We start from the raw sequence: 242,460 nt of genomic DNA, 5'->3' as shown, positions 1-242,460 counted from the left end.
TGCTTACATGTCGCGTGTGTATACACGTGCTCACATATATTTAATGATGCTTCACGGCCATTTAGGGGAAAAGGCCCTTTTAAGTGGATCTGGTACAGTACAAAGTGAACGAAATGTAATACAAATGGCATTTAGCCAGAATCCAAAGAAATTGCAACTTGGAGGGATCTGTCTGCTGTGTTCACGCTAAGCCTGAAACAGCCCCAGCTCCTGGATCGAGGCGTTTCGTGTGTTCCTTAATATTTAGGCCCGCTGTGGATGGCAGGTGTGGCTTCGAGCCTCTGACTCAGACCTGGGCTTGAGGCCTGGCTCTGCCATTTATCAGTTTGTCCCAAGGCTGACAGCGGCTCTTTGGACCTCTGCTTCCCAGTGTTTAAGAAGGGGATGACCTATATTTGCCTTAGAAATAACAAGTGTCACTGCCTGCCCCACCTTGCTCTAGTTCCAGCTCTGACGGGGTTTTCTTCCCCAGGAGGAGACAGAATCCACGTGGCTGGCCTCCACCCTCAGCTTCTGCACACAGCTTTTCCACCCACCACTTCTCACAACCCAGGTTGTCCGTTATGTTGCTTTATTTTTGCCTCTCAGATGTGTCTGGGAAAGGGTGAAGTCCCTGGCTGGGAATGTGACCGCAGGCTGAGCTCAGAGGGCAGTTCAATCACGGAGGAAAGAAGTTAGTTTGCCAGTGACCAGGTTACTAGGTGAGAGCGAGTGTCTGCCAAATAGATTTATGCCAAATATTGACTGTGACATTAGTGATGTCATGTTCTGGGGCAGATGTTTCCTCTGGACATTTCTAGAACATGCAGGAGTAGGAAGTACGCGATGTGTGAAGAGGCCTTGGGAAGTTGTTGGGCTGTGAACAGACTGTCGGGTCACTCGGCTCAGGTCTTGGCAGTGGTGTCCCCATTTGGAATCGTCCAGGATGACAATTTTTGTTTTCTTATCAGCTCCCATTACTTTTTTCCGTTTGATGGGGTAGGAGCGGGTGGTTCCCGAAGTCTGAGGGTTGTAGCATCTGGTCATTTTCAGCGGTTCTTTTTGTTTGAGTTTTCGCACAGTGAACTCATCATTTGCCTGCCTCCCGGATGGGCTGCTCCCTCAGTATTCTTCGGCAGATGCTCAAGCCCAGGATGAAGGAGTCTTCCTACATGTTCCCCCTCTCACAGCCCGGCAGTCCCCAAACCTGGTGACAGGCTCCTCAGTGGGCCTCCCACCTGGATCACTGGGTCTCGGCCCGCAGCCCCACCCCATGCAACTGGGTTCCACCCTCTGGCCCAGAGGATTTTTCTGACCTGTGGCCATTTCTCCCAGCACACAGTGGTTCTTCAGCGCCATCCACAGAGCCTCCTGTGCTTGGGGGGACCTGGAGGCCCTCCATACACGGTGTCCAGCCCCAAACTCACCTGATTTTCTAACCCCAGGAGACTGGCAGTTTCCACCATCCCTCTAGGTCCACTTTCCAGCTCTGCTGTCTCTCCAGCCAGCCCCAGAGGAGCTTCTCTGGTCTCCCCAGCGTCAGGCCATCAGCCTCCTGTGGCCCAGGGAAGCAGGTGAATGTCTGCTGCAGGGACCCCGGCCAGCCGGCCTCTCGCCTGACTCCTGGCACTGCCCAGTGACCAGTGCCCACAAGGTGCTCCTTAACAGGAGCTGTGCCCAAGTGGGGTGCCCTGGGACAGTTCAGGACACCTGTGAGGCAACAGGAGCACCATCAGATTTTGTTTCCTGTTTCTCATTCAAGCAGACGAGGTATTTTTATGTCTCTTCTGATTTGTCCCAGCCTGAACTGTACTGTGTCTCATACGCTCCTCTCCAACACCCCACGCCACGTGACTCGCGGGATCTTGGTTCCCCAACCAGGGATCGAACCCAAGCCCTTGGCAGTGGAAGAGCAGAGTCCTAACCACTGGACCTCCAGGGGATTTCCTCATATGCTTTTAAGCTGAAGATAGCATCCTCGTACTTCTGTGCCTAGAGGGTTCCAAGCGTTCCATCTCGTGCTCATTTCTTCCGTGGCTGCCGTGCTCCCTTAGCAGAAGGGAGCCTGAGGGTCCGCAGGGTCCCCTGCAGGGAGCCATGGGCTTCCCTGCCCCTTGATTGTCCTTTTTTTTCCCTTTTTTTTTCAAGTTTAATTCCCTTGATTTTTCTTATATGATAATGCTGCGTGGTAGCCCCATATCTGGAGTCTGGGTTCTCATCCCGGGATCTCGAGTGGGTCTAAGAGAGCAAATTCTGAGCAAAGTCTCCTTTCAGGGGTTCGCGGTGAGGACACTGTAGCTTGGACAGGACACGGAAGGTGGCCTGGCAGATTGCCCAGGTGGCTGTGGCCGTTAGCAGCAGCTTGGGCAGGGGGACCAGGCAAGCTGCAGAGCCGTGGCAGAGGGGCCAGTGGGGCCTTGCTGGCCTTGTTCCCAGTGACCCTCCACACCGGGAGGTTGGAAGCTTGGCCAGGATGGGCCCTGCGGGTGGCAGCAGCAATTTCCTTGGAGCACTTGACACCCACTGAGTAGCCTCCAGTGCCAGCCAGGGCTTTGAACTCGGCCCCTGGGTCTACTTCTGCAGGGGCATCACCTTCAGACCCTCAACCTTGTGGGACACCAATGCCCCCAGACTTCTGTGGGTATACTGGGTTGAACAGTGTCCCTCCAAAACTCGTGTCCACCCAGAACCTCGGAATGTGACCTTGTTTGGAAATAGGTCTTTGCAGATATAATTAGTTAAGGGTCTCAAGATGAAATCGTCTTGGATCTGGGGTGGGCCCTCAATCTCATGACTGGTGTCCCTTTCAGAAGAAGAGAGGACACAGGCACAGAGGACAAGGCCGTGTGAAGACAGAGGCAGACGCCGCCCTGAGCCAAGCAAGCCAGGCGTTGCCAGCTGCCACTTCGAAGAGAGGCGTGAACAGATCCTCCCTTGGAAGGAACCACCCCTGACACCTTGATGTTAGACTCCGGCCTCCCGAATTGTAAGAGAATAAGTTTCTGTTGTTTAATCCAGCCAGTTTGTGGTCATTTTTTCCAGCAGCTCTAGGACACGAACACAGTGGGTGAACAGCAGAGACAGCCCCAAGGAATTGGCCCTTGACCAAAGGGCCGACTGGTGACAGGTGACCACCTGGTTCTCAGGTTTGCTCCACCGCTCCCAGCTCTCAGTCCTGCTCAGACTCCCTACGAAGGCCCTGCAGGCTCGGCAGCGCCGGGCTGGCCACGTCTGTTCTCGGAGGAGAAGCATCACACCCGTGCCTTCTCTCTCCCCGGAGCCCAAGCCTCCGCGACCTCCCCTCCCGAGTTCCCGGGCCTGGCTGTGCTTGTCCCCTGTTCTCTAGTTACTCTCTCACCTGAGTCAGATGCTTCAGAGAAAGCCCAGGTTTTCTGGGTTTTTCAGCAAATGTGATTGCTATGCTGATGTAGGTTGTGGGTGACCCTCTTGCCTGAAGGACAGCAATGGCTGCGGTGTGGTGTCTCTGCTGGTACAATGCAAGCCCACATGGCCCCGGGGCTTTCATGCCTCTGGTGTCTGATTCAGGGCCATTCTCCAAGCTCCTCTCCTTCACCTTTTTTTTTTTTTTTTTTTTTTTTTGCAGTTCGCGGGCCTCTCACTGCTGTGGCCTCTCCCGTTGCGGAGCATAGGCTCCGGATGCGCAGGCTCAGCGGCCATGGCTCACGGGCCCAGCCGCTCCGCGACATGTGGGATCTTCCTGGATCGGGGCACGAACCCGCGTCCCCTGCATCGGCAGGCGGACTCTCAACCACTGCGCCACCAGGGAAGTCCCACGAGTGCTGAGCTTTGTCTGCTGACATTGTCCCCGAGGAAGAGAAAGCAGTCCCGACAGCCAAGAGCAGGCCTGGTCCCCGCAGCTTGGTGTTCTCCTGTGGAATGTAAATAATCGCACAGACCATCGGCATCAGACCAGGCCAGTGTGAAACTGATCATCAAGGCAGAATCCTTCCATCCTCGTGTCTGAACCTGAATGGCAGCATCAACATTGTCCAAGCCGCAAAATGACCACGCTTCCCCCCGCCCTGTCCCAGCCACAGGACTGACTTCACCAATCATTGCTCGTACCTGCCCCAGGCTCCACTCCCTGTAGACAAGGTTTACTGAGACGCCTGGTTACAGAATCACCTGCCCTTCCTCAGAGCATCCAATCCAGAGCAAAGCCCACCTCTGCAGACCCGTCACCCAGAACGCACCCGGTGCCCTAAAGTCCCAGGCGCGTTCTCCTTCTAGGTAACAAACGATTCACCCACCCTGTTGCCCCGCATGGATGTTCCTGTCCTTTGGCTGAAGAACATAAGACTATGGGAATGTTTAATGATTTAACATGGGGAATTGCACTAGTTTTGACGTGGCTGAGTTTTAAGAAAGACTGAGTCCTTCCCCAAGGTTGGCAGAGGTCCTGTTCAGTCTTAGAAACAGGTAAACACGTTTTCCTCTTCAGTTGGTGCTACAGATGCTGTGAGTGGGGAGGGGATAATGAAGGAGTCCCAGCAGCAGCTTGGAGAAGGAAGCTGGCCTCCGGTGTCCCTGCCCAGGAATGCAGCCACCTCCCTTACTGCAAGGTGCGGGGGATGGTGGGGGGAGAACCAGGGAGGCCCAGGCACTGGGGTGGGGGGCTGCCGTGTAGTTATTTAACTTTTACAAATTACATTTCCCACAACGCCTTGAGGGCCTACTAAGTTAAAAACAGACAAACAGCAACAACAAAAACCCAGCACCTAATCTGAGAGACACAGAATGCTGCCCAGTCCTTCATGTGCGGGAGGAGGTGACTCCCCAAGGTCACACAGCTGGTGGAAGATGGAGGCTCACTGGAGCCCGGTGCATGTGATTTCCCACCCAGCTCTTTCCAACACAACGTGTTCTTGCCTATGGAAAAGGCAGGGCAACACAGGTCCCTATGGTAGCAGGACAGTATCCAGGGGTTGAAACTGGAGATTATAAAATCAACAAATATTGATTGTCACTTGCCATTCAGAAGGTTTGGGAAGTTGGAAGATGCGCAAGGGAGACTGCAGGGGGTAACAGAACAAGGACGGAATCAGGTATCAGAAGACCCGCGACCTCTCCCTGCTCTGCTGCTTGTTTGCTGTATGACTCTGAGGTTTGCTTTCTCATCTGCCTGGTGGAGATTATAATCTGTGCCCCGCCTACCTCACAAAGCCATCACGAAGAAGGAAAGACAATGATTGCAAAAGCGCCAAATCAGCATTAGTTAATGTTTTTTGCTGTCACTTGGGTTTTAAGACCTGGTGTCTGCCCTCAAGGAGTTCACAAACGACTTCTTGTAAGAACAGTGAGAAAGACAGACTGAGCCTATACTGTGAGAGAAGTGGCATGAATAATATATGCTCCAACAGCTGTGCTCTGGGTCGGCTGGGTGATCTGGGGTGGTTTCCTTGAGCTGTGTCTTAAAGAATGAGTGGAAACTGGATGGGAGGCAGGGGAGCAGTGGGGGGTGAATTTCATAAAGAGGATTCAGGACCAAATTATGAAGGATCCTGGATGCCAGGCTAAAGAATCTGGCACTAGGGAGCCATTGAATGTTACTGAGGAGTAGAGTGACATGGGAGGTGTTCTTAGAGATGAGACTCTGTGGGTGGTTCAGAGGATGATCGAGGCGGGGAGAGGCTGGAGGGAAGCACAGCAAAGAAGAGCTGAGGTTGTGGACTAAGGAGGATATGGGGGGTGGGAGGGTTGGTGGAGGAAGTGGCTTGTGCACCCCGGGTGGCAGATCTTTAGAGCCAGGAGCAATTCTCAGTTGACCAGCAGGGGGCGTGTGTGTAAAAGGGGTTTGAGCCTTCGAAGCAGAATTAGGTAAACTTGGCAAAGTTACGTTAACTAAAGTACTTTCCAGGAGCTGTTCGGTGAGATCCTATTATTCATGGCTATGAAATAATATTGTTTCCATGTAACAACTGTGTAGCGAGAAAGTCACTGGTTTACTTCAGTTCCTGAATCTTGTACTCAGAATAAGAATGAAAATAAGTCTGCCGGAGAGCTGGACTGACAGGCAAACTCTTCTCACATACGGTCTGTCCCAGGCACAAACTTCTCCTTAGCATGCGGAATTCCCTGTTTTCACATTAAATCACCCAATATCGAAGGAGCATTAGCGATTTGATAGCACTGGGTGCTGGGGACACAGCCCTGAGCAAAACAGGCAAGTCCTTGCTCTGCAGAGTTCAGTCTGAAGGGGAGAGAGATGAGAAAGGAACATTCCCAGAGGTGGGCGAGACCAGAGGGCAGGCTGCTCAAGTGGACCCTTGGAGGGGCCGTGAAGGGCCTGGAAAGAGCTGACTGTGACTGGGCAGAGGTTTTGGAGGGGCGGAGGGCAGCGGATAAGAGAGGCTGGCTCTCTGTGTTGTGTCTGGACAGATATTCAGGATTAGGGGAGCCATCTGATCTGCTTGGGGGATGGGAGGGCTGGCTGCTGGGCACAGGTGATTTCTCCTGGTCTGGAAGGAGCTTGATCCCCCAAGTGGGTCTTGGGGACATGTCTGCTACTCGGGTCAGCACAGAAACTGTTGAGGTGAAGGCCCCTTGAAGACGTGTTCCAGAAAGAAGGACCATGAGCTTCAGAGGCTGAGGCTGGGGGCTGTCCGGTCACTTTCTTTCCCTAGTCCTGACCTTCCAGTTCTTCCTTCGATTGCATGGAACACTGCCTGTCTCCTTCCTGTAACTCCACCACTATTTTCAGCCAGAGTTAGAGAGAGTTGGCTGCAACTGAAAGAATTTTAACCTGTAATAGGTCACTCAGGTTACAATGTGGAGAACAGATGGGAGAATGGTCATCCAGACGATAGATGACAGTGTCCTGGAGAAAAAAGTGGTGTTTGGAAGTAGCGTCGACAGGACTTGGTGGGGGAGGATGGGTGAAGAAGGGGAGAGAGACCTCAAGAAGGATGCTCAGCTTTCTGGAAGGAGGTACCATTCATGCAGGGCTCAGGGGAAGATGATGCCTTTAGTTTTAGGGATGTTGAACTTGAGGAATCTTGGGGACACTCCTGTGGGGTGTCACGGTGGCACTTGAGGATCTGAAGTTGGACTGTGATATAGAATCGAGGGCCACTGGCATGGAGCTGGGAACGGATGCTCCAGGAGATTGCCTGAGGGCGGAGGCCACAAGGAACAAGAAGAAGGGGCTGAGAAGGGGCAGTCAGAGAGGAGTGAGGAGCTCAGCTCAGCGTCTCGTGGAAGCCAGGATGTAGGAAAGCGTGACGAGAGCTGCGAGGGGTCACAGGAGCTCAGCCCTGAAAGGGGCTCTGGGACTTCACAACCGGGGCCATGGTAGGCCTGGTGAGGTCAGGGTCGCGGCGTGGCAGGGAGATCCCAGAGGAAGTGGACCAGCCGTGGGGGTAAGTGTTTCAAGTAGGGAGGTGAGGGAGAGGAGAGGAGAGAGAAGGAGGCTGTGAGGTGCTGTGCACCCAACTGAAGATTGTAACTTTTAATAGGCTTCATTCATTCATTCATTTCTACTGGTATTTACTGGGTGCTCACTGTGTGTCATAGCTGTTTGAGGTCCTGGGGACACTTTGCTAAACAAGGTGGGTCAGTCCCTGTCATCATGGAGCATAAAATCCAGAGGGTGCTAGAGGAGAAATCTTCGTTTTGAACAGTTTTATTGAGGTCTAATTTACACACCATAAACACACTCATTTTTTTTTTTTTTTTTTTTTTTTTTTTGCGGTACGCGGGCCTCTCACTGTTGTGGCCTCTCCCGTTGCGGAGCACATGCTCCGGACGCGCAGGCTCAGCGGCCATGGCCCATGGGCCCAGCCACTCCGTGGCATGCGGGATCCTCCCGGACCGGGGCACGAACCCACGTCCCCTGCATCGGCAGGCGGACTCTCAACCACTGCGCCACCAGGGAAACCCCTGTCTCTTAAATTTTAAAGCATAAGTCAGATCATGTCTGAGACGTAACGCCCACCAAGAAAACTTGCCTTGTAATTTAGAATAAACTCAAGCTCCAGCCTCATCTGCCCACCGCCCACTCTCCCTTCTGCCCTTGCTCCTTTTGCTGGAGCCACAGAGGCCTCTGAGGGTGCCACGCTCACCACTGCCTCAGGGCCTTTGCACTGGCCTCTACGTGGAATTCTCTTCCCCTTGATCTCTGTGGGGCCGGCTCCATCTCTTCATTTAGGGCACCTTCTCAGAGAAGCTTTCCTGATCATCCTTCCAGCCAAAGTATCTTATCATCTTCTGTGGCTTTCTTCAAAGCATTGATCACTATCTGAAGTTATCTTAGGTATTTACCTGCTTTTCTACTTTCTCCCCCACAAAACCATCAGCTCCGTGAGGGCAGCACAACCTCTGCTTGACCCGATCCAGAGTATGGCACGCACTTGATGGATGACAGTTGAATGACTGACTGAAGGAGTCTAAGGTGCCTGCTCATTTGTGATGGCCCTCGCTCTCACCTGTGTGGCTCCTGCTGCCCCAGGGTCACTGCCACGCACCCCCAGGCTGAGGTAAGGAAGAACTGGGCGGGCTGGAATTTGTCCTGCGTGGCTGGGGCCCTCAGTGGTCACTGTGTGAAGCACTTCTGGACAGAGTTAGAGCAGCAGACGCTGGCGGCAGTGACAAGCCAGAGCAAGATCAAACAGTGTGTGAGGGGCTTCCCTGGTGGCGCAGTGGTTGGGAGTCCGCCTGCCGATACAGGGGACACGGGTTCGTGTCCCGGTCTGGGAGGATCCCACGTGCCGCGGAGCGGCTGGGCCCGTGAGCCGTGGTCATTGAGCCTGCGCGTCCGGAGCCTGTGCTCCGCAACGGGAGAGGTCACAACAGTGAGAGGCCCGCGTACCACAAAAAAAAAAAAAAGGGGGGAGGCAAACAGTGTGTGAGGAATTGTTTAAGATTGGAAGAAATTTAGTCTCAAGAAGAGAAGATTTAGGGGTGACACAAAATATTGAAGGGCCGGGAGTTCCCTGGTGGTCCAGTGGTTAGGACCCATGCTTTCACTGCAGTGGCCCGGGTTGAATCCCTGGTTAGGGAACTAAGATCCCACAAGCCGTGTGGCATGGCTAAATATAAAAAATAAATTAAAATTTTTAAAAATTGAGGGGCTATTAGGTGAAGAGGAATAATATGTAGTCAGGGTGTTTCAGAAGGCAGACCCAGGAGCAGGGGGCAGAAGTGGGGCAGTAGGTGTTGTTTTGGTGTAAGGGGGCCCTTTCTTGGTAGCATTGCTCAGGTGCAGAATGGGTCATCTTATGAGCCTCGCATCTCAGGGAGGGTACCACTCCCAGGGGTGCGGTAGAGGGCATCCATCATGGGTAAGACTGGCACAGGTGGCTGGTAGGGCGTCTCTGCCTCTGAGCCTCTAGCAGTTCCCTGAGCTGAAGGCATGTGCTGTCCCAATGTTCAGAGGTGACCTAGAACTTTCATCTGGGGCTTAAGGGGAAGAGTCATTTCAGGGCATGGGGAGGAAAGAGAGCAGCTTGCCTGTGCCAGCCCAGCACCGCTGGCGGGGAGAGGACGGGCCAAGTTCTAGGGCCCTGCGAGCAAATTTTCTGTTCACTTGCTGATTTGTGGAGTATCCCTCTCCCCCTCTGCCCCAGGGGATTTGCCCCACAAGGACAGGGACTTGTCATCTCATTCACCACAGCACTCAGAACAGTGGCCAGTGGATAGTAGGTGCTCAATAAATTTCTGATTTCAAAGCCTGACTCTGGAATCTGAGTCCCGGGAGAACCCTTGTCCACTGACTGTCTGTGTGGGTCCGCACCATCACACCTCTGAGTCTGTTTCCTTGTCTCCAAAGTGTGCATGATGACATGAGGGTGATTGCCATCCTTACCTGCCAGCTGGGAAGAGGCAGTGGCCGAGCTTGTGCACCTGGGTCTGGGCTGCCCTGGTTGCTGTCCTGCTATTTTTATTTTTATTTATTTTTATTTTTAAAATATATTAACTTTATTTGGCCGCACCGTGCAGCATGCAGGATCTTAGTTCCCCGACCAGGGATCGAACCCATGTCCCCTGCATTGGGGAGCATGCAGTCTTAACCACTGGACCGCCAGGGAAGTCCTGCTGTCCTGCTATTTTTAGCAGCAATGATCACAAAGCTTTGTTGTGGGGCTGCCTTCTCTATTCCCACTCTCCCCTGGGCAGCAGTCTCCAGGTCCCACCAGCTGGCTTGCGGAGGAGAGCAGCCCAGCTGGGGAGTGGGAACGTGTGCAAGTGTCAGGGGAGGGGGAACTGGCAGAGCCCTGGGCTGGGTGAGGGTTGAGTCACAGCCATAAAAACTGGGGTGGGGTGGGGGTCATGGTTACATTACACTCACTTCCTGCCCAGAGGGTGCTGTGTCCCACGCCTCCAGGCGAGTGAGCCCAAACAGAAAGGCTTTGAGAAAGCAAGGAAACAGGAGGACAAATGGAAAATTTTAGTGAACTGGCAGCCCAGGAATCCCTTCAGCTTGGGAGCATTCTTGGAGCCTCAGCTCCCATACCTGGAAAGGCCTGTCATTTGGCCTGGAGCAAGTTTCCTACTTACAGGTACGGCGGAACCTCCAGGCATCCCGCTTCCCAGCCATTCATGCCCCATGCCCACCTCACAGTCCTGCTGTTCCCACAACCTGGCATCCTCCCCTCCCCTCCCCTCCCCCTTCTGCTGAAATCCTGCCCATTCCTGAGGCCCAGTTAAACGACCACGTCCTTGAGTCTCTAAACCATCTTCTGACCCAGCACCTGCCACTCTCCTCTGCCTGCCCTTGACTTTTCAGTTCCACACAAGTGAACTCACTCTCACCTCTCACCTCTCTCTCCTCCCACTAAATCATCCTCACCTTTCCCCCCAGCTTGAGTACGGTTCTGGTGGCCTCAAACATTTTCCTATAACTCCACCCATATTTATCCAAATTTCTCATAGGTGCTTTTTCTGATCTCACAGTTCTATGACACAAAAGCCTGTAAATACAAAGCTGAAAAAAAATATCACCATTCCTTGGTATTTACCTAAATGAGAACTTATGTCCACACAAAAACCTGCTCAAGAATGTTTATAGCAGTTCTATGCATAATTGCCCAAACTTGGAAGCCACAAAGATGTCCTTCAGTGGCTGAATGGATAAATAAACTGTGGTACATTCTGGCAATGGAATATTATCAGAGATAAAAAGAAATGAGCTATCAAGCCACAGTAAGATGTGGAGGAAACTTATATGCATATTGCTAAGTAGAGAAGCCACTCCGAAAATGCAACAGACTGTATGACTCCAGCTCTATGACATTCTGGAAAAGGCAAAACTATGGAGACGGCAAAATGATCAGTGGTTGCCAGGGGTTGGGGTGGGGAGAGGGATGAACTGGTGGAGCACGGGGGGATTTCAGGGCAATGGAACTATTCTGTCTGATACAATAAGGATGGACACATGTCACTATGCATTGGTCAAAATCCAAAGAATGTGCAGCACAAAACATGAAGCCTGATGCAAACTCTGAACTTTAGTTAATGATAGTGTATTAATATTGGTTCCTCAATCATAACAAATGCACCACACTAATATGGACATAGATAATAGGGGAAACTATTGTGTGTGGGGGGGTGTGGGTAGGTGGGAACTCTGTACTTTCTAATCAGTTTTTCTGTAAACTGAGGGCACATTAGCAGGTGAGCAGGGGACAGCAGAGCAAGGAAGTGGGAGAGGGCGCAGAGACCACAGAGTAAGTGCCTGGAAACAGTGCCCGACATCGGGCCAGGCTCCAAGGCCAGTGCTCAGGGAGGCCCCCAGGCCAGGGGACACTGACGAGTGACAGGGCCTCTGCTCTCCCCGTGCCCTCTCTACTGGGAGACTCAGCGTGGTGTGGGGTAGTGCAAAGGGTATGGCTTTGGAGCCAGACAAGAGCCTATGACCTTGGACAAGTCACTTCACCCCTCTGAGCCTCAGTTTCCCCAAGTGCAAAAAGGACGTGTCGTGAGGAAGCAGGAGTTCTCTTGTATAAAGCACCATCCTGGGGCCTGTCGCCATGGAAGGGGGTCATTTTGGTGGTGAATGTGATTGTTATTGGGGCCTGGAAGAAGCCAGGGCCAGTTCAGCCCCTTGGGCCCTCCGTGGACACCCAGCAGGTGATCTGTCCCAGTAGGTGCAGGGTGAAGGCTGCCTGAACGAGGGAGTAGCGGCAGTCTCCCAGGCCTGGTCCCCGGGAGGCCCTGGCTCGGGGAGCCCACTGTCTGGGCGCCCAACAAGAAGGCTGTGAGCTGCAATGAAGCCAGGCCGGGCTTGACGGGCTGGCTTTCCCCAGAGTCCACATGATACTCCCATCAGCCTCAAAGATTGCATGGGCCGAAATCTGAAACCCAAGCCACGGGCTAGAACCAGTTGCACAGAGAACAGGGTTGTCACAACAGGAAGGGCGTGTCTGAGCCTACTGGAGGGACAGCAGGAAGCAGCCTCGGCCCTTCGCCCCCCAGCCCCCCGGGAGCTGCCAGGACCCAGACGCCCAGAGGATAGCTCCCAGGAGCGTGCCCTCGGCTGGCCGCCCCTGCCCTTGGTCTCAAACCATAAGGAGGGATGTTTGCCTACAGCCTTGAGGAATCTGCCTGTGCTTCACCTCGGGCTGACTGACACCCCCCTGCCCCGCCCCTCACTGCTCCCATTACCTGCCCCTCAGACCCGTCCTTCCAAGTCCTGCCCTGTGAATCTTCCAGAATCTACTCAAACTCTGCTTTTCTCAGGGGCCCTCCGGGACCCCGTCCCCAGAGCACTGCTTGGGCCCCTCAGCATCACTGCTCACAGCCACCTCCTCTGGCCCCCACCAGCATTACTTGCTGGAAAGTGGGGAATGAGTGGTTTTCATTCATGCCCAGCTCGATACCCGGCGTCACACGTCTGCTGTGTTGGAGGGAAAGGGGGGATTGCTGTGGGGAAGTAAGGAACACAGGAGAAGCAGCCAGGAGACCCCGGTTTGCGAGGGTCTCTGGCCCTGTTGGCTGGAGAACCTCTGGTAACTCACCTGACTTCCCTGGACTTCTACTTCCTCAACTTAGAAGCAGGGAAGGACTCACCTGGTCATCCTTTGGGGTCTCTGGCTTTGATGTTCTGTGGCCCCCAAACAGCCTCCTCCACCAATCTCTCCCACCCCCCCACCCCCTGCCCAATACTGCACTCCAATGTGAAATGTCGCCCCTCTGCCTGTTACCCTGCTGACCCCCCATTCTGAACTGCTGTCCATCATTCATGCTCCTGGAGAAGAAAAGGAATAGTCCTTCGTCACACACACTTCTGAGCACCCGCCACACGGCATACACAGCTCCAGTTCAGATGATTCAAAACCATCCGTGACCTACCCTGGCAGGCTCTGGTGTAGATCTACCATCTGCTGCCCGGACCCAGAGAGAGGAGAAAGTGGGTGACCATGGGCAGTCCACAGGGCACAGGAATTTTTTGAGCTCAATGTGGAGTTGGCCTCCCCAGTCCCCTGCCCACAGTGGGGCTGTCTGGATTGGAGGGTGGATTCTGACGGATCTCAGACTTGGTCAGAGGCTCCCACAGAGGGAGAAGGGTGCACAGGGAGACCAGGCGGGGGCAGGAACTGGGCCTGGGAAGAGCAGAGGGCTGCGGGAGTGGAAACACAGGCAGCAGGGTGGGGCAGCCGGTGATCTGGAGGGATGGTGCCCACATTCCTTCGTGGCACTCACTTGGGCTGGAAGTCCACCTTCCCCGGGCCATGCCCACTTTGGGGAGCGGCACCCCGTGGCTCTGCTTCTTGTGGGGCAGGGGTTGCAGGAGAGGGAGAGGGTGCTGCCACGTCCCCTGGGCCCTGCCAGGCCCCTCCCCTGCCTGCTCTCCCCTTTACAGATGAGGAGGTGCTCCCCGCTCCACCTCCGCACTATGTGGCATGTGGGATTTAGTTCCCCCACCGGGGATCAAACCCCTGCCCCCTTCAGTGGAAGCACAGAGTCTTTTTTTTTTTTTTTTAATTATTATTTATTTACTTGCTTGCACTGGGTCGTAGTTGTGGCAGGTGGGCTCCTTAGTTGTGGCATTCATGTGGGATCTAGTTCCCTGAGCAGGGATCGAACCCGGGCCACCAGGGAAGTCCCAAGAAGGCGCTTGACGGTTTGGGCCAATACCCACATCAGCATCAGTCGGGCGAGCGCCTGCTGTGCGCTGGGCACCATGCAAAGTCCTTTTCATCCATTAGCATGTTTAGTTCCTCCACCCTCCCGGGCGGGGGTGGTGGTGGTGGTGAGCCGCTGTTCCCCTGTCCAGTTGAGAACATTGAGGCTGGGAAGCGAGGTGACATGTCCAAACCTGTAAACCGAAAACTGCTCTGCAAAAACAAAAACGAAGCAAAAAAAGAACAAGGAACCCCTGAGCCTTTGCCTGAGTCCTAGGTTTCCCTCATTGTTGGCAGGGGGGAACATTCTTTTTCACAAAAGATAAAACTGGGCCTGTGGCCCTCAGGCCTCTCCTCCTTTCCTCTGACACCAGGAAGTGACCAGGACCCAATTAAATATTTAACCGGCGTTGGGGTGGAAGTCTGACCTCCAGTGCTGCTTCTTGTACTACTGCCGGGACAGTAACATGGAGACACATATAATCCCGAGCCCTGGCTGAGGAGGGGTCCCAAGTCCCACCCACCTGGAAGTGCCCACGCCCACCCCAGGCGAGATGTGCACGCCCCCAGGGCAGAGCCCCTGTCCAGTGTTCACAGATGGTGATTCAACAAGTCAGGCATGGACACACGGATGAAGGTCACTCCCGGTCAGCAGAACCTTTGGTAATAGCTGGTCTGGGGGCGAAGAGCAGTCCTTGAGGGCTCCCCACTGTCTCCAGCTGTGGTTTCAAAACCTCTTTATGTTTTTAATTGTGGGAGTCTTTCCATGACATCCTACATGGAATCAGTAGCAGCATTTTATTGGTGTCCATTTATTTTATAATGTAAGTATTGGTGTACAACTTCTTTTAAAAGTTCAAGTTCATAACATTTACATATTTGTTATAAAATGAACCAATAATAAGAGCAATGTTACTTTTCTGATGAATATACAGTTTGAGATATTTTTGTTTCGGTTTTGTTTTTATAGATTTTTTTCATTTATTTATTTTTTGGCTGCGTTGGGTCTTTGTTGCTGTGCACGGGCTTTGTCTAGATGCAGCGAGCAGGGGCTACTCTTCATTGAGATGTGCGGGCTTCTCATTGCGGTGGCTTCTCTTGTTGTGGAGCATGGGCTCTAGGTGCATAGGCTTCAGTAGCTGTGGCACGCGGGCTCAGTAGTTGTGGCGTACGGGCTTAGTTGCTCCATGGCATGTGGGATCTTCCCGGACCAGGGCTTGAACCCATGTCCCCTGCATTGGCAGGTGGATTCTTAACCACTGCGCCACCAGGGAGGCCCCGACTGTTCCAGTTTTTAAAAACAATTAACTTCAGTATCTAATTTTATTTTGTATCAAGGAAATCTGGATTCACAGGAATAGATGCACATGATAACACTGTAAGACAAAATCTTGCTTTACAATCACAGGATGACCTTCAGTTTATCTGATCTGGGAGCCTGAAAAAGGGTAAGATGATACTTTGGATTCAGAATGGAATCAATGTGGTGTTCAGGACCTCCTCATCCTCCTGAAATTCAGGGACTCAAGGAAGGAGTTCCTGAGGGAGTTTATATCTTTATCACATGGTAGAAAATACAATGTATCACATAAAGTCTGGGCATTGCCAGGCCTTCATTCAAAGTTTCAAAACACTCAACTTGAACCTATTTGTCTCATTGTTGATACTTGTTCCACTTTGGTACCAATGGCAACACTGTAACCCTGAACTCCCCAAATGAGCTTTTCCACCTAGTAAAAGTTAGGGTATCTGTCAGTGTCAGGAATAGAGCTTCAAACTGTGTGAGGCATAAGAACCAATTGAGGAACTTGTGGAAAATGGGGTGATCCCAATGCAGGGCATCCTGGAGATGCCCACTTTGGGAAACGCGATCCAGATGATGTGACCATATCTTGCCGACTTTGGAAGGGAGCAGGCTCCAGGCCCAGGGGTCTTGCCCAGTGGTGGTGAGTTGAGCCTGGCGCATGTGAGTGGAGCCGTGTACTTGCTGGTACCATTTTATGTGAGCAGACGCGTGCAGGCAGGCATGGAGCAAAAGAAAGCAAAGCAAGAAAGGCTGGGGTAATTGCGTCCTAATCAAGGACACATTTACAAGGAATTCAGCTCTTTACCTGACTTGGCAGAGGAGAGCTTCATTCCAAGGTATATTCAGAAACGTGTTCCTCCGGCCTCAACAGTTAACACTTTGATGTCTCTAGACTATTAACAGTTGGTGCAGAGAGCATGTTCTTGGGCCCATGTTCTTTTTTTAATCACAAATTTTTAAAAAGAGGTGGATAGACCTAGAGTCTGTCATACAGAGTGAAGTAAGTCAGAAAGAGAGAGACAAATACCGTATGCTAACACATATATATGGAATTTAAAAAAAAAAATGTCATGAAAAACCTAGGGGTGAAACAGGAATAAAGACACAGACTTACTAGAGAATGGACTTGAGGCTATGGGGAGGGGGAAGGGTAAACGGTGACAAAGCGATAAAGAGGCATGGACATATATACACTACCAAACGTAAGGTAGATAGCTAGTGGGAAGCAGCCGCATAGCACAGGGAGATCAGCTCGGTGCTTTGTGACCGCCTGGAGGGGTGGGATAGGGAGGGTGGGAGGGAGGGAGATGCAAGCGGGAAGAGATATGGGAATATATGTATATATATAACTGATTCATTTTGTTGTGAAGCTGAAACTAACATACCATTGTAAAGCAATTATACTCCAATAAAGATGTTAAAAAAATAATAAAAAAAAAAGAGCACTTTTACAAAATGCAAATAGGTCCTTGGAAAACACTCAACAACCTCTGGCTGTGCCAGCTATGTCCTAAGAGCATCACAGGCGTGATCTCAAGAATCCTTGCAGTTTCTCTAAGTGTTAGACTCTGTGATTATACCCATTTTACAGCTGAGAAAACTGAGACCTGGAGTGGCAAAGCAGATTGCCAGCATCACAGGGCTACTCACTGCTCAGCAGCACACTCCAGCCAAGCAGAACCCTCCTGTCTCCTTGGACAGCAGGATTGCTTGCCTCTGGGCCTTTGCCCTCATCCTTTCCATCCACTTTGGCTCAGTTAAATATCACTGCCTTCAATATCGTCGCCCTCCAGGGATCACTGCGGTCACTCATCGGGGAGGCCTCTTCTAGACTCTACGTCCTTGCTGAGTCTTCCCAGGAGCACAAACAGGACCCAGGTCCGTCCCTCCCTCGATCCACCCCATCCCTTGCCCTGCACATTCTCTAAACATTGGAAGTACTTGTCGATCAAGTGAATATCTGTAACAGATTTTGATTTTTTTTTTCTTGGAAGACACACGTATATCACTGTACAAGAACTGTATCTGGACGTTTCAGATTTTTTGGAGAATGTTTTGTTCTCTGTGAAAGTATGTTTTAACATCGGCTGTCTGTTTATCCTGGCTGTTTAGTGGGAAATGGCTAATAAAGGACCAGTCAACCTTTGCCCCAGACTCAGGTAATGAGCACATTTTGCAAGAAGAAGGGAGCAAAATGACATTGACAAAGTGTGACCACGTTAACCGCTCAGATACTAAGCACTCACGCCTGCATCCAGAGCTGCTACCGGTGCTTCTACCTGATTTGCCCCATTTACTCCTTGCTACAGTCCTGTGAGGTGAGCTCTGTCATCACCCCCGTGTTACAGATTGGGACACAGAGATGCAGAGAGCTGCAGCGACTTGCCCAAGGCCCCTCCATGGGGGAGGAGCAGAGGCAGGATTGGGCTCCAGGCCTGTTTGGATCTGATGGGAGGAGGCTGGGTGCAACATTGTGAAATGTTTGTGGGGGTCAAAGTTGGGATGCTCACAGCTTGGAAAGGGGAGGTCTCTTTGGAAAAATAGCCTGATAAGCTGCTGGAACAGAGATGAGACTCAAAGAGCTGAGCAAGTGTCAGAGTTCTGGTGAAAGAAATGAGAGGAATTTTGTTTTTGTCTTCAGAAGGAAGGAGAGAGAAAAGAAGGGAGCCAGTGTGCAGAGCCCAGAGCGCTGCCTGGGTCACATAGCCAGGTAGTGACCTCAGAGCCAAGAGGCCAAAAGGGCTCAGGAGGTGTCTCATGTTGCTAGGCAGTGCCAGGCTGGATGCCTCCCTGTGGGGTTCAGTCTGCAGGAACCCCTGCTAGCCTCACCAGTTGTCGGTGTGAAGGGGGATTATGTGAGTGTGTGCAAATGGAGACGGGGATGATGGCAAGGACCAGCGAACATGTGGGAAAGAGCAGGAGTCTGGAGGCAGAGGTGATGCACTCGTTCAGAAACCATGGGGAGACTCTGGATCTTCAGAGGGCCTGGAAAAGCAGTGCACCTGGAATTTCCCCAGATCTCAGAGGGCTGGGAGACCCCAGCTGATGACTGGGTTCTGCACACGTGGTCCAGAGGTGTTTTGGGTGGCAGAGTGGTCCCTGTGGGCTGAGTCCTGGAGGATGGCAGGGAGTTCTTGGCAGTAGCTGGTCCTGGCACAGCATGGTAGTGCTTTTTTAAAATATATATGTCAATTGTATCTCTTTTATTATTATTTTTATCGGAGTATAGTTGATTTACAATGTTGTGTTAATTTCTGCTGTACAACAAAGTGATTCAGTTTTACACATATATACATTCTTTTCCATATTCTTTTCTGTTATGATTTATCACAGGATATTGAATATAGTTCCCTGTGCTATACAGTAGGGCCTTGTTGTTTATCCATCCTATATATAATAGTTTGTATCTGCTAACAGCAAACTCCCAATCCATCCCTCCCCCACCTCCCCTCCCCCACCTCTCTTTAGACTGTATGGATCCTTTTTTTTTGTCTTGATTTTATTATTTTTTTAACATCTTTATTGGAGTCTAATTGCTTTACAATGGTGTGTTAGTTTCTGCTGTATAACAAAGTGAATCAGCTATACATATACATATATCCCCATATCCCCTCCTTCTTGCGTCTCCCTCCCACCCTCCCTACCCCACCCCTCTAGGTCACAAAGCAGGTGGTCCCTTTCTTTTTCCTCTTTCTTAATTATTATTATCACAAGCACATTGCAACAGAACAAATACTTAAAAAGGGAAAAACCACTCTGTTTCTGGTCCTTGTGCAAATGTAGTAGCAGTTTTAGAGTCCCCACCATTTCGTATCTGGCTTTTCCTTTTAACATTTTAGTTTAAGCGTTTTTCCATATTGCTGCACCATCGTCGTGATTATTTTCAAGGTGGTGATGTGGATCCACTTCAGGCCTGGGATCTGGCTGACCCGGTTTCTAATCCTGGCTTTGACATTTATTTATTTACTCCGGCCCCCCCCGACAAGTTACCTGGCATCGGTTCCCCAAACCCTCGCGTGGGCTCTGTGAACACGCGCAAGCGCGCACACACACACGCGCACACACACACACACACACACACACACACACCCCGCTCTCCGTCTTGCTTAAACTAAGCCGGCTCAAGTGAATCTGAGGAAGCCCTGATGACATTGGCTTCTGTGAGTGCCTTAGGGGAGAAAACTTTCAGAAAGACTACCTTCCCTGAATTCCCAGTTAAGTGCGGTGCGACCCTCCCGCGGCCCCCACCTCTGGGCGCCCGCAAAGCCGAAACACTGACTCCAGGCACTAAGTCTTGCGGACCTCAGCCTCTGAGCGACTCGGGGAAAGTGACCCCAGCCGCCCTCTCCTCAGTTAAGCAGGCTCTCCCCCTTTGATTGACAAAGGTAGTCGCCAATGACGCCCACGGGAGGTCCCTTTGGCGCGCTAGGGGGCGTGCCGCCTCGTCGCTCCTCTGGCCCAATCAGGGACGCTGAAGGGGCTGCGGGGCGGGGCAGGCTCCCAGCAGCCAATGGCGCGAGCACAGCGGGCGCGGCGGGGGCGGGGCGCTCGGGGCTGGCGGCAGAAGCGGCCGCGGCGGAGCAGGGCAGGGCTGGACAGTGCGGCCAGAGCGAGGGCGGGAGCCGGGCCGGGGCCGGGGCCGGAGCCGGAGCCGGGGCTGAAGACGCGGTCGCGGCCAGAGAAGGGTGCGCGGCGTGTCGGGAGGCGAACAGCGGCCAAGGTGAGGGGCACGCCGCGACGGTTGGGGCGCCGCGGACGGACGCGGGGCGCTGGTCGGCGGCCGGGCCCGCGCCCTGTCAGGCCGCCACGCTGGGGCCGCGCTCCGCGCCCGAGGGCAGCCTGTGGGGCCGCGCCGCCGGCGGGCGAACTTCCTGTCGCCGTGGGAGGGGGTGTGTTCTGGGGCCACCGCGGGCGCCGAGGGGCGTCCGGGGGCCGAGGGGGGCGCCAGAGAGGACGTCGAGGGGCCTCCGGAGGGCGGGTGGGCTGGGCTTGAGGAAAGCTGGGGGCCGAGGGGTGCGGGGTTGGTGCGGGGGCGCCACAGAGGAGAGGACGAGTTCTCGGGTTGAGGGCTTGCTGGAGAGAGAAGTTGGGGAGCGGGGCCCGCGGAGGCAAGAGCGCTGCCGCAGAAGGGGGGACGGACGACTTTAGGAGAGACGTGGGGAGGGGATGCGGGGAAGCCGAGAGGTGCAGGGGTTCCCTGGGGGAAGCGCGGGCGTCTCGGGGAGCCGCGCCGGAGGAGAGGGGGCCCGGTTGGCGCCGGTTAGAGGGCAGGGCTGGGCCCGAGGGTGGCCTGGAGGGGAGGGGGCGGCCAGAGCAGGCGGGACACATAGGCGGACGCGCGTATTTGGGGCGCTTTGATGACCGTCCTCCACTTCCTTCCTTCCCACCCTCCCTGTCCCTCTTCTGGCCCTGTGGGGCGGGGGGATGGCAAGCCGTTCTTTGTGAGCGGGTCCTAGGACCGGGGGAACGGGCAGGAGAGGCTGGAGGTGTTTGCCCGGTTGCCCCTCGTAGTTTTCCCAGACTGTCATTTTTCGAAACGTGAGTTTCCAGCCTGCTGGGGCATCCGGAGAGGCCTAGGATTGGAGAGGTAGTGATTGCTGCCGCTGCTCAGTTTCAGTGGCTTGTTGGGTTTCAGCTCCACCTGGGAAGGCTGGTTTTCTTTTCAGAGGAGTTGGTCCGGGGAGCGAGTTGTGCTGTCGCCGGGAGTCCCACACAGCTGCAGCCTTTGAGGATGCTGCTCTCGGGTTGGGTGCCTGAGGGAAGGCGGCCTTCAGGTGGGGTCTGTGCACCATTCCTGGGTCTTGTCTTCTCTCCTTTACCCCAACTGTCCTGTGTTCCTGTGGTTAAGGAGGGTTGGCTGCTCAGAGACTCCACGGCTACTCATTACACTGTTTACCAAACACACCCTGGCTGTCCTGATGAAAATCAGGAGACCAGCGCAGAGAATTTAAACCTGGGCTACGGGAGGTGAGCTCACACCAATTCCTTCCCTTCTCTGCAGTTCCTTCCTCTTCAGTTATCCCAATATGCTGAAGTTCTGTTTTAACCCAGGGCAAGGGAGCCAACCAGGTGGGCTCAGTTGAATGCCAGCCCTCCCCTTCTTGCATGAAAGTTCTTATTACACTTGATTCACAAGCCTGCCTGCAGCCTCCCCATAGAGGCATTGAATGGGAGCCAGTGTAACTGGGGTTTCTCTTGATTCACATGGGAAACAATAATCTGTGTGCACTTAAACTTAATTCTAGAGTTTCACAGTCTCCTTGGTGAGGTTATGTTAGTTGAGATATGAGACCACTACATCAAAAACTTTCCTGTGGTGTGTTTTTCTTTTGACAATTGTCTTGCAGCTTTAAAGAAACTGGCCATTAGGCTGATGATATTTATTACTTGGGAAAGTAACGTAACACAGAGGAATAGATGAGTGATTAGGTCTGCACTCTTAATTCACTTCTTTGGGGAAGAATAAAAATTCATTTGAATGGAAGTATCGTCCTTAGCTCATGCTGTTGGGGAGCTGGAACTTTATTACTTTCAGTCTCAAATGTATGAGATATAGGCCATAATATCTAAATGAGCTGACAGCAGGCATATAGAGAAAGCTGTATCTGTTTGTTTTCAAACAAATATTCCATGTCCTTTTTTATAAAGCGTGTTGATTTTTAAAAATTCATTCATTCATTCATTCATTTGTGTCGGATCTTAGTTGGGCGCATGGGCTCAGTTGCCCCGCGGCATGTGGGATCTTAGTTCCCCAACCAGGGATCGAACCCAGGTCCCCTGCATTGGAAGGTGGAGTCTTAACCACTGGACCACCAGGGAAGTCCCAATATCTAGGTTTTGAACATGGCTTGTTGCTGGGAGATAAAGTTGTCTTTCCCAGTCTTGGATGCCCAGTCCAGATCTCTGATGGCCAGGCAATTTCTGGGGTGGGAGATGAGGGGCATTTGTCCTTACATTTTTTCATTTCTTATTATTCACTTGAATAATTATTATTAACTTAATAATAATAATTATTCACTTAAATAATAATCTGTGCAGACCAAGTTAAGGGCCTGGTGCTCAGGTTTCCTTTTTCTGACCAGGTCACAGTTGATTCCAGGATGTTATGGAATATCAAAAAGGTGGCATAGATTCCTTAGTAATAGTAATGGCACCTTGTGTTTAGAGATCATGATAGCTTTTACCAAGTGCTCTCTGGCTACCCTTACTTGGACCTCCCATCTGACTCGGGCCTGCCTTATCTGCCATCAGATTGTACTGGTGACTTTGTGGAGGCCACCCTGTAGATTATTTGGGTAATGACCACATTCACATGAGCGATAGTGCTGGCTCAGTTTTTTTCCAATTAAGATTGTTTGGAAGTGCAGCGGCACACCTGAAGGCAGCGCAGCAGTGCGTTAGTTACGAAGTCAGTCAGTGTGCATTCCACAGGTAGAGACCTTACTTTATGGCCCTGGCATTGATCCTTCGCATACCTGAAAGCATGTCAGTGCCTGAATCCTGGTTCCTGATGGGCCCAGTAGTGGTCCCTGGGATGGCTGTGTAGGCGTTCCTTGAGACTGGTGGTATTCAGACGATTATGCTATGCTGACTGAAGGCAGTGTTGAAAGAAGAATTCTCAGAGTATTCTGCACAATGCAACATTCTTGGCGTATGTGTGGTTCCAATGGTAGCTATTCGAGGGGCAGTGGCCATCTAAGAGCACAAGCTTTGGTATTTTAATTAAAAACACAAAATGACAAAAACTCCTTACTTATGTTATATATTAGCTTGTAGTCATTCCCATGATTGTATGTTTATCTGTTTGCTTAATAAAACAGCATCGTGTAGTCTAGTTTTCTTGTTTCCTAGAATAAAATCTTTATTTTCAATATTAAAACATCATCTGAGTGTTTCCTGACATTAGGCACTGAAAGAACAGCATATGAGAATATAGAATGAATAAAATGCTATCTCAACAATCAAAGGCCTCAGCGATCAAAGGCCTCAGAAGCATTAAGAAAAAAAAAAAGGATGGAAATTTTGCTATAACTTTAGAAACCACGTGTGTGGTGGTTTTTGGTTTTTTTTTTTAATTTATTTTTGGCCGCGTTGGGTCTTCGTTGCGCGCAGCTTTCTCTAGTTGAGGCGAGTGGGGGCTACACTTCGTTGTGGTGCGCGGGCTTCTCCCTGCGGTGGCTTCTCTTTGTTGCGGAGCACAGGCTCTAAGGCGCAGGCTCGGTAGTTGTGGCACAGGGGCTTAGTTGCTCCGCGGCATGTGGGATCTTCCTGGACCAGGGCTCGAACCCGTGTCCCCTACATTGGCAGGTGGATTCTTAACCACTGCGCCACCAGGGAAGCCCCATTTTTAAAAAAATTATTTATTTAGCTATGTGAGCTTTATGTGACTTTTTTCCTCCCTGGAATGTGCGATAGTAGAGGGGGAGGAGCATAGATGGAGACTAGGAACCCTGGGCTCTGTCCAGCCTTTTCCTGACTAACCCTGAGGCTTAGGACAATCACATATCTTATGGTCTCAGTTTTCATGTTTGTAAAAGGAGAGCCTTGGAGGTTCTTAACCTTTTGAGAATCTGATAACAACTATGGACTTCTTCCCAGAAAGCACACTTGTGGACAGCATCAGAGGCCTGGACCCCAGATTAGGAATTCCTGGATCATCCCACCTCTAAGCTCCCTCTCACCTCTGATATTCTGTAATCCTATTTTCCTGGTCTTTGAGCTAATAATAATGATGACTTGTATTTATGGAAGACACATTCCAAAGCATTTTCACCTCTCATTTTTTGTCCCCAGAATATTTCTGAACAGTGTGGGTGGTGATGGATATTCCTTCTTCTGATGGAGAAAGGGGTACCAGACCTGTCCACCACTTTAGTAGCGTTACACAGCCAGCGGCCTGTCCTGAGACCAGAGTCAGGGCTCCTGGTTGCCAGCTTGGGGTTTTTCCATTAGGTTTTGCTTCCTTGGTGGTTGGTTATGTTTGGCAGTGTAGATATCCCAGAATGTGTCACTTGCAGAGGAAATACTGGTGCATCTGCTGAAAGGACTGTTTTTTTTGTCTGAATTTGGATCACTAAACACCTTTCTGCCTGACTGTCAAAAGGTTACTTATTTTGTTTTTGTTATTTTTTTGTGCCATACTTTTCATAGGGAAACATTTGTGGGACTTGAGCGTTTTGAGCAGAGTTGTTTCATGTTTATTGATTAAAGAGTACATTGAGATGATTACTTTTCAGTTGAGTGGTACTTGAGAAACTTGTGAAATAAATGTTAAGTGAAAATTCCAAACATTTGACTTGTTCTGTCGAATATGTCCTCACAGATGAGACTTTTCCTGCAGCCTGAGAGGCCCCTCCCTGGGCCCAGAGCTGCTGGGTGGGTTTGAGAGTTGGGTGTGGATTGTGCCAATGACCATGACTATCCAACAGTGACTTCTTGTGGCCTTCTGGCCAGATTCTGAATATTTTAGGGACTGTTTTTTTTCAGTTTATTAACAGAATACAGTGTATCAGCTATATAAAGGGCTTGTGTAAGCAAAAAAATACTAAACTTTAAAGCCTCACAGATGTTAAATGGTTTATTACTGATGAAAAGAATCATCATAATAAAGATGTTCTGAATAATCAGACATGGAGGTAATAGGATGGTATACAGTAGGTACCACTCAAATGTGGTATATGTGTGTGTCCTCCAGTCTTCCTATTATGTTATGTCTGATACCTGTAAGGAGACTGGCCGACATCATTCACTCTCCAGGCATGGAAAAGGGTATTTGCTCATTTCACAGTGCATTTCTTTAGAGTACTGGAGAGGATGAGGCAGACATGCACAGCCTCACTGACATCGAACATAAAGCGTGATGTCATGTGTCAGCTTCCCTAGGTGAGTTGCTCGCCAGAGAGGCATTGGTGAGGAAATGAGGCTGTTAGAGGCCAAGGCCCACGATGAAGTGTAGACTTCGGGCTGCTGCCACCGTGCAGGGATGGCATCCAGTTAACTACACAACCTGCCTTGAGGTCTGCTAGTATTCACGGGCCCTTCTCTGACCAGGAAACTTGCATCTGTTGGCTCTTTTTTTCCAGAGGCCTGTCTGTGATTTATATATTGATAGAGCGGCAGAGTTGTCAGTAATGAGCTGGGGAATTCCATTAGGCTGCTATGTCGAAGTGCCTGCTTTTTATTTAAAGTTCACTCCTGGGCTGAGTGTTTGGAAGGAGTGTACGCCGATGATGGGAGCTGGGCAAGGTGGGTCGAAGGGAGCCTTCCTGGCCACTGTGTGTGCAGTGCCCCTGACACTTGTCTCTCCTCACAGTTCTGGGATCCCGAGATTCAGGTGACTGTCAGGAGGTGAGCTTAGAAGCGATCCCATCTTTGTGACAGTAGCAGATGGGAGTGTGTACAAAGTAGGGGCAGACAGAGGAGGGTGGATCTGACCGCCCTCAGGACACTGCACAGAAGCTGGCCTTCAGGGAGGTGACTTCGGAGTGGTTTTGCCACTCTCCAGGCGCTCTCCAGGTGGCAGTGACTGGAAGGAGAGGCCCAGGCAGAGGCACGGCAGCGTTGTAAAGAACTTGACGGTGTGAAGGGGCTGCTGAGGGTGGAGGAGGGGAAGGCTGGGTGGGCAGACTTCAGGTTGTGTGACCTGCCTTGCAGGCCAAGCTCGGGTTTGGACCTCCTCCTGGAAGATGGAGTTCAATAGGGAGCTGTTTTGGGGTAGTAGACACAGCAGGTTGAAGCTCTGCACAGAAGAGAGAGCGTCAGGTGAGAAGTCAGAAATGCAGATGGGGGAGGGGTGATTCAAGTGGCTTATTTTAACAAAAGTCACTTATGTCCCTGGAGGCTCAAGGATTAGTGTGGAAGTTCTTAGGAAGCAGTGCTAAACTCTGATGAGAGGGGCTTCCTCAGTAGGACTGGCGTCAGTCTTAACTCAGTTCCTTTGCCTGAATTTATGTTTTTAGTTGGTAATACAGCAGCTGCCTGGGTTCTGCCTCTCTTTTCATATGGCTTATGCTCACAAATCCATGCAGTTAGTGTGTAACTTCCACCGCCAGTTCCTGCAGAGAAAAGGTAATATTTGCAGTAAGGTATAGGAAGTAACATGGTTTCAGAGCCACACAGCCCTGGGTTTGAGTGCCAGCTCTACTACTAGGTAACCGTGGTCTTCCTTGGCCAAATATTTCAACATCTCCAAAACCAGGATATTGACAGCCCCCTCCTCATACAACTTGGGGAGGGCAGTGTGAGGGAGCGGACCATAGACCCCGAGAGCTCAGCACCTGTGCCTGATTCATGGTGCCAGCGCAGTAACTTCGGTATCGCTCAAAGTGCAGGGTCTACTTGAGTGAATTTGCTAATTAAGAGAAATATACGTTTAAAGGGCTCAAACTGATGTTATATTATCCAATTCTATTGAAAATCCTTCTAAGATGTGTTATTCTTTTCTCAGCCTAAGTGTATTCAATATACTCGGACCTGTCCTTGGTGACTCAGGGTCACAGGGATGCTGTTGAGGTTGTCGACTTGGATGAGGCTTCTGACCCTGCATGGAACACACTCCCATCCCGCCCCTTACAGGGCCTGTCTTGTCTCTTCTTTCCACCTCCAGGCTTCTCTCTGATTCTGTCCCCTTTGTTGGGGTGAAGGCTTGAGGGCGATCTTTTCCTTCCTGGATTTTGAGGGCAGCCCTGCCACACAGAGGCCTTGCTCCCATCTGGGTTGGTGATTTTGTGCTTGAGTTGAATGTTACCTAGGTTATAGAAAGCCTGACCCTTGGTGTTGTGACTAGCCTTAGTGACTCAGAATTGGAAGGGACCATGTGTGATGGTGACAGTAGCTCATACTTAAGTAATGAAAAATTTAAAGGCTTGAAAAAGTAAATTGTAAAGCAATAGGTATACTCATCACAAGTGTAAAATATTAAAACAATATACAGCAACTATAGTTAAGGTTGTAGAAGTACGGAAAGTTTCTCCTTGATTTCCAAACTGTTCCATTGGCCTTTTACTTTTAGAATTAATATTTAAGTAATAACTTGACTCTATAATTTAAAAAATATATATATGAATGGCTTGATTGTGTAGGCATTTTCAGTTTACCAGGAATTTTCCCATAGTCATGATTTTGTTTTCAGAACAGCCTTGTTGGTTTGCTCCCCTCTTCATTTTTCAGAGGAGGATAAGAGGGAGGACTGGAGGGTCATTGGTTTTGACTGAGGCTGGCCAGCCAGGACCCCAGGTGGGCCTCAGCCCAAGTCTGTAGCTCTTAGAGATCCTAGTTATGGGGGTCTCTGCTGGGGCCTGCAGGGTGGTCTTTCACATATAGAATAAGCTGTGGCTAGTGCTTTGAAGTTTCCTATTGAATAAATGAAATTTTATTATTGTAAAGTGATACCCAAACCATAGTTTGTGAACATTTTCATATTTTAAAGTACCATTGTATCCAGTTATGTTGTCGCCAACTGAGCACGCCACGTCTGTGAGTTGTGGTCTTCAGAAGAACCACAGAGCAGGCTCTGCACCCCATGTGGACCTCCAGGCCTGCTGTTGGTGGGTTTTGTAGCTGACTGATTGCTGGAGGATGGAGCGGGCCTACCTGGGTGCTGTTTAGCTTGGACATGACAATGTTTTAATTAAGGAAGCAGTTGTGCCCTCTGCACCAGTGAAGGTAGCCATCAGCTGAGGAGCGAGGGCAGCCAGTGAGGGGGGTAGATCGGGGGCAGGACATCACCGTCTGGGACAGGCCTCTGGGGCTTTCTGAGGGACCGTACAAGAAGCTTTACGCTCCTGCTCATTTAATTCTTGCAACAAGATAAAGTTCACTTTACACATGAGTAAACCAAAGCTCTGAGAGATGAAATGACCTTCACAGGGTCACCGGCAGAGCTGACCCTCAGCCTGGCTCTGAAGCCACACTTACCTGCTGTCTTGAATAAGTGTATTCTGAGTCACTTACCCTCAAATATGAAAAAAATCTTTAAGTTAATCTTCCTTCCCCACTTCTCAGAAACATAGAAAAGAGGCAAGTTATGTGGTCTTTTGTTTAAGACAGGATCTATGCCTACAACTAACTTGATTAAGATAATCCAAAAGTTTGCAATAATTTATGCAGTGGGGAGATAAGGGCAGAAAGGGAGAGGCTTCTAAACAGTCCAGAGCTCCTGGCTTCGGTGGGAATGCTCTTGCCTCGCCTTGGTGTCATATGAGATTGAAAAAGCACTTACTTAGGGGAGGGACTTTCCTGGTGGCGCAGTGGTTAAGAATCCGCCTGCCAAAGCAGGGGACATGGGTTTGAGCCCTTCCGGGGTCCAGGAAGATCCCACATGCCACAGAGCAACTAAGCCCGTGCGCCACAACTACTGAGCCTGTGCTCTAGAGCCCGCAAGCCACAACTACTGAAGCCCGCGCACCTAGAGCCCGTGCTCCACAAGAGAAGCCACCGCAGTGAAGACTAGCCCCCCGCTCTCCGCAACTAGAGAAAGCCTGCGCGCAGCAACGAAGACCCAACGCCACCATAAATAAATAAATAAACAACAAATAAATAAAAAATAAATTTTAAAAATTAAAAGAAAAAGCACTTATTTAGGGGAGAAGAAATTACATTTCTTTAAAGCATTCATTTGCACTACACTTTGTAAAAGAGCTTCACATTTTGTTGATATTGTGATATCAAATGAACATCATTTGTACAGGTAAATTAGAGCAATTTTTTTTTTTTGTAGTACGCGGGCCTCTCACTGCTGTGACCTCCCCCGCCGTGGAGCACAGGCTCCAGACGCGCAGGCCCAGCGGCCATGGCTCACGGGCCCACTGCTCCGCGGCATGCGGGATCCTCCCGGACCGGGCCACGAACCCGTGTCCCCTGCATCGGCAGGCAGACTCTCAACCACTGCGCCACCAGGGAAGCCCAGATCTTTGTTTTTATGCTTGTAAATATTTGTCACTTTTGTGTCAAAAGGCTTTTTTTTTGTTTTGTGTTTTTGCTTTCTAGTCTTTTAAAAATTGAAGGTACAACATAGAAAATAGATTTTTTTTAATAAAGAACTTTGTATTTTACTTTGCATATGCATAGGGGTTTTTATGTATCTTAGAAGCAGTAGCTGCCACCTACTGACTACTTTGTTCCATGCTTCAGAAGAAGCAAGAGGCATTGCCTCTGTCTTCACAGCAACACTCAAGACTCTGAGGTTACCAGTTTGAACATGAGGGCCCTGCAGGTAGTGAGATCATGTGCTTAGTCCAAGGTCATTAGTGTTGTAAACAGGGGAGACAATTTGAAGCCTATACTGGCTACATGTGGTTGTCCCCTTCTCGTCAATCTACACTGTCACAATTGTATTCATTAGATTCCCTTAAATATTTTATCAAATATCATGTTTTTATCATTGTCTCCTTAAAAAGATTTTTAATGGTTATGTAATCCTGTTAATGTTTCTTTACGTACTTTTTTTTTTTTTTTTTTTTGCGGTATGCGGGCCTCTCACTGTTGTGGCCTCTCCCGTTGCGGAGCACAGGCTCCGGACACGCAGGCTCAGCGGCCACAGCTCACGGGCCCAGCCGCTCTGCGGCATGTGGGATCTTCCTGGACCGGAGCACGAACCCGTGTCCCCTGCATCGGAAGGCGGACTCTCAACCACTGCGCCACCAGGGAAGCCCTAATCCTGTTAATGTAATGAGGTTAAAACATTCCCCTAATGATGGACATTTTAGGTTATTTCCACTTTTTTTTTTTTTTTTTTTTGCTATTCTAGATGAATTTGCAGTTTACAATTTCATTTTTCTTTTCTCATTTGTGTAATTAGTTCCTGGGTATAAATTCCCAGAAATAGAAATCTTGGATTAAAGGGTATGAACATCTTAGAGTGTTTTGAAAGCCTACTCCGTTGCTTCTGGGTTTATCTTTCTGATATTTATGGATGAAAAAAATTGAGGGAGTTTTTTTTTTTCTCTTTAAAATGCTTTGGCCTTTAGAACTTCCAAGTATCTGTGAGATAAACTTTTGTGAGGTTTTCTTAAATGAGTCACATTTCCTCCTAAGTTTCTGGATATCATTTTACTTGAATTAGATGTTTTTACTTTCATAAACAAGAAACAGTCTTTGAAAAAGTCCTTACTACTTTCTTTATTGATCACCTGAGCCAATGTTCTGCATTCCCTAGGTTGTAAATGTTTGTGGTTGCATTCCTTCATCAATTCAGCTGTCATGATACTCTGAACCACAGTCTCTCTGAACTTGTTCTTCTTTTCTTTTCCTCACTTGAAATACGCATAGTGGGAAAGACCATGCAAGGTTGTTTCTGCTGGTATCGTCACACATCAGGACAGCCTGGGGGATCTCGAGATCCTTTGGATTTTGCCTGTGTAGCTTCTAGATGCTGCTCTCACAGACATTCCTACCATTGCTAGAGGCAAACATCTCAGAGAAGTACTGGGAGGTTTGTTTGTTTGGCCGCAGTGCGCAGCATGTGGAACTTCCCCGACCAGGGATCGAACACGTGCCCTCAGTACTGGAAGCACGGATTCTTAACCACTGGACCACCAGGGAAGTCCGAGAAGTATTGGGAGGTTTATAGTGTTGGTGCTTACACTTTTTTTTTCCTTTTCTTTTCTTTTTTGTCTTGTTTGTTTTTCTGTTCTGAAGTCACTGTGTCCTTTACCATGTCCCTTCACCATGGGCTGGCTTACTTTTTCACCTTCCACTGTTCCTTAGGTATTCACCTGAAGATTAAGTGGAGTCCTAGTTTCCTGGTGGTTCATTTTCAGGGTTTGCAAAGGAAAAGGTGCTTAGCAGGGACAAGGAGGGCCCCAGGTGGGGAGCAGTGGCCAGACCTCAACTTTCACCCTCAGGTTCTCTCTCTTGGATTCCTGCTGTGCCTCCATCACACTCCTCTACCCCCAGAAGGCTGCTTCCTCTTTAGTTCTCTGGCCTCATCCTGGGCAAAAACTCCTCTTTTCTTGGTTCCTCTTATCCTAGCTAAGAAAGTCTGACGTTCACAACACAACAAAACAGAAAACATTAGTATGTACTCAGGTAGAAATAAGAGGAACTAATCACAAACAACACAGAAGCATAACAAGAGTTTTGTTTCTCAGGCACAAGTAGGTTTTTGATGCCAGCACTGTAGGGCTAATCTGACTGCATTGGCTCAGCTAGGTGCTGCCTAGCTTCCTGCTTCCCCTCCCCACCTGTTTATTTAGTCAATAAACCCAAATTTTAGAGTAATATTTTGCTCTGTGCTTGGTAATCTGTGTTTTTATCAGAAGTATGGAAATTGTACTTTGCCCTGGTTTCCACAGATGCCTAAACATGTCTGAGTTGGCTGTTGCCTGGGTAAGTGGCTGAGCTGTTGGTTGTGTGTGTGGTGAAGGCTCTGGTAGAGGCTGGGTGGAAGTCCCAAGACATCCTTATGGCTTCTCAGCCAAGCTGGATGGTAACTACCAAGCCCCAGAGGCACACGTTTTTGGCTTCCCCTTTGTCCTTTCCACGTTTCCTGTTTTATTTCCTGAGAAATCTCTGCCCAATTGCCCCAGCTTGGCAGGGTGTGGCATGTAATGGAATGGGGCTACTTTATTTCAGGACATGGACCTTTGGACCATGAAGCATGATTCCTTAGCAGCCCTTAACCCCAGCTTTATTCTGGGTTGGACAGGTGCACGGTGTTCCATCAAGTTTCTTCTGCTTCTTAGAACTGGGGCCGGTGACTGGAGTCCAGAGGTAGGCTTTACCTGAGAGTCCCACAAAAAAAGGGCCTTGAAGTGGGGCCTGAGGTGGTAGTTCTGGCCATGCGGAAGTCACGGAAAAAAAATAATTTGATTGGATAATTGGAGTGCTGCAGTATGCTTCCTTTTATGAAAACCGAGTGAAGTGATTGGTATAGTACATTCCAGACTTTTTTTATCTTTTGGATTTCTTTCTTTCCTTCTTCCTTTTGCAGGTGTGGGTCTGAAGTTGCTTGATTGGGGGTGGGCTGGGCTGGGCTGTCTCATTGTCTCCCTTTATTTTTAAAAATTTATTTATTTATTTTTGGCTGTGTTGGGTCTTCATTGCTGTGCGCGGGCTTTCTCTAGTTGCAGTGAGCGGGGCTGCTCTTCGTTGTGGTGTGCGGGCTTCTCACAGCGGTGGCTTCTCTTGTGGAGCATGAGCTCTAGGCGCGCGTGCTCAGTAGTTGTGGCTTGTGGGCTCTAGAGCGCAGGCTCAGTAGTTGGGGCGCACGGTCTTAGTTGCTCCGCGGCATGTGGGATCTTCCTGGACCGGGGCACGAACCCATGTCCCCTGCATCGGCAGGTGGACTCTCAACCACTGCGCCACCAGGGAAGCCCCTCATTGTCTCCCTTTAAAGTTCAGACAGGTCACCTTCCTTGAAGTTTTTTTTTTTTGCTCCAGAATTGCTATTTTGGACTTGTGCTTTTTGTCTATAACTTCCAGTAGGATCTTCCAGGTTCATGAAATTTAGAAATAGTTGAAAATAACATGCTCTCTTAACTAACAAGTAAAGAGGGAGGGGAAAAAAAAAAACCCAAACCTTTAAATCCCTGCCTTACAGAAACTTAATGTTAGTGGTGTGATTGGAAGAGGTGGAGGCCCACTCTCGAGAAGCGAACTCTGTCAGCAACCTACGCCCCACTGCACCCCACCCCGAACTCCTGGGGGGGTGGGTAAGAAGAGGGAAGTTTCCCTCCGTGGGGTAGGGGTAGAAGATTTTCAGTATCTACAGGGGCTGCAAAGGCTCCTGCTGTTGATGGGGGGCTGGCTTTTGGTCCCAGGTTGCTCTCCCCTGTAGGAGGGCCTTCTTGGAGCAGTGGGACAAGCCCTGCTGAGTTCTGGTTATGGGCCAGCCTGGTGTTCTGTGCTGCAGGTGTTACGTGGCAAGTTTATCACATCACGAGCTCTGCAGGCAGATTGCCTGGGCTTGAATCCCAGTTCTGCAATTAATGGTGGGTCCCTGGGAAAGTTACTGATCTCTCTGTGCCTCAGTTACCTCACCTCTAAAATGGGGATAATGATAGGATTGGTGTGAGGACTGGATGAATGAGTATGTGTCCTGTACTTGGTTGGGGGAGTGCTGCACTTTAAGAGCCCCATTTAGTGTAGCCATTGTGTGCCTCTGAGCCTCCCAACTGTCCTGCCACGTGGCTCTTTGATTGTCACTTTACAGTTGAGAAAACAGGCTCACAGAAGCTTAATAACTCCTTAGACCCAGATCTGCCTCAAGGTTCTCTCTTCAGTGCACTGGTGGTTCCCCACAGGTACCCTGGTTCTCCAGGACGCTAGGGGATGATTACAAAGGGATGGCTCACTCACAACTATACCCACCAGGCATACTTTGTAGGTGGATTTTTTTTTTTTTTTTTACTGTCTCTGTACACAAGCAAAGACACACAGACACACGAAACATTTATATGTTACTGTATAAAAATGATGGCTGTGCTTACAATGAATAAAATACCAATTCATTTTAAAGCTTGAATTTATCGTAGCCGTTTGTCATCTTGATTTCCTCAATCATTGAATGCGAAAAGTACTATCATCTAGGGATCTAAGGACCTTGTTAATATTAAAAAAGGGTCCTTTTGGGGGGAGAATTCAGTAGATGTTTATTGTTGCCCTTTTCTTGCCCTGTACATTTTTTTTCAAAAAAATTTTTTTTTAATAAATTTATTTATTTTTGGCTGCATTGGGTCTTCGTTGCTGCGCACAGGCTTTCTCTAGTTGCGGGGAGCCGGGGCTACTCTTCGTTGTGGTGCGCGGGCTCTAGGCGCGCGGGCTTCAGTAGCCGTGGCACACGGGCTCTAGAGCGCAAGCTCAGTAGTTGTTTGCCCTGTACTTTAGTATATGTCTTTCTGTATGTCTGGCATCTGCATGCCTCCTCAAGGATCAGGGCATATTGTGGAGATGGAGTCTCCATTGTGGCTGGGCCGAACTGTGAACTGGAAGCAAGGTTGGGAGCTCAGAATCCATACCAGGTTCAAACAGGAGGAATATCTGAAGTCTCCATGGGAGCAAAGAAGGTACTTACACCTGAGGTGTCTTGAATTCTGCTGGATCCCTCGATTCTCTGAGGCATTGATTCTGGTTCACCCTCACTAGTGTCTCCTAGGGTGCCTTCCTGGGGCAGACTGATACATATATATTTTTAATTTTTATTTTTTTTTAAATATTTTATTCTATTTTATTTTATTTTATTTTTGGCTGCATCAGGTCTTAGTTGCAGCATGTGGGATCTTTCATTGCAGCACATGTGATCTTTCGTTGCGGCACGCAGGCTTCTCTCTAGTTGTGGCTCGCTTGCTCAGTAATTGCTGTGTGCGGGCTTAGTTGCCTCACGTCATGTGGGATCTTAGTTCCTTGACCAGGGATTGAACCCGCCTCCTCTGCATTGGAAGGCAGATTCTTAACCACTGGACCACCAAGGAAGTCCCTATATTTTTTAATTCAACAAATTCCTGCTCCTCTTTAACGTAAGGCTCTAGTTGCAAAGTACATTCCCAAATCCAAACCACAAACTTAAAGGCTGGGGCCTGCCCCTGGCTAAGCTGACGATTGCATGGTGGCAAGCCCCTGAGAGGCCTTCTCTTTTCTAGGAAAGCTCTCCTCTTTGTTAGATTTTGCTCTGCAATGTTACTTCCTTACTCACCTAACCTTGGTCATCGGTGTTCTGATATATGTGCTTGAAACTCAGCACTGTGCTTCTTGACCTTTATTTGGGTCTCAGATCTCCTTCAGAATTTCATGAAAACAGATTCCATCCGCTCCCCGCCCCCACCCGGCAAAATGGACACAAACATTTTTGCATTCACTTCTGACAGGTTCATAAATCCCCATTCATTTATTGAACAAATATTTGAATTTCTGTCATGTGCCAGACACAGTTCTAGGCACTGGGGTTACAGCAGGAACACAGTAGACCAAGACCATACATTCTAGTCGGGGGAGACAGAATATGGTTAGACAACTCGTGTCCCTTATGGAGGGAAGGTCAGCTTCGGTGAGCTGGAGCATCCAGGCCTCATCCTGCCTGCTTGGGGCTAGGCTCTTTGCCAACCTCCCAGTTCACTTCCAACTTTCACCTTCCTGAACTGGCTTTTGACGTCACCATCATTATCACATAGATTTTTAACGATTTAATATTTATTGAGGCGTATTTTGTGCCAGGTGCGCTACTTTTCCATGCATGATTACACTTATTCTTATGACAACTTTGTTTTGCAGGTGGAAAGCTGGCCTTAGAGAGTTTAAGTGACAGGCCTCATAGCTAGGAAGTGTGGTGCTTTTGATCAGTCTGCAGCTTACGATTGTGGAATTCAGCAAGCCAGGCCTGAGGACATCATCAGAAATGGCAACAAAAATTAAGTGTGACCATTTTGTCCTGGACATGTCCATTCTCTGACTGGTTCCTTTAGCGGTCAGAAATTTTTCACCTGTCACATCAAATTGCCTTGCTCAAGGCTGGAAACATGAGTGGAACATGCTTTCAGGCCTCTACATGGTAGACGTTACAGACACTTGAAGTTACCAAATATATATTTACTGTTAGCAAGATTGCATAATTCCATCCTCAGTCCCAAATAACTGCCTTATGAGTGACATTTGAAATGCACATTATTTAGTACTTGGCTAAGGAGATTTATATGCACACTGTTCTTTCCACACCAGACAGTTACTTTCTTGTTTTAATTTTTAAGGCACTACCCAATGAACAGAATAACTTCCTGAAAAGTTGCTTTAAAAAACTTTGTATTCTCTGCAGAGGGTGGAATGAAACAGTATTAGTGATCTTGACTCAGCCCCTGACATAACAGTCATTATTCTGACTGGAGGTTTGCAAGCTGCCATCCCCCTGGCATTAACAGCTGTCAGTTCTTTAAATATTTACGTTTAATAACTTTATATCTCTGCTTCCTTCTAAGGCTTGGTGCAACTTCACGTCAAACACAAAACTGCACCTTTGAAGTTATTTTGGAATGTGACTAAATGCCAGGGTGAAGTTTCTCTATAGCCATCTCACATCATGGAGGAACAGTTGGACTGTGGGTCTGGCTCAGTGCTCATTAAATGTTGCAGCGTCCAGCTGTCCTTCCTGGGCAGCTGGGTCTGGAGAAGCCCCAAGGGTTGGAGGGGGAAGTTGTCCCTTTGTTATGTGACCAAGGGGCGATTGTTGGAAGTTGAGTCCTGAGAGAGTCCGGGAGGCATTCTAAATGGAGTTTCCAGTCTAAAAGGTGAGGCAGGGTTGGAGGAGTCTAGGTTTGAAGCCCAGCCTGTAGGATTTTTGAGCAGGGTGGGTTGGAGAAGGCATCTGTTGTGGCTTCTTTCCCTGGCCTCCCCTTCTAGACCATAATTCCCTGTCCCAGTAACCCCTTACCCAATTGCAAGACCTGTTTGGGCCTCTTCCCTGGCTGTGTCCCACTGGACCGGGTGGACCATGCCATCGTGTACATATGCTTCAGGTTGAGAGGTGGTCAAATGGTGGTTGTGTGCAGGGCGTGTGTGTGTAGTTGGGGCTTGGGTGTGCAGGTTAGGGTGTTCCCACAAGTGCACTGGGGGTCCTTGTGGAGCAGGGCACTCACTGCTCTGGATTCATTGTGTATCTGGCTTCTGGAAATAACAAAGTCCATACTTATTTATTGAGTGTGCTTGTCCCATGCCATCTCTGCTGCTTATGGTACCCTGCGGAGCTTGGAGGTGTCCCTCCCTGTCTGATAGCTGGGGCTTGGGGAGGTGGGTTCAACATCAGGCCTCCCTTGCTCAGCTGTTCTTGGCATTGAATCAGGCACACCAGAGGAGGACCGCTTGCATTGTGCCATTTTACCCGAAGTCTCCTTCTAGGACTTGAGGTCTTTTGGATCTTGTTAGCATTCTGGCACAGTATCAGAAGGATTCTAGTTCATATATCATGGTCTTTTTTAGAGCTCATATTTTATTTCCATTTTATCCATGGACTTAAGCCTGGAAGATTCCCAGTGAACAGCTTTAACATTGTCATATATAACTTTTCTTTGCCGCAAAACACAGATACTCTGGCTCAGGGGTAAACAGCTCTTCTAGAAACAAGTCAGTTCACTTCAGCAGCAGCAAAGCAGCGCTCCAGGAACCTTTCAGGGCACATTCTTCTTGTGACTTCTTGTCCTCCAGGAGGGGAGGGACACAGTGTCTCGGGTCACTGCCCTAGCTGCAGTGTCCCACAGTACACGTGACCATCCCAGTGGCGTTGGAGCTGGAGTGCCGTCCCTCCAGAAGTAGCTCCAGGATGGAGATGGAGACAAGCGTGGGGACTGCCTGAGGACTGTGGAGTCCTCAGCATGTCCCCGGCCCAGAGGGTCACAAGAGCTGGTCTGAAACCTTGTTCTCACAGTGTAGTTTTTATATGTTAAGATTAGCAACTGCCTTTTCTTGGGCAGGATTCTTTTAGTATAAGATGGTGACCTTTTATCTTTCAGTTTTTTGTTTCTTTTTTTTGGCTGTGTTATGTCTTCGTTGCTGAGCACGGGCTTTCTCTAGTTGTGTCGAGAGGGGGCTACTCTTCGTTGTGGTGTGCGGGCTTCTCATTGTGGTGGCTTCTCTTGCTGCGGAGCATGGACTTTAGGTGCGCGGGCTTCAGTAGTTGTAGCTCGTGGGCTCTAGAGCGCAGGCTCAGTAGTTGTGGCGCACGGGCTTAGTTGCTCTGCGGCATGTGGGATCTTCCCAGACCAGGGCTCGAACCCATGTCCCCTGCATTGGCAGGCAGATTCTTAACCACTGTGCCACCAGGGAAGTCCTGTATCTTTTAGTTTTAAAATGTCTTTTCTTTTGGTGTTGTTGATATGAGCTGGTAGTTTTGTTTTGTTTTGTTTTTTTAATTTATTTATTAATTTTGGCTTTGTTGGGTCTTCATTTCTGTGCGAGGGATTTCTCTAGTTGTGGCAAGCAGGGGCCACTCTTCATTGCCGTGCGCGGGCCTCTCACTATCGCGGCCTCTCTTGTTGCGGAGCACAGGCTCCAGACACGCAGGATCAGTAGTTGTGGCTCACGGGCCTAGTTGCTCCGCAGCATGTGGGATCCTCCCAGACCAGGGCTTGAACCCGTGTCCCCTGCACTAGTAGGCAGATTCTCAACCACTGCGCCACCAGGGAAGCCTGAGCTGGTAGTTTTTTAAAGAGTATCCTTACTTAACAAAATAAAAAGTTAGCAGCCTTATGTAATTCTCCAAAATTCTGAACAGTTTTATTGAGTATAACTGACAGTAAGTTGCACATATTTAAAGTATACAATTTGATAACGTTTGACATATGAACACACCTGTTAAGCCATCACCACACTCAAGATAATGAACATATCTATCACCCCCCCCCACCCCCCCCCCCAGTTTCCCTGAGCCACTTTATAGCTTCTCCCACTGGCCCCTCACTACACCCAGGCAACTGTTGGTCTGCCTTCTGTCACTGTAGATTAGTTTGCATTTTCTAGAATTTTATATAAATAGAATCATACAGTGTACACTTGTTTTTTTAGTCTGACTTCTTTCACTCAGCAAAATTATTTTGGGATTCATCCATGTTGTAGCATATATCAATGTTTCATTCTTTTTAATCCAGTGTATGGATATGCCACAGTTTGTTATTCCATTCACCTATTGATGGACATTTGGGCTGTTTGTAGTTTAGGGTTATTACTAATAAAGCTGTTATGAACATTTGTGTACCAGTCTTTGTACAGACGTATGTTTTCATAGCTCTTGGGTAGATACTAGAGTCATATGACTTGTTGATATGGTGGTTGTTGGTTTAACTTTTTAAGACACTGCCAAATTATTCTCTGTTTCTAAAGTGCTGAACCATGTTACATTTCTCATGAGCAGTGAGTGAGAATTCCAGTTCCTCCATGTCTTTGCCAATACTTGGTATGGTCATCTTTTTAATTTTTGCCGTTTTAGTAGGTCTGTAGTGGTGTCTCATTGTGGTTTTAATTTGCATGTCCCTAATGACCAGTGATGTTGAGCATCTTTTCAAGTGCTTGTTTGCTGTCTGTATATCTTCCTTTGTGAACTATCTATTCAAATCGTTTGCCCATTTAAAAAATTGGGTTGTTTATTTTATTAATTAGCTTTGAGATTTCTTCATATATTCTGGATATAAGTCCTTATATATGATTTGCAAATATTTTCTCCCCGTCTGTAGCTTGTCTTCATTCTCTTGACGGTGTGTTTTGAACAGAAGTTTAAAAAATTTGATGAAGTCAGTTTGTTCTTCTATGGTTTGTGCATTTTTGGTTGGTGTCATAACTAAAATCTTTGCCTAACCAAGGTGACAAATGTTTCCTTGTAGAGAGTTTATAGTTTTACATTTAGGTCTGTGATCCATTTTGAGTTATTTTTTGTGTATGGTGTAAGGTATGGATTGAAATTTAGTTTTTGCCTGTGGATGTCCCAATTGTTTCAGTACTGTTTGTTGAAAAGTCCTCCAGATTTGAAGCGGGGGGTAGTTTTTAGTTGGTGAAATCCAAAGGTCTGGGAATTGTGGTTCTAGGCACCCTGATTTCTCACCTTTCATGACAGTTTCACATTAGCCTGGCTTTCTCTTTATTTCATGCATGTCTTGAGCCCCTTGATGGAAGAGGTGCTACCACTGGGCAGCATGTGAGTAAGGGGCTGGGTGATGCCTGCTGGGATCCCAGGGGGTCTCTTCCTCTGCTCTGGACCTTCCAGATGCCTGGGCACAGAGCCTTTAAGGTCTTTCTGGTGGGTGGGTTCCGGGCAGTGTCTCATTTCCAGAGGTGACTGTGAAGGCCTGCCAGGTACAGAGAGGTGCAGGGACAATAAGCCTTCTGTGCCTGGATGGGTGGGGGTGTGCCCAGGCTGGGGACATGGCTGCAGTTGAGGAAGGTGGGAGGGGCCGTTCTCTTCTGTGTGGGCTGGCAGCAGTGTGACCTGTCATCAGACTGAGAGAATGTGGCTCCACTCTGGGCTCCTGGTCCGCCTCAGCCCAGCTTTATGACTGTGTGTACAGGGAATGGGTGTTCATTTTTCTTTTCTCTTCAGTCACAAAGGGGTCTGAGAGGCCTCCACCTTTGTACCACTAGCCAGCAGCTTCACAGGGGGCAGTAAAACGTTTGTCCGCTTTTTACCCGTGTGCAGTTCTCTTGGCTCTTATACTGCTGGTATTACTAGTACTAGCACTACTGGTACCATCACCAGCATCTAACAGCAATGGAGCTTTTCCTCTGCTCTAAGCCCTTTACCTGTGTTACCCATTTAGTCCTCACAGCAACCCTATAGGGTGGCTACAGGCCATTTTACAGATGAGGAAACTGAGACACAGAGAAGGCCAGGTGTGAGAAGTCTTTGGGCCATGCTTTCCATCATTGAATGTTGGAGGAGGGATTTTTTTTTTTTTTTTTTTTTCCAGTACGCGGGCCTCTCACTGTTGTGGCCTCTCCCGTTGCGGAGCAGAGGCTCCGGACGCGCAGGCTCAGCGGCCATGGCTCACGGGCCCAGCTGCTCCGCGGCATGTGGGATCTTCCTGGACCGGGGCACGAACCCGTGTCCCCTGCATCGGCAGGTGGATTCTCAATCACTGCGCCACCAAGGAAGCCCAGGAGGGATTTTATTTAACATTTGTCATTAACTCTTAGGAAACAAAATGGAAATAGTGGTTTATGGGCCTCCCTCTTCTAAGTCTTCATTTCCTTATCAGCAGTGGGGAGCAGTTGAACTGTTTAACCAGATTAAAATTCTTCTTCTATTTTTTTTTTTTAACATTTACTTTTTTGTTTATTTACTTGGCTGCATCGGGTCTTAGTTGCGGCATGTGGGATCTTTGTTGTGGCACCTGGGCTTCTCTCTAGTTGTGGTGCACGGGCTCCAGAGTGTGTGGGCTCAGTAGTTGCAGAATGCAGGCTCTCTGGTTGTGATGCGTGGGCTCTAGAGCATGCAGGCTTAGTTGCCCCGCGACGTGGGATCTTAGTTCCCTGACCAGGGGTCAAACCCGCGTCCCCTGCATTGGAAGGCGGATTCTCAACCACTGGACCACCAGGGAAGTCCCCAGATTAAAATTCTTTAGTGGCTCCCTGTTGCCATCACAGTAAAATCCAAACTTGTGATCTGGCCATTGCTTACCCCTTCAACCTCATCTCTTGCCACACTGAACTTTTGTGTTTTTCCCTCCTCACATGTGCTTTCCACAGACCCTGTTACATCTGCTGTAAATGCCCTTTCTAACCATCTTTCCCTGCTGAATTCCTACTCATCCTTCAAAATTCAGCTCTAGTTTCACCCCCTTCTCCTTGACCTAAGGTATCCTGCCCCTGGGGCTACAGAGTGCAAGGTCCACACCTGTCCCAGTGCTCCTCATGTATGGTATGATTGACTGACTACCTGCTGGTCTTCTTCCACTGGGCTAGGTGAGGGGGAGGGAAGGGACTGCCTTTTACCTTGGAATTCACAGTTCTTACCTTTGTACTGGCATGTAATAGAAGGCAGACATTTGTGGGATGAACAAATGTGACGTGAATAATATGAGGACCCTTAGTTCTCAGACCTGTTGGTTTGTAATATCATCTATGACTGCAGGCGCCCAGGGCAGCCTTCATGGGGAAAGTGATGTTGATGCATTTAAAAAGGATTATTATTGGGACTTCCCTGGTGGCGCAGTGGTTAAGAATCCACTTGCCAATGCAGGGGACATGGGTTTGATCGATCCCTGGTTCAGGAAGATCCCACATGCCACTGAGCAACTAAGCCCTTGCTCCACAACTACTGAGCCCATGTGCCGCAACTACTGAAGCCCGCGCGCCTAGAGCCTGTTCTCTGCAACAAGAGAAGCCACTGCAATGAGAAGCCCATGCACCGCAACAAAGAGTAGCCCCCGCTCGCTGCAACTAGAGAAAGCCCTCGCGCAGCAATGAAGACCCAATGCAGCTAAAATTGATTAATTAATTAAAAAGAAAGCATTATTCGGTGATTCCCTTAAATCCTCCTGAGTGAGACTTACATAGATCTTTTTATTTTCCCTCTATGAGAATGAGTTTTCTATTGTGTTAAAAAAATACTATTTCTTTGACCATCTTTTAGATCATAAATTTAAATTTCTACATTTTTCCCCCAGATGCCTGTGATGCCATTGTAATTTTTATGGTAAGCTCAATAAATAATTTTAGAAAATGTTTCTTTGGAATGTTGGGGCCAGCATGGATTGCTTAGAATGGATCAAGTTTCGTTTGGTGTCTCTTTTTTTTTTTTTTTTTTAAATTTGTTATTTATTTATTTTTGGTTGCATTGGGTCTTCAGTGCTGCACACGGGTTTTCTCCAGTTGTGGTGAGTGGGGACTACTTTTCATTGCGGTGCACGGGCTTCTCATTGCAGTGGCTTCTCTTGTTGCGGAGCTCTAGGCACGCGGGCTTCAGTAGTTGTGGCTTGCGGCTCAGTAGTTGTGGCTCACTGGCTTAGTTGCTCTGCGGCATGTGGGATCTTCCTGGACAAGGGCTCAAACCCATGTCCCCTGCATTGACAGGCAGATTCTTACCCACTGCGCCACCAGGGAAGTCCCCGTGTCTCTTTTTTTTTTTTTTTTTTGGCAGTATGTGGGCCTCTCACTGTTGTGGCCTCTCCCGTTGCGGAGCACAGGTTCCGGACACGCAGGCTCAGTGGCCATGGCTTACAGGCCCAGCCGCCCCGGGGCACAAACCCGTGTCCCCTGCATCGGCAGGCGAACTCTCAACCACTGTGCCACCAGGGAAGCCCCCCCCCCCCCGTGTCTCTTTTTGAAGGAGAAAGAAGTTTGGCAAGAAATGCTAACTGAACTGTGTTTAGTACAGAGAGCTATTTAGAAGTATTTTGCTGCATTTCACTGCAGTCCACATGCCTGTGACTATGTGGTTTTAGTCCTGAGCTGCTGTAGTTCAAGGAATTTTAGACTTTTGGCTGATGGATCCTGAGGCTGGACTCTCCTGGGTTGTTGAGATACGAACCTTTGAATTAAATTTCCAGTTCATTGCATAATGTATTTTTTGCTTTAATTATTAGGAGGCAGGATTAATCAATCTTACCCGTCTACTTTCACGTTTGTGTGTGTGTGGGGAGGGGGAGGAGGGAGGTAAGGGAAATAGAAGGTTGAGTTGTATCTTTATGAAAATGGGTTTAAGTTTCGCTTGGTAGCTGTCCACTCCTGCTCTTGGCACATGTCTGACTTCTGAACATGGTACCAGTAGGGGTGTGTGCAGTCTTTCCTCCTGAGCTCAGAGTGGGTGGTCTTGAACCACCATGGTGGGTGGCCAGTGAGGTCTGTGAGGGGAAGAGCCAGCTGCGTTTAGGGGTGTTGTTTAGGGGCTTGAGATAGAATTCTCCTCCGTGGAGAGCTAACCAGCCTGAAAGCTAACAGTAGGGATCAGTGTTCAGCCCCTACCGTGTGGGAGGTACTTCACATACATTATATCCAGCCCTCACTGTAGGGGTTCAAGGCTAACACTGTTACCTCCTCTTTACACATAAAGGAAACAGGTTCAGAGAGGGAGCTAAGCTATTTGTTCAGTTTTACCAGCTAGTAGGTGCAGAGCCACGAATTGAAGGCAGGCCGGTCTTGGTCTTTGCCCGTAGCATGGGGCTGGTAGGCATATGGCACCCTTGGGCTCCTTGACACAGCCTCTTCTCTAAGTGTCCGGCCGCAGAGGGCAGTTAAGACAGCCTGGGATGTGAGCGCGCGGCCTCCGCTCACACACAGCTCTGCGCGAGGGTGTCAGTGGTGATGTCTGTCCTGTGTTCCTCTGAATGCTGTGATGTGCGTGGCTCCGTCCTGGTCTGTGTTGGGGGGCAGAGATGTGGACACACCCCAGCCATGGGAAATGTCTCCTCTCATTAACCAAGTATGGAGCGGGTAGCAGACTCCACAGCTGTCAGAGTGGTGTGAGGGGAGAGAGCTGTGGGTGCAGCCAGGAGATGGTAGTCAGGGGAGGCTTCATGGAGGCAGTGGAGATGTCTGTATCTCTGTGTGGTGTGGGTATGCATAATTTCCATACAGTAAAATTCGCTTGAGAAATTCAGGGACTTGGATATTATATAGGCATTGGGAATCAACAAAGGTTTTTAAGCAGAAGAGTAGGATAAGATCAGATCTGGGTTTCAGGAAAGTTTTCTGGAATGGCTAGAAAAGGGTAGAGTTTGTATGTAGAGTGGAATGGCTAGAAAAGGGTAGAGTTTGTATGTAGAGAGGCAAATGTTTGATGCAGTAATAACTGCCCCTTCTTAGAGTCTTTGCACATGTGGTTCCTACTTCCTGGACTGTCCTTTGCCTGGATGGCTCTTTCTCATCCTTCTGGTTATAGCACCAAAGCCACCTCCTCAGTGGGCTTTCCCTGACTACTCAGTCTAAATTTGCTCCCTGTCCTGCTATCTCTGTTGCATGTCTGAAGTCATCGTGCTCCCACATGGATCTCAGTGCGTGTTAAGTTACCTCCATCCCTCTCTATTAGACCATCACACAAGCAGCGGCCTGTCTGTCCCGTACTCTCTCCTCTCAGAACAGTGCGGGCCTTGGAAGGCCCTGATGAACGTGTGGTGTGAATGAGCAGTTGTGGTGTGAGATCTAAGATGTGGTGGTTTGGAGCTGGTCTGGTGGTAGCATGGCTAGAAAGCGGAGAGAGACTCCAAGGTCCTTCTTTTAAATTTCGTTTAACCAGCTTAATGCTGCCCTTGGCTTATATTTGTGGATGTTCCAGTTGGGTGGCCACTGCTCTTTCCTAAACAGCTGGGATGTTTGCCAGACTTGCTGACCACTTCTGCGGGCAAGCTTTGTGGCTTATGACAGCGGCATCATTTTGTTTAGTTTGGATGGCTTTTCCTTTCCCATTGAGCAAGTTTTCTTTTGCTAGCTATCATTGTCCTCTTTGAAGTCTCCAGTGTAGCTCCTGGTCTCCCTTTTCATGTTTCTCCCCTGTCTAATGCTTGTTTTTTCTGTATTAATTCTGAGGAAAAGGAAATCAACTTGGAGTTGCCTGACCAGATAATGTAGAACATTTTGAAATTAAAATTCGAGCTTCCTGATTCTGGACTTTTGCGGTGTGCCAGACCCTGAGGCTCAGTCAAGATGACCTTGACGTGTCCTTTGTGCTGGTGGTGTGGGGGTGAGGATGGGTGGCTGGTGGCTCCATATGAACCCTTAATGGACATCAACACTGCAGTCGGTGAGGGGAGGGTATGGTGGGGTGGAGGTGGGTGGAATGGCTCCCAGTGGAGACAGGGCTGTAGAGTCTGGGGGGAGAAGGTGGGTGTACTCAGTGATTTCTGGGTGGGGATAGGGTGGGGAGCACTTGTCAGGTTTCAAGGTCTTTTTCAGACTTGACCCCTTCATTCAGAATATGATGTGGTGTAGAGGCAGAGGTTAAAACCACCTGAAGCTGTAAGACAGATGTGTGAGTGTGTGTTTGGTGTGGAGTGCGGGGGTGGGGCTGTTCTTTGTGCTGTTCCCTTTCTGTTAGCAAGTGTTTCAAAACCAGGTAGGCCCTTCTGAGGGGTTGGCTGAGGACTGGTTCATGCGGTCAGATGGGGGTGCTGTAGGAAAGGGTAACCTTGCTGAGCCCTGGAACTGGGTCTGGGTGTGGAAGGAAGTGAAGCCAGGGGTGTGTAGAGCCTGGGACCACCATGGAGCCTCCAAGCATGCCCATGTGCTGGCCCCAGGGCGCAGAGTGTGGAGCCCGTCAGGAGCAGCCCTGGGAGGAGCCAGCCAGTCTCTGGGGGTGAGCACCCCGCCCTGAGAGGTGTGCAGCTGAAGGAGAGGGTCTCTCTCTAGTCGCGCCATCCCTGCACACTTCCTGATTTCATTTTTTATAGGGAGCATCCGGCTTTCCTGACCTTTGGTTATCAAACAGAAGAAACAAACCAATATATGTCCATCTCTAGGGTTTAATTTAGAATAAGGAAAATTAAGTATTGGCCTCATTTCTGTTTTCCAGCCACTGTCCCCGCCCCACCCCGCTTCTTTTGGGCAAGGACTTGCTTCTTTTGGTGTATTCACAACAGCTTGACTTAAAGATCTCATCGTTATTAAATTGGTGGCATTGTCGGTGAGCCAAGGGGAGGAGGAGACCTCTATCTCCGTAAGGGGGATGTGTTCAGCACTTCCCCAGGCTAAGTTAATCTTGAAATGGTCAAATAGGCCAAAGCTTTGTAATCTTTTGGCACAGGTAAGGTAAGAGAAATTTAATTTCCATTTCCTTCTGGTTTGCTCTGCTCCTTATTCCCAGATGTCCTGAAGCACCAACTGAAGGGAGTGTTTTTTCCACTTGGAGCCATCTCTGCATCAGGTGTAGCTAACCAGCTGTCCTGGGTCAGGCGCAAAAGCTCATAGGCATCATGCTTTTGTCCCTGGCAGGTGGGTTTTCACATTATCTCCAGGCTCAGTTTGGGGAGATGGATGAGGGGAGGTGGATGAGTGCCAGGTGGGAGCAAAGTTTTGTTTTTGTTTTTGTTTTATACAGCAGGTCCTTATTAGTTATTCATTTGGGAGCAAAGTTTTATTACGTTAACATATCAACATCAGAGTACCTTCAGGGAAACCTGAGGCTTTTTCTTTTCTTCCTTCCTTCCTTCCTTCCTCCCTCCCTCCCTTCCTGCCTTTTTCTCTTTCTCTCTCTCTCTTTCTCTCTTCCTCTCTTTCTCTCTCTCTCTCCCCCCTCCCCCTGTCTCCCCCTCCCCCCTCCTGTCTTTCTTTTGTGCGGGGTCTCGCCTGCTCCTTAGTTGCCGCATGCATGTGGGATCTAGTTCCCTGACCAGGGATCAAACCCAGGCCCTCTGCGTTGGGAGCGTGGAGTCTTAACCACTGCGCCACCAGGGAAGTCCCTTCTTTTATTTATTTTTATTTATTTAATTTCAGTTCATTTCCTCTTTTGGCCACACCGCGCGGCTTGTGGGATCCTAGTTCCCAGACCAGGGAACGAACCCGGGCCCACAGCAGTGAAAGTGCCAAGTCCTAACCCCTGGACGGCCAGGGAATTCCTTGGGGCTTTTTCTTTTAGATTGGAAATTGAGAATTCTGAATTAGATACTTTTTATTAATTTGTCCTGGTCTTTAAGCAAATTGTATAGCTGTTCTATTTTCACTGATGGCAGGGAAGAATGTTTTTAATGCCATGCTAAGTGTGGTGCCTCATAGCCTGTGCACAGCTCCTTCAGCTGAGTCTTAGTTTATTTTACATGAGGCAGTGCTGTTCCCAGTACTTGATATGACCCCTGACCAATGGTAGCTTAGCATTTGTCTCATGGGACTGAGACTGGCCAGTAGTCAGCTAACTGAAGAAATTAGGTAAAGCAAGAATCATTAAAAAAATGCATAGTTTAGGCATTTTATTTCTAACTTTAAAAAAAGATTATATTTCATGTGCCAATCTTTCATTGACCTTTTCTTTTACTTTGAATCTGCTGATCAGACTTGTCAGTTTTCTTGCATAAACTATGCCTATAATTTACTGTTTTATATTGGTTTTTGCCTGAAGAGGACTGAGAACTTGGATATGTAAAGCAACCTGAGTCGCTAAATCCTAGATTTTACAAATTTTCACCCAGTCCACTTATCTTACCTGTCTTACCCACACCTATGATTTAGTTAGGGTTTTTAAACTTTTTAAAAATCTTAGCAACTATACACTTATTTCATAGGCTTATACAGTGAGGTGTATATGTATGTATATATATACATTCACATATACACATCCATATATATTTATAAGTACATATGCATTTATTTATTTAAGATTTAATTTTATTTATTTTTGGCTGTGTTGGGTCTTCATTGCTGTGCGTGGGCTTTCTCTAGTTGTGGTGAACGGGGGCTACTCCTTGCGGTGGCTTCTCTTGTTGTGGAGCACGGGCTCTAGGTGCACAGGCTTCGGTAGTTGTGGCTTGCGGGCTCTAGAGTGCAGGCTCAGTAGCTGTGGTGCACGGCCTTAGTTGCTCTGTGGCATGTGGGATCTTCTCGGACCAGGGCTCAAACCCATGTCCCCTGCATTGGCAGGCGGATTCTTATCTACTGTGCCACCAGGGCAGTCCCTGCAATTTATATGTACAATTGACATAAACAGGTTTGGGGACAAACACTTGTTTAGTACACTGGGCAACATGGGGTTCTGTTTGTCACATGTGGCCACAATGCCAAGGGGGTCTTTTAGTAAATTAGACAGGGATTCTGCTCTCAGGAAACTTCCAGCCTGGTGGGGGCAATTTCTGTATTTCAGAATCTGTAACACAGTTAAAATGTGGCAGATGCCTTCAGAGACAGCATATACTCCCAGCAGGAAGGGATCAGAGAATTCATGGAGAAGCAGGTATTTGACCTGGGCCATTCATTTCTTTCTGTCTTTAGTTGAATATTTTTCTCTTAGTAGAGATATAAACAGATGTAACTGTCACTGGGCCTTAGGCAGTGGGAAGAACGTCTGAAGCCTTTTGAGGTTTCTATGTCTATCCTTTGTAGAGGCACTTGCTATTTCTCCTAAGTGACAAAGCTTCATAATACCCCTGTTGCTGGGGGTTCCTCAAGAAGGATGGGGTTCCTTTCAGTCAGGAAACAACGTACTGGTCACAGTTCTGTGGTGCTAAGCTAACCTGAGCATAAAAGCACTTCCTTGGGAGACGTTGGGTAAGGTAGCTTCACAGACCCAGGGGGACCCTGCAGAGGAGCTGGGGAGGGGATTGTTTCCAGGGGGTGGGGGATTCCTCAAAGCCCAGTTGGAATGTTGTTGCCAGAAGGAGGAGGAATGGATGCTAGGCAAAGAGCAGCCTGTTGGGAAACGCTTTGTAGAGTGCCCATGAAATGGATAACACATTAACCAAAGGCCAGGATGCATCCTGATAGCAAATGCACTTTTGTATCATCTCCAGTGAGTCCACCTGAGCTTCTAGAGGCAAAAAAACATAGCACATCACCCATAGGAGCTCAAGAAATATGTGATTCTTATGAATTCAAGAAATGTTGCCAGACTGCCTCCCGAAACTTACTGCCCACATGAGCATAGCAGTCTTCCTGAGTTCTGCCCTGTGTGGGTGGGTGAACTCAAGTGAGGAGAAATGGTATCATCTGGAGTGAAGAGCCCAGCTTTGCGGTCAGTCAGCCGGACAGAGGGTGGACTCTTGGCTCTGCCGCTAACTTGATGTGGACCTCGTGCTCTTCTTTGTTGTGTGCAGTGACAGCTGTTTGCAATATTCTTTATTAGATTTCTCAAAGTTACAGGTTATTGCATTTTTTGCTATATGCTCATGCCAAGCGAAACAAAAAAGATGTATGCACAGCAAGATGGTAATAAACCTCCAACACCAACAGTCTGAGACGAACCAGCGTTGACCACTTCAGTGTAGCAGAGCCTTCACAGCTTCCTCCAGGCTCTCACAAACATCAGTGTGTTTTTAATAAAAGGACTAATACTGTAGGCATCACTCAGCAACTTGCTGTTTTCACTTCCCTTTAGCTGTCACGCTCCTGATTTTAAGCTCTCTGAGAACGAAGATTTAACAAAGTGCTCTGCATGTGGTAGGTGTTTATTGTGGAGTAAATGAATGAATGAATACTATACTCTGGGTATCTCTCCAGGTCAGTAGTTTCTGGAAGTTAGGCCAGATTGAATAGCTTCAGCCTTTTTGTAGGACATACACCAACAGTGTATGAGGACACCATTTACTGGGCATTTCCACCAGCACTAGATGTTTTTTTCCTAATCTGATGGGTAAAATTCATATCCCATTGTTTTTTTTGTTGTTTTTTTTTTTGGCCAGGGATCAAACCCAGCTGGGAAGTGAAAGCGCCAAGTCCTAACCACTGGACCGCCAGGGAATTCCTTCCCATTGTTAATTTGTACTAGTGAAGTTGAGCATCACTTCACATGTTTATTGGCCACTAGTATTTCTTCTTCTTCTGTGAATTCTATATACATGCTTTTTGTTGCCCCCCCCCACCCGGCATTGGATTGTTTTTCTTTTCAGTTTTTAGGAGGTTTTGTATATTGGGCTATAAATCCTTTGTTGTTACTATTGCAGATACAACAATCCCCCTGGCTACTGTTTCTATGATTTGTTTTTCCTTCGTTTAGATGTCTTTTTCCATAAAATTTGAAGATTTTTATGTAGTTAAATATGCTTATCTCTTTATAGTGTTTAGGTTTCCTATTTCCCGTTCCATCTATTATCTAGAGAAAGCTATAGACCAATTTCCTATGTGTGTGTGCATATATATGTTTATATATATATATATATATCTGCAACATTTCTAAATATGTTTCTAAGTAAAACAATAACTTGAATACAGTAGTGTGTTAAAAGATTAATTCTCCATGACCAAGCAAGGTTTATTCCAGAAGTACAAGGGTAGCCTCATGTGAGGAATTGTGTCAGCTGGAGAAAGCTGTGGCCTAGGGCTTAGAGCATATTTTGTATCCCAGTCCTGCCATGTACTACTCTGACTTTGGCCAAATGGTTTAATCTCCCTGAGCTTCAATCTCATCTGTAAAATTAGCAGTCTAAGAAGAGTGCCATCGTACAGAGTTGGTGTCAGTACTAAATGGGATATTACATGTAGAGTGGTTAGAGCAGGGCTTGGTGCATAGTAAGTGCTCAATTAAATGTCATGCATAACAATTCAGTACACAAAAAGAAAACCTGTGTTGACTAAATCAGCAGATGGTTGGAAGGCATATAATAAAATTCTGCAGCTAATCCTAATAAAAATCTAAGAAAAATGGTCATAGAACGAGTACAGAAATACTTACCAGAACTCAGCAGTGAGCACGTTAAGTGGCCATTTAATTAAACTCTAGGCATGACAGGGAGGCCTGCATGCAGTACTCTTCCCTCACATCTGTGGATCCCCAGATGATCCTTTGGACTTGACAGGCTTGCAGGGAGAGGGGCCAGAGGAGCCGCTGTGGCAGTGTCTGTCCAGCCTGAGCTGGCCCTGTGTTTCTCTTCTGTCTGGAGCACATGACCACCTGTTCCTAAGGCCTGCCCTTCCCACTGTACCATGGGCGTGGCTTCTGCTCTCACTCTGCAGGAACCAGGAATAAATTCCTGGGGTCAAGGGGGGAAGAGGATTGCAAAAAGTAACAAGCCACCTCTAAACGGCCAGGGGAGCAGTTTTGTTGTAGTAGTAGGAGCACTGGGAACCAAGTATGACATCTAGGGCACCGAGGGTCAGCAGCAGGTGGCTTAGCCTGGCAGGTGCACATGGTTCTGTTTTCTCTCTGCAAGGAATTAGCCCAGTCATAATTTCTAACCTTCCCCTTCCTCTTCCGCATGCAAAATAAGTGGACCAATGTTCTCAAAATGAGAGAGGGAGGGAAGGCCTGAATGATCCGAACCCTGGAGGGGTACAGGTCAGATTAGACCTTCCAGACTGGCCTGGAAAGCCTTGGTGGGAGGGGTGGGTCTCAGCATTGGTCTGATTTTAGCCTGGCATTTGTTGAACACCTGTGTTTTTTTCCTTGTGTCTTTCTTTCTTTTTTTTTTTAATATTATTATATATATATATATAATGTCTAACAGAATGTCTAATTTTATTTATTTATTTATTTAGGGCTGTGTTGGGTCTTCGTTTCTGTGCGAGGGCTTTCTCCAGTTGTGGCAAGTGGGGGGCCACTCTTCATCACGGTGCGCGGGCCTCTCACTATCGCGGCCTCTCTTGTTGCAGAGCACAGGCTCCAGACGCGCAGGTTCAGTAGTTGTGGCTCACGGGCCTAGTTGCTCTGCGGCATGTGGGATCCTCCCAGACCAGGGCTCGAACCCGTGTACCCTGCATTAGCAGGCAGACTCCCAACCACTGCGCCACCAGGGAAGCCCCTCTTGTGTCTTTCTTATAGCACTTTTCTTTTTTGCCTCTAGTTTAGAAATGCTTTATTAGCTTAAAATTTATGTAAACAATGGGTGATGGATATGTACGTTTCGAAGCATAATTATAAAAACCTCAAAACCAGCCTCCCAGCTTGAAACCATTGTGCACCACAGGGAGGCTCTTGGTTGGGGCTTCCTGCCAGGGGCACAGGTATTCCAGGATATTTGATCATTCTCTTGCTTTTTTAAAAAAGAGAACACTTACACACATATATATGTGTCTGTAAATAATATATTCAGTTTTTATGAGCTTTATCAAAAGGGAATCAAGTAATCTGCGAATTTCATTTTTACTGCTGAATAATATTCCACTGTGTATATTGTATTTGGGTTCTCCAGAGAAAGAGAAGCGATAGGATCTATATATGTACAGAAAGAGATTTATTTTGAGGAATTGGCTCACGTGATTATGGAGACTAGCAAGCCGGTAGTGCAGTTCCAGTTCCCTGCAAAGGCTGGCAGCCTAGGGACCCGGGAGAGTTGATGGTGCAGATGAAGACTGAAGGCTGACAGGTGGAGAATTCCTTCTTACAAAGGGTTGGCTTTTTGGTTCTGTCCAGGCCTTCAAGTGATTGGATTGGGGCTTGCCAATATTTTGGAGGGCAATCTATTTTACCAATTAAAATGTTAATGTTATCAGAAAACACCCTTGCAGAGACACCCAGAATAATGTTTGATGAAATATCTGGGTATTTCATGACACATAAAATGTAACCATCACATGCATAGACCACAATTTATCATCCTCCTGTCAGCAGATATTGGATTGCTTCCATTTTTTTTGACCAGTAGGAGTACTGTGGTTATGAACCTTCTTTGTACAGGTCTCCTGGTGCACTCATTTCTCTAAGGTTTGTATAGGAGTAGACTTGCGGCCTCTGGGGTTGAGTGTGCTCAGCATGCAGAAATACCTCCTCCAGGTTGGGTGCCAGTTTACTCTCCCACCCAACACATGTGTGAATTCCCATTGCTCACATCCTCGCCCAGACGGGCTAATGGTCACGCTGCTTAATCCTACCCACCTAGCGGATGTCAAATGTTATCTCATTCTGGTCTGAACTTACCTGCTTACTGAGGGTGATGAGCCTCTTTCCACATGGGTGTTAACAATTCATGGGTTCTCTTGGTGACATGCCTGATTAAGGCTTTTCCCATTTTTTCTCTTGGGTTGTCTGTATTTTTCTTATTGATTTGTATGGGTTCTTTATACATTCTGTATACCAGTTGATTTATTGGTTATATGAGGTACAGGAATTGTCTCATAGTTTGTGCATGTCTTTTCACTTTCACTATGTTGTCTTTTGTTAAACATTTAAAATTTCAATGTAGTTGTCTATATTAATCCTTTCTTTTATGATAGGTATTTTTAAGGACTTTTTAAAGGAAATCCTTTTCTGCTGCGAGATCATAAAGGTACTCAGTATTTTCTTTTAACAATTTTAAGTTTTTGCTTTTCCTATTAACCCTTAGTCTTTGTGGAGTAATTTGTAACTGATTTTTGAGTTTGGTGTGAGGTAAAAATCTAGTTTTCTTTTCTTCTGAGTGCATGTTTGATTGAGACAGCCTCACTACTGAGTGGCCCTCCTGAACCTTGGGACTCTACCTCTGTCACTTAGGAAATCTTGAAATATGTGTGGGTCTGTCTTTTTTTCTAAATTAAAATTGTGTGTGTGTGGTAAAATATACATAACATAAAACTGACCATTTTGATAATTTTTAACTGTACAGTTTTGTGGCATTAAGTATCACGCATTCACACTGTCGTGCAGCCACCATCACCAGCCAGCCATCTCCAGAGCTTTTTCATCATCCCAAACTGAATCTCTGTTCCCACTAAACGAAAACTCTCCATGCCTCTCCTACCGCAGCCTGTGGGTCTGTTTCCGGTCTGTACCTGGTCAATATAAGAAGAGGCAACCCCTCCTTCCTCTATTCTGCTTTTTAATAGAATTATTTCAGTTTTATCTTCCTGATGAGTAAATCACAAGAATGGGGGCTTTGACTTAAACGATCTTTGTATTCCTTGAAAGCACTTAACTTTGTGGTGAGCGTATGGTGTGGAGCTTAATAAATGCTAATAATTGAGCGTTGGCATTGGGTTTGAGAGAGTTCATAAGTTAAACTCACTCAGGTTCAGACCTATGAGAGAGTGATACAAGAGAGTCAGAATGTGACCAAAACACCACCTTTGTAACAGGTCCAGAGGATATGGTGCACGCAGCAGATGCCGCGCTAGCCGGGGGATGTGCTGACTTGCCCTGACTGTGTTCCAGGCTTTGGCACAGCCTCTGCAAGGGTCAGCTGCATCCATAGAGCAGACACGCTTGCTCCACATGGCTGCCTTGTGTTGGTCTGGGATGGAGAGAGAAAGAAAAGGGGTGGGAGGGGCTGATCTTTTTACAGTCGAGGAAACTGAGACTCAGAGGAGGCCACAGCTGGTAGGTTGTGAGCTGGGATTTGTTCTAGGCTTCGAGTTGAGGTGCATTTCTATTCCTGAGGCTTGGCATTCACACCTGAGCTGTACATGCCCAAGGGCGAAGCTGCCATTTCTCTCATGGATTTTTTTTTTTTTCCTTTCTTCTTTTGGTATATGCTGTGCCCCTAGGTACTAAGCCCTGTCCTAGGTGCCAAGGAAACGAGGGCAGTGAGACAGGATGGGGAAGGGAGGAGGAGGGGACAGGCACAGGCCTAAGACTGGATGGAGTACAACAGCCTGCTTCCGCAGCAGCTCAGAGAGGGGAGCATCCACCCCACCGGCTATCTGGGGAAGGGGGCCACGCCTGGCACTGGTGCGGGGCTTGTCAAACCTACCGGAGCCACAGGCATGTGGCCTGAGAGCTTGCCCATGAACTCTGCAAAACTGACAAATGTGTAAAGTCCAAGGTGTATTTGGAAAGTTTCTAGTTTAAGAAAACATTAAAAAAAAGAATGGGGGAACCATATGTAGCCTTTTTCTTAATGTGACGTTAAAGGGTGAAGCCTCAGTGGAGGGCTGTTGAGCAGTGACACTCTTGGCCAGATTCCTAGTTGCATACTTCAGGGCACTGGGGAAGTTTTGACTTGCATTTTGTAAGACTCTCTTCAGTTACTGGATAAGCAGAAATAATGAAGTTGCTCAGGAGGGATTGCCTCATCAATGAGGAACATGGCAGATTGTGTTCATTTTCAAATTGTTATGGAGAACAAGTACAACTTTTTTAGATTGCCATCTTATTTTAAGATTATTTTAAAAACATCAGTGCTGGTTTCCTCTCTTTGTCTTTCAGTAATTTTGTTGCAGGGCATTTTGGGCAGGAATATTTCACATAAGTTCTTATTTGGGCTGACGTTCAAGCGCAAGACATGTTTGCTTCTGCGCGAAGGCAGACATCCGGCTGCTCTGCCACGGGTATGTACTTTTGCATTGCTCCCAGCCACAGAAATCATCTTAAATCTGCTTCAGAATGAATGAAATCCCCACATGCTGTTCATAGTTTGAAAATCCAGATCTGCACTTTCATTTCTAGAATTGTGTCCTATTTCAAATGTAGGATGGTGCTGTTATAAAGAAGCACGTTCAAAGCTATTTAAAAGCACGAGTGAGCACTCGTAGGCTCGGTTGTTCCAAGCGTGGTCTCCAGGTCAGAAAGACTGAAGGTAGAATGCTGCTGCTGCTGCTGCTTCCAGCCCCTCCCTTGTTCAGTGCTGCAACTTCAGGTTTCCTGGTGTACAGTTCTGATCACATTTCATCTTTTCTCTAGATAAACTACTATTTTAAAAAAATGAATTACTATGTAGTGGTTTGTAATACCGCCTCCTTTTATTGCTTTCAGCTTAGTGGTAACCTGCAGCCCCTCAGAGATTGCTGAGTGAATGAAGAGAGGTGCTGGTGCTCTGAGGATGGGCTCGTGGGGAGAGGACCGGGGGGAGGCTGGGGGCAGCTTAGGGTGGTACAAGGAGACTGGGTTGGCGCCTGACCAGCACTGCTCTGGGTGGAGCGGGAGACCAGGCAGGGGCAGCCTCGAGGTTAGGAAGTCACTTCTGGCTGTCAGCCCAGTTCATTATCACAGTCACAGGTTCCCCAGTGGTGTGCTGCCACCAATCACCTGGTGTGGCCGGGGGCCCTGCCTTCATTTCAAGGTGCTTACTTTCTTTGAGACTTTTTAACAAATTGCTTTGTTTCTTTAGGTTTCATCTTCCCAGGCTGAATTTTGAAATGAAAACTACATTGTCACTGACTCCTTCTTCTGAAGGATATAATGAATACTCATTAGCCAGTTAAATTTTTTATATTATTATTTTTGTAATAAACTTTATTTTGGAAACATTTTAGATATACAGTAAAGTTGCAAAGATAAAACAGATTCTTCATGTACCTTTCACCCAGTTTTCCCTAATGTTAACTTAACCTAAACATGACACATTTGTCAGAATTAAGAAATTAACATTGGACAGCGTTATTAAATAAACTACAGGCTTTACTTGGATTTCACTAGTTTTCCTACTGAGGTTCTCGGACTGTTCCAGGATCCAATCCAGGATATCACATTGCATTTAGTCCTCATGGCTTCTTAGTCTCCTCCATCTGTGACGCTTTCTGTCTTTCCTTATTTTTCATGACCTTGACAGTTTTGAAGAGTGCTAGTCAGATATTTTGAGGAGTGGCCGTCAATTTGGGTTTGCCTGGTGTTTTTCACATTGTTAGACTGGCCTGATGAGTTTGGGTGAAGAATATGCAGAGGCGAAGTGCTGTCCTCATGTATCGTATCAGGGAGTACAGTGACGTCAGCATGGCTTATCACTGCAGAGGTTCACCTTGCAGGCTTAGTAGTTTTTTTTTTTTTTTTTTTGCCGTATGCGGGCCTCTCACTGTTGTGGCCTCTCCCGTTGCGGAGCACAGGCTCTGGACGCAGAGGCTCAGCGGCCATGGCTCACGGGCCCAGCCGCTCCGCGGCATGTAGGATCTTCCCGGACCGGGGCACGAACCAGTGTCCCCTGCATCAGCAGGCGGACTCTCAACCACTGTGCCACCAGGGAAGCCCCAGGCTTAGTATTTTTATTCCTTGATTTTATACATGTTTTATGTGGCTCTGGTTCCCCACTGGGTTGCTAGTCCTTCAGGCCAATGCCCCTGCTTTTCTTGCTTTGTGCCTCTTCCCAGCGTGAGGATGCGTGCTGTGGACCTGCAGGGTCAAGTAAAGATGTATTTGAGTTGCATGCTTCTGTGAGCATTTAACAATTTTCATAATCATAGGTGGAACAAGATTGGCCATGTGTTGATAATTGTTGAAACTAGGGGTCATTGTTCTAGTCTCTCTTTTTTATATGTTTAACATTTTCGATAAAAAATAAAGAGAAAGGGCTGCACTGGTGGTGCAGTGGTTAAGAATCCGCCTGCCAACGCAGGGGACATGGGTTTGAGCCCTGGTCTGGGAAGATCCCACATGCCGTGGAGCAACTAAGCCTGTGCGCCACAACTACTGAGCCTGCGCTCTAGAGCCCACGAGCACAACTACTGAGCCCACGTGCCACAGCTACTGAAGCCTGTGCGCCTAGAGCCCGTGCTCCACAACAAGAGAAGCCACCGCAATGAGAAGCTTGTACACCACAGTGAAGAGTAGCCCTGGCTCACCGCAACTAGGGAAAGCCCGTGCGCAGCAACAAAGACCCCACGCAGCCAAAATAAATAAATAAATGAATTTTAAAAAAAGAGAGAGAAAAACATTTCCAATCTACAGCTATAATGAATCCCAGGTTGTTTTTGATAGTGTAGGTGTTATGATGTTGATTGTTGCCAGAGTTGTTGAGGCTATTACTCATCTTAAATGTATTTGTTTCCTCCTCAAGGCCCGGATATGAAGAAAAACTTGCAGCTAAACCAATGTTAAGTGGTACTGCTAATAACTATGTAATACTATTTCTTAACATCTTTGAAGAAAAAAAATCATTAGTGTGCCATCAGACAATAATTCCAATTAAAATGAGGTTACAAATTAGTTGGAATATATTTATGGAATAGAAAGAAAATCTTGACTATTTATTGTCACACTAATTTACTGCAAAGAACATTTGAATCTAATGAATTTGGATGCAGCCTATTTCTCATATGTGCAGCAATTTGACCTTACAAATTGTGAGTCTGGTCTTTCAGTGAATGTAGTTAGATAAATACTGATTCCATTTAAAGATCCTAGCCCCTCCTCCTGAATCCCAAGAGACTATCTAAGAGGTGGGGGATTGTCAGTGGATTGTGAAGGGTATACTGAGGGAACAAGCACAATGTGACCCAGGATCTGGATAAACTCGCTATCTTTGTGCTCCCTCAGTTAACCTGCAAACACACAGTTACCGAGTTATGAGTTGTAAAAGTGAACATTGTCATGAGGTATAATAAGCACACTTGGTGGTGTCACACTTTAAGGATCTTGGCTCTGGAAGTTAGTACTAACTTGTGACTGTTTATACAGTTACCCCCAGCCCTACTCCCAGTGTGTAGGTTTGTCTCTTCTTACCTGTTTCAGGCCTTTATGACAGCTTTGTGTGTGTATGGTAATTGAATGCGTTTGGTGGTCACCGATCATGTGAGCTGTCAGAGGCACTGTCCCCTCTTAGGGAAGGGGCAGTCTGGCTGTTGAGAGCCTAAGTCTCGTCCTTGCCTGTGTGTGGATGGCGCTGGGGATGGGGCCTTTCACTTGGTTCTCTTCATCCAGCAGACTAAGACTTGATTATATACCAGATTGTCTCCCTTAGAACTGCCTCTGCATGGAATTAATTCATGTGATGTGGAGGTTTTAAATAACTTCCACACTGTGGATGAGATCTCTGGCTTGAGGCTGGGGCCAGCACCTGCTGCTTTTCAGTGCGGCTGGAGAGTCTTAACTCTTCCTGGAACTTGTGTTTCTTTATAGAAGTGGTTTGTAAAATCTCAGACTTTATGGAATAAATTTTGTGGAGTGCTCAGGAATCCCGTCCCTCCTCTTTCCCCCAAGAAATATTGCACAATTGGTGAAGCCAGCTGCAGAAGGTGACATGCCCTGCAGGCAGAGGTTTGCCTGTGACCTCCCTGTATCTGTCGGTTTACAGAGGACTTCTGCGAGTTGTGGTCCTGAACCCCCTCTCAGTAGTGGGGATCTGGACAGCCCTTTTGAACCCAGCCTTGGCATCATCTGTCTGGTTTTAAAAACTCCTAAAGGAACTTATTTATTTCTTCATTATAAAATCAGTACATGTACTTTGTAAAGTACAAATATAGATTTTGAAAAGAGAAAATCACTGTCAGTACCTAGATGTACACTTCTCCAGATTGTTAAAGTCACACACACAAATGTGATTTTTAAAAACAAACGGGAGTGCTCGCTTCGGCAGCACATATACTAAAATTGGAATGATACAGAGAAGATTAGCATGGCTCCTGTGCAGGGATGACACGCAAATTCGTGAAGCACTCCATATATTTTCAAATCTTATTATGTGCTTCATCCCCCTTGCCTATCAAATGCTGGACATTTTCAATAGCATCTCTGCCTGTAAGATATCAATGAGATTAATCAGTTTTTCTGTCTGATATTTTATCAAATTAGGGCTTTTTGGTATGATTAAAGGGTAGCAACTTTAAAAACAAAACAAAGCAAAACAAATGGGGTCATAATATTTAAACTGTTTTGTAACCTGTCCATCTTTAGCTTAGTTTCACACATGAGAGATACATGTCCCTCATCTTAAGATGGGTCACCTGTCACAAATGCAAAGTGACCACTGCCAGGCTGAGTGGCTTGCTTTCTCCCTGTGACTCCTGCCAGGTGCTCAGCCCAGTCAGCCTCTCGGCAGGGTTCCCTCACTTTATCTTCCTTCATGAGACCTTCTGAACCAGCCTGTCCATATCCATACTTCATTCCTTGTGGTCATTGTGAGTTTGTTTCCATTTGGATTGTTATGGCATTGATTCATTGATTTTCCGACATTTACTAATTGCCTACTCTCTGAATTTCCTGGGGGTTAACCTTATGCTGCTGCCGCCTGAGTATGTGCCTCCTATGTTTCAGCCCTACTCTTGGAGAGGCCCCTTTGACCCTTCCCTGACTTTAGTTGTGATCAGCATCCTCTGGAGCATCCAGTTGTGTCCTGAGGAGGTGATCTCCATGCTACCATTGAAAAACACACTACGCGTACCTTATCTCACTCAGTCTTCCCAAGCCCTGAGGTGGTTATCGAGGCTGTCTTCATGTTACAGGCCAAGGCACAGGAAGCTTACAGACTTGCCAAGATCCTGCACCTGCTCACCTCTGCCCCTCTCTTGTCATCTGGCCCAACTCAGGACTGCTTTTCTCACGCATAAGTCTGTGGAGGACCCTATAGGGGACCTGCCTCCAATGGTTACCTGGCCTGTGTCCTCACACGGCAGGATCATGACCCGTGCCAGAGTACGACTGGGAACATTGTGTTAAAAGACTGTTTAGTAGACTTCCATTTTAAATGGTGAAAGTAGAAGAAAAACGTAAAATTTGTAAAACAAGATACACTTCTAAGTTTGTATTATATTTATAATCATATTTCAGACAGAGAATGGAAGCTTTTAGAGGTTAGAGACCATGTCTTTTAAGTTGACTTTCTATAACACTCAACAGTGCCTGCGAGCTTTAGATTCATTCATTTATTAAACACTTAATGTTTTCTTATTACATGCCAAATTGAAGTACGGGATTGAAAGTCTTGAGTAAGAGTTCAAATGTTTCCAGTTTCTTGGCACATGGGGTTCTTGATCTTTTCCATCTTTCCCACCTTATGCCTAGCACAGGTCCAAAATGGGGAAGGAGAAAGGAGAAGGTGATGGTAGCATTCTGGAGTGCTTGGGATCACGTTCATTTATTTACATACTTATACCTCTCCTGGTTTCACAAAGGATTTGAGTTGGTTGTTTGGGACTATCAAAAATAGATAAGTAAAAGGTGGCAGAACTGAATTCTTCCTTTGCTATCGCCAAAGCAACAGCAATAAAATAGATGTTTAGTATCTGATAAGGACCTCAGACGTCACCTAGAACGCTCCTACTCAGTGTTTGTGGGGCCCAGGACAGCCTCCGCTGTCAGAGGGAACCAAGTGTAGCAGTTGTGCCCATGCACAGCCACTGCTGCGTGACCACAGAGAAGCCACTGCCCCGTCGGCCGTAGTTTCCTCATCTGAAAAATAGGGACAGTACTCCCACCTTGTAGGGCTATCATGAAGTGTGGAATCATTGTATGTAAAGATCCTGGCAAATGTATATAAAATGTCATAAAATAGTCCCTAATTTAATCCTCTATTTGCAGGGTTTCCAGACACAAGTTTATGATGGTATTTTTACTGCTGTGCCGCCAAAATATCAACAGTATAATCATTGTTTAATTAAAGACACTTAGTTTGAGGCTTTTCGTTTATTCTGAAGTTGTATGACCCACTTTTTAGTGTTAAAATACCTTTTTAAAATTATTAAAATGCCTTTGAAATGGAATAATGCTAAGTGCTAGGTTTTCTCTTTTCTTAACGTCCTTAGTGGACAAAATAAAGTTGGCAGCCTTATGTTGGGTGATTCTGCCTGTTGACCGAAAAAAAATGCACAACCTAAAAGTTGAGAGTTATGTTTTATTTGGTGGACATTCTGAGAACTTCAAGCCTGGGACACAACTTCTCAGACAACACTGAGAAACTGTTCCAAAGAGGCATGGTGGGGAGCCAGGATATATAGGAGTTTTTGCAACAAAAGACCAGGTAGTCCAAACATCAAAGGGTTACTGTTAATAAAAGAAAACCAGATATCTCAAGTTAAGGAATTTAGCACTTTTCTATGTATGGGAAGATGCAAGAGTCTGGGCTCACTGAAATCATTCCTTTGATGTGCACCTCAGCTACATGGGGCCAGCATCCTGTGCTTTCTCGACCTGAGTCTCCTCAGGGTTCACCATCGGGGTTGGCTGAGGCAGTTGACTGCTAGATGGTGGGCATCTTGTTTCTATCCTGAGTTTCTTCAGGGCTTGCTGTCGGGCCGCTGTAATGTGGTGGCTTGATGGCTGTAACATCCTTTGTTTACTGATATGGCAGGCAATATTTTAGTTCACATGCCCTTAACGAAAGGCGCTGGTCAGTGAAGTTGGAGCTTTCATATGGTGCCCTGCCCTCTCCCCTGGGGAAGAGGAAGCCATAGCCAGACGCTGAGTGACACAACCCCTTCTTACCTGACTCAGCTCAGGGTCCCCTCTCCTGGGGAGTCTTCCCACATCTCTTCCCAGCCTCCCACCCCCCAACCCCCTTCACTCCTGCTTAGGTCTATTACGTAGCACTTGTCACACTGTGTGGTCCTCTGGGGGGCTTGTCTGTCTACCCTACTAAACTCTAAGCTGCTTAAGGAAAAGTGTGGTGAATTATTTAGCTTGTGACTTCCAGAGTCTAGCAGAGAGAGCGTACGTATAAATAAATGAGGGGGGAAATCACACCAATAAGCCTCTAATAAAACATTAACACAGCATATCTCAACTCTATTCCTGAAAATACCCCAAAACTCACCACAAACTCTGCGCACCACTCTTTCTGGAATTCAGACCTTCTTCTTTGGGTGTGTTGCCCAAAGAAGGCTCGAGCTGTTCCTGGGACTGGGGGGCAGTGGCAGGAGCTGTATGACATCCTAACCACTGAGATGTTGTGTTAGAAGTCCAGGTGTTGCTTCTCATGCTGGCATTTTATAAAATGCATAAGGAAATAAATTAACATGTTTTTTCCTATCACATTTGGTGCTTTGAAGTTTTTCTTAATTGGGCTTTCTGCTTTAATTAGTCTGGCTTCATATTTTCTTTCTTTCTCTTTTTTTTTTAAGCTTTGAGCAAGTGTCAGAGAAGCAAAGAAGCTTATGTAAAAGGTCTTAACCTTTTTTTTTTTTTTAACTTTGCCAAAGATAGAACTGGTACTTAGCTTGTCCTGGCACCTTCTTTGACAGAGAATGATAGAAATTTGGCTTTGTTTATTCCTTTTTATGTACATTATGTGAGAAGAGTATTAAAGGTAAGATGGCTCTGTTTATGTCTTGGTTCATGAAAAATATGAAAGGCTAACCAGTAGGGTTCGAACACAGCCACTATCCTCTCCCCAACCAAAAAACAAAAACAACAAAAAGATCAGAAGGTTTTTATATAACCTATTTATGAACATGGTAGGTTTCTAGAATTTAAGATTTACTTATCAATTAAAAAAAAGGAAAATCTAATACCTGTAATTATCGTTATTAGATTTTACTTATTTACTGACTGTCAACCATTGAAACCTGTCACTGAGAGCTGCCATTTCTAAGTTGCTGACTGGCATTATCAAATTTTACTGCAGTGATGATGGAGAGAACTGAGCTAACCTGGTTAGAAAGTGGACCATTCGGGCTCATCAGAATCATTTGTGTGTGTTAGAGGATCAATTATGCTAAGAATTGAGACCTAATAAAATATACTTAGTGCTAACATTACACAGAACTTATTTTATTTGGCCTTTGAACCAGAGGACCTTGAAGTTCAGTTCCTGGTGAATGTCCATCGCTGTTGTACCGCTGATGCGGATGCTGGGAGCAGGAGAAAGTTCTGTTTTTCGAGTTCTGCAGAGGGCTCCTTTCCTCCTCTTCTTCTTTCTTCCTCTCTCCTGTCCTGTCTTCTCCCCCTCCTCCCCCTCCCTTTTCTCTTTACTGAGATATTAATTAACATACAACTGAATGCCCTCATTTAGAGGCTTTGACAAATAGATACTCCTGTGTAGCCACTGTCCTAATCAAGACACAGAACATTTCCATCATTTCAAAACGTTCCTTGTGCCCCCGTGCAGTCAGCCCCCTGTCCGCAGCCCCAGGCATACATTGATCTGTCGCCCTAGGTGAGTTTTTCCTGGGTTGGAATTTCATGTAAAGATGAGACACACGGTGTGTAGCTTTTGCATCTGGCTTCTTTTGCTCACCATGATGTTTCTTTGTTTCCCTCATGTTACTTCTGTCAGTGGCTCATTCCTTTTAAGCGCCAAGTAGTTTTCCACTGCATGTCGATGATGCTGCACACAGCTGTTTTTTGATGTCCTGTATGGAGAAGTGTGGCAGAGAAATCAGGGCTCTGCAGGAGTATACACATAGTCTGTTTGTAATACCCCCTTCCCCCAACTTTTCTTAGCACTTGAGGAAGGCTGAGAGGAGGAGCAGATAAACAAACCGAGATTTTGGGGGTGTCACCTTTTCATCAGAGCCTTGACTCTTGTTAGTCCTTAAGTGGTTTGGCTTCTCAGAACAACACTATTCTGGTGACCCTTAGCTTGTGGCAGCCGATATGATCTTGGTGTTTGTCTTTCTGGAGATGGGGGGATGGGCATTCCGAATGATTTAAGGTCTTGTGACTTAGAGAGGCTCTTCTAGGGCTTTTGCATGATTTGTGCCATCCGTGCTGGCGCTAGGCCGCTTGGCTCTGCATTTAGGGCTTGCTAAGTTCCAAGACATGTGAACCGTGTAGCACATGTAGCATGGGGATGCCAGGCACCCCCGCCTCCCACCCCAGCCTCTGCCTCTGAGTCGTCTGGCTCTTGTCCTGCTCTGTCCTGGCTCAGCTGTTAGCTTTAGCCCAGTTGGGAGGAATAAAGCACAGAACTGCAAGTTGCACTGTTTTATTAACAACCCAATTACTGTGTGCCCATAACCTCTTTAAGAATCACCTTGTGAGACTTCCCTGGCGGTCCAGGGGTTGGGACTCCGCACTTCCACTGCAGGGGGCACGGGTTCAGTCCCTGGTTGGGGAACTAAGATCCCTGTGGTGTGGCCAAAAAACAAACAAAAAAACACAGAAAGAATCACCTTGTAAGAGGCAGTGGTTGCTTAGGGCTGGGGGAAGGCATGGTGGGGTAGGGAGAGGGGCGATAGCTAAAGAGTACAGGGTTTCTTTTTGAGATGATGAAAATGTCCTAAAATTGGGGTGATGGTTGCCATATCTGTGAATATACTAAAAACCATTGAATTGTACACTTTAAATGGCTGAATTGTATGGTATGTGAATTATACCTCAGTAAAGCTATTTTTTAAAAAAGGGTGGTATTAGAGCAAGGACAGACCAATAGAGGAATGGGGGAAAATTGACATAGAAATTTTACTCTTTCCCCATATGACATGACCTGTTGCTAAATATCCTAGTTTGCTTCACAGCTCTAGTTCCATGGGGGGCATAAGAGTTTGGTAGAAAGAGGATGGGCTTTGACGTATCAGGTGAACCTGAGTTTGGATCCCCATTCTGCCATTATTGGCTGGGTGACCTTGGGCAGGTCACTTAACTTCTCTGTGCTGGTTTCCCTTCTGTAAAAGGGGACTAGTAGTACCTATCTTACGGGATCTTTTAAACGAGCTCGGTATGGGCTTCCCTGGTGGCGCAGTGGCTGAGAGTCCGCTTGCCGATGCAGGGGACACGGGTTCGTGCCCCGGTCCGGGAAGATCCCACATGCCGCGGAGCAGCTGGGCCCGTGAGCCATGGCCGCTGAGCCTGCGCGTCCGGAGCCTCTGCTCTGCAACGGGAGACGCCACAACAGTGAGAGGCCCGCATGCCGGAAAAAAAAAAACAAAACAAAAAACTCGGTAGAGGCAGCCATTTTCACCACGTGACAGTCATATAACAAAGGTATCAGATAGAAGAGGTAGCGTGGTGAGACGCTGTCCTGATGTCTGTGAGTTCTGCTAGGTTAACGGCTGTTCACTCGAATCCCCCTGCTGATGTGCCTTGGTAACAATGGCTGAGCTAATGGATGACCCTGGCAGTCTTTAGCTAATTTGCTGGACTCTCTGCTTCAGAATTTTTTTTCTGCCTTAATCCACATGGTTTGAGTAGGTTGGTGGCAAGCTCTTGGAGAACCCACTTGTGTCCCCTGCTTTGTGAAGCCTTCCCACCCTGGGTCCCTGCTCCCTTCACACTGTTCCCTCAACCCTTGGCACACGTTGGTTCTAGCATTTATCAGCTCGTGCCATTTTAATTTATTTACACTTCTGCTGTGCCCATAAACTGTGAGCAATGTAGGGAAGGGACCTTGGCTTTTCAGTCATGGGGCCCCGAGGCCCTAAGCACTGTGCCTGGCACTAATGTTTGTTGAATGAATGCCCAATGGTTTCAAGTCTGGTGACAAACCAGTTTGGAACCGGAAATACCAGTTTAGGCACCACATGCTAGAAGTTAGCAGGTGAGTTTCCCTGGAGCAGTCTTTCTGTCCCAGCACCACCTCCAGGGGCTGCGCCCCTGCCCCAGGATGGGAGAGCTGCCAGAGGGCCAGGAGAGCTTGCCTCCTGCCAGGCATCCACTGGTGAGATGTGGCTGAAGTTACGAGGAGGGAGAAGGTGCCCTGGCCACGCTGGAAAGCAGGTCTTGTTACTTCATAGTGCTACTGCTATCTGCCTTCTTAATTCAGTTCATATACAATTTTTATTAAGCAGCAGCTGTATCCAAGACCCAGTTCTGATTCTTCAGGGAAGCCAAGATGGAGAGGCAGTGTGGTGTAGTGGTTAACAGCTGGGCTTTGGAGACTGACTGCCTGGGGTTCACTCCTGGCCCTCGCCATGAACCAGCTCCAGGACACAGGGCAAGTAATATAACTTCTCTGTGCCTCAGTTATCTCACCTGGAAGATGGAGGAGGTAACAGTACTTACCCTCATAGGGTTATTTTCATGATTGACCATAAATAAAGTAAGCACTATATAAATGTTTATTGAGCAGCCTTTGTTTGTTGGATTTAAAAAAAAAATAAAGAGCATGAGGCTCTTAAACCTTGCTATGATTGTCCCTCCCATAACCAAGAGCACTAAGAGGGGCTCTGGGGCAAAGAAGAATTTCCTGTCATGCTAGCTGATAGCAAGGAGAGGTAGACAATCAGCTTGCTTTGCTAGAACAACTCAGGTGTGTATTCCTTCTTAGTGGAAGAAAATACCCCCAGACAAAGGCTTTGGCGACCATATTTTTATGCTGCTTAAACTTAAAGCATGTACTTTGAAAGACAACTGCCATGCCATTGGTTTTAGAAAGCCTGTCTTGGTACTCAGCAAGCCTTTTGACTTGTTGCTCAACTTTTTCCAGCCTTAGTGTCCACCACTGGACAAAATGACCTTTAGGGCCATTAGACCTTCAGTTCCTGATCCTGTCTGTCCCACAGCAAACCCTGGGATGAAGTGGCCAGCCTCCCTGCAGATCAGAGGATGCTACTGTGGCGTGTGCACCTCTGTAAGGGTGTAACTGACTTAACTAAGCTGGCGGCAGAGTACGGTGAAGTCTGTGTTGGGTTGACTTCGTGGGGAGGGTGAGGGGAAAGTGGTATCATAATATTCTGAGTAATGTGAATGATTATCACATGTCAAATAATTGAGGCTTTTGTTGATATGGCCTTTGCTTTATTGGTGTTTTTCTATTAAGGAATTTCTAAACCGAGATTTTTTTTTTTAAAGAATCAATTTTATTTATTTATTTTTGATTGCATTGGGTCTTCGTTGCTGTGCGCAGGCTTTCTCTAGTTGTGGTGAGCGGGGGCTCCTCTTCGTTGCGGTGCGTGGGCTTCTCATTGTGGTGGCTTCTCTTGTTGCGGAGCATGAGCTCTAGGCGCGTGGGCTTCAGTAGTTGTGGCTTGCAGGCTCTAGAGCACAGGCTCAGTAGTTGTGGCACACGGGCTTAGTTGCTCTGCGGCATGTGGGATCTTCTCTGACCAGGGACGGAACCTCTGTCCCCTGCAGTGGAAGCGTGGAGTCTTAACCACTGGGCCACCAGGGAAGCCCCTTAAAACACTTCTTATTCAGGTGTAAATATATATACATAAAAGTGTGCATATTATACGTGTGTATACCAATGAATTTTCATAAATACACCATACCCATAACAGCTCAAAAACCAGAACACTGCTCAGAAGCATTCCTGGTGACCCCTTGCTGCTCTGTCCCTCTCTGCTCTGCCCTGTCCTGGCCTCGCTCGGCACAGAGTTGTGCCTCCTCTTTATCTAATGGGAATTAATATAGTATGTTCTTGTGGACACATACATTTGAAAATGAGGAGTTAGGGGGATTTCCCTGGTGGCCCAGTGGTTAAGACTCCGTGCTGTCAATGCAGGGGCCCCAGGTTTGATCCTTGGCCGGGGAACTGGATCCCACATGCATGCTGCAGCTAGGCGTTTGCATGCCACAACTAAGGAGCCCGCGAGCCGCAACTAAAAGGAGCCCACCTGCTACAACTAAGACCTGGCGCAAATACATAAATATTTTTAAAAAAGGAAACCTCTCAACACTTGAAAAATAAATAAATAAAATGAGGAGATAGGATCTCTTCCTCCTCACCTAAAGTTATATTATTATTTTTTTCCTTCACTTTCAGTTCTTTGTAAAACTCTAGGAAGTAAAGTGTTTTTGTGTTGATTTTTACTTCTACGGAATCACACTTGCATATTTGAGTGCCCTAGTTCCTAGGAGGCAGTCACACTGCTGAGACCAGGGTCCCCTGCCTGTGTCCAGCATGAGCCTGTGTCAGGCTTCCCCTGCATCTCCCACTGTCAAGCTGCTTTGCCTTGTGTGTGGAGTCACAGAGAGAAGCCGAGTTTTACATGTAGGGGCAATGGAAGATTATCCCATGCAAGTAAACCCCTGTCACATTAACTCCTGGCTCCTTAGAAACAGAGCATGTCTTTTTTCCCTCCTAAATGGGAGGATCCCAAATACAAGAAGAGACTCTAAGACCATCACATACAGTGTAAGTTAGTTTATATATAAGTTGATTTTGGGGGGTGATATGATTTTCGTTCTCAGTCCTTTTGTCTCTGATTTTCCATGGAATACTGAGATTTCCGTTTGGCTACTTACTGAAAAGAAAGCTCTTCTGTGATGGTCCCAGCAGGCTTGCAGAGGTGGTCTGAGAACCTGGTGCCTGTAGGGTGAATGCAGCAGTGTAGGGGAATGGCCTTATCTCGGCTGCAAGGAGTCGGCAGCCAACAGGAAATGATGAAATGTGCTGGGAGAATTCAGCTGGGAGCCGAGGTCAGACATACCAGCAGGGACGGAAGGAGGCAGGTACGGAAGCTGATCTGCAAAGTTAGGCAGTTGAAGCCGCCTTTGACAGGAAAACGTGAGTGTGCTGTTTAGAACATGCATTTCCTTTAAGGGAGACCTGCTGAAAGTAAAATTTTCATTGATTTTTTTTTTCCCTCCAGAGTGATTGATTTAACAGAACCCTTACCTTTTAAGCACACGTAGTTTTAGAGCTTCTTGATGGAAATGTTCACCCAGTTCAATATCAACTGAACAGTGTGGAGTGTTTTATCCAAAATGCTTTGAGAAAATGTTAGAGTACCTGTTTGATTTTCTTGATGAATACATCTTGACCCAAACAAATGAAGGACTATGCTTTATAATTTCTACTCTGGTTTTAGAACATATGTGCATGCTTCATTTCAAAATAGAGGGAATAAATTAAAAACTTAGACATGTTTTAGACTAGTTTGCATACCTCTGCCTGTATTTTTTTCTTACTGTGTAGCTAAATGAATTACTTGAGTTAACAGTTAATAGAGGGTTGGTTTCTTTTCCCCCTACTGTCAGGCATTCCGTTTATTACATGCTGCAACTTCCTTTCTTAACAGCCACAGCTAATCTACAAACTCACAACTGGGACTTGTGATAGAAAATGAACAAATTAGCTTTTCCAGTTAACTGTAGTTGCTGTTTCATGACCGTGTCTTCCAGAATCCCAGAATTAGCATGCGGCTTGCTCCAAGGCCCCCCTCCGTCTTCCTCCTCAGTCAGTTCTTATTTTTCTTCTCATCTGGACCCTGTGCTCTCATCCCCATCTGACTGCTATCACTGGACACTTTATTTTCATTTTTATTGGATAGCAAAATGTAAAACTTTTATTGTTTCAATAGCTGAGCAGCTTTACATACATATTTGTTTCTTATCTTGAAGTCGTACTCTGGAATTGAAAAATTTTGGCTCCCTCTCCCTTTCCTTTGTTTATGCAGTACTGTAATTCTAATTAGAAGATTTTTTTAAAAAAATCCCGATATGTGAGTGATTCATCACTATTTATTGGGTTACCTATTGCTGTGAACGTTAGAAAGGCAGTGTCCTCTTTCTGTTCTCCAGAAGGTGCCATGCTGGTACAGTCTGTGCCACACACACAAGCATATTTTCTCATTAGGTCATTACCTAGTGTGATGTATGTATTTCTAACACTTTTAAGGTTGCATATTTCCTATTTTCTAGACCTTAATCAGGTTTCCTATCTTCAGACGTTAATCAGCTTTCACCCTTGCTCTTATAATTTAGAACAGGGGTCCCCAACCTTGGGGCCGTGGACCGGTACCGGTACCGGTGTGTGGCCTGTTAGGAACCGGGCTGCACAGCAGGAGGTGAGCGGCAAGAGAGCGAAGCTTCATCTGCTGCTCCCCATCGCTCGAATTACTGCCTGAACCTTCCCCCTCTCGCCTGCCTGTGGAAAAAGTGTCTTCCACGAAACTGGTCCCTGGTGCCAAAAAGGTTGGGGACCGCTGATTTAGAATATCTCAACTTCCTTCTTTCTTCATATATAAGATGTCTTACCTAATTCTAGGTGAACTTTAATGCTGCATTTATGAAAATAATAAACAGGTATCCTAGCTTCAAACTGAAGCATGTCTTATAGGTCTGAGATTTATGCCAGTAGTAAAAATAAGCCCCCCCCCAACTTTCATATATTGTTAGTATTCTGTTTTGCTCAGCCATATAATTCTGTTATTTAGGAGGTGGCATAATTAAAAAGGTGGGACCATGATCTTCAGAGTTGTAATGGCTCTTGGAGTCGTTATAGTCAGGCCCATTCATTAAAAAAAAATTTTTTTTTTAATTTTTATTTATTTATTTGGCCCCGCCGTGCAGCATGTGGGAATCTTAGTTCCCTGACCAGGGTTCGAACCTATGTCCCCTGCAGTGGAAGCGTGGAGTCCTTTTTTTTTAAACATCTTTATTGGAGTATAATTCTTTACAATGCTGTGTTAGTTTCTGCTGTATAACAAAGTGAATCAGCTATACATATACATATATCCCCATATCTCCTCCCTCTTGCGTCTCCCTCCCACCCTCCCTATCCCACCCCTCTAGGTGGTCACAAAGCACCAAGCTGATCTCCCTGTGCTATGCGACTGCTTCCCTCTAGCTATATGTTTTACATTCAGTAGTGTATATATGTCCATGCCACTCTCTCACTTCGTCCCAGCTTACCCTTCCCCCTCCCTGTGTCCTCAAGTCCATTCTCTACATTTGCATCTTTATTCCTGTTCTGCCCCTAGGTTCTTCAGAACCATTTTTTTAAGCGTGGAGTCTTAACCACTGGACCACCAGGGAAGTCCCCCTTCATTTTTTTTAAACAAAGGAATTAAGACTGAGAGGTGAAATGCCTTGCTGACTTGTCCAAGGTCACATGGCTTGTTGGTGGCTGAGTGAGTCTGGAACCCAGTTCTCCTGACTTCTGGGCCATTGGCTTTTTCCTTTATCTGCTTTCTCCGCATGTTATCTCAAGATTAATAGGACTTGGCCAAGACTAGCTTTTTTCTTCTTATGACTCCATTTTCATTTGTTTCATTTTCAAATACTCAGCTTTTATTCAAGAATTTCCCTAAGTGAGCACCATTCGGTATAGGTGTGCAATGAATTACCTCAAGCACAAATTACCTGTCAAGCACAGTGAGCATTGACATTTCTCCCTTTGTGAGAGATTTTTCTTAAAAACAAACAGTTCTCTATTTTATAAAGGTTTTCTTGTTTCTCCCCTAAACTAGGTCTTACTCAGTTGTTACTGTTATAAGAAAACCTCATTATACGATTATCTGCTACATGAGAAATCCATACTTGATAAAATCATAACTAATAAAAAAATAGACGAAAGTACTTGATTCTTCTTTGAAAAGAGGATTCTTCAGTTTGTGAAAGGAAAACCCTGAACTCTGTGGGAGCATTTTGGCCCCTAGGAAGGAATACTGACAACTCTATCTTGCTAACTCTCAGTCTGGACTGACAGGGTTTTGGAATAGGATAGACTTTAAAATAATACATTATAATGTAAATAAAAGGGGTAGTGATTTAATTTATAAAAATGAAATTTATCTACAACCTTCCAGAAACATTTAAAAATAGTCTCTCCTAAAAATTGAATTTGAATCCTCTGAAATTCAAGTATGGGAATTAGATGCAAATAGAGGCATGCTGAGAACAGTGAGTGACTGTTCTTAGACCTTGATGTGGCTCCCACTCTGTCCAAAGTCACCTTAAAATGCCTTGGAGACGTTCATAGAATAGCACTTATTTGTATTTTCTGAAGTACTTAGAGTATATGTTGTGGAGAATTCTGAAACAAATATACTACAGGAAAATAGGCATTTTTATAAATATTTTAATTGTACTTGAAATTGCAGTCAATAACGTTATACCTATTTTAATTTATAAAACCTGGGAATGAAGTAGGGTACATGAGCAATGTTTTTTTTTGTTTTTTGTTTTTTTAACGCTGACTGTGGACGTGCATTCTTGCCTTCTTTGCCTGCAGATGAACAATGCTTTTATGCACTAGGTTGGGACTGTGTCTTCCCTCCTGGTATTCTGGTACCACTTTTTGTCATTGTCCTTGACGAAGCTGCTTTCAGTTGGTGAGCCAGATGACTACATCGGGGGTTAAAGAAAGGGTGAGGAGCCTGCTTCAGGGACTGGCTTAGTTCACTTCTCCCATAATTTAGTTACCTTTGTTCCCCAATTAGCATTTTATATGTCCTGCTATATTTTCAGTACATGTTAACTATAGAATATTTTAACTGGCTTCCTTTTCTTAATACATATTGGGTTGGCCTTAATAAATATATAATTATATATATGTATATATAAACATAATTAATATATAATAGTCCTAGTCAGTAATAAGTAATATTTGACATTCCTTCTTGCCCCTAGCTTCTGTCCACATTAGTGTAAATTCTGATTGTGCCTGTGAAATTTAAATATGTGAAGGAGGATGTGGTGCTGGCTTTGCTGCAGGCTGAGGAGGACTTTAAAGGCAGCCCCTGAGGCTGCTCTTGGCCCAGAAGTCTCTGAGAGTATGTGAGGTTGGGGTTGTCTGGGCCTTCTTCACTTCCGTCTCTGCTCGAGGCATCTCTCCAGGCCAGCTTCTAGTGGTGGACTTAGAACCTCCGCCAAGGCTTTGAAGAAACCTCCTAGTAGCCCAAGTAGATCCCAGGCTCCAGAGGCAGGTAAAGAGGACTGTGTGTGTGCTGGGGGTCAGAGTGGGGGTGAATAGTAACAATGGAAAACATGGGCCATTAATTTGAATGAGTGAGTGAATGAATGAAAGGGTTGCAATGGTCTCCTTCCCACAGAGATTGAAGGCACTATAGTTGTGTTTCACTGGGCTGGTCTAAATGTATTTGCATCTCACAGTTCTGCCTTTATGTCAAGTGGCAGACTAGGTGTCTATTTAACATCTCCAATAGCCCTGGGAATCTGGCCTAAATTTTTTTTTCTAATTAGACTGTCATACGTGAATCATAAGACATGAATCTCTATGTGGACTCACAAAGCACAATGTTGTGTTTTTTGGATAACTTAAAGAATCTAACACAAAGTGTTCTGAATTTGAAATGTGTGACGATGGCCATCACAATAGTATGGGATTTTAAATTTCTTTATGTTAATGGGAAGCCTGTGCTACGAATTTCATACTCAGTCTTGTTTCTCATTGGAATTTGTTCTGCAGTGGAGTCCTTGAGGGAGATCAGGGAGAATGATTTTGCTGGAGACTGCTACTTGACAAGATGTTATTGATGGAACTAACAGGGCTAAAATGTTGACCTTACCAATTTGAATTTTCTTTGATTCTCAAGTTCCTAACATGTATTGGTAGTGCTCACTTAGCAAAATAAATTAAGCACAGGGCAATATGGAGACAATGAAGTGATCTCTTTATGGTTCTTTTCTGGTATGAGCTGACACATAAAGAAAAAATAGCACAGGGCACAGTGGACTTACGACCAAGTATCTGTTGACTTGGAAAACAGAAACATTTTGTTAACTTACCACCTCTGAGCATGTTCAGCTCAGGTTCACTTATTTGTGAGATCTGACCCTTATTGTGCAGGAAGAATGTTACACAACAAGACCACGAGGCCATGCGGAGAAGTGTCAGGACCATTTTTTGAGGAGAAATCGTTGCATATTTAATGTTGACTTCTAAGGCATTAATTTATCTTAGGCACATCCAGTAGACTTCTGAGGTTGAAGAGTTTGAATTTGGGAGGGGTAGAGGTTGTCATAATGATGAAAAGTCATGGTGTGAGACTTATGTAAATTGTGCTTGTTCCATCACCTGACTGCTTTCATTAACAGCTATGCAGGCACCTGAGCGAGCTCTGTGCTTATTTCTGACCATCCATTAGGTCACTACCTGGAGGGACAGTCCACCTAAATGCTGGCTGGCTGGATCACTTGCTTCGTTCACTTGTGCGGGCACGCATGCATTCAACTTACCCGCTTGGTGGAGTTTCTTGTGTACTCAGTTTGTGTCAGGCATGATGCTGGTAGGCCCTGGGATCCATGATGGTTAAGACTGAGTTCTTGCCCCTGAGAAGCCCACAGTCCAGACGGATAAAGAGACTTCTAAACTCCAGGGTGATAAGTCTTCTTACAGTGCTACAGGGACCTTATCTGCTGTGAAGAATGGGGGAGGTCGGGGAAAACGTCATAGATTGGTGTGTTTTGGAGAGAGGTTTGTCAGGCAGACAGGAGAAGCAGGGGGAAATATATATGCGAAGGCAAGGAGGTCAGAAGGAATATGCTGTGTTTGATACGGCTGAACAGTACGGTATATATGTAGCTGGGCTTCAGGTACGTCAAATTTATCTGGCCCAGGCCAGTATTTTTCATCCTAACCCAGTTCTTTCTTCTGAATTTTTTCTGTTTCTCCTTGGGGCATCACCACCTACCTTGCCTCCAAAACTAGGAACTTTTAATCCTTATTCCCCCTCTGCCCTTTATTCACAGGTGACTTCATCCTGCCTGTTCTTCTCTTGAATATTACTCCTCTTTCCTGGTCTCCTAACCCTTTCTCTTTCTCCAGTCTCTAACCTCTAGAGCTGCACTGTCCAGTATGGTAGCTGGTAACCATGTGTGGCTATTTGTATTAAAATGAATTAAAAGTAGATACAAAAAAGTCAATTCTCTGGTTGTACTAGCTGCATTTCAAGCAAGCACTCAGTAGCTAGTGGCTGCTGTATTGGACAGCCCAGGTCTACAGGCTTGATGGTCTGTTCTCTGCTCTCTGTCTGAGGGAACTTTCTTTCACGGGCCTTTGGATCAGGTCCCTCCCCATAACTTTCCAAATTCCCGGTGTGACTTTCAAGACTCCCAGCCTGGTGGCACTTATCTTGCCTTGTATTCAGCTACTCCCTTTTTTGCTCTCCCACTGTCACATTCTTGATTCTTTCACACCTTTTAACCTTAGTACATGCTGTTCTGTCTTCCTCCAGAGTACCTGCCATTTGCCGTCTGTGCATTCTCCTGCACACTTCAGACCTAGCTCCAGGCTCTCTTCGCTGGCTTTCTTCAGGTTAATCTCCTTCTCGTTGTACTCCAGTACTTGTAATCACACCGTCGTAGGCGCCTGTGAGAGAGCACAGATGGTGCTTATCGTGTGGTGCCATCGTCGTTTGTCTATCGCTCTCTGGCAGGCATACTGGCTAAGCTTTGGAGACAGATAGGCTTAATTTCAAAACTAACCATTTACTTGCCATGTGCCTTTGGGCAAGATATTTAACCTCCGACTCTTGGTTTCTTCTTCTGTACAATGAAGTTTATAATGGTCTTTCCCTCATGTTAAATGAAACCAAATGTGTAGAGCCCCCAGCACTGTACTTAACTAGACAGCTCTCAAGTCATAGCTGAGAGCTGTCATTCTAGACAGACATCTTATTGTCCATCAGCCTTGCTAAAACCATATCATCTACAAATAATGTTTTGATTCTCCTTTTCTAATTCTTATACTTTTTACTTATTTTTCTTATTGCTTTGGCTAGTCCTCCGGTACAATGTGAATAGAAGTGATACTGAATAGATGCAGCCCTTTCTTGTTCCTGTGCCTTCTCTTTGCTACAGTTCTTCTGTGTGTGTGCGTTTGTTTACGTGTGCGCGCGCACGTGTGCCTTTTTGTTTTGATTGAGTTCCATCGTGCTCCTGCTCCCCTACACCCCCATCATTGCATTTGTTTTTCTCTCTTAGCTTGGAAATTAAATTCTGTCTAGTCCTTTAGTGGTTATCCTAGATATCCATTTTTAACAAAAACATTTAACAAAATCTAAAGTGATGACTTTATGTTTCTCTTGACTAATGGAAGGATTTAAAGCATTTTAACTCCACATCCCCTTCCAACTTGTCCAGTATTTCTTTTCTGAATTTTTTAATTCTATAAATTAGATACTGTGTTTCATAGTGTCAATGCTGTTTAGATTCATCTGTGTATTTACTAGTATATTTACTTACCGTTCTCTCTTGTGCTTCAAGCTTTCCAGCTGAGATAATTTCTTTTTGCCTGAAGTATATCCTTTAAAATTTCCTTTTCTGCAAGGGTTTTTTTGGTGGTATATATTTTGTCTTTCTGAAAATGTCTAGTTCTTAGTTCTTAAAAACTAGTTCTGCTGGGTTTGGAATTCTTGGTTGGCAGTTTTTGTTGCTTAGCATGTTGAATATATCAATTCTCTCTGGCTGCATTTATGATCTTTTCTGTACCTTTGAGGTTCTACAATTTTAATTTAATTTGTCTTGGTATGGTTCTCTCTTTCTTTTTAAAGTCTTGCTTGTGTTCATTGGGCTTCCTTGATCTGTGATTTAATGTCTTTCAGCGTTCTGAAAAATTATCTTTAAATATTGCTTCTTCCCTGCTCTTAATGTTATCTCCTTCTGGAACTTCATGAGTTGTAAGTTAGACTTCACTATTTCTTCCAAGTCTATTAATCTTTCTTTTACATTTTCTCTTTTTGTCACCTCAGAGAGAAAGCTGACTTATCTACTTATATTCTAGGGTTTCTTCTTTAAATTTCCTTTTTTGGTATCTTTAGATTCTTTTATTATATTTTATAACATAATAAAGTGATGCAATTATACTTTATTCAGTTTTTTTAATTTTTCAGTGAGAGAGTCATTAAGATTCCTCGTCTGCCTTGCTGCTGAAAACACAAGTCTGTTCTGTCATACTGTGTGTTTGTGCCCGAGCCCAGCACATTCCTTGACTCATTCCTTGTAGACGTGTTTATTGTGCACCTGTGATGCATCAGTGGTAGGGATGTAGGAGTGAACAAGACAGAGTCCTTGTTCTTCAGGAGCTTGCGTTCTTGTGACTGGAGACAGTAAATAAGTACACAATTTGGCATGTGGGGCTGAGTGTTATTAACGAAATAATGCAGAGTTAGGGGCTGACATGTCAGAGGAATGGGGAGGGGTTAGGGAAGGCTTTCTTAAGAAGAAGGTGATGTATGAGCAGATATCTGATGATGTGAGGCAGCAAAGCCTACAGATCCTGGAGGAAGGGTGTTCCTGGTAGAGGGGAAGCAGGGGCGAAGGTAGGCCCAAGCCTGGTGCATTTGGAGACCCAGAGGAAGGTCACTGTGGCTGGCACTGGAAGGAGCCGAGACTGGAGCTGGAAGCTGAGGCCAGATCACATGGGACCTTGCAGCGGGGGAGTGTAGACAAGTGGGACAGGCAGCTATTGACACATTTTCAGTTTGGTGGCTTGAACTAAAGAAGCTGAGGCAGAGGTGGTGTGAGGTGGCCGTGTTCTGCCTCTGTTCCCGGGTGGAGCTTTCTGTGCTCTCGTGGGTGTGGGCGTTGTTTTCAGTCTGTCTCCAGGCTCTCAGAGCAGCTCCTGATTCTCCCCTTGGTTGGAGCACCTCATACTCACTCTCAGTGGGCTGCAGGCACCCGGCCTCTCACTCCCTCTTCCAGACTGCTTTTCCGCCTGCCCCCTCCTCCCTCCCACCTGTCAGCCTAATCAGGTGGGACCTTGTCTTATCTTTCCTGCTAGACTGTGGTTCCTGGACTGCAGGACCACCTCTTATTATTGACTTATTTCACTCCCTTCCCCAGCTCTTAGCAAGGTTTCTGGCACTCAGAAAGTTAATGTTTTTAGAATCTTGGGGCAAAAATATACATAATATGATCAAAACATCCTTGTTTTTTTTTTTTTTTTGCGGTACGCGGGCCTCTCACCGTTGTGGCCTCTCCCATTGCGGAGCACAGGCTCTGGATGCACAGGCGCAGCGGCCATGGCTCACGGGCCCAGCCGCTCCGCGGCATGTGGGATCTTCCCGGACCGGGGCACGAACCCGTGTCCCCTGCATCGGCAGGCGGACTCTCAACCACTGTGCCACCAGGGAAGCCCAACATCCTTGTTTTGACAATACCATTTTACTGAGCTTATCAGAATAAATTACATATTTTATTGAAAATGTTAAAAAATTTGGGGCACAGTTTATTCCTTGAGCCAACTAAACTGACAAATGTTTTATTAAGGATGGACTCTCTTTGCCTCTGTGTGTGTGTGCACACGCTTGCGCATGTTTGTGCAAGATCTCTGAGGTATGCCTATGTAGTAATTAGGCATTTTATCATAAACAGAAGTTCCATTAATTTTTCTCCTTTGTAAACTGGTAACTGGAAGTGTTTATTAGGCAGGTAGCATCATTAAAAAAATTTGTATATAGGGCTTCCCTGGTGGTGCAGTGGTTAAGAATCCGCCTGCCAATGCAGGGGATACGGGTTCGATCCCTGGTCCGGGAAGATCCCACATGCCGCGGAGCAGCTAAGCCCGTGCACCGCAACTACTGAGCCTGCGCTCTAGAGCCCGCAAGCCACAACTATGGAGCCCAGGTGTCACAACTACTGAAGCCTGCATGCCTAGAACTCGTGCTCCGCAACAAGAGAAGTCACCTCAATGAGAAGCCTGCGCGCCACAAGAGTAGCCCCTGCTCATCGCAACTAGAGAAAGCCTGCGCGCTGCAACGAAGACCCAAGGCAGCCGAAAAAATAAATAAATAAATTTTAGAAGTATATATATATATATGGCGGGCTTCCCTGGTGGCGCAGTGGTTGAGAGTCCGCCTGCTGATGCAGGGGATACGGGTTCGTGCCCCGGTCCGGGAAGATCCCACATGCCGCGGAGCGGCTGCACCCGTGAGCCATGGCCGCTGAGCCTGCGCGTCCGGAGCCTGTGCTCCGCAACGGGAGAGACCACAACAGTGAGAGGCCCGCGTACCGCAAAAAAAAAAAAAAACGAAAAACAAAAAGTATATATATATATATATATATATATATATATATGGCTTAACGCTGCAGATTTTTGTTTTGCGTTCCTGGAGTTTTCAGTGACACAAGTGAGGGATGAGCGTGTATGTCCTGCTTGCTCAAGTGACATCTGCCCTTGAGGTGGGGCATGGCCAGCGAGACCCAGGGACCAGGAGGAGTTGTACTAGGGACAAGCAGGTAGAGAGGGACATTTGCTGAGTGCCTCGTGTATGCAGGCACTTACATATAACGTGTCATTTAAATTTCCCATTACTTCCCCCTGAAGTAGGTCAGCCATGTTTATCCTCATTTTACAGGGGAGAAGAATGAGGCTTAGAAGTTAAAACTTGCACCTATCATAGCTACCACTGCTAGTTCAAGCCCTGCTCTCTCTTTCCCCATTTAAGGGAAACTTTATTTAGCTCACTAGCTTTAGATTGTTGCTTGATAAGTGGGTTCCCTGTTCCTTTTTCCAAATTACTGGATAGTCCTTCATGTTATGGGAACTTTTTAAAAAATAAAATCACATTCAAGTTAGAACTCAGCTGTCAGTTTGTCACTTGAGGTCCACACTTGCACTGTGTCCTTCCTTCCCTGGAATAGAATGCTTTGGCTCCAGCTTGTACGTTTGAATGAAATGGAATAGTGTCTTGAGAAAGTGGCCCCATAGTTGAGTGCGTAGATACTTACAAAATACTTAAAAACCAAACCCTTTTGTGGTTTGCATGACCTTTTTTTTTTTTTTTTAACTTCAAAGGCACATATTTACAGCACTGCTTGAGAAGTATTTGAGTAGTTTGTTTCCTGACAGAGCTCTGATGGGTGTGAAGTCTAGTCAGTGGTTTCCTAGCCTTCCCGTGGTGGGCATTTTTCAGGATGTGCTGCTTTTTTTTTTTTTTTTTTTTAGTTTATTTGGCTGTGTGGCATCTTAGTTGCAGCACGTGGGCTCTTAGTTGCAGCACGCAGGGTTCTCTCTAGCTGTGGTGCGCAGGCTCCAGAGCGCGTGGCTCAGTAGTTGCGGCATGAGGGCTTAGTTACCCCGCGGCATGTGGGATCTTAGTTACCCGACCAGGGATTGAACCCACGTCCCCTGCATTGGAAGGCGGATTCTTAACCACTGGACCACTAGGGAAGTCGCCCAGGATGTGCTGCTTTTTACTGCTGTTAGGTGGACAGAGCAGAAGTCACTCTTCTTGCAGCATAATGAAGCACTGAGGCTGGCGACCAGATGGTGTGACCATCGGCACCCTGCCCTTTGTAAATTATCTCTCCTCTTTCCTTAAAAGCCACTTCCCAGGGCTTGCCCTCAGGATCTGTGTGACCCTCTATTGCACTGGTTTATCCCACCTTCTCTTTGCCATGCAAGTTCCTCTACTGGAATGCCCTTCCCTACTTCTCCAGCTGATGAATTCCCACTGAAATGTCAGCCCCATGTACCCTTTCAGGACCCTCCTGTTCCCATAGTGTGTTCTTTCCTAGGCCATGGTGCTGTGTTGGAGGAGGTTGTTCAAATGTCCGTCAAGCCTGTGGGAAGGGGAATGCCTCAGTGATGGCGCCTGGCTTGTTTGACTGAAGCTGGCCCATAGTCACCATCACTCCGGAGGCCCCCCACAGTGGCACTGGGCCAGGCCCCAGACAGATTCCATTTGATCTGCACTACCTCTAAGGCAGATTGGATTCCATTTTACAGATGAGCAGTGTCAATCACAGACCTCTTGAGTTTTTTGCCTAAGGTGATTAGGCCATCAAGGGATCACCCCAGCATGTCTTGTGAAGCATCATAGATGCAGATTTCAGAGGCTAGATTTCAGTTCTAGCTGTATACATTCAGGTGTGCCGTGTCCTTTGGTATTGTTCTCTCTTGCCGTGTCTAGTTTTCAGGGCGGGTAAATTTCACCCCTTCAGCCGGGGTACAGCCCCCTTAGAGTGCTCAGTGCTCAGTCAGACTTTGAGAGAGGGAAGAGCCTCGGAAAGTGCTGGTGCTCTGCACAGGAAAAGATGCCAAGGAACTGCCCACAGAGGCCCTTTGTGTGACAGGAAGTCCTGCTTCTAGAAGGGGCCGCCTCAAAGTGGAGGGGTTGAAAGAAGCTGAAGTGGTTGACCTGGGGCCACTCTGACTCATGCGTGTTGTTAATAATGTCCTTTGTCGAATCTTGGGAACCTGCTTTAACAGAGCTTGGAGGGCGGCCCCATAACTGCCTGCTCTCAGTGGTCAGTGTTTCTCTTTCCCTATCACATCTGCCCTTGTTGAATACCCCCATTTTCTTGCCTGAACAAAGGACAACCTCCTGATCCATTCTATATATATATATATATATATTTTTTTTTTTTTTTTGCGGTACGCAGGCCTCTCACTGTTGTGGCCTCTCCCGCTGCAGAGCACAGGCTCCGGACGCGCAGGCTCAGCGGCCATGGCTCACAGGCCCAGCCGCTCCGCGGCATGTGGGATCTTCCCAAACCGGGACACGAACCCGTGTCCCCTGCATTGGCAGGCAGACTCTCAACCACTGCGCCACCAGGGAAGCCCCCATTCTATATTTTTTCCTTCTACTTTTGCCAGAAGAATCTTTCTGTCTTGTCTGACTTTTCTTTTTTAGTGTTTTTTTTTAATTTATTTATTTATGGCTGTGTTGGGTCCTCGTTTCTGTGCGAGGGCCCTCCCTAGTCGCGGCAAGCTGGGGCCACTCACCATCGGCGGGTGCGCGGGCCTCTCACCATCGCGGCCTCTCCCGTTGCGGAGCACAGGCTCCGGACGCGCAGGCTCAGCGGCCACGGCTCACGGGCCCAGCTACTCCGCAGCGCGTGCGATCCTCCCAGACCAGGGCTCGAACCTGTGTTCCCTGCATTGGCAGGCAGACTCCCAACCACTGCGCCACCAGGGAAGCCCCTTTTAGTGTTTAAGTATGTCTCTTGAGTTGGAAAACTTGCAGCTCAAGGAAGAAGTAACCCACTGGGCAAGAGCTTCTCACTGAGACAAGGAATCTTTGGGAAGTGTTTGATAAAGCTTAATAGCTGTCTCTGGCGGTGCTCCTCAAAGATTGGCACAAGGGAGGTGGAGCAGCACAGAGAATTTCAAGGAATAAAGATGAAATGAGGGTGCCCGAATCGACAGCCCAGTTCCCTGCAACTTTCATGCACATCTCTTGTATCTGTGACATCTGTCTCTTGTTATATGCTGTGTTAGGATGTAAGGACATCCTGAAGTGAATGGGGGAGGTAGTGGTGGTGATGAGCCAGTGCGTCCCCAGGTGCTTGCTTCCCAACCCTGACCGCCAGCTGGACATGAGAGACGAGCAGCGAATTTCCAGGAGGGTGTGTGTGTGTGTATGCGTGATGCCACTTGTGTGAAGGCATTCTAAGATTATGTTAGAATAATACTGCTTCAGCCTTGGCAGGCAGCTTTGCATGCTGTGGTGTAACTGGGGCTCCTTGCTGGGTTGACATGGTAGCCAATCAATGAGTACTTGTTCTTCGGAGCTGTAAAATGAGTCTTTGTTGAATGTGACTGCCTGGGCATCATCATAGAATGCTTACATTTTGGGGACAGAAGAAGCCACATCTGTTGAATGTGTTTAATCGTGGCTGGCAGATACGTCCTTGAGATTCTGATGACCACAAGTCATAACCCTTTTCCATTTGGAATGATAGAAAATCAGAGCTGCAAAGACCCTTATCATTTAGCCCACCCCCACATTGTGGAGACGGGAAAACTGGGTGTCAGGAGAGGGAGTGGGACAGATCTGTGAATGACTCCAGCCCCTTCCCCATTCATGCGAAGAAACCTGGGGTGAGTTACTTGGTGGCTCGGCCTTTGTTCGACTACACGTGAAATGGGGCCTATTACAAACTTGCTGTGAGCGTGAGGGGCCTTGTGGAGAATGGCCTGGAGGGTGGTGGGCACACAGCGCATTACTGCTGTCACCAAGTCAGAAGCCAGAAGGGACCAGTGACGTGTGCTCAGTCTGGCAGCGGTGTCCCCTGCGCTGACAAGTCCTAGGGCTTTGTTATCTTCCTCTGTTCTTCACTTCTAGACTCAGGCAAACTTTGGGCACTCACCCTGTTATATTAGCTATGTTACATTGTACTCACATTCAATTTAAACATTTTTTTTACATTGTAAAACTAATTGAAAGGAGTTTCATAGTTTTGCTTTTGAAACTGTTTGGCAGCAAGAAATTAATTCCTCCTCCTCTCATTCACTCCCGCGTTTGTTCAGCAGGAACAGCATGTGTGAAGGCGCAGAAGCTAGAGGAGCGTGGTGCTTGTGTGGAGCTGACTGCAGGTTGTTAACTGGCGGAGGGAGTACAGGGTGACTGGGGACATGGTGTGAATGCTAAACCTGGAGGGGGCAGTGGTTAGAGCTGGGAGGCGCTGCTGGCCACAGTAAGAAGTCTTGTAGACTTTCAAGTAGAAGCATAACTTGATCTTCTAAAAGACACACCACCAACCACCATGGTAGCATCATGGAGATAGACAGGAAGGGGGACCAGACTGTTGACTGTGGGATCAGTTAGGCCACTGGCAAACTAGGCAAAAAATGGTAGTGGCCTTATTGAAGGTAGCCATTGTTGTGGGAATTGGCAAAGTAAGATTCAGGAGATACTGAAGAACTAGTGTTGTCAGGTCTTGGAAACTGATTAAATGTAGTGGGGTTGGTAGGGGTTGGGTGTGAGAAGAAAAGGAGTTTCTGGATTGAGCAGCTGGGTGAATGGTGGGACCATTTCCTGATGGAGGAAACCCAAGAATGGGAGTGGGCTCAGGGAAGGTAGGAAATGGTTTGCAGGGACTGTGTGATAGCTGAGTGGAGGCATCCAGCAGGCAGTCAGATGTGTGGGTCTGGAGTTTGGGGCCAGAGATGCGTATCCAGGGTTATGAGGTTAAAGGTAGTTTGATGTGTGGGAACAGAGGATCTTGCTTAGGTAGAGTGTGCAGCTAGACAGCAGGGCCTGGGACAGAATCCTGAGGACAGAGGAGGAGAAAAATCAGTAGATGTAGTGTTGTGGATGCCAGGGGTGTGATTGTAGGAGGAGAGAGTGCAGGAGGGGCAGTGAGAAGACCTGAAAGAGCTGAGTGGTTTAACACTAGGGTGGCACCTGACACCAGGAAGGTCTTGGGCTTTCTAGTCTGATCAGTTTTATTAGAAAGATGGGAGAGGGGGACTTCCCTGGTGGTCCAGTGGTTAAGAATCCACCTTCCAATGCAGGAGGTGCGGGTTCGATCCCTGGTGGGGGAGCTAAAATCCCACATGCTGTGGGGCAACTAAGCCCACACGGTGCAACTACTGAGCCTGCAAGCTCTGGAGCCCCTGCGCCACAACTAGACAGAAGCCCGTGCGCCGCAATGAAAGATGCTGCATGCCACAACGAAGATCCTGTGTGCCATAGTTAAGACCCGAGGCAGCCAAATAAATAAATTAATCAGTTTTAAAATAAAAGAAAGAAAGATGGGAGAGGAAGCAGTAGGCTGAGAAATGAACGGGTGGGGTGAGAACTGGAGAACTTGAGAGTGGATAGCTCTTGTAAGAAACTTGGCTATGAAGGGAAGAGGGGTGAGCGACCGCTAGAGAGGGTCTGGGAGTCAAAGCTGAAGACGGAGAAAGGGACTGATGGCTGGAGGGGGTCCTGTGGCAGTGGGAAGAGGCAGATGAGGGCTCAGCCTTAGACGGGAGTGTGTATGGAGAGGCCGGCCTGTGGGTGGCAAGAAACAGAGGAGCTTCTGACTGCCCACTTGCCCATGTTCTGTGAAGGGCAGGGAGGTACCAGAGCGAAGGTCTGCAAGAGCTGTTGCGGAGGGCTTGGGAGAGCTGCTGGGAGACCGAAGGCAGACAGCTTGTAACTGCGCAGGAGACCGAGGGCCATGTGATAGGTAGAGGGCAGAGTTTTCACCAGGCAGGTGTGAAGGAAGAATTCGACTCAAGGAGTTGACGTTGTTAGTTCCAGTGGTGCCCTGAGCGTTGAAGAGGGTTGAAGACAGGTGACACCAGCCAGTCCAGGACAAAGGAGAGAGAGGAGGTGTGGTGACAACTCAGTATTACATCTCTTGAGCTTTTGGAGAATTTTTTCCCTTACTGTGAATATTAGTCCAAAGGAAGAAACAGGATATTTATAGTTACAGAAGGAGGTTCTATGATTACAGATAGGAATCAATTGAAAGTAGACACTGGAGAGGTCTAAGAAATTGTCCAGGTGTCTGAATGATGAACCTTTACAGTACGTGTCCACACACTATAAAGTGGTTCAGCACATCGGCATCTACAAAACAAGTAAAACTGTTAAACAAGCTCCTCGGAAGCTGACCCTGCTTCTCCCACTGCCCAGCACAGACCACGACCTGCCAGCCTCTCCTTGAACTTCACGGTTACCACTTACTGAGGATTCCTTCCTAGTATTCAGAGCTTGGATTTTAGTGAGTTTTTCTTTGTGTAAAGTCATGACCCATCCCCTTGAAACATTAATCCAGCTTTGTTACATGAAGGAAGAATACTACTTCCCTTTTCCTAATTCAAATATATGCATCTTAAAGTGTACACACTGAAGTCATTTTACAGAAATAAGGGGCACTCAACTCCGTCCCCAGAGTCTCCTCCAGACCTTGTCACCCCCGACTTGGTTATTTATTGGTTCAGACATTCAGTCACTTAGCAAATATTTGAGCGTCTACCTCATGTTAAGCACTGGGGTTACAAAGATGAAAATACATAATCCTTGCCTTTAACACTTGTGTGTAATGAAGGTCTATGTGCTATTTTATTCTGTTTTTTTGCTTATGCCCAATTTTGAATATAAAGTGGTTCCCCACTTGTCTTTTATAATGACTGCATAGTGTCCACTCTGTCAAGTCACCAATGATTTCTCAGTTTGTGAGCATTTGACTTGTCTCCAGTCTTTGGTGTTATAAATATTACTGGGATGAACATTTTGTTCAAGCTATTTTTTCTTTGAATTTATTTGCTTGGGGCTTATTCCCCAGAGTGGGACTGCAGGGTCAGAGGTTGGTAACTGTTATCTGCCTTGTTCTGTGTTTCCAGATTTTTCCATGAAGTCTATTGGCAATGTTCGAGTTCATTCCTATTTTTCCTGTAGCCCCACTGGCATTGTCATTTTAATTTTTCTCATCTTTACAAGTTATTTCCATTTTTAAAGGAAGCTGTGCTTTTTTCCCCACACGTTAATTTGTTGTGTTAGATTTGGCTAGGTTAAGCTGCAGTAACAAGCCAACCCAAAATTTCAGAGGCTTACATAACAAAATGTCTCTTTTGCTTGCTCTGCATGTCCCTTGTGGGGCATTGGGGTACAAGTCCACACAGTCACTCTGGGGCCAGGCTGACTTAGGAGAGCCGCAGTGTGATCCTCCTCAGTGGATGACAGGCAGGCAGGAGAAGGCTGGGGACTTACTTTGCACAGGCTTTTCACTAGTTATATGGCCTGGCTTAGAGAGAACTTCTGTGAGCGTCCCTGTCTGTGCCCCAGCTGTCTTCTCTCCTGTATATTCATCTTTGACAACTTCTTTTTGCAGTGGAAATGGATCTTCAGTTTCATTTCAGTCTTTAGTATATTTTAGGTAGAAAGATTATCAGCTGTGTCAAATCCATTTTTCTTTGCTTTCTGCATTACACTTTATTGTGCAGACGTTTAAATAATATAAGCTTGGGGCAATCCATCTTTTTCTCTGATATCTTTTGTTTCTTTAATATTACAAATTTATCATTTTCTAAAAGCCAGAGAATAAGCTATTTTCTTTGAGTCGCTTAAAGTAGATTTTTATTTGGCTCCGTATGACACTTCAAAGTCATCCAAGTATATAACATCAAGTGGTTTTAATCTAAGTTAACTTTGGTCCTTGGTCATACTTTTTTGTTCTGTAACAGTAAAAAACAAAACAAAACACAAAAAAACAAGCAGAACAGTACAACACCCCTTCCTGATAAAAACATTCAGTGAAAGAGGAATAGATGGGAACTTCCTCAGCCTGATAAAAGGCATGAATGAAAATTCAGAGGGTTAAAAAAAAACAACAAAACTCACAGGGTTGCAAAGTAAAACACTGAAATGACAATGATGTCTACTCTCACCACTTCTATTCACTGCACTGGAGGCTTGCAAGGGCAGTTAGGCCAGAAAAAGAAATAAAAGGCGTACAGATTGGGAAAGAAAAAGTAAAACCATCTCTGTTCACAGATGACATGATCTTATGTATAGGACATCCTAAGGAATCCACTTAAAACCTATTAGAACTAATATACAGGTTTAGCAAGGTTGTAAGATATAAGATCAATGTACAAAAATAGTAGTATTTCTATGAACTGACAATGAATAATCCAAAAATGAAATTAAGAAAACAGTTTCATTTATAATAACATCAAAAAGAATAAAATGTTTAAGAATAAATTTAACAAAAGAAGTACACAACTTCTGTACTGAAAACTATAAAACATTTTTGAAAGAAATTAACGGTGACCTAAATAAATAGAAAGATATCCCACATCCATGGATTAAAAACATTGTTAATATGGCACTGCTCCCCAAATTGATCTACAAATTGAGTGCAACCCCTATCAAAATCCCAGCTTCCTTTTTTTTTTTTGGTAGAAATCGACAGGTTGATTCTAAAGTTCACATGGAAATTAAAATGCAAAGTACCCAAAATAGAACAATTTTGAAACAGTAGAACAAAATTGGAGTACTCACACTTCCCAATTTCAAAAAGTCCTACAAATCTACAGTATTCAAGACAGTGTAGGGGAGTTCCCTGGTGGCCTAATGGTTAGGACTCTGGGCTTTCACTGCCATGGCTGGGTTCAGTCCCTGGTTGGGGAACTAAGATCCATAAGCTGTGCAGTGTGGCCAAAAAAAAAAAAAGACACTGTGGTATTGGCATATAGGATAGACATATAGATCAATGGGAGAGAATTTAGAGAACAGAACTAAACCCTTAAATTTATGATCACTTGATTTTGGACAAGGATGCCAAGCCAATTCAGTGGGGGAAAGAATAGTCTTTTCAACAAATAGTGCTGGGACAACTTGATATTTACATGTAAAAGAATAAATTTGGACCTCTACTTCACACCACATACAAAACTGATACAATAAATCAGAGACCTAAATGTAAAGAGCTAAATCTATAAAATTCCTAGAAGAAAACAGGCATAAATCTGTCACCTTGGATTAGGCAATAGTTTCTTAGATATGATACCAAAACACAAACAACAAAAGAAAAAAATAGATAAATTGGACTTTATAAAAATTAAAACATTTGTACTTCAAAGCGTGCTATCAATAAAGTGAAAAGAAAGCTTGCAGAATGGGAGGAAATATTTTCAAATCGTATCTCTAACAAAGGACTCATACCTAGAATATATAAAGAATTCAGTTAAAACTCACCAATAAAAAGACAAATAACGCAATTTAAAAATGGATGAAGGATCTGAATAGGCATTTCTCCAAAGATGATGTACAAATAGTCAATAAGTACATGAAAAGATGCTCAACAGCATTAGTCATTAGGGAAATGCAAATTGAAACCACAATGAGATGTGACTTCACACCCCCTGTGATAGTTATAATAAAAAAGACAGACAATAACAAGTGTTGGTGAGTATTTGGAGAAATTGGAACCCTCACACACTGCTGGTGGGGATGTAAAACTGCTTGGAAAACAGTCTCGCTGACTGTTGGAAACAAGTAACTTTGGAAAACAGCTCCTCAAAAGGTTAAACATAGGGTTACCATGTGACCTGGCAATTCTACACCTAGGTACCTGAAAGAAATGAAAACATATATCCACACAAAGACTTGTACACAAATTCTCATAGCATTATTCATAATAGCCAAAAAGTAGAAACAACCCAAATGTCCATCAACTTGGTAATGTATAAACAAATTGTGGTTTATTTATACAATGGAATATTACTTAGCAATAAAAGGGAATGAACTACTGATAAGTGCTATAACATGGATGAACCTCGAAAACATCGGGCCAAGTGAAAGAGGCTAGTTGCAAAAGATCACATATGATCACAAAAGATCACATCGTATGATTCCATTTATATGAAATGTCCAGAATAGGCAGATCCATAGAGACAGAAGTAGATTAGTGGTTGCCAGGCACTGGAGGAGAGGGGAATGGGGGTACAGAGTTTTTTTTGGGGGGTGATAAAATGTTCTAGAATTGACTGTGGTCATGATACACAACTCTAAACACACTAAAAATCATTGTGTACGTGTCAAATGGCTGAATTGTGTATGAATTATATTTCAGTAAAGGTGTTGAAAAAAAAGCAAAAGTTTCAGGTACTTAAACCATTACCCCTCCCACAACTTCTCCTGGCAAGTAATATCATTCCTTTGCCTTTTCTTGAGATGTGTTCAGGTCTTTTTCACTTGTAGAAACAAAATTTTATTTTTTCTTGAACCTCCTGAACTGTGATTTCCCGGGTTAAACACAAAACCCCACAGTAAGGGAGGAGGAGGAGGAGGAGGGAGGTGTGGCGTGGCTGCCAGCTTGAAGGGGAGGAACTGGGACTGGCGGGTCTCCATCTCCAGGCCATGTTAGTTTCCCTGTCCTTAGTGCAGGGCTCCATTCTGGTGACACCACTTCCTACTGAACTCATTGACCACGGTGACTCAGCTTCTAAGTCTGTGAAAGGACAAGCAGGTATTAAAGAGAGTGAACAGTCCCTGGAGCACCACAGGCTCTCTGCTGTAACCTTCATTCTCGCCAACTGTAGGGGCTTATTCAGCAGTAGACACGTAGTGACCCTCTGCCATGTGCAGATTCTGAGATTCAGAGGTGAAGACGACATGGGTTGCCTTGAGCAGATCACAATCTAATTATTACGTCGCAGTGCATTTCTTTCCTTTTGATGCATAGAATATAAAAATCTGTATTTTGGAGTAAAATGCTGTCTTAATTGCTGAGTAGTTAAGAAGGAATTTGAGGTTTTAAGCCAGCATTATTTCTTTCCATTTAGTTTTAGTTTTTGTTCTTTAATGGCTATGTAATAATAGTAATAGATAACATTTGTTAGGCTGATCACAGTCATCATCCTGCTCGAGCCTCACCACCCTCTGAGGAGCTTCCCTGCAACAGGCTGCACTAATGCAGCGGGCCAGGGGGAACAATTCCAACTTTAGAAATCTACTAATTGGGTCTGGTGCTAGGTGGAGCATTCCCAAATTCAACAGTTTATCAAAGGCCTGGTATATGCAAATCCCACATTTAAAATGCAAGCTCTTCTTCCAATCCAAGAACATGGACGTAGATGTAGAGAATGGACATGTGGACCCAGGGGGGGAAGGGGAGGGTGGGACCAACTGGGAGATTAGGTTTGACATAAATACACTACCATGTGTAAAATAGATAGCTAGTGGGAACCTCGGGGAGCTCAGCTCCGTGCTCTGTGACGACCTAGATGGGTAGGATGGGAGTGGGGTGGGAGGGAGGTCCAAGAGGGAGGGGATATAGGCATACATATAGCTGATTCACTTCATTGTACAGCAGAAACTAACACAACATTGTAAAGCAATTTTACTCCAATTAAAAAAAAAAAGCAAGCTCTGTGAAGTCAAAGACTTTATCTTGCTCACGTGATCTCCCCTACCTGAACATAGTAGGTGTACAAGATATGTTAATTGGTAAATAAGCGAATGACCAGAGGGGACTGGCCTCAGTGCAGTGATACTGTTTGTGCAGCAATTTCTAACAGTCCTTCCATCGTCTGAGAGCTAGTCAGGGCAGGGAATGTGTCTCTTTTAGTAGGTGAGGAAACTGAGGCTGGCTGGGAAATGGCTTGTGCAGGTAAAAGCCAGAGTGAGCACTAGAGTCCAGGTCTCCTGGCTCTATGGTCTCACTGTACATTCCAGTCCCACCTCAATCTAAAAACATGGGTATATTTCTCACAACAATATTGCCCTGTGGGGATGTGTCCCATTCCCACTCTGGGGTTGGCTCCTCATAGGGGCTGTGGGGAGGGGAGTAGATTTGAAAATGTGTCATTTTTAAAGTAACTTTCTCTATTTTTAAACCTATGGAGCATCAACTCAGTATTTAGCTTAGGGAAATCTTCAGCCTGAGTCTCCACGTTCCCAGGGTGCTTGCCAACCAGAGGTCTAAAAAAGTATCACTGCAAAGAAGTCCAAGGCTTGGACCTGTCAGCTGACATGTTTCCATTACATAAGAAAAATGAGTTTTGGGGACACATCTAAATTCTGTTTGCTCCAGATCCTCAGTAAATCATGTGGGTGAACCAGCAGCTGATAGGCTGGACTGAGGCCAGGTGACTTGGAGTCTCATCCTACCTTTGCTGCCGATTCTCTGTAACCTGAGACAGTTATTACCCAGAACGTGAAAAGCCATCAGAAAATGACCAGGGAGCTGGCCATCACTTGTTTTCTTTCAGCTATTAGGATGTAAAAGACACGAGGGGCAAAACATAGTCATTTTAAGGGTGACTACATGACTCCAAATCTAGTATTTTTTAATACTGATTTCTTGCACAGAAAATCTGTCACCTTCTCTAACCTTCAAGATCCAACTCAGCACCTCTTCTCTCCCCTTCTCTTCCCTTCACCTTGTGGTCCTGTCTCATTTCTTGAGCACCTGTTTTGGATTATACATAGATAAAGACGACAGAGTCCTTCCCCTGTGGAATCACAAGTAAAGTAGGAGACAGACCTTTGTGAGCCTGTGCAGATGGCGCGTGGCAGGAGGAAACGGCAGAGCCTAAAGGACACCGGGAAATTGCCAAGTGGCCTGTTTGGGGCCATGCATGTTTGTACACCCTCTTCTTGGTGTGGTCCTTGACACACAGTACATGCTCAGTGAGCCCTTCTGAAAGAACGAACTTCCCTAACTGCTTCTGAAGCCAGCTGTGTGATAGAACAGTTTTTAAGATTTGAGTTCATTTCCTGTAAGATAATCTGAAAGGAAAGGTCAAGCCTTTTAACACCTCCTTGCATATCCCAAAGGTAGAGGCTTTTTTAAGCTTCTTCTGCATCTGGGGCTTTACTTTCTTCTTCAGGCCAGTTGTAAAAATAAAATAAACAGACACATCTTTCTCTGGATCTACAGAACCCTCTTAATTTTCATTCTCAGGCCTTAGGAATTCACAGCTGAGTATTCACTATTCATATCTTCTGCTGCTTCGTGAGTCCAGAAAACAATTTAGAAACTAAAGTCCTTGTGCAGATCCAGAGTGAGTGAGTTCAAAAGATCTTCTCTAAACTTACCTGAAGTGACTGGTGTGCTTCAAAAACATTTTACATTCTGCTCAGTTTCAATGGCATTGGTTTTTAGGACTGTCAGCTTGAATCTAGCATTCAGCAAGATGATTTTATTTTACTCTGTGCGTGTATGGGTAGGGTAGTGAGGAAACGAGCTTGGGAATAGTCTGCTGCACAGAACAGGCAAGACTTCTTACCTCCCAGTCTCGTTCTGAAGTTACTGAGTGGAAGACTGAGCCTTCTGGAGATGGGGGTCCAGGACTGCTCGGTGGGGAGGAGAAGCTGCTCTGGTTCATGTCTGTGCAGCTGGCCCTCCAACAGTGTGGGACCCACAGGGGTGCTGGACTTTTCCTGCTTCTTGGAACTATGTGGCTTCAGTGGAAAGGGCTTGGGGCCCACATCCCCGCTCCTTATCCACAGTGGGCCTTGAGAAAGTCTGGGTCAGGGAGAGCTGAGCTCAGGGATACACAGGGCACGATTGCTGCTGGGCACATGTTTGTTGAATGCTTGCACCCGGAAACCTAGTCAGGGAGTTGGGGTAGACATTGTGGTATGACAGAAGTTGAAAGAATGAGGCCATTTTGTTTCATCCTTGGTATTCTTTCAAAACTCGTGTATCATTGTTTCTACTGCTGTCTGTGTGGTCTCAGCCACCATCATCCCTCCCTGGGAAATACTAAGGTAGCTGTTTCGCTGTTTCTCAGACATGCCAGACAGGCCTTCCGTGCCATCATATGTGATCTTCCTTTTTCTGGGGGCCTTCTCCCTAGAGGTCCTCACGGCTCCTCCTTCACATTTTGTCTCAGATGTCTCCTTTTCAGTGAGACCTGCTCTAGCCACCCTACTTAAAAGTACAGTCTCCTTTCCACGTCCATCCTCATCCTTCTTCCTTGCTTTATTTCCTTGCTTTATTTCTCTGCGTAGCTGCTACTGTGTGATTTATTTTCTTTGTCAGTCATCTGTGGTAGAGCATAAACTCCATGATGGTGGAGAGATTTTTGTCTGCTCCATACCCTGTTAGATTCCCTAGCACATCATGTGACTATGGGTGTGGAAAGAACGGAAAATAAAAGCAGTAGGGTGGATAGATTACCAATGCATTCCCAATGGATATATTTAAAAATAAACCTCCTTTTGATTGCTGCTTTGATTTATTAAAAAAATCATCTTTCTTCATTTGTTTTGAAACAAAATGCATAATACACATTTTCACTTAAAACTTGGAGCCAATGCCAGCCCCATCTGTCCTTTGCCTGCCTTCCCAGGCTCCCCTTAGCATGTTAGAGTCTATGCAGAACTTAAAGATCACCTACTTTATGAACAGGGAAATCGAAGCCCCAAAGAGTCTTGTGCTGAGACCAAGGTCATTCTGTTCCATCTCACTAAATTTGCACCAGAGCCAGGGAAGGGAACCAACATTTATTGTTTGCCACATAAGAGACAGGCACTTCCTTGCATTATCTGAGCTAATCCTTATTAAGTCTGCAGGGTGTACGTGGTCATCCCCCTTTGTTTTATGAGTGGAAAACCAGAGGCACAGAGCAGTAATGTGATTTGCTTGGTACACACGACTAGTCAGACCTGGATGGTTGGGCCAGTCCTATTCCCAGCCAGTGCTCTCAGTGACACCCCCGAAGCCCCTCACAGCATGCACAGGGAATCTCCTCCTCAGTGGTGGTGGGGAGCATCGAGAGCCTGCTGTCCAGACCTGGTGGTGTTTGATGCTGCTGCTGGTCACCTGTGTTTTCATTGGCTCAGTGTGTTCCATTTTCTTGCCGTGAGCACGTTCTCAAGTTGACCTTTGTCTCTGTGGGCAACATTTTCCATGGCTCAAAGCCAGTGTGTGTGGGGCGGTTCTTCTGGGCTTTTGGTAACAAACCAAATTGGAATTGCAGTGATTATGGGACTTGATAAATAATTTATGTTGCAAAAGATTAAAAAATTAGCCCTAAACAAACAAAGTGAATTTTAAGGGATGCCTAAGTACAGTTTCTTCATTGAAACTGTTTATCAGTTGGCAGCAAAGCTGTTTCTCAAACAAGTTTTTCTGGTGCTCTTGACTCCAGACAGAATTGTAGGTGAGTATGTAGTATGTCCAAAACAGGTCTTTGGGCATGTGAAAGAGTGGCATTTTGGTCAGGAGAATAATTACTTTCATGGGGGATGAAGAGAAGAGACACGGTGAGTAGGGCTGGGGAAGGGGGAACAGGGAGGAGCCAGGCCCTGACTAATGATGAATATGGCACAGACACGCTGGGACTCTGAGGTTTCCTGAGAGACGCATTCATTCCCTGGCTCCATTTCTTCCTTCAGTGACTGTCACTGAGCTTCAGGTACTGTGATAGGCACCAGGGTACCCCCAGGAGCTAATAGTCTGGTTGTGGAGATAGAGTTATAGCAGCCAAATAATAGCTCCATGGAGGAATTATACTGGGACAGTGCTAGGCAGAGGGTCATTGGCATGGTTGTGAGGCTCCTCAGAGAAGATGACACTCACACTGGCGCTTGCAAGATGAGTAGGAGTTGTTGAGGAAGGTCAGTCTCAGGCAGCACTGTGCTGCACATGTGGGGCCCCCAGGCCGGAGACCTGTGGGTTTATTCTCTGTGTGGGCCCAAGAGGGTCCTCTGTGTGAAGCTGCACATTAAAAAGGTGTGTATGTGTAGTTAAAGGACATGCAGTGGAGATGGGGGTCCAAGACAGGGAGGTGGGGTGTTCATGCAGGTGAAGAAAGGGAGAACGTGGTCACCCACACACAAAATGCCTTGAAAGGTTGTACATTAAAGATAGAAATTGTGCTGCAGTTCTTTACCACATTTACTAGTATTTGAGCACTTCGTATAGCGCACTCTGGGGCCTCGGTTATTTTTGAATTAGTTTGGCTTTTATTAAAAGCCTCAAAAAAGTTCTCTCTTCATGAATGTACATTTCCATACTCCCATCAAACTTTAAAACCTATAAGGTCCTATTCATATCAAGTTGCTCATAAAATTAGAGAAAAATTTCAAAGCTTCTTTAAACTTTCTTTGTCTCACGTTTCTCCAATGGGGAAAATGCCTGGAAGACTGTCAAAGAACTGGCTGTTCTCATAAGTATTTGAGAAGAACAGTGTGAGTCATTGTAGCTTTTTGCTGGTATTTTAGTATCCGGTTTATTTTTAAACAGTTCTGTGCAACTGGAGTTTCTTCCATGGTTTCTGTTACCATGGCTTCATAATATTTCCTCAAATCTGCTTGTTCATACTTTCACACACTTTAGTATCAAATTTACAATTCCTTAGAATTAGAATATCTTATTCATGATATCCAAGAATGTTTTTCCAGCTGCAATAGCATTTTTCTCCAAATTGAAAAAGTTAGCTGTTTTTCCCACTACGGATTTTGGGGAGAGAGAAGGTTTGGTTTTGTGAAGGACCGTGCAGTGAGTAGGGTGGGTAGAGATTATTAGGGGGTGCCCATTGGCCATCTGAGCAGGGGACCAGTGGCATCTCTCTGGAGCCACTTCCCCTTTAGGTCCCATAGTGAGCGTACAGGATAGACAGGCTGATGCCACCTTTGCTTGGGAAGTGATGGCACTGGATGTTTTGGTCCAGACATCCAACAGACTTGGTTCTCCTTAAGCACAAGTGTGTGTTTGTTCTCTTGCTCTTATTTGTTCATTCATTTATTTTTGGACTTGATTGAGGCTTCCACTTTGGGAAGGTTTCTTGTTTTAAGATTTGCAGTCAAAAGAAAAACAGTGCTGGTCCTGGCAGTCGCTGGTGAAGTTTGCCTTGCTCTCTCTTCCTGGCATTCAGGACTATTCAAGGAGACACTTTTCTGAATTTCACTGCTTTGAGAAATGTGTATTTCTTAAAGGACTGTTCAGGATTTAGAGAAAGTCCCAGAGCAATATGGAATTGTAGAGGTAGTTTGTTTCCAGTCTCTTAAAGTTTTTGACCTCTTCCACTTTTCAGGGATAACCAGGTTTTCCTAGTATCAGACTAGGTTCTGGTCCTGTATCAAAGGCATATATATATATATATTTTTTTTTTTTTTTTTTTTTTTGCGGTACACGGGCCTCTTACCGCCGTGGCCTCTCCCATTGCGGAGCACAGGCTCCGGACGCGCAGGCTCAGCGGCCATGGCTCACGGGCCCAGCCGCTTCGCGGCATGCGGGACCCTCCCGGATCGGGTCACGAACCCATGTCCCCTGCATTGGCAGGCTGACTCTCAACCACTGCACCACCAGGGAAGCCCCCTAAGGCATATTATAGGGGACTCGTCTGGCCAAACATTTTCAAATTCTACTATAAATATTAATGCTGACTTAATGATAGAGCAATTCCTAATACTTGAGAATTTAAAGTATGTTATCACTGACTGGACCTTTGGTTACTAACACAGCTGCTTCCACTGATTCAGAGAGGACCCCTTTTCCAACAATAAAACGTGGTTCTGAGTGCTCTGGAGGCTGCCCAGGAGGCTCCACGTGGGAAGGTCTTCCGACTGAGTGACTGTATACAAGCTGGCCATTATAGAATAATTGACTTTTAAAGAATCACTGAAAAATTAAATTTTGCTTTCAGCTCAAGAAACATTTGTGATTAATAATCTGAAAAACTAGTCTTTTTTTCCTTTCTTATGTAATCCAAGAGATGTCACCATATGGCTTCATGAGTGAAATTACTAACAACAGTATATTATTGTAAAGATCTTATAGATCTCATAGAGGTGATGGTGGTGGGAGGTAGGGCTGGATGAGAGAGGATGGTCAGGGAAGCTCCTTTCAGGATTTTTGGGCAGAGGCTCCTGTGGTGTCAGGGAGCTGGCCACACACTTACCTCAAGGAAGAGCATTCTAAGGAGAGGGAACAGCATGTACAAAGGCTCTGAGATGAGCTTAGTGTGTTAGAGAAACAGCAGGAAGATAATCGTGGCTGAGATAGAACAGGATCAGCCAGTGGGTGAGATCAGCCAAAGTGGCAGGCAAGGGCCAGATCAGGATGGGACCTGTAGCAAAGGTGACGAATTAGGGTTTAGCTCTGAGTGCGACGGGTTTGGAGCAGGGAAGTGACAGGATTTAAGTATTTTTGAAGGTTGTCCTGAGGGGACTAGAAATTGAAAGTGAGGGTAGATTTTCTGTTCTACCTAACATTGGGGTTACTTGGAAAAACATTAAACTTTTGTTCTCATTTTAGCTTTGAAATTTTAGAGTTATTAATACCACCTGTATTCCTAGTGATCTGGGATTCTGTGAAGTTTTCTGGATTCTTTTTGAGGAGAGGTATTGTGTAAGTAGATGTACTCTGGTTGTTAATAATGATAAAATGATCTCTGCATGATCCTGTCAATTAAAACATGTAATTATTAATACAGTAGTGTGTAAAATAGTTCCCAGCCTAGCCAGCAGCTGGACGATTACAAGTTATGAGAAACTCATCAAGTTTAAACCACATGGGGATTTTTGTATAGAAGTGTGATACCAGTTCCTCCTTCCTTCCTCACTGTTCCTGTTTCAGGGTGGGCACCCCACCATGCTGTCTAGATCTCTGAAGCCTGGGTGGCCTGTGCCCGCTCTCTACCCCCATCTTCCCCACCCCACCCTTTCCCCAAGGATTCTTCTGGCTGGGACACCCTGCCCCTGCTCCTGTACACCTGCCTGATTCCCACTGGCTCCTCAGGATTCAGCTTGGCGTCCCCAGGCTGGGAAACTGTCTGCGCTGGACATTCCTATTCCAGCCTTCCTCAGCACCGTGGTGGAGAGCAGCCATGTCCACCCTGAACTAAGGTATTTCATCCGCCCAAGAACCCCAAGGAGTAATAGGAAGTATTAGTTTTATTTTCTAGATGAGGAAGAGGTTGAGGCTCAGAGAGGTTAAGTATTTGCCCATGGTTATCTAGCTAGTGTGCGGCAGGGATTCATTCACTGTTCATTCATTCTCTCATTATTGCCTCGTCATGCTGGGCGCTGTGCCCACCTCTGAAATACACCTGTGAGTGAGGCAGGCGTGGGCTATGTGTCTGTCTCCCTCCCCAGCCACCCTGAGTTGCTTGAGCAGGCACACTTCCAGAACAGGACCCTCCACAGGTGCTCGGTGAATGCTGAATGAATGAATGCGTGAATGCTAACATCCTACCCTTACTGGGGCCTTGGTTGGAGCGCCATCCCATCAGCCCCCCAACCTTTAGTTTAGTCAGAGTCATGCTCGTGTTCCTCCCTTCTCCCTCTCCTTCAGTCTTCCATCGCCCCTGTCTCACCCAGGAGGAAGTGTAGCCTGGCAGCTACAGGGCAGGCTCTGGGGTGCCTGGCCTGGGTTTGAATCCCAGCTCTGCTACTTCCTAGCTCTGTGGCCTTGATCAAGTTATTTAAACACTTTTGTGCCTTGTTTCTTCACCTGTAAAATGAGGGTGATAATAGCTGCCTTGTAGGGCTGTTCTGAGAATGAATGGTGCCTAGCACCTAGGAAGTGCTCAATAAATATTGACTTACTGTTATTTCTGCCATCTAGTGAGGACAGGAACTGTGTCCCATACAACTCCGAGGGCAGCTGTGAACCCCTCACCACTATTACCATGGTGTCTGCAACTGGTTCAGGGCTTGTAAACGTTGGATGAGGGAAGAAAAGGTGGGAGACGGTACTGGACTGCACGTGACTGTCCAGGTTAGAGTTCCACCCACACTGGTGCGCGTCTGATGGCTATGGGGCACGTGGATGCCGACCCTGTGAGACCCTTGTGAGGGGCAGGACTGCCTGAACGATGGTCAGCTTTTGGCCCCTTATTTTTCCTGCTCTTTTCTCCTACTGTCCTAGGTTTGGCAGGTTTCCTTGTTTTGTCCTACTTGTTTTCTCCCTTCTACCCATCCTGCTCCCTATCAGTCTTGATGTTTTAGTCCAGTAAGTTATTATATCAGCTCATGTTGCCAGTACCCCCTCTTAGCAACAGTAACTGATAACTGAAATGACCCCTCATCACCTACTTTTGCCCAGATGCTGTTATGCCTTTGCTGTGTCTGCTGCCGCCTTAGTAGTGATGTTTCTAAGATTATTACTTTCATTTGCTTAATATTTTCATTCTTTTAGTCAGTGAAGCACATGGAAATACATTTAAGTTACAGAGAATATAATATACCAGAAACTTGAATATTCATTCAAATCTGAGTGTTCAAGCTCATCTAACATCTCATTAGAAACCATTACACTATACATTTAGCATCTGTCTCTAAGCTTAGGAATATCAGTAAGAAATAAAATACAGTTACTTCAAGGTTAGATTTACTTTTGTTTTTTAAATTTTTATTTTATATTGGAGTATAGTTGATTTATAATGTTGTGTTAGTTTCAGGTGTACAGCAAAGTGATTCAGTTATACATATACACACATATCTATTCTTTTTCAGTCTTTTCCCATATGGGTTATTAGCGTATTGAGTAGAGTTCCCTGTTCTGTACAGTAGGTCCTTGTTGATTATCTGTTTTATATATAGTAGTGTGTATATGTTAATCCCAACCTCCTAATTTATCCCTCCCCCTACCTTTCCCCTTTGGTAACTATAAGTTTGTTTTCTAAGTCTGTGAGTCTGTTTCTGTTTTGTAAATAAGTTCATTTGCATCATTTTTAAAGATTCCACATGTAAGTGATATCATATGATATTTGTCTGATTTACTTCACTTAGGATGATAAATTTACTTTTGAACCTGAACTGTCAGAAGCTTTCATTTTGTAATTCTTAACTTTTCCCATTGACTCAAACCAGATTGAGAGATTGGATCACCCAAATCATGGAGGTGTTTTTTTTGTTTTTATCAGTATGCTGTTTATTCTTTTTATATATATATAAATTTATTTTTAAAAATTTATTTGTTTTTGGCTGCGTTGGGTCTTTGTTGCTGTGCAGGCTTTCTCTAGTTGTGTCAAGCAGAGGCTACTCTTTGTTGCGGTGCGCAGGCTGCTCATTACAGTGTCTTCTCTCGTTGCGGAGCATGGGCTCTAGGTGCATGGGCTTCAGTAGTTGTGACTCGCAGGCTCTAGAGCACAGGCTCAGTAGTTGTGCACAGGCTTAGTTGCTCTACAGCATGTGGGATCTTCCCGGACCAGGGCTCGAACCCGTGTCCCCTGCATTGGCAGGCAGATTCTTAACCACTGTGCCACCAGGGAAGCCCGGAGGTTCTTTTAAAACATTTTAAACTCAGGGACATCTAAGAGTTTGCTTAATCCCACATTCTTTAGGTGAAGGTAGTGGGATGCTGAGAAAATGCCCTAGGTCCCGCAGCTGTCTAGTGGCAAATTTGGAGCGAGTCTTCCAAATTTCGGCCCTGAGAGCCCTTTGTAAGAGTAAAACATGACTTCAGAATCATCAAAAATTAAATTATGTTCAGTGCAGCTTTACCAAGTTCATTTGTTTATTTGAGGTATATGAATATCTGTCTGTAATTTTCTTTAAAAATTGGCATTCCCAGCAAGGTGTACCCAGTGATTCCCTAAACCAGACTGATTAACCACCACCATCGCTGCCTCTTGGGGGGAATTAATTGTGTTCAGGCATTCACAACATCCCACTAAGATTAAAGGACATCGGTCCACCAGGATATCCATGTGTGGATAACAGGTGTCCAGGTAAGGTTGAGTGAGTGGAGTGAGTCCTGAACACTCTGCAAATGTATACATCAAAGTAATTTTATATTTATAAGTTTCATAAATGTTTATTTACTTGAAGCTTTTTAAAAACAAACAAAAAACTGCAGCCAATCTGATTTCTGTATTTACCAAGTGAGAAGTTAGAAGCTGTGATGAGGCTCATTTGTCCCCACTGCAGCTGAAGTCTCCTTTTCACATGGGCTTATTCTTTTCCCTTTTCCGTCCATTTCTTATTTACGTGTAATATTATTGGTGCTATTTCATCTCCTAAAATATCCTCAGGAACTTCCCTGGTGGCGCAGTGGTTAAGAATCCGCCTGCCGATGCAGGGGGCACGGGTTCGAGCCATGGTCCAGGAAGATCCCACATGCCGCGCAGCAGCTGAGCCCGTGTGCCACAACTACTGAGCCTGTGCTCTAGAGCCCGCGAGCCACAGCTACTGAAGCCTGCACGCCTAGGGCCTGTGCTCCACAACAAGAGAAGCCACCGCAATGAGAAGCCCGTGCGCCGCAATGAAGAGTAGCCCCTGCTTGCTGCAATTAAAGAAAGCCTGCGCGCAGCAATGAAGACCCAACGCAGCCAAAGGAAGGAGGGAAGGAGGGAGGGAGGGAGGGAGGGGAAGGAAGGAAGGAGAGGGAGGGAAGGAGGGAAGGAAGGAAGGAAGAAAGAAAGAAAGAAAGAGAAAGAAAGAAAGAAAAAGAAAGAGAGAAAAGAAAGAACGAAAGAAAAAGAAAGAAAGAAGGAAGGAAAGGAAGAAAGGAAGGAAGGAAGAAAGAAAGAAAGAAAGAGAAAGGAAAGAAAGAAAGAAAAGAAAAGAAAGAAAGAAATATCCTCAGATTCATTGTGTGAAACAAGTAAGACTCCAAAGGCCAAGGTGTGTTTTGGGGTCATTTTTTCTCTGTGCCTCTTAGGGTGTCTTTCTACCCTTTCTCATGGGTGTGTAATCGCCCCCTTAAATGTAGATTGAGGATGTCAGGTTGAACTCTTGCAACAGGCCTCTCACTGTTGTGGCCTCTCCCGTTGCGGAGCACAGGCTCCGGACACGCAGGCTCAGCGATCATGGCTCACGGGCCCAGCCCCTCTGCGGCATGTGGGATCTTCCCGGACCAGGGCACGAACCCGTGTCCCCTGCATCGGCAGGCGGACTCTCAACCACTGCACCACCAGGGAAGCCCTGACCTCTTGCTTTCTAAACTGTATTTGAGAGGTTCACCAAATATCGTTAGAACCTGTGAGCCCAGAGCCCCTAGTGAAGTAACTGGACAGAGTCAGAGTGGGAAACCTTATGTACTGTGACATTCCCCCAGTCTTGGCTCTGACTGGGAAAGACCCAAACCTCCGAGGTGTGACTGTGAGGGCCTGGCGTGGTCGTGCGGGGCCAAGACGCGATGCTGTATAGCTGTTAGGAGTGATGGGGAGACGGCGTGGACAGCAGTGGAGGTGCTCAGGGTGGCTTGTTGGCCATGACTGCAGCACAGACAGACAGTGGATGACAGGAGAAGAAAGGGCTGAGTAATGAGAATGAAGGCTAGCAGAGCAGAGCCCCGCCACGAGGAGCCCTCATTGGTTTTGATGGCCTTGTGGTGACCAAAAGAATAGATATTTGGACTTGAAACTGTCACGGGCTTAGCAGTACAGGGCGCGTTGAATGAGCAAAGCTATGGAAGCCGGGTGGTCACACCTGAGTGGGAACACACCTGCTTTGGAACTGATGCTGTGCTGAACCAAAGCAGCACCACATTTGATATTGTTGAATAGCTTCCCTGTTTAGAAAATTTTGTTTTTCTTTAACTTAACCCAACATGATTTTTTTCTGTGGGAGGAAGAGGCCCTGTAGTGTTGGCTAAACAAAATAAGATGTGTTTTTTCCCCCCACTCTTTTTGTCTTTTCTTCTGAACTGTGACATTCCAGGGTCTGAGCCATGTTCGTTTTTGGCAGAATGGCTGTGTCCTAATAGAGTTCTTGAAATTCCCCTTCCTCTCACCAGCTCTTACTTCAGTTTGCAGCAGGTAGTTCTGTGCCATCAAGTGGATGCGAATCCTTTACTAGTTTCAGGAGGTGGTTTTCACAGCAGCACCAAGCTTTGTCTGTGAGAGATGCTGACTGTTTTTTTCATCTCTGGAAGTACCTTTGAGTGTGTTCGGCCCACACTGCCCGCCCTTGTAGGTGCTTCTGGAGGACCCTCCCCTCCCCGTCTGGGGCCTGGGACTTGCCCAGTTGTGGCATGTGCTTCCCTTGGAGTGGACAACCTTTAAAACTGAGCATCTCGCAGTGCACAAGCTGCTTTCCATTGTTGAAGTCAATGCACTACACAATGTTCCAGAGATATAAGTCACTTTATTTGCTGATCTCTATCGCTTCCTTTGAGGAATGTTCACTTTTCCAGATGAAATCATTGGCAACAAAATAGTCTGTGCTGGACATTTGAGCCATTAAAAAAAAGCATTCCTGCTTTGCTAATGGTGCAGAGGAGTGTATTACCTCAGGCCCTACTCCCTGGACACCGGCCGGGTGGGAGGTGGCTTGAGGGCCAGAGAGAAGCAGGAAAGCCCGTCCTTTCTCTGGAGGGACTGAGTGGACGTACAGGAATAGCCTGAGCTGGAGGCAGAGAGGACCCAGGAGCTTGTGGGCGCCCATGGTGGTCAGGCCCCGCGGCTGAGCAGGAGAAGGGCTTCCTGTGTGGCTGCTGGTAGACAGCCGGGACTGAGCCACGCATCCCACACGGTGGTTACTAAACCCAACTGTGGTTTAGTTTAACATGTGCAGAGTGTTTATAAGAGAGTTCTAACCACTAGAGTTAAAGCATCTTCATACCTGGGCATAAATGCCCCAGGTATTTTCCATCTGTGGATCTTCAGTCTGTATGAATCAAAACTACCCAGACTTTTCAGTTCAACTTTTCTCCTCCTGAATTCATCCAGCAAGTTTTTACTGAATGACTGCTCTATGGTCTGACTTGAGTTTTGAAAGTATCCCTGTGAAGGGCAGTGGGGGAGCCAGGACACCACTGGGAGATGACTGCGGTTATGCAGTGGAGAGGTGCCGGGGCGGGGGCTTTGGACACCTCTGAAGAGGGGGTGGTCAGTCCTCTCTCGAGGCTGTGGTGCAGTCACGTGGCACAGAGGGCCCCCTCCTTCATTCCAGCACAGGCCATTAACAAAACAAAGTAGGGTATTTTTTATTAACTAGTTGCTGTATCCTAAAAGTATTACATGGTGATAGTCAAAATTTTCAAACTGGTTAGAACGAGATGAAATGTGGAAGTCCAACCCCCCCCAAGTCTGAGACCCCACTGGGACTTGCTGTGAGTTGGCACACTTTGGTGGGTACCTAATTGTGTTTTAATACAGTGGGATCAGATTATATCACCGTGCTACAACCCACTGATGCCACTTGATATGAGGGAACACCGATGTGCCGTTCTTTCGTGTCTGTGCACACAACTCCCCGCCCTCTCTCTCCTCTGGCTACCTGTGTTCCACTCCAGAGGTGTATCGGCGCTTGTGACTCTTGATGGACAGTGAGGTGGTTTTCAGTGTCTTATTTTTCTTGCTGTTGAAAACAGGGCCACAGTGAACATCTACCTTTAATCCTTGGGTGAGTTTATCTGTAGGAAAAGTTTTAGAAGAAATAGTTGGGTCAAAGGCTAGGTGTTTCTCTTTGGTTAAATATATCACATGTTGAGAGGCAGCACAGGTACAGATAGGTATGGAACACTATGCATATATATGTGCTTGGTTTTCAATAGCATATCTTACAAGCACTTGAGGCTTGAATTTTTATCTGCTAGCACAGATATAAGATCTGAGTTACCAGGCAGCTCACCAGTGATGCCGACCATTCCTCCCTGGAGTCCTCAGTGGCACCTCAGGCAAGCCTGTGGGCTCCTGCCCTGCTGGGACTGGAACAGTGACCTCTGTTCCCTGGGGCCTCCCTCTGCTGGAAAGGCCCCTCCCCGTCCTTCACACCCCCACTTGCTCTCCACCTTGGGTCCTCCCTACCACTCTACCTTCACAAGTCCTTCCCCCTGTTCTTCCCTCCACTCTCTCATAACGCCTTATTTACCTTCGTTCTAGCCCTTTCCACACTCGTGGCTGTTTTTACTTTACTGTGTGTCAGTCTGCCCTATTAGGACGTCAGGCCCAGGCAGGCAGGGACCGTGTCTGTCTTGTACACTGCTCCAAACCCTGGATTTAGAAGAGTGCCTGGCACATAGTAAGTACTCAAACATCTGTTTGTAGAATGAATGGGTAAATCCACTCCTTACTTAAGGATTGATCCTCTCCTCACTCCAGGCCAAACAGTGGCTTAGAAGAAATTGTAGTCACTTCTAATGAGTGAAGAATTTCCCACCCTGGGTAATGAAGGAGGAACAAACCTTAGATCCAGTGTGTGCTCACAGCGAGGTCTGCAGGGCAGTACGCCAAGCCAGCGTTGTGTGTGGGCAGCAGTGAGGACGCCTTCCTTCTGTGCTGCCTTTTGCAGTTACAGAGATTAGAGATGGCTTCTCCAAGCTGACTTTCAGAGAGATGAGAAACATGTGCCTTCTCTCGGAATGTTCTTTCTTTATAGTAATAGCCTTTTGGCCTAATGACCTGTTCTGTTTTTATTTCTTGGAATGAATTAAGGGCATTAAGGGCGAGCTGAATGTACTTATGTAATTTGTACCTTTCTTTACTTGATATATGTGTTATCAGGCCCGGAGGGGAGGAAAGATGTTATGTCAGCTCCCAGCCTGGACCAAGGGCACCCTTGGCAGCCTCTGTTAACCTCTGATACTCTGTGCACCATTTTGGGAACGGCTCTGACTCATGGTGTTTACTTACATCAGTGGCAGAAGTTATTGGAATCCAGAGATCTGGGAACCATTTCCCCCACCTCGGTCATTCCTGGATTCCTGAATGTATTCAGCAAGCATCTTTTGAGGGCCTGCTGTGTTCCCAGGACACACATGAGGGACCACGAATGTGTTTTTCAGGACTGGGAGGGGAAGGAGGAGGGGGGATGATTTGTACATCTTTACACTTAGGATTTTCTTGCTCTCAAGTCTCAAATTTGTTGCTTTTACACCTTCAATGGGCAGAAACACACTGCCCCTACCCCTTGTGCAACTGGAATTTTAAAGTCTCTGAGGGGAGCCTGCCCACTCCACTGATGACCAGCAGTCCCCTGAGTGGCCACAGCAGAGCTGCGCTCCTCCCAGAGGCCTCAGAAAAGGAGGGAGAGGTTGGAAATCCCCACCTGCTATTCACTCACTCAGATCTTTGTTGAGCACCTATTGTGTGCAGCACTGGGGGGCACTAGAGCCGAGTGGTAAGTGAGACACGTGGCAGAGCCTGCAGTCCAGGGCTTCCCCTGCGCCTCCCCGCCTGTGAGACCTCCAGCCTGGCCTCCTCCCTGTCCTTTAACCAGTCTCCTCCTGTTTTATGTGACTGGAAGTTCCTGTGATCTTATCATCTAGGTCACTAGCTTCCTCTTTAATCTTGTCATTCTCTTATACACACCAAACATTAAAATGTTTATTTTGGTCATAAGGTTCTTAAAAATTAAAAAAAATTTACTTACTTCCTAATCACTCCTTTTTCATAGCAGCCTGTTCCTGTTTTACGGGTGCAATAACCCTTGACTTTCTTGGAGAATTCTTACCAGCGTTTATAGAATTTCTCTCTTGTTCCCTGAAATACCTGTGTTTTCCCCAGAGATCAATTCAAAGTAAAAGTTGTCCTGCTTATCCTGGTCCTACTCTTTCATGGTTTGGGTTTTTATTTCATTATTATTTATTTAATGGTTGAAGATCCTTGGTTATCAGTTCATGTTCATGAAAGAAGAGGGTTGATTAGGAAGCTGATCTGGGTTTCCCTGTTGGCCTCTGCCTTAAGAGGGAGAATGTCTGCGTTTCTGCAGAGGCTGGGCAAGGCCCCAGGTGGGCCTCCCTGAAGGGTGTCTGGACTTGATGGTCACAAGTGCAGTTTTAAAAATTACTGTGATGATTGCTCCTCAGTCCCCCTCCCCCAGCTCTGTACTCTGTTTGGCACCCCTGCCCTGGGAAGGCTCATCCCCACCCTGGCCTCTGGGATGGTTTTCTTAGTTTCCTCCCAGCCCAGACCTGTCTGCTTTCCTCTGGCACATCCTCCCTGCTGCTCTGTTGCTGCACTATTACAGGTTCCTTCTTGTCAACCTAGTGGGCCCTTAGGGGCAGGGAGGGAGAGATGTGTGCACCTCTTTTGAACTGACTGTTTTAGTGTGATTTGGGGGAGAGAAACAGAGTTGAAGGAAATACATGGGGAACATATTTTCTTGTCTGTTTCTCCTGTTGTGATGGGAAGGGATCAAGAATAACTCAGTATACACTACCTCATCCCAAAAGTTCATTTCAGAGCGGTTGTTTGGGATTCAGATATTTTCCTGTCACCAGGTTAGAGTGTAAAAGCCTGTTTCAGCGTGTTTGGTGCGCAGTGTAGCCCACAAGATAGAATTAGGACCCACGAGCAGGAAGAGTGTCTGACAGGAGTGCTGTCCCTCACGTGCAGTGTGTGTTCTGAGGTAGCGGAACTCATTCAGCATTGTCGTCGAGTACTGTAGTTCAGTTTCTTTAGGGAGAAATAGTCAGTCAACTGCTGGGTGCTAGACAGTCTGAAATATACTACAGAAGAGCCAGACTCAGTACCTGTCCTTGGGAAGAGCAGTACTAACTCACTTGTCTGTCACTTTGCACTTTCCCAAAGCTCTTCCGTACCCGTTATCACCCTTGAGCCTCTTCATACTCGGGAGGGCAGGAGCACCAGTGTTGCCCTTGCCTTCCAGAGGCGGACAGGGCCGTACGGAGGGATGGGGGCCGCGTTCCCAGAGGTGAAGCTAACACTTGTTTTCCACCCATCCTCACGCTGTCTTCTGAGGAACTTCACCTTCCTGTTGAGATGCACCCAATTAATTTTTAAATATACATTTATGTTGTTGGCATTGATAAATGGATCTTAGGAGCATTCAGTACCATTTGGCATTAGCGACCGGCTTGTGCCATAGCAAGTCTTTTAAGACACTGAAAGAATGAAGGAAGCAGAACTAGGAAATGTGCCCAACCTGATCTCCCTTTGAAGCAAAGTCTGCAGGTTCTCTTGTTGTCCTCAGAAGCCTCAGGTTCCCCAACTTACATGTTTCTTTACCCAGAGTGTACTGAAACCAGGTTCATTTTTATGGTTAAAGATGTTTGTGTGTGGAAAAAAAATTCTGAGTAATATTCCCTGACAGGTCAGGGTCTTTGGCCCTTAATAAGACAGCTCTGAGAATCAAGCCCCCTTTCTAGGGAGCAGCCTCCCAGCCAAGCAGGCTTCCCAGAGCTGGGAATGACTCAGGCTGGAGTTGAGGTGTCCTGCTAGGGTTGGGCAATATGGAGTCAGACAGGCTGGGTTGAGTCACAGCCTCGCATTTGCAAGCTGTGGGGCCCCTGGCGAATGGTTTGAATGGTTTGTACCTGGTTGCCTTCCTGTAAAATGGGCACAGTAATCCACTTTTGCAGGGTTTTTGAGGAACAAAAATAATATGTCTAAAGCTGGTGCTAAGATATGCCCGGTATGTGGAAGCTGCTTAGATGTTGGTTTATGCCTATCCTGGGCTCCAGGTGGAGCAACAGAACCACACCTGTTGAAGCAGGCTTGCTTTACTTGACATAGACATGGCTGACTTCAGCCCAGGGAGCCTTCTTTGGGGCCGTCTTTCAGTCATTAGATAGTTACTGAACACCTGAGTGGTGCCATTAGGCAGCTCTTCTAGTTCCTTCCTTGGTGGCCTTGGTTTCACTGTGGGATTGAGCGTGTTCCTGGGGTGCAACCTGGTCTGTAGCTGGTTCCCCCGCAGGAGGGGGGCATACTAAAGTGAACCTGCACACACTAGAACAGAGCACCAGTGTGTGGCTGGACATTCGGGGGCTTTGTTCAGAAATCTTATTTTTCTCTTTGTGTGTAGGCTGTGCCCTGTGCCCTCTCCTCTTACCTTAGACTTATTTGTCTGCAGCTTCAGGCCCCCTATTCACACATGTCCACCCCTATTCCCACCCCACTTCGCACTTTAAGGAGGGAATTAAGTGATGACTGGAAATGAGCTTTGAGGGAAGAGCATGCATTGTGTTGTCTTTGAGTGATGGAACTATGGATAATCTTTCTTCCTGTTCTTCCTTTCTCTCCCAAAATCTCTTCTCTGAGTTTTCTATGGAAAACATGGGTTATTTTTGTTTTTATAAGTTACAGATACATTAAAAGAAAAAACGTCGCAAGTTGATTGGTACATTAAGACCCCATAGCATTGAGTATCACAGTTTTTCTTGTCTTATATAAATTTGTAGAGCAGATATCCTGTGATTTTATTTAGATTGTCATCAAGCATTTACTACCAATTTCACTGTAATTACAGTACTAAAAGGGCAAAGAGTATTCTGTTTGTGTTTGACAAATTTAACATTTGAGTATCTCCTGATTTTCCCATTATTCTAGTCTAGTTTAGTTTTTCATTTTTACTTAAAAGAAATTGAGGTCTAGCCTACAAGCTGTTTGTATTCCCAGCACTAGTTCAGTTCTTGAAATTTAGATCTTTATTGAATGCATGAATGAGGCTCCCCAAGAGCAGCTGGTGATGACAGGTTTTCCCTTCTTTCCAGTTTTAAGTTGACACAAGACCAGTGTGTCATTAAGCCACATGTTGCTTTCTGTGCTCTTTTCTTCCAGTGCCCTCCTGACCATCTCTGAGCTCGGCTATCGCTGGTATGACTCAAGAGGTCATGTGGACCCAGGGATAGTGGTTGATCGTGATGCTAGTCAAATCCTGGCCATAAAAGAATGAATCTAACTGTTCATCATGGAGAACAATTCTTGAGTGAGCCCTGAAGGCTGAGAGCTGATTCTGTTACTTTTATAAAATCACCAATCATGGATTTCCAGGGACAGATGAGATTTTCTTGGCCTCTCTTAACCCATCTTGTCAACCCCTCTTGCCCCTCCCCTCTTCCCCTGCTTACAGATAGGAAGCCCTTCTCCTGTGTACCTAAGCAGAGCCTATTTGCCTGTAAATCCCTTTCTAGCTTTTCCCACATCCTGTGGAGGAAGAGACCTGACTTTGCTTTCTTGATATTTTCATAGCATTTTATTCATAATACCTATAAACTACTAATTATATGTAATATACTATAATAGGAAGAACTTGAATTTTAGAAGCACAGAACCTGGTTTTGAACCTTGATTTCACAGTTTGTCACCATTTATAATTTTAAGCAAGTTACTTGACCTCTATGTCTCCCAAGGCATTAGAAATAAAAGCAAAAGCAAAAAAAAAAAAAAGATGGAACCCACTTACAAGCTTTTGTACAGCAAAGGAAACCATAAACAAAACAAAAAGACAACCTGCAGACTGGGAGAAAATATTTGCAAATGATGCATCCAGCAAGGGCTTAATTTCCAAAATATACAAACAGCTCATACAACTCAACAACAAAAAACAAAACAACCCAATAGAAAAATCCACAGAAGATCTACATAGACATTTCTCCAAAGAAGGCATACAGATGGCCAACAGGCACATGGAAAGATGCTCAGTGTCGCTAATTATTAGAGAAATGCAAATCAAAACTACAATGAGGTACCAGTCAGAATGGCCTTCATTAAAAAGTCTACAAATAACAAATGCTGGAGAGGGTGTGGAGAAAAGGGAACCCTCCTACACTGTTGATGGGAATGTAAGTTAGTGCAGCCACTATGGAAAACTGTATGGAGATTCCTCAAAAAAACTAAAAACAGGGCTTCCCTGAATGGCGCAGTGGTTGAGAGTCTTCCTGCCGATGCAGGGAACACGGGTTCGTGCCCCGGTCCAGGAAGATCCCACGTGCCGTGGAGTGGCTGGGCCCGTGAGCCATGGCCGCTGAGCCTGCATGTCCGGAGCCTGTGCTCCGCAACGGGAGAGGCCACAACAGTGAGAGGCCCACGTACCGCAAAAAAAACACACAAAAAACAAACTAAAAACAGAACTACTGTATGATCTAGCAATCCCACTCCTAGACATATATCCAGACAAAACTATAATTCAAAAGATACATGCAGGGACTTCCCTGGTGGTCCAGTGGGTAAGACTCCATGCTCCCAATACAGGGGGCACGGGTTCGTTCCCTGGTTGGGGAACTAGATCCCGTATGCCACAACAAAGGATCCTGCATGCCGCAACTAAGAAAGACCCAGTGCAGCCAAAATAAATAAATACTTTTAAAAAACAAAAACAAGAAAACAAAAGATACATGTACCCCTTAGTTCATAGCAGCACTATTCACAATAGCCAAGACATGGAAGCAACCTACATGTCCATTGACAGATGAATGGATAAAGAAGATGTGGTATATATATTCAATGGAATATTACTTAGCCATAAAAAAGAATGAAATAATGCCACTTGTAGCAACATGGATGGACCTAGAGATTATCATACTAAGTGAAGTAAGTCAGGAAGAGAAAGACAAATACCATATGATATCACTTATATGTGAAATCTAAAATATGACACAAATGGGGGACTTCCTTGGTGGTCCAGTGGTAAAGAATCCTCCTTCCAATGCAGGGGACACAGGTTCAATCCTCCAATCCCTGATTGGGGAACTAAGATCCCACATGCTGCGGGCAACTAAGCCCGTGTGCCACAACTACTGAGCTTGCGCACCTCAACTGGAGAGCCCGTGTGCCGCAAACTACAGAGCCCATGCACTCTGGAGCCTGTGCGCCATGACTAGAGAGAAGCCCGTGGGCTGCAACGAAGAGCCTGCACGTCACAACGAAAGATCCCGTGTGCCACAACTAAGACCCAATGCAGCCCAATAAATAAATAATAAATAAATAAAATATTGTAAAAAATAAATTTAAAAAAATAAAGTATGACACAAATGAACCTATCTATGAAACAGAAACAGACTCACAGACATAAAGAACAGGCTTGTGGTTGCCAGGGGGAGGAGGGATGGATTAGGAGTTTGGGATTAGCACATGCAAACTGTTATATATAGAATGGATAAACAACAAGGTCCTACTGTATAGCACAGGGAACTATATTCAATATCCTGTGGTAAACCATAATGGAAAAATATAAAAAAGAATGTATATATATGCATAACTGAATTACTTTGCTGTACAGTAGGAATTAGCACAACATTACAAATCAACTGTACTTCAATAAAAAATATTTTTAAAGTTACTTGACCTTTAGTTTCACATCTGCAAAAAAGAAAATAAAAATGCCTACCTCACGGGACTCTTATGAAAAAATAAATGAGATTGTAGAATATAGCTCTAAAACTGTGCTTAGGGACTTCCCTAGTGGTTCAGTGGGTAAGACTCCGTGCTCCCAATTCAGGGGGCCTGGGTTCGATCCCTGGTCGGGGAACTAGATCCTGCATGCATGCCACAACTAAGACCTGGTGCAGCCTAAATTAAAAAATAAATAGTAAAAACAAAGACAAAAAACCAAACCAAACAAAAAAACACTGTGCTTAGAAGGAAATTTATAGCTTTAAATGCATACATTAGAAAAGAAAGGCTGAAAATTAGTGAATTAAGCTTTAATTTCCAGAAGTTAGGAAAAGAACAACTTGAACCTAAAGATGGTAGAAGAAAGGAAATAATAAAGGGAAAAAAATCAAGGAAAAAGAAGACAAATATTCAACAGACAGCTGAAAGAAAGCTAAAAGTTGATTCTTTGGGGAATTTCCTGGCAGTCCAGTGGTTACGACTTGGTCCTCTCACTGCTAGGGGCCCGGGTTCAATCCCTGATCAGGGAACTAAGATCCCACCAAGCCACCCGGCGTGGCCGGGGAAAAAAAAAAAGGTTGATTTTTTGAAAAAAAGAATAATCAATAAACCTTTGATGAGACTGATGAAGAGAAAAGGCACAAAAACCTAATGTCAAGAATGAAAAGGGGGAAAAAAAAAGAATGAAAAGGGGAACATTACTACAGGTCTTTCAGTCTTTAAAATGATCATAAGAGGATAATATAAGCAGCTTTTTGCTAATATATTTGAAAAAATGAATTGGATTCTCTAGAAAACCACAACTTTACAAAATCATCACAAAGAAATAGAAAATATGTGAATAGTCTTCTACTTTTTAACTAGAATCTGTCATTAGGACTGCTTAAAGAAAACTCCAGGCCCAGATTATTTCACTGACAAATTCTGCCAAACATTTAAGGAAAAATAAAGCCAGTCTTACACAAACATCCATATGTGATAAAAGATCTTAGTAGAATTGTAGTAGAAGGAATCTTCCTTAACCTGAAAAGTTATATTTTTTTAAAAATCCTATAGCAAACATTATACTTAATGGTGAAATGTTGAATACTTCATCTTTGAGACCAGAAAGGATCTCCACATTTTATTGGAAGTCCTCTCCGGTGCAAAAAAGCAAGGAAAAGAAATAAAAGCCCTAAGAATTGCAAAGGAAGAAATAAAACTGTCATTATTTGAATATGATATGAATGTGTATATAGGTCATCCAAATGAATTTATAGATAATTAGAAATAATAAGTACAAAAAAAGGAAATAAATAGTGCGAAGTTAGTGGATACATGGTAAGTATACACAAATCAGTTGCTTTATATGTTAGCAATAAACAGTTAAAGTGAAAAAAATTTTTAAATACTATTTATAATATCAATGTCATATTAAATGCTGAGTAGTACACTGACCAAAGGTGTGCGTGAACTCTATAAAAAGAGTACAGATCAATATTGAGAGAAATTAAAGAAGGCCTGAATAAATGAAATGCATTCCACGGATTAGGAGACTCGGTATTGTAAAGATGTCCATTAACTCAGAGTGGTCTGAGGATTCAACGAGATCCTGATCAAAATCCCAGCAGAGCTAGTTGGTTCGTTGGTTGGTTGGAACTGAACAAGGAGATTTTAAGGCGTATATGGAAATGCAGAGGGCCGTGGGACTTCCCTGGTGGTCCAGTGGTTAAGACTCTGTGCTCCCAATGCAGGGGGCCTGGGTTCGATCCCTGGTCAGGGAACTAGAGACCTCATGCTGCAACTACAAGATTCCCCCATGCCGCAACTAAAGATCCCGCATGCTGTAACTAAAAGATCCCCCGTGCCGCAACTAAGACCCAGTGCAGCTAAATAAATACGTACATGCATACATCCAAGCATAGCCAAGCTGCTCTTGAAGAATAAAGTCGGAGGACTTCTTCTGCTAGATATCAAGAATTCTTATAAGATTGTGGTAATTAAGACAATGTGGTATTGTCACAAGAACAAACAGAATACAGAATAGGGAGCCTACATAAAGATCCACACATCTGTGGACAATGGTGGCACTGCAGAATATGGAAGTAAATAAGCTCTTTTTAATAAATAATGCTGGAAAGTTGGATATCCATATGGAAAAAAGTGAAACTTGTATATCATATCACATACAAAAATAATTTCTGGGTATGAAAAGTAAAAACCAACCAAAACAAAACCATTTAAAAGATAATAAAGGTAAATTAATATCTTTATGACCTCAGCATAAGAAAAGACTTCTTAAACAGGACATAAAAAGCACTAACTATAATAGAAAATATTGATGTTAGACTATATTAAAATTAAGAATATTTATGCAACAGATGACACCATTAAGCAATGAAAAGGTAGGACATAGGGCAACGCATACAATTTATACAAGACATCAGTGAGGGAAATCAGATTAAAATCAGTGTTGCAACTCACATGCACATGAAGGCTAAGATCAGCAGACTGTCCGTGAGGACTGGACTTTAGTAGTAACTCATAAGGAAACAGCAGCAAGTGTTTGTTTTTCACATTTTATGTTCTAGAAGATTTGAACTCAGCACTGAGGTAGTTACTGTCAGTGGTTAAGAGTATGGTTGGTGTGAACCTGCCTTTATTCAGATCTCAACTCCACCACTTGGGCAAGCTCCTTACCCTTTCTGTGACTCAGTATCCCTTTAACAAGGAGCATGTTGCTAACACTTCCCTCAGAGGGTTGTCATTAGGATTAAATGAAGGCCCCAGGACCCCAGGTCACAGCCCATGGCAGGGCCTCCCTCAGTGGAAGCTCATCCTAGGCCAGCGCCCTTGCAGATTGCCAGCACATGCAAGGCACTTAGTGCAGTGACTGGCTCATGAGGATGTCTTCCCAGGCATTAGGTGATGACTGGCCTCCCCATTGCTGAGTGAAGGAGGGCTGGTGATAGTATCAGGGTGGTAGGGGAAGCCTCGTACAAGTGCTTATCCCAGTAGCAACAATCATGGGAAAACAAAAAGCAAATCCAGCCCCAGTCACTGGCATTTCTCACTACCTTTTGGTGGTTTGCTGGTTGGTGATTTTAAGAGCAATGGCTACCACTTCTAGGGTGTCAGATGTATGCCACATGACTTTGATTCCCTGTCTCTAATCTTCCTTCAGTCCTGTGAGGAAAATATTCTCATTCTTATTTTATTGAGGGGCTGACTCTTGGAAGAGGTGCCACTGCTTCCCACATATTAGTGACATTTGAAGTCATGAGAAGGGATGAAACATTGCTGGGAGGTACAGGAAAAGCCTCAAGAATGGACCATGGGGCGTGCCAGTGATGGGGAGAAGGAGAGGGGGTTATCAGAGAGGGAGGAGAGACCAGGATCACTGAGGGTGGTACAGGGTGCTTTGGGAGGGGTGGACGGTTGGGCAGGACCCTTACTGCAGGGCAGGAAAGGGGGACCTTGGGAGATGCTGGTTGAGAATTCCGCTTGGGCGACCGCGGCGGCCTGACCTCAAGCCCCACAGAAGTTGGTGTGGCTCTGTGAATGTCAGAGATGAGTTTTCAGGTCAACTGGTGCTTTAATACAGTTGGGTTTTCCTCTGTGGTACAGACCCTGGTCCCCCAGGCCCCTCTTTTTTTTCCTGTCTGCCTTACGGCTGTCATGTGGAGCCGAAGGGAAGAGTGAGGACACTTGGAGCCAAGGGTGTTGGCCTAGGACGAGGCTCCCACTGAGGGAGGCCCTGCCATGGGCTGCAACCTGTTATCCTGGGGCCTTCATGCACCATTTCGTCTAACCCTCACTCAAACCTGGTAGAACACAGCTCAGGAAGCTGGGGCTCAGAGAACAGAATGGCTTTCCCATGGTCACCTAGCTCATCAGTGGTAGAGCTCGTGAATCTGAGCTTTCCTGATTGCCACCATCCTAGGCTTTCATCTACATTATCTCACTAACTCTTTGGGCAGGAGATCTTCAGTTCTTCCTCTTACTTTCTTTGTCTACTTGGGGTTTTTTTATGCCTTGCCTCGGTTTCCTCTCTAGGACTTTGAATGTCTTTGCTGACTTCTGACCTCTTAGAGGAGACTGAACAGATCTGCTTTGAGGCTTCAGAAGGAAAGTGTCATCAATTCTGAATTATTACAAGTCAGAAGTGAAGTGGTGGCACGGAGCTTCCAAAAGTCAGTTATTAATATAAATGGAAGGCCTTGCACAGTTTTACAGAAAGAGATTGGCCTTCCTGATTTTGTTTTACTTAGATTATGGCATTTACTTAATGACATCCATATATAAGCTTGGAGAATGTGTAAGTGGGGAGATGGGCAACAAGAGCTGAGAATCTGTGCGGGGGAGCTGGTTCTGCATTAGAAGCAACTCTAAACAACACACACACAGATAGGTGAGCTGACTGCAGTCATTGCACGTTGGGCTGTGGCTACGTGGGGTGCCGGTGGGGTCAGCTTGGCCTTGATCTTGGGAATGTCGCAGTCGCTGAGCACAGTGCTTTGGTAAGAAACAGGTCCCTGGACTGACAGGGAAAATTACCAAGTTGCCACTCTGTGACTTGGGCAAAGAAAGATGGACTTTCCTTGTTTCCACTGGTCAGGTATACACATGCCTCATCTCCAGTGCCCTCTGCAGGTCTGATGTTTCTTGGTTTTGTTATTGGGCAAGGCATCCGTACCCGGTGATTCAGTTTCTTGCTCCTAGAAGTCTGTGTCTTTTCGTGCTTAGCCTGGTGGCAACCTCTTCTTGGCTCCTGGCACTTAGTAGGCTCTTAATAAATCTTGTGCAGAACTCATCTTCTGTTAGTGTCTAAACCAGGGCTGAACCCAGGCAGAAAATGAATTCCTGAAAATGAGCTTTTCAGGTGTCAAGCTGCTTCTCTGCCCAGAGCAGGCCCCCGATCTCCCTGCACCTGTCCCCTGCAGCTGCTCCCCGGAGCTGGCCAGGCAGCCCAGCCAGTGGCTTGATTTGGCCACTTTGAGACTAGCCTGAGCCGAAAGCCCAGATATTCCCTGAGGAGCCTGGAGCAGAGACCAGCTGCTCTGGGTAGAAAACTTTCTGCTGCTGCAATCATGGACTGAGGTGCTTCTAGGAGGGCCCTGGCTAAGAGCATCGGATTCCACAGGAAGGGAATGCTGTGAAACGTAGCACCAGGGCCCAGGCCAGAGAAGCCTGTCTGGCCTTTATTTATATCCCAGGGATGAAAAGGACACGCTGCCTCTGTGATTATGGAGCAGAGATCCTGCCAGCATGCTGTCTGCAAGAGTGCGTATGTGGCACCCATGCAACTCTGCCTGGTTACAGAGTGCGTGCATTTGGAGTATTTGGCTTCGAGGTACCATAATTTGCTCTTTACTTCAAATTTATTGTCCGTACAGAGCTGTATTCAAGTTTGGAAGCTGTGAAATACATCAGATTAAACCTTTTAATTAGCAATTAGATCTTAGGTTATAAGATACCTGATTTATTTAAATTTGAGATCATTTTTAGAAAACATCTTGGTATGATAGAGAGAACATCACCTTAACAAACAGGCACAGTTGGTGTCCTGCTGGTCTCCACCATTCGTTGCTTGGGTGACCGTGGACAAGTTACTTAGCCTCCCTTAGCATCAGTTTTCTGAGCTGTAAAGTAGAGATAGAAGTAATGATAGTGATAATAATTACTATCTAATAATAATTACATTATCATTTACTACATAGCACTTACTGGAGACCACGTACTGTTCACCCCTGTATGTCCTGCTGCATTTTTACCCTCACAGTAATTCCTTGCAGTATTGTCTCTCTTTTACAGATAAGGCCACTGAGGCACAGAGAGGTTAGGTACCTTGCCCACTGTTGCCCAGCTAGTGAGTAATGGGTCTGGGATTAGAGCCCAGGCAGCTGGTATTCCTTACTCTGCTTCTAGACTCTCACAGGGAATCACGAGGATTAAGTAGGATAACATGTGGGAAAGTACCTAGAACAAAGCAAAGTCTTGCACCTTGTAAGGGTAACAATGTAGATCACTCTGCCTACCCTGCCCTACCTTCTCCCTCCTCTGGCTAAGCTGAGGCTTTGGACTCCTGACTGCGGCAGTTAGGAAAGTTTCAGATCTCTGGCTGTGTGGTCTGAATGCAGGGTGATATATAAGGGAGGGTGGAATCACTTTTTCACCAAGAAGTCAGGGAATCTCATCTGGTTGTGGACGGGTCATTCCATCAACGTGATTTGTGCTTGTGAATATAGCGGGGGGTCCTTCAACTTCTTCCCTCTGGCAAGGGAAATAATCACCCTGTTACCCTTGCTTGGATTTAGAACTTTACTCTTTCTAACTGACCCTCACACAGACTGTGTCAGAATAAACTGGTCTGAATTGGGGCATCAGTGGCTGAAATGAGCCAGTCATGGAAAGGGGGAGACAGCACCCAACACAAGCAAAGCCTGGTGGAAACTCTGTGGAGAGTGGAGTCAGGTGTCAAAGGTGGGTTATTTCCACTCACATTTTACCCCAGGTCCTAGTCCTGTCGGATGGGTAGGACAGGCTGGAACAGAGTGAGCCCCGAGATGCAGGGACTCTGCTTTGGCGTGTTCTCCTCACATGTTCTCTGTCCCCTTCTCCAAGGGATGAGGCCAATTAAGGTTATCAGTCTGTTGATTTAAGCATAGGGACTGTTTGCAGAAAGCTCTTTGAGCTCCTCAGTTAAGATGTTGAAAGGTTTACTTGTTACTGTGAAATACACACACACATGCATATAACACACACATGTATGTCAGTGCCAAGTTTAGAGTTTATTGACTTTCTCCCACCAAAAGGAGACATTTTAGACTGCTCTGTACTGAAGGCAGTAATGGAAATGGAAGTTGTGAAATGGAGGTGGCTTGCTTTTTTACCTTGGGAATTTAAAACCACAATGATGTGTTTTTCTTTTATAGGTTTGTCTACGGATTTTGAGCATCTGAAGCTGACCTCTGAATTTAAGCATTCCCTGCTGCTCCCTCACCCTTTGAAGAGATGTCTGTCACTTATGATGATTCCGTTGGAGTCGAAGTGTCCAGCGACAGCTTCTGGGAGGTAATGCCCATGATTTCTTCTGGATGAATACAGAGACCAAGCCAATCGTGTCTGACACCCCCTCCCTCTTTTGTGGCTGGGATTTGGGGGATGAGATGAACATACCCCGAAACCAGCCAGGCATTTGTGGTCAGATGTAGGTGGCAGCAGGTATGGCTTAGCTCTCAGTGAAGGTGGTAAACTTACCTTGTTAGGAGAGTTGGATTAATGAGAGAGGTTAGAGATGTTAATTAAGGTCTTGTCAATTTGTCCATTCTCAGAGCTTCCTTTCCACGTTTAGCCTTGATATGACTTGTGTGACGTACACTAATTACCGGGCTTGGCCTGAGAAGCGGCATTACTTTTGAGTTTTGTATGGAAAAATGGACGGCGGTGATGTGACATCATGTTGGACAGTACAGGCAGGTGGCCAGAGGGCTGAACACACTACCCTTGAGCTTGCTGGAGCATCTTCTTGTTAGTCTGTGCCCATGAGGAATTCCTTTCCTAATCAGATTATTTTGTGGTGTGTATGGTTTTTTTTTTGGAGGTTACTCTTCCTGAACCCCACTTACTTCCTGCCTGCTGGTTAAAGCAAAGTCCATGTTTGATAAAACTTCGTTCATATGGCAAAACCCCCGGAACCTTCCCCGCAGCTGTGGGCTTAGTGGAAAGAGCACTGGCTCTGTAGTTGGAAAGATCTGGGTTCTGATCCGAGCTGTGCCATTACTAGCTGTCTGTGTGACCTTGGGCAAGTTGCTTGACTAATCTGAGCTTCAGGGTTTTCATCTCTAAGAGGGAAAATGATACTGGTCTTCGAGGGAGGTTGCCAGGATGAAATAAGAATAGAGACATCGGCGCCATGTGGGTGCTTTCCTGATACAAAAAGCTCAAGTGCTGCAAAAGATGAGGGTGAGGCCCTGGAGTTTGCTGGAAACTAAAACACATTAGTTCTATGAACTTAGATTAATTAGGTGTATAATTTTGTCTGACATCAAATACCATCTGATATTATAAATTTATTTATTTTATTTATTTTTGGCTGCTTTGGGTCTTCATTGGTGCGCACGGGCGTTCTCTAGTTGCGGTGAGCAGGGGCTACTCTTCGTTGCGATGCGCGGGCTTCTCATTGTGGTGGCTTCTCTTGTTGCGGAGCATGGGCTCTAGGTGCACAAGCTTCAGTAGTTGTGGCTCACAGGCTCTAGAGCGCAGGCTCAGTAGCTGTGGCACGTGGGCTTAATTGCTCTGCGGCATGTGAGATCTTCCTGGACCAGGGCTCAAACCCATGTCCCCTGCATTGGCAGGCGGATTCTTAACCACTGCGCCACCAGGGAAGCCCTCCATTTGATATTGTAGTCTAACAGAGACAAGTGATCACAGGAGCCCAAGTTTTAAAAAGATGGACTCAAGGGCTTCCCTGGTGGCGCAGTGGTTGGGAGTCTGCCTGCCAATGCAGGGGACACGGGTTCGTGCCCCGGTCTGGGAAGATCCCACATGCCGTGGAGTGGCTGGGCCCGTGAGCCATGGCTGCTGAGCCTGCGAGTCCGGAGCCTGTGCTCCACAACGGGAGAGGCCACAACAGTGAGAGGCCCGCGTACTGCAAAAAAAAAAAAAAAAAAGATGGACTCAAAATTCTCTCAACACTTTTGTTCTTTGGGTATTGGGGGAAATGTCATTATTGACTTTTAGCTGAATACTTCATTTTATTAAAAGTGTATGTTTATTGAGCACCTCCTGTGTGCTAGGCCCTGTGAGTTCCAGTGGGAAATGTGACAGCCTGAGTCCCCACCCCTTGGCTGGTAGCAGCCTTCCTGGTGGGTGTCCAGGCTGGAGCTCAAATTTCAGTAGCCAGAGAGGCACATGTGGCCCGGGAAACATTTCACCGAAGGCAGCAAGAGTGACGGGGCAGCAACGGTGTCACGGGTGCATCCCAGCCGCTCAGCAGCAGCAGCTCCCTGGCATAGTCAGGTGCATTCTCACAGCATGCGGGAAGGTCGGTGGTAAAACTAGATAAAAATGAATCAGAACAGGCAGTTCCAAGATGCAGTGTGGAGGTGCCTCTGGGACATCGCTGGGATTCAGGACTGCCCCTCTGGTCCCATATGCAGTCCTGGGTTCACAGGCAGGCAAGCTCCACCTGCTGTCCTCTGGGGAGGCTGTGGCCTCGCCAGCATTGCAGAAGCACTTGGGGAGCTGGCACTGGCTGCAGAGACTTCCTGTGAGCTCCTGTGAAGCTGGCCTTTAGAAATGCAGGTTCCTGTTCTTCTCAACACTGATCTGAAGCTATAGACAGAATCCTTTACAGTCGTGGGGAAACTTTCTGTTTGGTAACTGTTGTGACATTGCCACCAGCGCCTGCCTTGAGCGAGGTGGTAGTATGGAGAGGCTAGAGCACACGAATGGCCTTGTGAGGGATAGACCGGGAGAGGCAACAGGACAGGTTCAGACACAGGCTTTGGGGCTAGTGGCCTGGGTTTGACTCCCTGCCTTGTCACTTAACTGTGTGTGTGTGGCTTTAGGCAAGTTACTAATTTTTCTTTTTCTCACTTTCCCAATCTGTAAAATGGGGATACTAACAGTACCCACATCCTAGGATGGTGAGAGTTAAGGGAACAAATGCATGTAAAGTGGTGTCGGGCCTCAAGACAGGTGCTGGCTGGGAGCTCTGTCCCTCTGCTCTGGGGGATGGGGGGCCATCAGCACACACACAACATATAATCTGTTCCTCTGGGGTGTGTTGGTCAGCATTACCGTAATTACCCAGATGCCAGAAGCTGCTGTGGAAAAATTAAGTAGCTAAATATAGTGCTATTACAGAAGTCTTCAGCTGCTGGTTACAAAAGAAAACTGGAGGGCTTCCCTGGTGGCGCAGTGGTTGAGAGTCCGCCTGCCGATGCAGGGGACGTGGGTTCGTGCCCCGGTCCGGTAGGATCCCACATGCCGCGGAGCGGCTGGGCCCGTGAGCCATGGCTGCTGAGCCTGCACGTCCGGAGCCTGTACTCCGCAGCGGGAGGGGCCACGACAGTGAGAGGCTCGTGTACCGCAAAAAAAAAAAAAAAAAAAGAAAAAAGTAGGTGAAAGTTGCCAGTGTGTATTGTCAGCATATATTAAGTCAAGTAGCTTGACCAAGTCCTGTCATTGATGTAAACCCTTAGGCACCCTGTTAAATTCTTAACTGTGATGTCAGTAGACAAGAACATCTCTTGTGTGAAGAATCCTAAGGATTCTTCAGGCTCTGCTCATCTTGTGATGCTGTCCCTGAAATTACTCTTCATCTCATATAAATCAGCAGTGCCGCCCTCCTCCTCTGATGGGTGTGCCCTGGATGGCTCAGGCTGAACCGGCCCTGCTTGTCTCTGAGCGACTTAGGCACACGTTGCCAGGTGCACATCTCCAAGCTGCCAGCAAGTTCCCTCTTTCCCATGGAAGGCCGCTTCTCACTGGTGTGACCCACAGAGCTGTACAATCTAAAGAAAGCCTTGCGGTCTCGAGGTGGAAAAGTCTTTTGTGCTTAATTTTACTCCTTCCCACCAAAAGGTGCTAACTGAAGTGGGTCATTCCAGAACCATCTTCTGCATGCTGGCTGTGTGCCTGCACAGGAGGGACATGGCCCTGCCCTCCAGGAGCCTTTGGCTGTGACATTTGGAGGTAAGCTCCCAGAGGGAGGAGACAGATCATTGTTTGAGGTGCTGTAGAATTTGCTGGGGTGCAAGGGGGAGGTAGGGCTCCCCCTAGGGTGGGGGGCAGGAAAGGTAGCATGGAAGATAGGCAGGATCAGTACTTACTAAGCACTCAGATGTTTGCTAGATGAATGAGTGAACAAGTAGTGATCTTGGGAGGAGAGATTACCCACAGGGACATAATATCAGCCAGAAGTATTTAGTGGGCATTTGGAGGGGACACTTTCTGTATCCCCAACACCGTAGTAAACGATTCAGAAGAGAAGAGGGGTGGATATATGATTCCCACAGTGAAGGTATTGGGAGGAGAAAGGATGGTGGCCTCCATGGAGAGTGAGGGCAATGAGGCCAAGCCACAGCTCTGCTTCTCAGTGTCATGGCGTTCAGAGGAGAGGGTCTGCTGCTGGCATCACCAGAGAAGATACGTGGGGTGGGTGGGGCTGGGCTGTGAGTTGGGAGCAGAGACAGCATTCTAGGCCAGAGCAATGTCTGGAGGTTGGAATGAGCATGGCCTTGCAGAGGGCTGAGGATCTTGACCTCTTTGGAGCCAAGGGTCTGTTTTGGAGGTGAGAAGTCATGTGGGATTAGGTAGGTTGAGGCCTAGTGGAGGTGGTTCCCCAAGAGGATGACTCCTTTAGCCACCAGTTGGCTGAAGTTGGAGGTTGGCACATGCTGCACACAGGCTCCCCAGTGGGGCGTGGGTGGCTCAGTCGCTTCTGGCAAGTCCTGGCTCGCGCGGGGAGCCTGCAGGTGTCCCCTGCGTCCTTCACTTCCAGGCCCTCTTTCTGGGTCTCCTCTTTGGCTCTGGGGGCTGGGGTACAGAGAGAGCCTAGGCTGCAGGCCATGGTGCTTTTCAAGTGTTACCAGTGCTTCCTAGGAAGCCTGGCCCCCCCCTCTGCCCTTCATAGGCTCTGGGAACACGACAGCGGGTTTGGCCCCAGCAGGCCTGAGGGCTGCAGCCTGAATCTCTGAGGGCTCCTGAGGCCAGGCTGGGAGGGCAGACTGCTGATTTCAGGAACTGGGCCCTGCATCTGCCTCATCCCTGAGGCAGGAGCTCTGTTCAGCTGTCAGTGGTACGTGCAATTAGAGCTCAGATCTCCCCGGCTGAAGCCAGACTGGGGCTGGCCTGTACTGCACTCTCTGTGGGCACAAGGAGCCTTTGAGGAGAAGGATATTTTGGAGATGAAGAGGACATAAATATCTTGCTGTAAAATGTTCTGGGAATGTTAGCCCTAAAGAGTTGGCACGTGACTAGTATTTGCCGTCTCCTTCAGAGAAGGCTCTCCCTGCAGAGTCCTCTCAGACTCAAGCACTGTGGACACAGCACATCAATGAGAACATCTCCATGTGCATCAGTATTTTGTCTGGAAAGCCATCCGTGTAAAATGGTGTGTACTTTTCCCATCCTTTTAGACCAATTTTGTAGGTAACATATTTAGAAGATGCTGCTGCCCCCTGTTCATGGATTCCATAAAGCCTTATTTGGCACCTGCCACGATCCAGGCCCCTGGGCTAAGTCCTGGGGTCCCAAAATGAGTGCACAGTCTTGGGACCCCAGAGCCAACATTTTTAGTGGCGGGCAGTCATGGGCGGTTGGGTGGGTGCCGTGAGTGGAAGCACGAGGTGTATGAAAATAACTGTCACCTTGCCTCTCAGCAGCAGTTGTCCATTCCATGTGTTCTCCAGCCACCTCCCACATACACAGATCTGGATGGACTTCTCTGCATGGCAGCCTTGCTGTGCGTGTGTCAGCCTTATCACTATTCCACAGCACTTGGACATAGCTCCCAGCAGGCTGGTGGCTTACCTTTATTTCACTAAAGTTTCTAAATAGAACCATTAATTCATTCTTTCAAGAAAACTAGTATTTGTTGAACCATGACCAAGCATTAGGGCACTAGCCTCCCCTGTGCCATGTTCCATCTGTTGTCTACCCTGCAACCAGGGTAGCCCATCCAGAAAAGCAAACCTGTGCAACTCCCTGCCCCGGGTAGGAAGCTTCACTTTTCTGCATCACCTTCCAAATAAAACCGCACTCTTTAGCATGCCTAAGACTTGAGCATGTGCTGGCAGCTGCTGGACACCTGGCCCTTCCTAAGGAGCTCTGCCCTGGGCTCCAGTCCAGCAGAGCCCCCCAGGCTCCTATCCACCAAGAGCTGTCTCCCTGCCTGGGAGGGTAGGGGCTGAGGGCGGTGGTCTTTTCTCCAGCCTGACCTCCATTTCTTTCCCGGGGAGCCCCTCCTCCGGGCAACCTTCCCTGGTCCTCCCTGGCAGGCCTAGGCAGCCTTCCTGCCTGCCTAGCATGCTGTACCGTTTGCTTCTCCCTCTAGGCTGTGAACTCCCTAGGGGCAAAGAACGTGATTCTTCCCTGGGAATCTGATACTTAGCACAGTGCTTGACACACTAAATGATTGTTGATTGAATGTACAAGTGAATCAGAGAAAGGATAAGGTTTGATGCTGGGTAATAAGATATGCCCTGCTCATAAGAAGCTTACAAACAAATATTTGGAATTAAAATATGTATGCAAATAGCCATAATACTGAACAGAAATCATTATTTCAGTAAACACCTACAGAGCACCCACCATGTGCCAGGTCCTATTCTAGGCCTTGAAGGTACAGCATTAATAAACAGACAAAAGTGCCTTTTACATCTGGCAAATGCTGTGAGGATGTGGAAGAGGGCCCTCCCTCCTGAGCGCGTGGACTGTGCTGTGTCATCGGTGGCTCCAGGAGAGCAGTGACTTTTGCTGCCCCTTGTACCCCATGCATGGGTGTGTACGCGCTGCCAAGTCATGGAGCTGTGTGCCCATAAGCTCTATGCTATGGTCTGGGGACTCTCTGTGGGAATGTTAACCCACAACAAGAAGTTTAGCAATGAAAACCAGTGATAGCGGCTAGCATTTATTGCACACTTGCTCTGTGCCAGGCACCTACTCTGCTTTACGTGGGGGCTCTCAGTCCTCTCGACTGCCTCTGCGATTGTGAGCTCCACTTTACAGGTGGGGCAGCTGAGGCTCGGGTGGTTTGATGGTGCTAGCAGTGGGTGGAGCTGGGATTTGGGCCCAAGCACCTGCTCTCTAGAACTGCTCTCCTGCCTCTGCTCTCAGCTTCCTGGGAGCTCCTTATAGTAGAGAGGTATTCCTTTGCAGTGACTGCCACGTACTTAAATGCCTCTGCTTCGGCGTGAGGAAGTAGCGTCCTGTCTGGGTTCAAGCCTGGTGCCAGCGTTTCTTAGTGTGTGACCCTGAGGACTCAGGGAAGAGAAGTAACCTGCTCACTGTCCTAGGCGCGAACATGGCATTGCTAATTCCTACTTCCCAGGATGGTTGTGAGAATTATAGATAATACCCGCAGCGCCAGGGTCCGAATGGCTCCGAGCCCGAGTGGTCTCAAAGTGTCACCTCTTCACGTGTGAGCGTCGCACCCGTGGAGACAGGCAAAGACGGGCGAATCAGGTGGCCTTTCACCTGGTCCGTGCAGGCTTGCTCCTCCCCTGCCTAAATGCTGTTGTTCTAGATGCCAGCTAGCGAGCTGCTCAGCTCTGGCCTTGAGAGACTCAAACACTCAAGATGTTTTGCTGCCAAGCTTATTCTCTGAAGATAGATTTTTATTTTCTCTCTTGATTTCAGTGATGTCAAAGTAACTTTTGTAAGCCCTGTAGGAGAAAACGTTTTCCATTTCTACTCAGTAACAAATAGAAATGCATGATTTTCGAACTGGAGAAGTCTTGGGCGCTCAGTTAGCCTGTGGTGGCCTGGCTGCACTGAGACACCTTTATACCAATGTGTGGGTGTGGACGGTGGGCCTGGTGCTGAGGACCCAGGCATGGAGATGGGGCGGAGGCGCTCGTGTCCTGTGGCGGAGGGTTTTCTTTTTTAACAGGAGTCAGGAAGTTCAACCAGGGAGCTGGGGGAGGGACGGGGTGCTGTGGAAGCAGCAAGCTGGGGAGGGGGTGGACATGGTGGAAGCGGGGTGCTCCCTGGAGGAAGTGCTATTTATTCCCACTTTTCCAATCTGATGATTTCCACACTAGGTCTTTTGGCTTTTTACCCCAGGGGGTTCACCGATTTCAGAAACCTCTCTAACCATCCCTGCCTCCTTTCACTGATAGAGTTTCTGTCAAAAGCGGCTTGGTCTTCAGCGAGCCCTTACTTAACAGAGCCGGAACTTATCTCACCGTCAGGGTTGGCGGCAGCCCTTAGAGCGAGGAGGTGCCACTCATGCAGCACCTACTGGAGCATGAGGGGGAATAAGAGGGGGCAGCGACCTGGTCACCAGGCAGCTGTATGCTCAGGCTGCTTCCCGGACGCCTGGCTGAAGCATGAGTGTGTGCACGTACCCTCATGCCGGGGAGACTGGGCGCTCCAGGGCAGGGTCTTCGGGGTGGTGGCTCACAGGTGGGGCATGTGCTGTGCTCAGGAACAAGTCCCCAGGCGTCGCTGGGCCTTTATCCTGACATCTGAGCAACGTGTGCCGAGAGGGCAGAGCACGGTGAGCCTGGCTGACCAGTCTTGAGGAGGAGTTCAGGTCTAAAATAACTTTGTTTAAACACATCCTTCCTCTGTATGTTATTATCTGTTCTGCTTTGAGTTAGATCTGAGAACTGGAATTTCTCACTTTCCATTTCATCCATTTTTCAGCTTGTCATTTTGAACATTTAGATTAAAGATTGATAATGCAGTTATTTTTAACATTGTTGAAGTTTGGGATTTGTGCTTTAAAACTCTCAAACAGCAAGGGTGATGAGCCACAATTTCTTCACCCTCCTACTTGATGAATACAAATTCCAGGAACAGGGGATAGGGCTGGTAAGTGTTGGGGGTGAGATCTGAAAACCAGGAGTTGGGACTGAGTGAGGCCCGAGGCAGTGACAGGACTAGTTTGGGTCAGCACACAGGTCAGGCTCAAGGTGGCTGGAAACTGAGGCTGTACGTAAACAGCAGCAGCAGCAGGCCAGCAAGGAGCCTTGATGTCTAACGCTCTTGGGGCCCTGCCAGGTAAACTGCATTACCCTGTTTCCAGTATGGGGAGCCCGGTGAGGTCAGGTTCAGGGGAGCACTGAAGTGAGGAGATCCTAGACCTTCTGTTCCAGTGCAGGACAAATTGGGAGCCCAGATGGTGGGTGAGCTGGAAGGTAGGTTGGAGAACTGGAAGTGGAATCCTGTAGAAATGAGGACTGCCAGAGCACAGTTTGAGAGCAAGGCAACGAGTTCATGGTTCCCCAAGGATACGCTTTACTCCTTGGTCCTTTCAAGCACATCACAGATTTTACAACCTTAAGATCGATTGTGACCCCTTTTTTGGAAAGGGAGGTTCAGAGTAGGGGTTGGGATGGATTGAAGAAGGGTGCCTGAGACGGGAGGCCCTGCTGGTGTGTACGGATATGGCCTCTGCTGTGCACTCCGCAGGGAATGCAGGTGGGGAAGTAGTGGCACTGAAAGGCCCAGTCCTGCAGCCGTCTCGGCCTCCCTGGACATGGCGGGACGTGGAGATAAACTGACTGGGAACTGGAATTTCACTGAAAGCCGTGCAAGTGCAATGAAGGAACTGCGAGGCTGTCCTGCTGGTTTGTGCTTGGCAAAAGTGTTAGTTGCTCACTTGTCATCTGTGGAGTTAATATCTGATGATGTGCTGAGAGGTGATCCTTTTTAGCTTTTGTGGGGAGAGCTCAAGGGACTCGTTGGATTAAGAACTCAATAAATAAAGGATCGTGACTTGCTTCATTGCCTGTGCCTCTAGCTGGGCACTCAGCAACTTCTCAGTCCCCTCCTGTCTACATGGAACGGATTCTCTGCTCCCAGCATCATTTGGGCATTGAGAAGATATTACAGGGTGCCCTCTGTGTGCCTGGCATGGTGGATGGAGAAGAATAAAGGCACAGTCCTTGCCCTCAAAACCCGTATGTTACCACATTTTGCATGTGACAGCAGACATCGCGGCAAAAGTAACAGGGAGGGATGAGCTGCTGGGGAGGGGGTACCTTCATGGAGGGGGTGGCGTCGCGTATAGCTCATGCTCTGTGGGCCTCAACATGCTGCCTCAAGCCTTCAGAAAGTGGCCTTGCCCCAGAGGTCCCTTGGCTCTTACCTCAAACATCGTTTCCTCCAGGCAGTCCCAATCTCCTGGAGTGTTCCTTCCAGGAATTGCCACCGTCTGTAACTGTTACTTGACCGAAGTCCCACAAAGGTAGGGATGATGACAGTTTGTTCACCATTGCATCCCTAGTCCCTTTCATAGTCCTTGGCACGCAGTAGGTGTTCACCCCATATTTGTGAGTGGCAAGAGGCTGTTGCCAGACCCTCAAAAACTGAGAGTTGGGAGTGCTTCGGGAGGTCGCCAGCCATGTAGCCAGCCAGATACCTGGAATTGTGAAGGTCTCTTGGAGGTCACCTAATCCTGTCCCCTCTCTTCATTTTGTGTCTGGAGGGACAAGATGAAGAAATGGCAGGTCTTGGGGCTTCCCTGGTGGTGCAGTGGTTGAGAGTCCGCCTGCCGATGCAGGGGACACGGGTTCGTGCCCCGGTCCGGGAAGATCCCACATGCCGCGGAGCGGCTGGGCCCGTGCGCCATGGCTGCTGAGCCTGCGTGTCCGGAGCCTGTGCTCCGCCACAACAGTGAGAGGCCCGTGTACTGCAAAAAAAAGGAAATGGCAGGTCTTGTCAAGTGATGGCTGCCCCAGGCTAAGAGCACATCTGACTGGGAAGAAACCCACCCTATGCTGTGAACTTACCAGTGCATACATCCTCACAGAATCCACCGTACAACTGAAGGGATAGAAGCGCAGGCAGAGAGACCTGGTCATTTCTTTCAGGGCGGGACCAGCTCTTTGCTGCTCCCCTCGTGAGCAGGGGTAGAGGGAAGGTGGCCTCATCAGAGAGGGCCAGGGGCTGATGGCCACCTCTTCAGGCTTGTCTTTCATCCTTATCTTTCAGGCTGATTGAGAAGCTCCTGGAGCCTCTGGGCATACTGTAGCAGCTTTGGACAGAATGTTGGCCTCTGACTGTGTGCACGTGCCTGGAGGGGCACCACCAGTGGCCTTTCTCTCTTGTCCAGTCAGCTTGGCACAGCTGGCTCACTCTTGGACCTGCCTCTCCCGGGTGTAGAGGGAGCAGCTCTGGTGCCTGGGACTGCAGAGCCCCAGGTTGAAGAGCATGAGCGTTCTGAGAGCAAAATCAAGGGCATGTTTGTCAAGCGGCCTTAGCAGTTTACAGGTTTGGGGGTCCTGGCATGAGCCTCACCGGCACCAAGAGGAATCGGGGGGATTCAGGAGTGGGGTTCATGTACTGCGTCACAGTCTCGAACTCTGTGGCCTTTCCTGGAACCTGCAGGGCTGTTTGGAAACATACACATCACCTGATATGGACCCGTTAAGTCTTCATTCTACATGCTCTCTATTCGCAGCCTGAGGAAGGTCCTAGAAGGTGGGGTCTGCCTCCTTTTGGCTGCATGATTATGGGTGACTTTGCCTCTTCAAACCTGTTTCCTATTCTGTAAAATCCTCCTGCCTGGGATCATCACAGGATTAAATGAGGTTGCATGTAGAGCTGTGGGCACTCTGCCTGGCAAAGGGTAGGTGTGCTCTATTATGATGCTGCCACTGATGGAAAAACTGTGCGGCGCCTGTTACCAAGAGGTTTGCAGTCCAGCTGGGGCAGGGAGGCTAACATGCACACTTGTGACCCATGTGGAACAAGCTACGACTGTGGGGCATGGGGACAGTGTTTGGAAGGGCCCTCGTGGCCCCCAGGTGGACCAGCCAGCAGGACCCCGTGGTGGGGAATTGGTGTCGCCTGTCTGCTAGTGCAGGCGATCCAGGCCCGCCCTCTTGGTGGTCCGGCAGGGATGGCAGGCGGTGTCAGGGTAGCCTCTGTGGGGAAGACCAGCTGAGCCTTAGCAGAGAGCTGAAACTGGGGCAGGTAGGACGGGACTCGTTCAGCACCACCTCCTTCTCCATTTCTTTCCCTGCTCTTGGCACCTAATCCCTCCCCCTTTCTAATATTATGGCTTTCGTGAGCATGTGTTGTAAACTGTACCCTTGCTTCATGTGCAGCTATTTTTAATTTGCATCAAGGCATCCTGTGCCCTGCCGTTCTGTTTCTTTTTCTCCTCTCTGCACTGTGTGTGAGGTCTGTTCCATTGCAGTGTCTACACAGTCCTGCACTTTCTTCTTGCTGCCACACTGGGGTGCCCCCCACATTCACCCATGCTTTCCCCAAGGAGGAGACCGACCCCTACGTGCCCTGTGACCTGAGCCAACATATCTATGGGGATAAAACTCCGGAGCCATGTGGCTGAGTCCTCCTAGGGCATGTGTATGCTTAGTGACTTAATTACTGCCTGGCTGTCACAGGCTTGCCCCAGGCTGGTTTCCGCCATTGTATTCAGAAGGGGTCCTGTGTGCCCAGCTCCGCCCCACACTTGGCATTTCCCGCTCTCTACAGTGTGCCAGTCTGTACAGGTAAAGAGCTACCTTGCTGCTCTCATGGGCAGTCCCACAGTGTGAGCATCTCACTCAGGCCTTTAGCCCCATGGACTTCCACTTCTCTCTGAAGTTACCACTTCATACCTTTGCCCGTGTTCCCCGGGGGTCTCTCTTTCATGTTGATATGTAGGATTTCCTGGGATATTCCAGATTTTAGTCCCTTGTCAATTTGGACAATTTAGACAGATTAGTAGACAGTATTTGAATCTGTTAGCTTTGTCCATGTTATTGGTTTCTGAACAGAAATCCATAATTTTTGAAGTAATAAAATTTATTTGGACACGCACACACGCGCGCGCACACACACACACACACACACACGGATGTGTGTGTGCGTAACCTTATGGCTTTTACTTTTGAAATTTTGTTTAAGGAATCCTGCCCTGCCCTAAGTCACAAAGATATTTGCCGACATTTTCTTCGAGTCGCTTTATGGTTTTACCTTTCACATTTTTATTGAGTGCCTGACGAGACGCAGTGAGTGGAAGGCAGTTGAGAAAGAGCGGTGAAGAAAGACAAAGGTGCTGCGGCACCATCGGAAGGCGTGTGGGGGTGGTGTCCTGTGTGCTGCGGGCTCTGGTCTGCCCAGGCCCAGGACGGCAGGCAGTGAGGCCGTCTGGGGGTGGCATGGGCAGAGGGGCTGGCTGGGGGAGGGCAGAGTGGTCCGGGCCGCAGGCATAGGAGCACCCTCTGTGTTGTGCATCAAGTCAGCAGTGAGACAGCCAGAAGCTCACTGGGATTCCTGGGGACATCCAAAGTCCACAGGGATTCTTTGTGATGTTGAGATGAGCCACTGGAGGGAAGAGGTTCATGCCTCAGGGCCAAGGCAGCACAGGGCGGGAGAGCGTGAGCTTTGGGTGTTCCTGCCTGGTTCGCTTCTCACTTGGGCCACTGGTTACCCTGGGACTTTGGTTGTAATCACGCAATTTGTCTGCGAGATGGGCTCGATGGTCACTGACCAAAGAGAAGGGTAAAAGGAATAACATGGAAGATGTACGTGAGGTGACCCTATAGGTCCTCTGACCTGAGCCCGCAGTTCACACAGGTAATGGTAACTGAGCTGGCACTGGGGGCCAACAGGTGGGAGGAGCTGCGCGTCCGCATTCGCACTCCCTCTCATCCACCTGGGATCTCAGGGGTCCCACCGACCTGCGGAAACCCTCCAGCTTTCCTGTTGCCTTTGGCGACTGTGTTGCACAGAATGGAGTTGGCCAAGGTAAGTAGGCTGTAAAGTCGGAGAAGCAAACATTCTCCAGTGTCCTTGTGAAAGGCAGTTCCAGACTGTTTACACCCAGAGGATAAATGAGGAACTGGTGCGACCTGTTTGAACAGTCCTTCCCAGCACCCCTGTAATTATAAACCCTCTGGTTTTTAGGCAGAGCCCACTGTCTCTGCTCTGATTCCTGATTACGCAGTTTCTGCCAGGGGATGTCTGCAACTCCAGCCCCAGACTCGTCTTGGCTGACTGAAACCAAGGCTTGTGTGACGCTGGATTCTCAGGGCCTGGGGCAGAGGAAAGCCAGAGGAATGATGAGAGCCAGACTCACAGGCAGCCGGGAGGACGGCAGGCAGCAAGGGGCCTCTGGGCCCAGGTGAAGGGCACTGAGGGTAGAAGGGGGTAGGGCGACCCAGATTCCCGGGAGGACGGCAGGACCGGTCGGGCTCCTGGTGAGCCTAAGGCAGGCCTTTTGGTGATTGGGTGGAGGGAGGCGGGAGACTGGTTTCTGGAGGACTCTGGAAAGGAGGAGGACTCTGCTCTCTCCACCTGATAGGTCCAGCCTGCAGGAACCCCCCCTCCCCCCGCAACCCTGAGGTGCCTGGAAGTTGGGATCCTGCTACCTCTGTGCCGCCCCCATGTGCCACCTGGAGGACAGCGCACTTCCTTTTTCCTGCTTTCCTGCTCTCCTTCCCACTGCTGTGCCCCAGAGTCAGCAGGCTACTCATACCTCCCCTCCAGGGGCTTCACCTTCCTGAACCCCACCGTTCCCTGAGCACAGCACCCTTTCGGATGAAGGCCTGACCCTCAAGATTTTTCACCATCTGACTGACCCCACCTCGCACACCACTTGCTGTACCCAGCGCCCAGCTCAGTCTCTAGTCACCCCCTGCATTCTGTGGTCCACGTTCTTTTCCTGGTGGACTTCTCCCGGAGCCAGGTCTCCATGCTGTCACACCTTCTTCATTTTGCCAACATTGTCTCTGCCAGGAATCATTTCCCTCACCTCACCTTTAATCCGTCCACTTGTCCTTGAAAATTCAGTCTGGTTGTTGCCTCTAGTATACCTGCCCCACCCCTCACCCTTCCTTCGGCCAGGTGGGTTCCTGAGGGGAGAGTAGGGGTATCCCCCCCTTGCACCCAGGCACTTGCATGTTGAACATCTGTCTTTACCACCTTGGTATCTGAGGGGGTGAGTCTGAATCTAGAGGAAGTTAGGAACATAGATGGCTTCAGACCTAGTTTCTAAAATGGGCATTTTATGAACAAATCAATTGATAATCAGGATTGGAAGAGAGCTTGTTTATTTTCAATTCCTACCTAAAGTTATCTGTCATTTGGCCATCTCAAAACAAGCTAGTATTTTGAGAAGCAAGAGAGAAGCTTTTTAATTACAAAACTGATAGAGCAGAAATAGCTAACCATGTATGTCCTGACTTTAATGTATTATCAGTTTATCATATATTTGAACTTAATTTTTCTTGCATTTTACAAAACAGTCATTATACCTCAATTTTAAAAAAGAGAACACACTCTACCAAAGAAGACACATGGATGGCAAATAGGAACAAGAAAAGATGCCCAGTATCATTAGACACTAAGAAAATGCAATTAAAATCACAATGAGATGTTGCTACATACTAAATGGCTAAAATAATTTTTTTAAAAAACCTGATAATACCAAGTGCTAGTGAGAATGCAGAGCAATTAAAACTCTCATACACTGCTGATGGGAATACAAACTGGTCCAGCCACTTTGTCTTATAAAGTTAGACATACACCTACCATATAGCAATTCCACTTCTAGGTACTTTGTCTTATAAAGTTAGACATACACTTACCATATAGCAATTCCACTTCTAGGTATTTACCCAACAGAAATGAAGACATATGTCCACACAAAGACCTATAGGAATTGTTGATATCTTCTTTATTTATAATTGCCCCAAACCAAAAACAATCCAAATGTCCTTAAACAGGATGAAAGGGTACACAAATTGTGGTGTGTCCAACTTAGCAATAAAATGGAGTGAACTACTGATACAGGCAACAACGTGGATCAGTCTCGAAAGCACTGTGGTAAGTGACGGAGCCTGTCACAAAAGCCAGGATTCTACTTATCCTGGACATCGTGAAAACGGGACAAAAATCAGATTAGTGGTTGCCAGGGGCTGTGTGGGGAGAAGATTGACTGCAAGAGGGTGCAAGGGAACTCTGTGGCGAGGTAGAAGTATTCTGTACCTTGATATGGTGATGGTTATACACAGTATACATTCATCTGAACTCATCTAAGTTTATACCTGTAAAGGGTGATTTTTATTTTATGTTGACTGTGTCTTCTTTTAGAAACACACAGTGGCTCTGCTGTTAGGATGACCGTCAGCGCCCTGCTCATCGAATGGGAAATCCACAGTGCTCTGCTGCTGTGTGGTTTATGGAGATGGAAACAGTGAAACCTGATGAGTGTCCCCACGTGTGGGCTGAAGTGATGGTCTGTCACAAGCCCATATGTAGCCTTTCACTGAGCAAAGGACAGCAAGGCCGATGTTGCTGGAGCATCTCAGTGCCTGTTGTCACGAGCACTCCCCTTTCCCCTTGGCCCCAGCATTTAAACCTAAAACATGTACTTCCAGGAACAACCTTCGTATTCCTTGCTGCTTTTCAGATTTCAAGAGTTGTTATTTAAATATGAACAGTATCGAGGGAGGGAGATGAAAGAGGGAAGAGATATGGGAACATATCTATATGTATAACTGATTCACTTTGTTATAAAGCAGAAACTAACACACCATTGTAAAGCAATTATACTCCAATAAAGATGTAAATAAATAAATAAATAAGAACAGTATCTATTTGTCGTGAGGTGGATGGACCTAGAGTCCGTCATACAGAGTGAAGTAAGCCAGAAAGAGAAAAATAAATACTGTATGCTAACACATATATATATGGAATCTAAAAAAAAAAGTGGTTCTGAAGAACCTAGAGGCAGGGCAGGAATAAAGATGCAGACATAGAGAATGGACTTGAGGACACGGGGAGGGGGAAGGGTAAGCTGGGACGAAGTGAGAGTGGCATGGACATATATACACTACTAAATGTAAAATAGATAGCTAGTGGGAAGCAGCCGCATAGCACAGGGAGATCAGGTCGGTGCTTTGTGACCACCTAGAGGGGTGGGATAGGGAGGGTGGGGGACGCAAGAGGGAGGAGATATGGGGATATATGTATATGTATAGCTGATTCACTTTGTTATAAAGCAGAAACTAACACACCATTGTAAAGCAATTATACTCCAATAAAGATGTTAAATAAATAAATAAAGCAAATAAATAAATAAGAACAGTATCTATGGTACGTGTTGATGGGCTGTACCAATGTGTACCTTGTTAAGAAATACCCTTTTCTTTTCCCTAAATCTTTTTACAAGGGTTTTGAAAATCAGGCAGGCAGGTTTCTGAAGAGCCAACATATTTTAATATTGATTGCCAGTATGAATATTATTGGTAACAGTGGGATGAAAACCAGATCTACATCGTGGTTTCCTGTCAGCTGTCAAGTCTGTATTGAGCTGTGATTATCTTAGCTCTTCTTGCCACCAGCTCAGCAATACTGAGTTGTGTTTTGTTGGTTATTTTTTTCATCCTGCTGTAAATTTCAAAATGACAGTAAGGCCCTATTTTAAGGGAAGTGAACATGTGATGTCACTTCTAATTGGTTGTGAAATGCTTGCTTTCTCCTTCCTAAAAAGGGGCTGCTGAAGGATGGAGTTGAAAACTCAGGTTCACCTTCTGTGTTTTGGTGAGCTGCTGACCTGCTCTCCTTGCTGGGGGTAGCAGCCAGGCCACGCCTGGGAGGGAGGGGTCTGTGGAGGAAACGATGACTGATCATGGGGCCTGAGAGCTGTTTGTGCACTTCAGCAAGACTGCTGGAAATCATACCAGACCTCTGGAGAAGCCCACCCAGACTACCTGCCTTCCAGGGATCCTCGCTGTTCCCATGGGAGTGGGGTCATCTCAGCCTGTCCAGAGCTCTGGCCTCAGGGACAGCCCTTCCTGGAGGGACCACAGTCCCCTTTTCTCCCGATGCCCATCTCCATGTGTTCTGTCTCTTTGCAAGGTCTTCCTGCCACTCCACTGTAGCCTCTTCTTCACCTGGCTAACTCAGCACAAGATGGGAGGGACTCAGGCAGTTTGAACTGTTCATAAGTCAGGGTTAAACAGGCTACGTGGCAGAGAGAGGACTGTACCCTTTTCTGTAGAAGTGGGAACTAGTCCTCCATGTTCTCCAGGAGCTTCCAGATTGACTCTAAATGGAGATGAAATATGAGAGTGATTAGCCAGGCAGAGACATTTAGAAACGGAAAAACTGACAAAAAGGTGACTACAGTTTTTGAAGACAGCTGGGAGGAAAGGGTTGAAAATACAGTCGATCATTTTTCTGTCATATTTCCTCCAAGTGCTCCAGTGTCAGCTACATGGTATCCTTTCTAATCAACAGGTCAATGAATGGAACATATGGAACACTTTGATTTTTCACTCCAAATTAGCCGCTAATATTTTCTCAATTACTCTTTTATTATTTATAATTTAGATAAGCTAACTCTCCTCTCATATGTGAGATAAAGTAATTAAGCCTCACCTTGGCTCTCGTCAAAGCAGATAAGAGTGTGAGCTTTGCCATCGAGACTCCTACCTGGAACCATTTGAAAACCTGCTTTCAGCTGCAGCCCAGCCTCTAGGACTGCGACTATGGGATCTTAGAAAACAATGTAACTTCCCTGAGCCTTGGTTTCCTCATCTTAAGATGGGGACAGTTATTCCTACTCATTAGGGCAGTGGCAATTTTTGGGGTGTAAAACACCTACTGTGGTGCCTGGCATGTGCTCAGAAAGTGGGAAATAGTGTTTGTTGCTCTAATTGGGAAGTAATAATAAGGTAGCATGTGGTGACATCTCAGCAGTAGGCACCTGAAACCTGCTTATTCCAGTAATGCTCAAAAGGCCTTTAGCCAAGAGTCTATAATGTTAATTATAAAATCATTTTAATCTGAGTTACTAAAAAATTATTTTTCTGTTTTTGTTGTTTTTCATCTTTCTAGTTAGACATTACCCACTCTGGGAAGCTGTGTGAGATGCCCTCTGGGTGCCCTCAGCCCCTCGCTTCCCTCCATCAGAGCCCTTCCCACTCTGACCTGTCTCCCTCCCTGAACCACGGGTCAGAGCATGGACGCCGGCTGCATGGACATTGAGAAGCTCCGAATCACTGTTTTGCGTGTTTCTGCTAGTGATAAAAACGGGGAGCTGGTCATGTAGCAGTGCAGGGTGCCTTTGAAACAGGAGTGGGGCATGAGCACCCAAGAGCCGGGCTGGCGTGGAAGCCGTTTCTGCAGCCGCGGCCCCAGGCCTCACAGCGGGGCTCTGTTTCCTAGGTCGGGAACTACAAGCGGACCGTGAAGCGGATCGAGGATGGCCACCGCCTGTGCAGCGACCTCATGAACTGCCTGCACGAGCGGGCACGCATCGAGAAGGCGTATGCGCAGCAGCTTACCGAGTGGGCCCGGCGCTGGAGGCAGCTTGTGGACAAGGGTAGGGAGGCCACCACACGGGGCGTCTCAGCCCCAGGCGCCCAGGGCGTCTCAGCTCCAGGCGCCCAGGGCAAATTGTCAACCCTTTCTGAGCCAGTTTCCTCTCTTGGAAGATAGGGGCAGGAGTTTGTCTCACAGTTTCGGGGGGCTGTGGTTCGTCACCAGCAGCATAGCCTGCATGAGCTTTCCTCCCCTTTCCTGGGGACACAGGACTCCTGTCCTCGAACAGCATCCAAGACTCCTGTGGCAGCTTGTCGTCCAGAGGACGTGCTGCACTTGCCGAGTTAACAAGGAGCAGCTCCTTCAGGGCCCAGCCTTGAGTAGGCTCCTATCCAGTCAAAGGCCTTGCTGCTCAGCACCGTGGTTTCTGACACTCAGGCTGTTTATTTGTAAGCTTGGCCAAGTAGTAAGTCAGATAAGACTAGATGGTGACATCTGGCAGGCTTTCTAATACTGAATTTTAACAGGAATAACTACAGGTGTCGTATGATGCAGGCTTTGCCTCCCCTCCCTCCCTAGCAAAAACTCAGAAGATTCTAGAGCTTGGTGACAACGCTGCTGTGGATATGGATTGTGCTCAGAATGCACTTCCCAGCAGTAGAGGGGGAGCTCGATTGATTACAGGATTTCCTGGGACAGAAGTGGGTTAGCGGGGGTTTCTCAGGGTATGTTTTGGGGCAGACTCTTCCACCATGACTAACTGTCCTCAGGGGAGCCGACCACGGGAAACCAGGCTAGGGCGAGGGACCCCCAGGCGACTTCAGTTGGGTCTAGACCAGCTGCCCGTGTTTCACCTGTTGCTGAAACGGGTTTTCCGTGGAGCTTAGCACAGTGCCATGGTACAGAGTGGGTGCCAGGGAGTGGGCTAGCCATGCTTGGGTGAGGAGTGACTGGGAATGAGCCAGCTCCTTCAGGAAGCAGTAGCTGTTGTTATTTTCTTTCCACTTGCCTGAATCCCCTCTTTCAGGATCCAGCTGTCAGCGCCGTCCATTCTGTTGATTCAGAACCTGAGGTTCATAAAGCACTCTTGCCCGCTCACTTTGTGGATCCTGCCACAAGACCTAAGCAGGACAGGGAGCTGCTCGTTTTGTAGACATGAGGGATTAGAGGTTCAGAGGGGCTAATGTTCTATGTTTATTTGTACACGCACACGCGCACACACACACACACACACACTCACCCACCCGCACACACTCACCCACACACCACGCGTCTCTGTGTCATTACCCAGCTCCAACAGTCATTGACCCCCGGGAGCGCCTTGAGGGCAGGTGCTCGGTCTTCCCATTTCCGTCCTCAGCTTCTGTCATAGCCCATCTCTCCCTCCATCACCTCACTCAACAAAATGACAGGCCACATTAGGAGTTTTCTTCCTGAGAACAGTGAGTGGGGTGACCCAGGCAACCCCACAGTGCTATCTAGAGAATTCTGTCTGGGCCAGAGTAGATTCCTGTCTCCTCCTCTCCTTCCCCAGGACAGGGCTTCCATTCTGCTGAGGAGACAGTCCTTCATTCAACAAGCAGTTCCCAGGGTCCTGCTCTGCATGGAATGAATGGGCCTTGGGAGAACGTGTGGTCCAGTGGAGGGGGAGCCAGGGGCCAGCAGGAGCCCGTGCGGGTGGGCTCCGAGTGGCCTGGCAGAGAGGTCAGCTCATTCCAGAAGGCCCTCCTTCTCTAGCCAACCTTAAGCAAATCAAAACTTCCAAGATGAGGAAACTTGAGTTTTTCAAGAGCTCAGTGACTTTACAGAAAGGAAATGTGTGTAATCCCCCAGTTTCCCTAACAAAATAACAGATCCAGCTTCAGTTCCTTATTCTTTTCTTCATCCCAGGAACTGAAAAAGGAACGGCACTGAGAGAAAAATATCTGAAACAACCAAAAGGAAACCTCTCAGCCGGGCAGCCAGCCTGCCGGCCTAAAACCCCATCCCAACAGCTGAGGGAGGTTAACAGAGGAAATCCCCTCCCCCAGGGCCTGTCTGGGCCCCACAGTGCCGAGTAACCCACCAGCTTCTCTCCTGTGCCAGGGCCTCAGTACGGGACGGTGGAGAAGGCCTGGGTGGCCGTCATGTCCGAGGCAGAGAAGGTGAGCGAGCTGCACCTGGAGGTGAAGGCCTCGCTGATGAATGAGGACTTCGAGAAGATCAAGAACTGGCAGAAGGAGGCCTTTCACAAGCAAATGATGGGAGGTTTTAAGGAGACCAAAGAAGCCGAAGATGGCTTTCGGAAGGCACAGAAGCCCTGGGCCAAGAAGCTGAAAGAGGTGCATCTCTCCTGCAGGCCCCTGCCTGGCCCCCACAGCCTGCTTCTCGCTGGCCAGGCCTCCCACCTGCAGCGCCCCCTCCTGCACTCCCAGGGGTTCCTGCCTCAGCTTTAGGCACAGAATGCTGCAGCTGGTAGCCAAAGGCCCGCGCTCAGGCCCGAAGCCTGTGGTGCCTAACGTTTACCCATGTTCAAGACTCTGAGTGCTTTATGTGCCTCCTTTACATAATCCGTATCAACCCATTTCCCAGTCTTGGAAACAGAATGAGAACCACACACAGGGCGTAGAGCTCAAAACCCAAACTCTCTCTCTCTCTCTCTTTTTTCTTTTCCCCCAATAACTCCATGTCATGAACCTTCTGGTCTATCAAGAATATTAAATCGATGCAAACTATTACATTTAGAATGGATAAACACCAAGGTCCTACTGTATAGCAGAGGGAACTATATCCAATCTCCTGGGGTAAACCATAATGGAAAAGAATATTAAAAAAATAAGGTGTATCTGTGTAAAACTGAGTCACTTTGCTGTACAACAGAGATTGGAACAACATTGTAAATCAACTATACTTCAAAAAACAAAAGTTAAAAAAAAATTAAATCCACAGTTGCCAAAGGTTATCTGAGGTTAAACTTTTGTAGAATAGTGCTTCTTAAATTTAAGCAAGCTTGCTAAAACCCAGATTCCCAGGCCCCACCTCCAGATATAATGATTCAGTAGGTCCGAAGTGGGGCCTATGGGACTTTCCTGGTGGTCCAGTGGTTAGGACTCCGTGCTTACATTGATGAGGACCTGGGTTCGATCCCTGGTCAGGGAACTAAGATCCCGCATGCCACGTGGCACCATCAAAAAAAAAAAGTGGGGCCTATTAATGCTCAGTTCTAATGATCTCCCAAGTGATGCCACGCCCACTGGTCTAAGGACTACATTTTGAATAGCACAGTTTCAGAAGACCTGTTGGTAGCACTCAGGAGCTAGTAAGTAATATCCTAGATGGAAAACCCTAGCTCTTAACCACTAACAGTGCCTCCCACAGCCCTGGGAAATTGTCTATTACAGAGACTTAAAAGTCCATTTGGACTAGTAAAAAGGATAATTTTAAATTGTTCTTTCTCTTGTATGGGTTTTTCTCTCAAATTTGCAATGATACTGATATTCATTTTTGTAAAAGTAGCAAATGGAAACCATTGAGTCTCACCCAGCCTTGGCTTGCTGGAGGCTGTCATACCTACCCCCCAACCTTCAGCACGCAAGGACCTGCAGCCTGGTCTGCCCAGGCTCAGGGTGGACATGCCACTTCCCTCCAACCCTACTCCTACCACTGGCTTTTCTCAGGAGCTGCACTGCCTTCCTCCTCCTCAGAATCACCCGGAACAGACCTCCGTCTTCAGGTTGTAGCAACGGACTTCCCTTCTCTGCTCTGTGCCTTGGCTTCTGTCACGTCTCCTTTCTCTTCCTTCTTGTCTCTGGTCCCATTTGTAATGACACTAGCTCCCTCATGAGGCAGTGGTTACAAACTCATCTTTCTTCTCTAGAATGAAATCTGTGACTTTGGCTCAAGTAAGAAGTGTCTATTAAATTACATATATACACACACATCCATATCTCTATATATACGTGTGTGCGTGTGGAGTGTGCCCATAACCCTGCCTCCCAGCATTACACTCCTCTTGCATTGGGTTTCCAGCTGCCTGCCGGCTCTTGCCTCAGATCCACACCTCCATCACATTCTTGCTCCATGTCATGTGCGTGGTTTTCTCTAACCGTTCCGTGTACCGCTCTGCCAGCCCAGACCCACCCAGTGCACCTGCCTCTCCTCCCTGCTTTATTCTCCTCCTTGGCACTTGCCACCTTCTAATTTACTCTGTACTTGAACTGTTTCTTGGGGTTGCCTTTCCCAGCTAGACGGTAAGCTCCATGAGAGCCCAGGCTCTTTGACTGGCACTGTACCCCTATTGCCTACATGTTTCCTGACAGCAAAGCAGGCGCTCCATCAATAGTTGCTGAATGAACTCCTCTGTTTTACTTGTTGTAATTAATACTGAACATACAGCTTTGTACCTGCTCTTTCCTCTCCTCTTGAGAGCGCAAGCACTTCCCACAGTCTGTGTAACCTCTAGCGAGGATTTTGAACTTTAAACGTGATGTTCAGGAACTCATTCTCCCTGTAGGTGGAAGCAGCAAAGAAAGCCTACCACGCGGCGTGCAAAGAGGAGAAGCTGGCAATATCACGAGAGACCAACAGCAAAGCGGACCCGTCCCTCAACCCTGAACAGCTTAAGAAATTGCAAGACAAAGTAGAAAAATGCAAGCAAGATGTTCTTAAGGTAAATTGTGCACTTCTCTTTACATATGGAGAGCACACGCCTCACCCGTTCACACATCTGGCATGCAGTGTACCTTTGTCGCTGCTTGGTCGGATGCTCGGACAGACGGCTGCATCAATGAAACACATTCCTGCCCTCGAGGTCACGCCTTACCTTACCAGAGCCATTAGTGCCCACCTCAGGACCAGGGCAGACCCGAGTTCTGGGCAGGCAGGGGCAACGGGTGACTCCTGTGCGCGGGGGACAGGGCAGTGGGGCAGTGGGAGGGAAGAGCTTGTGCAGGACACGAGTTGTGGATGTCAGCAGCGGGGAGCTGATGGGTGCACTGGTTCAGAGGGTTATGAGGACCAGACGGCCGGCGGCCTTGCAACGCAGGAAAAGTAAGGCGCTTGGGGTGTTGCGACAGGGAGCCACCGGGAGAAGGTTCGAGAGCCTGGGAGGGGAGGGTTGACGTGAGCAAGGCTCTGGGCCTGTGCCCTTGGCTCCCAGCTTGGCCCCCAGCCCCACCCTCCTCCTTTGCTCTGTTCTAAGGGCTGGGCGGCCGGAGACTGCCCCTGTCAAGGGCCTGCCCTGCTGCAGTGTTCACGGAAGAGAGTCCCAGCCTGGATTTGGAGAAAGAGGTGATGTTAGAGGGGAGGTGTGCTTCAGGAATAGGTCGTGACCCCGAAAGGGGAAGCAGGAGTCCCGAGCTGATGTGTTACTACCTGCCCACCTTTTCAGGCCTCAGATGAGCATCACTGAGCCCCAGGGAATTAGGTGGTGTCATCTCTGTTTTGTGACGTAGGAAACAGAGGAACCTCGGAGAGGTTCAGTCAGATGCCACCCAGTGATGTGAGCGTGGGAGAGCCCGTGCCCTCTCCAGTGCTCTGTCCTCGCATAGCAAGGAGGGTGGGAGACGGGGGTTCATTGCTCAGAGCGAGTGTCAGAATCCCTCAGGGAGAATCCCTCCACGCCTGTCTCTAAGACTGGGCCTGAGCCAGGAATCTGGGGTTGTGGAGCAGCCTGGGGGCCTCCTCCGTGGGATCAGGTGAGGAACCTGGGACCACCTGCTGAGTGTGGGGGGCACCTGGACTCAAGGAACACAGGCTGGGGGGACTCTAGGGGCTGCCTTCATCAGGTACACAAGGAATTGGGTGCCCAGGACAGCACCTAGAGGAGAGGTGAGGCGTCTCCATACCCAGATGTGTGTGTGTGAGAGAGAGTGATGCATGCCTTTCATGTTTTACAGCCACCCAGAACAGACTCCACCAAACTGATACACCCAGGGCCTGAGGTCAGACGCAAGGCACGCGTCAGGATGGCCAGGGCACTTTGTAGAGGGTTCCCTCCCTGCCTCTGTGGTCTGGCCAGTGACCTCGGGGCACGATGGTCCTTGTAGGCTGAGAGCTGGCCTGGAGAGGAGGGCAACTCACTCCCGCTGCCCTTCTTAGCAGTTTCTAAAAACCAGCACTAACTGGCTGCACACGTCCTTCTGTGTTTCTTATTGGCCAGGCAGTGACTGCATCTTGCAGCATCCATAGAAAGGAACCTCTCACGTTCTGTGCTAAGTGTCACAGTCCACGTGAGGGTGAGGGTTGCCTCTCATTTCACTCCGTGAATATTTATTGGGAACTTTCTCTGTGCTAGCAGTTCCCCGAATGACGATGACCAATGACCGTGCTCTCTACCTGGCCTGTGCTGGGACGGGGCTGCTCGTGAGCACAGGCCGGGTGAAGCCCACCCCCACCCCGCCACCAGGGGTCCAGGGAGGTTACCGAATGGTGAAGGATCCCAAGAAGGGGTTGCTCTGTGTCACTCTGATGGCACCACTGGTGTTTGAACCCACAGCTGCTTGCCTGCTGCTGCGAGGCGCCTCGCACGTATAGGCGTGGGCAGTGGATGATGATGCATGACCAGAGCAGCTGTGGAGCCGTGCTCCTGCTGGGGAGGCCCAGACTCTGGCAGGGACGACCTCTTTCTGGGGTCGTAGAGGACCCAAGCCCAGCCAAGGCAGGAGGCTTAGAAGAGAACAAGGAACCAAAGATAGCAGGCGAGGGGTGAGGGGCAGAGGTGGGGACTCTGGGGGTGGGCAGGCCTGCTCTCTGGAGGTTGGGGAAGGCTTCAAGAAGAGGGTCTCTTTGGAGCATAAAGGGGAGTCTTCCAGGGCATGAGTCAGAGAAAGTCGTCTGGGAGAGGAGCAGGGGAGGTGGCGAGTAGACTTGGATCCCAAATGGGGGCAGAGAAGCTGCTCTAGAGGTGGCAGGGGCCGGGCCCTGAGGCCAGGACTTGATCTTAAAAGCACGGGGTCCTGCAAAAGCTCAGGAGGGGTTCATTTCTTCCTCAGAAGGCCCCACGCTGTCGTCAGGAACAGAAAAGCAAAGTTCCTAGGTGGCCAACCCATCCATCCGTGATCAACCCCCCTTTTTCAGGGTCTTGATAGTGGAAAAGGCTTGTGATAAATGAGCGGCCCCAGCCCTGCCATCCCTAACTTTACCCTAGGAGGCTACCATCACTTTGATGGTCCCACCAACTATCAAAACCATGTCGGGGTGGGGGGACTTCCCTGGTGGTCCAGTGGCTAAGAGTCTGCGCTCCCAATACAGGGGGCCCGGGTTTAATCCATGGTCAGCGAACTAGATCCCACAGGCCACAACTAAAAAGATCCCACATGCCACAACTAAAAAAAGATCCCACATGCCGCAACTAAGATCCCATGGGCCGCAATTAAAACCCGGTGCGGCCAAATAAATAAATAAATATTTTTAAAAACCAAACAAAACCATGCGGGGCGCAGGGAAGACTGCATGGGTTTACTGACCCCGGGCACATCCCTGCGAGGTAAACGTGCTAACTTTAGCCGTGGCTCTTAGGCTAAAGACATGACACACTGTCCCTAGACACCCTTGAGAATAGGTCATACCTATATTCATATTTTCTTCCTGGTAAAACCCCTTCTTGAGGACAGTCTGGGGAGGAACAGCTGTGTTGGGGATGTCTTGGGCTGGAGGAAAGGGGACTAGGACTCTTTCGAATGCCTTGGTGCCGCTTGGTGTCCTTGTCTGTCACCTCATTTGAGTATCAGGATACTGTGACGTAGAAGTACTTCGTTTTCTGAGAAGGAAAGCGAGCCTCCCAGAAAACGAGCGGCACAGGCTTTGGCCACGGGTTTGTCTGGCGCTCGGAGCCCTGTGATCTTGCCTTTAAGGTAACTGTCGAGCCACTGCTGCTGTGGGCAAGATCTGAGGCTCAGCCCTTCCCCGTGGGAGAGAGGACACGGGCGAGTGACGTGGGGCTCGAGGCCACGCACACTGGGCTCCAAGTGACCGCCTCTTCCCCAGTGGCTACCTGTTTGGGTCTTACTCCAGCTGAGAGCCCTGGCAGATGCCAGGAGTGTGATTTGCATTTCAGAAGTGGAGGGGCTGGGACTTGAACTTGGAACTCTGTCAGACTCTGGAGCTTGTTCTCTTTGGGTTTTGGAATCTGGGGCGGCTGGGGGACGGAGCAGCTTTCCCCAAGGGCGACATTGGTGGTGGGGAGAGCATCCAAGATGAGCCTGGGGGGCCTGGCGTGTGGAGTGCAGAGGGCTGTTTCACAGCCAGATTGGGTGGGTGCCCCTCAGGAGCAGAGGTGGGGCGTGAGTCCTCTGGGCAGGAGCTTGCGGGGCAAAGGAAATAGATCGGGTGCTTCTTGGATGTGGGGTCGCCTGAGGAGTAGTCTAGATGCTGATGGATTCAGAAGTGGTGGAGGGGGACAAGGGCCGGGTGATGGACAGGGAGGTGCAGAGCCGGGCTCCCTCGCTCTCGGTCAGAGGCAAGTGGGCTGAGTGGAAGTTAGTCTTCAACTCGTGTGCCTGGACTTTCTCGTAGACCAAAGAGAAGTACGAGAAGTCCCTGAAGGAGCTGGGCCAGGGCACACCGCAGTACATGGAGGGCATGGAGCAGGTGTTTGAGCAGTGCCAGCAGTTTGAGGAGAAGCGCCTGCGCTTCTTCCGGGAAGTTCTGCTGGAGGTTCAGAAGCACCTAGACCTGTCGAACGTGGCCAGGTAAGTGTCCCTTAACTGAAAAGCACATCCCAGGGAAGTCAGTGGAAAGTTGCTTTGGAATAAAGATCGGTTGCTGCTCTCCAGCCTTGGGGTGGCAGTGCTTGTCAGAAGGTCTTAAGTTCCCCTGTCCAGGGAGGGCCCTTTGGCCAAGCCTGCCTGTGGCCATGCAGTGTCCTGCTGCCTGGGACAACTGCTCCCTGGCCTGAGTCGGATGGCCGCCTGCCACTCTCTGCCAGCTCTGGGTGCAGTCCTCTGCATCTGGGCAGGAAGGGAGGGCCGCGGCTTGGACCCACCACAGTTGCACGTTTGAAATCAACCCGGGAGCAAGTCGAGCAGTTCCGGGGCTGGCACACCCTGCCCCCGGGATGGCCTTTCTTTGAGGACCTTTACGAGGTCTTTTCAATCCAGAGCAGCTGGCTGCCAGCTTGTTCCTTGACTTCCAGTGGTTCTGGGCCTCAGGCAGCACAGACCCTCAGAGACTCGGTTCTGAAAGGAGACGTGGAGGCTGTGATATTCCTTCCATACTTTCCTTGTCTTTGGTCCCATGACACCTTCGTCAGGGCAGAGGCCCGTGCTAACCCTGGACCTAGACTTCTGTCATCCACATAGCAGAGCCATTTAGAAATGACTCACAAGTTAAAGCTTGTCGTGAATAGGAAATTACATTCCTTTTGTCTCCTTCTAATAGGAAAAACATCAAAAGCAACTGTTACTCAGCTCCTCTGCCAACAACTAATGGATCCTTATGAGTGTCTGTGAAGGAGGGGCATTATTCCCCATCTTGCTGATGAGGGAGCAGGCTGGCATGGTTAAGGGACTTGCCCAAGGCTGCACCGCCGGCTGGGGCAGGGCTGGGGCTGCCAGGCTCTTCTGCGGGTGGAGTAACTCCCATCGTGTGAGGGCTTGTCCTCGGTTGATGTGCCTTGCTTCCCTTAGTCCTCCAAGCCACCCTGGGGAGGAGATGGTGTAGTACTGTTCTAGGGCTGCCATAATGAAATACCCAAACCTGGGCAGCCTACAACAACAGAAATTTCTTCTCTTGCGCTTCTGCAATCAAGGTGTCAGCGGGGCCTCACTCCCTCTGATGGCTCTGCTGTAGGGGAGGACTCTTCCTTGCCTCTTCCAGCTTTTGGTGTTTGGGGTCAATCCTTGGCCTTCCTTGACTTGTAGACAAGACACATCACTCCAGTCACATGGCCGTCTTCTGTGTCTTCACATTGTCTTCCCTCTGTCTCTGTACCCAAATTTCCCCCTTTTTATAAAAAGGTGGTTTTTTAATTTACAGATTACCTCTGTAAAGATCCTATTTCCCAATAAGGTCCCATTCCGTGGTACCGGGGCCTAGGACTCCAACATTATCTTTTTTGGAAGACACAGTTTACCCCATAACAGGTGGTATTATGCACACTCAGCGGAGGAAGACACTGAGGCCAGGCCCAGAGAGGGTAACTGACTTGCTAGCCATACAGCCTAGAAGTGAAAACACCAGGACCCGCAGTGGTCATACTCCTATCTGACATGGTCAGCTTCCTAGGGAGGCGAGCTGCTCTGAGCGGTCAAGCAGAAGCAGGAGTCCCCCCAGGTGGCTCGTGGGGTGTGCAGCCACCACAGCACTGGCCAATCTTCGTTTACTGTTTTTGCACAGCTGAGTGTAAACCTTCCTGCTTTTTTGAAGGGATGAGGGGGAGCTTTCTGACACTGAATTCTGGACCTGGTTAAATGGGACCACACAGATTGGTGGCCCGTGTGGCCCAGATGCCAGCACCTTTTGTATTATCTGACACAGAGCAAAGCCAGGTTGTTGCCACCTGGTTTGATTTGTCAGAAGCTGAAGCTATGGCTTCCACGCCATGGTTGTTGTTTGTCCGATTCTGTGTGCATCACGGCCAGATGACCGTCCAGCTGAGCCAGGGCAAGGGTCTGATCTGCCCTGTGAAGTCGACTCTCGTGCGGCTGCAGACCATGGCGCCAGCTCTAGGCAGGCCCTGGGCGAGGCTGAGGGCTGGCCTTCCCGTCCTTCGAAAAGAGTCACGCTTCTGTCTCTGATTTAGCTACAAAAACATTTACCGAGACCTGGAGCAGAGCATCAAAGTTGCCGACGCGGTGGAGGACCTGAGGTGGTTCAGAGCCAACCACGGGCCAGGCATGTCCATGAACTGGCCACAGTTTGAGGTAAGAGGAGGCTCTCTACCTGTGTGACCTGTTGGCCTGGGAGGGGCCTAGGCTCACAGGGTCGAGTCATACACCGTTCTTTCTCCATCCAACTCAGAGCTGGCCTGTGCCATGTTTATGTGGCAGCCTTTACACATGGCAACCCTAGAAACCAAGTGGATGTTTAATGTTCTGGGGGGCTTCAGGATTACCAAAGGGCCTTCTGAATCCCTGGTGAAGATGCAATTATGTTCTTTGTAATTGAGAACTTTGATGGTCACTTGTTGACCATCTGGCATTCCCTTCGTGGTGAGTCCCAGGAGTTGCAGGAGTTACAGTTCCCTGCTCAACCCTGCGAGATGGCCAGGGAAGGAGTGGCCACAGTGCATTCCAGGCCTGGTGGGCCAAGAGCATCAGCTTAGCAGCCTCTGGTCCAGGACAAGAGGGGAGCATGGTCTCAGTGTGTAGCTGTTTTTACCCTTCACATGAGGGCTTTTCCTTATCTTCTTATATAAATTCAACCAACTTTGGTGTAGGATTAACTTTCTTCTTTTCCCATTTTCATGGGTCCAAGCTGTCCAGTATCTTTACATGCAAAATTCAAGGGCCTGGGGATCTCAAGGCTCTTCCAGCCCTAGAATTGGGTCCCCAGGCCCCACCTGGCCTCCTGTTGATAGCAGAGAAGGCAGTGGCCACAAGTCCCACCACCCTGTTCTCTGAGGGAAAGGATTCTCCCCACCTCGTGGCGAAGCAGGGGCTGGGAAGGGCCCCACAGTGCCATGGCTGCTGCCTCCCCTGGGGAGGATGCTGGAGGCAGCCCCCTCTGCCTTGGGCTCCAACCACCTGGCCCCACTGACTCGGTAGCGGCTGGAGCCCAGACTGCACTCAGATCCTGCCTCAGCACTTACTAGCTGTGGGATGCTGAGCAAGTCATCTGCCCTTTTTGTGACTCAGTTTTCCCATGTGTAAAACAGGAATGACAACAGCCCCGATCTTCTTGGAGGCTGGAGGTTCAGTGACCTGTTCCATACTGGGTATTGCCCCTGGACCCACCACACAGAAGCTTGTTTGACCCCGTCCCAGCCTATAGTTTTTTCAGTCCGCATCCCTGTGCCTCTGTTTTCTGGAGTTTCTCAAGAAAGCTTCTCCAGATGATAGTGTGGGTCCCTGGAGCTGAGCATTCCCCCTGCACTGCCTTTAGGACACCGGCTCCCAACAGGGACCAAGAGCAGAGGCCCAGGGCCTTCCCAGGTGGAAGTGGACCTAGAGGAGACAGCACAGCCCGACTTCTCCTCCCCCTGGTGATGGCACACGGGCAAGAAGCGAGTTGGTGATGGGACTTGTGCACACACCTGGATTCTCCTCTGCGGGGAGTGTTTGCTGCTCTCAGGAGAGGCTCAGGAAACCCTCTGTGACATGTACCCCCTCCAACCCCCAGGTCCCTTAGGGTTGTTCGTCCCTACCCAGAGAACAGAATGGTCTGGAAAGGAAGACTTGACAGGCAGTCTTGCTGGGGTGGGTGTCCTGGCCAGAGCCCATGGTGGCCCTTCTCTCTGTGGGTCCCACGGGCCGGGAACCCATGCCTGCATGTGTTGCATGCTTGCAGCTCTTACAGGATCGTGCTTCCTTTCTCTAATGAAATTATTTGTTTTTATTTTCCATGCCACAAGGATGAAGTAAGTTCCTATTTTATGGCTAACTTATTGAATTCCAAACCTCTTGCAGTGTGTGTTCAGCCCAGGTGGGTCTGTGTGTGGCATCTGCAGCCTGATTCTGACAGGTTAAAGAACCGTGGCCACGGTGTAGCCCAGGCTGTTTTGTTGTCCAAGTTAATAGCGGACCCTTCCCTTCAGAGTTGGCCTGGTGTTGATCACATCGGCCCTTGGAAGCCACCCCATCAGGACGGATTTATATTTCAAAAGGTCCTATTTGCAGGGCAGAAGTAGAGACACAGACGTAGAGAACAAACATATGGACACCAAGGGGGGAAAGTGGGGGGCGGGTGGTGGTGGTGGTGGTGGTGGGATGAATTGGGAGATTGGGATTGACATATATACACCAATATGTATAAAATAGATGACTAATAAGAACCTGCTGTGTAAAAAATAAATAAAATTCAAAAAACATTTTTTAAAAAGGTCACTATGGGGATTCTGAGTTCCAGTTGAGTTCTCAGTCAGCTTATTTCAGTTAAGAAAATAATTAACAAATAAATAGGTGACCTAAGTTTGGGGTTGAGGGCCTAGGTCTGCCACCAACTCTGCATGGGCAAGTCACTTTTCTTTGTGGGCGTTGGTTTCCTCATCTGACAAATTGGCAGGTTAGACTTGAATGTTTCTAAGGTGGCTTCTAGCCTTGAAATTCCATAACTACACATGAGCAAAGCTCATGACTCAAAGCACAGCTCAAAGTCATCCCAAATATTAATTCAGATAAAGTTGTTGGATAATGGGTAGAAATGGGGCAGGGGGAAGAGTTCATTAAATGTGTACACACACATGCTTTTCTCCCAGTGTTTTCAGTGCAGTTGATAAAAGCCTGTTCACATGCTGGAAAAATAGTGAACCTCTGGGGAGGTAAACACTGCTTTGCTTTGTTAGCTAGCCCCCAGCACGCTGCTCAGATGGGGGAGGACGTTCTGGGCAGGGAAGGGCACTGCTCCTTGGAGACTTGAGTGGCTGGGTTGCTCCTGCAGTGATGCGGGAGCTCCCCTGGGCCCCTGATTTTGTTTGCACCCAGGGCCCATTTCCCACACTGCAGGCTTGCTCAGGCCCCCATGCCCAGCTCTCTTGCCCTGCTGACGGTTCAGGGCACGGATGAGAGAGTCTTCAGTACTGAATGCCAAGCCCCTCGGAGGGTGGGCTCTGTCTCCTTTGGAAGCGCGAGGAAACCTGGCGAGGCCTCTGGCTGCTGCTGCGGGCCTGAGGGTCCGGAAGCTGAGTGCCACAGGGACAGGGGTTGGATGGGGAGGCTCCCTGGGACTGGAATGCAGGATCCCCGAGTGTCAGCTCCAGTCTTCTTATCATCCATCCGTCCCTGCAGGCTGGGCCTGGTGCTGACCTCCAGGCCCCCTGAGGAGTCCACACTTTGCACAGTGAGGAGGGGTCAGTGGTAGGTGTCATGAGCCCGGGGTCTGCTGGGTAACAAGGGAGAGCAGAGGTAGCAAGGGTAGATGCCACTAACTGTGCAGGGCAGGCCACTGGCCCACTGGCCGGTGCTTTAGACTGAGGTGGCCTCAAGCAAATGGAATTCCTGATTTCTCTCCCTCGGTGCCCGTTGCTCAGGAGTGGTCTGCAGACCTGAACCGGACTCTCAGCCGGAGAGAGAAGAAGAAGACTGCTGACGGGGTGACCCTGACGGGCATCAACCAGACCGGGGACCAGGCTCTGCAGAACAAGCCCAGCAGGTGGGCACTGGGGCGGCCTCAATCCCTGGAAAGGTCCCCTTGGTCCTCTGCATGGGCTGGGACGCCCCCACCTGGAACACCGGGAGACTCCCTGATGGGGCCGCGCAGGGAGCCCCAGGGCCATCTTTCCAGACACTCCCTGGCTGCCTGCCCTCTGCTGGGCAGTGGCCCAAGGTCATCTCTGGAGAGAATCATCAGTCCACCTGGTGCCAGAGCTGCAGAAAGATCCAGAGGGGGAGCCTTTGCCACAAATGTGCTTTGGGCCCCAAATGAGGGGAAGAACTGATGTTAGGTGCTGGTCATTATGTGTCCCCAGTGGTGCACACGGGCAGGTGGAGGTCACTGTCGGTGGGGTCCTTCAGGAGCGTTCAGGTGTCCTGGCCAGGTTTGTACTTACTTCCCGTGCCGTATGCAGGTGCCTGATTCGGGGGTGGGGCATTGTCAAGTGCCCCCTTTTTCAAATTACCTCTTTGCTGAGAGCACTGGTTATTTCTGACCTCATTGTTTGCTAAAACTGAGTTTGGATCAAAAAGGTGGCACTGAGGTCCTTTAGAACCTCCTGGAAAGTGTGTGCCAGGTGAGGCCACAGAGTTCCCAGCAGATAGTGTTGCTGTCCTCTGCAGAGCTGAGGCTGCCCTGCAGGCCCTGGGCCCAGAGGCCTCCACGGCATGCTGGGTGATAACACACCTCAGGCTCGTGGCTTCCTAGGAAGAGTCAGCGCAGGTTCCGCAGGCCTTTCTGTAGCCCTGGGCACTGAAGCCCCCGCCCAGTCTCCCTGGGCTGACATGGCCACTTGTCATTCAGCTGCTGTGCCACCATCTGGGCAGGTGGGCCTGATTAAGTGACTGCAGCAGTGAGCACCGTGCCAGGGGTCAGGCCAGCACCTGTGTGACTATGGGCGGGGTGGGGCGGCCTAGGCTGGCCAGGGCTACTGCACAAATTCAGCTGCCCAGCACCAACCCTCTTTCAGGTCAGCTGGAGAAAGGTGCCGAAGAGGGAGGAGGGCCTGGTCGTCTTAGACATGTGGCCCGGATGTAGGCAGCAGGCAGGCATAGGCCCAGTGCCTCTTGCCTGGCCTGAAACCAGTGAGGCAGTTGCCGGCCACTTGGGGTCACTCTGGTGGCATTTGAAGCATTTCCTTGCCTACCCTCCCCCGCTCTGACTGAGCCATCCCCCCAGCACTTTGTGGGCCCGCTCCGTGCCGCCCTGGCTTGGGAGGTGGTGCTGGCCTGGGGAGCCCTGCCCTGCAGCTCAGTGGTGCGGTTCTTCAGCTCAGAGTTCTACAGTGGGGTGCGTGGGCTCTCGGGGGCCTGTCTTATCTCTACCGTCTTGTTCTACGCTCTGCATTTCATCACCTGGCTGTCAGCACTCAGGCCAGGCTGGGGTCAAATTTCTCTCTGGTCCCCTCTGGGCCTGGCACACAGTAGGCAGTTGATACAGTTAAGCAGATGGATTTTCGCTCTCTGGAGCACAAAAGGGGTCCTTTCTTCCCAGAAAGGGCTATTCAGCAGGCTTTGGTTCCGATTTTGGAAGTTGCAGACCCAGAAGAACCAGGGCGGAGGCTGTTGGGCCCTTTTGTAGTCAGAAGGAGAGGGTACGCTGCTCTGTGGGGTCTGGAGAGCTCCGGGAGCCTCCCTCCTGCTCTCGGCAGGGCTCTGAGCCTCCCCGGCTGTCACCCTCGCCAGGCTGAGCCCCACAGGCTGGCGGCTGCCAACTCTCAGCAGAGAGCCAGGTGGGGCGGACTATGGAGAGAACCCCTGAGCCCAGAAGCACTTTGCTCCAAAGAAAGCCTGTGCCCACCTCAGGGCTCCTGTTCAGGATAGACTGTGTTCAGACACAAGGAGGGCAAAGGGAAACCTTGTTCTCTCTTAGACACTTAAAGCGCAATTAACAGCCAAAGCGTTGCCAAGTGTTTTTGCTAAAACAGGCTTTCTGCGCAAACAACATATTCCTCCTATTTGACGGGGAGCCGATTTGTCCCTTCAAACCCTGGCCCTGTGATCCTGCAGCTGGGAGCACCCGGGACCTTGGGGGCCACCGAGTTGGGGTCCCCTGAAAGCTCTCTCTCTCCCCGTAGTGACTTTAGCGTCCCGAGCAACAGCGCACGGTCAGCGCAGTCACTGTCCAGCTACAACCCCTTCGAGGACGAGGACGACACGGGGAGCACCGTCAGTGAGAAGGAGGACATTAAGGCCAAAAAGTTGGTGAACAAACGTTTCCCTCTGGTTTCCACCTCGCTCCTTTGTCTCTCCTCTCTGTCCAGGGTCTCACCCCCTCGGCACTCAAAGCAATGCATGAGGCCTGCAGGAGGTGGCCCGGCTGCCAGCTGGTGGACGGTCTCTGGCTTCTCGATCTCTTAGGGAGGGAGGCACCAGTTAACAAGCTGTGGTTGCTTTTTCTCTGCCCTCTGTTAACCCATGTCAAGGTCCCGGCACACCAGCACAGGAAGATGGGCATGCCGGGCGGCCCCGCAGGGAGCCTGCCCACGCAGGGCTGCTGAGGGGGCTGTGATCCTGCAGAAGGGGTCCCAGCCCAGCCCCAGGGCTCCCTCGGCTGCCTGGGCGGGGACCAAGGCTCCAGGCAGGGCTTCAGGCCTCTGCCAACCCCATGCTCAGGGCCTCTGGGTCAACCCTTTCTTGCAGTGTGAGCAGCTACGAGAAGACCCAGAGCTACCCCACGGACTGGTCAGACGATGAGTCTAACAACCCGTTCTCCTCCACGGACGCCAACGGGGACTCAAATCCATTTGACGAGGACACACCCTCGGGGACGGAAGTGCGGGTCCGCGCCCTTTACGACTACGAAGGGCAGGAGCACGATGAGCTGAGCTTCAAGGCTGGTAGGTGGCCCTCCCGGCTGGCATCTGGGGCGAGTGCTTCCAGCCTGCTGGGGGAGGTTGTTGTTTTTTAAGTCTGCTAAAATTTCCTGCTAGTTTCATTTGTGTGTTCGCCAATCCACCCCCCATTTTAAAAGTAGCAGATGGGGCTTCCCTGGTGGCGCGGTGGTTGAGAATCCGCCTGCCAATGCAGGGGACAAGGGTTCAAGCCCTGGTCCGGGAAGATCCCACGTGTTGTGGAGCAACTAAGCCCGTGCGCAACAACTACAGAAGCCCGCTTGCCTAGAGCCCATGCTCCGCAACAAGAGAAGCCACCGCAATGAGAAGCCCACACACCACAATGAAGAGTAGCCCCCGCTCTCCGCAGCTAGAGAAAGCACGCACGCAGCAAGGAAGACCCAATGCAGCCAAAAATAAATAAATAATTAAAATAAATAAATTTTTTAAAAAAAGGTAGCAGATGCTCAACACCAAAGCTTAGAAGACAGCGAGATGCCCATGTGCCTTTGCCCAAGATGCTGCCTCAGCAGGGCTAAGGCCTGTGCACAGGAGATGCTGATCACCAGGCTCTCTGGAAGCAGCTGCCCTATGGGTCCCCAAGGGAAGCCTTTCTCCAGAGGCCCACAGCTGGCAGAGGAGCCCAGACCCCAGAATAGCAGGCAGCGTGTCCGTGGGGCTGCAGAGCCTCATCTTGGGGCAGTGCTTTTCACACTCTTCCTGCAGCCATGCTGTGTGCACACCTACCACCAACACACCTTTGCTGCCAGTAGCTGAAACCCCGGTTTTATAGACCAGTCTGGATCCTGATTGTATGAGCTCTGTGGGTGGAGATTTTCTATCCTGTCCTTTTTTTTTTTTTTAATGCTGGTTGTAGTTCACCAAATGGGTTGCAGCCCTCCAGTTGAAGAACACTACCTTAGAGCCTGTCCAGAGACGCTTGATCGGCCTGTGCCAAGTGGGCCCAAAGGGAGCCAAGTTCCTTCCTTCTGCCTTGCCCCTCCTCAAAGCCAGCCCAAATTCAGCATCCCTCCAGGGCAGGGGCTGTGCTGCGCCCTGACTCAGCCAGCACAGGCTAAAGTGTGCCCTCCATGCTCCATCTCTGGGACAGACCCTCACTTCTGACCCCACCCCACACCGGCTGGGGCTGTGTCCGGAAGCCCTTCTCTCTGCACTCAGCAGGCCGGCCAGCTCTCCCCAGACACTCGACCCCAGGGTTGGTCATTGGGTGCCTCTGGCTGGTTGTAGAAAGTTCTTTTCTTTTCTTTTCTTTTTAATTTATTTAATTTATTTATTTTTGGCGGCGCTGGGTCTTCGTTGCTGTGCGCAGGCTTTCTCTAGTTTTTGTGAGCCAGGGCTACTCTTCATTGTGGTGCACAGGCTTCTCATTGCGGTGGCTTCTCTTGTTGCGGAGGACGGGCTCTAGGTGCGTGGGCTCCAGTAGTTGTGGCACTTGGGCTCAGTAGTTGTGGCTTGCGGGCTTAGTTGCTCCACGGCATGTGGGATCTTCCCAGACCAGGGCTCGAATCCATGTCCCCTGCATTGGCAGGCGGATTCTTAACCACTGCACCACCAGGGAAGCCCTGGATGTAGAAAGTTCTTACGTGTCTTTTTTTTTTTTTTTTCTGTATGCGGGCCTCTCACTGTTGTGGCCTCTCCCGTTGTGTAGCACAGGCTCCGGACGCACAGGCTTAGCGGCCATGGCTCACGGGCCTAGACGCTCCGCGGCATGTGGGATCTTCTGGACCGGGGCACGAACCCGTGTCCCCTGCATCAGCAGGCAGACTCTCAACCACGGTGCCACCAGGGAAGCCCCTCTTACGTGTCTTTAAACACCTTTGTTGAGTTTTCTTTTCTTTTCTTTTTTTTTGGTGGGGTGGGGGGGTGTGCCTTGAAACTTGCGGGATCTTAGTTCCCTGATCAGGGATCGAACCCACACCCCCTGTAGTGGAAGGGTAGAGTCCCAACCCCTGGACCGCCAGGGAATTACCTCGAGTTTTCTGACATCTTTGGTTGGGGTTGTTTCCCCCCTGCTTTGTTTGTTGATTGATTGATTTTTAATTTCTCATTCTTTCTAAATCTTTCTTTTTCTCATTTGGCCCCGCTGTAGAGCTTGTGGGATCTTAGTTCCCTGACCAGGGATTGAACCTGGTCCCCGGCAGTGAAAGCGCCAAGTCCTAACCACTGGACTGCCAGGGAATTCCCTCTAAATTTTACCTATTGGATTAGTCAGCAGTTTTATAGATTTAAAATGTTTCCTTCTGTTCCCAGTGAATTACCAAAAGCAAACTGAAATGAATGTTTCTAGTCACTGGTTTACATTTCCACAACTTGGAAGGTTCCTATTAGTTTCATCTGTTTTCTGTGTTATTTTTCTTTTCCCCGACGTGACATTAGTTCCCGGCCCATACTGCTTCCTCTGTCTTAAGCACGCTCTGGCTGCTCTCCACTTCTCTGGGCCTTGGGAGCCTGCAGAGTCTTCACTTGGTGCACTTTTCACCACGTGACAGCATAATAGAGCTGGTGCCCCGTCGGCTCCGGGCAGCCTCGCTCATCAGGGCCTGATGGGAGAAACACCAGTCGTCAGTGTTGCCCCTGCCAGGGGCCCACGGGGGCACCTGGGGGTGGGCGAAGATGAGGTTTACCGCTCAGCACGCCACACCTCGGCCCCCTGCATTCGCTCCTGATGTTGCCAAGCCAGACTTGCATGAGCACGGGTGCTGACAGAAGCGGGTCAGGTGCACAGCAGCGTGCAGAGCCATCTCGCTCATGGGAGTAATGGCAGCCCCCGTTTACCGAGTGCTCGCTACGTGGACCCAGGGCCCTTTTGTGTTTTAACACTTAGTCCTCACAGTGCCCCCCCCCCGCACCGCTTCCCCCGGTCCACAGATGAGGCAGCTAGCTCCAGGGATGGGGCCTTGGCCAGGTCTCCCAGCAGCCCAGGTATTGGCCCCCCAGGCATCTGGATCAGTATCACTGCTACACAAAATAAGGAGTCAGGGAAATGTTGCTAAACAAGGCTTAATTGCCTGAGGGAAAAAAATGCAACTGAGCCTGAAAAATGGACCAAAATGCCAACAGGAAATACAAAGCTGCAAAGTGACCAATAAGGACAGGCCTCAGCTGGCCTGTCTTCTGCCAGTCCCCACAGCCATCTCTGCAGGGTGGTCACCGGCCAGAGCTCCTTCCTGTCCCCTGGTCTGGGCTGCTCTGTCTGTCCTGAACAGGAAAATGCCACGCCTGGACCTCCCTCCACCTCAGCCCTGACCACACCTTTGGTCCTTGTCCCCTGGCCTGTCTCCTTGAGGAACCAGGGCTCCATCTGTCCCTCTCTCATGTCTGTATCTCCTTCACCACCCAGGGCCTTGGTGTGATGTAGAGGTTCCTTCATGCTTGAACAAACAAAAGATAAATCAAACTGCACTAACACAGAGCCATGGGGAGATTCCAGAACCGTGCCGACACTCTCAGTGTTGGGAGGGGTTGATTTCCTTAAGTCAGAGGACAAATGTTCTGAGCTAGCTGCTGGGGATAGAATAATGGGTCCCCAACGCTCCCACAGCCTGCAGTCTAGACACACATTAAATGAAGGCACCAAGACCATGGCAACAAGTGCTGGAGGAGATACAAGAAGATCAGGCGGGCCAGGGCCCAGGGGAAGGAAGGATGGCAGTACAGGGCTGCGAGGGAGGTGGCACAGACCCTGTGAAAGGATTCCTCTGACCTGGCCTGGGACAGTCAGGGAGGCAGAAGTCCTGCAGCGTCTAATTCTGCAGTCTCTGTGGGAGCCCCGCTGGCAACTGAGAACGGCTTGCTTTAGGATCACTGTGTGAAAGACCTGGGTCTTTAGATCTCTCAGAGGCCCCCATGACTAAACACGAAACCTCAGATGCAACTTGATAGAGAAGGAGCCAGGCCCTCGGGCCACGTTGCCCCCAGGAGAATGCCTGCCCCTCCCACCCAAGTTAGGGACCCTCTGTGGGCCCAGGGTGGGGGCTAAAACATGAGGGTGATTCTCTGACCCTGTGGTCACCAAGACCGCTTCCTTTCTGTCTTGCAGGGGATGAGCTGACCAAGATAGAGGATGAGGATGAGCAGGGCTGGTGCAAGGGACGGTTGGACAACGGACAGGTTGGCCTGTACCCAGCGAATTACGTTGAGGCGATCCAGTGACGGGCTGGCGGAGGGGTGGAGGTGGAGGTCCCAGGGGCTCTGTTAGCCATTGGCCCCGGGCTCTGGTGCCTCCAGCCAGCTGTGTGGGCATCCACTCCTTTTCCTGCAAAAGATGATGGTTCCATTGCTCTTGGCTTCATGGTGTCTCTTGAAGGCAGACAAGCTGGTCCTTTTACCTGGGACTCGGCACCCTTTCCACAGTGCAAATGGAGAGATCTGAGCACAGGAAGATGCAGTACAACAGAAATCGCCGGGACCCTCCCCTGCCCCCGCTCCCCCACTCGCTGTGTGTTGGCTTATCATGGATCTGTATATTCTTGACCTTGTCTTTCCTCCTCTCCTCCAAGTCCATGGTAATGGTGGGTTACACTGATTCTGGTTCCACTGATTACTTTCTCTGACGAGTCCCATCACCTGCAACTTAGATGAACAAACTTACATGCCATTTTCTGAGGGAGGACTTTGAGGTTTTTAATTTAAAGGCTGTGTACAGTTACTTTTTTATATACATGTTCTTCCATTCATTTATACTTAAATTATGGCATAGATGGATGTACACCAGTCTTAAGGAAATATCTCTATTTCCATGTCGTACTGTTAATCAACCATGCCACTGCCTGGGGCAAGCTGCGAGAGCCAGTAGCTCATTTGGACAGACAATGTTTGAGACAAGAGATTGCAGTAGAAAGATGGGAACACATGGCTGGATTCCTGTTGTGAATGCTGTCCACATTTGGGGCATCCAAATGTGACTTTCGCAAATAACCTTATGTAGAACTCTCTAAAGTCACCATATCTAAAAACTGTTTTCACTCTGTGCTTAAAACTTCACTCATGCAAATTAACAATTTTATCAGTGATTTGAAAGGTTAAAAAATAAGAAGACTAACTTTTCAAGTGAATGCATCTATAGTTAAGATGCTTTATGTTAGACTGTCATGTCTTGGTGTATATCTGTATATATTATTTGATATTCAGAGAATCTAAAGAGCTCGTCTACTGTGTTAATGAGATTTAACAGCTTTTGACAGTGGGTTTAATTTGTAAACTGCTTAAAGACCGTGGCATTTGGGCACAGGCCTGGCTGGTCAGCTGAGACCCTCCGGGCTCGGGCCCTGGGCCTCTCTGAAGTGGAGCCTGCTGTAGGGAAGTCTGTCCTCACTGGCTAGCTGTGGGTCCAACTTCTAACTAGCCTTAGTCCTTTCTGTAGCAGAACACTGTACAAACCTCCCGTGTCTTTCCAGCAGTTGAAGATTTCACTGTCATCTGTATTCCTCGTGAGCAAACAAAAGCTGGGTCTCACCCCCCTAGCACAAGGGTCTCTTCTCAGTATCCTTAGTCATCAGGGAGCAGGCGTGCTGGGGCCGGAAGCTACACTGTAATCATGGGGCAGGGGAGGGAGGGATAACCTTTATTTTGTGTAACTCAGACATTGGAGAAGTGGCTGCTGCCATCACAAGCTATGCATTTTATTCAATGTTTCCAGTGAGCTTGATGTCTTGCTTGGAAAATGGGTGTGTGTCTGTCTGTCATGAACACTTACCAGCAAAAATCCTCATTCCTTTGCTACAGATGTACCAAAAATTGTCACGTCTTTTCAGTTTAGGTGTTTCTTTAAACGCATAGTATTTTAGAAAAAAAATCAATAAACAGTTGATCTCGTGAGTATGACAGTCTCTGTGCTGTGCGTGTGCCTCATGCTCTCATCAGCTGGTGGACGTGTCTTCACTGGCATTTATGCACCAGCTCTGGAGCCAGGCAAGATCCCGGGTACAAGACCACTGCTCAGGGGGCCGTGTCCCTGTCCCACTGCCCCTGCCAAGCTAGAGGCTGGGGAGTTGAGGCACCGGAGCCCCTTGCAGTTCTTCTCTCCCCCAAACCTGCCGCTGTGTGGCCTAGGCTCCCCCTGTGTGGGTAGCAGGCTGGCGCCTCCCTGCCCACTCCCCAAGGCCCAAATAGCAGGACCAGCCCAGAGACCACTCATCACCCGAGCTTCCTTGAACGTATTTCCTGAGCACCCGCTGTGCACTGAGCCCTCTCTACTTATCTGCAAGGAACATGCCCATCTCCAAACACGCTGTGAGTGAGATGAGTCTCCCCGTTTCCATTTTACAGAGAAAGAAGCAGAGGCTCCAAGAGCCAGGCTCACCCGAGGAGTCCCCGCTGGCCTGTGGCACCGAGTAAAACCCCTGAGGAGCCCTCCACCCTCACCCTCGGGGGTGACCTGGGTCGGAAGGAGGCCAGGGCAAGGCGGGAAAGGAGAGATGTGAGGGCTGCTGGACTCACTGACGTCGGTCAGGCTGCCAGAGAAGCGCCCCATCTGGGCACCAGGCCCTCACAGGGGTGCAGGAGTGAGGGGGTAGCCGCCACGGCAGGTTAACTTTGCCAGCTCATTAAGGGCCAAGGATGAATCTGTCATCTGCCACCTGGTCTGATGGTGATGGGGCCCCCGCTCTCCACTTCTGAGGAGAAGCTGGAGCCCATCGCAGCTGCCCGCTGCCCAGGGCAGTCACCAGCTTCTGCCTCGCCAGCCCCAGGCTCCTCCGAGAGACAAGCTGGGCCAGAGCAGAAGGGAGGGGTCAGAGCAGGCACCCAGTCCCGTCTCCTGAGCTGGGCCTGCTGGGCTTTTGGTGAGCTCGTGTACTGTGATGCCAGCGCATGGGGGAGGCTGGAGTCACCCCACTTTGCAGAAGACACAGAAGGTCTGGAAATTCAAGTCCAGTGACTTGCCCAAGGTCCTGTGACCGAACCATGATTCAAACCCACATCTGCAGGACTCTCGAGGGCAAGCCCGCCCTCGCTTTCTCCACTGGCGGATAAAGAACAAGGTGGGTAAGCAGGAGGAACCCTCAAAAGTCAGGCCGAAACAGCCGCTGCTCGGCGAGGCCCTTTTCTCAGCTTCCTGTATCCTCAGAGCTCCTGCGAGGAAGCCTGGAGGGCCCACACTGCCCACCTGTCCTCTCCCGGCCCGGCCCTCAGGGTGAGCCTGGAAGCCTTAACTCGCTCCTAGGCCTCATCTTCTCAGGCAAGAGTGATACCTGCCTCCCGGGTGGGGGTTAGGGTAAAGGGGTGAAAGGCCACAGGTGCTCGGGAGATGATAACTTTTGCCATGATTATGCGTGACACCTCACCCTCCTGGTCCCCGGTCAGGACCCTCTGGCATCCTTGGCTGCCCCTCCCATGCCCTCCATGCTGGGCCACTGAGCCCTCTTTGCCTCTCTGTCCTTCCCCACCCCCATAGCCACTGCCTGGGCCAAGCTGCCCCTTCTCCCCCTGGATCACTGCTGCATCCACACCACCCGCAGGGGTCCCCAGGGCTCTCAGCAGCCCACCCCACTTCCCTCAGCGGGGCGGGGGGTGGAGTACTTCCTCCTCTCCAAGCCCCCCAGTAGTGACCAGAGGGCAAGTGACCTATGGCCTAGTGACCTGGGCAGGGATCCGATGCTGCCACAGTACGAGCTAAAACACTGGGTCTTCTGGAGTCCCTGCACATGGAGGACAGGGCTGGCCTCGGTGTCCCAGGCTTCCCTGCAGGGCCCTTATCCACCTAAACACAGGCAGGCCAGTCCCCTTGCCCGGCCTGGCCTTCTCTGGGTGGCCTGTGGATCTGGGCTGTGCCAATGCCTCAAGTCCTAGGGGGCAGGCTTGGGGGGCCACTTGCCATCCATGGGATAGGGGTGTGGGAAGCTGAGGGGCCCCTCCTTGTTCCTGGGGAAACTGAGGCCAAGTGAGGGTCAGGAGTGATGTGCCTGTGGCCACAGAGCAAGTGGCTGGAGTAGCTGAGCCAGGTCTGACCCCGAATAGCCCCTCCTGGCAGGCAGTTGCCTCCCTCCCTCCCTATTTTCTGTTCCTGGGTTGTATTCATTCATCAAGCAGTTCTTGAGCACCTACTGTGTGCAAGACTCGGTGGTGCCAGGACAGACATGAGGAAGGGCCCATGTTTGCCTTCAGGGGACTCCAGAGATCAGAGAGAGACGGAGTCACTGTGATAACTGGCCGCAGTGGCCAGAGATGACGGGGCAGGATGGTCTCCTGAGTGTGCGCAGTGGATTCTGGAGGTCAGCCTACAAGTCTCAGGAAATTTGGACAAACAGGGCCTCCCAACCCGGCTCCAAGACCCTAAGGGGTGGGCACTATGGGGTCCTTGAGCTGTTTCCCCCACTTCCAGCAGGAAGTGTCCCCGCCTGGGTGGAGGTCAGGCTGGGCTGTGGGCAGCCTGGGGGGACCTCCACCCCTGTGGGCCCTGAAGCCCAAGCAGGTGCCTGAGCCTCTCTGAGCTGGGTGTCCAGAAGCGGGAGAACTTGCCAGGTCGGGGCCCTGCTCTCAAGGTGTCCTGGAAACTGCCTCTCATCCCCCCACCCCTTCTCACAGCCCCAGCTCTCTCCAGGGTGGCAGCTGCCCTCTCTGCACCTCTCTGCACCCCTGCCCAGACACCGGCAGGAGGTGTGTGCCCCTTTCCGGGCCTTAGTTTTCCCTTAGATGGGCCGGCAGTGACCTCCGGGCTGGACCTCTGTGGTCTCTGGAGGGAGCGAGCAGAAGGGCCGAGCCACAGCGCCTTAGTGGACAGACCTGGGGCCCCCTGGTGGAGAGGCCTGGGCCCCCCTGGTGGAGAGGCCTGGGCCCGGCATAGAAGCAGCTCTGCTGCCCGGGGAAGGACAGACCCAGGTTGAGGTATGAGACTCATGCCCCACCAGGCAGGGCCACTGCCAAGCACAGGGTCAGAGGAGCCAGGCTGACCCCGGCACTCTTGGGGGACAGGCAGCTTCTCAGCCTGCTGTTTCCAACCAGCCTTGGGCTGAACATGTATCAGCTACATGCCAGGCCCTGTGCTGAGCACCTTTCCCTGCAAAGGATCATAGAAATCTCCTCGCGATGTATGAGCACCATTTTATAGATGAGGAAACAAACGAGAGAGCTTGAGTGACTTACATCGGGCCACACAGCAAGTCAGGGTAGAGGTGGGGTTTGAACTCCGATGCCCAACTCCAGACAGCAGATGCTGTTGTCCAAACTGCTGGTTCTCAAACATCTAGAGGGCTTGTTACAACCCAGCTTGCTGGGCCACATTCCCGAGTTTCTGAGTCACCAGGTTGGGGGGTGAGGCCCAGGGCTTGCACATCTAACAAGTCCCCAGCTGACGCTGACCCAGGACCACCCTCTGAGCAAGTCAGAGCTGCCCAAAATGCCAGCAATTCCGTGTCCTCCTGGATTTGTTCAGATAACCAGCAGATGCTCCTAACCCAGCTCTGGGGACCCAGAGACTGATCAACCACAGTCTGGGCTGAGGAGGTGGGCACGTTATGGACAAAGAGAGCCCAGGGAGCAAAGGACACAGGCCAATGTGACCTCCCATCCCTGGCAAGGGGCAGGGAGGGTTAGGAGGCAGCCACGTAGTAGAGGGAGAGCTGCCTCATGAGGGTCGGATGGGCACCTTGTTGTGAAAATGGTCTCACCCCCAAACACCATCCTAACTCAAGCCAGTAATAAGCAAAGTATGCAGACCCCAGATGGAGACTCCGGACCCTCCCCAGCCAGAGGCTGGGCGTGAATGCTTCCTCCAAGCCATATATTCATCCATCTCTGAAACTGTACAGAAGAAGTCTGGGTTTTCCACACCAAAACCTGACACAATATTTTTTTCTTCTCTGAAAATTAATGAGTCTTACAACGGTGTAAAAACGAAGCCAGTGGTTAAGAGCATGGACTGTGAGGTCATATTCTCTGCACTCAAACTTGGCTCCAATTGTGGGGCCTCACTTAGCTCTGTTACCTTGAGCAAAATACTTAATTTCTCCGAGGCTTGGTTTGCTCATCTATAAAATGGCAATGATAGTAAACATTTGTATTTCACTCTGTGCCAGACCCTACTCTAAACTCTTTAACATTTATTAATATTTAACAAAGCAGCCCTATGAACTAGGTAAATATTATTATTCTTATTTCTATAGGTAAGGAACCTGAGGCACAGAGAGGTTAGGTAAGTTGCACATACAGCCAAGCTAGCTAGGTTCAGACGTGGGTAGTGCAGTGCAGTCCCTGCCCACTAGGCTGTGCTGTTGGACAACGAGGTCGCCTGCCTCAGAGGGCGAGGATGTGCCTGCCCCCAGTGGCGCTCATTAACATAGCTACCAGAATGGGAGTTACCGCATTTCCCAGACGAGCGCCTCAGTGCCACTACTGGCACATCTTCTTGCTTAAACAGCAAGCTCCTTGGTGCAGACACTGCACCTTAATCTCCTCTCTCGCCCCAGTGCTTTGGAGCGAAATTGAAAAGAAAAAATGAAATCCATTTTGGGCCACCCAGTAAAACTCAGATTGGACTCTTTTAGACCTCTTCAAATCCTCTGTGGAAAAGACTAGGAAATGAAGGAAGGAAGGAACAGATGAACAAATGAACTGCATAAATAACATCACTGTCTGAGGAAAGGATAAGTAACACCGGCCGTCAGCGGGCTAAAGCCCTGACGTGCAGCATGGCAACCGAAGGCCACAGAAACCCGGGTGCCTGGCCAAGAGGTCTGAGAGCAGACAGCCCCGAGCCGGATGGCATTTGATCAACAAGGTGAAACTGACTGCCAGCGAACTGTGTGCAGCTCGTTGGCCACTTCCTGGCCAAGATTAGCCAGGCTGCCCCTGCCCCTCTATAATAGTTTTCAAATAACAATGTTAATGACCACTCAGTAGTTGTAAAAGGAGCAAAGGTTCAGATGACAACTTGGAAACTAAGCAAAAGTATTCAGAAAAACATTAAAGTCCCAACATCCAGAGGTAATACTGCTGACATTCTGGTGCATTTTTTCTAGTCTTTTTTCTGTACATACACATGTGCCCATGTTTCATTGTCCTTATCATTAATGTGTGTGTTTTTTTACAAAACTGGGATCATACGCTAAACGTGGTTTGGTACCCTGCTTCATTCTCTTAATATTTGATCATGAGCATTTTCTCCTGTCCCTAAATATGCTTCCACTAAAAATGTTTAATGACATTCCATGTGTGAGAAGTCTTATATTGCTGAGCACGTCTTTGTTTCCCATCTTTTTTTATTTTTTAAGGTATAATTTACATACAGTAAAATGCACCCTGTTTAGTGTATAATTTGACAAATGCACATACGTCATGTAACCACCACCACAAACAAGATAGAGAACTGTCCCCTCAGTCTCCAGATTTCTGCCTGGTCCTCTATAATCAACCCCTCCTTGTATTTCCAGCCCCTGGAAACCACTGATCTGTCTTGTTTCCACAGTTTTGCCTTTTCCAGAATGTCATGTGAATGGAATCATACAATAGGTAGCTTTTTGAAATTGTCTTATCTTTCACTTCACATAATTCGTCTGAGATCCATCCACGTGGTTTCATGGATCAGTTTGTTACTACTTATTGTGGGTAGTTTACATTGAATGCATTTACCATGGTTTGTTAGTCCAAGTGAAGGATATTTGGGTTGTTTCTAGTTTTTGATTACAAATAAATGTGTTATAAACATACAAGTACAGGTTTTGTGTAAACATAATTTTTCATTTCACTATCCAATTATTTTTTATAATATTGTAATGTTGCAAATGTCACAGTAATGAGGATTCTAAATCTTTTATCCCATTAAAGGTGGTAATGGTATCAGCTTAAATTTCTTTTTTTTTTTTAAATAAATTTATTTTATTTTTGGCTGAGTGGGGTCTTCGTTGCTGTGCGCAGTCCAGAATTTCTACTTCTAAAAGATCAATCAAGGGGCTTCCCTGGTGGTGCAGTGGTTAAGAATCCGCCTGCCAATGCAGGGGACACGGGTTCGAGCCCTGGTCCAGGAAGATCCCACGTGCCGCAGAACAACTAAGCCCGTGCGCCACAACTACTGAGCCTACGCTCTAGAGCCTATGAGCCACAACTATGAGCCCACGTGCCACAACTACTGAAGCCCACGCACCTAAAGTCCATGCTCTGCAGCAAGAGAAGCCACCGCAATGAGAAGCCTGCGCACCACAATGAAGAGTAGCCCCCACTTGCCACAACTAGAGAAAGCCTGCGTGCAGCAATGAAGACCCAACCCAGCCAAAAATAAATAAATACAATAAATAAATTGATTTAAAAAAATCAATCAAGGTGAATTCCCTGGCAGTCCAGGAGCTAGGACTCCGTGCTTCCACACAGGGGGCACGGGTTCGATCCCTGGTCAGGGAACTAAGATCCCACAAGCCACACAGCGCAGCCAAATAAACGGGGGCGGAGAGGGCATTTGGGAATTTCCAGAAGTGTGAAGCCAAGCAGGACTCCGCAGGGCCCTCCTGGGTACAAAAGCCCCTCTGTGTCCCCTGTCTCTTGTTTGTGAAAAACGGCTTTAGTCTCCCAGAACTTCCCTGAGTTCCAAAGACCAGACTCAAGCAGCTACTAATCAAGGAAGTGAGGAAATGTAGAAACAAAGGAAAAGCAGTCAAGAAACTAGTTCATCGATAGAGCAGAGTCCTGGTTCATCCTCATAACAACTGTCAGAACAATCTGATGCATCTTTGAGTTCTGCAGAAACTAAGACCCCATGCAGGTGTAGGTTGTTGACTACATGCTGACCCCAGGCACATTGACCCCAGACTGGTTGGAACCAGAAGGTTCCTGAAATATCACCCTGTTAACTCACCACCAACCAATCAGAAGAAAACCCACGAGCTGAAACCCTCACCCCAATGCTGCCTTTAAAACCCATTCCCTGAAAACCATCGAGGAGTTTGGGTCTTGGAGCGTGAGCTGCCCATTCTCCTTGCTTGGTGCCTGCAATAAACAATGTGCTTTCCTTCACCACAACCCAGTGTCAGTAAGCTGGCTTTGTTGTGCAGCGGGCAAGCAGACCCAAGTTCAGTTTGATGACAAGTGCACTGCCTGAGCATATACGGATTGGTGGAAATCAGATAAGACTGGGAATTCCGTGGTGGCCCAGTGGGTAAGACTCTGCGCTCCCAATGCAGATCCCTGGTCGGGGAACTAGATCCCGCACGTATGCCACAACTAAGAAGCCCGCATGCTGCAACTAAAAGATCCTGCAGGCCGCAACTAAAGATCCCACATGCTGCAACTAAGACCCGGCACAGCCAAAATAAATAAATTAATTTTTTAAAAAAAGCAGATAAGGTTGCTCATGATTCCATGAGCTCATTTTCAAAAGTATCTGACCTGTACAGAAATGGCATGTCTGACATAGTGTTCACTTCGTAAGTTGCCTGCCATTCCAGTTCTACAAGGATCAAGCCAATAGCCACTGCAGTCACCCACTGACAGTGTACCTGAGGGGAATTCAGGATGGTGAAAAACAGGAATCATTCTGTCCTTTGGATACTGGCCCTGAGATAGTTAAGATACACAACTAAGGAAAAATTTCAGTAACCCCAGGTTCTTGTTATCTTCCCATACAGAGAAAAGCACTAAAATCATTAACTTGAGATGTCTGTTTTTGTGATTCCCAGTAATCTTTTGACGTTCAACTACATGTTTTTTTCCAGCCCCCCTCCCCAATTCATATATATCCTGGCTCCTCCCTCACCTCTTTGGAACAGTACATCAAGGCTATCTGAAAGGCTGTCTCCTGGGTTAGAGTCCTCAGGAAGACACTGAATAAATTCAACTCACAGCTCTTACATTGTGTGTGTGTGTTGTTGTTTTTTTAAGTCAGCAATTTGTTTTCTTTTCAGCACTAACTAAAGTCCACCAGGGCAAGGATGAGATCTGTGCTTATTCTAACTTTGTGATTCATCATATGACTATGTAAGCATGTCTGGTTTTTCCTAGAGTGGCACTTGGCTTTCAGCAAGCTCCTGTCCGACTGGATGGACTAAATAAACTAAATGTTGTCTCGCTTGGCCAGAGCCACACCAGGATATCCCCATAAGACACAGATGGCAAGGACAGTACCCAGAGGGCGACGTGGGCCTGCCTGTTGACTGGGCCCTTCTTTCGAAGCTCTTCTGTGTTCTATTATGCTCAGATCTGAAGCAATGAATTTCTGCCTACCCTCCTTTGAGAGAAGAGGATTTCCTATCCTCTTCAGGATTTGGTATTACTAGATTTTGCTTCTACTCCTGGCAGCAATGGATCTTTGCTTGTAGCCTGAGGGAGAGTGAATTTCCTGCTTCTGCTTTCTAAGAGAGAAGGGAAGCGGGTGGGGTTTTGTGCCCACCCCCCAAAAGTTGGGTGCCTGCCCTACCAAGGGGTTTCTCTCTGATGTCAGAGATCTCTGTCTCCATCTTTCTCATGAAGAAAGATTTCTGATGGAGGTTTACGGAAAAGAGCTTGTGAATGAATGTAAACTCTTCTTGTTTCTGAGGCTTCTAGCTATTCCAAATTGACATGCTAGCCCATGCTTGGCCTCTAAGAATTCATTAAAATTTTAACTGATTTCCTCTTGCCCACTTGTATGGCAGCCACCTCTTTCCCCTGTGCTTTGCCAAAGGTGAAAGAGCTCTTTGTTCCAAGTGTGTTTGGAGAGGCTAGGCTCTCTTTGGAATTCGGTTTACTTGGTTGCTTTGCTCTCAGCTCTCTGATGGGCTCAAGAGAAGTTATGATTTTAAAGGTTATCCAGCCTTTTCTCATTATTATGTTAGGAGTGACGTTCTTTGCAGCTTTCTACATTCTAAGCCCATTCCACGCATCCTTACTGAATGCATACTATGTACCAGGCTTTGTTCTAGGTGCTGGGGATAGAGAGATATAGAGAGATATATAGAGGTATATATATATCTCTATAGGGAGATAGGTGCAATACATCTGATCTCAAAAAATTTATATTCAGCTGAGGGGAGTATTACACATTATGGCCTTAGGTTATAACAAGTTCTATGAAGAACGCTTAAGCAGGTGATAGAAACGAGAAAGGTGGGTGTACAAATGGTATTTTTTTTTTGGGTGTGTGTGTCCCCTTATGCCCCAACTAGTGTAGATACTGTCTACACTTCATTGCACTTTTTTTCTTCTTCTCAGGGATCTCTATACTGGAGACTGGAGTAGACAATATCCTGAATCTGATATATAACTTGGTAAGAAGATTTCAACTCCAAATAGTAAATGGGACCATCATTCCCATTCCCATCAGAAAGCACAGGACTCATAAACATGCCAGGTATTCTGTGTAGGGTCAAACCCGTACCTAGGGACACAAAGTACAGGGGTATGTGTGTGTGTGTGTATATATATATATATATATATATATATATATATATATATATATATATATATATATATTTATTTATTTATTTATATAATTTTTTTTTTCTTTCAGTACGCGGGCCTCTCACTGCTGTGGCCTCTCCCGTTGCGGAGCACAGGCTCCGGACGCGCAGGCTCAGCGGCCATGGCTCACGGGCCCAGCCGCTCCGCGGCATGTGGGATCTCCCCAGACCGGGGCATGAACCTGTGTCCCCTGCATCGGCAGGTGGACTCTCAACCACTGCGCCACCAGGGAAGCCCGGTATGTATATACTTTGACTCAGTACAAGGCAGAACTTTCAGTCACAGCTGAAACTTACTGTAAAAGTAACTTTTTACAGTTAGGTAAATACATTTCCCTTCCTTGGAATAGTTCCAACCCTGCAAGCTTCCAACTTCCCTGAGGGCATCTAACCAGACAGATTGAAAGACCACTGCCAAAGCCTTTCCCAGGGCTTCACTGGGAAGCTGCTCTCCTGTACTGCTCAGCACTGATTCCCCATCTCTCACCGCACTGCACAGAGGAGCAAACCCAGCTTTAGAGACGTGATCTGACCAAGGTCACAGAGCTGGGAAGGAGCTGGCTGGAGTGAGCTTGGAGCCAAGGTGTTGCATTTGACTCCAAAACCTGTTATCCTTCTCCTGACCCGCGGAACCTCACGTGACACCTAGTGGCTCCACACCCACTAACGCAAAACAGGCACCGTTCTCCAAGCGTTTAAACCCTCCAGCTAGTAATGTCAGCCGAAGGGTAGGAAAGGGCCAGCTTCTTTTCTTGTCTATATTCATCAGATTTGACTGAGCGCCTTTTGCCTCAGGAGAACTGCTGACTCTCTCACTGACATAACCCAAACTGATCCTTTTCGCCATAGGACGCCTCCCACCAGGGCTCAGGAGACTAGCGAAAATCCGGCTCCTGGACTGAGTCCTCGGGTGTGGGGAGCCGGCGGGGAGGCCCTTGCCCCGCAAGTTTCCTCCTTTGCCACTTGGAGTGACAGGTTCTCCCGCTCTCACGGGGAGGAGGTGAGAGGACCTTGGCCGAGGAAGCAGTCCATCAGCCGAAGCGGCGGTGGCTCGAGCAGCCGTGCGCGCAGGTACAAACCCAACCCGGACCGAGCTTCGCCACTTACTGCCGGGAGTGGAGGCCCGGCGGAGACCTGGAGGAAGCGCGCGAGCCTCATGCGTAGGAACCGGGGCGGGGCCTGAGTGGGAGGAGCCAGTGGCACTGTTGAGCGAGGGCCACTGGGGAGAGTGGCGCGTGCGCTCCGGCAGTGGGCGGGGACATCGAGAGGCCCGGTCTGATCGTCACGGGCAGCCCCGCCCTTCGGCCATCGTCTACCTCCCGGAGGCGGCAACCGCTCCCGCTCTGCCCTTCCCGGTTGGCGGGGCCAGCTGCGCCTCGTTTCTTTGGTGACCATGGGGGACCCCAGCAAGCAGGACATCCTGACCATCTTCAAGCGCCTCCGGTCGGTGCCCACCAACAAGGTAACGGCCGCCGGGCGTGTTCAGGCTTGCTTGGCATCCCTGCCGGACCCTGCGGGAGGCCCCTGCGGCGCCAGTGGCCGCGGCCGCGGGAGGAGGAGCCGGCCCGGCCTGTGACACGTCGCACTGTGCGGCCGCAGCGGCTGGGCCTCGCCTGGGTCCGGACTGTGCGCCGCCCCGCAGCTTCAGCAAGGGAGGGGCGGGGTAGGGGGCGCACCCCAGGGTCCGAGGCAGGGCGGGCACCTGGGAGTCCTGGGGGCGGGAGGCGAGAGCATCTGGGGGTCTCGGGGGCGGACACTTGTGGGTTCCTAACACCGGGCCGGGGAACTTACGGGGGTCGGAGGCGGCTTTTGGTGGGGGCGGAGTGGACACGAGTTCCTGAGAGAGCGGGGGGCGAGCTCGGGGGCCCGAGGGAGGGCTAGGGGGCGTACCCGCGGCTCCTGCGACTGGGGGCGGAGACCACAGGCCACCTATGACCCAGCCGGGAAGCATGCGCCGGGCCAGAAACTCCAGCTGGTAGCGCTGGGCGCTCGGGGAAGCTCGGCTCGCCACCTCCCTGCCTCCGAGCTCACCTGTGAAGCTCCTCAGGGAAGCTGTGTCCTCTGGTGGCAGCCTCAGTTTCCCTGTCTGATAAAGCTGCTAAGTGATCACTGCTAAGTGGCTTCGCGCTCTTGTCTCTTGCTAAGAAAGCCCACCACAGACCCCTTTCCCTTCCTTCCTTTTTGTCTCTCTCTCTTTGGAGATGGGGGTTTTCCTTTTTTTTTTTTTCATCTCCAGAGACTGTCCCTTCCCCCCACCCATGACTCTTACAACTTTTCGCTACTGGCTGGAGATGTGGTGACACATCGGGCTAAAGTGACACCCTCTGCTGAGGATCACAGGTCAGAGTGGAACCTGGACAGTGCAAAGGGCCGTCGTGTCAGCATGGACTCTGTGTGCCATGACATGATGGCATAGAAAGAAAGTCCCAGAGTTTTACAAAACTTAGATGTCTTTATTTTAGGTCTAGGTGGAGGGGAGCAAGGAAACAGTTTATAGGAGTTGATATCTGATGAACGTAGGAAAGTCAGGAGGGGAAAGAGGTTCCAGGAATTCTCCAGTGCCGATTTCTTTGCTATTTTCTTGATTTTCGAATTCAGGTTAATCTGTTTATAAAGAGGGGTTGATGTAAACTAGACCAGATTAGGATCTGCAGTTAGCAGTGTAGAAACTATACATTTTTTGGTCTGCTTTATCTCAGAAACCCAACATATATTCTCTCTGACTGAATTCATCAAAAGATGTCCCTTTTAAATTAGAAGTCAGTGTCTTTATACCAAGAACACTTTTGAGGGACGTGTGTGGGCTTGCTTGTAAATTGTTATCCAGATCCTGGGACTTCCTGTCACCTTGGGCAGGTTACTTGACTACTTTGTACCTTATTTTCCTCATCTGAAAATGAGGCATGAACTAGATCTAACTCAGAGAGTTATTGTGAGGATTAAATGAGAAAATCCAAGAAAAGCACATAGAGCAGTACCTGTATATACTGGCCCTCAATACATGTCAGCAATTTTTTGTTGTTATTATTATTTTAATTATGAACAACACACTTGTAGAAAATTTTATATTCTGTAGTAGGATTCATAAAAGCATCGAGCAAAAATACTTTCTGGTAGTGTTCCACAGTCTTGTGCTACATTTCTTTTTTTTTTTTTTTTTGCGGTACGCGGGCCTCTCACTGTTGTGGCCTCTCCTGTTGCGGAGCACAGGTTCCGGACGCGCAGGCTCAGCGGCCACGGCTCACGGGCCCAGCCGCTCTGCGGCATGTGGGATCTTCCCGGACCGGGGCACGAACCCGTGTCTCCTGCATCAGCAGGCGGACTCTCAACCGCTGCGCCACCAGGGAAGCCCTGTGCTACATTTCTTAAGACTTTTTATTTGATTGTTAATAAGAAACCACTACCTAAGCAAAGATGAAAACTAGTTTTAATGATGTGGAAGAGTTAATAAGCATTTTTAAAATGAGATGGTTAAAAAGAGCTCTAAGACACACAAGACAGGAAAGTACTTAAAGAAAAACACCTCAGTTTACTTTTAGAATGTGGTGTCCAGTTCTCCCTCTCATGTATGATGGCTCTTTACTCTGGATCAAAGGTTTTAACTCAAAGGGCCAGTTTTCTAGTTTGTGAAATCCTCCCTTGTCTCTGCTCTTCCCTTAGTGTTATAGTGATTGTTTGAGTTATTCAGCAAATATTCATTCAGCAAATACCAGTTAAGCACCTGCAGCATGCCGGGCACTGCAGAGCACTGAGGATGTGCTGATGGAAAAAGAGACAGGCTCCTGCCTTCAGGAAGCAGATGGTCTATCTAGTGCCTGGAGGACAGATAAAGGGCTGCCCGGCGGGGGAAGAGGCAGTGTCGTGAAGGGGTGACGAGTGCACTCCGGGGCAGACTGCCCGGGTCCAGTCTCTGTGATACCACGTCTTAGCTATGACACTTAACTTCATGTTTCCTTAGTTTTCTCTAACACGGGGATGAAAACTGGCGCTATATACTCTGCAGGGAACTTGAAATGTGCAAAGTGAACATGGAGGGCCCTTGTTTCAAAAGTACTAAGAATTTCAAGATGAGACAGCAGAGCATTAACCACCTATGGGCGCTTCTGTGTGCGGTGTCCTGTGTGACTGTGTCGATCACACACAGGCCCGGAAGCTGGCCCAGATGGGCATAAGAACAGTACCTTCTTATAGGGTTGTTATCAAGATTCTGTTGGCCAACAGCAGTACCTGACATGGAGCAAACACTCAATATTAGCTGTGATTTCTATAGTAATTATTCTGACCATGTAGCAAAACAAATTGTTCGTCCCAAACTACTTTTTATCACCATAAGAACTGATACTCTGCTTAGAAGACCATATCTCCATTTGGTTTAGAATTGCCCATCAAAACAAAATGGAGTCCCTGCTCCAGCAGAGAGCCAGACTTGGATTTCGAACTGCCCTCTGACCTCAGATCCCACAGGGCCCAGTCTCGGCTCGTGAGCTCTTCCACCACCTGTGTTTGCATTTGGTGCCTGCTTTGTGCCAGGCTCGTGCTCAGCGCTCAGCTCAGGTGAACAAGGCCCCAGCCCTCACAGAGCTGCATTCTGCAATTCCTCATCTGTTTTTTTTTTTCAGGAGAAAGAAGGATTATTTATTTATTTTTGTCTGCCTTGGGTCTTCCTTTGCTGCGTGCAGGTTTTCTCTAGTTGTGGCGAGCGGTGCATGGGCTTCCCATTGCGGTGGCTTCTCTTGTTGCGGAGCTCTAGGCACGCGGGCTTCAGTAGTTGTGGCACGTGGGCTCGGTAGTTGCGGCTCGCGGGCTATAGCACGCAGGCTCAGTAGCTGTGGCGCACGGGCTTCGTTGCTCCGTGGCAATGTGGGATCTTCCCGGACCAGGGCTCGAACCCGTGTCTCCTGCATTGTGGAATGGATTCTTAACCACTGCACCACCAGCGGAGTCCAGAAATGGATTTATTTAGAGAGATACGTATTCTGTAGACTGAACATGGTCTGTCTCAAAAGGCGAGAACGGCCTTGGGAGAAACACACTCCAGACAAGAGTGCGGGCCGTCTCGGAAGGCGAGAGGCCTGCAATTCCTCATCTTAGTTGGTGGGTCAGGAGGATTCTGAGGCCGCTTGTTAGAAGCCCCGCTGCTGTCTTTTCGTAACCAGCCTTGTGACCACCTTGGGAGTGATTCTCAGACCTGCCCGCTCTGGGCTGTGTGCGCCCAACCTCTGGGTCGTGTCCCTGCACAGGGCCATTTCCTGCACAGGCTTTTGCCCCTTCTGCCCTTTTAGACTCTATTCTTGACATCCCACATGCCACTTGGGCCCTGTCCAGAAAACTTTTTGCATCCTGTCCTTGCTTACTAAGGTTCAACAGTATAACTAGTTGTCTTGCCCACTGGGACTGCTAGACTGGGCTCCACGCGGGCTGACTCTTCCCAGGCCACTTTTGTATGTGCACTCTGTGTGTGTCGGGGGCGTACTGATAGTGACAGCTGTTAGCTAAGTGAGTGAGGGATCACAGTGGCCTCTTGCAGAGGGGCGGCATCTTTGGCAGAGTCGGGCCCACTGTTTGGCATCCCAGGGGTGGGCATTCCTTACTCTCATGGCTGTTACCACAGGGCATCTTCATTTCCGTGTCCTTTACTCCCACTTCAGTGGCCTGTCCGGGGCGGGGGTAGGGGGAGGTGGGGGGACTCAGCAAGCGTTTGTGGAGTCAGTGCCGCCATCCACTTCTTAATACCTCAGCCTCTGCCACGGTGCCTGGCACGTAGCAGGCAGTCAGTAAACCCTGGAGTGAATGCCTGGTGCCTCTCGTGTCAGCTGTCAGCCCTCTACTCCTGCCTGCTTATTGTGAACCTGTCACCATGAGGGGCTTTGGAAAATCCACGCGTGTTTTCACGCTTGTATTGCCCTCAAAAGGCCAGAAGCCAGAGCTTGCTTTCCTTTTTTTTTTTTTTTTTGGCCACACTGCATGGTATGTGGGATCTTAGTTCCCTGACCAGGGTTTGAACTGCTTCCCCCTGCATTGGAAGCGTGGTGTCTTAACCACTGGACTGCCAGGGAAGTCCCCAGATCTTTCTTGATGGTTTTAGTTGAGACAACCTTCACATAGGTGGCTCTGCCTATAAAGCATACCTAAAAGATGGGGACTTTAAAAAAACCTCCTATTCGTGGAAATTTTTTTTTGCAATATGCGGGCCTCTCACTGTTGTGGCCTCTCCCGCTGTGGAGCACAGGCTCCGGACGCGCAGGCTCAGCGGCCACGGCTCACGGGCCCAGCGGCTCCGCGGCATGTGGGATCTTCCCAGACTGGGGCACGAACCCGCATCCCCTGCGTTGGCAGGCGGACTCTCAACCACTGCGCCACCAGGGAAACATATTCGTGGAATTTTTACCACTCTGTTGTGCTGATGTTAATTAATTACAAATATTAATTCCATGACAAGCACTGTGTATTTTAAAGTGCTTTTGTGTCCTGTTATCAGATGAAGAATGTCTGACTTCAGTGTTGAGGGGGCTGGTGCTAATTTTTGAGCTGGTAATAAGTTTTATAAGTTGTTCATTTGACTAACATGTATTTCCTGAATGCTTTGTATGGGTAGATCACTATTTTTCAGGCTCTGTGGGAGATGAAAAAACACACAGAAAACATTTATTGAGCGTTAGCCACATCCGAGCTCTGTGCAGATGCAGGCGGAAGGCAAGGTGAGGGAAGGGCCCCCAACGCTGCAGGAGCTCCGAGCTGTGCAGGAGGGGGCCCACTCCTTGGACGTGAGCTGTGTGTCTGAGTAATAACAGTGACCTGGACATAGTGGAAGGGACAGAGGTCATGAAGGACACGGCATTTCACGCAGGAACAGCTCTCTCTATTAGCATCTATTGCGGAGCTCAGCATCTTAAAACAACAAACACAAGTTGTCTCACACAGGTTCTGAGGGCCAGGAATCTGGGGGTGGCTCAGTTAGCTAAAATATAGTTTTATTTTTTCTGGAAAACAATTCAAAACAAGTCTATTATTTGTGGAATTTTTAACTGTCCTGTTGTCCTGGCTCTAATTACTCATAAGTATTCATTTCCACAACAAGCACTGTGTATTCTAAAGTACATTTGTGCTCCTGTTATCAGGTGAAGAATGTTGACTTTAGTCAGTGCTGAGGAAGGAAGGCTCAGGGCTTCTCAGGAGGCTGGGGCCTCCACTCCAAGCTCACTCACGTGGTGGTCAGCCAGCCTCCGCTCCTCACTGGCTGTTGGACTAAAGGCCTCAGTTCCTCTCCACATGGCTCTCCCCACTGGGTGACCCAGTGTCCTCAAGACATGGCACCTGGCGTCCCCCAGAGCCAGTGATCTGGGGGGAGAGCGAGAGAGAGAAAGGAAGCCCCAGGGTCTTTTATGACCTCACCCCGGAAGGGACGCGCCAGCACTTCTGCCATATCATTGGTCACACGGGCCTCCTGGGCAAATCGAGGGTGGGGATTACATGAGGGGGTCAGTACCTGGAGGGCAGGATCCAGGGGAGCATCCAGGGGGCTCTCTTCCTCTGGCTGGGGAGAGAGGAAATATGCACAGACGCCTGACATTTGGTAGAGAGCCACTGCCCAGGGGACAGTAAGGCCTTGGGCATTTCCAGCAGGGGACATCCCTGTCTAGCGTTCATTCATGTGAGTGGTAGGAACCCTGTCGATGCTTCATGCATGAGTCATGTTTGAGGCAATAAACACATCTAAGTTCTCTTTACTACGCATACTACCTACTATTAAAATAGATATGCAAAAATATATAACTTAATGAATTAATGCATTATATTAATAGTCTATTGATATATAATTATATAATACAGTAACATTATAATAATAAAAGAAATAGAAATTTGAGGTTTTAAAAAAAATCTAGGTGAGGTATTTTTCTAATAACCAGTTTGTTTATCTATTATTCTTTTTTTTTTTTTTTTTTGCCGTACTGTGCAGCTTGTGGGATCTTAGTTCCCCCACCAGGGATTGAACCTGGGCTCTCGCAGTGAAAATGCTGAGTCCTAACCACTGGACTGCCAGGGAATTCCCTCTAATAATCAGTTTAAATTGTAAAGACTAAGCAGCTTTGAAGCCACATCCTGTACTGTCCTATAGGGTGGCTCATTTGGCTAATAAGAATCGATGAATAACTGAATTTTGAAATTTTCTTTCAGGTGTGTTTTGACTGCGGTGCCAAGAATCCCAGCTGGGCCAGCATCACTTACGGGGTGTTCCTGTGCATCGACTGCTCGGGGTCACACCGGTCGCTTGGTGTCCACCTGAGTTTTATTCGGTAAGGGGAACTTTCCTCACTGGGGGTGGGAGTGATTACCTCGTTACGTGGGTCTCTCTCCCCTTTTCCTTTATGTTTGCTTTGATGTCAAGTAAAATGAGAGGTTGGTTATGAGTCATGGAGATTTAAATCTTGTGTAATTGAGTAAACTCGGAAAATGAATTATTTTCTACTTGGTCGCTGTGCTGTAGAGCTTGGTGTGAGAGGAGGCAGTGTTGAAGCCACAGTCAGAACAGAAGCCTTGAGGCAGCATCTCCTTTTCCTTTCTTGTCTCTGATAATTAGCAGCACACAGGAGTCTTGCTCTGACGCCTCCTGGGGGAAGGGGTCTCTGTCGCTCCTCCAGGTGGACAGTCACTGCAGGTGGTGGGAGACCCTCGTCAGATCAGGGCTGCGCCCCCAGCAAAATCCGGCAGCTCAGCCTCCAATGACACTTATAGCAGAGACCGAGGGAATGATTTTTGCATGAATTTTAGTGGCAGTTTCAAATGTTTGCAATGTGAAAGACGTGGGCTGCCTGGACCCCTCTGGCTAGTCCCTATCTCTGCTCTGACCTCTTGGTAGTAGCCTTTCTGGGGCCTTTGTGGCCATCAGAGAAAGATGCCCCCTCTGGACACAGTCCCACAGTCCAGTAGGAGGCTGGAAGTACAGGGGCACCTCTGAGCAGTCGTGGCTCAGATCTCTGTACGGCTGGCCTCCCCAGGTCAGCTCACCTGTTCCCCTGCCAGTTCTTTTTCCAGGGAAGGAGCCAGCTGGGCAGGCAGGCTGTTTGAAATCATGGCAAGCAGTTTTATTTTATATTATGACTTAAGGAATACTGACACTACAGTGTGATTACCATAAAGAGCGTTTGTTCCTGTAGGGTAAAATCTGTGATAATTTGTGGCGCGGTATTCTGTGTCCTGGTGCAAAAACTGTACAGTAATAATAACAACATAACTTTCTTTTTCTTTAAACATATTGATTTTTGGCTGCATTGGGTCTTCGTTGCGGCGCGCGGGCTTCTTGTTGCAGTGGCTTGTCCTGTTGCGGAGCACGGGCTCTAGAGCGCAGGCTCAGTAGTTGTGGCGCACGGGTTTAGCTGCTCCGCGGCATGTGGGATCTTCCTGGACCGGGGCTCGAACCCGTGTCCCCTGCATCGGCAGGCAGATTCTTAACCACTGTGCCACCAGGGAAGTCCCCATAACTTTCTTTTTAATGGATTAACTGAAAAAAACTTTATGTACTTTCTTGAGTTCTTTTTTTCAGAAATCAATTTATCAAAGCAAAATGGGCTAAATGTTATATCCGTAGAACTCCATAGGTCATGATTTAGAAAAGGGAATTCTCTTGGGTGTTCTTACTACTTCCAGAATATCTATCAGTTTCCTGTCTTCTTTTCTTTTTCTTAGATGCTGGACCCAGGATATTTTTAATACACTCTCCTGACCTTGTCTCTTTTTGAAATGTGGAGGGATTTGGTTGCCAGGGCAAGTTTATTCTTCATGTACTTTTCCCCCCAGGTCAGTTGTCCCCAGTTAGTACGTGGTGACCCACTCTGTCCAGAGGTCGCGATGCCTAGACTGAGGCGATGCGTAGTGTGTTGTCTTCCTTTCTCTCTCACTGTGCTCTTTCCCTCTTCCTCTCTGCGAGGTCCCGCCCATCAGAACCTGGCCCTCCCTTTTCCTCACCACTACAGCACACCACCAGCTTAAACCGTTCCAGGAAATCAGGTGGTTTTCTGACGTGTTCCCCAGCTGAGGGAAGGGCTGCCTGAGAGCCTGATGAGGCTGGACAGCAGGGCCTGTTTGGGATGTTGCAGGTTTAATCACTACCCTTTTAAAAGTTAGATAAATATAACTGTATGAATCATGATGCTTATAAATGATTCAAGAACAACTGTTTAAAAAAAAAATCACTGTACATATAACCCAAGGGCAACAGTCTAGGATTTGGGCAAGAGAAAGTCAAGGATGATGAGGGTGCTAAGGATTTTCTTTTCATGAGGCGGAGGGCTGCTCTTTAAACACTTTTTATTGATTAAAAAATTTACAGGGCTTCCCTGGTGGCGCAGCGGTTGAGAGTCCGCCTGCCGATACAGGGGACACGGGTTCATGCCCCGGTCCGGGAGGATCCCACGTGCCGCGGAGCGGCTGGGCCTGTGAGCCATGGCCGCTGAGCCTGCGCGTCCAGAGCCTGTGCTCCGCAACGGGAGAGGCCACAGCAGTGAGAGGCCCGCGTACTGCAAAAAAAAAAAATTTACAAACATTAGTTCACTGGGAAAAAAATCCAAACAGTCCCAGAGTATATAAAGTAGGAAGTGAAAGTCCCTGCTCTAGAACCCCCTTCCCTCTCCTTCCTCTCCCCGTGCTAGCTGGCTGCACACACACGTGCACACACACACACACACACACACACACACACACACACACACAGAGAGTCCCATTTCCCAGGCATGAACATATTAACAGTTTGGCATGGGTGGAATGTTTATTTAAAAGGAGGTTTTCTGTTTTTTAGTTTTTTTTAAATTAATTTATTTATTTTTGGCTGCGTTGGGTCTTTGTTGCTGCACGCGGTCTTTCTCTAGTTGCGGTGAACGGGGCCGCTCTTTATTGCGGTGCGTGGGCTTCTCATTGCGGTGGCTTCTCTTGTTGCAGAACGTGGGCTCTACGCGCGTGGGCTTCAGTAGTTGTGGCACACGGGCTCAGTAGTTGTGGCACAGGGACTTAGTTGCTCCGCGGCATGTGGGATCTTCCCGGACCAGGGCTTGAACCCGTGTCCTCTGCATTGGCAGGTGGACTCTCAACCACTGCTCCACCAGGGAAGTCCGGAGGTTTTGTTTTGTTTTGTTTTTAAGTAGAATTTCAAGTCAACGAGTTTACAAAGGGAAAAAAATTTTTAGACTATGGCTTTTGCCAAGCAAAAAGGAAAAGACAGGTTAGGCATCTGTGGAAATGGCAAACTGCACTGGGAACTGACTGCAGAGTGGACCTGATTGTCTGGCCTCTTCCCACCCTCCAGGCCTCGGAGCTCTTTGCCCAGTGCCTGTGATGCTGAGTGTCCCAGTGCTCCTCTCTCTGGCTCTGTTTATTCTCAAGTTCACCATTAAGTATGTCATGGGCTGTGACAAGTGCAGGGGGTCTCACCCTTGTCACTGTTGGTGGGCTGGGGGTACAAATACAACATAAATAAGAAGATAAACTATAAAGAACATTGATAGAAACAGAGCATGGTGTCTACTTCTGGTTGGAAAATTAGGCAAAGTGTAAAGGAGGAGGTCACATTTGCAGTGAACTTCGAAGGTCTGGTGAGATTTTGATAACGGAGACAAGGTAGGGAAAAAGGAGGGCCGCACTCAGACTTTACGAGAAGATATAGAGGTGGGAAAAAGTGAACTGTTTAGTAGCTAGTTTTTATATGCATAGGAAAATGAGGGGAAATAAGATTCAAAGGGGAAGATCTGTGTGGCCTTGGGAGGGCCAGTCTGGGAGCTTAAACTTTATACTCCTGAGGCCCTTGGAGGGGGTGCACGTGGGAAGGGAAGGCTGACGTGAGCCTGGGTGCAGTAGGCACCCCAGAGATTCACAAGGCAGTGCTAGGTGGGTGGTAGGTGTGAGGATGCTGCAGCTTGGCTGCTGGGGGTCTGAATCCCGTTGCCATCCCTAGCTGTTGGTAAGGTGAGCGTGTTCCTTACCTCTCTGTGTCTCAGTTTCCTTCCCGTAAAAGTGGAGATGAGAAGGCTTATACTCATCTTAGGGCTTTGGGAGGAGTGAGCAAATGAACTCACATGAATCCTGGCACGTGGCCAGACCCCAGCTTGTTATTTTCGTTTTGTAATTTTTTAATAAATTTATTTATTTTATTTTATTTTATTTATTTATTTTAAATAAATACCAATGCTCCCTAGCAACAGTGAGAGGCCCGCGTACTGCAAAAAAAAAAAAAAAAAAAACCAATTAGAATTAGAATTAGCATATGACCCAACAATCCCACTGCTGGGCATATACCCAGAGAAAACCATAATTCAGAAAGACACATGGGGACTTCCCTGTTGGCATATGGTTAAGAATCCGCCTGCCAATGCAGGGGACACAGGTTCGAGCCTTGGTCCAGGAAGATCCCACATGCTGCAGAGCAACTGAGCCCGTGCACCACAACTACTGAGCCTGTGAGCCACAACTACTGAGCCCGTGTGCCACAACTACTGAAGCCCGTGTGCCTAGAGCCTGTGCTCTGCAACAAGAGAAGCCACTGCAATGAGAAGCCCATGCACCACAACAAAGGGTAGCCCCCGCTCGCTGCAACTAAAGAAAGCCCGAGCACAGCAACAAAGACCCAACACAGCCAAAAAAAAAAAGGCACATGCACCCTAATGTTCATTGCTGCACTATTTACAATAGCCAGGACATGGAAGCAACCTAAATGTCCATCAACAGAGGAATGGATAAAGAAGATGTGGTACATACATACAATGGAATATTACTTAGCCATAAAAAGGAACGAAATTGCGTCATTTGTAGAGACATAAATGGACCTAGAGACTCATACAGAGTGAAATAAGTCAGAAAGAGAAAAACAAATATCGTATATTAACACATATATGTGGAATCTAGGAAAATGGTATAGATGATCTTATTTGCAAAGCAGAAATAGAGACACAGACATAGAGAACAAACGTATGGACACCAAGGGGGGAAAGGGGGTGGTGGGATGAATTGGGAGATTGGGATTGACATATATAAACTATTGATACTATGTATAAAATAGATAACTAATGAGAACCTACTGTATAACTCAGGGAACTCTACTCAATGCTCTGTGGTGACCTAAATGGAAAGGAAATCCAAAAAAAGAGGGGAGGGACTTCCCTGGTGGCTCAGTGGTTTAGAACCTGCCTGCCAATACAGGGGACACGGGTTCGGTCTCTGGTCCGGGAAGATCCCACATTCCACGGAGCAAGTAAGCCTGTGTGCCACAACTACTGAGCCCACGTACCACAACTACTGAAGCCTGCATGCCTAGAGCCCGTGCTCCGCAACAAGAGAAGCCATGGCAGTGAGAAGCCCATGCACTGCAATGAAGAGTAGCCCTGCTCGCCACGACTAGAGAAAGCCCCCACGCAGCAACGAAGACCCAACGCAGTCAAAAATAAATAAATAAATAAAATAAATTTTTTTAAAAAGGGGATATATGTATACGAATAGCTGATTCACTTTACTGTACAGTAGGAACTAACACAGCATTGTAAAGAAACTATATTCCAGTAAAAATTAGTTTAAAAAATGTTGTAAGGCAGATTAGCAAATTTGAGTACGTATATCCTCAATTTTAGGACTTTTAAAAATGTTGGGGCTTCCCTGGTGGTAGGGGCTTCCCTGGTGGCGCAGTGGTTGAGAGTCCACCTGCCGATGCTGGGGATGCGGGTTCATTCCCTGGTCCGGGAGGATCCCACATGCCGCGGAGCGGCTGGGCCCGTGAGCCATGGCTGCTGGGCCTGCACGTCTGGAGCCTGTGCTCTGCAACAGGAGAGGCCACAATGGTGAGAGGCCCGCGTACCGCAAAAAAAAAAAAAAAAAAAAAAAAGTTTAAGGTCAGCCCACATTCAGGTACCTATTATGTTCCTGTGCTAGGAGTTGAGAGAAAAATGTGGGACACTCCTGTCCTCTGGAGCTTGCCGGTTATAACAGTGTGACAGCGTCACCACGATGATGATAATGATGGTGGTGATGAGAATTTTAGCCATGTGGTGTTTACCATGAGCCAGGCACCTTTCAGATATTAGCTTATTTAATTTCTATGAGAGCAAAATGGATAATACTGTAATTATCCCTACTTTACAGTTGAGGAAAGTAAGGTGCAGAGAGGTTAAGTAATTTCTCCAAGGCCGTACAACTCGTAATGGCAGAGTTGAGATTTGCACTTTCAGGCTGCCTCCGGAGACTGTGCTGTTAGCTGCCACCCTGTGACCAAGGGGGGTGGGGATGGCACCCAACTCAACTTGAAAATGTGGTGACTAAGCAAGATCTTTCAGGGAAAGGATTTCAGAGCAAGATATATAACTTAGTGTCACCTTGCTTGGTAATCAAATTCTAAAAAGAGATTTTTTTTTTTTTTTTTTTTTTTTTGCGGTATGCGGGCCTCTTGCTGCTGTGGCCTCTCCCGTTGCGGAGCACAGGCTCCAGACGCGCAGGCTCAGCGGCCATGGCCCACAGGCCCAGCCGCCCCACGGCATGTGGGATCCCCCTGGACCGGGGCACGAACCCGTGTCCCCTGCATCGGCAGGTGGACTCTCAACCACTGCGCCACCAGGGAAGCCCTAAAAAAAGATTTTTTTGTCTTTATAAGAAATCTGTTTCTTATAAAGTATGGTTTAATTTTTACTTTTTATATATTACCATGAAGGCGATTTGTCCTATGTATATGTAATAATAATATGTATTAGTATTATTATTAATCTTATGGTAGCTATTGGCTTCAAAATAACATCCTAGTATTTACGAAAGTTAAATGATACCAATAGGCAGAGAAATAAGAGAAATAGGGATGGCAGCATAAAAGACATTTTTTGGTGAATCTAAAGCTTCTTTTCTTTCTGCCTTGCCCATTTTGTAAAGGGTGTTCAACCTATACCCATTTTATTTTATTTTATTTTATTTTGAGATACGCGGGCCTCTCACTGTTGTGGCCTCTCCCGTTGCGGAGCACAGGCTCCAGACGCGCAGGCTCAGCGGCCATGGCTCACGGGCCCAGCCGCTCCGCGGCATGTGGGATCTTCCCGGACCGGGGCACGAACCCGTGTCCCCCGCATCGGCAGGCGGACTCTCAGCCACTGCGCCACCAGGGAAGCCCAACCTATACCCATTTTAAAATGTCCACATTCCTTTCCAGTTAGTGTGGGACAAGCTAGTGTTGAATATGGGTTAGCCTTGCCTTTTGCTCATGTCTGTGGATTCAGTAGAAAGATTTCTAATATTGTCGCGCAGTCATATCTTGCTTTACGGTGATCACTTGGTGAATTACTTTTGTTAGGGACTACAATTATTGCCTTTTTCTTGCTCTGATTTGATCTTAGGTTATAGGTAAGTAGGGCATAAGGTGTCGGTGGGGGATAGGAGGCACTTGCAGTTTTCACTTAAGCAGCACTAAAACCTGAGTTTCCTCCGCTCCCTGGTGGTGGTGATGTTGAGTGACCTTGAGACTCCCTTCTACTTGATGGTAAGACTGTGAGCACCCTCCAGGCTCCTGTTAGGGGTCACACTGGACAAATCGATAGCCAACCTGAAAAAAATCCAAACAGTACATCTATTTTTTGGAGCCTTGGCTTCTAGGAAGGGTGAGAGGGGCCAGGAGTGGCTTGTACCAACTATTGTGCACCCTGGAGTCCTAGCACCCTGGAAGCCTGTGTCACCGTTAACACAAACTTAGAATTCTTCAGGATCCGGAAGATCGAGGAAAGCTTATCCTCAGAAGTTTAGTGGCTTGATTATGGGGAAGAATAGTATTAACATTTAAGAATATTTTTTCCATTTAGATCTACAGAGTTGGATTCTAACTGGTCTTGGTTTCAATTGCGATGCATGCAAGTTGGAGGAAATGCTACTGCAGTAAGTTCATTTCAGACTTGTCGTTTTCTTCTTGTATAAATATGTGTTGCACTAGTGAAGAAGTTTAACGTTTCCATGTAAGAGTTTGGGAGGCCCTGTCGGACCTCGGGAAGACATGGGCTTAGGAGCTGGACGACCCAGCTCGCTTGTTTATCCAGAAATCTATTCAAAACCTAATAAACACGAAGCTCTGGGCTAGGATACAGTGATGAACAAGACAGATGAGACCCCGCCCTTACAGGCAGAGACAGAGAGCAAGTAAAGCAGTAAATAAACAAAGTAAAAGGTGGTGGTAAGTGATTTGAAGAAAATTAAACCAGGAAGTGATGGCATAGAGGAATTGGGAGACTTCTTTGTGATAATACAGTTCTTTAGTATCTGAGGGTGACTTTTGTACTCAGATGGAATGCTTCTAGCTTCTTTTACCTGAATTTTATTTAATTTATTAAATCTACAGATTAAAGAACCTGTTTTCCAAATCTTCAATTACAGTTTATAAATATCATGTATCAATTTATAAACTTAGTAATTTCTGTGTAAAAAATAACTTTTTAAGTGTTCAATTATAATTTTAAAAGAGCAAATTTCCTTAACTCCATTTACAAACCTAGTTAAGGATCCTCACACATTTTAAACTTCATTTACAAATTCAGTATATCTGATTTCTAGAACGCTAAACTGTCAGCCTTATGAATCTAGCCATCAAAATCATCCTTCATATAAAATACCATTGTGTTTTTATGCCAAAATGATATAGGTTGAGTAAATAGAATTCCCTTAGACGTACCATTAAACATTAAAGTATTGGAAATCAAATTTGTCTACATTTCAAATAAAAATTATGTCTAGCATCAATTAAATATTTAAAATTAAAACAGTAAATCTAAAATAGTAGTCTTCAAAATACCCAGACTCCCCCGGACCAGCGTATCTCAGCGCTTTTTCATTATTGTTCCTTAAGCAGGAAAATTGATTTAATAGATGAACTTATTTTAAATCTAAGTTGGATTTAGTTTTCCCTAGTGAGAGAAATTAAATACTAAGGAATATGATTTTGTCAGGTAAGGGTGATCTTTGGAAGGCTACAAACCATTGTTATAACTAAGATTTTTTTTTTTCCACTTTCCAGGAAACCATTTTTGCCCCTGTTGAGAATGCGTGCCTTAAGTATTTCAAGCATGTTATTAGAAACCCATACCCATTTTCATTATGTCCACAAACTTGTTCCTCAACTTAATACTGTGGGCTTGATAGTATCTGTCCTTGTTAGTTTTATAAAACTAAAACTAAACCTTCCTAGGCTGCAGAGTCCCCCACCAACTCCAGAGAGCAGCTTCCTCGTCTCAGCCAGTGGAGACGGGGCGGATGGGGTGAGGCAGGTCAGTCAGTGGTCCTTCAGCTCAAGCAGTGGGATTGAAACCATCCTGCTTGGGTTTGAGTGCCAGCTCTGCCCCTCGCTTGTCTGTGTGACGTTGAGCAAGTTGTTGAAACTCTCTGCTTCAGTTTCCCTGAGAGTCTGGCCACGAGGATTTGACGGGATGGTACCCACAAAGGACCAGACAAGACCTAGTACATGTGGGTGCTCCGTACTGTTACTCATCCCATTGAGTTAATAAGAGGATCCCTCATGCAGGCTTTTAGAACACCTGCTTCAATTAAGATATGAATACTGTAATTCATTGTCTGTACATAGATCAGAGGTGGTTGAAAGCAGTGTCCTCTAATTGTGTAAACATCTGTTTCATCACCTTCCCTATGCTGTGGTCTCCGCTGATGAAGAAATAGTGCTCGACAAGGGGGTTAGCGTGGCTCCTGACTCGCCAAAAATTCTAATGTAGGGAGCCCCCGGTGGCCTAGTGGTTAGGATCCCGGGCTTTCACTGCTATGACCCGGGTTCGGTCCCTGATCGGGGAACTGAGATCCCACACGCTGCACAGCAGAGCCAAAAAAAAAAAAAAAAAAAAAAATCATCTCATATAGATATAAAGAAAAAAAGAAAAAAAATTCCCGTTTAGTGGAATCTACACTAAAGTGGGTTCCTCAAATTAAAAGTAGTCCCGAGTGGAAAGCGTCCCCCCAAATAGCACTCTGGATGATGGAGGTGGCTTAGTGGAGCAGGAGGTGGCTTAGTGGAGCAAGGAAGGGCCAGTTATTTTGTCTTGCGAGGCACATCTCATGTCCACTTTTACCAGAATGTTAATGTTACATCTGTGGAAGGTATTACCCCTTTTACAAGGAAAAATTTTATAAAAATTTTTCATGGTTTAAATTATTTTGGTTTTCACTAGTATTTTCAAAAAAGTCCTTCATAGCATGCAGTAACGTTTTTGATCACCACGTTAGATTTAATGCAGCGATGCTGTTAACCCGCGTGCTTTCCTTTGCAGTCTTCCTTTTTCCATCAACACGGGTGTGACACCAACGACACCAATGCCAAGTACAACAGTCGCGCTGCCCAGCTTTATAGGGAGAGAATCAAGGTGCTGGCCTCCCAGGCAACCCGGAAGCACGGCACGGACGTAAGCACAGCGGGTTGTGGGGGGGGTCTCCTTCAGAGGAACATTTGTTTCAGTAGAAAAAGTAGTTTTTACCCCAAACAGTAAAACGCGCTAGCCGGCTTCTCTTACAAGGAAACAGCGTGTAGTGGATTCTTACTATTCACGGTCCTGCTTGATAAGTTTGCTTTGAACACTGCACGAGAGTCCTGCAGCACCACCTTTGTCAGCTGATCAACACTAACCTTATTTTACCTGCGTTTCTGTTTAAAGACACCTTCTTTAGTGTGTATTGTTGACTCACTGACACTGAGCTGGCGGCAGGGGCATCGCGGCTCGAGCTGAATGACGCTCAGCTAACTGCATCCCTGTGCTTAGGAACGCGAGGTGGCGCTTCAGCACCGTGCTCGGGACCATTGTAAACAATGGGTCCACCAACAAAAAGCACGAAAATGTGGAAAGCGTGTCAGTAAACAGCCCGCAAAAGGGACCCGTGTTTACAGCAGGAGCCGAAACAAGGAAGCAGAGCGTCGCCTTGTTCCACCTCAGCTGGGAACGTGCACCTGGGGTGACAGATTCTCTGCTGCTCTGCGTGTGTCCGTGCAAGACGGCAGATTTGGGGTCACAAGTCAATTGTAGCATGTAGACAAATTCGCAGACGTGGAATCCACAAATGATGGGGGTTGACTGTACTTTGGAACCCGCCCTTAGACGTGAAGCCCTGGCTCTTTCCTTTTCCACAAATGATGGGGGTTGACTGTACTTTGGAACCTGCCCTTAGACGTGAAGCCCTGGCTCTTTCCTTTCCGGAAATGGCTTGGGGAGCTGGCGATTGCCTTCCACAGGGTCTGGTGGCAGAAGTTACTGGATTGATGTGTTACTAAAATGTGCTCAGGGGCCCTGACTTTACAATAATGGAAAGTACAAATCTTTAGCAGACAGGCCTCCAGAAAGGGAGTGAAGAGCATTAAATAAACGCTTTGAAGCAAGTGAAATGCTGAGCGCTGCATGTGTTTTTGTTCCAGCTGTGGCTTGATAGCTGTGTGGTTCCACCTTTGTCCCCTCCACCAAAGGAGGAAGATTTTTTTGCCTCTCATGCTTCTCCTGAGGTATGTGTTACACTTCGCGTAATTTTCACGTGTGCTTCTAAGGCATAACTAAAGTTATCAACAGTAAAGTTATAGAGGGCATATATTTAAAATGTTTCAGTTAGGATATAGGCTAAGCTGCTGTAGCAAACAGCCCTGAAATGCCGTCAGGCCTGGAATAAGGTAGGAGTTCATTTCCCACCAGCAGTGCAGAGGTGGGCCGCCCAGGGCTGACCGGGGCATGGAGTTTGCTCTTCTCATTGTGTGGCTCCTCCCTCAGGGTGCAGAGTGGCTGCTCCAGTTCATGACCTTTCCCAGCCAGCGGGAGGAGGACAGACATTCGGGAAAGCAAGCGCCCCATCCTTTTACAATCTAGAGGTAGCACACGTCACTTCTGCTCATAGCCTGCTGGCTAGAATTCAGTCCCATGCCCTATACCCAGCTTCGAGGGAGGCTTGAGGCCGTCTTACTAGGGGTCTCCCCAGTGCAGTTCAGAGCTTTGGAACTGACAAAAGATGAAGACAGTTTTTTGTGGTTTTTTTGGGTTTTTTTGCAGTACACGGGCCTCTCACTGTTGTGGCCTCTCCCATTGCGGAGCATAGGCTCCGGACGCGCAGGCTCAGCGGCCATGGCTCACGGGCCCAGCCGCTCCGCGGCATGTGGGATCTTCCCGGACCGGGGCACGAACCCGTGTCCCCTGCATCGGCAGGCGGACTCTCAACCACTGCACCACCAGGGAATCCCGTTGTTGTTGTTTTTTTAACCCAGATTTTAAGAGCGGTTTGAATCTCATTGTCCCTATTTAGCTGTGTACGTAGAACATATCTCAAGGCTATTGTGAGAATGAAATGAGTTAACACAGATAAAAGTAGCTGGTACCCAGTGCAGAGGAAGCCTTCAACAAGTGCCGTTTCATTAACCTCATCTTCGTATTCCGATAGGAGTAGTAACAACAATCCATGGTCCCTCTGTGCATTTTCCCCAAATCACTTAGATCAGGGAACATGAGGCCTGCAAGGCCTAAAGTATTTACTAACTGGTCCTTTAAGGAAATGTACGCGACCCCTGGCTTATAGCCCCAGATGTTCTGTTAGCTGCCCTGCATCTTCCAGTCCCGATGGGGAGGGGCCGCCGTTTGCTTACCTGCTACTCAGTCCTTTAACTGATTTTCAAGAAAAAATTATGTAAAGTTGTATACATTGCTAAACCTTGATTTTTTTTTTTGCTATTATAATTTGCACATTATGTACATGTTATCTTTGACAGAATCAGTTACCAGAAATAGTTATCAAAAAAGATGGGAACAGAAAACAAAAGAGAAGTGTGTGCTGTCATGATCTGCTGCTACTGTTTAATATAGAACTAGATACAGAATATCCATGATTAGTAGCTGAGAAATGTTAGCAATAGAAATGATGGGCTAAAAAGAGGAGAGAGATGAACAGTTTGGTGTGGATTAGAGTTGGAGATATTAGTATGAATTCATGTTTATTTTAGTGTCTCTCTGTGTTTATATATCTATATGCACACGCACATGCACACACACACACACACACACATACACATGATGGAGAACTAATTGCAGATACGTGTGTACACACGGGTTAGCACACACAGATATATGACCTAGCTCTGTCCACTGAGAGGCCTAGAGACAGTGACACCCCAGGACAACAGGCACACCCAGCACCCACATCTTGGTTTCTAAACGCTGTTTTCCAGTGGAAGGACCCAGGGCTGCCTTTGGAGAGATGGCCGATTCTAGGACTGGGGCTGCTGCGGCAGATAAGCCTGGAGCGCCCTATGGTGCTAGAAGAAAGGAAGTGCTAGGAGGCCGGGCAGGGGGAATGGACGAGGACATGTCTGAAGGACTCAGGAACCAACCTGGAAGAGGTGCCAGTGGTCAGAGCTGGAACGATTTGAACAACAAAATAATGATAGTATTGGACTATAATCCAAAGAATAAATAACTATCCATACTAATATAAGTGGATGGTTGCATAAAGAAATAGAGGGAAAGGACAGTCTTCCTTACAGAAAATTCCAAATCTTGCATATACCTCTCCACCCTTCTGGAGGTGGGGCTTAACCCCCCTCCCCTTGCATGTGGACTGGACTTAGTGACGCTTCCCAGGACTAGAGGATGGAAAGGGGAAACCGGTAACTTTACAGGGAAAAGACTGCCAGGCGCCAGTCTAACCGAGTGAAAAAGATTGGCATCACTAGTGCACAGTCGTGTTGACATGAGGCACTGAGGGGGTACCTCCTCTCTGCTGTTCTTCCCCCAGACCTAGTCTAATCACAAGAAAACATCAGACAAACTCAAAGTGAGGGGCATTCTACAAAATACCTATCAGTACCCTTCAAAAGTTTCAAGGTCCTGAAAAACAAGGAAAGACTGAGAAACTATCACAAAGCAGAGCAGACTGCGGAGACGTGACGAATGCAGCGTGGGGTCCTGGCTGGGTCCTGGAACAGAAAAGAGACCCTGGTGGGAAAATTGGCGAAACCCAAATAAAGTCTGGAGTTTAGCGAATACTGTACCAGTGATGACTCTTCGCTTTGACAAATGTACCCTGGGTATTTTAACATCAGAGGAAGCTGGGTGAAGAGTCTATAGAAGCTTTTATCTTTGCAACTTTTGTGTAAGTCTGAAATTACTGCGTAATAACATTTTTATTTAAAGAAAAGGAGGAGAAATAAGGAATTTGAGCATGGAAACAGAGACTTAAGAACAGGTATATTTTAATATCTTATCCTTCCTTCCCACTAATCCAGGTAGGAAGGTGACTGTTTAAATTACTAGGTTTTTCCCCTGTTATTTGTTTTTTATGACTTTTCTTGCTTAGCTGGTAACGACTTTTCTCCCCTTGCTTCAGGTGAGCGGCACAGGGTGGACATCAGCACAACCAGAACCATCTTCTTTAACACCAGGGAACGTGGACGCTCCTCCAGCAAACAATGAAGGTAGTGCTGAGACCCGCCCTGTAGTGCTGTCCTGTGCTTCACTGGCATCTGTGGAACTACTAGAAAATGAGAATCTTGCATTTGCTAGGGAAAGACACCCATGGTCAGTTATAAAGTGGGGAGAAAAGATTACTGAGCACAGAATATGATGTCATTTTTATAAAAAAGAGAACCCAAATCACACACACAGTTAACACCGAATTGTTCACTGGAGAATGAAATTACTGAGGATTTTTACTTTCAACTTGCTACAGTTTGGGGTTTTTTTTAAATTTCATTTTATTTTATTTATTTTTGGCTGCGTTGGGTCTTCGTTGCTGGGCGCGGCTCTCTCTAGTTGCAGCGAGTGGGGGCTGCTCTTCGTTGCGGTGCACGGGTTTCTCATTGCGGTGGCTTCTCTTGTTGTGGAGCACTGGCTCTAGGCACGCGGGCTTCAGTAGTTGTGTCACGTAGGCTCAGTAGTTGTGGCACACGGGCTCTAGAGCAAAGGCTCAGTAGTTGTGGCTCCCGGGCTTCAGTAGTTGTGGCTTGCAGGCTCACTAGTTGTGGCGCACGGGCTTAGTTGCTCCGCGGCACGTGGGATCTTCCCGGACCAGGGATCGAACCTGTGTCCCCTGCATTGGCAGACGGATTCCTAACCACTGCACCATCAGGGAAGCCCCCTAATGTGAATATTCTAACTCTTATAATTTATTAGCATAAAACACCTTCTGAGATTGAAGGTTACCTGCCACGGGAGGTTTAGTAACCTCTGAAGTTCAGATGTCTCCGTTTGTTTACTAACAGAAAGCTAAGGGAACTGAATGCAGACCAAGATGTTTTCTTGGAAATCTCTCAGAAGCTGCGTCCCTAGCTGACGAATTTCCCCTAAAAGGTTTTACTGTTTGGAATCCTGCCTCCTTTTGCACCTGCAACAACACTTTCCTCTCTCTTCTCCATCTAGAACTTTTCTTAAGCTGTGGTTAGTTAGGGAGACTTGTCGTCTCAAGGCTTAACCCAGAATTTCATGTGTTAGCATCGGGTGCAAGGTACAGTCTCAACTAAATGTAAGGGTCACGCAGTGAAAATGAGAGAACAAAAGAATTTTAACAGATAGAATATGGGGCCTGCAATGCTCTGCTTCTGTGTTGTTATTCACTGCTGTTCCTACGGTGCCCAGAGCAGTTCCTGGCCCAGAGTAAGTAATCAATAAATGTAGAATCAGTTCTCTTTCTACAGATTGGCATTATTCTTACTCATTCTGCTTTTGCCTATTTAAATGCCTTCACTAGAGTTTACCTTTTAAAAAATGTATAAAAATAAAATACTTGAGTTTACTGTAAACCACTGTTGGGCCTGCTATTTTTTTTAGAATAGCTTTATTAAGATATAATTTGCACGCCATAAGAGTCACCCTTTAAAGTATGCAATTCAGTGGTTTCTAGTATATTCACAAGGTTGTGCTACCATCAGTACTATCTAATTTCAGAACATTTTCAGCAGCCCAGAGAGAAACCCCTACCCACTAATAGTCACTCTCCATTCTCTCCTTGTCCCAGCCCCTGGCAACCACTAGCCTGCTTTCTGTCTCTAAGGATCTGCCTAGTCTGGACATTTCATATATATGGAATCATACTCTGTGTGGTCTTTTGTGACTGGCTTCTTGTGCTTAGCATAATGTTTTCAAGGTTCATCCATGTTGTAGCATGTATCAGTGTTTCATTTCTTTTTATGGCCAAATAATAGTCCACTGCATGGATATATTACATTTTGTTTATCCATTTTTAATGTAATAAATAAAATTAAATTAAAATAACATTTTTAAAATAAAAATTTTAATAGAGTTCCTAACCAGAATCATTTTTTTAGATCAACTAGCAAACAGAGCAGATTTCTTGGCAACTGAAAATTTAGGTTTCTATCACTGATATAATTGGTATTAGAATTTCCAAATGTTAACATATATTGGGTGTATAGTCCACATATGTACTTGGTATCTCAGAACAGTTTACTTTATAAAGCATTTTTTTAAATTAATTAATTAATTTATTTATTTTTGGCTGCATTGAGTCTTTGTTGCTGCGCGCGGGCTTTCTCTAGTTGCAGCGAGTGGGGGCTACTCTTCGTTGCGGTGCGTGGGCTTCTCATTGCGGTGGCTTCTCTTGTTGCGGAGCATGGGCTCAGTAGTTGTGGCACTCGGGCTCAGTAGTTGTGGCTCGCGGGCTCTAGAGCGCAGGTGCATGGGCTTAGTTGCTCCATGGCATGTGGGATCTTCCCAGACCAGGCTCGAACCCGTGTCCCCTGCATTGGCAGATGGATTCTTTTTCTTTTTTTTTTTTGAATTTTTGGATTTTATTTATTTTTTTATACAGCAGGTTCTTGTTAGTCATCCATTTTATACATATTAGTGTATACATGTCAATCCCAATCTCCCAGTTCATCCCACCACCACCACCACCACCCCTTGGCCCCCCACTTTCCCCCCTTGGTGTCCATACATTTGTTCTCTACATCTGTGTCTCTATTTCTGCCCTGCAAACTGGAGGCGGATTCTTAACTACTGGACCACCAAGGAAGTCCCTCAGAAGAGTTTACTTTAAAACACCAGTCCATGGGACTTCCCTGGTGACGCAGTGGCTAAGACTCCGTGCTCCCAATGCAGAGGGCCCGGGTTCCATCCCTGGTCGGGGAACTAGATGCCACATGCGTGCCTCAACTAAGAGTTCTCATGCCACACCTAAGGAGCCCACATGCCGCAACTAAGACCCATCGCAACCAAATAAATAAATAAAGTAAAATAAAACACTGGACCATAAGGTAGAATTCCAAATGATATTAATTAGGGAGACCAATAACATTTTTATTCTACAAAGCAACTGGATACAAAATATACTTCTGTTTTAATGGACTTTTAAAATTCTTAAAATGATAAAATAGAATATGGAGCTAAAAAGAAAAGACAGTCATTGACAGAATTGGGTAAGATTCGTAGTACTGAGCAAGTTGAGTGTATTATATATTCAAAAGCACATTTGATGAGTCTATATTCTGTGTTAATATCGATATTTTCAACTTTCAGGTGGACCAGAACAAGGACCAAGTGTGGAAGGTCTTAATGCACCAACAAAGGCTGCTCTAGGTGGTATGTGTTACCCTATATTGGGATTTAGAGAGTGAGATTAACTAAGAAAATAATGAATCCTGTCTTTACATTCTGCCTAGAACTCCAAATGTAATGAGATTTATTTAAGCAAAAATGCTCTTCTGTTTCGGCCGGCTTGGTGACTGTGAAGTGCAGCAGCCTCTGTACCCGGCGAAGGTTGCTCTTGATGCTTTTGATTTGCTGGTTTATGTCCCAGCATAAGCAGAGGTCAGAGCAGCCAAGTCATTCCTAGCTACTCAAGAACTCTTAGCATTTTCTTGTCTTTCTGATTTTGTTGTAGGTGAACTTCATTTCTAATTTTTCATTATCGGGGAAATACAATCTGAAATTAGTGCATAGTACACTGTATTAATTGGAAAGCAACTGCTTTGGTGAAAAATAACTAAACTATTAGAAATGTTCCAGATATTTTCGTCATGTATTTATAATAGACTTGTAGGAGATTGGGAGCAGATTATGTGACTACCGCAGTACAAATCTAAAAGAAAGTGATGAAAAGGAGAATTTCCATGGATGGCTTTTTCATACTTGAAATGTAGTGAGTTTATTCCCTCATTAGGACTAAGAGTTTTAATCTTTGTTGTTTGTGGTTTTATGCTGTCTTTTTCCTGTTAAAGCACATTCTCACTTTGTAAGAAAATAATTTTTATTCTTACTGGGTCTCTTTTACATAATTCTAAACGCAGAATATGTAATCTATGATTAAAATTTACCCAGAAAACAATTTTTAAGAAACTTTATCTAAAAGCATCATATATTTTTGTGCAATTTAGAATGAAATGCTACCAAAATAATAGAGTGTTTTATATTTCTTATTGGTTAATATGATAACATAAATCAGAGTGGAAAGCGCTTCACTGCTTTAGTTGTATACATAATGCCTGGCTAACTTTCTGCTTTAAAACAATTTTGAAATTTCTCGAAGAGTAGAGATTAATAGGAGGGTTTGTTTTAATGTAATATGAAATGCTCCTGAAGAAAATAGTGAATGGGGCAAACTCAGTCTCTTTATTTCTCTTCAGTGTGGTGTCCCAAAAACATATGTAATCTCTGAGTTTGGATACTACGTGGAAATACTGAGGACTCTATTTTGATAAAGCTCTGTTCATGTAAAGCACACTCGTATACTTCTGGATGACAAACTAATGTGGAAAATGTTATAGTCTCTTAAATAATAAAATACAGTATCTTAGAATTTTAAAAAATACACTGAAAATATACACTGAAATTATATATTTCCATTGGTCTGACTTTCTACTTTTTATTTTTTGACAGAGGTTTCCTCTATCATAAAAAAGAAACCAAATCACGCTAAAAGAGGAGTGAGTATTATGTATAAAATATCTGGTAGTTCAGCTCTAAAATGGCTCATGCACTCAGAAAAGCCACCTTTGTCATTTTCCTTTTATTTTGAGCCATATCATAATGAATGTGGCTTTGATAAAAAGCTTGTTTTGTTCAATGAGGGGATGTTGTACTTAGTGAAGATTTTCTAGAATGAGTGTTTAACATTTCTCTGTCAATGGCAAAATTCTGAAGAAAATCAACAGAGGCTCCCTGGGAGTGTCTGTCATGGTTACGGTTCTAAAAGCAGTGCTGTCTGGTGAGGCTGGGCAGGTTGTCATTGGTTGAATGTTGCGATGCCGTGATTCCTTTCAGAGCCCCTGCTCTGGAGGCAGGTGCGGGCTTTGAGTCCCGACCTCATCACTTGCCGGCTGTGGGATCTTGGTTGAGTCACTTAACTGGCAGGAGCTTCAGGTCCTCATCCATCACCCAGGGATGGAGACAGTGCTGGCCTCATAGAGTCGTGAGGACCAAGTAATAACCCTCGATAAATGTTAGCTTTTGTTGCAAACGTTTTCAAACAGTTTGGGTAGAATGTAATCTTATACTGTATCTTCTAGCTTGGGGCCAAAAAAGGAAGTTTGGGAGCCCAGAAACTGACGAATACGTGCTTTAATGAAATTGAAAAACAAGCCCAAGCCGTAGATAAAATGAAGGAACAGGAAGACCTTCTGGCCAGGGCGGCACCTAAGGAAGAATCGATGTAAGTTTGATTGGGTCATAGTAATATGTTTCTGAGATATGCTTTCCAAATGCCATTTATTCTTACATATGTGTGTGAGGAGGATAATGCAAAATTCAGTTTTATGATAACGAAAACTGCATGGACGTGTTGATTAGAAGGGGAGAGACCAAGGGAGAAGGAGGCAGTTGCCATTTCCTGTTGAAGCTGTGCAGACAGGATTGGGATGGGGTTGCAGGAAGGGAGAGACAGAAGCGCTCAGGAGGTACTTACGCAGGAAGGACGCTCAGCATCGTCCGTCATCAGGGAAATGCAAGTCAGAGCCCCAGGGAGATGCCACTTCGCTCAAGGTAGCTGTAATCAAGAAGACAGACAGCAAGTGCTGGCAAGAATGCAGAGAAACTGGAGCCCTCGTGCTTTGCTGGTGGTAGTTACCACATGACCCAGCAATTCCACCCCTCAGTATATTCTCAGAGAAATTAAAATATGCCCGTGTAGCCACACCAGAACTTGTACATGTGTTCATAGCAGCATTAATCCCTATAGCCAAAAAGTAGAAATGACCCAAATGTCTATCAGGTAGTGAGTGGATAAACAAAACGTGTATGTCCATACAATAAAATATTATTCGGCCATAAAAAGGAATAAAGTACTGACACGTGCCGCAGCATGGATAAATCTTAAAATGTTTATGCTAACAAAGAAACTGGCCACAGAAGACCGCATATTGTATGATCCCTTAGAAATGGAATGTCCAAATTAGGCAAATCCAGAGACAGAAGGCAGACTAGTGGTTGCCAGGGGCTGGGGGCAGGGGAGAGAACGCGGTGTGACCGCTCATGGGCGGGGGTTTCTTCTGGGGGTGATGACAATGTTCTGGAATTAGATAGTGCTGACGGTGGCAGCCTTGTGAATATGCTCAACTGAAGGGTGTACTTTAGAAAGGGGGATCTTATGGTATGTGAATTATATCTCAGTAATGAAGAAAAGTGTTTATAAGGTGAAGCCCCGTTGAACTGGGTGACTAAGTTCTAATTGTGTGATGGAAGGTTGTGGGTATGGTGGCATCTGCAGAATGAAGAAGAGGGAATCCAGACGGTGGCACTGGGGTCCTTCCTGGATTGGGGACGTTGGAATGATGCTGGGGATGCCCTGAAGTCAGGCGGGCAGTTTTACATCACATCTGAGGGGAGTGCTGTGAAGAAGGGGTGTGCTTTGGAAAGCGCGTTTGGTGGCGATATCCAGGACAGAAGGAACGGGAAAAAACTGGAGGCCAGGAGGCCAGACTGGAGACTTGTTTTAGGTAGATACTTAAGGTTCCTGGGAGGTTTTCATTTGTGTTGAGAACAGAAGGGACACGTGGCCATCTGGAAAGTGCCCGTGACTGGGCATAGAGGACGGTAAGGAGAGAAGAGAGGAAAGGCGACTTGGAGTCCTGTTTTGTATGCGTGTTTATTTTATTTATATGGTGTTTTCTCTTATTTTCACGTGCATCTGTTTTAGCTTGAGTTAATTACTACAGGCTGCCTAATGAAGAAAATACTTTATGAGGTTGTTTTGCGGATTCCTTTAGTTAATTCTCATTAAAGTGCATCAAACAGTGCCTGGCACATAGTAAGTGCTCAACCAGTGTCATTTCTTGCTATTGATGCTCAGAGGACCTTCATACGATAAGCCAGATAATTTGAAATTGCTAGTTATTCCTCACTGTCCTTTAACTCACAGGACCTAGGGGGCAGCACTAAACTGTATTTGGGTAAAATGTGACCTGAAATGCTCTTTGTGAGGTTTGCTCTGAGTTCTCAGACTTCACTTCGATGTCTCTCTGACTTAGCTAGGCGTTTTGACACTGGGCAAGGGGGAAGGTTAAATCTGAGTATGTTTGGGACTTCCCTGGTGGCGAAGTGGTTAGGAGTCCACCTGCCAGTGCAGTGGACACGGGTTCGAGCCCTGGTCCGGGAAGATCCCACATGCCGCGGAGCAACTAAGCCCGTGCGCCACAACTACTGGGCCTGCGCTCTAGAGCCCGTGAGACACAACTACTGAAGCCCATGCGCCTAGAGCCCGTGCTCCACAACAAGAGAAGCCACTGCAATGAGAACCCCACGCACCACAACCGAGAGTAGCCCCCGCTCACCACAACTAGAGAAAGCCCACGCACAGCAACGAAGACCCAACGCAGCCAAAAATAAATAAATTAAAAAAATTTAAGAAAATAGTTAAAAAAAAATATGGGTATGTTTGGAAGCAAGCTCTGTCCAGATTGTTTGTGCCTGAGGTTTTCCCAGAGAACGTGTGAAATCCCCGCCCGATCATGGAATACAGGAAGCAGCAGCTCCCTTCCTGTAGGTCAGGTGGACAGAAACTAGCATGTTACTGCTAGAAACAACACCAGCCTCAACGTGTCTCTTTCATTAGGACCATTCAGTACAGCATAAAAGCAAAGATGCAGATCACGGGGTATTTATGAACTGGACTTGGGAACCTAGTTTGATCCCTTTCATGGCCTTGTTCAGAACAGCTGCACCACCATGCCCTAATCACCGTCCTGCTGCTCAGACACATCACAGCTCAGTTTCACCAAACTAGCGCTGTGCCAGCTATGAGGAAGTGCCCAAGCTTTATGTTAGTCTTCTGCAAGTTCTTTTTTTTTTTTTTTTTTTTTTTTCACGGTACGCGGGCCTCTCACTGTTGTGGCCTCTCCCGTTGCGGAGCACAGGCTCCGGACGTGCAGGCTCAGCGGCCATGGCTCACGGGCCCAGCCGCTCCGCGGCATGTGGGATCTTCCCGGACCGGGGCCCCGAACCCGCGTCCCCTGCATCGGCAGGCGGACTCTCAACCACCGCGCTACCAGGGAAGCCCTGCAAGTTCATTTTTTTAATGGCTGTAAATAAAGTTATTTCAGCTCAATCAGCTCTCAGGAGCGGTATCGTTTCTTGTGTTGTCGGACTGCGAAACTAAACTATCCATGCAGTAGCCTGAGCCTCGCCTGGCGGTCTCTGGGACCATCCTCAGAGGCGTCTGTGTGCGCAGTTGGTAGAAAGAGTAAGAAGATACAGTGGTGCCGCTGGAGCTGCTCTCTTGCTGACCTGAGTGTCTGGCCAGCCCTCCCCTGAGCTGAGCTGGTACTGGAAGGGCTTCTGCGGGTCTGAGAAGCTTGGAGTCCTGGCTTCCTTATTCCATTAGTGCTTCCAGGGCCCGGCTGTTAAAAGTGCACACTTTTAATGGAGGATAGACCCAATCGTACGTCAAGTACCCCAAGAAGGAAAACTTCCCCATCTCATACCATCCCTATCCATTCATCTCCAGAAGACTCTGTTACCACAGTTCTACTGATTTTAAACAGATCTATTGTTTTCCTCCAAAATTTATACTTGAAAGAGTATATTATATTTTCCAAGTAATAAAGTGGGTATGTTACCATTACCTGATCTGTAGGAATAATAGTAAAGAAAACCAACTGCCAGATGAAAACAAAACAGAAATCCTGCTTGACTCACAGCAAAAGCAAGATGATTTTTTCCTAGTAAGAAATTCTGTCGTCATTCCCTTTTACTACAGAGAAATGTATTTATATTATTATGGAATTTATACAGTGCCTTTCTTACAAGGAATTCGTGACGTTTTACACAATTTTATAAAATGGATGATAGCTTAGAAATCCTGAAAAGGTAGGTATATCATTTTTCAAGGCCCTGAAATTTTGTTGCTATTTTACTAATATGATAATTTACTCTTGTAATTGTTAATATAGGCCTGGTTTTCTTTATGAAAAATTAAGTATTTATAGCATTTTTGGAAATCTGAGAGTAAGAGACAGTGTTTTATTCGTCATTTCTCACCTGGGTGCGTTATTTGTCACAAATATTTGAGAGATAGGCGATGAGTATCTGGCTGGTGGTGCAGAGGAAACTATTGGCTGAGAAATGACAAGTCCAATTTTTTTTTTCTTTTTTTTTTTTAGTTTTTATCGGAGTATAGTTGGTTTACAATGTTGTGTTAGTTTTAGGTGTACAGCAAAGTGAATCCGTTATACATATACATCTATCCACTCTTGTTTAGATTCTTTTCCCATATAGGCCATTACAGAGTATTGAGTAGAGTTCCCTGTGCTCTACAGTAGGTCCTTATTCGTTATCTATTTTATATATAGTAGTGTGTATACGTCAATCCCAGTCTCCCAGTTTATCCCTCCCTGCTCCTTAAACCCTGGTCACCGTAAGTTTGTTTTCTACATCTGTAACTCTGTTTCTGTTTTGTAGATAAGTTCATTTGTACCCTTTTTTTAGATTCCACGTATAAGCTATATCATATGATATTTGTCTTTCTCTGTCTGACTTACTTCACTCAGTATGACAATCTCTAGCTCCATCCATGTTGCTGCAAATGGCATTATTTTGTTCTTTTTTATGGCTGAATAGTATTCCATTGTGCGTGTGTGTGTGTGTGTGTGTGTGTGTGTGTGTGTGTGTGTGTGTGTGTGTGTACATACATCTTCTCTATCTATTCCTCTGTTGATGGACATTTAGGTTGCTTCCATGTCCTGGCTATTGTAAATAGTGCTGCAATGAACGTTGGGGTGCATGTATCTTTTCAAATTATGGTTTTCTCCAAATATATGCCCAGAAGTGGTATTCCTGGAGATAACTCCATTTTAAATGCTCTCAGAGCCTGATTACATAAAGAGACCCTACAGGAAATTTTCTTGTAAACTGAAGAACCCTTTTGCAGTGAAGTAATCCCTTCTTAATTTATCTATTTGTTAAGTCAAATTTGTATATATTTTTTATCTTAAACCAGAGCAGACCAACGAGACTAACCTTGTACTTTTGATATGTAATGTTGAAGTATAGTAAAATATTGGTCCAAGTAAGAAATTCTGCTTTTTACTATCCTTTAGAGAGATAATTTCAGTATACATCATGTTATGACATGATAATAAGTGATATAAACTAGAACAGTAATGTAAGTGCAGCAGCAACCAAACAGTATCTGTAAACTCGTTCAGAGTTTCTTGAGCATCTTCTCAAAAAAGACCTTTACCCCCCAAAAAATGCCAACTTGCCTTCATAATCGTTAATTATGGAAAGCAGCATGAAGCTACAAGTAGAGTGATATGTTTAATGTTCTTCGTATTTTAACTCAAGAACAAGAATTAAAGCTAAGTTAAGGAGCATTTGGTTTTTCTGGCAGTGTGTCATCGTTACGATTAGCCTATAAGGATCTTAATATTCAAATGAAGAAAGATGAAAAGATGAACATGAGTGGCAAAAAGAAGGTGGAATCAGAGAGACTCGGCATGGGATTTGGAAACTGCAGAAGGTATGTAAGACTCTGCTTTCTTGGATTTCAGAATTTAAACTAGTTTGCTAATCATGAACGGATTTTCCTTGTTAATTTCAACTTCAGAAATGTTTTCTCATGACTCACTTTCTTCAGTTGTTTTGCTTTGCTCTAATACAGTCCGCCCGCAGCCCTCTGTACCCACAGGTTCTGCATTTGCAGATTCAACCAACTGGGGATTGAAAATGTTTGGGGGGGGATTCCAGAAAGTTCTAAAAAGCAAAACTTGAATTTGCTGCATATACCACTCTTAGGGGCAACTATTTACATAGTATTTACATTGTATTTGCAATTATTTACGTAGCATTTACATTGTCTTAGGTGTTATTAGTAATCTAGAGATGATTTAAAGTACAAAGGAATACTGTGGATTTTTTTTTTATCTGCTGGGGTCCTGGAAGCAATCCCCCTCAGAAGCCGAGGGACAGCGGTGTTCACTATAGCATGAAAAATTCCAAATTTGATCCTTAGGTAAAAGGAAATCGGTCTGACTTGTCATTAAGTGGATGCCATAAACATAACTGATATATGTGACTGTATTTTGTGTAATTAGTTACAGGCCTCACTAAAGTCCAGTATTTTTCAATGCTTACACCAAAACAATATTTTTTTATTGCTCATGTTTTTAACCCCACTAATAAGTATATTTTTATTGAGAGTGTAAATTAAAACATTCATGGGAATTCCCTGGCGGTCCAGAGGTTAGGACTCCACACTTCCGCTGCTGGGGGCCCGCGGTTCGATCCCCGGTCAGGGAACTAAGATCCCAGAAGCTGCGCGGCGAGGCCAAAAAAAAAAAAAAAAAAAAGATTCGTTCTTTGGTGAACACGCAAGTGTCCTCGTGAACTAAGATGATTCTTTTCCATTTTATTCTCTATTTTCTCCAGTGGTATTTCACATTCAGTGACTTCAGATTTGCAGACCATTGAACAGGAAACGCCAATCCCAGCGAAACCAAGAAAAAAGTATAGCGACGACAGTGATGACTTGCATTTTACTTCCAGCTCAAGGTAACCTGGTAGAAATCATCTTTAAAGTGTCTTTTTGAAAAGCAGTGATCACTATGGACTCACGAGTTTATTTGCGTTAGGAACAAACACAAATCAGTGTACTTCATTGTTTTTAAAAGCTTTGGCTGGAGTCAAGGACGTCCTTTGGAAAAAAATCGGGGTAACCCTCTTTAGTGGATGATGTTTGCTAATACTGAAATGTTTGATAATAAAATCTGCACCCCGGAGTTAAAATTAGAGGTGGGAAAGTTGTATTTATCTAAAATGTGAAATTGGAGAAATATGCAGAATCCCAAAGGTGTATGTTAAGCTGTTCAGTCTTATTCCAACAGTTGGAATATTTCACAGCTGCGCCTTCAGCAGCTTCTTTTGTTTTCAGGATACCAGCTTCTGGTATCCTGAAAATCTGATACCAACTGGAGTCTCCAGTTGGCAGGATAGACTATTAAATAAACGCTCTTTGTGTGTGCATTTTTATGAATGTAAAACACTGTTGCTTTCAGAGGGGCGTCCCGGGATAAAGCCTAGGCCCCGTCCTTCAGCGCTCCCCATCCGACGGGGACAGGTTGCCTAACTCCAGCGTGAAGCTGACGGTGGAGAGGCCGTGGTTCAGGTTCAAGCCACCTGCAGAGGCCGGAAACAAGTTTAACTTGAATTGACTCACTCTGTGCGGTTCCTCCCAGAACCTGGTCAGCACAGGGAGGCCTGCTTCACAGGCACCAAGTAAACTTGGGGTGTCAGGAGGTGGGCACCAGCTGGGAAGCTGGGCGACCTGGACTTGAACCCTGGCCCTGCCACTTACTGACTGTGTGATCTGGGCTGAGCTCTGTAACCTCTCTGTGCTACAGCTTCTTCATCTGTAAGTTAGGGACACCAGCAGTGCCAACCTTTCAGGGTGTGCAAGGGTTAAATGAGTTAATACAGAGCCCTGGGAATAGTGCTGTCATGTTTAGCTGCTATTATTATATAGAAACTCAGTTCAGGAGACGTGTGACTCAGTCTAAACGTTTAATTCCTATTGTTAGATACTTAAATTAACCTCATTGAGGGCCACCTTCAAGTTTGGAGTTCAGGGAAATTGAATGTGTGCCCATCAGTAATGGGCGGTCCTTACAAGAAGTCGCCATCACTCACTCACATCTCAAAGGGCATTACTGTTGTCTGGCAATTATACAGGCTTGAAGCGTTTTCATATACATAACAGATATAAATATATGTTAACTAATTAGAGTCTAATCCTGAAATTCTGTATTCTCCTATCAAAGTTCATAGGTAAGGAATTGTAATACAGAGAACTATCTTTAAATCATTCTGCTAGCATAGCTTCAAATTACTTCAAGTCCAGATATTTAACCCCCAAAAAAGTTAGTAGTTGAGAGGTGTTCCCTGTCAGTGCTTTCAGAGACAGGGGTGGTTTGATGTTTGCTGCTTGTGAGTAACCTGTATAACATACGGGGTTTCAGGTTACTTAGAGGTAGCTTCCAAATCATGCCTTTTAAAGTATTTGAATACATTTTCTACAGGCTAAAATTAAATGTCTAACTTGATTTGAAGGCTGCATGTGTGTCAGATGTGCACACTAGATGAGAGGAGGATGTGTCCGGGTCAAGAAAACTCCCAGTGGTGCAGGGTCTGCACCCGCCTGCTTGGCTTCTCCACAAAGCCTTTTTGATTATTTCACTTCTCATTACAACCCCTATGCAGAGGAGAGCACAGGCAAGTGAAGGAAGTAGGTTTCCAGCTCCATGAGTGGTGCCGCTTGCTGACAGGGCTGGAAGGAGAGGTGGCTGCGGGTGAGGACGGGCCCTGGGGGGCACCTGGGGAGCCTTGCTCCTGTGGGGCTTCCTCTGCCCGTTGGGAGCTTTAGGAATCCTGTTGGCCTCCCTCTCCAAAAGCTTAGTCAAAAGACTCAGCCCTAAAGGCCTCCGTTGCTATGGAACAATTATTTATGGTTTGAAACCGGGGAGCAGATGGCGTTTTTATGTTGACCGCACTTACTGGATTCCTGCCAGAGACCTTGGTGTGTTGTTTATCGTCACCTGCAGGTTGTCTAATGGGAACGTAAACGCCTCTGCTGGTCCTCCTTATGGTAGCTGCTATTGGTAGAACAATACTTACTTTGGCAAATGAAGTCAAATAAACACGGACTCTCGGAAAGCAGGCGTATTCCATGAAGAGCTCTCATTGCTTCCAAATAATTCATTAGCCCATTAGAGCTTGAATATTATGAATTATGAAAGAGTACTGTTTCTATTAAAAATAAGACCAACCATATCTTGGGGATTTGTTTTTTTGTTTGTTTTTTTGAGTTCCATTGTTTCCAGGATATAAACAATGTAATTATACATTGAGTACCAAATAATGAAACTGGAACAACTTGTTCAGCCTTATAAAGCCAGTGTGGCCTTCAGTGGAATAGACAGTTGTCTATAGCTGTAAATCAGATATGTGCTATTAGGGTGCTCTTATCAAGGGATTGTAAGGAATGTTTTCAGGTTGGGTGAAGACAGACTGGGAGGGCGAAAATAAAAATGAAATGTATTAAGAACAAGGATCTAGAAATCAAAACATTAGAAAGTCAATAAAGATTTGGAGATCCGGGGCAGCTGTTGTGTTTCCGAGGAAAGACAGGTGCCCCACAGCCATTGGTGGATGCCCATCCTCCACCGCATCCTCCCTGGTGCATCGGGAGGCCCTCCCGCACTGTGTACACCATGTAGGAGCACAGGGAGCCTCGCTGGTGAGTGGTGGGAAGGGCACCCTCCCCGCCGCAGTGCAGAGAATACGACGTAACGGGCTCCTGCTCATCAGTAGGACCCTAGCAGAATGGCTTTCTCTCTCCTGATTTTTGAATTGTCCAGTCATTAAAAAAAAAAAATCCGATGGCCCTACATTCCAGGATAAGCACTTCGGCTTATCAGAATGAAGAATATTCCCTTAGAGTGATACTAAATTCAAAAAGTCCTGTGTACCAGTGCCTCAGAGTTGTGAAGGGCCTGGAAGTTCCACCCACCTCCATCCAGTGCTCACCCCCACCCCACCACAGAGCCCTCCAGGAGACAACGCAGCCCCTTAGCACTCCTTCCCCTCCCCTCCCTTCTCCCCCTTCCCTCCCTCCTCCCCCTCCCTCCTCCCCCTCCTCCCCCTCCCTCCTCCCCCTCCCTCCTCCCCTTCCCTCCCTCCCCTCCCCCCTCCCCTCCCCCTCCCCCTCCCCTCCCCCTCCCCTCCCCTCCCTCCTCCCCTCCCCTCCCTCCTCCCCTCCCTCCTCCCCTCCCCTCCCTCCTCCCCTCCCCTCCCTCCTCCCCTCCCCTCCCTCCTCCCCTCCCCTCCCCTCCCTCCTCCCCTCCCCTCCCTCCTCCCCCCCTCCTCCCCCTCCCCTCCCTCCTGCCCTCCCCTCCCTCCTCCCCTCCCCTCCCTCCTCCCCTCCCCTCCCTCCTCCCCTCCCCTCCCTCCTCCCCTCCCCTCCCCTCCCTCCTCCCCTCCCCTCCCCTCCCTCCTCCCCTCCCCTCCCTCCTCCCCTCCCCTCCCTCCTCCCCTCCCCTCCCTCCTCCCCTCCCCTCCCTCCTCCCCTCCCCTCCCCTCCCTCCTCCCCCTCCCTCCTCCCCTCCCCTCCCCTCCCTCCTCCCCTCCCTCCTCCCCTCCCCTCCCCTCCCTCCTCCCCTCCCCTCCCTCCTCCCCTCCCCTCCCTCCTCCCCTCCCCTCCCTCCTCCCCTCCCCTCCCCTCCCTCCTCCCCCTCCTCCCCCTCCTCCTGCTCCAGGCAGCCTTTCAGTCCAACAGCAGCTCCATGAGAAACACTGCCCTATGCTTACATATCTCCCTGGATTTCTGAGCTCAGATCAGTCAGCCTCATAAGGGCAGGGTCTGAGTATGTCTCCTTGCCCAGTATCCTCACCCAGCAAGTGCCTGGCCCCTCATAGGTGCTTATTAAGTGGTTTTAAAATTCCTTATTGAATCGGTCCTAATTCTTTCACTTGGTCCCTTAGAAACATGTCCCTCAAATATTTGAAGGTAACTTTCCAGGCCAACAAGTGGGTCACATCTTTCAAACCTTCTTTCTCAGACGTGACTCCGAGCCTCTTCGTTGTTCTGGTCTCTTCTCTGAGCAGGGATTGGTTGTCTCTGTTCCTCTGAGCAGAGCCCAGTGGCTCAGGGCTCATCCGCTGATCAGCTGCAGGGAGAGCCTGGTCAGTTTCTAGCTGAAATCCAGATGCGCTTTGAACACTGCATGTTTTCCTTCCTGGGGAGAGAGGGCTAGTGTAACCAGCTTTGTTCTTAATGACCTCCTTGCCAGAGAATGCAGAAACCACATTCGGAAATTCTGCCTTTTTTCTATTATTCATATGAAGTCATACCATCTGCTTCAAACGGCAGGTTTATGCCCCCTCCTTTTTCTGGTTTTTTTCCCGCGAGAATAAAAGAGTATATTGAGTCTTTTCCCCCGCCCCCCATCTTAGCTCATGAACTCCTTATGCCCTCGGGGCTTGGCCCTCACCTTGTTTCCTGTGTGCTTCCATTCTTACTCTCTGCAGAAACCTTGGTGACATTTTTGAAGCCTCTGTGTCCTCTTCCATCATCCTTCCTTTCCTCAGGCCCAAGCACTGGGATCCGCGTCTCTCTTCTGAACTTCGGGAACCACCTTTATAAGGAGTGCATGCCTGGCCGGGTTGTTTTCCGCCCTAAGCGGTCCTGAACTCTGAGGTGGCACACGGTCACTTTCCACTGCGGCTCTGGCACAGCCGCCTCACCTGTCAATCTCTGTCCTGTTCCAGGCAAACCCTGCTGCTCTTGGTCAAAGGTTTTTCTCCCACCACTCAGGACCAAAAGCTGTCCCTGAGCCTTGCTCTCTCAGCGATGCCCTGCTCAGTGACGCTCAGCTAATGAAAGTGTAAACCCACCCAGAAGGCCAGCAGCTCCCCTGAGATGCTTACAGACAAAGCTCACGTCAAGCTCCAGACTGAAGAGCATCTCGGGGCGGTGGTCCCGTGACAGCGATTCCAGGAGGAGGCTTGTCAGCGTCACTTACCCTGAGGGCTGCTTGCTGTTAGGGATGGTGCCTTATAGCGTGGCTGACATGGCCGGATTGCCAACAGAGAGCTCCTCGGATGGGCTCGAAGCATTATTTGTGACTAACCTATAGTGGGGTAGCACTCAAAGACGTCATGCGCTGTTGGGATAAGCTAGGTTACGCTGCAGTGAGAAATACTCCCCCCCACCCACCCCCGCCCCGATCTTTAGGGCTTAACACAATGATGGTTTGTCTCTCATTCGCTAAAGTCAGCTGAGGGTACAGGTGACTGTCCAGCTTACCTGTCCTTCTGGTGGAATCTTGATTGTCCGGGTGGATGGTGGTTTCACCTGCCCGAGGCTGAAGCACCTGGAAAACCCGACCTCTTCCATGCGGCGAGGGAAGAGAAGGCTGGGCACCTGAAAGGCCTTGGAAATGACTCGCCTTATGTCTGCTCCTATTGCACTGGCCAGATCACATGGCTGCCCCCAACTCCGAAGAGGCCGGGAAGGGCGGTCCCCATGCACCGGCTGTGAGTGGACATTGGTCAGGTCCTCCAAAGTCACTGTTCTGCTCTCTCTCTTACAGGTACTTTGACGAGCCAGTGGAGTTAAGGAGCAGTTCTTTTTCTAGCTGGGATGACAGTTCGGATTCCTTTTGGAAAAAAGAGACCGTCAAAGACACTGACATCATTCTAAAAACCACAGGCTACACAGACAGGTATGAATACCAGAGCAGTGGGATTGTAAATAGTGACTCTATGCATCTCTAGGGAAATTCTCTAACACTAGTAAATGATTTTGTTGTACTATTTCAAGAATATTCTTTGTATCCTGGTCTGTATTCTGACCTCACAGTTTTTCCTTTCCCAGAATGTCATATAATTGGAGTCATGCAGTAACCAGCCCTGTTAGACAGGCTTCTTTGACTTTTCGTAGTGCACTTGAGATTCATTCATGTTGCTGTGTTCCTCCCTCTTTATTTTTGAGTCTGTTTATCCATTTACCTGTCAAAGAACTGTCTCCAGTTTTTGGTGATTATGAATGAAGGGCTGTATAATGTATCGTCCAAACCAGGGAACTCTTTATAGAGTGCAGGGGGACAATGCTAGTATGTTGGGACAACAGGTGTGACCTGGGATTGTCCTCGGTGACTGGGATGTACCGTCATCCTACTCATTTTGTATCCTGCGTAACGTGGAGCAGTGTCTTACGTGCATGACAATGTATTCAGTATTTACTAATTGATCCGTGGAACTGAAGAGTGAAATAACAGGCCTATTTTTTTTTTTTTTTTCGGTACACGGGCCTCTCACTGCTGTGGCCTCTCCCGTTGCGGAGCACAGGCTCCGGACGCGCAGGCTCAGTGGCCATGGCTCACGGGCGCAGCTGCTCCGTGGCATGTGGGATCTTCCCGGACCGGGGCACGAACCCGCGTCCCCTGCATCGGCAGGCGGACTCTCAACCACTGCGCCACCAAGGAAGCCCAACAGGCCTATTTTAAATAGCAAAATTCATTCAAATGTTGTGTGGTTTGGATATTTATTCATTTTTCTAATTAGAATATCCAGCCTTTTCAAAGTGGCCTAAAATCCTTTTACAAAATTACTGCTGTTGGCTTTCTAAAAAGCGAAATGGCGTGTGCGCACATTGTAAATGAGAAGTGCGTTTGCCGTACCTCAAATCAGCTTAACCTGTTTTTGTTCTTTGTGCTGAGAACATTTAAGCTCTACTCCCTTCCCACAGTTCAAGTAACACTACAGGATTGTTAACTATGATCACCATGCTGTACGTCAGATCCCCAGAACTTACTCATCTGATAAATGAAAGTTTGTACCCTTTGACCAACATCTGCCCCCATCTCCCTGGGAACCACTGTTCTGCTCTCTGTTTCTTTGAGTTCAACTTCTTTTTTTTTAGATTCTGCATCCAAGTGAGGACATACAGTATTTGTCTTTCTCTGGCTTCCTCCAGGTTCATCCATGTTGTCACAAATGGCAGGATTTCCTTCTTTCTTTTTTATAGCAGAATATTATCCCATTGTATATCATATACTACATTTTCTCTATCCGTTCACCCATTGACGGATACTTAGGCTGCTTCCATATCTTGCCTATTGTGAATAATGCGGCCATGCACACGGGGCTGCAGAGATCTCTTCATGATACTGACTTTGTTTCCTTCAGACATATATACCCAGAAGTGGGATCATATGGTAGTTCTATTTTTAATTTTTTTATGAACTCCCACACTGCTTTCCATGTGACTATACTAATTTCCATTCCCACCAGTGGTATACAAAGGTTCCCTTTTCTCCAGTCCTCACCATCGCTTATCTCATGTCTTCTTGACAATAGCCATCCTAACAGGTGTGAGGGGGTATATCTCACTGTGGTTTTGATTTCCATTTCTCTGATGATCACTGATGTTGAACACCTTTTCATATACCTGTTGGCCTTAAACTTCCCTCTTAGTACTGCTTTTGCTATATCCCATAAGTGTTTCCATTTTTATTTGTTTTAAGATATCCTTTTTTTCTTTTTTCTTTTAAATTGAAGTAAAGTTGATTTACAATATTGTGTTAGTTTCTGGTGTACAGCAAAGTGATTCAGATAGATAGATAGATAGATGCAACTGAATATGTAAGAATATATATATATTCTTTTTCATATCCTTTTCCATTATAAGTTATTATAAGGTATTGAGTGTAGTTCGCTGCGCTTTATAGTAGGACCATGTTGTTTATCTATTTTATTTTTTAGAAAATTGGTGGGATTTTTTTTTTTAATTTATTTTATTTATTTATTTTTGGCTGCATTGGGTCTTCATTGCTATGTGTGGGCTTTCTCTAGTTGCGGTGAGCAGGGGCTACTCTTCGTTGCAGTGTGTGGGCTTCTCACTGAGGTGGCTTCTCTTGTTGCAGAGCACGAGCTCTAGGTGCACGGGCTTCAGTAGTTGTGGCACGTGGGCTCAGTAGTTGTGGCTCACGGGCTCTAGAGCGCAGGCTCAGTAGTTGTGATGCACGGGCTTAGTTGCTTCGCAGCATGTGGGATCTTCCTGGACCAGGGCTCAAACCCGTATCCCCTGCATTGGCAGGCGGATTCTTAACCACTGTGCCACCAGGGAAGCCCTCTATTTTACATTGATATGTAGTAGTGGTATCTGTTAATCCCAAACTCCTAATTTATCCCTTCCCCCAGCTTTCCCCTTTGGTAACCTTAAATTTGTTTTCTTTTTTAGTGAGTCTGTTTGTTTTGTAAATAAGTTCATTTGTATCATCTTTTTTAGATTCCACGTGTAAGTGATATCATATGAAATTTGGCTTTCTCTGTCTGACTTTCTTCACTTAATATGATAATCTCCAGGTCCATCCATGTTGCTGCAGATGGCATATTTCATCCTTTTTTTATGGCTGAGTAGTATTCCATTGCATACATATAAACCACATCTTCTTTATCCATTCATCTGTCAATGGACATTTAGGTTGCTTCCACGTCTTGGCTATTGTAAATAGTGCTGCTATGAACACTGGGGTGCATGTATCTTTTAGAATTAGAGTTTTTGCCTTTTCTGTATATATGCCCAGGAGTAAGATTGCTGGATCATGTGGTAGCTCTATTTTTAGTTTTTTAAGGAACCTCCATACTGTTCTCCATAGTGGCTGCACCAACTTACATTCCCATCAACAGTGCAGGAGGGTTCCTTTTTCTCAACACCCTCTCCAGCAATTATTATTTGTAGACTTTTTGGTGATGGCCATCCTGACCAGTGTGAGGTGATACCTCATTATAGTTTTGATTTGCATTTCTCTAGTAATTAGTGATGTTGAGCATCTGTTGATGTGCCTGTTGGCCATCTGTATGTCTTCTTTGGAGAAATGTCTATTTCTGCTCATTTTTTGATTGGGTCGTTTGTGGGTTTTTTTGATATCGAGCTGTAGGATCTGTTTTGTATATTTTGGAAATTAAGCCCGTGTTGGTCGCATCACTTGTAAATATTTTCTCCCATTCTGTGGGTTGTCTTTTCATTTTGTTTATAGTTTCCTTTACTGTACAAAAGCTTATAAGTTTGATTAGGTCCCATTTGTTTACTTTCGCTTTTATTTCTTTTGCCTTGGGAGACTGACCTAAGAAAACATTGGTACAATTTATGTCAGAGAATGTTTTGCCTATGTTCTCTTCTAGGGGTTTTTCGGTGTCATGTCTTGTATTTAAATCTTTGAGCCGTTTTGAGTTTATTTTTGTGTGTGGTGTGAGGGAGTGTTCTGCTCCATTGATTTACAGCATCCAGCTTTCCCAACACCACTTGCTGAAGAGACTGTCTTTTCTCCATTGTATATTCTTGGCTCCTTTGTTGAAGATTGTGTTTTCAGATATCCTTTAATTCCCCTTTTGGTTTCTTCTTGGACCCGTTGGTTGCTCAGGCGTGTGCTGTTTAATTTCCACCTATTTGTGGAGTTTTCACTTCTCCTCCTGTTATTGGTTTCTACTTTCATACTCCTGTGGTTGGAAAAGATACTTAACGTGATTTCAATCTTCTTAAATTTCTTAAGACCTAAATATCATTCAGATTTGTGTGTGGCTTAGCCTGTGATTCATCCTGGAGAATGTTCTGTGTGTGCTTGAGAATGTGTGTTCCGCTGCTATAGGATGGAACGTCCTGAATACGTCTTTTGTTCCATTTGGTTCAAGTCCAGTTTTCCTTATTGATTTTCTGTCTGGATGATCTGCCCATCGTTGAAAGTGGGATATTAAAGTCCTCTATTATTATTGCAGTACTGTCTATTTCTCCCTTCAGATCTGTTAATATTTGCTTATTATATTTTAGGTGTTCCTGTGTTGGGTGCATAAATATTTGCCGTTGTTATATCCTCTTGATGAATTGACCCTTTAATCATTCTATAAAGACCTCTGTCTCTTGTTACAGTTTGTGACTTAAAGTCGGTTCTGTCTGATACGAGCATGGCTCTCCCTGCTCTCTTCTGGTTTCCATTTGTGTGGAATAGCTTTTTCCATCTCTTTACTTTCAGCCTATGTGTGTCCCTAAAGCTGAAGTGAGTCTCCTACAGGCAGTATATAGTTGTATCTTGTTTTTGTTTTTGTTTTTTTTTAATCCATTCAGATACTCTGTGTCTTTTGATTGGAGAATTTAATTTGTTTGCATTTAAAATAATTGTTGAGGGCTTCCCTGGTGGCGCAGTGGTTGAGAGTCCGCCTGCCGATGCAGGGGACACAGGTTTGTGCCCCGGTCCGGGAAGATCCCACATGCCGCGGAGCGGCTGGGCCCGTGAGCCATGGCCCCTGAGCCTGCGCGTCCGGAGCCTGTGCTCCGCAACGGGAGAGGCCACAACAGTGAGAGGCCCGCGTACCGCAAAAAAAAAAAAAAAAAATTGTTGATAGTTAAGGATGTGCTATTGCCGTATCTCATTAACTGTTTCTTGGCTGTTTTTGCAGCTCTTCTATTTGTTGCTTCCTCTCTTGCTGTCTTCCTTTGTGATCTGATGATTTTCCATAGTGGTATGTTTTGATTCCTTTCTCTTTTTCTTTTGTGTTTCTACTATAGGTTTTTGCTTTGTGATTACCATGAGGCTTACATAAAACATCTTACAGTTATAGCAGTCTATTTTAAGCTAATAACAATTTAACTTAGATTGCATACAAAATCTCTACTCTTTTACTCTCCTTCCCTACATTTTATGTTTTTCATGTCATAATTTACATCTTTTTATATTGTGTATCCACTAATAAATTACTGTAGCTATCATTGTTTTTACCACTTTTGTCTTTTAACCTTTATACTAGAGTTAAGTGATTTATACACCACTATTACAGTATTAGAGTGTTCTGAATTTGGCTATATGCTTACCTTCACCAGCGAGTTTTATACTTTCCTATGTTTTCATGTTACTGATGAGCATCCTTTCATTTTAGCTTGAAGAGCTCCTTCTAGCATTTCTTGTAGGACAAGTCTGGTGGCTGACAGTTGTGTTTGTGTTTGTTTTTCCAGCACTTTGAATATATCATCCCACTATATTCTGGCCTTCAGGATTTCTGCAGAGAAATCTGCTTATAGCCTTACAGGGCTTCCATTTTATAGAATGAGTTTCTTTCTCTTGCTGCTATCAAAATTCTCTCTTTGTCTTTGATTTTTGACAGTTTTATTATATATTTCTTGGTGAAGATTTCTTTGGGTTGAATCTGTTTGGGGACCTATGAGCTCCATGTATCTGGATGTCCGCATCTCTCTCCAGATTTGGGAAGTTTTTAGAGATTATTTCTTTAAATAAGCTTTCCGCCCCTTTCTTCCTCTCTTCTCCTGGGACTCCCACAATGCATGAATTGTGTTCTTGATGGTGTCCCATAATTCAATAGGCTTCTTTGCTCTTTTTCTTTTTTTCTTTGTTCTCTTCTGACTGGATAATTTCAAATGAGTTGTCTTCGAGTTCACAGAGTCTTTCTTCTGCTTCAGTGGTCTGCAACCTTTTTGGCTCCAGGGACCAGTTTCGTGGAAGACAATTTTTCCACGGCCCGGGATTCGGGGGTGGGGGGTGGTTTCAGCATGATTCAAGCGCATTACCTTTATTGTGTACTTTATTCCTATTATTCCTCTTCCAATTGTGGCAAGCAGGGCCACTCTTCACTGCAGTGCACGGGCCTCTCAACGCAGCGGCCTCTCTTGTTGCAGAGTATGGGCTCCAGGTACGTGGGCCTCAGTAGCTGTGACCCGTGGGCTCCAGAGTGCAGGCTCAGCAGTTGTGGCGCACGGGCCCAGATGCTCCACGGCACACGGGATCCTCCCAGACCAGGGCTCAAACCAGTGTCCCCTGCACTAGCAGGCGGACCCTCAACCACTGTTGCCACCAGGGAAGTCCCCACTGACAGGGTTTTGATATGAGTCTGCAAGCAATTGACTTATTATGGTTTCTGTGCAGTCAGACCTCCCTGCTAATGATAATGTGTATTTGCAGCCGCTCCCCAGCGCTAGCATCGCCGCCTCAGCTCCACCTCAGATCATCAGGAATTAGATTCTCATAAGGAATGCACAACCTAGATCCCTCCCACGTGCAGTTCTGGTTCGAACCTACTGGGTTCATGCTCCTATGCGAATCTAATGCCGCCGCTGATCTGACAGGAGGCGGAGCTCAGACGGTAATGCGAGCGATGGGAGGCGGTTATGATTTCTGTCTCTATGTTGAACTTCTCATCTTATCTGTGTATTATTTCCCTGATTTTATTGAGGTGTCTGTGTTCTTGTAGGTTGATGAGCTTCCTTAAAACAATTATTCTGAATTCTTTGTCAGGCAATTCTTTGGGATCAGTTACTGGAAAATTATTGTTTCCCTTGGTGGTATCATGTTTCCTTGGTTTTTCATGTTCCTTGGAGTCTTGTGTTGCTGTCTTTGCATTTGAAGGAGCCATCACCTCCTCCAGTCTTTAGTGCCTGGCTTTGGGTGAGCAATGCCTTCAGTGGTCAGCCCTGCTAGAGATGCGGAGGCTTACTCAGACCTTTTCTACGGATGCACTCACTCCACACTTCCTATTCCTCTTGGGGGGTGACATCTCAGGATGGTATGTCTTTTCTCAGTCCCACAGAGCAGGGCCAGGTGCTGAGAGCCTCCTGCTTGCTCTCCCCAGGGTGGTGCCCTGAAATGCTCGGGTTGCTGTGCCCTCTGCGAATCCCAGAGTTGGGCTGACTTTTGCACATGCTCACTTTCTGTCTGCAAAGGCTTGCCCTCACCATCCGCAGGGGCATGTGCAGGGAGCCAGCTGTGGGGCCAAAGGTGCATGGGTGAGGCATGCAGAGCGTTGGAGGGCCAGTTGGGGGCTCCCCAGGCAAAGCGTATCCAGTGGTTTGTGAGCAGGCCTCCTCGTGGAGTTCGGGAAGTGGTTAGTGGAATCCACACAGCTTTGATGAGTTCTGAGCCCTGGCTGCTCTGCTTCCAGCCTCCCCCAGCCCCTAAGCTGTGTCGGTCACCTCAGTATCCTGGGTGGGATGAGAAAGAAAGAGGCACCCTTGGCAATGTCCCACACAGCTGGGGAGACCAGGCACCCGCTCACCACCCTCTCACCTTCCCCCGTGGGAGAAATTGCAGGCCCCGTGGATCTCTCTTGGCACTGAGCTGTGCTGCCCTGGAGGAGGAGTGACATGGGCCCAGTGAAACTATTCCTCTTACCCTCTTTAATGCATCCAGTCTTGGATTTTTTGCTCCAGCAGTGTGCTGGACCCTCTCTGCCGGACTCCTGGACTCCCACAAAGGCATTCTCATCTGTGGGTGATTGTCAAAACCAGTGTTCTCTAAGGGGTAATGGGAGAAAACTCCTATTTCATCATCTTACTGACGTCATTCCTGTTTTGGCTGTTGCTAACTGTAGACCTACTGCTCGCCGCAAGCCAGACTATGAGCCAGTTGAAAATACAGATGAGGCCCAGAAGAAGTTTGGCAACGTCAAAGCCATTTCCTCAGATATGTACTTTGGAAGACAAGCCAAAGCTGACGTAAGTGCCCAGGGAGTTTCTGTGTGGTCCCCACAGAGCAGGAAGCCAGCAGGGCCACGGGAGGTGTGGGAGGAGGTGCTGGATGCTGAGTGAGATGGAGTCAGGCTGCAAGGGACCCCTGTCCCCAGAGTGCTGGAGCAGGACTCGAGCCCAGGTCTTTCTGACTAATCACCCCACTTTGCCGCTCCAGCTAGAGGAGTGATGGGAAGGCAGGGACAGTGTCTCATCTTTCTCTCATTCCTTTCTCAGTGTTTTGAATAGCCATCCATTCGATACCTTTTGAGTAAATTTCAGGAGATTTTTGATACACCTGTAATTTACTTAGCAATTTTTTAACCATAGTTAAATGAAGTATACAGATAGATTCTCGAGGGTAGGTATATTTATTTTCAGAAAAGAGATTATTGCCTCTTTTCTCAGAAATGTTAATGAGCTTATCTGAGTGGAGTCTGGCTAAGCAGTAAGACTCAAATGGAAATGGGGAGCTTAAAGGTTTCCTTTTAATTGTGAAGCACTAATGTGTTTACGCAAAACTCTTAGAGATACGTGTTATTACTAGGCTTCCTGCACGATACAGAGAATAATTATTTCCTAAAGTACCGATTTTATTTTGTAGCAGTAGAAATTCCACTAGCTTTTTTTTTTTTTTTTTGCGCGGTACGCGGGCCTCTCACTGTTGTGGCCTCTCCCGTTGCAGAGCACAGGCTCCGGACACGCAGGCCCAGCGGCCATGGCTCACGGGCCCAGCCGCTCCGCGGCACGTGGGATCCTCCCAGACCGGGACACGAACCCGTGTCCCCTGTATCGGCAGGCGGACTCCCAACCACTGCGCCACCAGGGAAGCCCTCCACTAGCATTTTGAGTGTATTTAGAGTTGCCACTTGGCTATTCTCCACCCACTAAAATCTGCCTTGTTTTAAAGTTGACAACATTCAAGTTTAGTTAGGAAATCACCTAAGGCTATTGGGAGAGAGCTTCTTGGAGCGGCCTTTCCTGGCAGCTGGGTGAGAGCAGCACATGACAGAGCTGTCACTGTCAGTCTCCCTCTGGGTTCCCCTCCACTGACCGTTGTTGGCCGTGGCGTTGTGCGTTCACCTGTCTGCTTGTGACCCGCAGGCCGTGAGCGTCATGCCGGCCCCCAGCCCAGCCGTGATAGCTCCTCGATGATTCTTTCTGCAGAATTGCTCATGGTGTTTGGAGCCTAATGTTTCTTTCCTCCTGGTCTTGTCTAGTATGAAACCAGGGCTCGGCTGGAGAGGCTTTCGGCAAGTTCCTCCATCAGTTCTGCTGACCTGTTTGATGAGCAGAGGAAGCAGACGGCAGGTAATGAGGCTGGTCTCCACCGTGTCTGCGGCATGAATACATTTTCTCTGGACAGGGCTTTGTACTTTACCAGGATTGTTAGCGGCCATTATTTGATGCTCCTATGGCCTCTGTAAGTCAGGCAGAGCAGAAGTTATTATTCCAGGCTTTGCATGTGAAGAGACCAAGTCATGGAATTTAAGCGACGTCCCCAAAGTTACCCGGCATGTCGTCTCCCTGAACCATCGTCACGGGCGGTGGGGTGCCTAGCATGGTGTGAACCTGGTGTCTGGCTCGTGTGGTGTCACAGCCTTGGAGGGGACAGCCCTGGGCTCCCGTGTGACGGGACCCACTCCCTAACTGTGAGACCTGGGGGATTTCAGGTCACCTTTAGCCTCGGTCTCCTCCTCTGTAAAATGGGTGGGTGATATCCATTCCTACCTCACCAGTTTGTACTGAGGCTGAAATGAGGTCCTTTATGTAAAGTGTCACCTCGGGGTCTGGCACATGGCAGGCCCTCCCAGGCCCCTCCCGGACCCCAGGGGTAGTCAGAGCAGGTAGAACAGGTGAGTCCACCAGCCTCCGCCTCCCAGGGGAGACAGAATGGGGCTTTGGAGCCAGGCAGGTGGAGAGGAGGGTCCAGACCCCAATGAGGAGATGTCTGGGCCCCTCCCAGGGAGTAAGCCTCAGCACACAGGCCCGTCACGGGCGTCCGGAACCAAGCGCCTCTCTGCTTGTCCCTCTGACCCTGAGCCATAGGAAAGCCGTGTTCCAGTCCCAGTCAGCCCCAAGTCAGGCCTCGGGGGTAAGGGGAGGGCCACGTGTCCCCCTTATGTCTCAGCCGACATTCAAGGAGCAGGGTCCTCTGAGGTCATTTCAGGAGCCCACTTGTCAGCAGGAGCACCCAAGCGGGGGGGGGGGATCTCCAAGGCCTTCAAGGCCCGGGACCACCTGCACCCCTCGTCTCCAGTCCTGGAGGAGCTGGGCGTGGGCATGGAGGGACCCCACGTGGGCGGCCGCTGGGCCTTGCAGCCACAGAGAACAACTGTTTTCTGAGCCCAGAGAGAAACAGCCCCAACAGAGAAGGTCATGGGGGAGACCCGAATGCCTGGGGCCTTCCGTGTTGGGGTTTGGGGGCGTTTCAAGAGCCACCGTGGCCCCCGGGGTGAAGCGGGCGCTGCCAGGCTGCTGTGCTGCAGTGAGAGGGAGGGTTCTAGCCGGGTGGGTGGACCAGAGACCTGCGGGACACAGGCCCGGTGCGCGGCCCCTCGGCAGGGAGCGTCCTAGGCCGCCCTCTGGCCTCCAGCAGGAGCAGCTGCTTTCTGACGGGCCGTTTCCTGCACTGGGCCTGGGTTGGGGCAGGTGTGGCTCACGGACTTGTGTTCTCATATGCGAACTTTCGGTGTCCTGGCCTCTTGTCAGGGCATTTCCTTGTGCGCCGCCCCCGGCAGAGGGGTGCTCGGCTCCTGTGGAGGCCTCCCAGGGTCCCGCCTCTGCCCCCCGTGGGTCAGTGCTGGGCTACCTCATGGGTGCCCTGGCACAGGGGCAGGGCAGTCCAGAGAACCTAACAGGTTGAATCTCACCCCTGGCCGTGTTGGTTTTTGTAATTCAAGTTATTGGAAGTTTCACTCTGAAACATTATTGTTTGCTTAAAAAAACCTTTCAGGGCTTCCCTGGTGGCGCAGTGGTTGAGAGTCCGCCTGCCGATGCAGGGGACACGGGTTTGCGCCCTGGTCCGGGAAGATCCCACATGCCGCGGAGCGGCTGGGCCCGTGAGCCACGGCCGCTGAGCCTGCGCGTCCGGAGCAACGGGAGAGGCCACAGCAGTGAGAGGCCCGCGTCCCGCAAAAAAAAACAACCACCACCTTTCAGAGATCAAATGAGCAGCATTTCCGATTGTTGAAGGAAGGCTGCAGCCAGCGATGACGTTTACCTGCCTGTCCCCTTTCAGAGAACAAAGGTCCATTGATTTTTTTTTGGCCCTCTGTGGGTCCCAGACAAGCTCCTGTCCTGGGGACTCGCAGCCCTGATAGGACCATCCTGGGGTGCGAGGCTGCCCAGGGACCCTCAGCCCCTCCCCAGTGGCCAGTGGTCCTGCTTGCAGCACCTGCCCTCCCTCCCCCTCCCTCCTCCATCCCAAACCCAGATGGTTCAGACCACGATTACCCTCATTCTGCATCTCTCATCAGATGCCTTTAATAACTGCTCTAAATGCAAGCGCACTGAACACTGATCATTAAATATTTACTTTTTATTTAGAGTGCATTTCAGCAAAGAGCAAAAGCTGGTTTTAAGAGAGTATTCTGTGTTCCTTATCTTAAATGTTTCCCCATCCGTGAAATATCAGTGCCACTGGGTAGACCACCTTTATAATTTCTTCAGGGTTAAGGGGAAGATTTCTCCAAATTAGAAACGCCTCCTGGTACTTCCTGGGGGCGCACTTTAACCCTGGCTTTGCTCCGAGGCCGCTCCCTTCCAGGGTCTGGGAGGGAGTAGATGGGGAGCACACGTAAGCATCCACAGCCGGCACAGTGCCCGTCCCTGCCGTCACTCCAGAGCAGGGTCGGTTGGGGGACGGGGGACGGCCATCGCTGGGCACTGCCTCCGAGGGAGCCACTCAGGCTCAGAGGGAACCAGATGATAGAGCAGAGGTGGCTTTGTTCTTTGTTGAGAGCAGTGTCGGAACAGAAGAAGCTGGAAACCCAGCTTGCCCCTCTGGTGCATTTCTTTCCAAAACCTGGTCCTGATCATTTGAGTCTGAACGGGGCCACCCGGGAAGCCCAGGGCGCTGCGGACGGACACCTCTGTCCGGGCTCGGTGCGCACTGCCCAGGGTCGGAGGGGCTCCTGGCGCGTTTGCTGTTGTCCCTGGGTCTTGAGGCTCCCTGGAGGCACCTCGGCCACTCTCTCCTTTCCTCCTGGCTCTGGCCCGGGGTCCAGGAGCCTGGCCTCTTTGGGCCTGTCGGCCTCCAAAGCACTGACTTCAGTCGGCCGTCGGGCGGTTTTGTTTGGTGATTTGCTGAACATATTTGTCACACGTCACAGCTGTGCGGTGCTGTCGCCAACCAGGTTCAGTTACACAAACCAGAGTCTTGTCAACCTGAGCGAAAAGAAGGGGCGTCTGTGCGCCCGAGTGGAGCAGCCACCACAGCGCTTTGCCTCCACGTTAAACCTCCTGCCTCAGCTGTGCTCCCTCCTTTCTCAGCGTTTCTCGAGTTGGAAGCCTGTCAGTGGAGGCGCTTCTGCTGAGGTCACGTCCGCTGACCTCTGGGGCACAGCCCCCTCGCCGCTCCGGACCTCGCCACGCCGTGGAGCAGCTGTGACTGGCCCTTTGCGCCCAGGATGTCACACTAGCTCTTCATTTCCTCTCAGATTCATCTTACCGGCTGGTAGCACCCACCGTGCTGGGCTTTGAACCCAAGTCCCGTCACTGGGCTGGGCTAGGCTGTCGCTCTGTCATTGGCAAAGGGCTACAAGACTCTAAAATGTCACGAGGGGCAGAGAGGAGAAGCAGCCGCACCTGTGGCCCCTCCCCGAGTGCTGGGCACGGGATGGCGCTGTGGGAAGACACACTGTCTCTCCGGGGTGGCGTCCGTGCCGGAGGGTAAATGCGTGCCTCCTATTTGGTTCTTGGAAAGGGACCTGGCTTCTGCTGCTGCTTAAGGGGCAGGCGGGTGTAGAGTGACCTGCGGAGCCGAGGGGCAGCTGGGCTGGCTCCCTGGAGGCTCTGCAGGGTTGGCGTTCTCTCACAAAGTCTCTGAGCCCCTCCGGCACCTTTTCACAGCTGTGTGACAAAAGTGCGCCACAGAAGCCCATCTGTCAGCTCTAGGGACCCCTTTATGTGTGACAACTCTGGTGCGCTTCACCTGTGTGCAATATGCTGCTGTGTTGGGACAACCAGAACTTCAGCAGCAGAAACCCAGCCGACAGCGGCCTCGGGGAGGGGGAGGGGTCGGCCCCCACCTGGGAGCGCTGGCACTGCGCTTGGCCCTGCTGAGTCCGCAGACAGCCCCACCCACCCCTCTGCCTTTCCTCCTGGGGTGAGCCTCCTCCCGCACTGCCAGAGGCTTCCTCCTTCCCTCCTTGAGGAGGGAGTGGGAGGGGGACAGCCCTAGTCACAGACAGCTACAGCGTCGCCTCGCCCCCACCAGTAACCCCACAGCAAGCAAACGGCTCCCCTCCCTTGAGAATGCGGGAATCCAGGAAGGCTCTGATTGGCTAGGTCTGGGTCACGTGCCCATGCATGGTTTAGGGGGCTGGGGGAGAGACCTCCCGCAGAGGAGGAGGGCTTGTACCAAAAGGGGGAAGAGATGCTGAGTCCGAAAAACCCACAGATGTCCGCCCATCTGCCATTGACTGAGTACTTCTCTGTCAGGTCTTGTGTTAAGTGCCTGGAGGAAACGGGCCCAGAGAGGGTAAGGAACCTCTCCAAAGGCACACAGCTTGGAAGTGGCAGTGCCAGTATTTGAACCCGTGGTGGTCTTAAGACCTAGTGCTGCATCTTCTCTCACCGTGGGGTCTTGCAGCTGCTTCATGGTAGGGCTGGCGCTGAAACCCACCGCAGGCTCCTTTTCCCTTAACCACAGCTGCTGCTTATGGGCAGCTGGAGGGGAGGGGAGCCGAGTTCTCCAAAGCCATCGGGTCCCTGGGCACTGGCTGTGCCATCCCTGCGGTAGTGACGAGCCAGTGTCTGCTCTGTGTGCAGGAAACTACAACCTCACGAGCATGCTGCCCACGGCCCCCGACATGGCCCAGTTTAAGCAGGGAGTGAGATCCGTTGCTGGAAAGCTCTCCGTCTTTGCTAACGGAGTCATGACTTCGATTCAGGTTAGTGAAACGGGGATGACGTTAACTGAGTTTGATGGTGGGTTCATAGTTTTGAAAATGAGATTCGGACCACTCTTCAACTGCTGGAAAGTCAGATTTTATATTATTGATTTATATGTTTGCTACAGTGTAACCCAGGACACCATGAAAACCAGAAATTATAATTTCATATTTGTTTAAATTTTCTAAGTTATGACTCTAGAGGAATTGTTACAGGAATTGTCATGATCATGACCTACTTTTTTCCTCTATTGAAACAGAAATATTAAGAAGAAAATAAAAAATTACTCATAACCCCACCTCCCAGGGCAGACTTCCGTTAACATTTGGCTTATTCTATGTTGATTCTAGGTTTCTGTGCAGATACCTGTTTAAAATTTGTAAAGGATTATCTTGTGTCTGTGGTTTTGCACCCTCTTTTTCCTTCATGATGTTTTGTTATGAGCACTTCCATGTAGTTAAAAAGTCTTCAGAAACCACATTCTGTTGAGTGAAAATAGATGTAATTTATTTAAATATTCCCCGAGTTGGGTATTTGGATTGTATTTCAGTCTTTTAAATGAGGCAGGAGTGGAACGTGCTCACGTATAATGCTTTAAGGCCGGCTCTGATCATACGAAGGCGACTTTGTGAACCTTCTTGCTTACCTCCCGTTATTTTAGGACGCTATTGATAACGTAAAACATGGCTGTAGGGAGTAGGACCTAATCGACATGGACTCTGCTGCCTCTAAAGGGGGCTCCCGGGTTGGGGAGGTGCCCCCACTGTGGAGAGCTCCTCGGCCCTGGGGCTCCTGCTGTGGGTGACACAACCTTTGGTTAGAATTCGCAGAGCTCTTTCACGTCCCTTAGGGCAGCCGAGCCCACACAGTCCTTCCGCGGAGGTGACATCCCTATTTTTTATAAGTGATCATCCCCAGTTTATGGATTGAAAAACAGAGGCACAGAGAGGTTAAGGTGCTCCTGCAAGATCCCTCCGCTGAACCAGAATTTCAGGGTTCCTCTGTCCCCCCCATCACACCTACCCCCTGGAGGGCTCACCATGGGGCCCTGCACCCCTCACCGTCCTTCCCACAGCCCAGGGGCCGCAGCGCAGGCGCCAGGAGCTCCCAGTTCCCACTTCCTCGGGTGCGGGTTCCCGTCGCTGCGGCACCCGTTTTGGTGACGCTGATAGTCGTAAACCTTCGTGTTGGTTCTTTCTGTAGGATCGCTATGGTTCTTAATACTGACGTTGCGAAATGTTTTTCCTGGAGAAATTCCTCTTTAAATGAACCAGTGACCACATCACAGACTGCAGTGAAGACCAGCCAGTTTTGTGGATTGTTCTGCTACTTTTTCACAGGGTATACATACATTCCTGATTTTTAATATTTCTTTTGAGAAATTGTTATTTTTGATGTAGTAGAAGCTTCCCTGCGATTTCTGTTTTGCGTGACTTCCTGCACACACCTTCCTTCTGGCATATCCGTGCACACCCCTGCTTAATTTCCTTGGACTCTTTGGTTCCAACAGCTGGGGGTCTGGAAAGAAGGGCTCCTCCACCTCTCCTTGGGGGCGGGGGGGGGGTATCACTGCTGTGAGGCTCATGGGCTAAGGGTTACCAGCATCAGCTGATACGAGGAGGGCCTGGAGAAACAAAATTCACGACATATATTTCATTAAAAAGGGAGCAAAGAATAAAAACAAAAGACCAAAAATGGCTGGTGTCTAATTTGAGATTGCTTCGTTTATATTTCCACATGTTAAGGTGATTTCAAAATCATGTTTAAAGACGTCTGTCCCTTTGAAATTGTTTATTTTGGATGATCGATAAATTTAAAAATAATTTTCAGTGAGTGCTTTTAACAGCCTAAGCTTCTGCACTGCCAAGCAAATTAATCTTTTGACAAGGCGTTGCTGTTTGAATTTATGAGAAATGTAAGATGAGAACTCCCTAAGTGCATTTATAAATCGATATGGTGTACAGAAGTAAAAATGAATAAGGTAAGAAGACACACCCACAGAAAATATTCCAGTACATGGGAAAATAATCATTGTAATTGGGTAGTTTTCTTAACATTTTTTATCTTAATCTTGGTTTTCAAAAAATTACAGAATGTGTACAAATGAATAAAAGAAAAATAATTTGGCTGTGTTTTAGACAGCATTAGAATATATTGTTCAGCACATTGAAATATATTTGAAATTTGATGAACCAGAAATGTGGTTTCAACTGAATATTTTGTGAATTTTTCTTAAAAGCTCAAATTTGTAGACTTCTAAATATAATAAACAGTTGTGGCAGATCGTGTTGCCTACTTTTTTTTTTTAACGAAAGCTTTCCTGATGAATCATAAATCAGGGCTCGTGGTGTAACATTGGTGCGCACTTGATTAGCTCGTAATTCCAGATGGATCTGTTTTTAGTGTGTGTGTGAGGCCTGAGGTGCAGCTGTCCTGAACTGAGGTGTTGTCCGTAGCGCCGGAGCAGGGCGGGAGCCCTTGTTGGAAGTGAGGTCACCTCCGCTGACCTCTGGGGCACAGCTCCCTCGCCACTCCCTCGCAGAGTGGCATCTTTCAAGCCCAAAACGCTGCTCTAACAAGGTGCCACAGCCCAGGCAGCCTAAACGGTGGAATGTACTTTCTCACAGTCCTGGAGGCGAGAAGTGCAGGCTCAGGGTAGCTTTGGAAGGGACTCTTTCCCGGGCTTGCAGACAGCTGCCTTCTCTTGTGTGTCTCATCCGGCCTTTCCTCGGAGAGAGCCAGAGGTCCCTCTGTTGTTTCTTCCCCTTATTATAAGGGCACAGTCCTGTGGGATCTGGGCCCCTTTAACCTTAATTATCTCCTTAAAGGCCCCATCTCCAAATGCAGTCATGTTGAACTTTAGGGGGACACAGTTCCATCCATAACAGTGCCCATGAGACGTTCCCACACTGAGTTAGCCCTGCTCGAGGCTGGGGCCTGGGCTCAGTCCACCTGCAGGAAAACCTCTGAGCAGGTTATGTTCCCATTTTACGGAGGGAGCGAGTGAGACTCAGTGAAAGGTCCTACCCCCGACTCTGAATGTGGCCTTGCTTTTCTCCATCATTGAACTTCTTCACACGAAGGGCCTCTGGACCGCAGGGCCGGGGCTGGCAGGAGCCCCATCTGGGTGGGCTCGCCCCACCTCACAGCACTACCCGCCCCATGGTGTTTTGTTTCGTAATCAATTTGCATGAGTTTTTCAAATAGTAAAGATGTTAGTTAATAATTGTTCTAACAAATCACATTTGGGATCTATTGATTAAAAAAGAAAATGGTGGGCTTCCCTGGTGGCGCAGCGGTTAAGAATCCGCCTGCCAATCCAGGGGACACGGGTTCAAGCCCTGGTCCGGGAAGACCCCACATGCCGCGGAGCAACTAAGCCTGTGCGCCACAACTACGGAGCCTGCACTCTGGAGCCCGCGAGCCACAACTACTGAGCCTGCGTGCCGCAACTACTGAAGCCCGGCTGCCTGGAGCCCATGCTCCACAACAAGAGAAGCCACCGCAATGAGAAGCCCGCGCACCGCAACGAAGAGTTGCCCCCGCTCGCCACAACTAGAGAAAGCCCGCGCGCAGCAACGAAGACCCAAAGCAGCCAAAAGTAAATTATAATTTTTAAAAAAAGAAAGTAAATGGTGATATGACAGTCCAAGGACCTGAAGGAAACTGGCCGAGACTGGGCTGTAGGGTTAAGCAGTGGTGCTTTGAAAAAGATATTTATTATGCTTTTGTTCTTGAGAGCAAAGCCAGTGAGGGCCAGGAATTTCTGTGCAATTGGGAAAAGCAAAGGGAGAGAAAGGGGAAGGGGAACGGGATGTTTTACCAGAACGAGCTCTCTGTGAAAATGCAGCATTTTCTGATCACCTTAAAGAGCTGTTGGGAATGTAGGTGCTGCCTGGAGGGGGCTTTCCCAGTGAGCTTGAGCACAACAGTGAGACCGTGGGGCTCCCAAGGGGGTGGGGAGCCTGGGGGGCCTGGGTGGTGCTGGGGGCCCGAGCAGAGCCTACCCGAAGGCCTCAGACGGACGCCAGGACTCCGGCCAGACTCCCCCCTCCCACTTGCTCACAGGCAGTTTGAGGCTTCAGGACACCTGTGTCCTTCTCGCCTCTGGACGCTCAGCCTGAACACCTGGCCCCAATGTGACTCTCCCCCAAATCGTGCCACGCCACCTCGGGAACCCGGGGTCTCCTCGCTGGCCCCTTCCAGCTGTCAGCACCTCCCGCAGACCTCCACTGTGCCGGGCCCCTCTCGGACCTGGGCCGGCCTCCTGGGTGCTGGCCAGCGTGCCCCTCCTCCCACCTAAGGCCCCATCCTCAGGTCTTCTTCCTTCTCAGTGACCCCGATCTCCCTTCTAGAGATTGCAGCCCTCCCCCAGACACTTCTGATGCCCCAAGTCCTGCTCTCCTTTCGCCTTTTCCCGTAGTTCCCTCCCTCGTCCTGTTTATTGCTTGTGTCTTCCCAGCACTGGTAGAACACAAGCGCCCTGAGGACAGGGTTGTTGGTCCATCTGGTTCACGGGTTCTGCCAGTGCCTAGAACCTTGGCTGGAACACATTTTGAGGGAAGGGATTCCGTCTTCCCAGCCCCGCCCTGCAGAGGGTGATGCGCTAGCGTGACAGGAGATGCTGCAGCAGGAGCTGGGCCGGGCCTCAGGCAGGACACTGGGGCTCGAACCCTGGACAGACTTAACCCGGCACCACTAACCCTGTGTCGCAGTCCCTCTTTTAGGCACATTTTCCAGCCATCTCTTTCACCACCACTCGTTTTGGTTTGTTCATAACGCTTTCCCTGCCCACACCCCCAAGAGCCCGGCGGGCCCACTGCCATAAAAAGCAGGTTGCTAAGGTGGGCAGACGGGTGACAACCGCCCAGGACACACGGTGGGCAGCGGCAGTGGCATAAGAGGATTCAGGAAGCCCGGCGTCAGGGTCTGGGTCTGCCACTGGGACTCAGGGTGACCGTGACCTCCCAGGGTCAGACCCTGAGGCCCCAGCCCTCCCCCAGCGGTGCTCCTGCGCTCAGGATGTGGTGTCACTGACCTTCCTCCCAGACCCGAAAACTGCTGTGCTCTCTGTGGCTACGTGGCTCAGACACCCTTGTTTGCACTGAGTCACGTGATCCATTTACAAAGCCACCTGTGCTTTCTCCCGTCCCTTCCATTCCGGGTCCATTTTCCTCTATTTGTAGTTCTTATCATTCTGCCCACCCAGGTCATTTGTCTCGCTGAAAACAACAGTGCAGTGGCAGCAGCGCCAGCCATGGGCCCGGCCTGGACAGATGGATGGACAGACGGACGGAGACACTGGGGGTATCTCTGACCACACAGGCTCCTCCCCTGGCCGCCACCCTCTGGGCTGGTCCCTCTCCGGGGCCCGAGGCGCCGGGTCATGGGGGCCTCCTGCCCGCTGCGTGTCCCAGCTTTGCCCTGAGGATTTGGTGCTGACTCCCCACGCCTGGGTCACCCTTTTCCTGCCCCCGTCCCCACCCTGCTGCCCTGCACCAGACATGAGCTCAGTCTTCTGAGCGCCCAGTTCCTCTCTTGCACTCTCTGACCATCTGTCGGCTGGGTCACTGCGCCCTCGTCTGCCCCACACGCCGCAGGTGTGGGCCCTGGCCTCCCTTTCAGCGGCGCAGACGGCCCCGGGCTGCACGTGGGGCTCAGGCACCCAGGGCTCCGCCTGAGTTGGGGTGAACCCTGCCGGGCAGTTGAGTCAACCCTCCTCCCTCACACCGGCCCCTGCGACCCCTCGCCTCCCCAACGCACCCGCACCTGGTCCTCCAAGGACCACCGGGGTCTTGGTGAGAGCCACCTGCCAGGCCCCTGCCCTGCTGCTCTGGCCGCCCTGCCGCCGCTCCCACCTTCCGCGTGCGGAGAGCTAGTGCAGAGCCTCCTTCCCACGTGTGCCCAACCCCACGGCCTCCACCCGAGCTGGCCCCAGCTGGCCCCGGCCGGGGGGACCCTGCAGCCCCGGGGGCCTCTCCTCCAGCCGCTCGCTTACACACAGAGGCCCTGCTGTCCCCCCCAGCTCGCGCCCCCCGCCAGCTCCCTCAGAGTGGTCCACAGACCCCTCGGGTCGCCCGCCCCCGTCGGCCCCCCGCGGGCCCAGGGGCAGCCAGGCTCTGTCTCTCCTCTGGGCCTTTCCCCAGCGGCGGCCTCTGCTGGGAATAACCCTGACGGGTGGTGGTTAAGAGCTCGTTCAGGAGGTTAACAGGCTACGAGGGGCGATGACAGTTTCACCGCTTCATCGTCCAAACGGGGAGGAGAGCAGGGCCCACCGCCTCGCGGTGGGAGGAACGATTGGAGGAACCACAGGAAGTGCATGAGGCGCCTAGTGGGGCCCCCCTGCACACAGTAGGCCTGCGGCTTGGGCCCTTGGGTGAGGCCCCCGAAAGGTAGGTAAGGCATCCCTGCCTTTCTTCACAGAGAAAGCACGGAGGCACGGAGTGTGCCCAGGATGGGCTCAGGTCACATGGGTAAATGCGGGTATAGGGGGGTGCCAGCCTGGGGTCCCCCTCTGCGGGGCGGCCTCACTGAAGTGGTCTCACTCCTTCCTTCACTGAAGCACCCGCCGTGTGCTCTCAACACACACCCGAGTGACCATCATCCGGCACCCAGCAGGCTCCCTGTGCCCCTTCTGTCCCTGTTCAGGCCTCTGTCCTGCCCCCTCCCCGAGTTCCTCAGGCTTTGGAGGGGAGGCTGAGAGAGGCCCAACCTGGCTTCAGTGTAGTAAGTATAGGGGCGGAAAAATTCTTTTTCCTTCTACCCTCCTAGGTTCTCTGGCTGGGGCCCTGTAGAATTAGACTGACTAAAGGCAGATTAACAAGAGAAAAGCAAACACAAGTGTGTTAACACGTGTATCGCACATACACATGGGAGCACCCGTGGTTAGGACCAAGGTTTCTATAGCATCTTTTTTTTTTTTTTTTAATAAATTTATTTTATTTATTTATTTTTGGCTGTGTTGGGTCTTGGTTATCGCACGCAGGCTTTCTCTGGTTGTGGCGAGCGGAGGCTACTCTTCGTTGAGCTGTGGAGGCTTCTCATTGCAGTGGCTTCTCTTGTTGCGGAGCACGGGCTCTAGGCGTGCGGGCTTCAGTAGTTGTGGCGCGAGGGCTTAGTTGCTTCGCGGCATGTGGGATCTTCCCGGACCAGGGCTCGAACCCGTGTCCCCTGCATTGGCAGGCAGATTCTTAACCACTGCACCACCAGGGAAGTCCTGGATTAGTGTTTGATCGAATAGCTGGGCGCTATAGCCCAGCCACATTGACATAAGACTGACCATTGCAGGTTCCAGTCAACCCCGATGGCCTATCGAATTTTCCAGTTTAGTAGCAATGAAGAATCGGGAACCAACATGATCTAAGGCTTGATATGCATCGTAAATCTGGGGAAAAATGCATTTAGGAAAAGCTGTCAACCCGTCAGCTTTCTCCTGGGGACAGGATCTGGAGTTGGTTTTTAAATTATTACGGTTTCTTTTTTAAAGTAAGTTCTCGAATTAAGTATTCCATGACTACAAAGATACACACAGCAGACTGGATTTTCACAAGTGATGCCCCCATAAAACCAGCACCAGAAAGTCTCCTTGGGCCCCTTCCCAGTCACTGTCTCCCATCGTGAGGGCTTCTCAAACCGCAGTCAGCACTGCTTGCTCTGTTCCTTTTTGTGGGTCTGCATTTTCTCACTCAATATTGTATTGGTGGCTTTGTCCACGCGGTTGTTGTGATCTGCTCATTTTCAGCGCCACTTTTCCATTTTGTGAATCCACCACGGGTGTGTATCCGTTCTCTTGTTGAGACTTCTGAGTTGTTTCTGGTTTGGGGTTATTATGAATGAAGCTGCTATGAACGTTCAGGTATGAGATTTGGGGGGGAACATCTGTGCACTTTCTGTCGTATGTACCTAGGGGTGGAACTGCTAGGTCATAGGGTGTGTGTCTTCGGAAGATATTGCCAAAATGTTTTCCAAAGAGGCTGTAGCCATGGGCACACTCACCAGCAGCGTGGGTGTCCCAGTTCCTCCCCCTTCACAGTCTCGCCGGCAGTGAGTGGCATCTGTCTTTTCACTCGAAACCTGCTGGCAGGTGAACAGTGCTATGATATCGCAACACACCTTTAACCTCATTCCTTGATGACTAACACATCTGCACGTCCACGCTTTTATTACTGACCTTTTCCAGATCCTCTTCTGTGAAGTCATTCGCTCCTGTTTTGATCTTCTTTATCATATTGATTTGTAGGAGTTTCCTATATATTCTAGATACAGACCTTTGTCATAAATTTATATTGCAAATATCTTTTTTCTTAATTTATTTATTTATTTTTGGCTGTGCTGGGTCTTTTTTGCTGCGCGTGGGCTTTCTCTAGTTGCAGCGAGCAGGGTAGCGCTAGTCTTTGTTGCAGCGCGCGGGCTTCTCATTGCAGTGGCTTCTCTTGTTGCGGAGAACTGGCTTTAGTTGCGTGAGCTTCAGTAGTTTGGCACACGGGCTCAGTAGTTGTGGCTCACCGGCTTAGTTGCTCTGCGGCATGTGGGATCTTCCTGGACCAGGGATCAAACCCGTGTCCCCTGCACTGGCAGGCGGATTCTTAACCACTGCGCCACCAGGGAAGTTCTGTGTTGCAAATATCTTTTCCCACTCTGTCTGTTACCTTCTTCTCTCTCTTAATGAACAGAAATTCTTACTTTTAGTGTAGCCTAATTTATCAGTCATTTCATTTATGGTTAGCGCTTTTTGTGTCCTCTTCAAGAAGGCTTTGCATAACCCAATGAAGAGATACCCTTGTTTCCTTCTAGAAGCTTTGTGCGCTTTTCTCATTGCTTGATTCTCAGTGCGCTGGGGGTTGAGTTTTAGGTATGGGATTGGTGTTACCAAATCCAGGTTTGGCTGCTCTTTGCTCAAGAAGCCAATACTGACGGGACTTCCCTGGTGGTCCAGTGGTTAAGAATCTGAGCTTCCAGTGCAGGGGGCATGTGTTTGATCCCTGGTTGGGGAACTAAGATCCCACATGCCACACGGGCACAGCCCCCCCACAAAAAAAAGAAGAAAGAAAGAATCCAATACTTAGAGACAAGTGTTGCGTAAAAGGAAAGAAAGCTTTATTGAGGAAACTTGGAATACTGGGGAGAAGGTGAAGTCATGTCCCAAAGAACTAACTACCCTTTGTTGATCAAGGGGCAAGAGTTTTTTTTGTTTTGTTTTGTTTTTTAAATATTTTTATTTATTTGGTTGTGCTGGGTCTTAGTTGCGGCAGGCGGGCTTCTTAGTTGTGGCATGCAAACTCTTAGTTGCGGCATTCATGTGGGATCTAGTTCCCTGACCAGGGATCCAACCTGGGCCCCCTGCATTGGGAGTGCGGAGTCTTAACCACTGTGCCACCAGGGAAGTCCCGAGGGGCAAGAGTTTTTAAAGGGGAATTTCAGGGGTGCATAGGCAGGGGTGTAAGGAGGCTACATGCAGAACAGCACAGTTAGCTCTGAAAATCATCTTAAAATTGGTCGTATGGTAGTCTGATCAGGGTCATCTTGATTATTTTAAATACAGTTAATCTTCAGTTCCAAGGTCGGTCTGTTCTCATTTCCTTGAGGCCAGTTCCCTGAATTGTGTAAGATGGAGCAGCTCATGTCACGGCTACAGCCTGGTCATCACGTAGTTAACTCCTTCCACCTGGTGGGGGTTTCAGTGCCTATAAAAGAGCGCAAAGGATGCGGCTCAGAATATCATCTAAAGCCCTTGAGGAGGAACTAAAGGTCCTTGACTTTGTTTAATGACTAAACTATTATTATTTTGTCTTGTTTGACTATTTTCCTTTGCTTCTATATTTTTTCATTTTTCTGATTAAATGTATTGTTTGACTAAAGTTTTTCTACAGACAAGGGGCAGGCAGAGGACTTTGCAGGGGTGGTTCTGTCCTAGGAAGGCCCCATAGGGTCCTGCTCCCTTATATGGGGAATGGTGTTGAAACTCACTTATATCCATATGGATATCCCATTGACTCAACACCATTTATTAAAGCTGTATGTTATTGTTACTATTGTTAGTTTTTGAACTCTTACATGTTATTTCTCTTATTTCAACAATTGTGAGGGCTTCCCTGGTGGCGCAGTGGTTAAGAATCCTCCTGCCAATGCAGGGGACACGGGTTCAAGCCCTAGTCCAGGAAGATGCCACATGCCATGGAGCAACTAAGCCCATGAGCCACAACTACTGAGCCTGCGTGCCGCAACTACTGAAACCCACGCACCTAGAGCCCGTGCTCCACAACAAGAGAAGACACGGCAATGAGAAGCCCACGCACCGCAACGAAGAGTAGCCTCTGCTCGCCACAACTAGAGAAAGCCCGCACGCAGCAACGGAGACCCGGTGCAGCCAAACGTAAACAAATAAAAATAAATAAATAAATTTATTAAAAAAAACACACACAATTGTGAATCTTCTTAAAATTTTCCTTAAAACTGAAGGACCACACCTGTGCTGGAAGGACAAGCAGGGGCCAGGCAGCCGCTCCCCTGAAATCGGCCCCATTTGCTGAGCCCTGTGGTGTGGCTGGCCCTACCCGGGCCTTGCCTGTGATTCACTATCGTCCCCATTCTGCTGGGGAGGAGACTGAGGCCCGGGAGCCAGGGGACTTGCCCACAGCACACAGGTCGTGCTCACACGGTAGAGCTGGAATTTGAATCCAGACACATCCAGCTCCATGGCTGTTTTGAAGGAGAATGGTGATGACAACGACGAGCATTTGAGGTGACTTTACAGTTCTCAGAGCATCCTGCAACCAGAGAGGAGCTGTGACTCTGGTCCATTGCTCCTGGCTGGCTCCGGCTGGAGGACAGGGTCTCGGGGCCCAAAGAGAAAGGCAAACCCACCTGAGGAGGGGACATATTTCAGGGTGGCTGTAGCTGAGACATTCCTGGGGCTTCCTGGAGGAGATGCAGACAGGGTTTGGAGGGTAGGGGTAGTGGTGGTAAGAGAGCCTCCCTGGAACTCACCCAGAAGACCGAAGGCGCTTCGGAAATGGCAGGAGTCTGCCTCGAAGATTTCTTCCTCTTACTCAGAAAAATACCACATCAGGCCAGGAAAACCCAGCCATGGATCCTGGAGACATAATTGGTATTTAATCCGCTTGTCTTATCCATTTGGAGAGTGGAACAGCAAGGGAATCTGCCAGAACTGGAGCCAAATGCCCAGATAATATGGTTAGGGCCAAAGCTGTGTGGACAGACAGCCTGACAAGTGTCCTGGGAGGACGAGGGAGTGAGGCCACGGACCACAGAAGCACAAGCCCCTCATGGCGAGAGGGTTACCCTGTCCACCTCCACGGTGCCCTCCCTGCCCAGGCCCCCAGGTAGCCGGTACTTCACTCTGAACCTGGGAGGGAAGGATGAATATTATTTCTAGTTTGAGGATGAGGAAACTGACGCTCTGAATGGCCCACAGTCTCCTGGAGGATGAACAGCTGGGTGACACCCAAGGAAGCCCAAGGCGGGTGGACCATGGGGTGTGTGGTGGGGAGTCTGGTGTGGCCTCCGGCGCCTTCCTCCTCTGGCTTAGAGGGACTGGGGGGCCCTGGCGTTTCTGCCCCTCCTCTCTCCCCTTGCCCCGCAGGGGGACCCAGGGACAATGCCTGTCAATGCCGCCTGAGTACCAGGAACGCCTGTCACCCCCTCCCACATGTGTCTGTGATACGAAGGACAATTTAAAGTCCTCTCTTGGTTCCTAAATGGTTGGCACATTCTGGGCAGCAACTGTCCTGCTTTTCTGGGGAGCCATTTTTAAGTCGATTAGGGGACTTTTTCTTTCTTTTTTTTTTTTTGGCCATGCCTCGTGGCCTGCGGGACCCCAGTTCCCCCAGGGATTGAAGCCGGGTCACGGCAGTGAAAGCGCGGAATCCTAACCACTAGACCACCAGGGAACTCCTCAGGGGACTATTTTTATATCCTGTTTGGCTTTACTACAAATAACAGGTCTTAAAGCGGGGTAGTCAGAGGGAGAAAGTTAGATCCCACCCAGGCGCAGCCTCATCCTGCCGACTTGTGAGACAGCCAGAGCCCCGTGGAGCTGTGGGCCCAGCCTCAGGCCCCCCCACAAAGACTAACCGGGCTCTGAGCTCGGGCGGCAGGGCGGGGGCCAGCGGGTGTGCACAGCTGGCATGGCCCTCGCTCTCCACTCACCCTGGCCTCGCCCTTTGGGAGGCCTCACCTCCACGGGAGCAATTTTTCTAGTGAAATGTTGGCCGTGGGGGACCTTGCCTTGGCCCTGCTGTGTCTGGGCCCAGTGCCTAAGGATGAAGGTTAAGAAGAAGGCCTGGCTCTTGGCTTTCTCAGAGCCCCGGGGTCCTGGGGCCCAGCTCCAAAGCCCGACTCAGCCCCGGCTGCCAGCCCCTTGCTGGCTGCGGTCCCCCTTCTCTTCCTCCGGTCCCACCTCGCAAAGCTCGGGGAGGGCGAAGCGACCTGGTCATCACGCTCGCTCCCCGTGTGTGTTCCTGATTTTGCCTTTTGTTTGGGGAACAGAGGCCCAGAAGGCCCTGGAGCCGAGCCAGCCCCGCGGTGGGTGCTCAGAGGACGGGCAGCCAGAGCTCTGGCTGATGGGAAAGCAGAACCCACGGGGCTGTAGTTTGTAACGATGAAATGAAGTTCCAGTAATACAGCAAGATGAGAAAAATTTACATATAAACCTTTTCTTTATCCGTTTGGGCCCCCTCCCTCCCCTGTACATTGTGTGTCTGCCTTAATCAGACCTTCTTAGGAGAAAACATTCCTTCTTAATCTCACCAAAGGTCAAAACCCCTTAGGAGACAACCTTCCTTAAGCTTGTAAGAGGCCACGGACGACCTATGACTTGCCTTCCACACGTAGTTCTGGAGTGTGTAAACTGTCAGTAACATGTCATTTGACGTCATTTGACGTATAACCCTTTGTCTCAAATACTTATGTCACTGTTCCTTGACCTCTCACGGGCAGAGCAGTCCTCAGAGCTTTCTGAAGGACTGTCTCCTGGGTTATAATCCTCAGGTTGGCTCGAATAAAATTTTCCATTTCTGTCTTAGATCGACTGTTGCTTAATTTTTCATCAACAGTCGTGAGGAAGGACCCGGGCCCAGGCTGAGGCCATTGGTCATCGGCCAACCGTGGACCTACACTCAGGGTGACGAGAGGCCTGGCTGGATCTATGCCTAGCCTTTGACAGGGGCAGTTGGGCACCTGGAGAAACCACCCAGCAAGATGGGGCATGCTGGGGACACATCTGTCATCCCAAAAAGTGGGGGTGGGGGGGCGGGCAGGACCTTCGGTGCCCAGGACGCTCACCATCATGCTTGGTCCCGATGCCACCTCCACACACCCAGGGGACCTGGAAATAACAGTTGAAGGGACACTTGGGCAGCCCTCAGGTGCCATCAGGCAGCATCTGAGCTTTACAAGATGATCCCGTCTTGTTAAGAACAATTACTACGAGGGACATACTCTAAGGAAGCAAAGAAGCAATACAAGCTCTACCTTGTGCTGAGCTCCTGCTGTGAGCAGGTGTTCCCGTCCACCCCGAGAGTGCGCTGTGCAGCAGTAATTACGCTTGTTTCTGCTTCAGAGAGATGACGTGTTTCACCCAAGGTCCCACAGGGACGGTGGGGCCCGGTGGACACTGGAAGGAAACGCAGGCCAGACGTTCTTCCCACAGCCAAGCCCCAGCCTACGAGAACTCAGGAGAGCACAGGGTAGGAAGGGAGATGTTTTAAGCCCCACAGGAGGGCTCAGGACCCTCACCCACGGAAGAATCCAAACCTCGCTCCAGGGTGAGCTGCACCCTGCGCGGCCATGGCTTTTCCTGCTGCTGGGGCAGGGATCCTCCTTCCATCTTCAAGAGGAAAAAGCTGAGGCCCAGAGAAGTCCAGGGGCTTAGCCAGGACCACACAGGCTCAGTGGCTGACCCAGGCCTCCTGAGGCTGAGGACAGAGAGCCTGCAGGAACGGGCCCAGCCAGACCTGGTGACCAGGCAGTGATGCAGGGGCACCACAACCTGGCTCGGGGGGTGGTGAGGGCCAGCCACCGGGCCCGCGAGGCTGGGGAGGGTGGGGGAGCAGCTCAGGAGAGGAAGGGGCTGGGGGAGCAGCAGAGTGGCAAGTCCCTGAAAGTCTATGAGCCCACATCCTGCCCAGCTGTGAAGCCAGGGGAGCTGACTTTGACTGAGGCAGCAGCACGGTGTGTGCAGGGGCCGCGGGAGCTCAGAGGAGGTGTCTGAACTTTGCAGTTTCGTGAAAATGACATCGAATGGGACCCTGTGGGGCTCCCGGGAACAGAGGCCTTTTTTGTCCCCCATTTCTTTTTTCTTTTTTTTTTTTTTTGGCGGTACGCGGGCCTCTCACTGTTGTGGCCTCTCCCGTTGCGGAGCACAGGCTCCGGACGCGCAGGCCCAGCGGCCATGGCTCACGGGCCCAGCTGCTCCGCGGCATGTGGGATCTTCCCAGACCGGGGCACGAACTGCATCGGCAGGCAGACTCTGAACCACCGCGCCACCAGGGAAGCCCTATTTGTAGCCTTTTAAATGATGGCCATCCTGACCAGTGTGGGGTGGTACCTCATTGTAGTTTTGATTTGCATTTCTCTAATAATTAGTAATGTTGAGGATCTTTTCATGTGCCTGTTGGCCATTTGTATGTCTTCTTTGGAGAAATGTCTAGTTAGGTCTTCTGCCGATTGTTTTGATTGGGTTGTTTGTTTGTTTGATATTGAGCTGTATGAACTGTATAATTGCCCTTTCTTATAATGTCTTCATCTGGTTTTGGTATTAGGGTAATGCTGACCTCATAGAATGTTAGGAAAGTGTCTCCTTTGCTTCTGTGTCATTTCTTCTTCAAATGTTTGGTAGAATCCACCAGCGAAACGATCTGGGCCTGGTGCTTTCTGTTTTGGAAGGTTATGAAGGAGAAACATTCTATAATCTTATAATTAAATCTTCATGGCTGCTGTCATTGTTTTCTTCTTTTTCAATAAATTTATTTATTTATTTATGGCTGTGTTGGGCTGCACGCTCATTGCGGTGGCTTCTCTTGTTCTGGAGCATGGGCTTCAGTAGTTGTGGCACATGGGCTTAGTTGCTCCACGGCATGTGGGATCTTCCCGGACCAGGGATCGAACCCGTGTCCCCTGAATTGGCAGGTGGATTCTTAACCACTGTGCCACCAGGGAAGTCTGCTGTCATTTTTTTCAGTGGGCCAGAGTCCCCGGGCTGTGAATTTCAGAGGAGCTTATTAGCCTTTTTTTTCTTTCCTATGTAGGATAAGAAATCCAGAGTGGATAGAATTGACTAATTCCCCTTTCCCAGGTGGGATAAGGCGCTAGGAAGGTCCTTTCCCTTAAGGGCTGGCCTTGTTACCGAAGGGGTTCAGGATATCCCCCCAAACATGCCACTGTGGCACGTTATTTTGACTTCAAAGCACTTGAGAAACAGCATAGGGATGAAGGGCACACTCTGACTTTCCTTTTCTTTCTGAAAGCAGGAGATAAAATTTCCACATGAAAGGTGCCCTCTCTGTACTAGGAGGAAATAACATTCCTATCACCAGAGGGAGGGAGGTAAGGCCAAGAGATATCCATACAAACAGGCTTTGTTTCAATAACTCTTATCTCCCTATAGACCTCCCATGTAATTTAGTTACTTGTCCACAATTGCTAACCCCAATTGTTTTTTTTTTAATTAATTTATTTATTTATAGTTTTGGCTGCGTTGCTGTGCGTGGGCTTTCTCTAGTTGCAGAGCACGGGCTCTAGGCGTGCAGGCTTCAGTAGTTGTGGCACACGGGCTCAGTAGTTGTGGCTCGCAGGCTCTAGAGCACAAACTCAGTAGTTGTGGCGCACAGGTTTAGTTGCTCCGCGGCATGTGGGATCTTCCCGGACCAGGGATCAAACCTGTGTCGCCTGCATTGGCAGGGGGATTCTTAACCACTGTGCCACCAGGGAAGTCCCAGCTAACCCTAACTGTTAATTCACTTGGGTCTCAGTCACTTCTCTGGGTCTTTGTTTTTGTTGTGACGGCTCCCACTTATACGTAAATAAAGTCCGTATGCTTTTCTGCTGTTAATCTCTTTTATGTCAGTCCCAGCTGGAAACCCTAAGAGGGTAGAGAACAATTTTCATTGCCCTTACATTACAGAGAACAGAATGCTCATGACGTATTTCCAAAGAATTGGTTTCCCCTCTCCCTGCCCAAAGCGTGAAAGTTTGGGGTCCCCTTACGTTTTTAACTCTCAGGCTAATCTACGCTGGAGTCCCCGGCAATTGTCACCCGCCGTATGAGTGTCCTGCCAGCGCTGGCTCTAGCTGTGGGCTTCTGCTCTGCCTCCACCTCTCGCTCCAGTTTTCAGGCCACTGATTTGCCCTGTGACCTCAGTTCTCTGAGGGATCTGAGAAGAGTTATTGATTTTCAGTTTGTTCAGATTTTTTTCTTTTTGGGAGAATGGGAGTGATGACTTTCAAGTTCTTTACGTGCTGGACCGGAAACTGGAAGTTCTCATTATTTTTAAGAGAAAAAAAAACTCCACCCTGATAGTGGACATCTGGCGACTCTCCTGATGGGTTTTTGAACACTGGTGCCCCTCAGAGCTCTGTCCAGGTGTCCATCACTCTGAGCCAATGACCTCCAGCTGTGTATCTCCAGCTCAGATCTGTGTTTGGAGATCCAGCTCCAATGCCCGTCTGCCTTTGACCGCCCACCTGGCTGGCCCAGGCGCCTCAAATGCATATCACACACACGTAACTTGAATTCACCATCTTTTCCCCCAAAACTAACCCACAGCCCAGGTGTCCTGTCTCAAGTGACTGGCATCCAGGTGCCCAAGCTTCCTTCTAGACGCTTGCCTCTCTCCCCACCCCACAGTACCCGTCAGCCAGGGTTTCATGGAGTTTGCAGGGGGCTGGTTCACCCACAGCCAGCCCCCGGCAGCTGTCTTAGAGCCCTCAGCATCTCTTCCGTGGGTTGTCTCAGTGGCCTCCTCGTCGGGCCCTCTCAGCCATCCTCTACTCCTTCCCACTGCCAGCAGGGAGATCTTCCCCCCAAACGTTCACTTGTGTCCCTCTCCTGCATGCAAACCACCACTGGCCTCCAAGCGTATGCAGGGTAAACTCTGTTTCTCCCAGGTGAACACACAAGGTCAGGTGACCACACAAGGTCAGGTGGCCCTTGTACCCGCTCTGTCCTCCAGCTAGAATCCCTTCTGCACTCCTAGCATTCTTCTCTTCTAAACCATTTGCTTCCTTCTAGGATAGACCACTTGCTCACTTTTTGTGAGACTTAAGCAGACAGGCAGAATGTTCTAGGTGAAGGCAACACTTGTCCACCCGCCCACCCCCGACCCATCCTGCCAGGCTCAGCTCAGAAGTCATCTTCTCCAGGAGGCTGTCTCTACGTCCGAGAATTGGGTGAGCTGCAATGGTGTGCTGGCTAATGTTTAACCACTTGCTTTGCAGGAAGGAAGCCCTGATTTGTAGCATTTGCCAACTTCTGTGGCGTAAATACTCCCAGTGTAGCCAATTTCATGCTACCAGTGTGATGTCACTTAACATGAGTTGGGCAGAGATGGCCACCAGCGGCTCTCTCCAGCTGACATGAGTCAGCTCAAGCACATAACAGGTGGTGGAGCCTCCGCTGGGCTCACATCACACCATGGATATCCCTCCATCCAAGTATGGCTCACAAGGAAATGCTAAGAACAAGCAAAACTCTGGTGGCCCAACAGAAGGATAGAGTGAAAGGCTTAGCTCTAGTCTCCACCCAATGCCTTCCTGGCTGTGTGACCTGAAGTAAGTGACCAAGCCTCTCTGAGCCTCAGATTTGTCATCTACAAAATGGTCAAAATAATACATTCTTCCTAAGCTTGCACAGAAATTAAATAAATGTAAACACTTT

General features: G+C 48.0%; 2 protein-coding genes across 5 annotated transcripts; both read left to right on the top strand.

Moving 5' to 3' along the window:
* Positions 1-19,980: 19,980 nt before the first annotated feature.
* On the top strand, positions 19,981-161,440 carry PACSIN2 (protein kinase C and casein kinase substrate in neurons 2). Of its 2 annotated transcripts, XM_082850202.1 has the most exons (11): positions 19,981-20,086; positions 119,525-119,663; positions 138,453-138,609; positions 140,634-140,869; positions 143,041-143,196; positions 147,042-147,217; positions 149,269-149,389; positions 152,653-152,774; positions 154,852-154,974; positions 155,417-155,613; positions 159,668-161,440. In XM_082850202.1, the coding sequence occupies exons 2-11, from the start codon at positions 119,604-119,606 to the stop codon at positions 159,778-159,780; spliced, it is 1,461 nt and encodes a 486-aa protein (XP_082706328.1). In that variant the 5' UTR covers positions 19,981-20,086; positions 119,525-119,603; the 3' UTR covers positions 159,781-161,440. The 2 variants fall into 2 exon arrangements, with proteins under 2 accessions (XP_082706328.1, XP_082706329.1); XM_082850203.1 differs by lacking the exon at positions 154,852-154,974.
* A 10,879-nt stretch (positions 161,441-172,319) lies between these two features.
* On the top strand, positions 172,320-226,850 carry ARFGAP3 (ARF GTPase activating protein 3). 3 transcript variants are annotated; one of them, XM_082850784.1, is made up of 16 exons: positions 172,320-172,449; positions 179,163-179,281; positions 186,794-186,866; positions 189,254-189,385; positions 190,387-190,470; positions 193,329-193,416; positions 196,475-196,534; positions 197,834-197,880; positions 198,463-198,605; positions 203,778-203,906; positions 204,815-204,937; positions 210,532-210,663; positions 218,315-218,438; positions 219,671-219,761; positions 224,445-224,566; positions 225,771-226,850. In XM_082850784.1, exons 1-16 carry the CDS (start codon positions 172,381-172,383, stop codon positions 225,786-225,788), a joined length of 1,554 nt encoding a protein of 517 aa, XP_082706910.1. In that variant the 5' UTR covers positions 172,320-172,380; the 3' UTR covers positions 225,789-226,850. The 3 variants fall into 3 exon arrangements, with proteins under 3 accessions (XP_082706910.1, XP_082706909.1, XP_082706908.1); XM_082850783.1 differs by having other exon boundaries at positions 196,475-196,537; XM_082850782.1 differs by lacking the exon at positions 225,771-226,850 and having other exon boundaries at positions 196,475-196,537; positions 224,445-225,098.
* Positions 226,851-242,460: the final 15,610 nt, after the last annotated feature.

Source organism: Leucopleurus acutus (genome assembly GCF_964270905.1).
Source record: "Leucopleurus acutus genome assembly, chromosome: 11".
Classification (NCBI taxonomy): domain Eukaryota; kingdom Metazoa; phylum Chordata; class Mammalia; order Artiodactyla; family Delphinidae; genus Leucopleurus; species Leucopleurus acutus.
The sequence above is the reverse complement of the archived record's forward strand: the minus strand, read 5'-3'. Positions and strand labels throughout refer to the sequence as shown.

Excerpts from the sequence above, each read along its gene's own strand:
- ARFGAP3 (XM_082850782.1), top strand. The coding sequence starts at position 172,381 with ATGGGGGACCCCAGCAAGCAGGACATCCTGACCATCTTCAAGCGCCTC. Across the intron at positions 186,867-189,253 it reads TTGGAGGAAATGCTACTGCA|TCTTCCTTTTTCCATCAACA; the intron begins GTAAGTTCATTT and ends TTTCCTTTGCAG. Across the intron at positions 189,386-190,386 it reads CCCGGAAGCACGGCACGGAC|CTGTGGCTTGATAGCTGTGT; the intron begins GTAAGCACAGCG and ends TTTTTGTTCCAG.
- PACSIN2 (XM_082850202.1), top strand. The coding sequence starts at position 119,604 with ATGTCTGTCACTTATGATGATTCCGTTGGAGTCGAAGTGTCCAGCGAC. Across the intron at positions 140,870-143,040 it reads GGGCCAAGAAGCTGAAAGAG|GTGGAAGCAGCAAAGAAAGC; the intron begins GTGCATCTCTCC and ends TTCTCCCTGTAG. Across the intron at positions 152,775-154,851 it reads CTGCAGAACAAGCCCAGCAG|TGACTTTAGCGTCCCGAGCA; the intron begins GTGGGCACTGGG and ends CTCTCCCCGTAG.